Source organism: Pleurodeles waltl, chromosome 1_2 (assembly GCF_031143425.1).
Source record: "Pleurodeles waltl isolate 20211129_DDA chromosome 1_2, aPleWal1.hap1.20221129, whole genome shotgun sequence".
NCBI classification, from domain to species: domain Eukaryota; kingdom Metazoa; phylum Chordata; class Amphibia; order Caudata; family Salamandridae; genus Pleurodeles; species Pleurodeles waltl.
In genome coordinates this window covers 455017962-455306319 of record NC_090437.1, presented here as the reverse complement: position 1 = coordinate 455306319, position 288358 = coordinate 455017962, and positions in this window count along the sequence as shown.

Sequence of the window (288358 nt, the reverse complement as noted above, 5' to 3'; positions counted from 1 at the left end):
GGTGCAGGCTCGCACACCACTGTTGCAACAGGTGTTTCCAGAGAGGGCATGGTGTTGGTGGTGCAGGGAGCAGTGGTGGCTGGTCCTGTTGTCTCCTCTCTGTGCTGGCTGACCATTGGCCCCTGGCTGCTTGGGCTGGTGGGGGTGTCTTGTGGGAGACCTGTGGGACATAGGGAACACACTGTCAGTGTCTACTATCTCTTATCGACTTCCTAATAAACAATTGCCTATGAACTGCCTACTTGACTACATTGCCCATAATGCATAATTCTGGTGTTTGCTACTCTGAAATGGAGCTATCTTGGTTGTGCATGCCCCTGTGTACAAGGTGGGTGGGGGTATGGCATTGATGGGGGTACATGCATATCACATGGTACTCACCGGTTGATGGTCCTGGCTCAGAAGTGTCCAGATCTCCCATTCCACTGACAGCCTCAGGCTCAAGGGTCTCCTCTACCCTTTCCTCCAGGGGTGTGGGTGGTGGTACCGTCGATGGTCCCCGTCCTGTGCCTCTCATCTCCTGGAGCCGCTCTGCCACCCTCTCCTTAGGCCGGGAGCGCAGGTCATACCATCTTTTCTTAAGTTCTTCCACACTCCGGTGGCTGACCCCCAGGGAGTTGACCTTGTCCTGGATATCCTGCCATATTCTTTTTTTTTCTGTGTCTGGCACAGTGAGGGCTGCCCTGCCAAACAGCTCATCATGGTGCTGACAACACTCATCTGTTAGCACCTCCAACTCCTTCTCAGCAAACTTTAGCTTCCTTTTCCTGGGAGTGTCAGCCATGGTTGCTGGAGCTCTGTTTGTTAGCTGTGCTGCAGTTGAAAAGGATGTGGTCCTCCCTCCTCCCAGGTGTATTTGTAAACTTCCTGGCTGTGATGTCATCATCATGTGCCAGGAAGTGTTTTCCTGAGTGTTCTGTAGTGATTTCCAGAGTGTTCTGCAGCACCTGCTTTCAATTTTCAGCACAGTCGCAATTTGCGACACCCACTCGCAAATTGAGAGTCCGTTTTTTGCGCGGTCGCAAAAAGCGACCTCGCAAACAGCGGACTCGCTATCTGCGGTGCGACTCCGTGTGCGAGTCGCAAATTGTCCTCGCACTTTCTACCTGCATTGCAGTTAGCGACTCGCAAATTGCGAGTCGCAAATACTCGCAAATTGCGAGTCGCTATTTTTTACCTACCTACATCTGGCCCTTGATGTCTCATCTGATGCAGGATGAAAAGCCAGTGCTCTCCCATATGCCATAGCGCTTTCAATTCACATTGGTAGTCATTTTGTTTGTGGTCACTAACATTTTGGATATACTATTTCCATAGATTTGACAGTGCGGGCATGTAGGAACACTGAAGACCCTACAGGTGATAAGCCGCACTATTGACTGCTTGAATGATTGAGGTATGGGTTTTGGCAAAGGTCCTGAACATCACCTTGTAAACAACGTAGAAGTACCCCACTCAAGCATAACCACGCTTGCTGGAACAACGACTGCCTTTTTATGTGCCTTAGCCATGCATGTGCCAAACTGCTCATTTGCGTGGTTAAGGCACAGGAAAAGGCAGAGTGGATCGGGAGAGGATGCAGTGAGGTAAGTGGGGGTGGGGCTGGGGCAGAGGTGGAGGGTAGTTTTTAGGCATGGGGTGGATTAAGGGCTTAGGGTGGGTGTTTGGACTGGGTTTTTTTCAGGGCATGTGGGGGCTTGAGTATTTTGTTTTTTAGGGCTTAGGGTGAGGGGATTGGGATATTTTATTTTTTAGGAGCGGATGGGGGATTTGGTTATTTTTATTTAGGGCATAGGGTATGGGGCGGGGTAGTTTATTTCAAAAGAGGTGTGGGGAAGCTTTAAGGAAGGGAAGGAGGAGGGAGGAGAGAAGAGGAAGAAGGATCCGGAGAGGATGCGGTGAGGTAAGTGAGGTTGTGGCAGGGAGTAGTTTTCAGGGTTGGGAGTTGATTGAGGGTTTGGCGTGGGTGAGGGGTTGTGCTCTTTTTTGGGTGGGTGCGTGGGTTTGGTTATTTCATTTTTTGGGACTTAAGGTGGAGGCGTGTAGCTATTTTATTTTTTAGGAGCGGGGTGGGGGGTTTGGTTATTTTTATTTAGGGCTTAGAATGGAGTAGTTTATTTTTAAAAGGGCGGGGGAAGGTTTAATGAAGGGCGGGAGGAGGGTGGAGAGAAGAGGAAGAAGGATCCGGAGAGGACACAGTGAGATAAGAGGGGTCAGGGGTGGGGGTATGTTTTAGGGGTGGGGTGAATTTAGGGATTAGGGTGAGTGGGGGGTCGGGTAGTTTACTTAAGAGGAAGGTTTTAGGGCTCAGGGCGGGTGGGGGTGTTGGGAAAGTTTACTTAGTAAGGAAGGTTTTAGAGCTCAGGGCAGGTGGGGTTTTTGGAGTAATTTAGTTTTTGAGGGCAGGTGTAGGTGGGTCGGGATAGGTGTTTTAGGGTTTTTGGGGTCATGTATTTAGGGGGAAGGTTTGAGGGCTCAGAGAGTTTGAGGGGGTCGGGTAGTTTACTTATAGGGCAAGGTTTTAGGACTCAGGGTGGGTGGGGGTGTCAGGGTAGTTTTGTTTTATGGGGAAGGGGTGGAGGTCAGCACAGGTTTTTTATTAGGGCTCAGGGCGGATTTGGGGTCGGGGTACTTTAGTTCTTAAGGAAGGGGTTAGGATAGTGGGGGTTTTTATGGCGCAGGGTGGGGGAGGTCAGGGTAGTTTAGGTATTAGAGGTGGGGGTTGTTTTGGGCCTTAGGGCGGGTTGTATGAGAGAGCCACATGTGCTGTTTCACATGCCATTTCCACACATGCCTTTAATAGGCAGGCTTTTACAACAAAATTTGTTTTAAAGGCATGTGTGGTAAAGGCATGCGTGGAAACAACAGGGTTGTGGTTCTGACTGTGTTGTTAAGGCATGCGTTTGTGCATGTGTGTTTCCATCATACAATCATGGGTTTGATTTTGTTGCTTCAGCAATGTCCATGATTCTTATGATTCAAGGGCAATTGATTGCTAAGACCCTTGAGGGGCTCAATGTACACACTGGCCACTGCAGTAGGATCTGGGGTACTGGGCATCTCAGATCTGGGGCCCCATTTACGAGGTTCTTGCACTATCGGAGGATCACTTTTAGCAACGCTCTGGTGGGACAATTCCATGTGCAGAATTCACAAGGCGGAGTTAAGCTACTTTTTGTGAACATAAACAATCATTCCCTGCAAACTCAGGCACTCTTGCACTATGATGCAAGGGTGCCTGCCTTGGCACTAGACAGCTAAATTTAGCGCTAGTGCTAGGGAAAACACAGGGGTGTGCCGCATTGTATTAAATACGGCACTTCCCTGCATTTCTGCAGTGACGCAGCATGGCGTTGCCGAGTTTGGCGCAGCGCCATGCTGCATCACTTTTTAATATATGAGGTTCCTTGTGTGCTGAGACAGGAAGTTGGCCAGGTTGATGTAGATAGTTATTTACCCCACTGGGAAATTGTATCTTTGAAGCTGAAGCACCCACTTTTCTGTGCAAGGTGGTGGATGTAATGCTGTGCCAGTATACAGTGGTAGGTTGGGCTTATGTTTTGTGGTCACTTTGAAGTCTTGACCATATGAGCAGTGATGAAAATGGGTCCAACTCAAGTTAATTGTTAGTGTTGCCTTTTCAATATGGGCATAGCTTTTCTTCATGTCATTGAGCGCCCTGCTTGCGAAGGTGATGGGTGACAACTGCTCTTCATTTGCCCATTGCATAAGAATTGCACTGTGTCCAATGCGACTAGCGTCAACAATAATTTTGGACTCCTTGGTGGGGTGAAAGTATGACATCACTGTATCTTGCAGCAGTGCTTTCTTGAAGTCGTGGAATGCAGTCTCTTTCACTCACCTCAAGGTCCAAGACATTGATGACTTTGGCATGCCCCGCAGTAGCCCCGCCAGGGTTGCGAAGTTGGGGATGAATCTTCTCCAATAAGTAGCAAGCAATCCGGGACGTCATTTATGGGACACCAGTGGTTGCAATTGTGAACCCTGGCTTTATATTTGCTACCCCTGACATTGGCCTTGCGGCCTCTGTTTTCGGACATTCATGCTTCTCTCTGTGCCAGGCCACTCATGAAACCTCCTGTTTATGTGGCGGGGCCTGACGAGGAGCGGGGAGGAACCCAGTATTCATCACAACAAAGAAAGGGAAGAACGGACACGGGCACTATAAACACCTATTGAGGTAATAGTATTTGAGGCCGTTTAAATAAAAAAGAAAACAGAAGCAGAAATCAAGCAGCACCTATCGGCGTGGGAGGAACAATTATTGGTCAGTCCCTTCAGCACTCGACCATGACACAAAGCTGTATGTACTGGGCCACTGAGAAGCGGTAGGAAATAGTAGCCAACCTGCAGTATGCAGTTCCAGGCGGCACACCACCTAAACGTACATAGATCCACAGAAGAAGTCTCGCTCTCTGCTGATGACGGCCGAAAGCCAGAAACATGAGTCCAGAGATACGGCACTCGCTGCACCTACCTCAGGTGAAAGACTTTCTACAGCGATAAGGTACTTGCTGCACCTACTTAGGGTGAATAATTTGGGGAAAAATTCTCGCTATTTATATTTAAATGACTGCATTTACCATGATGCCTTGGGGCTATTTTCCGCTTGAGTGTGAGGCAGTGTGCTCCCTTTTTCTTTTTGGATGTCCAAATGATGGCTCCCGTGAGCCTCCTGCTGACGAGCACTGGCAAAGCACCTGTGCACCTACTGAGTGGTACAAAAACCTGTGAAGACGTTTGGCAGCATTTCAAGTGACCCCTTCAGTTATATTCGCTCTCTGCTGATGACGGCCGAAATCCAGAAACACGTGTCCAGAGATACGGCACTCGCTGCACCTACCTTAGGTGAAAGACATTCTACAGCGATACGGTACTTGCTGGGCCTACTTAGGGTGAATAATTTTGGGAAAAATTCTCGCTATTTACATTTATATGACTGCATTTACCATGATGCCTTGTGGCTATTTTCCGCTTGAGTGCGAGGCAGTGTGCTCTCTTTTTCTTTTTGGATGTCTAAATGACGGCTCCCGTGAGCCTCTTGCTGACGAGCACTGACGATGCACCTGTGCGCCTACTGAGTGGTACAAAAACCTGTGAAGACGTTTGGCAGCATTTCAAGTGACCCCTTCAGTTATATTCGCTCTCTGCTGATGGCGGCCGAAAGCCAGAAACACGTGTCCAGAGATACGGCACTCGCTGCACCTACCTTAGGTGAAAGACTTTCTACAGCGATACGGTACTTGCTGTACCTACTTAGGGTGAATAATTTTGGGAAAAATTCTCGCTATTTATATTTAAATGACTGCATTTACTATGATGCCTTGCGGCTATTTTCCGATTGAGTACGAGGCAGTGTGCTCCCTTTTTCTTTTTGGGTGTCTAAATGACGCCTCCCGTGAGCCTCTTGCTGACGAGCACTGGCGATGCACCTGTGCGCCTACTGAGTGGTATAAAAACCTGTGAAGACGTTTGGCGGCATTTCAAGTGACCCCTTCAGTTATATTCGCTCTCTGCTGATGACGGATGAAAGCCAGAAACACGTGTCCAGAGATAAGGCACTCGCGGCACCTACCTTAGGTGAAAGACTTTCTACAGCGATACAGTACTTGCTGCACCTACTTAGGGTGAACAATTTTGGAAAAATTATCGCTATTTATATTTAAATGAGTGCATTTACCATGATGCCTTGGGTTTATTGTCCGCTTGAGTATGAGGCAGTGTGCTGCCTTTTTCTTTTTGGATGTCTAAATGACGGCTCCCATGAGCCTCTTGCTGACGACCACTGGCGATGCACCTGTGCGCCTACTGAGTGGTACAAAAACCTGTGAAGACGTTTGGCGGCATTTCAAGTGACCCCTTCAGTTATATTCGCTCTCTGCTGATGACGGCTGAAAGCCAGAAACACGTGTCCAGAGATACGGCACTCGCTGCACCTACCTTAGTTGAAAGACTTTCTACAGCGATACAGTACTTGCTGCACCTACTTAGGGTGAATAATTTTGGGAAAAATTCTCGCTATTTATATTTAAATGACTGCATTTACCATGATGCTTTTGGGCTATTTTCCGCTTGAGTGCGAGGCAGTGTGCTCCCTTTTTCTTTTTGGATGTCTAAATGACGGCTCCCGTGAGCCTCTTGCTGACGAGCACTGGCGATGCACCTGTGCACCTACTGAGTGGTACAAAAACCTGTGAAGACGTTTGGCGGCATTTCAAGTGACCCCTTCAGTTATATTCGCTCTCTGCTGATGACGGCCGAAAGCCAGAAACACGTGTCCAGAGATACGGCACTCGCTGCACCTACCTTAGGTGAAAGACTTTCTACAGCGATACGGTACTTGCTGCACCTACTCAGGGTGAATAATTTTGGGAAAATTCTCGCTATTTATATTTAATTGACTGCATTTACCATGATGCCTTGGGGCTATTTTCCGCTTGAGTGTGAGGCAGTGTGCTCCCTTTTTCTTTTTGGATGTCTAAATGACGGCTCCGTGAGCCTCTTGCTGACGAGCACTGGCGATGCACCTGTGCGCCTACTGAGTGGTATAAAAACCTGTGAAGACGTTTGGCGGCATTTCAAGTGACCCCTTCAGTTATATTCGCTCTCTGCTGATGACGGATGAAATCCAGAAACACGTGTCCAGAGATACGGCACTCGCTACACCTACCTTAGGTGAAAGACTTTCTACAGCGATACAGTGCTTGCTGCACCTACTTAGGGTGAACAATTTTGGAAAAATTCTCGCTATTTATATTTAAATGACTGCATTTACCATGATGCCTTGGGTTTATTGTCCGCTTGAGTATGAGGCAGTGTGCTGCCTTTTTCTTTTTGGATGTCTAAATGACGGCTGAGCCTCTTGCTGACGAGCACTGGCGATGCACCTGTGCGCCTACTGAGTGGTACAAAAACCTGTGAAGACGTTTGGCGGCATTTCAAGTGACCCCTTCAGTTATATTCGCTCTCTGCTGATGACAGCTTAAAGCCAGAAACACGTGTCCAGAGATACGGCACTCGCTGCACCTACCTTAGTTGAAAGACTTTCTACAGCGATACGGTACTTGCTGCACCTACTTAGGGTGAATAATTTTGGGAAAAATTCTCGCTATTTCTATTTAAATGACTGCATTTACCATGATGCTTTGGGGCTATTTTCCGCTTGAGTGCGAGGCAGTGTGCTCCCTTTTTCTTTTTGGATGTCTAAATGACGGCTCCCGTGAGCCTCTTGCTGACGAGCACTGGCGATGCACCTGTGCGCCTACTGAGTGGTACAAAAACCTGTGAAGACTTTTGGCGGCATTTCAAGTGACCCCTTCAGTTATATTCGCTCTCTGCTGATGACTGCCGAAAGCCAGAAACACGTGTCCAGAGATACGGCACTCGCTGCACCTACCTTAGGTGAAAGACTTTCTACAGCAATACGGTACTTGCTGCACCTACTCAGGGTGAATAATTTTGGGAAAATTCTCGCTATTTATATTTAATTGACTGCATTTACCATGATGCCTTGGGGCTATTTTCCGCTTGAGTGTGAGGCAGTGTGCTCCCTTTTTCTTTTTGGATGTCTAAATGACGGCTCCGTGAGCCTCTTGCTGATGAGCACTGGCGATGCACCTGTGCGCCTACTGAGTGGTACAAAAACCTGTGAAGACATTTGGCGGCATTTCAAGTGACCCCTTCAGTTATATTCGCTCTCTGCTGATGACGGCCGAAAGCCAGAAACACGTGTCCAGAGATACGGCACTCGCTGCACCTACCTTAGGTGAAAGACTTTCTACAGCGATACGGTACTTGCTGCACCTACTCAGGGTGAATAATTTTGGGAAAATTCTCGCTATTTATATTTAATTGACTGCATTTACCATGATGCCTTGGGGCTATTTTCCGCTTGAGTGTGAGGCAGTGTGCTCCCTTTTTCTTTTTGGATGTCTAAATGACGGCTCCGTGACCCTCTTGCTGACGAGCACTGGCGATGCACCTGTGCGCCTACTGAGTGGTATAAAAACCTGTGAAGACGTTTGGCGGCATTTCAAGTGACCCCTTCAGTTATATTCGCTCTCTGCTGATGATGGATGAAAGCCAGAAACACGTGTCCAGAGATAAGGCACTCGCTGCACCTACCTTAGGTGAAAGACTTTCTACAGCGATACAGTGCTTGCTGCACCTACTTAGGGTGAACAATTTTGGAAAAATTCTCGCTATTTATATTTAAATGACTGCATTTACCATGATGCCTTGGGTTTATTGTCCGCTTGAGTATGAGGCAGTGTGCTGCCTTTTTCTTTTTGGATGTCTAAATGACGGCTCCCATGAGCATCTTGCTGACGAGCACTGGCGATGCACCTGTGCGCCTACTGAGTGGTACAAAAACCTGTGAAGACGTTTGGCGGCATTTCAAGTGACCCCTTCAGTTATATTCGCTCTCTGCTGATGACAGCTTAAAGCCAGAAACACATGTCCAGAGATACGGCACTCGCTGCACCTACCTTAGTTGAAAGACTTTCTACAGCGATACGGTACTTGCTGCACCTACTTAGGGTGAATAATTTTGGGAAAAATTCTCGCTATTTCTATTTAAATGACTGCATTTACCATGATGCTTTGGGGCTATTTTCCGCTTGAGTGCGAGGCAGTGTGCTCCCTTTTTCTTTTTGGATGTCTAAATGACGGCTCCCGTGAGCCTCTTGCTGACGAGCACTGGCGATGCACCTGTGCGCCTACTGAGTGGTACAAAAACCTGTGAAGACTTTTGGCGGCATTTCAAGTGACCCCTTCAGTTATATTCGCTCTCTGCTGATGACTGCCGAAAGCCAGAAACACGTGTCCAGAGATACGGCACTCGCTGCACCTACCTTAGGTGAAAGACTTTCTCCAGCGATACGGTACTTGCTGCACCTACTCAGGGTGAATAATTTTGGGAAAATTCTCGCTATTTATATTTAATTGACTGCATTTACCATGATGCCTTGGGGCTATTTTCCGCTTGAGTGTGAGGCAGTGTGCTCCCTTTTTCTTTTTGGATGTCTAAATGACGGCTCCGTGAGCCTCTTGCTGATGAGCACTGGCGATGCACCTGTGCGCCTACTGAGTGGTACAAAAACCTGTGAAGACATTTGGCGGCATTTCAAGTGACCCCTTCAGTTATATTCGCTCTCTGCTGATGATGGCCGAAAGCCAGAAACACGTGTCCAGAGATACGGCACTCACTGCACCTACCTTAGGTGAAAGACTTTCTACAGCGATACGGTACTTGCTGTACCTACTTAGGGTGAATAATTTTGGGAAAAATTCTCGCTATTTATATTTAAATGACTGCATTTACTATGATGCCTTGGGGCTATTTTCCGCTTGAGTGTGAGGCAGTGTGCTCCCTTTTTCTTTTTGGATGTCTAAATGACGGCTCCCGTGAGCCTCTTGCTGACGAGCACTGGCGATGCACCTGTGCGCCTACTGAGTGGTACAAAAACCTGTGAAGACGTTTGGCGGCCTTTCAAGTGACCCCTTCAGTTATATTCGCTCTCTGCTGATGATGGCCGAAAGCCAGAAACATGTGTCCAGAGATACGGCACTCGCTGCACCTACCTTAGGTGAAAGACTTTCTACAGCGATACGGTACTTGCTGCACCTACTTAGGGTGAATAATTTAGGGAAAAATTCTCGCTATTTATATTTAAATGACTGCATTTACCATGATGCCTTGGGGCTATTTTCCGCTTGAGTACGAGGCAGTGTGCTCCCTTTTTCTTTTTGGATGTCTAAATGACGGCTCCCGTGAGCCTCTTGCTGATGAGCACTGGCGATGCACCTGTGTGCCTACTGAGTGGTACAAAAACCTGTGAAGACGTTTGGCAGCATTTCAAGGGACCCCTTCAGTTATATTCGCTCTCTGCTGATGATGGCCGAAACCCAGAAACACGTGTCCAGAGATACGGCACTCCCTGCACCTACCTTAGGTGAAAGACTTTCTACAGCGATACGGTACTTGCTGCACCTACTTAGGGTGAATAATTTGGGAAAAATTCTCGCTATTTATATTTAAATGACTGCATTTACCATGATGCCTTGGGGCTATTTTCCGCTTTAGTGGAAGGCAGTGTGCTCCCTTTCTCTTTTTGGATGTCTAAATGACGGCTCCTGTGAGCCTCTTGCTGACGAGCACTGGCGATGCACCTGTGCGCCTACTGAGTGGTACAAAAACCTGTGAAGACGTTTGGCAGCATTTCAAGTGACCCCTTCAGTTATATTCACTCTCTGCTGATGATGGCCGAAAGCCAGAAACACGTGTCCAGAGATACGGCACTCGCTGCACCTACCTTAGGTGAAAGACTTTCTACAGCGATACCGTACTTGCTGTACCTACTTAGGGTGAATAATTTTGGGAAAAATTCTCGCTATTTATATTTAAATGACTGCATTTACTATGATGCCTTGGGGCTATTTTCCGCTTGAGTGTGAGGCAGTGTGCTCCCTTTTTCTTTTTGGATGTCTAAATGACGGCTCCCGTGAGCCTCTTGCTGACGAGCACTGGCGATGCACCTGTGCGCCTACTGAGTGATATAAAAACCTGTGAAGACGTTTGGCGGCATTTCAAGTGATCCCTTCAGTTATATTCGATCTCTGCTGATGACGGGCGAAAGCCAGAAACACGTGTCCAGAGATACGGCACTCGCTGCACCTACCTTAGGTGAAAGACTTTCTACAGCGATACAGTACTTGCTGCACCTACTTAGGGTGAATAATTTTGGGAAAATTCTCGCTATTTATATTTAAATGACTGCATTTACCATGATGCCTTGGGGCTATTTTCCGCCTGAGTGTGAGGCAGTGTGCTCCCTTTTTCTTTTTGGATGTCTAAATGACGGCTCCCGTGAGCCTCTTGCTGACGAGCACTGGCGATGCACCTGTGCGCCTACTGAGTGGTACAAAAACCTGTGAAGACGTTTGGCGGCATTTCAAGTGACCCCTTCAGTTATATTCGCTCTCTGCTGATGATGGCCGAAAGCCAGAAACACGTGTCCAGAGATACGGCACTCGGTGCACCTACCTTAGGTGAAAGACTTTCTACAGCGATACGGTACTTGCTGCACCTACTTAGGGTGAATAATTTTGGGAAAATTCTCGCTATTTATATTTAAATGACTGCATTTACCATGATGCCTTGGGGCTATTTTCCGCTTTAGTGGAAGGCAGTGTGCTCCCTTTCTCTTTTTGGATGTCTAAATGACGGCTCCTGTGAGCCTCTTGCTGACGAGCACTGGCGATGCACCTGTGCGCCTACTGAGTGGTACAAAAACCTGTGAAGACGTTTGGCAGCATTTCAAGTGACCCCTTCAGTTATATTCACTCTCTGCTGATGATGGCCGAAAGCCAGAAACACGTGTCCAGAGATACGGCACTCGCTGCACCTACCTTAGGTGAAAGACTTTCTACAGCGATACCGTACTTGCTGTACCTACTTAGGGTGAATAATTTTGGGAAAAATTCTCGCTATTTATATTTAAATGACTGCATTTACTATGATGCCTTGGGGCTATTTTCCGCTTGAGTGTGAGGCAGTGTGCTCCCTTTTTCTTTTTGGATGTCTAAATGACGGCTCCCGTGAGCCTCTTGCTGACGAGCACTGGCGATGCACCTGTGCGCCTACTGAGTGATATAAAAACCTGTGAAGACGTTTGGCGGCATTTCAAGTGATCCCTTCAGTTATATTCGATCTCTGCTGATGACGGGCGAAAGCCAGAAACACGTGTCCAGAGATACGGCACTCGCTGCACCTACCTTAGGTGAAAGACTTTCTACAGCGATACAGTTCTTGCTGCACCTACTTAGGGTGAATAATTTTGGGAAAATTCTCGCTATTTATATTTAAATGACTGCATTTACCATGATGCCTTGGGGCTATTTTCCGCTTGAGTGTGAGGCAGTGTGCTCCCTTTTTCTTTTTGGATGTCTAAATGACGGCTCCCGTGAGCCTCTTGCTGACGAGCACTGGCGATGCACCTGTGCGCCTACTGAGTGGTACAAAAACCTGTGAAGACGTTTGGCGGCATTTCAAGTGACCCCTTCAGTTATATTCGCTCTCTGCTGATGATGGCCGAAAGCCAGAAACACGTGTCCAGAGATACGGCACTCGGTGCACCTACCTTAGGTGAAAGACTTTCTACAGCGATACGGTACTTGCTGCACCTACTTAGGGTGAATAATTTTGGGAAAAATTCTCGCTATTTATATTTAAATGACTGCATTTACCATGATGCCTTGGGGCTATTTTCCGCTTGAGTACGAGGCAGTGTGCTCCCTTTTTCTTTTTGGATGTCTAAATGACGGCTCCCGTAAGCCTCTTGCTGAGGAGCACTGGCGATGCACCTGTGTGCCTACTGAGTGGTACAAAAACTTGTGAAGACGTTTGGCGGCATTTCAAGTGACCCCTTCAGTTATATTCGCTCTCTGCTGATGATGGCCGAAAGCCAGAAACACGTGTCCAGAGATACGGCACTCGCTGCGCCTACCTTAGGTGAAAGACTTTCCACAGCGATACGGTACTTGCTGCACCTACTTAGGGTGAATAATTTTGGGGAAATTCTCGCTATTTATATTTAAATGACTGCATTTACCATGATGCCTTGGGGCTATTTTCCGCTTGAGTGCAAGGCAGTGTGCTCCCTTTTTCTTTTTGGATGTCTAAATGACGGCTCCTCTGAGCCTCTTGCTGACGAGCACTGGCGATGCACCTGTGCGCCTACTGAGTGGTACAAAAACCTGTGAAGACGTTTGGCAGCATTTCAAGTGACCCCTTCAGTTATATTCACTCTCTGCTGATGACGTCCGAAAGCCAGAAACACGTGTCCAGAGATACGGCACTCGCTGCACCTACCTTAGGTGAAAGACTTTCTACAGCGATACGGTACTTGCTGCACCTACTTAGGGTGTATAATTTTGGGAAAAATTCTCGCTATTTATATTTAAATGACTGCATTTACCATGATGCTTTGGGGCTATTTTCCGCTTGAGTGTGAGGCAGTGTGCTCCCTTTTTCTTTTTGGATGTCTAAATGACGGCTCCCGTGAGCCTCTTGCTGACGAGCACTGGCGATGCACCTGTGCGCCTACTGAGTGGTACAAAAACCTATGAAGACGTTTGGCGGCATTTCAAGTGACCCTTTCAGTTATATTCGCTCTCTGCTGATGATGGCCGAAAGCCAGAAACATGTGTCCAGAGATACGGCACTCGCTGCACCTACCTTAGGTGAAAGACTTTCTACAGCGATACGGTACTTGCTGCACCTACTTAGGGTGAATAATTTTGGGAAAAATTCTCGCTATTTATATTTAAATGACTGCATTTACCATGATGCCTTGGGGCTATTTTCCGCTTGAGTATGAAGCAGTGTGCTCCCTTTTTCTTTTTGGATGTCTAAATGACGGCTCCCGTGAGCCTCTTGCAGATGAGCACTGGCGATGCACCTGTGTGCCTACTGAGTGGTACAAAAACCTGTGAAGACGTTTGGCGGCATTTCAAGTGACCCCTTCAGTTATATTCGCTCTCTGCTGATGATGGCCGAAAGCCAGAAACACGTGTCCAGAGATACGGCACTCCCTGCACCTACCTTAGGTGAAAGACTTTCTACAGCGATACGGTACTTGCTGCACCTACTTAGGGTGAATAATTTTGGGAAAATTCTCGCTATTTATATTTAAATGACTGCATTTACCATGATGCCTTGGGGCTATTTTCCGCTTTAGTGCAAGGCAGTGTGATCCCTTTCTCTTTTTGGATGTCTAAATGACGGCTCCTGTGAGCCTCTTGCTGACGAGCACTGGCGATGCACCTGTGCGCCTACTGAGTGGTACAAAAACCTGTGAAGACGTTTGGCAGCATTTCAAGTGACCCCTTCAGTTATATTCACTCTAAGCTGATGATGGCCGAAAGCCAGAAACACGTGTCCAGAGATACGGCACTCGCTGCACCTACCTTAGGTGAAAGACTTTCTACAGCGATACCGTACTTGCTGTACCTACTTAGGGTGAATAATTTTGGGAAAAATTCTCGCTATTTATATTTAAATGACTGCATTTACTATGATGCCTTGGGGCTATTTTCCGCTTGAGTGTGAGGCAGTGTGCTCCCTTTTTCTTTTTGGATGTCTAAATGACGGCTCCCGTGAGCCTCTTGCTGACGAGCACTGGCGATGCACCTGTGCGCCTACTGAGTGATATAAAAACCTGTGAAGACGTTTGGCGGCATTTCAAGTGATCCCTTCAGTTATATTCGCTCCCTGCTGATGACGGCCGAAAGCCAGAAACACGTGTCCAGAGATACGGCACTCGCTGCACCTACCTTAGGTGAAAGACTTTCTACAGCGATACAGTACTTGCTGCACCTACTTAGGGTGAATAATTTTGGGAAAATTCTCGCTATTTATATTTAAATGACTGCATTTACCATGATGCCTTGGGGCTATTTTCCGCTTGAGTGTGAGGCAGTGTGCTCCCTTTTTCTTTTTGGATGTCTAAATGACGGCTCCCGTGAGCCTCTTGCTGACGAGCACTGGCGATGCACCTGTGCGCCTACTGAGTGGTACAAAAACCTGTGAAGACGTTTGGCGGCATTTCAAGTGACCCCTTCAGTTATATTCGCTCTCTGCTGATGATGGCCGAAAGCCAGAAACACGTGTCCAGAGATACGGCACTCGGTGCACCTACCTTAGGTGAAAGACTTTCTACAGCGATACGGTACTTGCTGCACCTACTTAGGGTGAATAATTTTGGGAAAAATTCTCGCTATTTATATTTAAATGACTGCATTTACCATGATGCCTTGGGGCTATTTTCCGCTTGAGTACGAGGCAGTGTGCTCCCTTTTTCTTTTTGGATGTCTAAATGACGGCTCCCGTGAGCCTCTTGCTGAGGAGCACTGGCGATGCACCTGTGTGCCTACTGAGTGGTAAAAAAACCTGTGAAGACGTTTGGCGGCATTTCAAGAGACCCCTTCAGTTATATTCGCTCTCTGCTGATGATGGCCGAAAGCCAGAAACACGTGTCCAGAGATACGGCACTCGCTGCACCTACCTTAGGTGAAAGACTTTCTACAGCGATACGGTACTTGCTGCACCTACTTAGGGTGAATAATTTTGGGAAAATTCTCGCTATTTATATTTAAATGACTGCATTTACCATGATGCCTTGGGGCTATTTTCCGCTTGAGTGCAAGGCAGTGTGCTCCCTTTTTCTTTTTGGATGTCTAAATGACGGCTCCTCTGAGCCTCTTGCTGACGAGCACTGGCGATGCACATGTGCGCCTACTGAGTGGTACAAAAACCTGTGAAGACGTTTGTCAGCATTTCAAGTGACCCCTTCAGTTATATTCACTCTCTGCTGATGACGGCCGAAAGCCAGAAACACGTGTCCAGAGATACGGCACTCGCTGCACCTACCTTAGGTGAAAGACTTTCTACAGCGATACGGTACTTGCTGCACCTACTTAGGGTGTATAATTTTGGGAAAAATTCTCGCTATTTATATTTAAATGACTGCATTTACCATGATGCCTTGGGGCTATTTTCCGCTTGAGTGCAAGGCAGTGTGCTCCCTATTTCTTTTTGGATGTCTAAATGACGGCTCCCGTGAGCCTCTTGTTGACGAGCTCTGGCGATGCACCTGTGCGCCTATTGAGTGGTACAAAAACCTGTGAAGACATTTGGTGGCATTTCAAGTGACCTCTTCAGTTATATTCGCTCTCTGCTGATGACGGGCGAAAGCCAGAAACACGTGTCCAGAGATACGGCACTTGCTGCACCTACCTTAGGTGAAAGACTTTCTACAGCGATACGGTACTTGCTGCACCTACTTAGGGTGTATAATTTTGGGAAAAATTCTCGCTATTTATATTTAAATGACTGCATTTACCATGATGCCTTGGGGCTATTTTCCGTTTGAGTGCAAGGCAGTGTCCTCCCTTTTTCTTTTTGGATGTCTAAATGACGGCTCCCGTGAGCCTCTTGCTGACGAGCTCTGGCGATGCACCTGTGCGCCTATTGAGTGGTACAAAAACCTGTGAAGACGTTTGGCGGCATTTCAAGTAACCCCTTCAGTTATATTCGCTCTCTGCTGATGATGGCTGAAAGCCAGAAACACGTGTCCAGAGATACGGCACTCGCTGCACCTACCTTAGGTGAAAGACTTTCTACAGCGATACGGTACTTGCTGCACCTACTTAGGGTGAATCATTTTGGGAAAAATTCTCGCTATTTATATTTAAATGACTCCATTTACCATGATGCCTTGGGGCTATTTTCCACTTGAGTGCAAGGCAGTGTGCTCCCTTTTTCTTTTTGGATGTCTAAATGACGGCTCCCGTGAGCTTCTTGCTGACGAGCTCTGGCGATGCACCTGTGGAACATGGAATACTGAGGCGGCGTAATCCTGAAGCCATCTCAGGCCTCTTCAATCCATATAAATCTACCTCTGACCCTTCAGCTCACTCTTGCAGCTTTCTAATTTCTCCTTTTGTGACGCTTTTTCGTTTTTCCCTCCCACCGTCTGTCCCATATGTGTCTTTTGCTCGCATCAAATGCTTGGGGCAGAAGATTGAGCCCCGGCCCTCAAAAATAAGTGCCGGTGCTCAGCACCGGAACCAACAAGCACAAATTAAGCACTGACTGGTGCAGCAGTGTGATGGCCTCAGCATAGGTATAAGACAAGTAAACCGTGTCCTTTAAGTTAAGTACTCAACAGGAAGGGCATCTGGAGCACGTTCCCGGTTCCCTTGGGAATCTCGACATGATGGCGTGCCTTGCAAAGCACCACTGTATTTAATATGCGTGTTTTAAATCGGCAGCAGAGCACTGCACGTTTATTTGAAAGCTCCCAGAGTACTGCTAATCAACAGAGCACTGCACGTTTATATGAAAGCTCCCGGAGCACTGCTACACCGATCAAAGCGTACATTTAAAAGAAAGACAAATAAAGAGGTATAGTGCATGCTGAGCCATGATGTCTTCTTTTCCCCCAGGTGGACATTGCTCCCACTGAGACCCCTTTTGCTTTCCCTGCTGCTTTCCCTTCTTCCTGTGAGTATACAATATGCAATTTCAGTTGGTGTTTTCACTTCTGTTGTGAGAAAGTAGCCTCTTTCTAGCATGGTCACCTGCATTTTTGTCCTGTTTGTCAGTGTGTTTTGACTGTGTAACTGGGATCCTGCTAGCCAGGACCCCATTACTTAAGGTTTGTAGTCTACTTGTCAGTATGTTTTATTGTTTTTGTCAGTATGCTTGACTGTGTCACTTGGGTCCTGCTATCTAGGACACCAGTGCTTCTGCTCCCTCAGTTCCCAAATTTGTCACTAGATACTGGTAACCATGCCCCTTTATAAGTCCCTAGTATATGGTACTTAGTTACCCAGGGCATACGGGTTCCAGGGTATCACTATGGGCTGCAGCATTACTTTTGCCACCCATCGGGAGCCCAGGCAAAGGCTTCTGCGAGACTGCCATTGCAGCCTCAGTGAAATAGTGCATGCACTGTTTCATAGCCATTTTCACTGCTCCAGGTCACTTATAAGTCACCTATATGTCAGGCCTTCTATCCCTGAAGGCTGGGTGCAAAGTACCTCTGTGTGAGGGCACCCCTGCACTAGCAGAGGTGCCCTCACATCATCCAGGACAATTTTTCCGGACTTTGTGAGTGTCGTGATGCCATTTTACACGTGCACTGGACATAGGTCAATACCTATGTCCAGCTTCGCAATGGTAACCCCGAATATGGCCATGTAAGTTGTCTAGCAACTGGGAATTGTCCCCCAATACTGATTACAGTATTGGTTGCACAATCCCATGCACTCTGGGGGCTCCACAGTGGACACCCAGTACTGCCATACCAGCCTTCCAAGGTTTTCCAGGCAGTCCCAGCTGCTGCCACCTCACAGATAGGTTTCTGCTCTCTTGTTACTTGTGCAACTCAAACCCAGGATGGCAGAACAAAAGATTTCCTTTGGGAGAGGAGTGTTACACCCTCTCCCTTTGGAAATAAGTGTTACAGACGTATGGGGGGGGTAGCCTCCCAGAGCCTCTGGAAATGATTTGAAGGGCAAAGATGGTGCCCTCCTTGCATAATCCAGTCTACACCGGTTCAGGGACCCCCAGTCCCTGCTCCGGTGCTAAACTGGAAAAAGGAAAAGGGAGTGACCACTCCCCTGTCCATCACCACCCCAGGGGTGGTGCCCAGAGTTCTTCCAGGATGTCCCTGGGATTTGTCTTGGATTCCAAGGTGGTGGGGCACTCTGGGAGCATCTGAGTGGCCAGTGCCAGCAGGTGATATCAGAGTACTCCCCTGATAGTACTTACCTGGTTAGAAGACCAATCCCCCTTTCAGGGCTATTTAGGGTTTCTCCTCTGGGTGTTTCTTCAGATTCGGATTGTAAAACTCCAGCAGGAATCCTCTGCATCCTTTACTTCATCTTCTACAGATGGAACCGGAGCTGAACCCTCCAGGAACTCTACAAACTGCAACAAAAAAGCAAAGGCGACTTCTGCAACATTGTATTGTCAGCTCCTGCAGGCAACTGCAACTGGTTCCAGGTCGTGCATCCTTCGAGAACTGCCTGTCTTCAGCCTGCACCAGAAGAACCAAAGGAATCTCCTGTGGAGTGACGGAGTCACTTCCCTGCTTCAGCAGGCACCTCTCAGCAGTGACTACCAGTGGTGTGGGACCCCTCTCCAGAAGACGGGCGTGGATCCAGCAACAAGGGTGGTGGACTAAAGTGATCACAACAGTCCCAACGTCCAGCTGTTCAACTTTGATGGAGGTTGGAGCTTGCCTCCCACTCAAGACAGCACCCCTGTGCACCACGTGACTTGCAGTTGCCAGGGCTTGTGTGCGACCATCCAAAAAGTTCTTCATGCACGGCACAGCTTAGGCCCACAGCCCTCCATCCAGCGACATACAGCTTCCTGAGTGGTTCTCCGGCAGCGTGGGATCCCTTTGTATTGTGCTGCGTGGGCCTCCATTTGCACCTTCTTTGTCCTAGGGCTGTGGGACTCCTGTGCATGCTGCCTGATCTTCTGAGAGCTCTCCAAATTGCTGAGAGCCCCCTCCGTCTCTCCCTCCTGGGAAGAGGCCACCAGATCCCCCCTGGTCAACGCCATTCCCCACTAACCGCGAGCTGTGCATGTGCCAAGGCTTGTTGACGAAATCCAGTGACACAAACCAGACTGCAATCACCATCCGGCGTGGGACATCTTCTGCACCAACCAGGAACCCACATCTGTCTTTTTCGGTGCAGAACTGACTTTGGCCCTCATTACAACCCTGGCGGTCGGTGATAAAATGGCGGTAATAACGCCAACAGGCTGGGGGCAACAAAAATGGAATTATGACCACGGTGGAAACCGCTCAGACAGACAGACAATTTAACACACTGACCGCCACGGCGGAATCAACAAACACCATGGCGGTAACCGCCAACAGCTAGGCGGAAGACAATGTACTGCCCACACTATTATGACCGGCCTATCCGCCACCTTTTCTGGGGCGGTACAAACGACATTAAAAGCCTGGTGGAAACAGATCTCAGAAGTCAAAGGACTCACCTGTGGAGACTCAGGGAACAACCACGACGCCATGGAGCCCGAGCTGCACATATTCCCCATGCTCGCCTACCTTCTGCTGCATTATGAACATCAACACCGGCGAAGACGACCACGGTGAGTTCTGCCGCCTAGCACACAAGGGAGGGGGTGGAAAAAGATAGTGACACGTACATGCAACATGCAACACCCCCACCCCCAACACCATACACACAACTAGATGCAGTAACATTACATATTCACTCCGTACCCCTCAGGAATAATGCAAGGACAAAATGATTTGAAGAAAGTGACTGCAATACGACAAAATACTATGAATAAGTGCATCACACTCCAAACGTATATACATACTTACAAATGAAGGGACACTGCCAAGTCCTCAATGTCCATGGGCCACAGGGCCACATCACATAGGCCAAGACCCCACCTCACTCCTGCAACAACACGGAGAGAACACTGCCGGGGCATCAGGTCAAAAATAGACAGGCACCTTGGGGAGACGGGAATGGGAGACACCTCAGCCGGAAGATGGTACAACACCACTGGCCCTAGAGGGGGGCAACATGCCCATCACTCTGTCCTGGGAAGTGCAAGGCCACAGTCTCTCAAGTGCGTGGTTTGCCCACTGCTTGGTCCTGGGGAGTGCAAGGCCACAGTCTTTCAAGTGGGTGGTATTCCCACTGCTTGGTCCTGGGGAGTGAGAGGCCACAGTCTCTCAAGTGGGTGGTTTGCCACTGCTTGGTCCTGGGGAGTGCAAGGCCACAGTCTCTCTAGTAGATGGCTTTTCCACTGGTTCTGTAGGGGGCATTGTGCCCAGTGTGCTTCATCCTGGGAAGGATGGGGTGAGTGGATGGCTTCTCCACTGGTTCTGGAGGGGGCATTGTGCCCAGTGTGCTTCATCCTGGGAAGGACGGGATTAGTGGATGGAATCCTCTGCATCCTTTACTCCATCTTCTACAGATGGAACCGGAGCTGAACCCTCCAGGAACTCTACAAACTGCAACAAAAAAGCAAAGGCGACATCCGCAACATTGTATTGTCAGCTCCTGCAGGCAACTGCAACTGGTTCCAGGTCGTGCATCCTTCGAGAACTGCCTGTCTTCAGCCTGCACCAGAAGAACCAAAGGAATCTCCTGTGGAGTGACGGAGTCACTTCCCTGCTTCAGCAGGCACCTCTCAGCAGTGACTACCGGTGGTGTGGGACCCCTCTCCAGAAGACGAGCGTGGATCCAGCAACAAGGGTGGTGGACTAAAGTGATCACAACAGTCCCAACGTCCAGCTGTTCAACTTTGATGGAGGTAGGAGCTTGCCTCCCACTCAAGACAGTACCCCCGTGCACCACGTGACTTGCAGTTGCCAGGGCTTGTGTGCGACCATCCAAAAAGTTCTTCATGCAAAGCACAGCTTATGCCCACAGCCCTCCATTCTGCGACATACAGCTTCCTGAGTGGTTCTCCGGCAGCGTGGGATCCCTTTGTATTGTGCTGCGTGGGCCTCCATTTTCACCTTCTTTGTCCTAGGGCTGTGGGACTCCTGTGCATGCTGCCTGATCTTCTGAGAGCTCTCCAAATTGCTGAGAGCCCCGTCTGTCTCTCCCTCCTGGGTAGAGGACACCAGATCCCTCCTGGTCAGCGCCATTCCCCACTAACCGCGAGCTGTGCATGTGCCAAGGCTTGTTGGCGGAATCCAGTGATGCAAACCAGACTGCAATCACCATACGGCGTGGGACATCTTTTGCACCAACCAGGAACCCGCATCTGTCTTTTTGGGTGCAGAACTGACTTTGGCCCTCATTACAACCCTGGCGGTTGGTGATAAAATGGCGGTAATACCACCAACAGGCTGGGGGCAACAAAAATGGAATTATGACAACGGTGGAAACCGCTCAGACAGACAGACAATTTAACACACTGACCGCCATGGCGGAATCAACAAACACCATGGAGGTAACCGCCAACAGCTAGGCGGAAGACAATGTACTGCCCACACTATTATGACTGGCCTATCCGCCACCTTTTCTGGGGCGTTACAAACGACATTAAAAGCCTGGTGGAAACAGATCTCAGAAGTCAAAGGACTCACCTGTGGAGACTCAGGGAACAACCACAATGCCATGGAGCCCGAGCTGCACATATTCCCCATGCTCGTCTACCTTCTGCTGCATTATGAACATCAACACCGGCGAAGACGACCACAGTGAGTACTGCCGCCTAGCACACAAGGGAGGGGGTGGAAAAAGAGAGTGACACGTACACGCAACATGCAACACCCCCACCCCCAACACCATACACACAACTAGATGCAGTAACATTACATATTCACTCCGTAACCCTCAGGAATAATGCAAGGACAAAATGATTTGAAGAAAGTGACTGCAATACGACAAAATACTATGAATAAGTGCATCACACTCCAAACGTATATACATACTTACAAATGAAGGGACAATGCCAAGTCCTCAATGTCCGTGGGTCACAGGGCCACATCACATAGGCCAAGACCCCACCTCACTCCTGCAACAACACAGAGAGAACACTGCCGGGGCATCAGGTCAAAAATAGACAGGAACCTCAGGGGGATGGGGAATGGGTTGGCAACTCAGCCTGAAGATGGTACAACGTCACTGGTCCTGGATGGGGTTACAAGCCCATTGCTTGGTCCTGAGGAGTGCAAGGCCACAGTCTCTCAAGTGGTTGGTTTGCCCACTGCTTGGTCCTGGGGAGTGCAAGGCCACAGTCTCTCAAGTGTGCAGCTACTTCCACTGGTTCTGGAGGGGGCATTGTGCCCAGTGTGCTTCATCCTGGGAAGGATGGGGTGAGTGGATGGCTTCTTCCACTGGTTCTGGAGGGGGCATTGTACCCAGTGTGCTTCATCCTGGGAAGGATGGGATGAGTGGAGGGCTTCTCCACTGGTTCTGGAGGGGGCATTGTGCCCAGTGTGCTTCATCCTGGGAAGGACGGGGTTAGTGGATGGCTTCTTCACTGGTTCTGGAGGGGGCATTGTGCCCAGTGTGCTTCATCCTGGGAAGGATGGGGTGAGTGGATGGCTTCTTCCACTGGTTCTGTAGGGGGCATTGTGCCCTGTGATGCAGATCTCGGGGAGTGCAAGGTCACAGTCTCACCTTGGTGTCAGACCCACAGGATTTGCACGGCCCAGGCCGCACAACAGCCTATGGATGCAGGACTACACACTGCCCGTCAGTGGTGACGGCTGCTCAATGGTGGCAGTGGCGGGGCAGGTGTCGGTCCTGGCAGTGGTGGGCAGAGGCTCCAGCCCTTCCCCTGCAGCTTCGGATGGCTTCCCACTGGGGCTTCTGCTGCTGGTGGCGGTGCTGTGGGCGGTGCTGGCAGTGGTAGGGGAGGCTCTAGCACTTTCCCTACAGCGTCGGACAGCTGCCCACTGGGGCTGCTGCTGAAGATGGCAGTGCTGGTGGCGGTGCTGTCAGTGGTGGAGGGAGGCTCCAGCCCTTCCCCAGCAGCCTTGCACGGCTGCCCACTGAGGCTGCTGCTGCTGGTGGCGGTGCTGGTGGCAGTGCTGGCAGCGGTGCTGGTGACAGTGCTGGCAGGGGTGGGGGGCCAGCCCTTCCCCTGCAGCCTCAGATGGCTGCCCACTGGGGCTGCTGCTGCTGGTGGCGGTGCTGGTGGGGGTGCTAGTGGCGGTGCTGGCAGTGGAGGGGGGAGGCTCCAGCTCTTCCCTTGCAGCCTTCGATGGCTGCCCATTGGGGCTGCTGCTACTGGTTGCAGTGCTGGTGGCGTTGCTGGCAGTAGTGGGGGAGGCTACAGACCTTCCCCAGCTCCCTCGGATGGCTGCCCACTGGGGCTGCTGCTGCTGGCGTCGGTGCTGGTGGCGGTGCTGGCAGTGGTGGGGGGAGGCTCGAGCCCTTCCCCTGCAGCTTCAGACGGCTGCCCACTGGGGCTGCTGCTGCTGGTGGTGGTGCTGGTGGCGGTGCTGGTGGCGGTGCTGGTGGCGGTGCTGGTGGCGGTGCTGGCAGTGGTGGGGGAGACTCCAGCCCTTTCCCTGCATCCTCGGACGGCTGCCCACTGGGGCTGCTGCTGCTAGCGGCGGTGCTGGTGGCAGTGCTGGTGGCAGTGCTGGCAGCGGTGCTGGTGGCAGTGCTGGCAGTGCTGGGGGAGGCTCCAGCCCTTTCCCTGCAGCCTCGGATGGCTGCCCACTGGGGCTGCTGCTGCTGGTGGCTGTGCTGGTGGGGGTGCTGGAGGCGGTGCTGGCAGTGGTGGGGGGAGGCTCCAGCTCTTCCCTTGCAGCCTTCGATGGCTGTCCACTGGGGCTGCTGCTGCTGGTGGCAGTGCTGGTGGTGGTGCTGGCAGTGGTGGGGGGAGGCTCCAGACCTTCCCCTGCTCCCTTGGATGGCTGCCCACTGGGGCTGCTGCCGCTGGCGGTGGTGCTGGCAGTGGTGGGGGTAGGCTCCAGCCCTTCCCCGCCACTTCGGACGGCTGCCCACTGGGGCTGCTGCTGCTGATGGTGGTGCTGGTGGTGGTGCTGGTGGCAGTGCTGGTGGCAGTGCTGGCAGTGGTGGGGTGAGGCCCCAGCCCTTCCCCTGCATCCTCTGACGGCTGCCCACTGGGGCTGCTGCTGTTGCTGGCGGCGGTGTTGGTGAGGGTGCTGGTGGCGGTGCTGCCAGTGGTGGGGGGAGGCTCCAGCCCTTCCCTTGCAGCCTTGGACTGCTGCCCACTGGAGCTGCTGCTGCTGGCGGCGGTGCTGTCCGTGGTTGGGGGAGTCTCCAGCCCTTCCCTTGCAGCCTCGGACGGCTGAACCACCAAGGTTGGGGGGGGCTCCGAATGAGTCCCAGCACCATGCCTCCTGTCCTTCCTGCCTGCTGGTGCAGGCCCCTTGCCCTTTCTGTCAGCAGCTGGAGATTGCCTCCTTGCCCTTCCCTGTAGCAGCTGGTGGTGCCTCCGTGCCCTTTGTAGACGCAGCTGGTGGTGCCTCCTTGTCCTTCCTAGACGCAGCTGGTGGTGACTCCTTGCCCTTCCCTGTAGCAGCTGGTGGTGCATCCGTGCCCTTTCTAGACGCAGCTGGTGGCACCTTCTTGCCCTTCCTGGACACAGCTGGTGGGCCCAATGGTAACTAATGAGGAGTTGCACAGCGGTTCTTGACTGCCTCCCGCAACGGCGCACAACGTCTGCGGAATTACCTCATTTCCACATGTCCCTCCTAACAGGACAGGCGGATGCCATTTCGGGGGGGGGGGGCAGGCCATGGCACCTAACTGCGCCACAGTACATATAAGCACCATTTGGCCTATCCAACAATATACTGTTACAGTCTCAACATTCAATAAAGTGTAGTGTTTGAAAAGATGGGATACTAAACAGCTGCTCACCCTTTTGCCCCCTAGATTGCAACCACTGCGGATGAATAGGAGATGGAGACATCCCCCCGTGTGCAGGCCCCTGCTGGACTTGGCAACAATGGAGGACAGGGACATTATCCTCGTGTATAGACTGGACAGGGCCACAATCACAGAGCTGTGTGCCCAATTGGAGTCTGACCTGATATCTGCTATCCGTCACCCCACTGGGATCCCCCTTCTTGTGCAAGTCCTATCTGTGCTCCATTTCCTGGCAACTGGCTCCTTCCAAGTGACAGTGGGCTTGGCAGCAGGAATGTCACAGCCAATGTTCTCAATAGTGCTGACCAGAGTGTTGTCTGCCCTGAATAAACACATGTGCAGCTACATCGTTTTCCCCCAGGTGGAGGTTTTGGCCACAGTGAAAGCTGATTTCTATGCAATCGGACATAACCACAACATTATTGGGGGTGTTAAAGGTACACATATTGCATTTGTCCCCCGCCCCGGAGAAATGAACAGGTGTTCAGAAATCGAAAGAGCTTTCACTCAATGAATGTGCAGATAGTGTGCCTGGTGGACCAGTACATCTCCCATGTCAATGCAAAGTATCCTGAGTCTGTGCATGATGCCTTTATCCTGAGGAATAGGAGCATCCCATATGTGATGGCTCAACTCCAGAAGCACCGGGTGTGGCTAATAGGTGAGCCCTGGTTCCCACCCAGTGGATGTTGGTGTATGGGTATGGTGTGGGCCCTAAGGGTTAGTGTGTGTCTAATAGTTGTCCCTCGATATTTGCAGGTGACTCTGGTTATCCCAATCTCTCATGGCTACTGACCCCTGTGCGGAATCCCAGGACAAGGGCAGAGGAATGTTACCATGAGGCACATGGGCGAACAAGAAGAATCATAGAGAGGACATTCGGCCTCCTGAAGACTAGGTTTCCTTGCCTCCATCTAACAGTTGGTTCCCTATGCTACTCACCCAAGAAGGTCTGCCAGATCATCGTGGCAAGCTGTATGTTGCACAACCTTGCCTTACGTCACCAGTTGCCTTTTCTTCCGAAGGATGAGGCTGGAGATGGGCGTGTGGCAGCAGTGGACCCTGTGGACAGTGAAGATGAGGAGGCAGAGGATGAGGATGAGGACTACAGAAGTGGAATAATTTGTCAATACTTCCAATGACACACAGGTAAGACAGTGTAACTTCCCTTTTAATTGACAGTTTTGTGTTTGACATTGTCACTGGCAGGCTGATTTTCCCACTTCTATGGCCACTTACTGTACCCTTTGGCATCTCTATTTGCAGATATTTGTGCCCCACTATCGCTCCTGGTGTGTTGACTGCAGCCAACTACAGGTCATTCATAGGTATACATTACTGTACAGTTGTATTGCAGTGTTTAAAGCTTTTTAAATGAATACATAGTTCAATCATTTGACAGACTCAATGCTTGTATTTTTTCAAATGGTGTTTATTTAAGTGCTAATAAGTAGAGGGGGATGTGCATTGGGCTGGGGTGATGGTGGAGGTAAGTCCTGGATAGAGTCCACTCTATGTGGATCACAGGTGATTGTCCAAGGGGGCATAGGCAATGGACCAATGGCAGTTCAAGGTGGACAGGGTGACAGGCTGGGACACAAGGGTGACAATCAGGAGAGTCTTATTTCCTGGCGGGGGTCTTGGCAATAGTCTCTGGCTTCTGCCTGGATTGCAGGGAACATTTGCTGGGTGGTTGTCTTTCTGCAGAGGGAGGGGGGCTGGTGACTCGTTGGTCCTGCGCCAGGGCCTCCTGTCCACTAGCGGCAGCGGAGGTGGCGGGCTGTTCATCGGTTTGGCTAGAGGTAAGGGCCCGGTGGTGTGCCACTGCCTCCCTCATACTGTTGGCCATGTCTGCCAGAACCCATGCAATGGAGACCAGGGTGGTGTTAATGGACTTCATGTCCTCCCTGATCCCCAGGTACTGTCCCTCCTGCAGCAGCATGTTCTCCTGAATCTTGTCCAGTACCTGGCCCATCGTCTCCTGAGAATGGTGGTATGCTCCCAGGATCTTGGTGAATGCCTCCTGGAGAGTTGGTTTCCTGGGCATGTCCTCCCCCTGTCGCAAAGCAGTCCTCCCAGCTTCCCTGTTGTCCTGTGCCTCTGTCCCCTGAACTGTGTGCCCACTGCCACTGACCCCAGGTCCCTGATCATCCTGTCTTTGTGGGGTTACCTGGGGTCCCTGGATACGCTGGGCTAGATCATGGACAAGGTTCAGGAAAACATGCAGCTGCAGGAGGGACAGTATCTGGGGAACAGGGAGGCCATTAACACCACCCTGGTCTCACTTGCAGGAGTGCTGGCAGACATAGCCAACATTATGAAGGAGGCAGTCTCACACCAGCGGGCCCCTGCCACTAGCCAGACATCTGAACAGCCTTCCACCCGCACTTCAGCTAGTGGACAAGAGGCCTCACCACACGACCAACTGGCTACCACCATTGAATGTCCGCTGTGTTGATTCGTGGGTCATAATGTTGTGGGCGTAGTTCTGTTGGCGTAACGATGTGGGTTTTGATACCGTCAGTTTATCACTCACCTTTAGGCTGGCGGACTTGTTTGTGTGGCTGTATAGTGATGGATTGGTATGTGTGTGTCATAATATAGTTAGCGGATATCCACCGCCGCAGAGGTATGTTAGCGGCAGTCGGCATGGCGGTAAGTGGAATTTACCACCACTGTCATAATGAGGGCCTAAGTCTTCAGTCACTAAAGTGATACTGGCACATGTGTCCCTATAGGCCTGGGCCTCAATACCATTTATTTCAATTAACTGCTTATGGATATCCATGTTAAGGGGACAACCAGCCAAGGTGGCAAGGCCAATGCCACCAGGTGAGACAGAAACTGTCTTGGGGGTTTCTACACCTACACCAGTTTCCATGATAGACCCAAAAGTAAACCCAACCACACCTTTAGGTCGACTATTTCCAGAAGTCCCACCATTATTATTACTACTACTACTAGGGGCACTAGAAGCTGAAGTGGGCATATTAGTGGTGGTAGGACCAGGGCCTTTACCTGGGCAGGACTTATCTCCTGGCCTATGGCCTTTGCCTCTCTACACATAGCACCAAGGCTTTTTAATGTGTGTAGAAGAGGAAGAAGAAGTTCTATCCTCACCCCCAGAGGAGTGTTGTGGATCTGAAGAGGATTCTTTATATTTATGTTTGTCCCCATGCATGTCCTGAGATTTTTCACTATCTTTCTTCTTTTCTTTGTCACCCGCTGTATGAGCTTTTCTGCTCACCCTTGCTCTGACCCATTGGTCAGCCTTCTTTCCCAATTCTTGGGGATAGGTCAGATCTGAGTCTACCAAGTATTGGTGTAACAAATCAGACACACAACTTTTCAAAATATGCTCTCTCACAATTAGATTATATAGACCCTCAAAGTCAGACACTTTGCTGCCATGTGACCAACCTTCTAAAGCCTTCACTGAACAGTCCAAAAAGTCTATCCATTCTTGTGAAGACTCTTTTCTGGTATCTCGGAACTTAGTTCTGTATTATTCAGAGGTAAAGCCAAATCCATCCAAGAGTTCTGTCTTCAAAACATTGTAGCTATCTGAATCTTTCTCCCTGACAGTGAGAAGACTATCTCTCCCTTTGTCAGAAATGGACAACCACAGAATAGCAGCCCACTGCATCTCAGGGACAGGCCATCTAGAGTGCAGCACACGACTTGGAGATATCATCCCCCTCTTTGTAAGGGGGAACAATTTTGTGCAAGTTCCTGGAATCAAAGGTATTCTCCCTAACACCATAACTCCTGAAACTGCTGCTGCTGCTGCCGCCATGGGGAACTAACCCCAGCCCCTACCTTCCCTTTTCACAGCTAAGGCTTTCCTATCTAGGGCCAACTGTTGCTGTTGCAGCCTCAGTTTAGCCGCCTCCAATCTCAGCTTTCTGAGTCCCTGTCTAGGGAGCCTTTCTCTGGATTGGATATTTGGGACCCCTCAGAGACTGAGGTGACATGGGAATGTGCAGAGGCAGATCGTTCCCTAGCTTTGGTAACCCTAGTGACCTGACCTCTAGGTCTGAAGGGAGTTCTACCTATATGTGAACCTCTCCCAGCGCCAGCTACACTAGATGATTTGCTAAGGGGAAGGTTTTGTGAAGAGCCCTCCCCTGAATCCTCAGGCTGTTACCTGATTTTAAAGGGTTACCAGACTGCTCCTGGTCATCCTGAAGAAGGAGACTTAAAAGGAAATTCGTGTTAGGGTTCTTCCCTTCCTCTTGGCTTCTCTCAGAGCAGAGCCCCCTTAAAACTTTGAAAGTTAGGTTCTCATTGGAAGTTACCGTGACTCCAAGGGTGGCCTCAGAGGAAGACATAGGCCCTCATTACGACCCTGACGGTCAGTGATAAAGGGGCGGTGATAACGCCAACAGGCTGGCGGTAACTACTGCCAAATTATGACCATGGTGGAAAGATCTCCAAAAGACAGCCAATGTTCCACACCAACCGCCAGGGCAGAAACAACAGCCATCGAGGCCGTAGCCGCCTACTGCCAGGCGTAAGTCAATGTTCCGCCCACCATATTAAAAGCAACAACTTCAAAAGCCTGGTGGAAACTGAGCTCAGAAGTGAAAGGACTCACCATTGGAGACACAGGGAACAACCACGCTGCCATGGAACCAGAACTGCATGTTTTTCCGATGATATTCTACATACTGCTCCACCACAAACACCAATGCCGGCAAAGACGACAACTGTGAGTACAGCCGCTTAGCACACAAGGGACGAGGGGGAGGAAAAAGAGAGTCACACACACACGCACAACACACACCCCACACACACACCATACACACAACCAGATACATTAAAAAAACTATTTGACCCCATAACTCGGCTGAATAATGCAAGGACAAAACGATTTCGCCAAAGTGTTTGTAATAACATCAACACAGTAGAAATAATAAGTTAGGCTAGATAATAGATATGTAAATATTTGCAGAAAAAGGGACACAGCCAAGTCCTCAATTTGCATGGGCCACATGGCCACAGGCCAAAGTCCAAGTCCACACATGTCACCTGCTTCAACACGGAGAGAACACTGCAGGGGCATCAGTTGGTAAATAGGCAGGCACCTCAGGGGCACTGAGGGGGTACCTCAGCCAGGAGATGTAACAAGACCACTGGTTCTGTAGGTGCCACATGCCTTGTGCTTGATCCTGGGGAGTGATTTGCCACAGTCTCTCATGTGGGTGCCTTACCCACTGATTCTGGAGGGGGCAATGAGCCCTGTGCTTGATCCAGGGAAGTAATAGGCCACAGTCTCTCATGTGGGTGTCTTACCCACTGGTTCTGGAGGGGGCAATGTGCCCTGTGCTTGATCCTGGGAAGTGCAAGGTCACAGTCTCTCATGTGGGTGTCTTACCACTGGTTATGGAGGGGTCTGCATGCCCTGTGCTTGATCCTGGGGAGTGCAAGGTCACAGTTTGTCATGTGAGTGTCTTATCCACTGGATCTGGAGAGGGCAACATGCTCTGTGCTTGATCCTGGGGAGTGATGGGTCACAGTCTCTCATGTGGGTGTCTTACCCACTGGTTCTGGAGGAGGCAACATGCCCTGTGCTTGATCCTGGGGAGTGATGGACCACAGCCTTTCATGTGGGTGTCTTACCCACTGGTTCTGGAGGGGACAACTTGCCCTGTGCTTGATCCTGGGGAGTGCAAGGTCACAGTCTTTTGAGTGGGTGTCTTCCCCAATGCTTTTGGAGAGGACAGGCTGTACAGCAGCCCATGGAGGCAGGATTATATACCGTCTGGCGGGTAGGGACAAATGCAATATGTGTTCCATCAATCGCCCCAATTATGTTGGGGATATGTCCCATTGCATAAAACTAGGCCTTCACTGTGGCCAAATCTTCAACCCGGGGGAAAACAATGTAGCTGCACATGTGTTTTATCAGGGCAGACAACACTCTTGTCAGCACTATTGAGAACATTGGCTGCGACATTCCTGCTGCCAAGCCCACTGTCACTTGGAAAGAAACAGTTGTCAGGAAATGGAGTACAGATAGAATGTGCACAAGAGGGTGGATCCCGGGGGGGTGACGGATAGGTGATATTAGGTCAGGCTCCAATTCGGCACACAGCTCAGTGATTGTGGCCCTGTCAAGTCTATAGGTGCGGATAATGTGCCTGTCCTCCATTGTTGCCAAGTCCACCAGGGGTCTGTACACAGGGGGATGTCTCTATCTTCCACTCATCCTGCAGCGGTTGCAATCTATGGGGCACAAGAGTGAGCAGCTGGTCATTATCTGTACATTCTAATCACTACAGTTCAGTGCATGTTGTGACTGTAACATTATTTGGTGGGATATGTCCAAAATGTAAATTTGTGTACTGTGACGCAATTAGGATTCATGTCCTGCAACCCCCCTGAAATGGCATCCGCCTGTCCTGTATGGAGGGACAGGTGGAAATGAGGTAATTCCGCTGACGTTGTGTGCTGTTGCGGGAGGCGGTCGAGAACCGCTGTGCAACTCCTCATTTGTTATCATTGGGCCCTATGGGGTACAGTGGCCAATGGTGATGTACGCCGTCAGTGAAGGTACTCATCGCTGTGGACGTGACCGCCATTTTCTATCTGTTCACTTGCTTACTACCTGACCTTCAACAGGAGAGGACCTACACTCCATGTGCTGCTGTGACCTGTGTTTGGAACCGACCAAGGCTCGTGCTACTGGGGAAAGGGCCTCTATCTTCACCTCAGCAGAGTTGAAGCGACTGGTGGATGGGGTCCTACCCCAGTACCGACTGCTGTATGGGCCACCAGACCAACAGGTGAGTACACCATGAGTAAGATGCATGGGGCTTGAATGCATGGAGTGCTGTATGTGAAGGCCTTATGTAGGGGGGGTGTTGGTGGATGGGCCCTGGGCAGCGTGCAGCATGTATGCTGGGCCATGTCTGTGTTACTGGGGATGGAAAGGGGGATGGTGGGCCATAAGTGTAACAGGCAGGACGGTCAGACTAATACCTTTCCCTGTGTCTATTTCCCTGCAGGTCAGCGCCCATCAAAAGAAGGGTATATGGCATGCCATCGTCAAGGATAATCGGACCCTGGGGTCTATGGCAGGCGGAGCACCCACTGTCGGAAACGGTGGGAGGACCTGAGATGCTGGGCATGGAAGACGGCGGAGGACCAGCTGGGGATGGCCTCCCAACGAGGAAGTGGTGCCCATCGAACCCTGACCCCCTGATGGCCCACATACTGGCAGTGGCCTATCCTGAGCTAGATGTGCGCTTGGAGGCATCACAGCAGCAAGGGGGTGAGTACAGTGCCCTACATTACAACTTATGCCTGGTCGGGTGGTATCCGGGTGAGGTGTGTGGGCCCGGTGGGTGCCCCTAGGCCCGGTCTGACTTTGCAAAGTAGGTCCCATGTTGGGCAGGGTTCTGATGTGAAAGTCCTCCAACCAAGGTAGTAGGCATCCACTACTGGGCAGAAGCCTGTGGGTCTTAGGTATGCTGCAATTTGCATTAGGTGTCCCTATCCATGCGCTGGTGACTAGCATTGTGAGTGGTAGCGCATTGTCTAATGCATAGGGCTGTTCCCTGTTTGTGAGTGGGTTGTGTATGCCAAAGGTGGTGTTGGTGCCGCCATTGACTAAGTGTATCCTTTGTCTCTTCCCCCCCCTTTTCTTTTGTCACCCTGTCCTTATGTACATTAGCATCATCTGGTGGAGGAACAGAGGCACCGGCGACGGAGGGAGCTGCATCCCACAGGACCCAGGAGGCCAAATCCACTGACGGTGAGGGCACCAGTGGAACAGAGGGTGAGGGGAGCATCACGGTGGAGACTGGAGGGACAGTTCGGAAACAGATAGCTCCTCCGATGGAAGCTCCCTGGTGGTGGCAGACACCTCAGTGCCCACGCAAACTATAGGTACAGCCGCCACCCCCGTACCAGCACCGCCCTCCCAGCAGCCCCTCAGCGAGTTTCCTGTGCCCACTGACCCAGGAGGGTGGGCACCTCCTTCGCCCCAGGCACAGCCCCAGTTATCCCTGCTGCCCTGAGTGAGGAGGCTATTGACCTCCTGCAATCCATCTCTATTGGGCAGTCAACCATTGTGAATACCATTCAGGGGCTGGCAGCCCAAATGCAACAGTCCAATACATTTCTGGAGGGCATTCACACTGGCTTGGCGGCCCAACAGAGATCAATCCAGGCCCTGGCCTCCTCTCTGATGTCAGCCATTGTCCTTGTTTCTAGCCTCCACCCTCCAATTTCTTCTTCCCAATCCCATTCCCCTCAACCCCAACCTATCCCAAGCACATAGTCAGATGAGCAGACACCCAGGACAACATACAAGAGTGGACATTGGCAAACACAAGCACCACTCTTCATCCCACAGGCACTCACACAAACACCACCCAGAAGCAGACATAACAACATCCACTGACTCGACTGTGACCTCCTCCTCCTCCTCGTCCACCTCCCTCACAGTAGCATCTCCACTCACACCTGCATGCACTATATCCTCAGCCACTACCACCATCACCAGCACACCTATCAGTACACACCCCTCACTGGCAGTCACCACCCCCACATCCATGCACACGTCACCTGTGTCCTCTTCCACTCTGTCTGTGCCCCCTCCTCCCAAAGTGCACAAACGCAAGCACTCAGACACCCACCGGCCATCCACTTCACAACAGCATCCAGCCCACGAACCTGCACCCAAACACAGCAGACTGACACCTCCTACCACCACTCCCTCTTCCTCCACTCCCAAACCATCTCCCTCTTCCCGCCCCAATGTCACTAAGAAGATTCTCCTCGCCATCATTGACCTCTTCCCTAGCCCTCCCGTCCCTCATGTCAGGCCAGGGTGGTCAAAACCCAGGCAAGCACCTCAGCCACCCAGTCACGGGCACAGTAGTGTCCCCAGCAACTCCAGGTGGGAAAGGATCCCAGCCACCAGCCATCCAGACGGAAAGGGTGCCTGCCCCAAGTGCTTCAAGGAAGGGCAAGGAGCCAGCCCCAGCTGCAGGAAGGAAGGATAAGGTGCCAGCCACAGATGCAGGAAGGAAGGGCAAGGAGCCAGCCCCAGCTGCAGGAAGGAAGGGCCAAGGAGTCAGCCCCAGCTGCAGGAAGAAAGGGCAAGGAGTCAGCCCCAGCTGCAGGGAGGAAGGGCAAGAGGCCTGGTGCTGGGACTCAGTTAAAGCAACCACCACCAAACATGGTGGTGCAGCCATCCGATACTCCAGTTATCCCTTATTAGTCGATTAGTAGTGTTCTAGCAGCTTAGGCTGATATAGGTAGCTATAGCAGGGCAGCTTAGGGTGAACTAGGAGACATGTAAAGCTCCTACTATACCACTTATATCATATAGCACTATATCATAAGAATCACTATACCCAGAGTTACCAAAAATAAAGGTACTTTATTTTAGTGACAATGTGCCAAAATATCACAGAGAATATACTCCCTTGGGAGGTAAGTAAAATACACAAAATATACACACAAACCAAAATCAGGTAAGTAAACAGTTAGAAAAGTAGTGCAAACACTGTACAATACAATAGGATGCAATAGGCCTAGGGGCAACATAAACCATATACTAAGAAAGTGGAATGGAAACCACTTAGGGGCTCCTGGCCTAGTGTAGTGTGTAGAGGGTCGCTGAGACTGTAAGAAAACACCAAGGGTGTCCAAGATACCCCACCCCAAGACCCTGAAAAGTAGGGGTAAAGTTACCCTACTTCCCCAGAAACACACTAAAGTCGTGATTGGAGATTTTGCAAAGACCACAACTGACTGCAAAGCACTGAAGACGGATTCCTGGACCTGAGCACCTTTAAAGAAAGGGGACCAAGTCCAAGAGTCACAAAAGCATCCAGGGGGGCAGGAGCCCACTAAACCCCGGATGAAGGTGCAAAATGGCTGCCTCCAGGTGGAAGAGAAGATTCTGCAACAACGGAAGATGCCAGGAACTTCTCCTTTGCACAGAAGATGTTCCACGGCGTGGTGGAGGATGCAGAGTTGTTTCCATGCAGAAAGACTGCAAACAAGACTTGCTAGCTGCAAAGGTTGCAGTTGAAGAAAATGGGTGCTGCCCGGGCCCAGGAGGTCGCCCCTTGGAGGAGGAGACAGAGGGGGCGCTCAGCAACACGGAGAGCCCATGCAGAAGCAGGCAGCGCCTGCAGAAGTACTTGAACATGGGTTCAAGAAAACTGAGCACGGCGCTTGTCTCAACACTACAAAGGAGGGTCCCACGAAGCAAGTGGTCAACTCAGCGAGTTGAGAAATGCAGGACAAAGTGCTGGGGACCTGGGCTGGCGGGGCACAAAGTATTCCTTGCAAAAGTGCACAGAAGCCCTAGCAGCTGCAGTTCACGCAGTACACAGGATTATTGTCTGGCGTGGGGAGGCAAGGACTTACCTGCACCAAATTTGGACAGATGGACCACTGGACTGTCGGGGTCACTTGGATCCAGCTACTGTGTTCCAGGGACCATGCTCGTCATGATGAGAGGGGGCCCAGAGGACCGGTAAAGCAGAAGCTTGGTGCCTGCGTTAGCAGGGGGAAGATTCCGTCGACCCACAGGAGATTTCTTCTTGGCTTTCAGTGCAGGCTGAAGGCAGACAGCCCCAGAGAATGCACCACCAGGAAAGAGTCGAGAAAGCCGTCAGGATTAGGTGCTACAATGTCGCTGGTAGTCTTCTTGCTACTTTGTTGCAGTTTTGCAGGTGCCCTGGAACAGTCAGAGGTCGATCCTTGGCAGAAGTCGAAGAGGGAGATGCAGAGGAGCTCTGGTGAGCTCTTGCATTTGTTATCTGAAGAGAAGCCTACAGGAGAGACCCTAAATAGCGCTCAGAGGAGGATTGGCCACCTAGTCAGGTAAGCACCTATCAGGAGGGGTCTCTGACGTCACCTGCTGGCACTGGCCACTCAGAGGCCTCCATTGTGCCCTCACACCTCTGCATTCAAAATGGCAGAGATCTGGGGCACACTGGAGGAGCTCTGGGCACCACCCCTGGGGTGGTGATGGGCAGGTGAGTGGTCAATCCCTTTTCCTTTGTCCAGTTTTGCGCCAGAGCAGGGGCATAAACCGGTGTAGACTGGCTTATGCAAGGAGGGCACGATCTGTGCCCTTCAAAGCATTTCCAGAGGCTGGGGGAGGCTACTCCTCCCCAGCCCTTAACACCTATTTCCAAAGGGAGAGGGTGTAACACCCTCTCTCAGAGTAAATTCTTTGTTCTGCCTTCCTGGGACTGAGCTGCCCAGACCCCAGGAGGGCAGAAGCCTGTCTGTGGGTTGGCAGCAGCGGTAGCTGCAGTGAAAACCCCAGAGAGCTTGTTTGGCAGTACTCGGGGTCCATGCTGGAGCCCTGGGAATGCATGGGATTGGCACCCCAATACCAGATTTGGAATGGGGGGACAATTCCATGATCTTAGACATGTTACATGGCCTTATTCGGAGTTACCTTTGTGAAACTACATGTAGGTATTGACCTATATGCAGTGCACGCATGTAATGGTGTCCCCGCACTCAGAAAGTCCGGGGAAATTGCCCTGAACTATGTGGGGGCACCTTGGCTAGTGTCAGGGTGCCCTCACACTTAGTAACCTTGTACCTAACCTTCACTAAGTGAGGTTTAGACATATAGGTGACTTATAAGTTACTTAAGTGCAGTGTAAAATGGCTGTGAAATAACGTGGACATTATTTCACACAGGCTGCAGTGGCAGTCCTGTGTATGCTCCCTATGGGTGGCAAAAGAAATGCTACAGCCCATAGGGATCTCCTGGAATCCCAATACCCTGGGTACCTAGGTGCCATATACTAGGGAATGATAAGGGTGTTCCAGTGTGCCAATCAGAATTGGTAAAAATGGTCACTAGCCTGCAGTGACAATTTTAGAGACAGAGAGAGCATAAGCACCGAGGTTCTGGTTAGCAGAGCCTCAGTGACACAGTTATGCACCACACAGGGAACACATTCAGGCCACAAACTATGAGCACTGGGGTCCTGGCTAGCAGGATCCCAATGAGATAGGCAAAAACAAACTGACACACAAGTAAAAATAGGGGTAACATGCCAGGCAAGATGGTACTTTCCTACAGTAAGACACCCACCAACCCCAGCCCCCCCAGATCAAGAGCACAGGGCACAATGCCCCTTCCAGAACCAGTGGAGAAGACATCCACTAACCCTATCCTCCACAGGATGAACCTCACTGGGCACAATGCCCCCTCCATAGCATGTGGGCAAGTTACCCACTTGAGAGACTGTAGCCTTTCACTCCCCAGGACCAAGCTCAGGGCCTGTTGCCCCCTCCAGAGCCAGTGGGCAAGTCACCCACTTGAGAGACTGTGGCCTTGCACTCCCCACGACCAAACACAGGGCATGTTGCCCCCTCCAGAGCCAGTGGGCAAGTCTCCCACTTGAGAGACTGTGGCCTTGCACTCCCCAGGACCAAGCACAGGGCATGTTGCCCCCTCCAGAGCCAGTGGGCAAGTCACCCACTTGAGAGACTGTGGCCTTGCAATCCCCAGGACAGAGTGATGGGCATGTTCCCCCCTCCAGGACCAGTGGCGTTGTACCATCTTTGGGCTGAGGTGCCCTCCCGTTCCCAGTCCCCCTGAGGTGCTTGGCTATTTTCGACCTGATGCCCCTGCAGTGTTCTCTGGCCTTGGACTTTGTGATGTGGCCCTGTGGCCCACGAACATTGAGGACTGGGCAGTGTCCCTTGATTTGCTAAATGTTTATACTTTTTTATTTGGATGAACGCATTACTGCTACATTTATCTTATAACACTCTTTTTACTCTATTGTAGTTGTCCTTGCATTATTCCTGAGGGGTAAGGGGTCAATATGTTATGTTATTGCATCTGCTTGTGTGTATGGTGTTGGGATTGGGGGTGTTGCATGTTGCATGTGTGTCACTCTCTTTTTCCTCCCCCCTCCCTGTATGCTAGGTGGCAGTACTCACCGTCATCGTCTTCGCCGTCGTTGGTGTTCGTAGTGGAGCAGCACGTAGAAGACCATGGGGAAGACATGCAACTTGGACTCCAGTTTCCTGTCTCATAATACAGTGGGCGGAACATTGTCTTCCCTCTGGCTGTAGGCGGTTACCGCCGTGGTGCCTGTTGATTCCGCCCTAGCGGTCGGTGTGTTAAAGTGGCTGTCTGTCTGAGCTGTTCCCGCCGTGGTCATAATTTTGCACTTATTACCGCCGGCCTGTTGGCAGTATTTCCGCCACTTTATCACCGACTGCCAGGGTTGTAATGAGGGCCTTAATGCCACCTGCACAGCACCTCCTTGGACAAAAGTAACAGGTTACTAATGTCAACAACTCCACTCAGTCTCAACCCATAGCTGTGGTGCAACTTAGTTGGGGTAGAGTTACAGGCCCAAAGCAGGTGGTGGTGTCACCTAGCTTACCTGTTGACTGTCCTTTAGGTAATGACCTAGAGGCCTCAGGTTGGCCTGAGGTACAGTTTAGGACCCTCACCTCCATGCTGGGTATCCCTGAGGAAATGCTTCCTCTCATTTCAAGTGAAATGAAAAAGCAAAAAAGAGAAGGAGCCCTGAAGCCACAGGATTCTCCTCGGCCCACAGGTAAAAAGCATATCAAAGTATCCCTTCCCCACTCTACCACTAAGGATACCATTCCTGTGGTGGGAGTTTAAGTCTCCTAGGATGGAACCTGTACCAAGGGAGTCCACAGCTACCACTGCTAACCTCTCAGAGGTAAAAGACCCTCTCTGTGAAAACAATGAAACAGACAAGCATAACTGCACTGTCTGGAGCAACCCTTCAGCCCTCCCAGAGAAACTTTAGTGAGGCACCCCTGCATTACCTCTAAAGACATAGGACAGCAGCCCTTTCCTCATGTGGAGCCTTTAGGACAGCAACCCTGTCCTGCTCCAACCTAAGAGGGACAGCAACCCTGTCATCTCTTAGAGCCATGGGGACAAACATTTTGCCCTGCCCTGGCCTTGCTGAAACAGCACACCTGTCTAGTATTGCAATTCTTAGGACAACGACCCTGTTTTGACATAGGGTCCCAGGGACAGTCACACAGCCACACTTTAAAATGTTTTAACCTTACAAATAGGGAATCTCAGAGTACGCACTTAAACTGTTCTCTGGCTAAAAATCTCCACACAGGGCGGTTCACCTCCCCACAGGGAAGGAACCATATAGTGGATGATGAAGGGAGTAACTATTCTATTATAGATCTACTCTCCACTTATCACTACTTAGACAATAAAGTCTCAACTGGCCAAGGTTAGCCTTATTGTCCTTAATTTGAGGGGGGTTGAGTGAGAAAGTAACCTCTTTCTAGCATGGTTACCTCCATTTCTGGCCTGTTTGTAAGTGTGTTTTGACTGTGTCACTGGGATCCTGCTAGCCAGGACCCCAGTGCTTGGCTAGCACTTTGTGGGTACTTGTCAGTATGTTTCACTACCGGAGTCCTGCTAACCAGGGTCCCAGTGCTTATGCTCCCTATGTTCCCACATTTGTCACTACATACTGGTAACCCAGTATTTCATCCCAAAGTGGCATACTGGTGCCCCCTTGTAAGTCCCTAGTATATGGTACTTAGGTACCCAGGGCATTGGGATTCCAAGGGATACCGTATGGGTTGCAGCATTACTTTTGCCACCAATAGGGAGCCCATGCAAAGGCATCTGAAGGACTGCCATTGCAGTCTGATTTAAATGGTGCATGACCCTTTCACAGCCATTTTCACTGCACCCGGTCCCCTTATAAGCCACCTATATGTCAGACCTTCCAACCTTGAAGGCTGGGTGCAAAGTATCTGTGTGAGGGCACCCCTGCACTAGCAGAGGTGCCCCCACGTCATCCAGGACCATTTTTCTGGACTCCGTGAGTACGGGGATGCCATTTTACGCGTGCACTGGACATAGGTCAATACCTATGTACAACTTCACAAATATAACCCCAAATATGGCCATGTAAGGTGTCTAGAAACTGGGAATTGTTTCCAAATACTGATTCCAGTATTGGTTGCACAATCCCATGCACTCTGGGAGCTCCACAGTGGACCCCCAGTACTGCCATACAACCTTCTGAGGTTTTCCAGGCAGCCCCACCTGCTGCCACCTCACAGACAGGTTTCTGCTCTCCTGTTGCCTAAGACGCTCAAACCCAGGAATGCAGAACAAATGATTACCTTTGGGAGAGAGGTGTTACACCCTCTCCCTGTGGAAATAGGTGTTACAGTCATCGAGGGATAGCCTTCCAGAGCCTCTGGAAATGTTTTGAAGAACACAGATGGTGCCCTCCTTGCATAATCCAGTCTACATCAGTTCAGGGACCCCCACTCCCTGCTCTGGAGCAAAACTAGACAAAGGAAAGGGGAGTGACCACTCCCCTGTTCATCACCACCCCAGGGGTGGTGCCCAGAGCTCCTCCAGAGTGTCCCTGGGTTTTGCCATCTTGGATTCCAAGGTGGTGGACCACTCTGGGAGCATCTGAGTGGCCATTGCCAGCAGGTGACATCAGAGCACTCCTCTGATATGTGCTTACCTGGTTAGGTGACCAATCCCCCTTTCAGGGCTATTTATGGTCTCTCCTCTGGGTGTTCCTTCAGATTCAGATTGTAAGACTTCAGCAGGAATCCTCTGCATCCTTTACTTCATCTTCTACCGACGGAACTGCAGCTGAACCCTCCAGGAACTCTACAAACCTCAACAAAGAAGCAAAGACAACTTCTGCAAAATTGTATCGTCAGCTTCTGCCAGCAACTGCAACTGTTTCCAGGTTGTGCATCCTCCGAGGACTGCCTGTCTTCAGCCTGGACCAGAAAAAGCCAAAGGAATCTCCTGTGGAGTGACGGAGTCACTTCCCTGCTTCAGCAGGCACCTTTCTGCTGTGACAACCGGTGGTGTGGGACCCCTCTCCAGATGACGAGCATGGATCCAGCAACACAGGTGGTGGACTAAAGTGACCACAACAGTCCCAACATCCAGCTGTCCAACTTTGGTGGAGGTAAGAGCTTGCATCTCCACGCAAGGCAGTACCCACTTGCACCCCCTGACTTGCAGTTGCTGAGGCTTGTGTGCGACCTTCCAAGAAGTTCTTTGTGCACGGCATAACCTAGGCCCCCAGCACTCCATCCTGCAACGCACAGCTTCCTGAGTGGTTCTTTGGCAGTGTGGAATCCCTTTGTGTTGAGCTGAGTGAGCCTCCATTTGCACTTTCTTTGTCCCCATACTATGGGACTCCTGTGCACGCTGCCTGGTCTTCTGAGGGCTCTCCGAGTTGCTGAGAGCCCCCTCTGTCTCCCCCTCCTGGGTAGAGGCCACCATGTCCCTCCTAGTCCCAGGCAGTGAGCAAGCTTTGCCTGTACCAAGGCTTGTTGGCGGAATCCAGTGATGCAAACCAGACTGCAATCATCCATCCAGCGTGGGACATCTTCTGCACCAACCACGAACCCACATCTGTCTTCTTGGGTGCATAATTGACTTTGTCTTCAACCAGTGGTTCTTCTTTTGCACCTTCATCCGGGTTAGCAGGGGCTCCTGTTCTCCCTGGGCTCTTCAGTGCTTCTTGGACTTGGTCCCTGTCTTCCACAGGTCTTCAGGTCCAGGAATCTATCATTGGTGTCTTGCTGTCTCTTCTGTTTCTTGCATAATCTTCTATCACGACTTCTTGTGTGTTTCAAGAAACTTACTGTGATTTACTCCTGTTTTCCTGGGCTCTGCAGTGGGTTCTATTACTTACCGTTGGTGTTTTCTTACACTCCCAGTGCCCCTCTACACACTACACTTGCCTAGGTGGGAAACCGACTTTCGCATTCCACTATTTTAGTATATGGTTTGTGTTCCCCTTAGGCCCATTGCAATTTATTGTAATTTTCACTATTTGCACTGTTTTCTGACTGTATAATTACCTGGTTTTGGATACTAATGTATATATTGTGTATATTACTTACCTCCTAAGGGAGTATAGTCTTTAAGGTATTTTTGGCACTTGTGTCACCAAAATAAAGTACCTTTATTTTAGTAACACTGAGTATTGCCTTTCATGTGAGTGAGTACTATGTTACTACATTGGTATTGCAAGAGCTTTGCATATCTCCTAGTTCAGCCTTGGCTGCTCAGCTACAGCTACCCCTAGACAGCCTGGCTTCTGGACACTGACTACATTTCACTAATAAGGGATAACTGGACCTGGTATAAGGTGTAAGTACCTTTGGTGCCCACTACAAACCAGGCCAGCCTCCTACACCTGTTCTTTACCAACCCTCACCACCCACCCTCTACTCCCGTTGATGGTCTCTTCTCGGTGTCACGTGTGTCTGGGGCCCAAACACTAAGAGAAGGCAAATAAAAATGTGCCACTCTGAATCTCAATTATTGGGGTTTAGCCTCTTGGTCCCAGGAGCTGCACCTACCATTGCTCACTCATTTGCGTGTCTCACTTTGTAGCCAAGCAAGGGTTCTGAGAATATGGATGGAGATTGGCAGGAATATTTTTAAAATGATAAGATTATATTAGAGGCCTTAAATAATGTAGTGTGGTTATTTTTCATTCTAGAGGTAAGGAAACACAGGGACAAAAAATAAAACAATATGCTGCCAAGAGCCATTTCTAAGGTTTCCAAATGTTGTGTATTAAGTACCAAATCCTAACAATGTGTTTTTATTTCCATTATGGTAGAAGTTAAACGTTTTTATAATGATGAAAACAGGGCTGTAAGTACCAGAATGCAACAACAAATATTTACTGTGTGATCTACTTGTGCATGGTTTCCAGAAAGGAGAGGTCTAACTGCTTGACTTATGTTTGGGAGTTGAACATTGCATCATTTAATTTTTTTAAACTTGAGGGTGTCATATCATGCCCAAATTTAATTTAATATTGCAATCATTATGTAACACCAGCCAATGTAATAAGTAAGCAGAATGCCATGATATAAATACATGCTGATTTGTCCTGTGCTGATATGCTGCAGATATTATTGCTCAATCTGTTTAAACTTGTGAAATATTTCATGTGTTTGGAGCATAAAACGTGGTCCCCAGTACGAAAAGGTGCTGTGTTTCAAGCACGTCATTATGCTTTTGTAACATTGCATTGCGCAAAATGTTAAAACTGGGGAATGATCATGACTTTCGCACTGTGGTAAATGTAGCAAGGGCTTCTTTATTTCACATCTTGAACTTAATAATTGAAATGCATTTGATTGGGTGACAACAATAATAGTTAGTTCACTTTAACAAAAAATCAAATGGGGGTTCCGATATTAGTGTAGCAGGGTTAGACATGCGCAAAGGAGGTCAATTGAGCAATAGTTGGTTCCATACTTGGACACTGGTTTGTGCAGTTAAATTAAATAGGCAGCATGTAACGTGTGCCTCGGCCCTTTAACTTTAGATGCTTTTTAACTGATTTTATATGCCATAATAAATTGTATAATCTAGGATCTAAGAACATAATATTGTACATCGATTTGTACGACCACCGCCATCATGCCTTAGGGAATTTCACAGGCGTGGCTCCTCCGTTTGGGGGGAGGAGAGTTGCCCCCCCCGCCAGCAGCAACCGCTAAAAATCCTTTTACAAGGAAAGGATAATAAACCCTTTTTATTATCCTTTCTGTGTAAAAGGGGCGGGGCATTAGGGTAGACAAGCAGAGGGGAGTGCACTGTGCACTCCCTTCAGAGCGCATGTGTGTTTGGACAGCTGTCTCAGACTGGCAAACACACATGTGCACAAGGCTCTCTCCAGCCCAGCAACACAGTTGCTTGGCTTGAGAGAGCCTGCACAGGTCCATGTCTGCCTGGGAGTGCCCTGGCTGGACGCTCCCAGCCAATCCTGAAACCTCTCTGAGCAGTGTCAGGATTGGCGCAGGGCAAGATGAGAGCCTGTGCCTGCAGCAGCGACGTGAGACGAGCGATGCGGGAGTAAAGCAGGTAAGCAAATACTATTTTTTTTTATTTTTATTTATGTTCTAACGCGCCCCTCCAACTGCCTCTCCCCATGCCCCGCCACTCTGCACCCCTGAGAAAGCCCTGCGACCCGCTAGTGGATTTTCAATGTTAACAGCTCATTAACAGCATTATGTTATGTGCTTTTTTATTGGGCATTATGCAAATCCCTACTCTTGTATTTTTTAATTATGTTTCTCATTCAAATTTTGCATGTATAACTTTTAACAAAATGCAGTGAATCAATGATTTTTGGAAGGTCTCAGTAACAAAATAAATTAGCAACACTAGATAGCTAGTATATCATGCATCAGGAGTTGCATTATACATTTGGATTTAGACAACATGCCATGCCAGCAGTAGTTTCAGCAGCATTATAAGCCGGTCAAACTATGCTGCTCAGATTAAATAACTACTATTCGAAATGTATCAAGCACGCAGCATCCTGTATGTTATTGACTGGTGTGTTTTGCTTAGTGTATTACAATTTTTAGATCTGAGCCATACACCAGGAAGTTGTGGTATTGCATGGCGTATTTCCATAAGGTGCTCACTGGGGCTATAGCAACTGGGCTCTCCTCTCACTTCCTTGGTTTGCAGAATTGGAGGATATGCATTTAGCATGACTAACCCATTTGTCCGCACAGTAACTTCTTTGCTGATCAGGGTGTGGCAGGACAGGACTCTGTTATTGCCCGTGAAAATGTGGTGAGATGGTCACTCCTTATCGCCAATGATTTGGATGTATCAGGGGCCACCAGCCACGGCCCCAAAGATGAGGTGGACGTTAGTGTTGGGGATCGTAATGGGGTCTTATCTGTGCATGTAAGATCCCAGCCCTTTACACATTCCTTCTTCACGATGCCGGGCCTGGCATTAGGATGATGGATGCATGGCAGCTGTGTGCCATCACCAGGATATGTTATATCACAGGTTACAATGTTAACAACAAGGGTAGTGTACTCTTTTTTGTAATCTACTTTATGTTGCAATAATAAACGCAAAGTGACAGATTTGTAACATAAATTCCTCCCCGGCTAAGAGCCAGCAGCAGAAAGATATAACAATATTTCAATATCATTTTATTTTTCTGATGCTGGCTCAACCAGCATGTGAAGGTAGGGGTGGTGCTTGGCCTCTGAAGGTGGGAGGGGGGTGAGAAGAGAGTGTACTGAGTATGAATGTGTGTTTGACCGGCTGTCTGAGGCCAGCCAAACACACATGCACACTTAGGTTTCTGTAGGACGGCTGTGTACACAGCTGGGCTGGAGAAACTGCACAGGCTCCAGGATTGTCTCCGAGCAGCAGTCCGAGTCTCTCAGACCAATCCTGGTGCTGCTTTCATGCTAGCTTTAGCATGAAAGCAGCACCAGGATTGCTGGGGAGCCTCTTCTTGTGCCCTTGTGAATGCTGGGACTCCACAACAGGAAAGGAGTGATGATCGAGTTGGCAGGAGATGGCAACGTAGGTGGAAACAGTAAGTTTAATTTTTTTTTTTTTTATTATTTGTCCCCCCACCCTGTTGTTTCCCTTTCTCTGCCCCTCCCCTTGAGATTTGCAGTGACCGCTGCTGATCACATGATTTGATAAAACAGGAGAGCTGGGATTGATCAAATTTTTCCTATTTACACACTGTGCACTTCAGACAATGAATAGGCATCCCTTTGTGTGCTATCCACAGGTGAGATGTGTCCATCCAACACTCCCCAATGCTGTCCTTTCATTTAATAAACTTTAAAATATAACCATAGTGAAGTTGCAGGGAAGAGTGGAAGTTTGTCTAAGCTCTGTTTAATGTTCCCTCTTGCATTGTGGCAGTGCTCTTTTATAGTACTTTATCTTCTGTTGTTGCTTGCCAGATATCTTGAAGGCTCAGAGCCTTAAGACATGCTCTTTGACAAACTAGCATCAGGTATTCATCAGTTTTGGCATCATCACTTCTTGGTGGGCCGTTGTTCGGCACAGACTGCTGTGAGAGGAAGTCTGCAGGATTTTTAGACCACTGGCTATCTGTGATGTCAAACTGATATGGTTGTAGCTTTATGGCCCAGGACTTGATCCGAGAAGGGGGATGCAGGGCAGTGCCTTTGAATAAGGATGCCAGTTGTTGGTAGTCAGTGATTACTTGGAATGGCCATCTGTAAAGATATAGGTGGAAGTGTCCACAGCCCGCCTTGATGGCAAGGGCCTCTCTCCTGACTTAGCCGTACCTTGTTTCAGTGGGCTTGAGAGCTCTGTTGGCAAAAATGGGGACGCCCACCTGCCAGTTTCCACTTTTTTGTGTTAGTACTGCCCCAAGCTCCATGGGGCTCACATTCATGATTAATTCTGTTTTCTTTTCTGGGTCAAAGTAGGCCATGGTACATTTGTCTAGCAATGCATGCTTGGTCTTCTCAAATGATCTAGCTTCCTTGGGCCCCAACTCCACTGAGCGTCCACCTTTGTGAGGGCTCTGAGTGGCTCTATCAGTGTTGCGAGGTTGGTGATGATTCGGCCACAATAAGTGGCCATTCCAAGGAAGCTGCGCATCTCTGTGGCATTCCTGGGGCAGGGCTTGTAGAATTGCTTGTGACTTGTGGGGGTCTACTTGAATGATATTGTTTGTAAGACATATCTGAATAATTCTATATTGGTCTCAAAGAATGAGCACTTAATTTGATGGAAGATGAGGCCGTATTCACTGAATCATTTCAGGGTGGTATGGAAGTGGTGGTAATGCTCTCCAAGAGTCGTCAAGTATATAGGGATTTTTTCACTTATGTTCCTTATTCCTTAAAGACCAGACAGTGTTTCATTGATCGTGTTCTGGAATACTTCCCCTGCTGAAGATATCGCAAAATGTAGCAGCTTATACTTCGGCAGGCCAAAGTGGGTTGAAAAAGTGGTGATGTACCAACTGCTCTTTTGCATATGGTGGTATCCGGCATTCAGGTTGAGGTCAGGTATTATGTTGTGCATCATAGGCGTGATGTGCCTTTCCCTCTTGATCACCATATGGTGAAAGCACATATCAATACGCAGCCTCAGAAGTTTTCCACAGTCACCATTGGGAACAGTGACATCTAGCTTTAACACCTTCGCATGGTCTTGTTTGGACAGGGATTGCAGGTGGAAAGACACCCGGTGATGTCTCTATGCCACACAGGCTTCACTGTCTTGTCAATGTGTAGCTTTACTGGAGGGTCCTTTGAGGAACCCCAATCCTTGGAACAGGTGTGGGAACTCATGCATGATGGCCTCAACATCTCCTACAAAAAATACAAGGCTGAGGTCTTTGGCCATGTGACACCCAAGAAGCGTTTTTATCCCTCTCTGACAATGTGGAATCTCGCTGGTGCTTCTTTATTGTTGTTCTGCACTGAGGCATCCATTGACCTTACCATTTGGAGTGGTTCTTGGCTTCTGTCTGCGTATATTTTGAGTGACAGAATTTGCTGGTGGCTCATCACATCCACGGACACCCTAGTTTAAATGAGTGCATTGACTGTATTCCCTGCTATGTGTATCACACACATTGGCTGTGGCCTTCTATTTCTCTTCATGTGTTCCATGAATGATACCAGGAAAACCTCCTCTTCTTCAGAGTGGTCTGTGGGCTGCTTTCCCTTGGTCACATTTGTTGTGATGCTTGTCTCTGCTGCTCAATGTCATTGAGATTAAGGTGTTTGGTCTCAAGCGTGTTGCCTTTCCTCTGGCCTCTAATTTCACGTCTGCAGACCCTGGCAAATTGGTTTGGTTTCCCTTAATAGAAGCATATCTTTCTTTGGGCAGGGCAGTATTCCTATTAGGTGGTCTTCCCTCCCGCAATTCCTGCTGTGGGTGGAGGGTGCATGTTTGGGTGGCTTTGCTCTCCCGCTTCTGGGACTCATTCTGATTGTGTCAACTGCCTCATTCTTGACTGTGGGCTCTTTGATGGATGTAAGTGTAAGTGCCATGACTAGGGGGTGAGTGGTGAGTCATTTAGGCACCCCGCGCAATAGATAGCTCATGGGACCAAGCAAGGATCAAATGTCTTCTAGGCCAATACCTGGCTGCCACAGGGTTAGTCATTTGTGGGTCACTGACCCGCATCCTTGGATGAGCTGTGCACACAGCTCCTTCGACTGGTTATCAGTGGTGCAAGTGCTAGCTAGTTCCCACAGGCAGGAAAATACGTTTCCCCTTCACACTGATGCGCATCTCAAATTTTGAATTGCTCAAAGGTTGGCTTGAGCTGAGGATTGAAGTGTGCATTCAGGGCCCTGACTGTTGCTTTATAGATGTTGACTGCACCATTCCCAGGAGGTATTGAAACAATTTGTATATTTGTTACCCAGCATAGTGCAGTAATAGTGACATCTTGACCACCTCATCAGTTTCTCTAGTTGTCCTTAAGTAGTTGTTCAGGTGGCCTAACCACATTTTCCAACTCGGGGCAGCAATGATGGGGTCTGCAAACTCACTGAATGGCTGCAGCATGGCTAAAGGGTTGTGTGAGTGGGCTGCGGGAGCTGGTGGTACTGTAGGGTCCTGCACATTCCCTTTGTGCAGCGTTGTCATTGTCTGACATGGTGTGCTATGTGGTTTACCTTGTAATGCTGGTATTTCATCAGTAAGAGTGCTTGCTGCTCAGCAGTGATAGGTAGCCCCAGCTGTACTCACTGTACTTCTGGGGCGATGAGCGAATGGAGTATTTTTTGTAAGAGTATTCACCAAGGTTCTTTGTTGGAGCTTTGGAGTTTGTGGAATGTTGGGTTGGAATTGAAGAGGAAGATGAGTCAGTTGGAGATCTGCCTGTGAACAGCCTGGGATGACCCAACCTTGTGCGAGCTTTGCTCAGTAAATTACATTGTTTGCACATAACTGTGTGGTTTCTCACCCCATTATATGTGGTGATGAGTGATACTGGGTCATCCCATATTAACCCCTTGGGTGCTCTGGACGAGCTGGTCTCACCCTCGGCCACGGTTGCCAAATGCCGAGGACAAGACCAGCTCGTCCGGTGCCTGGCCCACAGGGAGAGCACTAGTGCTCCCCCCATGGGCCTCCCACCCACATCCCCCCATCAGGGATGGAAGGGGAATTGCTTCCCCTTCCACCCCCAAGCCCCCCCCCAGCAATCTGATGACATCAGTACGCTCACAGCTCGCCAACATCATCAAGTGCTGCTGGGGACGCAATCTAAGCCATTTGCTTCCAGCTAGTTTGGAGAGAGGATCTAAAACAAGTGAGTCCTACTCCTGGGGGGGGTTGGGGGAGAAAAACAGACACAGGGAGAAAGGAAAGAGTTTTTCCTTTCCCTTTGTACCTGTTTTCAATGGATTCCTGCTCCACCATCACAAGCGAGGCCCACGATTGTAGACCAGGAATCCACCACTAGGCACCAGGGATGTGTTTATGTTTTATTTTGGGGAGTGACCCCTTAGGCAGTGATCGCACCCATGGGGGCATTATAATATCTGTGTTTAGGCCCTCCCTGGGGGCTAGATCTGCTGTTTTTTTGGCAGATCTGCCCCCCAGAGGGGGTCAAAACACACTAGGCACCAGGGACTATGGTTACAATAATGTTTTAGGGCAGCGACCCCTTAGGCAAGTGTCTCTGCCCTGGGGGCAAGATTTTTTTGTATGTTTTTGGCCCCCCTGGGGCTAGATTGGCCATAGTTTTTGGCCGATCTTGCCCCCAGGGGGGTTCGAAACCCACTAGGCTCCAGGGATTGTTGTGTTTGTGTGTTTTTTGGGGACACCCCTTGGGCAAGGGACGCCCCCCCCAAAAGGGGCATAAGACTAATGGCCATTTCTGTGGGGGCAGATCAGCCTATTTCTTTTAGGCCCTTCGGCTCCCACGAGGGGGCAGAAGCCATCAAGTTGCCAGGAATTTTTTTTCCTTTTGTTTTTGTGTTGGTAGCACAGAACTGTTGGCCATTTCTGCCCCCCTTGGAGGCAGATTGGTCTATTTTTTCAGGCCCATCTGCCCCCACAGGAGGGCAGAATCCACTTAGGCACCACAGATCTTGTGTGTGGGGGGGTGGCCCCTTTGACAAGGGTGACCCCTAAAGGGGGCACATTACTGATGGCCATCTCTGCCCCCAATAGGCTGATCTGCCCCCCTTGGGGGCAGATCAGCCTATTTTATTAGGCCCATCTGCCCCCAAGGGGAGAAGAATTCAGTTAGGCACCAGGGAAAAGTTCTAAATGATTGGTGGCGGGGTGTTTGTCAACTGGCGAAGTATTTGCATCTGTGATTATAACAGTTTATTTCTCCTTTTTATTCTAGCTCAAAGCTTTTGTTTCCTTTGCTGTGGCTCCTTGCGGTTTTCGCAGTGGTTGACACGCGGTTTGTGTAGTTGCATGTTTTAGGTGAGTAAAAACAATTTACTCCAAAGGAATATTGTTACCATGCATGAATGACATGTTTGTAGGTGGTGTACTAAAAGCAGGATTGTGTGTGAAATTGGCCTTTGATTTGTGTTGTCTTATGTCTAATTTGCTTTTCTTTTTTCTTTTTAGTGGGATATTATTGGTGATTGCTGTGTCTGTGTAGAATAGTTGCTGAGTGGTATAGTTTGTGAGTGCATAACTCTTTGTGATAAAGCCACACTGACCATGATTATGAGACTGTCTCTGCATCTGAGGAGGAAGTGGGAGGTTCTTGCAGTGAGTTTTCTATCCGAGAGGAATTTTCTGATGAAGAAGCCACTCTCAGTGCAGATGACAGCCTGTTTTAGAGGAGGACACTGATGTGCCAATAGTGCAGCATCCTGGGGCTGAAAGGTTTCCCACTGGAAGACCTGACACCTGGGTTGTCCCAACCACGGAGCAGCCTCAGTTGCCTGCCTTTACTGGTCTCCCAGGGTGTTGAGTGAATACAGAAAACGTTTTGCCTGTCAATTTCTTTGAGTTATTTATGGACGATGTATTTTTGGAAGAGTTTGTTGAGCAGACTAATTTGTATGCGAATCAGTATTTGAGGGACAACACCGCCAGATTTAGGCCTTAGTCTAGAGCTGCCCAGTGGATTCCCACAAATCTGGAAGAGTTGAAAGAGTTCCTGGGTTAGATTTTTTTGATGGGGTTGATCAGGAAGCCGTCACTATCTTCTTATTGGTCTACTAGCCCTTTGATGGCAACGGCTATATTTCCTGCAACAATGGCTCGTAATCAGTATTTGCTTCTTCTTCGGATGCTGCATTTTGTAGACAATGTTTTAGCCTTGCCACAAGATCACTCTGATTCTGACCGTTTTGATCATTTTGTAGATCGGTTTTCAGAGGTGTATGTTTCCAGGCAAAGAAATAAGTGTGGACTAGTCGTTGGTCCTGTGCCAGGGACGTTTGGTTTTTAAGCAGTGCATTCCTAGCACAAGAGCACAGTATGGAATTAAGATGTATATGCTGAAAGTAGTACTGGGTATGTGTATACTTTCCGGTCCACACTAGTAGGTATTCCAATATTGACCCCCCTGGCTGTCTGTCTACTTTTGGAGTTAGTGACAAAATTGTGTAGGAACTTGGTAACCGACTGTTTAATAAAGGTCACCATTTGGTACGTAGATAACTTCTACACAGGAGTGCAGTTGTTCAAGGAATTGTTTAGAGGGGACACTGTTGTTTGTGGCACAATCTGTTCTAAGTGGAAAGGCTATCCAAGGGAGCTTGTCTGTAACAAACTTGAGACGGGACTGTGCAGTGCCTTGTGTAGTAATGAGCTGCTAGATCTGAAATGTACATACAGGAGTGATGTGTACATGCTAACTACCATCCATGATGAGAGTACTTCCCCTGTGACTGTTTAGGGTCAGGTTGTGGAAGAGTGCAAACCTGCATGCATTTTGGACTGCAATAAGCACATGGATGGTGTTGATGGAGTAGATCAGAGGTTGGCACCTTACACTGCTCTAAGTAAGTCTTACATGTGATATAAAAAGTTGGCCATCCAATTGTTTCATTTGGCAACTTTTAATGCTTTTATTGTGTTCAAGGATTGTTCCCCTGAGTTAAGGATGAAATTTGTTAAATTTCACGAGTCAGTGTTAGAGAGCCTTATTGTGGTGGAACAGGCAAGAGTTCCTAAAGTAGCAGTGGTGGAGGGTGTGGACAAATTGAAAGATCGCAACTTTCATGATCCCATTCCTCCCACTCCCACAAAAGACTTACCCATTAAGAAATGTTAAGTCTGTGTCTGAAGAGGTATCCGGAGGGAGAGCCGGATGTACTGCTCAGACTGTCCTTCAAAGCCTGGGTTGTGTGTGGCTGGCTGTTTCAGGAGTTACCACACACAGAAGAATTACTGGGAACTACCTTGAGCGTAAACTGCCTGTTTTATATTTTCAGATGTTCAGTTTAACGGTTGTCATTACTGCCATGTACTCAGTTAGAGCTTTTGTGTTTGTAGTTTAGTACTTATTTCTAATTAGTTAGTGGTTTCTTTGTTGTTTAGGAAAAAAATGTGATGGTGGTGTGCATGGAGTGGCGCTTGGCTGGTGGTGTGTGTGGAGTTGCGCTTGGCTGGCGGTGTGAGTGGAGTGGCGCTTGGCTAGCAGTGTGAGTGGAATGGCGATTGGCTGGTGGAGTGCATGGAGTGGCACTTGGCTGGCGGTGTGTGTGGAGTGGCGGTTGGGTGGCAGTGTAAATAGTGACTTGCTGTTGGCCACTGCAACACACTGCCAGCCAAACGCCAGTCCACACACTCCCATCAGATGGTGTGATTGCTGTATTAGGCATGTGGGCATATGAAAGTGATTGGCCCTTGAATGGCACTGTCTGTTGATGCAAGGGTTGTAATGTGCTGGGCTCGCAGCTGGTGGCGTGAATGGTCTTGTGCATGTCATGTATGAAAGGTGTGTGAATGAACTGTAAAGTGGTTGGTGCCTTGACGTGGCTTTACAGCTCACAAGCTGTGAGTCATTGGTTCAGTTTTTTGGCCTTTCAGTTATTAACAGTATATTTCATTTTCGTGAAATCTCTTGTTAATAAGATTTGATCTACTGAACCATCACCCACCCTCGTGCCAAATCCAACCGGTATGTGTGGTAAAAATGCCAAAACTTGCTCCATTGTAATCAGGCGTCAGAGCAGACCTGTGACATGCTAGGTGTCTTGAGTGGGACCCCAATGATGAAGCATGCCACCAACTTGGTTGCTGGGTGAGGGTTCTTTTTAACATCTAGGTGTGCTTCTTTTCACAGTTTTAGTGTTTGGAACATCACAGAAGGATATGGATACATCAAAATGATCCATTACAAACCTACCTCTTTTTACGGTGGGGGCACCTGCGTTTTTGGTCCTGGGTGCGGCGGTTATCTTGGGAAACCTACCAAACCCAGAAATCTTTGAAAACTAGACACCCGGAGAAGTCCAGAAAGTGTGGCTTGACTGGATCCCCCAATATTTTCATACCCAACTCCTCTGCAAACTTCACAATTTACTTAAAAAAGCATACTTTTTTCACTTTCCTTTGTGGGATCACCACGCCGGTAGTTTTGTAATAGATCATTTTGATATATCCACGTTGTGTTTTAAGGCATTTCCTGTCACGGGCACTAGGCCTACCCACACAAGTGAGGTAGCATTTTTATCAGGAGACTTGGGTTAGTGCTGGGTGGAAGGAAATGTGTGCCTCCTCTTAGATTCCAGAACTTTCTATCATCAAAATGTGAAGACAAAGTGTTTTTTTGTTTGCCAATTTTTGAGGTTTGCAGAGGATTCTGGGTAATAGAACCTGGTGAGAGTCACACAAGTCACCTCATTCTGAATTTCCATACGCGTCTAGATTTCAGAAATGTCCAGGTTTACTAGGTTTTCATAGGTGCCGGCAGAGTTAGAGGCCAAAATTCACAGCTAAGCACTTTGCAAAAAACAGGCCAGTTTTCTTTGGGAAAATGTGATGTGTCCATGTTGTGTTTTGGGGCATTACCTGTTGCGGTCACTAGGCCTACTGACACAAGTGAGGTACCTTTATTATCAGGACACTTAGGGGAATGCTGGGTGGAGGGAAATGTGTGACTCCCCTCAGATTCCAGAACTTTCCATCACTGAAATGTGAGGAAAAAGTGTTTTTTGTCACATTTTGGAATTTTGCAAAGGATTCTGGGTAATAAACCTGGTAGGAGCCCCACAAGTCAGCCCATCCTGGATTCCCCTAGGTGTCTTGTTTTAAAAAATGCACAGGTTTGATAGGTTTCTCTAGGTGCCAGCTTAGTTAGAGGCCAACATCCACAGCTGGGCACTTAAAAAAAAACAGGTCTGTTTTCTTTGAGAAAATGTGATGTGTCCATGTTGTGTTTTGGGTCACTTCCTGTCATGGGCACTAGGGCTACCCACCTAATCAAGGTACCATTTTTATTGTGAGACTTGGGGGAGTGCTGGGTGGACGGAAATTTGTGGCTCCTCTCAGATTCTAGAACTTTCCATTACCAAAATGAGAAGAAAAAGTGATTTTCTGTTGCCAATTTCTGAGGTTTGCAAAGGATTCTGGGTAATAGAACCTGGTGAGAGCCCACAAGTCACCCCATCCTGGATTCCACTAGGTGCTAGTTTTAAAAAATACACAGGTTTGGTAGGTTTCCCTAGGTGCCGGCTGAGCTAGAAGCCAAAATCCACAGCTAGGCAATTTCCAAAAAACATGTCAGATTTCAATTTAAAAATGTGATGTGTTCATGTTGCGTTTCCTGTCGTGCGCATTATGCCTACCCACGCAAGTGAGGTACCATTTTTATTAGAAGACTTGGGGGAACACAGGATAGAAGAACAAGTGTTATTGCCCCTTGTCTTTCTCTACATTTTTTCCTTCCAAATGTAAGACAGTGTGTAAAACAGACGCCTATTTGAGAAACGCCCTGTAATTCACATGCAAGTATGGGGACCCCGGAATTCAGAGATGTGCAAATAACAAGTGCTTCTCAATACCTTATCTTGTGCTCATTTTGGAAATACAAAGGTTTCCTTGATACCTATTTTTCACTCATTATATTTCACCAAAAATGAATTGCTGTATACCTGGTATACAATGAAAACCCATTGCAAGGTGCCGCTCATTTATTGGCTCTGGGTACCTAGGGCTCTTGATGAACCTACAAGCCCCATGTATCCCCCCAACCAGAAGAGTCAAGTAGATGTAATGGTATATTGTTTTTGAAAATTTGACATTGCACAAAAAAGTTACAGAGTAAAACGTGGAGAAAAATGGCTGATTTTAACAATATTTGTTTTTACTTCAGCTATTAGTTTCTGTAAGAAATCCTTGTAAGATCTATCCAAATGACCCCTTGCTGAATTCATAATTGTGTCTACTTTTTAGAAATGTTTAGCTGTCTGGGATCCAGCATTGCTTTTAAACCCATTTCTGTCACTAACTGGAAGGAGGCTAAAAGCACAAAAAATTTTAAAAATGGGGTATGTCCCAGTAAAATGCCAAAATCGTGTTGAAAAATCTGGTTTTCTGATTCAAATCTGCCTGTTCCTGAAAGACGGGAAGATGGTGATTTTAGCACCACAAACCCTTTGTTGATGCCATTGCCAGGGAAAAAAACACAAGCCTTCCTCTGCAGCCCTTTTTTCCATTAAAAAAACCCCTGACATTTTCTCTGTATTTTGGCTACTTTCTTGGTCTCCTCCGGGGGAACCCACAAACTTTGGGTACCTCTAGAATCCTTTGGATGTTGGAAAAAAGAATGTAAATTTGGCATGGGCATCTTATGTGGACAAAAAGTTATGAGGGGCTAAGCATGAACGGCCCCAAATAGCTAAAAAAAGGTCTGGCACCTGAGGGGGAAAAGGCCTGGTAGCGAAGGGGTTAAAGAACCTACATATACCTACTGCTTGAGTCATCATAATCAGCTGATCCTGAGGTCGCAACTGCCATCGCAGTCATCTGGTGGTGTGGTTTTGACGCACAAGGAACCTTAGAGCGACGCAAGACATATACCTGACTTTGCTGAAGATGCATACCTATGTCTAATTATCTATGGGGTTTTACAAAGGACAAACATCACAGTGGGCCGATATGAGTAGGAGGGATTAGGCCACAATGTGACTTCAGAACAAGGTCTAGATCCAATAGAGAAAAGTGATGCTGGCACATTTGTGAGCCAGTTTGGACAATAGGGCACCATGTCATTGTGGAACGTGAAGGAAGCAAAGTTATCCAACTATGTCTCCCACACTTGAAAATCAAGCCTAATTTAAAAAAACAAAGACCACAAGCACATATTCTAATGAAGATGCCATCTTGAATAGGAACTCAACCACTGACCAAATTATACTGAAGTGTATTACAGTCTCAAATTCACAAAGTGCTTTAGCAATTTTCTGCTTTGGGTTAACAAACATTCACCTTAATGGCTGTCATGAAATACTGTTCTTAGAGTAAACATGTCAGTATTTATATATGACACTGTTCATTGGACTCCAGAACAATTTTGGTGAATGTGAGCTTCACAAATTCACTATATCTTCTTATGTAAGAATTATTCAAGGTTCTATTTGACAGGAGAATTGTATCAAAAACAAGTAGGTACTTCGGGTTGGTGCCTCCACGGTGACAGGCCCACCTTTAAAAAGTGGCTAAACCTTATATCGAAAGGATGACATCTGCTCACTCACTGTAAGTGGCAAAGTGTGCTATTCTGGTTGGCTCCTATTTTCAAATGTGTGCGCTGTCCTGTGTTTGTTGTATCTTGGCTGCTAGCTGCTGAAGTTGGTGTGCTGCTTGCAAGTTTCTATTTTATTGCAACTAGTCAACTATGAGGAAGTTGTGCATTGTATTTTTTTAAGAGATACAACACATTACTATATGATATTCTTATGTCCATAGTTGTGTTAGAAATCTAGAATGCAATATGTCAGCCCACCGCCACCCTTTTTGGAGACACTTGCTGATCCAACCATATCTTGGAGACAGTGGTATGATGCATTCGAAATATATTTGGGTGCTATTGGTGCATCAAGATTTAGACCAGAACATAAAACAATTCTTCTGCTTCATTCCTTTGGGTTTGAAGGGTGATCCATGTTTAAACACTTGCCAGAAATTCAGGTGGATGATGGTGAGGAACTGGATGATTTTCAGGTGCTCAAAAAACGCATCAACAGATTTCCTGTTCTGCTAAGCCTTGTTTCTTTCAAGACGCACATTTTTTAAGTGGGGGCAAAGAGTGAGTCAGTTTGATGCAGGCTGGTGGCAAAATGTCAATTGATAGCTTTAGTGAACAACTAATTCATGAGCACTTTATTTTTCATTGTACAGATAGGGCAATAAAATAGAAATTGCTATCTAAAGATAATCCTTCAATGTCAGAATCAATCAGGATTGCAAAAAGCATAGAAACCTTTATTAAAGCTGTGAAGGAAGTGAATGACAAAACCTAGGAACACATAAATCCATTGTGATGCAAGAAAGAGAAAGGGAAAGAAAACACATTTTCTTCATCCATCAGTTCAGAAACTAAAGTTAGTTAAATAATCTGTTTTTTACACAGTTCAACATATGTTTTTAGATGTGGTAATTCAACTCATGCAAAAGGGGGGGTGTTAGAAATGGGGTCTGTGGTTGGCAGTCAGTTTGCACTCTGTCCAAGCAGGGATCCTCACTATTGTCAGGGCAAAGGAGATACACACTTTAGATAACCCCTGCTTACCCCCTTGGTAGCTTGGCACAAGCAGTCAGGCGTTCCATCAAAGGCAATGTGTAAAGTGTTTGTACCAACACACACAGTAATACAGTGCAAAAACTACAAAAGGGATACCACACCAGTTTAGAAAAAGTAGCCAATATGTATCTAACTCAAACAAGACCAAAACGGCAATAATCCAATATACACAAGTAAAGTTATGAATTTTCAAAATAATAGAATCTTACTCTATGGAAAACAATGGAAGCTTTGTTGTTGAACAAAGTACCTGGCTTTGCGTCAAAAATAAAGTTCCACAGGTGAGCATGCGTAGGAAAAGTCAGCGATGCGTTGATTCCTTACTCGCAAGTGAGGCTGTGCGTTGTTTCTTCTCCAGTCGGGTAGGCAATACGTTTTTTTCTTTCCTGCAAGAGAGCGATGGGTTGATTTCTGGACAGGGCACCTCGGATCCATACATGATCACGATGGCTTTGATGCCCAGCAAAGATGCATGAGAAATCTGGCCGCACGGTGATGGAAAACCGTGCTGAGTGCAGTTTGCATCATTTTCAGCAGCCGCAAGTGGGTGTTGTGTCGTTTCTCCAACCGCGATGCAGGTGATGAGTTGAAATCAGGAACAAGGAGGGTGGTGCGTCGTCTTTACAGCTGCTTTGTGGGTGGTGCATCAAATTGTTCCTGCACGGCTCCCTTTGCGTGGAATTCCATCCTTGTTCTACCAGCTTCACCTTTCAAGGGCCTAAGGCCTGGATAGGGCACCACTTGGCAGGGCAGGAGTCTCAGCAGAGAGTCCAGGTGCTGGCAGAGAAAGTATTTGATGGCCCTGAGACTTCAAAGCAGGAGGCAAGCTCAATCCAAGCACTTGGAGATTCTTTACAAGCAGGAATATACCACAATGTCCAGTCTCTGTCCCCCTTGTCAGGCAGAAGCAGCAACTGCAGGATAGCCCGACCAAGCACAGTCACAGGCAGGGGCAGCACTTCTCCTCAGCTCTTCAGCTCTTCTCCTTGGCAGAGGTTCCTTTTGGTTCCAGAAGTAAATCTAAAAATCTGGGGGTTTGAGTCTACTACTTACACCCATTTCTGCCTTCGGAGTAGGCAAACTTCAAAGGAAAGTCTCTGTTGTTCACAAGATATTGCCTTGCCCAGGCCTTGCTCCAGATTCACACCAGGAGGTTGGAGACTGCATTGTGTGAGGGCAGGCACAACCCATTCAGGTGTAAGTGACCAGTCCTCCCTCCACTCCAGCCCAGATGGCTCCTCAGGATATGCAGGCTATACTCCACTGTCCAGAGGAGATTCACAAACAGCCCAACTGTCAGTTTGACCCAGAAAGTGAATACACAATCGTGCAGAGTCACAGAACAGTATAAGCAAGAAAATGCCCTCTTTCTAAAAGTGACATTTTCAAGCTGACAATTTAAAAAACAACTTTACCACAAGATTTACTTTTAAATTGTGAGTTCACAGACCCCAAGCTCAAATCTCTATCTGCTCTCAAAGGGAAAATGCACTTTTAGGGATATTTAAAGGCAGTTCCCATTTTAATCTTTGAGAGAGCTAGGCCTTGAAACAGTGAAAACAGAATTTGGCAGGATTTCACTGTTAGGACATGTAAAACACACCAGTACATGTCCCACCTTTAACATACACTGTACCCTGCCCATGGGCCTACCATAGGGGTGTCTTACATGTATAAAAATGAAAGGTTTAGGCCTGGCAAGTGGGTACACTTGCCAGGTCGAATTGGCAGTTTAAAACAGCACACACAGACACTGCAGTGGCAGGTCCGAGCCATGTTTACAGGATTACCCATGTGGGTGGCACGACCCGTGCTGCAGGCCACTAGTAGCATTTAATGTACAGACCCTGGGCACCTCTAGTACACTTTACTAGGAATTTACTGGGAAATCAAAAATGCCAATTATGGATCAAAGCAATCACTAATACAATTTATACAGAGAGCTCATGAACTTTAGCACTGGTTAGCAGTGGTAAAGTGCCCAGAGTCCTAAAGTCAACAAAAGATGGTCAGAAAAAATAGGAGGAAGGAAGCAGAAAGTTTGGGAACGACCCTGGAAAAGGGGCCAGAGCCAACAGGGGAAATTGTTTCCAGAAAAAAAAGTCCAGTGTAGAATATGAAGTAAAATTGGTAATTTTGCCAAAGTATGTCAGAGCATGAAACGCAGGAGTAGTTATGTTGCTGTGGTGTGCGATGAGAATGACAGGGGTCATGGTAGACATGGTACTAGAAGTAAAAAAAGGTGATGTCAAACATGGTGATACAGAAGAATGTGAAGATCCTTATGTCAATATTCAGATTGGGTACTAAGTGATAAGTGTGAGAGAGGGCCTCTTTTTGACATAGTTATCCCCTACTTTTTGCCTGATGTTGATGTGTTCTAGAAATTGTAGTTTAATACAAGAACTGGACACTAGTCAAACAAGTTTCCCAGCTACATGATGGGCACCCTGAACCTTGACAATGTTTCTAACTGGTCTTATCCAGCTGCCACCTCCAATATACAAACCTTGGGGGAGAGGCCCACCTCTCTGGTTTGGAAGACAAAGCCCTTCCTGGGCGGAGGAGCTAACACCCTCTTCCTCAGGAATGTGCACTGTCCTGCTGGTGAGCTTCAAAGGGCTTACCGCCCTTGAAAGTCGACCCCCCAAGCCTGCTGTTAGCAGCAGCTGGCATCCCCCTTTGCAGACCCCCACTTTTGGTGGGAGCAAAGGCGGGAAACCTAACAAGGGGTATGAGGGATGGCCTCAACATGGCATTTACCACCCCTAAGGTGTTGCTGCGAGGTGGATCATCAAATTCAGTTTCCTCCATCTTGGAATGGAGGAAAATATCCAATTAGGCTTAGAGCAGTGACCTTTCCCACAGGAAGTCATCATTATAGTGGGTGTAGCCACCCAAAGGTAAGTGTCCCATTGGACACTACAAGGTTTCTCCTAAAACACCTGCTAAATTTAGTATTTAGTGGGCATCCCTACTCATAGATTTCAGATTCAAAAGGACAAAGAAGACCAGCACTAAAGACGATCTAAAGCAAGAGAACCGTGGACATACTGCATCAAGAAAAGGCCCCAAACCCTGCCTGCAGCACCCAGGACCTGAAAATCACTGCTGTGGTGGAGCTGGACCCTGGACTGACCCCAAGAAACCCAGGGGACCTCCAGGCTTCACAAATCGCCCCACATCTCCCTTCTGAGTGGAGGCAACACTTTGCAAACCAACAAAGATTAATAAGTCAGTGAGGGTCACTTCACAGACTGGCCAATATTTCCACAACCGAAGACGCAGCCAGACCCAACAATACACCAATGACTGCCAGGACAAACCCCGCAAGTCTGCCAAGTTTGGTGGCACTGTATCCTCCAATAGCAGAGTCGTGCCAATACCTCGTGCAATGGTCAGTGCTCATCAGAAACCAAGAAAGCAGCTCCTTCTGAAGTGCAACTGTACCCCCAGTTGAGGGACTTCAGGAACACCATGGACCTCCCACCGAAGTGCACTAATTGTCCTGCAAACAACCCTGACCATGACCTGCATCTGGAACAGAGAGGCATCTTTGCACACAGCCCTTGGATCAACAACTCGCCCTACACCCGACCGACCTCCGCCCTGCAATGAGGAACCAGCTGTGCTCCAAGGGACCCTTACCCCCTGCGACCTTGACACCACAAGAGGACCCCAAGCCACTACCTTTAAACCTGCTCCTGCATACCTTTTCCACGTGGTCCGTGGCAGTGGCCCTGCACCAGCTCCAACAGTCTTTCCAAAGCTGCTCCCGCCGGAACCAGGAGCCACCTCCACTTCTCCTGTTAGCACAGTGTGCCCACCGACAACTGTGACCAACATACCAAAGCTTTTTTTCAGGTGGCCTCCCATTGATTCCTGTGGAGCGTAATTACGCACAGAAAAACTGCATTAATTAAAACTTCAAAAATTAATAACTTAAAAAGTACTTATCCAATTTTGATAATCTTGGTCTTAACATTTATTAAAAATCTGAAGTATTTTTATGAATTGGTCTCAAGTTATTACTTTGAGTGTGTGAGTCGCATGAGTGATACTGTGAGTACAACAAATGCTTTGCACTTCTCCAAGATTAGCCTAACTGCTCGACCAAGCTACCTCAAAAACTAGAGCATTAAGTGATCTAGTTTTTGCCTCTGGAAATCAAAGTGTGGTGCTTGGACCCCCTACACAGTGTGCCAGTTTTTACACTACTTAGAGGGCCAGCCTCCTACAGTAAGGTTATTGGTAGATTTGGGGGCTAGGATCGCTATGATCATACAGGAACTATTTCAATAGACGTGGAGCAATCTACAATTGATGCCACAATAAAGATCCCCCATTTCCTATGAAGGTTGGAAAATTTAACTGCAGAGATATTTTGAGGATATTCTGGTATTTAAAGTGGGGCATAAGCATGGAAACTTTTTGCTGAAGTGAAAGGATTAAACATATTGGGGTGGTTTCACAAGAGACTGTTCAGCATGATATTAGTCCTGGAACAAGTGAGTGTAGTATGGGACAGCAGTGTAATTGAAAAAATACTGAACCATTTTCTCAGGATATCCTCAGATAAAATTGGAAGGATAAATGGTATCAAACGCAATATTACAATGAAAGAAAATGCCACACCCGCTAAACATAAATTGAGAGTGGTGCCTTTCAGTGTCATGGAGGACTTAGAAAAAGAACTCGAAGTATTATGTGAGAAAAGCATCATCAAACCAGGGGAATACTCTCTCTGGCTTTTCCCTTTAGTGGTGGCCTTGTAAAAAAAAGGAGAATTACAGGTATGTGTGGATCTTAGGGCACTCAATATAGAAATTTGGGTGGATTCAAATCCTCTTCCAAAAATTAACAAGATGCTATCTATTATTTCTGGGGTGAATGTTTTCACAAAATTGGATCTAGGACCCAATACCACCAGATAGAATTACAACCAGAATTTCACCACTTTACTGCATTTGCAATTCCCAAGGGGGGAACCTATCAATAGTGTTGAATGCCATTTTTCTCGTGTCAGTGGCCTCAGTATTTGAAAGAGTGATTGCTATAGACAATAAGACAATATACTGATACATGAGCTTAAGGAACATGATGCTATTCTCAGAGAAGTACTCAATTTGATAATTATGGTGTGGTTTTCTAAAGGGACTAAGGTGAATTTTGAAATGATTCCGTTGAATATCTAGGACATGTGATTTCTTGTGATGGAGTTCAGCCTAAACCAGGTTTGATCAATTTCATATGTGATGCACCACCTCCTGCAGACAAGGTGGTATCAAGTCCTTCTTGGGTTTGTGTGAATTCTATTCCCAACTTTGCATCTGGAGTCAGACCCATTTCCAATCTACTTAAGACAAGGATTTTAAATGGGGTCCATACTGTGCCAAAGCATTTATTGATATCAAACAATAATTGCCAAATGTTGAAGTTCTTAAACCATGTAATCCTAACCTAAAATGTTGGTTGGGACGAAGAATTCATACTTGGTTTTGCCTCTAGGGTTCTCAAAGACACTGAATTTAATTACATTGTAGTAGAAAAAGGGCTTTTAGCTTGGTGGCACACCACTGAGAGGTTTAAAAGTGATCTTTGGTTTAGTTATTTTGACCTTCAGACAGATCACAAGCTCCATTCTCAGTGGTACGAATGCCAAAACCAGTAGACCAATATTGGCTCGATTTGTGGCTAGATTGCTCCAATCCCATTTCGATGTGGTCCACATATCAGGGGAAATGAATTTAAAAACAGATCTCCTATCAAGATTTCCAAGCAAGGATCGGATCAACAAGAAAATAACTTAGATGATGAGTGTTGTCTAATTGCAGCCTTTGAAGTTGAGAAAGTTGACCCATTCTCTGAAACGGAATAGAAAGATGCCACTAAAAATGGTGAAGTATTAAGTTCTGTATCCAAATACATTATAAAAGGGTGGCCTAGGAAAAAGCTCTGTCTCTGGGTGTCCAACTATATTGTAAAGTATCAGATGAGTTATTGAGTTATCCATAGAAGATGGGCTAATCATGAGATCAGATAAATTAGTACCCTCAGAGAAAATGTGGGAACTTATTTTAGAAAAACACATGAAGGACATGTAAGTACCACACTAATGAAATGTAGAGTATTAGCTTAATTTTGGTGGTCACTTATTGGCAGTGAAATTGATTAGATGTTGAGGAATTGTTTAGTGTGTGCCACATGTGACAAATCCTTGAAAGCCTCAACTCCGCCATAACCAAATGGCCTTGTTGAGTGCTTTGCCCGTGTTGTGGTAGGGTGTGGAAGATGAGCTTTAATCAATAAATATGTGGTTAGTACAGCGGTTCAGACAATGTTGAGATTTTACAGGACCACACCACATTTGTGTACATCAAAGGGAGGAAACCAGGCACTCAATTTAGACCTGCCTGGATATCAAGGTTGTTGAAACACCAATCATCTGACAATAAGTTAGATTCTTTTATACAATCTAACATAATGTCAGCTCAGCAGAAACAAAAAATGCCCTTAAGAAAAGTGTCAGTGAGAAACCCATTGTTGTAGGAGACCTGGTACAAATGAAGAAACCTCAAATTGTCATAAAAGGTTATCCAAACTGTCCTGATCCTGTTGCAGTAGATAAAGCTTGCAGAAGTGCTGTGAGAGTTTTAGGGCACCATTGCTGAAATGGGCCGAAGGTAACTAAAGTTCCTGTTCATCGAAAAACTGTGCCTGCCATTGATGATCAAAAGTCAGAAGCAAATAAGTTGCAGTATACCATGCATGATTATCAACCTGTGTGTAAGAGTGAAATAAGTCGTAAAAAGCCTTTGAGGTATACATAATCTTTATTCCATTCCAAAGTAGCAGGTGAAGGCCAGTGTATGCTTGTGTATGCTAGTGTGCTTTTGTGTATTTTCAAGTTATTTTTCCTTATCAGTTGGTTATGTCATTGGTGTTTTTACAGATGCATTGCACTCAAATGTTTTCTATGTTCTTCCTTAATGAATATTAATATTTCATAATTTAGAATACCAATATATTGTTTAAAAAACAAGAGGAAAACTCATGTAGTATTTTTATGTAATGTTGGAGCTTTGGGCTGTGGGGATTTGGTGGAATGTGGGTTGGAACTGAAGAGGAAAATGAGTCTGTTGGAGACCTACCTGTGAGCAGCCTGGAGTGACTCAAGGTCATGTGAGCTTTGCTCAATAAATTGAATTGATCGCACAAACCTGTGTGATTTCTCGCCTCATCATAGCATCACGTCACTACGGAGCATATGGTGTGTGGCAGAGTTCGTAAATCTTTGTGTCTCTTTCTTTGTAGTCGAGTCTGTTCTAGCCTCGGTTTGCATTGTCCTTAGGCATCTCCTCCTGTTGCTGTCAGGTGTTCACCCTTTTTGTAAGTCTTCCCCTTTCCTGACAGGTGTTCACCCTTTTTGTAAGTCTTCCCCTTTCCTGTCAGGTGTTCACCCTTTTTGTAAGTCTTCCCCTTTCCTGTCAGGTGTTCACCCTTTTTGTAAGTCTTCCCTTTCCTTTTGCTGTCTCTGTTGTCTGGTAGTTGTTTTTTCGTGTCTCTCCTCCCTTTCGTTTTTTTTTCTTTTATTGTCCCCTTTCTGCTTCATTTATTTTTTTCCTCCTGTTTGGTTTTCTATAGAGAACCTGCACTCCTGTGTCGAAGGTAGCTGTGGCAAAGCATACCGTGCTTTCCTATGGTAACTGGAGCCTACGTGTGAGGGAGGCCTCACACAGGGCCTCTGAGGAGGGAAGCACTAACTCGGGGCCCAAGCCAGAAGCAGGTCAGGCGTGACATTCCGAGTGGGCTCGCACTTGGAGGCCGCAGGCAATGTACGCATGCGCAGCACTAAAGGCAGCCTTATAGGGACAGACGGTGTGCTCTGATTCAGTCCTGCTTGTGGGACGGTGTCTGGGTACCCCCAGATTGCCAGGAGGGCAGCCGGACCAGAAAGAGGAGGGCACAGATGAAAACAACCTTGTTGTCAGTGTGGTACCCAGTGTTGGGGAGCGCAGGCCTTGTTAAGCTGGACAAAAAACAAATGCAGACACACGCTCTACTGCACTACTGTAGTCTGGGCTGTGAGGTTGGTGTGCATAAGCTCGGGTTCAGGGATCACCCTCAAGGGCTGAGTGGCTCACCACAGTGTGCTCCATTCTATCCTAGTCTGCCTTTTCTCAGTCTTTCTTCATGGGTTAGTCTTTGTCCACAAAGTCTTTTTGTGAATTGCAGTTTGAGGCTAGCCTGCTTTATTTGCAAAGGCTATCTTCCACTCTTCCTGGATGCCCCCTCACTAACTCTGTCCCCCAAGATTCTTGTTCTGATTGAATTCCCTTTGGGAAGTGGGTCCATGTGAAAAGCAGAACTGCTTCAGAACAAGCTGATGACAGCACTTAACAACAATCGTTCCCAAATATGACAGTATGAATACATTTATAGGCAGTCTTTCATAGACAGAAGCTGTTAGCACTGTAAAATGTGGTCACCTGAGACTTTGATGTGTGGGGAGTCTCAGGTGTGTGTGCCCAAATTCGCTTTAAACCTTGTGTCTAACCTCTAACACCACACCTCATGTCAGGATGTGTGTGAGTGTCTCTCTATCACGACAAAGGTTACATAGGCCACTACATTCTTCACAAATTTAACATGACATACCAAAAGTGCCTAACCACCTTGCAGCATAACTTTGAACAAGTACATGATTTATGTATCACTTCACAGTTAAACATAGACTCTCAGCCACTTCAGCCTCCATATGTGCAATCTCAGCTGATAGGGCCAGTCCCTGGATGTCACAACCCCCACTGTTATGACCCCCTCTTGGGCCCTGTGTTCTTTGAATTTTACACACCGGTCTCATGTAACCCTTCTCTTGTGGCACCTTTCTGTCTTGTGCAACTCATGGCCCCCTCCATAAGCTCTTGAACCATTGAACCCTCTTTATTTTTGCTGGTTTGTTCTGCCTTGCACCTGCACATCTCCTGCATGATTAGCAGTATTGTCTTACTTTTAAATAATGCTCTTGGATTCAGTTAAACTGTTAATTGTTTGCGACTGCCACTTGCACCTGCCACCTGCAAAAGGTTGCATTTTTTATAGAACACATGTTCTTCCCAGGTTTCTTGTAAACTTCCTCTGTTCCACATATGACACATGACTTTCTAGAACAGTCTATCCAAGCATAAATACTCATCTGAACCTGAATTTGGGCTTGGCCTCATTCAGGTCCTGCACAAGCATCTTCCCTGCATTCACCTCCTGAGTTGCCTAAAGCGTTTAGAGCTCTAGTCTTCCATGCTTTTCTGATGACCTCATGATCCTGACTCCTGCAATGCTTCCAGTGTCTTTATTCTTGGCTTCCTACAACACAGTCTTCTGTCTTTCTTCAGATTCCAGTTAAAGTACTAAGACAAGGCTAAGTACTTGATCCTCAGGTTAGTGCGCACTAATCCAAAGTTCAATTTAAATAACTCAAGACTGAGTTTTGTGAAGGTGTGAGAACATTATTCGAAATCGGACATTGTATGAGTCCCCCAGATATAAAGAGGCTCGGCGCTCCAGCCTCTTTTCCTCGAGCGCTCCAAACTTTATTGTTCATAAACTGAAGGCTGTTTCTACAGTCTTCCTTGACTAGTTATATCAAGTAGTCGAGAAGTTTCTATTTCAAGAACTTGCATTTGAGTGTTTTGTTCTGAACATTGTATTTTATGACCTTGGGAGTGTCAGAAAACTCCAGTTTATTTTTTAACCTGCTCTTATGCAATATTTATAATGAAGCCTGTAAGTGTACATTAATTGTAAACAGTTACTAAAACATCATGTGCTGAGAGCTATTGGTAAACTTTGCTTCTTGTTTCTAGTGCTACACACCTGAGTCAAAACTAACAAGACCCAGGGTTTTCTAACCCTACTAGTCATATCACAAGCGAGATGATCAGGCCCAGTGATCCAGTTTCATTTTTTCTTCTTTTTCCTCAACCCACCTCCCTCTCAGGGGCCGTCTGTGAAACTGAACTATTGGTCTTTTTTCACACTGTTGGCCCAGCTAGGATTAGGGGTCCGGCATTACCTCCGCGGTAGGAACCAGGTGAGTGCATGACACTGAACATTTAAAGGGCCTCTGTCTGCTTGCTTGTGCTAACCAGCAAACAAAACATCCTCAGACCATGACTGAGATTCAACAGGGGAACCAGGAGGGACAGAAGTCTCTGGCTCTCTGAGCTCTCTGATGTACTCATCATTCACGCACTCCTGGATGCAGTTTCCTGGCTCACCTGGTGTGCTAACTAACCATTTTTTTGCAGTTAGATTTGGTTCCTGTAAGACACTCACTTTCTCTTTCAGCAGTGACCAAAGTGCCTTGTCTCTTTTTGACTACTCACGATGCCTCTCAAATAGTAGACTGAACTTTCCTCTGCCTTACCTGTTGCGCATCAGTACTTGATCTGTGAAATCAATATTCAACTCCTTCAAATGGCGGAAAAGGTTGGCTTTTACGTTGTTATCTTGCCTTCTATGTTGGTTGGCATATACATCCATCGGAGGGGGTACCTACATGTTTGTAAGGGTAATAGAGCCTCGCAGAGCTCATTCAAAGAAGACATCTGCTGGGGAACAGCAAGGGGTGTGGTGATGAGTGTGCTGATATGGCCCCAAGAAACTTCAAAATTAAAATTTTAAATTGTCTTGCTGCTCTAGGCCTAAGTTGATAGCTTTATTTAAAGTTTTCATCGGTTTTAACACCCCTCCAATGGCCTGGAGCTGCGAAGGAGGTATTTTGTGGTGAGCAACTCAAAGGGACTTTAGATATGCTCTCAAGTCACCTCATTGGAAGGATGGGTTGTATCTGGCCCTTTTTGCAGGGTTATCCCAAACCTTTTGCCTTCCTCCTAATTTTTTTACATTCTCTTTGTTGACTTTAGGACTCTGGGCACTTTATGTAGTGGTGTTCCAGCAGCTTGGGCTGATAGAGGTAGCTATAGTAGAGCAGCTTAGGCTGAACTAGGAGACATGCAAAGCTCCTGCAATACCACTTATAATCACACAGTACTTATACACAAGTAAAGGCAATACTCAGTGTTACCAAAAATAAAGGTAGCTTATTTGGGTTACACAGTACCAAAAATATCTTAGAGGTAATACTCCTTCTGGAGGTAAGTATTATACACAATATATACCTTAGACACAATAAGGCGAGTAATTAGGCATAGGATAGTGCCAGCAATAGAAAATGCTATAGAATGAAATGGGAGAAAATAGGTCTGGGGCAACACAAACCATATACTAAGAAAGTGGAATGCGAATCACAAATTCCCCCCCTAGACAAGTGTAGTGTATCCAGAATCGCTGGGAGAGTAAGAATACAGCAAAGGTAAGTAAATTACCCCACCCCAGAGCCCAGAAAAGCAGGAGTAAAGTACTGCAGGTGTCCTTAGGACACGCTACAAGTCGTGATTAGAGTTATTGCCAGAACCAACCAAGTTTGCAAACAACAAATGGTGGATTCCTGGACCTGAAGACCTGCAAAGGAAGGAAACCAAGCCCAGAAGTCGAAAGAAGTTCCAGGAAGGACAGGAGCCCCTGCCAACCCGGAAAAAGGTACAAAATAAGAGTCCCCGGTTGGACGAAGATTGCAGAAATGCACCCTAGGAAGATGTCAGCTGGTTCCTGCATGATGCACTGGATGTCCCACGTCGTGAAGCTGGATGCAAGTGAGTTTTGGTGCTGGATTTTTCCAACAAGCCTTGGTTTCGGCAAAGTCGTGTATTGTGTCAAGTAGGTACTATCTGGACCCAGGAGGGACCTGGAGGCCTCAATTCTGTGTGAGGAGGAAGAGGGGGTTCTCAGCACTCCAGAGAGCCCTCAGAGCACCAGATAGCACCCATGGGAGTCCCAGAACATGGGGACAAAGGAGGTTCAAAATGCAGTTGGTGCAGTACTACAAAGGAAGGTCCCACGCCGCCAGAGAACAACTCAGTGAGTTGAGCATTGCAAGATAGAGTGTTGGGGATGTGGGCCAGGCTGTGCACAGAGGAATTTTGCAAATAGTGCACAGAGGCCTCAGGAAGTGAAGAAGACACAGTGCACAGGGGTGCTGTCATTCTGGGGGAAGGCAAGGTCTGACCTCCTCCAAATTGGGACAGCAGGACCACAGGACAGTCTGTGTCAATGGGGTCCACCCTCTGTGTTCCAAGGAACCCGCTCGTCTCCAGGAGAGGAGTCCAAGAGAACCGGTTGTCAACTTAGAAGGTGCCTGCTTCAACAAGGGAATGACTCTGTCACCCCACGGGAGATTTCTTCAGTCCTTCTGGTGCAGGATGAAGACAGGGACTCCTCCAAGCGTGCACACCATGGAAACTGTTGCAGTTGCTGGCTGGAGCTGAAGTTGCAGAGGAGAAGTATCCCTTCTGGATACTTTGTTGCTGTTACAGCGGTTCCTGGAGCAAGCTGCTGTTGATCCGAGGTCAGAGGATGAAGCAGTAGTTGCAGAGGACTCCTGCTGGAAAGTTGCAAGTAGAATCTGAAGAGTACCCACAGGAGAGACCCTAAATAGCCCTGAGAGGAAAATTGGCTACCTTATCAGGCATGGACCTATCAGGAGGGGTCTCTGACGTCACCTGCTGGCACTGGCCACTCGGAGTCCTCCCGAGAGCCCCCACACCTGACAAAGCAAGATGGCTGAAGTCTGGGACACACTGGAGGAACTCTGGGCACCACCCCTAGGGTGGTGATGGACAGGGGAGTGGTCACTCCCCTTTTCTTTGTCCAGTTTTGTGCCAGAGCAGGGACAAGGGGTCCCTGAACTGGTGTAGACTGGCTTATGCAAGGAGGGAACCATCTGTGCCCTTCAAAGCATGCTCAGACCCCGGGAGGGCAGAACCCTGTCTCTGAGGTCACAGCAGCTGTAGCTGCATTGCAAGCCTCAGAGAGCTGGTTTGGCAGTACTGGGGGTCCATAGTGGAGCCCCCAGGATGCATGGAATTGGTTCCCCAATACCAGGTTTGGAATGGGGGGTCAGTTTCATGATCTTAGACACCTTACATGGCCATATTCTGAGTTACCTTTGTGAAGATACATAAAGGTATTGACCTATGTGTAGTGCATGTGTGTAATGACGTCCCCGCACTCACAAAGTTACAGGAATTGGCCCTGAACTATGTGGGGGCACCTTTGCTAGTGCAAGGGTGCCCTCACACTTAGTAACTTTGCATCTAGTCTTCATTAAATGAAGGTTAGATATATAGGTGATTTATAAGTTACTTAAGTGCAGTGAAAATGGCTTTGAAATAATGTGTGCACTATTTTATGCAGGCTGCAGTGGCAGTCCTGTGAAAGGGCATTTCTGAGCTCCTTACGGGTGGCAAAAGAAATGCTGCAGCCCATAAGGATCTCCTGGAACCCCAATGCCCTGGGTACCTAGGTACCATATATTAGGGACTTATAAGGGGGCTCCAGTGTGCCAATTGAAATTGGTAAATGAAGTCACTAGCCTATAGTGACAAATTTAAAAGCAGAGAGAGCAAAAGCACTGAGGTTCTGATTAGCAGAGCCTCAGTGACACAGTTAAGCACTATAAAGACACACACATTAGGCCGTAAACTATGAGCACTGAGGTCCTGACCAGCAGGATCCCAGTGAGACAGGCAAAAACATACTGACATACAGGTAAAATTGGGGGTAACATGCCAAGAAAGATGGTCCTTTCCTACACATTACCACTGCTAATCATTGCTAAGGTGCATGTGCTCTTGCCTCTAAACATAGTATAATTGGACTATACCACCCACAGAAGTCGCCTTTCAGACCTGTCTGAGGGCTTCCACTGAAGAACCTGTGTGCACAGTTTACTCCCACTTTGACTTGGCATTTAAAACTACTTGCCAATTTTAAATCTCCCCTTGTACTACACACTGGTCGCCCCTAAGATAGGCCCTAGATAGCCCTATGGGCAAGGTTCTGTGTAATTAAAAGGTAGGACATGTACTTCTATGCTTTGCATGTCCTAGTAGTAACAAACAGCCTATTTCCTTTTTCATTACTGTGAGGCCTGCTTCTCTCTTAAGATAGCATTGGGAATTCCCTTATATCCTATTAAGTGTAAATCCTGATCAGATAGGGGTAGCATTGTCGTGATTGGTATGTTTAGATTAGTACTGATAAATCCTCCTTACTGGTGAAACTGGTTTTCACATTATTATTTTAGAAATGCCACTTTTAGAAAAGGGCCATTTCTCAGTGCTTATTACTCTGTGTACTTTGCAGCCTGTCTCCATTCCACGTATGGCCTGGGTGACAGCTACACTTTGTGTATTTTCTCTAGACAGCCACAACACAGGAAGGTCTGGGTGTGACAGGCCATTTGTTTGCATACTGATAGTCTTCCCTGGCTGGGAGAGGGAGAGGTGTTTCACATTTGCATGTCAAAAGGTTGTGTTCTGTCCTCCTACACAGGGCTGATTTACTTCCTACTAAATGTCTGGAGCCACAGCTGGGGGGAAAAGAATTGGTGTGCACTTCTAAGGGCTCCTTTGAAGTCACCCTCTACATCAAAGGTATTTTGGAGTATAAGTACGGGGTCTCTGACCCCATGTTTTGAGACACTGCACAGGACTTATAACCAGATGCTGCTGGCTCTACATGCAACACATACCCAGAGGACTGCCGTGCTGCCAGAAGGGACTACCATCTGGACCACCTGATTTGTTGTGTTGGCCTGATGCCTGCTGATTGCTGAGCTGCAGGACGGACTGCCATTTTACATCTTGCCTTAGGTGGTGGCCTGCTGCCTGCCTGTTCTTTGTGGCTTGTTGACCTGTCCCCTCCCTGTTATTTTGGGATCTCAGGGATCTATAAAGATTCCATCAAGCAACTTCAACTTAAAAACCAGCAAATGGGTAGCACTTCACCCTGTTGTAATCAAGAGCTGCAATTGACTTGAACCTCAAGACAAAGTAACCAGCACCCCTGATCTGCGTCCTGATCGGAGACTCCAAAGCCCCATTGTGCTCTCCAGCGCGGCCCCCTTCTCCTCAATAGGAGAAGCGTGTCAGCCGGCATGGAGATCCCAAGCACTGATTGAAAATGCCACCTGTAAGTACTTTGCCCCCGTATGTCAGCAAATTCCCTCAGGGTGTCCCCTTTCAGCGAGCCACCCTGAGGGAGCCCACTTAAGTGAACAACTGGCAAGCGTCCCTTTATTATGTTTCTTGATCACGTTGCCGAACCTCCTCTCACACCAAGTCAGCACAGATGCTTCTGGCCACCCCTCTTTGGAGGTGGGCTCCAAATCCAGACAGAAATTGTCCCGGCGGATGGTACACTACTCCAGACACTGAGGACAGTAGGGGTGTGGCCTGCAGACAGGGCAAATCTCCTAAGGATACCATACCCCATTACTGCCCACAAACCTTGTCTGAACACCTCCTTGTTAGAGAGGAGGACACCACGAGGTCTCCTGCATGGCCCTGAAGTGTTTGTACCCCCCTTTTTGGGCTGTACCTTGGGGGGCACTTGAAGTGCTGTCGTCTTCAAGGGTGAGACCTCGTAGGAGGCCCCCACTCTGCTTATATAGGAACTTAACTGTGAGTTACCGTATTACCATTAATAGGCCTGTGCCCTAGTCATGTATACATCTGTTTCATTCAGGGTCAACCAAATCTACTGTAACTCTGCTACAAGGAGCACAGATGTGCTGGACCCCATGTTTTTTTTTTGTTAATTGTGGGATTCATGTGCTTTCCTCTAAACATGTGTGCACTACCAGCAAAGTATTTATGATGTGATGGTGGTATATTGTAATGCATGTACTTTTTTCATAATCTGCTGCATTTCCTACACTAATTATTTCTGATGTATATTGTTTTGCCTTGCACGGTGCAAGATAACAAGTATAATCAGATTAATTGCATTGCATGCACAGTATTTATAGTTCACATACTTTTGGTCTTGTTTTATGTTTAATATATTATGGGCAGATTTATGAAAAGTGGCACCAAGTGCAACACCATTTTTCTTGTGCCCTTTATAGCCCCCCTAATACCACCATGCTTGGGCTGCATTTAAAATACAGCGCACCATGGCGGTAGTCTGGAGTACTAACGTCATACTTTTTAGTCCAACACTTTGCAAGATTAGCGTAAAAAATGTAGACTCTAATCCTGCAAAGCACCCAGAGACCCATTGAAAACATTGGGAGCCTCCCTTTAACGCCTGCTGTTAGCAGGTGTTAAAATGCTGATATAAATGAGGCAAAGAAATCTCTTAGATTTCTTTGCACCATTGTTTTGGCACACCTAGCGCCGGAATGCCCCCCTTCCATACAATATGCCTGGTGCAGAAATAATGTGGTGCAAGGGGTTACAAAGTGGCTCAATGCAAGCATTACACCACTTGTAGATATGGAATGGGGTTTTTGGCCTTCCAGCGTCACATAGCATCAAAAAAATTACTCTTATGTGGCGTTGGAATGGAGCTAGGCCTTTTTAAATCTGGACCTATGTCTTCTCATATAATCCTGTGTGAAGTCTCTTTTGTGGTGTATTCATTGTGTTGCTGTGTGAGTGTTTTGTGCAAATGCTTTACACTTTGCCCCTGATGATAAGCCTGCCTTGCCTGCACCACGCTACCAGAGGTTGAGCACAGGATATCTTTGGTGTGCAACTTACTTGCCTTGACTAGAAGTGGGTTCTGCTTGGCTTAGGTGCATACCCTAGCCAACCAGAATTGTCAGTTTTCAACACTTTTGGCAGCCCAAGCAAGGCAAATATATTTTCAAACTAGTGCTGTGTTTGCTTGAAGTTTGTGCTGGTAAGTATCTTGATGAATGTAAATTCAGAGTAAGCGATCCAAAGCTAGTACTCAGGTGCTAAAATTGGGCCTTCACTGGACTATTCTGTGATAACACCGACTATCCAGCTTATCCAGTTTATCATGTGGTGATCTTGACACCACAGGCATCAAGACACTAGTTCATCTACACAGAGTCCATCTCTGGGAACCACATCTTTTCGCAAAGCCAGGCCTCTTTTTTTGGTGGCGCCATGATGAACTACGTGGGTAAGCTGCATGATTTGACTTCTCAATGACTTCGGGATGACTAGTCTGTAATCTCAAAGGAAGGTGCCATCATTGGTGGTGCTGAGCTCATTGTGCATGTTCCACAGTGTTCTGAGGTCTCTCTGATATTTATTATTGTGAACACCTACATTCGGCAGAACGTGTTCCAGTAGTTTGAATTTGATGCAATGCAGGCATTTTAGAGGCACACCTTCTCTTGTGTGCCCATTAACTATGTCTGGAAGATCAATGTTCTGACGGCGCTACACTAAGGTGTCCCACTCAGCATATTCACGTGCCCCAACACTCGCTTCAGATTATTGGTCTCAGGGTCCTCGGGATGAGGTGACAAGTAGTTTGTGGGATTGCTGCAGCCAGATTTATAATATAACTGGAAGGTAGTGTGCTGTACTAACAAGCAGTGGAAGAAGGGGCTAGTGATCTGTTGTCACCTTGAAGGGTTTTCCATAAAGGTAAAAATGAAGTGTGTGGAACCCCATTTGACGGCTAATGCCTCTCTCTCAATATATGTGTACAGCCATTCTATACGTTAGGTCTTGGCTTGTGGAGGCAAACAGTTTTTTAAAAAGTTGGACATGTACTTGTAACTTTTTCATGTCCTGGTAGTGAAAAGCTCCTAAATTAATTTTTCACTACTGCAAGGCCTCCCTCACCAATAGGATAACATTGTGTGAACCTATTACATTTAATAAGTGATAACTTTAAATTTGGAGCAGGTGGAATGTCGTGTTTGGGGTCTAAAGAATTGTAATTTAAAACCCTATTGCATGGTAAAGTCACGTTTTAAGTCACAATTCTAAAAATGCAACTTTTAGAATGTGAATATTATCTTGTCCTTACTATTTGGTGTCTGCAGCTTGAATCCCAAGTCACATGACTAGATGTAGCTGGTAGCTTGTCTTTGTGTATTGCTCCCAGACAGTGAAACAAAGGTAATAGGTGTTGGCATGATGGGCCATCTCTGACTTAATGAGGGGGAGGGCCTGCCACCTACCACACTTGAACATCACAAACGCTATGCCTGAGCACAATTACAAAGCATTTGACAATTGTCTTTAGTGACCCCAGACAAGTTGGGGCCAGGACAGGGAGGTTCCAAACACCTCCAGGTGTAGGGGCCTCTAGAACCTTACACTACTTCAAAACTGGCACCAGGTATAAACATTTGACCCTGTGACACAACTCTTCAGTGCTCCTCTTGACCCGTGGAAGACCCAGAAGACTGCTATGGTGCTTTGAGAGAAGTACTGCTACTCTGCTGCTCTGATGCCTCAGTGAAAAGAACTGGACCTGTATCTTGAAGCCAGGGCCACCAGAGTGACTCCAAAGGCTAGATGGCTGGCTTCCTAATCAGAGCCTCAGTGACAGAAAAGGCTCCAACCACCTATAACCCAGCACCTGGAGTTTGCCTGTTGTGAGTCTTGCCCCCAAGTGGTGCCATCCCAGTCATGGGCACTTAGAAGTGGGCTTGCACGTGCTCTGCCAGCCCAGCTGTGACCCTGTAAGCAGAACAATTGCACCACAAAGCATCTCTTTGCAGCCACATTGGAACCATCACAGCAAAATGCATCCGGGAAGCCAGACCTCGTATTGCCGCCTGTAGCTTTCTCGAAACTGCCATTGCACAATTCATCCTCGACGCAGGCCTTCACATCGCAGATCCCTCACCAATAGGATCCTCAATGATGACAGAGGAGTACGCATCGCAGCCCCACTTTTTTTTTCAGAATTGCCGGAGTGCAATGCATTATCATTGCAGGACCTTGCATCGCTAACCAATCGTCAACAGCATCCTCAACTACAACTCCACATTGCAACCCAACAGCTTCCTCAGGAACTACCGCAGCGTGACTCATCTTCATGCAGGATCTCACAATGCTCTTCAAATCAGGATTTAAGGTACTTTGTTCAGCAGGCCTACCTTGGTCCATGCACCAGGCTCATGCTCCATTGCGGTTGGGTCTGAACTTGTGACATTGTCCCGATCCAACATGCCCAGATAACCACAGTTAGTGCAGTGTTCTTGTAGGCACTTATTTTACTCCAAACTTTGAAATTGCATATTTCTGGTTCAACTGATTGGATTTTTATTGTTTTGGTCTCAAAAAATGTACTATATTTAACCCCATAATTCTAAATTGGTGCGGGATTTTTTGTACTGTTTTAACTTTATTACTGTTTGAAGTGCTGCATAAATACTTTGCAAATTCTCTCCAAGTTAAGCCTGTCTACGTTTGTGCCAAACTACCAGAGGATTGTGCACAGGTTGACTTGGGGTTTGCTTGCATGACAGAGATTGTGCTTGCTGCTTGAGTATGAGTACCCCCAACCAGTAGAACAATTTCCAACACCCATTTACTTCCAGCAGGCTAGGTTCTATGGAGAGCATCAAGTCATTGAGGATTGCTATTAAATTTATGGTCCATTTTCGTACATTCATGTCTGAAGCCACTTTCCATTCCTCTGCGCTCTGAATTGAAATCACCACTTAGGCCCTTATTTATACTTTTTTTGCAAAACTACACTAAAGCAGTTTTGCACCAAAAAGTTTAGCACCGGCTTGCCCCTTTTCTGTGCACCAGTCGGGCACCATATTTATGGAATGGTGCAAGCCGGTGCAAAGGGTAGGCTAGAGTCAAAAAATGACTTTAGTCGGGTGGGGCTGGTGGTATAGAAGAAGGGGGTTTAGCACCAGAAAATGACTTTAGGCAGGTTAGAGTAAAAAAAATTACTCTAACCAGATTAGCGTCATTTTATGGTGCTAAATCTACCATGCCACATGACTCCTGCCTTAGAAAAGGCAGGAGTCATGCCCACCACCCTAATGGCCAGCACAGGGGACAAGAGTCCCCTGGGCATGGCCATTGCGCCCTGGGTCATGTATGGGGGCCCATTACAGAGTCCCCTGTGGCACTTTAAACAATAAAATGCAATACTTACCTGTATTTATCTGTACTTACCTGGGATGGGGTCCCCCCATCCTCTGCAGTTCCTCTGGTGTGGGTGGGGGTGCCCCTGGGGCCTGGGGACGACACCTGTGGGCTTATTCCATGGTGTTCCACCATGCAAATAGGACCCCAGGTCCCCTAACGCCTGCCCTGACCCAGGAGTTAAAAAAACGGGGAAAAGCAAGCTTTTTACCATTTTTTGACCCCTCCTCCCTCTCGTGCACCATTTTTTCACGAGAGTATAAATATGGTGTTAAAGCCATATAGTCATTTTTTGCACGGGGACGCCTACCTTGTATCTCATTAGGGCAAGGTAGGTTTCCACTTCCAAAAAATTACTTTACCTCATAATAATGGAGTTAGTTTTGCACTGAATTAGAGTATAAAAAAATGATGCTAATTCGGTGCAAACAGAGTATAAATATGCCTCTTAATACCCCCAAATTATCAGTCTTCTCACCTAACTAAGCAATGTTTCTTATGGCATCCTGTTGGCGGTCTCAATTTAATTCTTGCTCAGAGCCCTCCTCATGTCTAGTAATGGATTCCAGCGACTTCTCTTTTTTCCATTGTAGTTGCACCAGATCCAGAGTCATAGTAGATGTACAATCCGCTTTCATTGTCTACTGGGTCCACAGTGGCCTTCATGTTTCCCATGAGCATGTGTGTATTGTCTTGGGCAGCATCAGCAAAGGCAGAAGTATTGGAGGTACGCTTTCAGGTTGGCATTCTTCTTCTGAGAGCCAAACAAAACAGCACCATTGGAGCAACCAGTGCAACAGTCAACAAATCGAACAGCACCTGCCCCCTCCTACTCCACATCACAGAGGCATGCAGCCAGATAGATCTCGACTATTAGCCTGTGCAGCAGTTTTCTATCCTCATCAACTGATGACGGCTCAGGAGGCTACAGGGGAAGCTTAAGCGGTTGCCATAATGCTGCACTGCTAGTTTCAGTGGCATAAATTCTTGAAACCCAACTACTGTTCTTCCATTTTCCAAGAACAGAAGCAAATTGTTAAGAACTTTTCTTCACCAGGTAAATATAACAATATGCGATGTTATATAAGAAAACATTTGACCCACATACAGGAGTTGCCTTCAAATATTCTTCAGAATACTGCTAAACCATTTTTATAGTATTATACTCTAGTTCTTCTAGAACCCTTTCCTCCTCCTCTTAGGTTTTTTCTTCATTCTCCGCATTTTCTCTGATCCCCCTCTATTGGCTTCATCTCATCCTGCTTTCCCACTCGTTTTACCCATTTTTCAAGCAATAAAGGCTCATTTAGAGGCTGGTGGACAGGCTGCCTGCTAATCATGTCAGCAGAGGCTATTATCAACTCTTCCCTGGTCGAGGACTACCTGTCATATTTACATGTAGACAAGGATCGATATGCCTTCAGTGACGCCACTTTTGTGGCAGCTCAGTTAAAGGAATTGGAATTTTGGTAAGCTGGCAACATGCTGCGTGCATGCTAAACATGGAAGTCTTAAAGAGGGCAAATGAGTGATGGTCGCCCTACCATGAATATGACTTGGTGGGCACCACTGTGACCTGGCTGCCTAGTGATGGAAGAGTCGCCAGTAATGCACTTACACTAGTAGAACCAGCAGATGCTACAATCACATAAATCCACTGCTTCCCCGGCTCTACATAACACTGCTGATTTTCAGTGGTGCTACTGCTCCGCCAGACTTTAAATCGTTTGCTAGGTCGCCTGTTTTTTTCCTTGAAGTCAAACGTAAGGCCTTTTTCCTTGCACAGATCCTTATAGTTTTTTGGGAAGTGGAAACAAAGTTAGGAGCTTCATAGACTAAAACTAAACCTTACCAGCAGATACCTCAAGCTGCTTACAAACAGATGTCGACAAAAAGAATTAGAAGCTTCCTCTTTGCTTTCTTCTTGGTAGACTACCAGAGGACAAAAGCTTACTCCTGCAAAAGTTGGTGTCAGATGAAGGAATCATCGGTCAGTTAAAAGATAAAGATTGCCAATGAAAGATCAAGGAATCAAAATCAGTGCTTTCAAAATACAGTTGTAATTGTTTATTCAAAATCAAAATGTATTAACACCAAAAACATCAAAACAGTACAAGTTGGATAACCAAATCTCATAACTCTTTTGCTCGGAGTTGAAAAAATGTGACATTATTAAAGAATACCCCTTTAAATGTTCAAGTTCATAATTTGAATGATCCTGGGAATACTGCACCACTGTTCTTGGAATTATTGGCACACATCAGTATTTTCGGGATGTGGCAATGCTGTGATATTCCAAGTGGTATGTCATGGAAATACTGCTGGAATCAGTATCACTTCACATGATTCTCATGGTATTTCTCTAACATTTTCTGGTTTTGACCCAGGAATTATGCTGTTGAAATTTCTTGATGGGTACTATGAGGGCTGTAATCCTGCATCTATTGTAATTCCTGGTTCGGCTGGTAACATCCATTACTAGCTAAACGAGAAATTGCTTAGAACTCAGAATAATGTCCTTAGGGGCAGATTTATGAAAAGTGGAGGTGCACCAAGTGCAGCATCACTTTCCCTGCACCCCTTAGCGCCACCATGGCGCAGGGTAGGACGCAATAGGGTCGTTTTTCATGACGCTATTGATGTACTCAGCAGGAGTAGCACCAAAATATTAGCGCTACTCCTGCACATAGGGGCCCATTATAAATAATGGAAGCCTCCTTTTAACGCCTGCTCTGAGCAGGGGTTAAATGTGCTGTATAAAATGACGCAAGGAAATCTCTTAGATTTTCTTGCGCCATTTTTTCATCCCCCCCCCTAACGGGGAATGCCCTCTTTGCATACTTTATGCCTGGTGCAGGCATAATGTAGCACGAAGGGTTACAAAGTGGTGCAATGTATGCAATGCGCCATTTTGTAAATACGGTGCTAGGATTTTGGCCTCGTTGGGCCACATTAGCGTAAAATAATGACGCTAATGTGGTGCAAGGTGGCACTAGGGGCTTATAAATATGCCCCATAGTGTCCTCTAGGGGGCCTTAGCTGCTTAAGGCCTTAAGACAGTTAAGCATAGACTAAGCCAAGCAGAGTAAGAGAGAGGCTTTAACTACTCAGGAAAGTAATTTTTACATCAGGTTCTATGGAGCTGAAAACGTGTTTCAAGCTCAACCACATACAATATACACAGAGGAGACACCGTGCTTTAATCTCAGTGTAAGTTATGTACAGTTTTAGCTGCTGATATGTTTTAGATGCTACAGTCAAAAGCAATAGCTATAGGTTCAAGCAGAAATACTGCTAGACATCTGCAGAGGCCTGTAAAGAAAGTTGTTCTGAAAAAAAACAGCATCTCGTGTTAAGAGGATATGAGGTGTCACAGCTACTAATAGCTTCTCTTATGGGCTCCTACGAGTTTGGTTTGCAGAGGAATTGTTGTTGCTGTGACAACAGTGAATTAATATTTTGCCAGAGTTCCTTGAGATGAAATTGGGGTTTGGATGTCTTACTTTTGAATTAATGTTTGGCCCTGTGAACAACAAAGAATTCTCATTAAGATGGCATCCGCTGGAGACCAATATCACAATACTGTGATAAAGGACTGCCTTCTTTGGAGAATTCCAGAACTTTTCTTAGACAGCCAGAGTGTTTTTTTTAAAGTTCTATATATAATTGGGACATGTATTAATAATTCAACAGTAACAAATCAAAACCAAAGTGTATTTCTCATTTTAAATATGAAAATAAAGCTGAACTATCTAAAGTGTCCACTTATAAACTTGGAGATGCTGGCAGGTAAATCCCGATTGTTCCGACCAGGTACAAATTGATTCTGAGAGGTTATCCATGGAGGTATGGAGGTTGGGAACAGATATCAACTTCAGATCTCATCTATGTGTGTTTTGAAAGACAACAAACAAGATTCGCCAAACCGTTTTTCCAATTACTGATTCAAAGTCAATAAAGGCAAATTGCTAATCATACTAATCTCCTCATTTAGGGTAAGTGATGCATAAGTAATATATTAATATGCAAGGACCAAGAAGGTTACGTTGCTCAAACATCCACATCGATTTCTTCCCTTTTCCCTCGTGCTCTTTCCTGCTTAAATGGAGCAAGGTAACACTTTGCTGTAGTAATTGTAAAACTTTTCCCCCTCCAGGGATCTGCTGTTAAAACATTAATTAATGCAAGGTGAAGTATTTGACTAATCAGCAGCCGGAGTCTGCACAGCAGCAGCGCTGAATGACAAATGCCAATATCTACTTTAGGTCTGTTGGATCAACAAGCCAATATGGAAAAACTGATCCATCATCTTGTCATCAATTCCCACAGCACTTCAAGAAGGCTGCCAATTAAAAAAAATGCAATCACTTCTGCTTCACTCAGCAGTGATTGCTGGAACATGTTAAAAAAAAGGTATCTGTCGCTCCACCATGTTTAAATTAGTAGAACATTTAAAACTGGTATGTTAAGAACTTTGATGAGGAACGGACAGACTGTACTGCGCATTTTTTTTTAAACAAATGCCACTGTCTTTAAGAAATGTGCATAACACTGCGAGTACATTCTGTGGAGATAAAAAGGAATACTGCAAACGGCTTAAAGGGTGATTCGAGGTGGCCATCTTGAGTCTCTTTAGGCCTGTTGCACATACCTGACCAAGGCTTTCATTTACCTGCGGCCACACAAAGATGGGTTTTGCTAAAATGTGTAACATGTTTTGCCTTGTTCTCTCTTTTCACTTTTTTCCTGCTTGTGCTGAAAACGTGGACACGAGCTACTTCAAACTATAAAAATAGCAATAACAGTTCATACGTAATTTAAGGCAGTGTGTTATAAATCCAATCTTTACAAAAAATCTGTCATCATTCGAAACCGTTTCCTTTAAAATCTCCTAAAGTTTTCTTTGTTTTTAGTCATTTATTCCTGAAAGTCTATTTTTATTTATTTAATGTGCAACTCCTCCAACTAATAGAGTATATAAATATACGAGCACATACTGCAGACTGCGCCTTAGTTTCATTATAGTGGGGCAAATTCACAAATGTATTTTAGTGTATTTAAAGTTATTTAATTATTTAAAGTGTTTAAGTTTTCCTGAAGTAGTTTTTAGGTACTCTTAAATGGCTTGATGAAATGCCTCGAGCACATCTAAAATGGAAAAAATTGGAATGTTAAAGAAATATTCATATGCAATTAGACAATTACAAAGAACTGTGCTCTCTTTGCACCTTATTAAATTTTCAAAGAGCTCCAGCTCGTTCGCAACACGGCTGAAACAACAATTCTTGGATAATTTGATTCCATTCCCTTACATGTCAACGACCGCACAGAAGTATATCTTTAATCTTCTCTACATAGACCTCCATTCAAATTATAGGAAATCTTCCCTTTCACTTCAGAATAATGTTCTTGCCTGAATTTTGCAGCCCTCTCGTCATAACCTATATGTTTTGTGCGCCAGAAACCACATCACAATAGGATTGAATTAGGAAAATTCAGGCAATATTCATAAACAATTACAAATAGAAAAAGATTGTGCTCTTTTTGCACTTTTGCTACATAGGAGTCGGATGTTTCAGAGGTGATTCACAAAGGACTATAAAAGCACATGAAGTAATACTCCAGTATTACTAGGTCATAAACTAATAAACGTTTTTGTGAATCGATCTCTGAAAGTGTTTCTACTTGGAGCCTATATGTTTTTTTCACAAATAGAAATCTGCAGGGCTCTAAATGCACTAAGATTTCAGCGCACAAAGAGAAGATCCTTACTCATAAGTTATTCACAGTTCACTGACAAAATATCAAAAACATAAATATTGTGATACAAAAATACCATATCAAAAATATCGTGCACAAAAATATCATTTTCCTATACTTATAATTGAAAATACAAAAAGTTTGTAAAACAATATATCGTTCTACACTAATATTGGAAAAAAGACAAAATGTTGATTTTAAAATATATATAGTGAAAAATAGCAAACATTAAAAATATTAAGATGTTACAGTAGTATAATGTAAATTAAATATATCCACACAATATAAAAAATATACATAAATATATACTTATTTAAGCAAGCACACACATATATATGTATATATGTATGTTTATTTACACACGCATATAATGTAAAACTATTATTAAAATTAAAACATGTAACAAAATAAAATATATATATATAATATTATAAATTAAAAAACATACCAAATAATTTAGAATTTTTTTTAAAAACGTACCAATATAAATACACATAAAAAAGTAAAACATATAAAACATTTATTATATATTACAAACATAACTAATTTCCAAAAATATGATTTAAAATACACAGAAACACAATAATAATAATATAATTTTACACAATATATAAAACTATACATTTATCGGAACAATACAGACACTATTCCAACTCCAGTCGGTGCAACAGTAGGAAAAGCGTTGGACTCAGGAGGGGTTAAATTTACTATTCCCACTACACTCAGTACAACAGTAGGGAAAGCATTGGACTTAGGAGGGGTAAAATTATGAGGAGTTGAGGGTCATGGTGTACGAAATTGTCAGGGTGGAACCACACCTGGGTGGAGCACAGGTACAACAAACATCTAGTTCCAGAAAAATGGAGTTGTGGCAAAGGATATTCAACAGGATCAATTTTGTGGCCCGTTATCCATGCACAAGGGAGGACATCAGGAAGATGTAGAACAACCTCAGGGGGAAGGTACGTTCCATGGCACCCATGCACCAGCTTGCGGTACTGAAGACTAATGATTGGCCCCCACTTCCTCCCCCTACTTTCACATCTTGGGAGCAGAAGGTCTAGGACATACTGCATCCTGAGGGCCTAACAGAAATACTTTGGGGAGTGGAGTCTGGTAAGTACCAGCAACATTCATGTCACACAATTGTCTTGTCCTGCATGTTCCCTCACCACCAATACTGACCCCAAATTCCATTTCACCTGCTACAACTCTTACCTAATAACCTAATACTCCTCCCTTGCATGTCATGTGTCCACTAAACACATCTGGTCTCACAGCCCTTGGAAATGGTACTTTAAGCGCTGGCTAATCATAGCACCACAACTCCCAGAATGCTAAATGCCAACATTGCCAACACCAGTGCACTGCACCAAATATAACTTGTCATGCATGTCAAAGCAATATCCCATCTAACCCATCGTGATTGTACCTGTGTGGAACAATACATGGCAATGACAGCAATGCAATGGCTCACTCACACCAACATCCAAACCAAAAGACAGCTGTAACTGAGTGCCCATATGTAATGGCCACAGATAAAAGATCCCAAGCTAGAAACATACTAACCTTGTTTGGAAAGTCAGATGGCTGAGTGGATGCATATGCAGTACATCCAGATACAGGTCAATGTCCATTGTAAACTCATATACTCTGTACCTACAAGGACACCAATGTGCATTCCACAGCTCTCATTTGTGCCAACAATCATGCCAGACAGTTCACTAGGTAATAGAGGAGAACACTCACATCAATTATCTGACAATAACAGATAGCATCAGCTGAACAATCATTACCAACATGGTTTACCAGCATAAAACATGGTGTATGGAACCAAAGTTACAGAGTTTCATTTTGTATCCAAGTTACATAATGAATCAGCTGTCAATGTCATTGATGGGGATCATGCCAAGCCACTGTCTGCAACTCACACAACTGCTACAATACCCCCATTGTATCCTGAACTCTGTGTTCCACTCCCTCCACAGGTAACCTTGCCATTGTGAGCATGGAGAGGATACCAGAGACTACCAATACCCCTCTGGATGAAGGCCCCAGTGAGGACAACACCCCTAGATGTCTGGACACTGACAAAGAAGCTGGCCCATTAGGTACACCCGGTCAGTCAACAACTGTCAGCCGCACCATGGCAATACCAACTCCACCTATCTCTAGAGCATCTACATCACAGGCAACCATTCTCCCACTAACCTGTGTACCAAGGATTTTGTCATCCATTGTGTGCCCCACAGTACAGGTACCTGAGTCTCACCCAGCCACCCCTGACAATGATGAACCTGCCACCACTGGGAGTGGGCAGACTGTGCCAGGGGCACAGGCATGTGGGGGCAGGGTGTTTGAGAGGGATGATGTGGGCCAGAGGATGGGGTCTCAAAGGGACACTACTGACCAGGATACCATCTCCCAAGTCTTGGGAGCCTACCAAAGTTCCCAAGGCATGATGAGCCAAGTTATTACCATGTTGGGAGAAACCCAAAAGCTGTAGAAGGACAACTACCAAGAAGTCATACAGCAGTGGCAGGCATAAAATGCCCACTTGGCTTCTATTGAAGGGGTGCTAAAAGACTTGAATAACAGACTGAGTAGGTCTTTTACCCAGCATCTGGACCCTTCCACTAGCAATGATACATCAGGCCCTTCTACATTCTGAGGCTGCTAGTGGAATGGAGGCCCTGCTGGGGAACAACATGCCTCAGGCACCACACCCTTTGTAGCTGAAGACCCCTCCACAAATGTGGACGTCCACCCAGATATCCTGCAGGAGCAGATGTCAAGACCAAACCCACTGTCAGGAAGTAAACCTCTCCTGATCTGTTCCCCTTGTGTCCCACAGGTACACCCTGTTGACTGTTCTGTAACCAAACTCCATTTTCCATTATGCAACTACACTGGACCTGTGTTCCCAAATGGTGTATCAGCTACCCTGGTGATGTCATCCACCATGACTAAACCTATCACCGTTTTTTGTGTCAGTTTAATGTTCATAGTCACATATGTATTTTGTTTCTCCACAATAAATCACACTTAAACACAGGTCCTGTGTAGGTCACATTTATCAACCATGTACAATAGTCATGCATGCCAACTCTAGTCTGATCATGTCCCACTGTATTGTACTCCCATTGTCATGAACCTCATATGTGGACTCCATCAGCAGGAGACTCATTATAATAGGAATGTAACTGGACAGATACTAAATAGGTTGTAAACTACAACTACACACAATCAGTGAAAAATATGCTAAGAGCACAAAGAACATGACTGTGAGTAGCATCAGGATGTCGGCTAAGGTGTAACACAATGCTAAACTACATGATACAGAAACTAGGGACATGCCACCCTACCAACAAGCCAGGAGCCACACAGATTGGTTCTTTGTAACACCTGGCAAAGCCTTATCACATACCCATTTCATAGCTTCCAATTATACATATACTATGGTACAGACAGAGCTTAGTACTGATCTACCCATACCTATAAACTTTACTATGGCCACATACCTGTAGACTTGTCACTCACTTATATCAGTTCACAGTGACATGCACATTGGTCTGCAAAGCAGGAGCATACTGACAGCTAGATTCAAGGAAGAATAGATAAAACTGTTACCATTCATAGTGCAGGGAAAGGCTATGGTCCCACATGTACACATGAACCAGACACATATTCAAACACAGATGACAGCATTAGACAACCTTATGAATCCTTCAGGTGACCTTGATGGGAAAACACTTTACCACCCCAGTGTTTTGACAGTCTAACAATGTCAGTCACACTCCACATAATGGCAGCTTTAGAAAACCTCATGTACCATATAGGTGACCTTGATGGGAATACATTCTACCACCCCAGTGTTTAGACAGTCTAACAATGTCAGTCACACTCCACATAATCAACACTCATAGTACCTGGTATCACCCATGTCCACTTCTCATGTCTGTCCGCTTTTGACACTGTCCGTTGTTTGCCAAGGTTGATCAGCCAAACAGGATCTAGGGAAATCTGTCTTTGTAAGAGAAGAGGGATGGGGCATAGTGGTATACACTCCTCAGTTCAGGGAAGTCATGTTCAGAAGTGTATTTTTGCATCTGGTATTAAATACATGACAATACAAGATAATGAAGACCACTCTCTTCTGTACACAATACAATTTACAGTTTGCAAGCACAACTCACCCATAGGCCTTGGAACTATCTACAACCAAACAGATGATGCAATTAAAGAGGTGACATGCTACCATCTACTTCAGGTTGCAACTTTGACCCACAACATTATGTCTACAGTACATCACATACCTTTTAGTCAATTGAAGTACTGATTGATGAGCTCTGCCCTAGAGTCTCCTGCTCCACCTTCCTCTGGCATCACTTTACAAATCTGCATTAACAACCACAGGTACTGTTGGCTCCCCCTCATCTTGTATCAATGGTATCTATCGTCTCAGTGCAAGATTGTGGGCATGCAACACGCACCTAATATTTCACATACCACATAAGCAAGTGCGGACACTGGGGGTCTACAGCCAGCGGAGCTCCCACTTTAGGAAGTGGTGGGAGGAACTAAGACATTGGGCCTGGAAGACTGCAGAGGCCCAGCTGGGGATGTCCTCCCAACAAGGTAGGGGTGCCCGTCAGACCTTGACCCCCCTAAAGGCACGCATTTTGGTGGTGGCCGACCCTGAGATGAATGGGCGTTTAAAGGCAGCACAGCAGCCACACGGCGGTAAGAACTAACAGAACCCATGTACTTGCCTCTGACAGTTTGGTGTATGATGTCTGAGTGTTGCAGCTGTGACAACGTGGTATGTGCTACAAGTATGGTGACTACTAGGAAGACATGGTACTATCATTGCCAACATACAAACACTGATGTGGCCATTGTATTGTGCAAGGGAACATGTTAATCAGCTTTGACTACCAAATAGTATGACTGCATGTGAGCATGCACATGTGACTGAGTTATATGTGTGACTTTACTCAGCCATACATATCTGTAACCTGCTCTGTCATCCTTTCCACCTAGACTTCCCAAGTCCATTCACCCAAATGGTGAGTTGCATAGCTCTTTGGTGTCTGACCACTCCTATTACCCTTGATCTGCTCTATGGGCAACATTGGGTCTGACACGTGAGTATAGGGGCCAAGTAATCCTGTGTCCTGAAATAGTTGGACACTTAATGTGAGGCTGTCATCCAAATCAGGCTTTTGGTATGGCCAACTTACAACACTCTCCATGAGGTCTGAGGAGGTGTCCCCACTGTCTTGGAAAAATCGTACATTGGGAAATGTGAAGATTGATAAGGTGGACATCCCACAATGGGGGACGTATGGTGACAATAAGACATTGACATTTATACTAATAGCTTTTATCCTAATTTTTGGTGTAGAGAAGCCAAGTGGCTAGACTGCCAAACTCTTTGTCCATGTGTTGTGTCCATGCTGCACAGGCCAATCCTACACCTATGAGTGCAACATTTGGTATTTGCTCCCTACATCATGTCTCAGTTGATACCTTGTGCCTGATTTGATATTGTATTCTCTTTTTTCCAGATATTTAGCAAATATGAGGCTGTTTGGACAGTCTTGGTTATGTCTATGCCCATTTCTGCATGACACAGTGGTGTAGCAGGTGTTCTATTTCACATACACCTGTTGGTGGTGTGGTATATATTGTCATGCAATTAGTTTGACTCTAGGTGTTTGTGTCATTAACGGGTATAACAGTAATCAGTTGTGTAAGTGTTAGTTCTGGGATTAGGTAGTGTGAATCACATGATTGAACAGGTGTTAGTGATGTAGGTGTTCAGATGTTGTCTTGTAGAGGTTTCTATTCAGCATGTATGATGGAATGGTATGAACCCTTCATGGACATTGTTCGGTGTCCATTGTTTTGTTGGCGTAACTATGTTCCCGGTGGTTGTCTGTGGATGTATTCTGTGTGTTAGGTAGGCCCCTATTGCAGCAGATAGGACTGTTGTCTATGTGACAATGTGTTTGATTAGTGGCTGCAGAACTCCTGATGAATCTTTTCCTAGTATTCCAATAGATGTTTCAATGTCATTTGGTGATGCACACTGTATGTAAATGCCACATGTAGTGTACTCATCTGAGTTTTTTTTGCCTTTGTGTAAGTTGTGTACAGAATGATCAGATAAGCATGTGATAGGAAAGCAACATGCTGTGTCGTATGTGAAGTGAGATGAGTTTACTTTCATGGAAGATGTGTTTTGGTGATGGACTGGGCAGGTGTTGAGTAGGAGTAGGCATGTCACCTGCATTTCTTTAGTGTTAGACTTTTGATTCTTGGTGTGGTCTCCCTTAACTTTTTGCCTCTGTTTCCCAGGTTGTTGATGTGTGCTGGACTCTGATTTTGCTGTTTTTGTTACTCTGGGAACTTTACCACTGCTAACCAGTGCTAATGTGCAGGTGTTCCTTTACCAAACGTGTATGTAATTGGCTTATCCATGATTGGCATACTTGGTTTACTAGTAAGTCGCTAGTAAAGTGCACCAGAGGTGCCCAGAGCCTGTAAACCAATTGCTACTAGTGGGCCTGCCGCACTGATTCTGCCACCACATAAGTAGCTCTGTCATCGTGTCTCAGACCTGCCATTGCATTGTCTGTGTGTGCAGTTTTAACTGTAAATTCGACTTGGCAAGTGTACCCACTTGCCAGGCCTAAACTTTCCCTTTTCATACATGTCAGACACCCCTACGGTAGGCCCTAGGTATCCCCAACGGCAGAGTGCAGTATATGTTTAAGGTACGACATGTAGTAATGTGTTTTATATGTCCTGACAGTGAAATATTGCTAAATTCGTTTTTCACTGTTGCAAGATCTGTCCCTCTCATAGGTTAATATGAGGGCTACGTTTAAATCTGATTAAAGTGTAGATTTCCTTTGAGAGCGGATGGACATGTGGAGTTTGGGGTCGCTGAGCTCACAATTTAAAAATCCATCTTTTAGTGGAGTTGATTTTAAGATTGTGTGTTTAAAAATGGCACTTTTAGAAAGTGGTCCTTTTCTTGCTAAAACCATTTCTATGACTCTGCCTGTTTGTGGATTCCCTACCTGGGTCAGTTTGACAGTTGGGCTGGTTGAACCTCACACTATACAGTGACACAAAGGGAGCTGGGGTGTAGACTGCATTTCCTGATGAGCCATCTGTGCTAGGAGGGAGGGGAGGAGTGGTCACTCATACCTGAAAGGGCTGTTCCGGCCCTCGCACAATGCAGTCTCCAACCCCATGGTGTGTGTCTGGGGCCTAGCCTGGACAAAGCAGGATTTCACATTCAAGAGAGACTTTGCTTTGAAGTAGGCCTACTTCAAAGGAGAAATTGGGTATAAGAAGGGCACCCAAAACCACACACTTTAGAACACTTCTGGAAACCAAGAGGAACCTCTGCCTGGAGAAGAGCTGAAGAGCTGAGGAAGAAGAGCTGCCCTGCCTGTGCTTCGTGGAGCTATCCTGCAGTTGCTGCTTCTGCCAGAGTAAGAGGGGAAAGACTGGACTTTGTGTGCCTTCCATCTTGTAAAGATCTCCAAGGGCTTGATTTAGAGCGTGCCTTCTGTTGTTTGAAGTCTCAGGGAGAGCAAAGACTTCTCTTTGCCAGCACCTGGAATCTCTGGAGAGACTCCTATTCTGCCTAGTGCTGCCCATCCAGTTCCTGGGACCCTGAAAGGAGAAGCTGGCAGCCTAAGAGGAAGAAATCCACACACAGAACACCGTGCAGGAAAACGATCGACGCAACTCTGATCTGCGGCTGAAAATTCGACACGCCACTGGCTTTGCGGCTGAAAATCGACGCTCGCCAGCAACGCGACTGAAGAATCAACGCATGGAGCTGAAGAAACGATGCGCAGCATTGCTGACGGAGGCTGGTGAGATCGCAACACACGCTGCGTGGTTTTCGGATCATTGTGCAGCTGCATTTCTGACGCAAGCACCGCTGGTCATGTAAAAACAAACCAAGACCTGCCCGGACCCAAGAGTGCTGACCGGATCGATGCATCGCTCTCCTGCGGAGAGAAGAAACGACACGCCCCGACCCGATGAAACGAGAAACGACGCAAGGTGTCGCTCATGAGTGAAATCGACGCATCACAAGCCCTTTTTGATGCACACTCGCCGTGCGAGGTTACTTTTGACTCACCCAAGGTACATTTTCACGCTAAAAGTGTTAGTGTGTGTTTAAAACTACATGAATCCTCTTTTTTTCTTTTTAATTGATATCTTGACTTGTGTATTGTGGATTTTTTGTCGTTTTGATCTTGTTTTGTTTAGATAAATATTCTCTATTTTTCTAAACCTGTGTTGTGTAATTTTGTAGTGTTTTCATTAAGTTACTGTGTGTGTTGGTACAAATACTTTACACCTAGCACTCTGAAGTTAAGTCTACTGCTCGTGCCAAGCTGACAAGGGTGTAAGCAGGGGTTAGCTGAGGGTGATTCTCTTATATCCTGACTAGAGTAAGGGTCCTTGCTAGGACAGGGGGTAACCTGACTGCCAACCAAAGACCCCTTTTCTAACATTTAGACAGATTTGATGATGGACAGTGATGATCTGTAGGGGGATAGAATTTTGATGCAGCCAATCCATCTTGTGCATGATTCTTTTGAGTTACAGCTGATTTGATGAGATGGTGAAGTAGTGGTCAGATGGTTTGCTTATGTTTTGGGTGGGACTGTTGTCATATGGGAAGGTTGGAGGTATCTTGTTGTGACATGATGTAGACTCTGAATGGTTTCTGACTGGGGCTGGATTAGCAAGAGATGTTTTATAACAATTGTGCTTGTTGTAATGTAAATATGTGTGAAGAATGTGATGACCCTTTCTTTCTCTCTCTCTCTCTCTCTCTTTGTGTGCATCAGCTTTGGCAGGCGAATGAGACGGGTCACAGCTGCCTGTAGCTCTCCACCCACTTGGATGTGCCTGCTCACCCAAGAGGGTGGGCATCAACTTTGCCGCAGGCACCTCAATACTGCCCCTGTCAGCCCTGCTGCCCTCAGTGAAGAGGCTATTGATCTCCGAGGTTGATCTTGGTGGGTCAGTTGACCATCATGAATACCATCTGGGGTCTGGCAACTCAAGTCCAACAGAGCAATGTCTTACTGGAAGGCATTCATGATGCACTGACTACCCTACAGAGATTATTTCAGGTTCTGGCGTCCACAATGACGCCAGCCAGTCACCCTTTGTCTTTCGTCCCTCCTCCACCTTATTCTTCCCAATCCCAAATCTCTCTTCCCTGACCCAGCTAAAGCACACAGACAGACAAGCATGCATCCATGTCATCATCCATGGGTAGCTCAGTCAAACACAAGCACCACAAGATACACCACTGGCATGCACACAAGCAACATACACCTGCACACACATCAACAGTCACTACCTGTCTTGACACCCCCACCACCACCAGCATCACATACACAACACCTGACACACCTGCAGACACCACATCAACATTCACAGATCCAGCCACTATAACTATGTTACCAACAGACAGCACCAACCCAGACCCACAGACATCCACCCCAATCATCAGACCCACAAACATCACAACCACAGACACTCCTACATGAATCACATCGACCATACCTGCAATCACCACCACAACAGTCACCCACCCACTGCATTATCCCTCAGCACCTCCACCTCCCTCAGTCCCATACACATAAATGCCCTCTTTCACCCACCCAACAGACAGCCACCACCCACAAACACCTCCCACACACATGCACCCACTACCAGCACACTGACAAATCAGACAACCACTCCCTCACCCTCGACTCCCAAAATCCCCTTCTGATAACCGTCCAAGTGTGTGAAAAAAAAGTGTTCCTTTCATGTCTTGACCTTTTCTCTACTCCTCTTCCCTCTGTGAGACCCCAAAATGCTCCCTTTCTCTCCCCAAGCCCTTCCATTCCACCTCCAAGGCCTCCCCTACCCCCCTTGCAGGTGCCCATGTCCCTCCCCCAAACAAGAAGTCTACCCCTCACAAGAGAACCCAACCCTCCCCTTAGCCTAGACCTAAAGTCCCCTTCCGAACCCAATCGCAAAGGACCCCCTCCCAAGCTTAAGCCCAAACCCCCCTCCACCTCCTCTCTAAACCCTGAGGTGCCTGTCTGCCTCCTTGATGCCCCTACCTGTGGAGGTCACATAGTAGTTAGGATTCAAGTTATGGACACCGTGATGTGCGTTAAGTGCACGTTGCATGAATCATGTTTGAAGTGGTCAATGGCCTTGAACTTTTTAATATTTATACTATATATTTATTACATATGTGGATTAACCAGTTGTTGGTTTCAGCGTCACAAATTTGTCCTGGATTTTTTTTCCTGGGGCATTTTAGAAAATGGCTGACATTGTGTGTGAGTATTTGTGTGTAAGTGGTGCTTGTGCTACCTGTTTTGTCTGGACAGCATGTGAGGTTGTGTGCAGTGCATTTGTCCCCCAGTGTTAGGTGTGTGTTGTGTGATGGGCATGTGTATATTGGGAACATTTAGTTGCCATGGTATTGAGTGGTGTTAGTGTTGACATGTGCATGTTGCAGTATTGTGTGCCTTTGGTTTTACTGTGTGCGTATACGCGTGTAGTGAATGGTATGTCAGATACGTTGTGATGTGTGTTTGCGTGGTATGTCAAATGCTGCATTGTATGGTTGTGTGATAGTGTGTGTTCATTCCCTGATGGTAGGACGTTGTGTTGTATGTGTGGTTTGTCAATGGGTAGTGCGTATTGTGGGTGCTGGCCAATTCTTTGATGGTTTTGTAGTTGTGGTGTTGTGTTGTTAGGTGTTGTTGTTTGCTGTTGTGTATGACTGTGCAGGTGCTGTGTTTCTGTGAGTAGGTGTGTGTTTTTGACATGTGTGTGTGTGTGTGAGATGGCTGTAGTGTGTGTGCTGTGTATGTGCAGGTGTGTATGTTACTGTCTGTGTGTGCATGTGAGTGTCATGTTTCGTGTGTGTGTGTCACCCTTGCCGCCCGATCCCAACTGATATGTTGTTTTTGCATACGTACTTTGACAATTTACAACTTTGACAGGAAACTGTGTGGACTCAAGGATGCTGTAGCCATCTTCGGCGTTGATTCCGGAGTCTCTGGGCAAGCAAGGGCAGCAGGAAGATGTGGAGTTCTGGTTCCACGGTCGATCCGGACGAGTCTGGCTTCCTGAAGGTGAGTGTCTCCATGGTGGTGCGACAGCGGCAGAAACCTTGGTGGTGTGCAACCTTGTAATCTACCCAGCTGCAACATAGTCTCCGCCGGCCTGAAGGTGTCTATCGTCCTCCGTCATAATATGGCGGTCTTCTCCAACAGCCTGTTGGTGGTGCGACCGACACAGCAAACATAGTGGTTCTGGGACCACCAATCTTGTAATAAGGCCCTATATTTCTCACCTTAAGACATCAATATTTCTGTCAACAATAATTTTGCACACAATATTTCTGTGTCACAATATTAAAAACTCAATATTTGTGTAACTTGATATTTTTTAATCAAGATTTTGTCTGAACACTAATATTCACCAAATCTGGGTGAGAGTTGTCAAGTATTAGTAGGATTTAGATGTCTCCACCCTCTTGTGAGAGAAGTGGAACTTCCTACTATTGAAATTGTGAATGTGTACTAAATTTATGGTTGGATTTATTCTACCTTCCTGTTTGGGAGGTCTCCACCGTGGCGATGGACCTCTCTATTCCCTGGGCAGAGAACTCTGTCATCAGGAGAAAAACTCAGAATGGTACAGAATAGAAAAACACCATAACCGTGATTCAAAATACAAAAAACGAACACACAGTATCACTCCAAACACATAAATACAGTGCAAGACCTGATCTCTGCCCTATTCCTGTAGGATGCACTAACTAATAGGATACAACACAACACTTACTAACTCCAAGGAACAGGCAAGAGAATAATAGATTTCACCGAGGAGGAGACAGACTTTGTAGTTACCTTTGTTGTTTATCATTACAAGGAAATACACTATCTGCCTCCATACACTCTCAGTGGATTGATGATGTCGGCCACTTTGCACCAGTTAATAGACGTCCATGCATTGATGGTGGAAGCAAGCACCTTTGGGGACCTCAAGAAAAGTGACAGGACAGGAGGAAGTGGGTGAAGGATAACTTCTGCATGATACGGACAGCAAATGCTTACCCTGAAGGAAGACTTACATCCTGACTCCAACTCATCCCCTGGAGAAGTGTGTACTCACCACCATGCATTCTGACCAGCTATTTTGCCTGTTGTTTCCAGGAAAGCACAAAGCAAGGACAGGTAAGAGCTCTCTGTCCCTCTCTAACAACTAGCTCTTGCATCACCTCTCACCACTAATGCTATTTCTGTCCTTGCCCCTACTCTTCACAGATTGGTAGACATCACTTGTTTCTCTATCATACAACAAAATAGAATTACAAACAACACATTACTCTTAAAATTACCTAAACTACAACCAACCTATTTAGTAACTCACATGTTGATAAACATTCTCTCTCCTAATCTTTGTCTATCAAATAGGTGTTCCTCACAATGTGGGGTAAATTAGCATGGATATTCATCACATAGGCACACTGATATTTTTAGTGTGTGATTTGCTTTCTTATCTGTACAGGATGTCTATGATTGCTTATAATGATCTTTACCTGTTGATAGGTGTGGAACAGTCTCAACTGTTCATTTTCCTCTCTCCTTGCAGTAGCAGATAGGTTTCATGTGTTTGAAATCTTATTGAAATATGTGATTCTATTACTTGTATAATAAAAAAGTTGTTGACATATGTAAAGTTATATTAAAACGAATATAACATTGTGTGATTTGCTTTCTTATGTGAGCAGAATGTGCATGATTGCTTACTCTTATGATGAGTTTTACCTGTTGATGGTATGGCACAGTCTTGGCTGTTCATTCCCCTCTCAGCTTGCAGTAGCAGATAGGTGCATGTATTTGAAATATTATTGAAATATGTGATTATATTAATTGTTTCAAAAAATGTTGTTGACATATGTAAAATTATATTAAGACAAATATAAAGTTTTGCAATTTTTTTTTTGACATCCAAGGATGTTTTCTTTTATTTTACTATTTTCCCCTGTCACAATAGTGATATTCCTTGCCTCTATTGATTTTTATGAGTGTGTGTTGCAGTATCAGTGTGTGGCCATGTGTGGTGCTTAAATAACTTCCAGGATTGGTTGCAGTCGATCTGAGTCTGTTCAGTCAGAAGTACTACTGTAGTAAATTTAGGTTTAACTTTTGTGAACATCACTTATTTTATTCTTTTCTGGATGTGTTTTATTATTTTCATGTCCCTCCCAAATCCCTCTTTCATTTTCCACTTATCCCATCTAGTAGTTAATATTCCCCATTTTCCTGCCACTCCCCCTTGTCACTCCTACATTTTGTACAAAAAGGTACGTCTCCTTGTGTGGAGATCTCTTCGTTTATGGGGAGATACACTGCAAATAGGAGCTAGGACACTTTGAGATCTCTGACCTGTGATTGGAGCAATACTTCCCATACTCAAAACTGTATTTTGGAATAGGCCCCTAAGTTTCTTTACTGCTTGTCCTTCTCTACCATTAGCTCCAAGATACCGAAACATGTTCTTTAAATAAACATTACAAAAGCAAACGGTCAAAGTATGCATTTTGATCTCCCGACTGAGTCATAAACTTGAAAAAACTGAACATTTGGATGAACCTCAACACAATACAACTGCCAGAATTAACAACAAAAAAGAGTATTTAAAATCTTAACAGTGGTTGAAGTAGAGATGCAGGAGGACACCATGTAATAAATGCACATGAATGTGACATCTCTGTGACAGATGTCCTGAATCCACAGACAGTTAAATCCTGTAATGGTGGTTAACTGAGTGCCCATGCATTAATGGTGTTCCCTTGGAGTGTTCAAGGTGTAAAAAAAAGTCAACTTGCGTATGTAAGAGGCCAGTAAAGTTATTTTGGAATACAGTTGGCAGTCTAGTACTATCATTAAATAGGGAATATACACACCACGGAGACTAGCAGATATGTGATGTTATAGCCGCCTTATTTAATATCCTATATACGTGGAGTAATCAATTGGCTTTGACACCTCAGTGGCTGCAAGGAATGAGTGTAACTTATATGATGGGTGTTACTTAGAAAATCCATGTAATGTAATTTGCAGTTCTGCCTTTTTCAAAAATGTAAACAATGTAGTAGTTATAGTGGATTTTGTTTGCTGTTCCTGAAGTTTAACACTGCCTGGCATTCCCTTGAGGTTAGATTGTAGCACCCTTTATCTGGATCCCTGGACAGTCAGTGGCTACTGGCAATATCCCTGGTGTATGTTGTCATTTACCCATGATGAACAATTACTGTCCATTACACTCCAATTAGATAACCACGTTTCCTATCCTTGCATTTGTTTCTTCTAATGGTAGGTCCCAAAACCAGGGGCCCGTCTTTGGAAATAGGAAACTACTGCACCACATATACAGGGCATTTTCTCCTGTTTTATTTCTTTGTTCAGTGTCTTCGCAAGTTTTGCCAATCCAGATATTTTGTCCTCCACCTCAACTATCCTCTCCTGCCCCTCACAGGTGCATCCCACAATCATGTCTGAATTGAAAAATGTTGAACATGACAGTAAAATTATCAATTTTGATGGCAACGGAAAAGCAAATCATTCTTAATAATGACAATATCTGTTTGAGTCTTAACTTCTCTTCATGGGACTGATTAGTAAGTGCAGCACAGGTATCCATCTCATACGTGTTATAGTTCTGTGGGGTGAATGCATGTGCATTCAGTTGCTATTGTGCAGTATTTTTAGGTGCATAGTGGTTTAGTATTTTCTCTCACAATACCTCTGGCAAAGATACCCCTCTCTGGCCCACTAGTTAACTGTGAAAAAATAAGTTCCAAGACCAAACCTAATTCTCAATAGATCACTAAGGGCCAGATGTAGGAAACTCCCAAATTGCGACTTGCAATTTGCGAGTCCCTGCGACTCGCAAATTGCAAGTCGCAATTTGGGATGCAGAAAGGTGTCTCAGACACCTTCTGCGAGTCGCTATGGGGTCGCAAAGACCCACCTCATTAATATTTATGAGGTGGGTCGCAATTTGCGACCCCATAGCGACTCAGGGCACTCACGGGGATGGAGGCCTGCTGGAAACAGCAGACCTCCATGTCTGTGACTGCTTTTAAATAAAGCAGTTTTTTTTTTTCAAAGTGCAACCCGTTTTCCTTAAAGGAAAACGAGCTGCACTTTGAAAAATAAACCAAAACCTTTTGTTTCTGTATTTTTCAGGGCAGGTAGTGGTCCATTGGACCACTGCCTACTCTGAAAAATGATTATTAGGTCCAGTCACAAAGGGTAAGGGGGGTCCCATGGGGACCCCTTCCCGTTTACGAGTGGGTTAACATCCACTTCAAGTGGATGGTAACTGCGAGTCATTTGCGACCGCTTTCGCGGTCGCAAATGGAATTGCATACCACTGCGACTCGCAAATAGGAAGGGAACACCCCTTCCTATTTGTGACTCGGAAATGCATTTTGCGAGTCGGTTCCGACTCGCAAAATGCATTTCTACATACCAGATGGGGTTTAGCGACTCGCAAACGGCGTTTTTCGCCGTTTGCGAGTCTCTAAACCTTTCCTACATCTGGCCCTAAGTGTTCACCATCAATTATCCCTGTTATTGCTGTCAAATGCATTTACCAACTAAACCTATCAATCATCAATCTCCTATGTATGCAACAATTTGTACTATTGCATGTTACACAAAGCTGTAACAAAGACCTGGACTATACTTACATTGGAAAAGACTTTGCTGTAAAAATGTCAGAGGGCCCCACCATGTGGCAGACTGTGATAATTATGTTCCAGTGTCAAGAAACAAGGGCCGGTGCCGAGCACCTGCAAACACTGGCACAAATTCAGCACAGCTCAGCCAAACCGTGCATTAGGTGTTGAAGCAGCCAATTCGATATGAAGGATACAGAGAGGCAGTACCAGACCAGCTCTTATTAGAATTAAGGGCAGATGTAACATCAGTGACCAAAGTGGCCCTGTATTTAGACCTGAGTAAGAGCAGTGGTACAAGCATCAGTTTAAAGGGTGACACAGATACATCGCAATTACAATACAGTGTCAGATGTATTGCATTCTGCTTGCTTTTGAGCCTCTACTGCATAAGTATTTATTGCTCTCCATGTTTTATTATTTCACTACATGTATTCATATAATAAAGCAATGCTTTGACCTAGCTTGATAGTACATCAACAGCTTAGATGTTATGTGAATATTCAGAGAGCACAATACTTTTAGGTGAGTGAAGGTTCATATATGACATCACAAATAATGAGGTTTAGCTTTTTGAAAACAATATTACAAACAGTAGATACGCCCAGTGCATGAGCCTTTTAGTGGAGAGAATGTCTTCAGATTCCTGAGCGAGTATCAACGCTGCAGGCACTGGCACTGTGCTAAAAGTCAAGCCCCAACCTGTTAGTGTTATCTGTCTGGTTCCATCTATGGGAAAAAGGCGCTCCAGCACTCCCTAATATAGTCCTGTAGTCTCTGACAGTAACATTTGTCAAATATTTATCATCTGCAGATAAGTCATTGGGAAATGTGTGGGCTACAGTCTGTCTGTCCCCAACTCACTTGGTGAGTTGGTCGAAACCTGTGCTTGCCAAAGAGTTTTGGGAAGTTTATCATGGATATACTTGCAGGAAAACTTGTAAAAAAATATCATCACTCCACAAACTCTGGCACGAGAAGATCCAAATATGCATTCAAGAGCCCTAATGCAATGCAGGACCACGAAGGCAGGAGAGGATCCCAAAAAAAATACTTCTGGAGGAGTTTATCTTTATCTCATGAGGAAGGTGGGGGTCTTCAGGCCTTAGGATAATCAGGTCGAGATTTATCAAACCTTTATGCAATGCATCAATACATCTTGGTGCACTGCCCTGCATGAAAGGGGAGAGCAAGAATGTGCCATATTTATCATTATATGGTGCATTCTTATCCTCTCCTTGCATTGGCGCACAATTCTCTGCCATGCACCAATGGAGGCAACCTAATGTCATGGTGCAAAGGTGCCTGCATTACAGGCAGGACTGTTTTTGTGCAGGAAGGGACCATTTCCCACACACAAACAATCCTCTGAGGCCCTTTCCTCTTTCTATGTGTGCTGCAGATTGTAGCACATGTAGAAAAAGAAAAAACTAAGGAGAAATAAGGCTATTTCTTCTTGCTACGCCTCTCTTGGGACGGTGTGGCATTTTTATGCATTCCCAAATCTACCACTTTTGTAAATTGGGAAATGCACCTGCTAGCGGGCCTGATCCTTAGTAAGCAAACTTTCAAGGGGACGCGTATAGGTCGATTAACCTTTTGAATCGCATGGAGTATCCTAGCCATGTAGTGATCACCGTAATGTTAGCTGACATCAATAATCAAGATACATTTTATGAAAACAACTTTAAACCATAATACTCAAGAATAACCACTACTCAGGATAAGAGTTAACAAGTTGTATTCCCTATTGCTTACAATTCTAAGTCATCTGTTAGTTCAATCTTTATTCAAATCAATTATTTATTAATTCATCAGTTACAAGACATTATTTCTTGAAGAACACTTATGCAGCAAAGTAACACCATAAGCTAAGAATATCAGCATTAATAATGTAATTCAGCAACTTTGTTTGTCAGTCATTTGTGACCGTCAATGTCACCCCTAACAGCCTACCTAACCAAGATTAGCATTAGCATGTGGGTCTCCATGCGAAAACAATTTAGAGAAAACATCAATTTAGAAAATTCTACCTAAGTGAGAATCTCTATAAACAGCGCAGTTGGTACCTTGAAGAAAAGGCACAACATTGTCAGTCACATTTTCATAGCTACCTATCCAGGATGGATCAGCAACAAGTCAGTCTTCATCTTCAGGTCATCAAATGGCCAGTTACAGATCAGGCTCACGGAGTATGAGCCCCAATATCAGCACCTCGGACAGCATCTCCTGACGTCATCAATTTTCTCCTTGTAGTTCTGATTCCGCACCCCTTGTCATGACTTTTTATTAGGATCTCCCAGTCCATCCCACTAATTGCTAATTGGTCAATCAGTTGGAAGATATGACTCTAACCTATAGTTTTTATTTACCAAATCGTATTCTTATATTTCACAAAATGCTGATTGGTTCTTCTTGCGATGAGGACATCATCCGGCTCTTCAGGTATCAAAATTGTTGCACATAGCTCTCTAGTCAGTGCTTCCATTGTTCAAGTCCTGGGAAAGTACATTTAGCCTACACTACACGTAATTGTTTCAAATTGTCTTCACAATCTCCTGTCCATCGGTACATTGCAGAATGTTCTAGTTAAGCTACTTGAACTCTGAGCGGTTCAAGGTCTCTGTCTCCAGTTACCAGTCCTTTGCAAGGCTTTCAAATTCTCCATGTTCAGAGCAAGCAAAGTCCAGTGAAACTAGGCCTCTGGTACAGCTAACTTAATAATACAAAACCAAGGTTATACATTTCATTATGATACATTACTACATTTTTCCAATATTTTTCATTATTTCATGTATTTTAGTCACTTTAGTACATTTGGTGATCACTCCCCGAGGGCACATTTCTAAGCACACACATTATTTTCTACTATTAATTTCTCTATGTATTTTTCTCATTCGTGTACACACATTTAAGTCATTAATAGTTTCTTAATTAACATATCTTCTCCAACACACTAAAATCTATTGGTGGATGTGTGGGAAAAGCCACGCTCAACCCATGGAACAACTTCCTGGAGCAGAATAACGAAAGTCAATGACTTGCTCTGTCTTGCATTACTCCAGATTTACCAACCCTCGCAGGGCATCACAAGGTGGCCATGCATCGCTTCGTAAATCTGACTTTAGTGTTGCGTTGCACTTGCCTTACCTTACATAAGGCAAGGGCAAAGAAACACTATGATAAATATGCTCCTAAATTTGCAAATCTCAGTTACATGGAAGAGAGGGTGTTGTGACCAAAATGTTTACAAATCGAGGCAAGTCCCTAAACATGTAGTATAATGTTGTTACTGGACTGGCCCTGCAATCTACCAAGGCAGGAAGGAAAGGCAATATCGGCAGAGGACCTGCAGATTAGTGGCAATCGTGGGAGGGCTGGTATAAGCAGTCTTCTCTGCCACCTGCATTTTATATCTATTTTGGAGGTAATGAAAGAGGAAGAGGCAGCAACAACAACAATGACCAAAGCATGAGGGCTCTCCTAAATGAGACAGAAAAGTCATTGTATATAAGCCACTAGCCAATGCTAGCCAGTCAACTCAGATTGCAAGAACAGCGGCTCTTGGAAGAGTCTGTTCTCTCCACTGTACCCCAGACAGTGAAGAAAATGTAAGGTTTGGCAAAGACACAAGTCACAAATTGTACTGGGACGTCCCCCACACTCTGATGGCTGGGACGGTGAATAGTCTTCACCCAACATTTAGGCAGCGAGTTCACTATCCAAAAGTACCATCTAGAGGTGTGCAAATTTGCAAAAGTTTTCTCTCAAGAAGTTCCTCTAATCTCGTCAATATCAAATTAATGATCCATTACAATTACCAAAGTTCGCAAAGTTCTTCACATTTGAATTTTCAAATAAAAAACTGCACTTCAGTGCAGCTTTTAAGTTTCTGCAAGAAGAAAATGGAAGATTGAAGAGATTTTTCAGGGGAGAGATGATGAGTCTTCGCCCTTCGAGGAGGTGCAAGACCTGAGCCCCTGCCCTGGAAAGGATACCACTAATCTTCTGGATTAGCCATAATCTGGTATGAGAAGTCAATATCAAGCATTGAATAGCGTGGGAGTGTATTTTAATTGCACCTCCTAATAGAAGAGAATAAACCCGTCTTTTCTATGACAGAAAATGATGGAGGATCTCTATTGTGAGTGGCCTTCACATTTATATCAAAAAGGGACGTGCAAACACAAATGAACTGTCAGGGTAGCACAACTTTCCAGCCAATACAAGGCTTTTCGTTCACAAACTATGTCATTTTACATGTTCCAGAATCTCACACTGCACCAATCTGTAAAACAAGGGGTACAGCTTACTCTTCATACAAGTCAAGAGAAAAATTCCGGTTGTCAAATAACGTTATTAACCCAGTAAAATTTAACAGGAATTCCTTCACGCTTCAAATAAAGTGTTACGAGCATCAACCTTTGCCAACTTAAAAACGTTATGCTCCAGTGTCTGAAGCAGGCAATTCTGTCTTTTAGTTATAAGTTGTTCAAAGTTTGAGTTCTGCTGACTTTGAAAAATGCAACACTTTTTCTTGAATTTAATCATATTCTGGCTTCCTTCCATTAAGTGGGAGAGCTCGGTTTCTCTCGACTTTAACATAAAGTGGTCACAAATTAATAGTCCTGTGTGCGCAGTAAAATGCTACCTTAAAATGAGCTTGAGACTCCCTTCAAGCTTTGCATATTTAAGATGATGTAAACATTGACACGTTGTGGTTTCGAGCACAATTCTTTACAGGACAAGGGCGCAGAGTCATATTTTTGAGGTTATAAATTACATCGTCACCATTTGCATATAACCTGCTAGCTTTCAGATGTGTTTTTCTTACCATGAATATATTTAATAAACCTCAAATAAAAGGCGTGAACAAACAGGAGGAGGAGCTGTGGCATAGCTGCCAGAGAGGCCGACATTGGGCATGGGGAGGCCTGCTGGAGTGCCGCCACTTTCCAACATCCTGTCATTCTGAGCAAATCACTTACGGCCTGATTATGAGACTGGCGATCTTGAGACTGCCAGCCTCGTTGTGGCAGTCAGGGGAGGCACTGCTGTGGTGGTCCAATAACCACATTACTGCTGTTACCGCCGGGATCGGTGATCCTGACAGGCTGACAGTGGCGGAGTTCGGAATCAGCCAGGGTGGTGCTGCATGCAGCCCCGCCCTGCTGATTATGATCTGGTTCTCTGCCAGCCTTTTCAGTATCACTGCCATGAAAAGGCTGGTGGAGAAGAGGTGCAGGGGGCCACAGGGTGGCCCCTGCACTGCCCATGCACTAGGCATGGGCAGTACAGGGATTCCCATGCTCAGCACCCTCAAAATGCTCACTGTCTGCGACATTGCAACAGTGCTGGTGCCCACTGTGGCAGCAGCATTGCTGCAGGCTCAATTACGACCCGGCGACAATGCTGCTGCCACTTTCCCACTGGGCTGACTGGCAGAAACCTTGGTTTCCGCCCGTGAGCCCAGCGGGAAAGTCGTAAAGGGCCCAGCAGAGAGGTAGCCTGCGTGGCGGCAACCACCCCATCGGAAGTTCGGCAGACGGGTATTCCCATCTGCCAAACTCATAATGTTAATCTCTTAATCTCCCCAAGCATACAAAAAATAAAAGGGCCTGTAATGTAACCTGTTACCCCTGTAAAATGCTCCATTGTCCTCGGGTGAAGTCTGAACTCTTTAAACTCTGAAAAATAAGAAAAAAGCTTGCGGAAAAGGGTCTGTTCACCAAAATGTAACATAGGTCTTTAACTATTGGTCAACCTTAAAAATCTCACAACCATGTTTGATTTTGGATATTTATTTGCTGAACAATTCAAACAGAATTGTTGAGCAGAGGTTACTTAAAAGAGCTTGGTGGTGGGAGGTAGCACAAAAAACGCGATGATCTGATGTGGTCTATATATAACACAACTACAGCAGAATACGCAAATCAAGCCCACATAGATTTGATGACACCCATATGGTTATTTGGATTATGTATATAAGGACTTTGATTCACTCAAATGCAAAGGGTGATAGGTGCCACGTTATGCACTTTCTGACAGTGAGTGAGTGATATCAAAGGATTGTCTATATGTACAACTGTCCTTTATGTGCTGCCCTGTGGGAAGGGGAGGTAGAGATGTGGACATGGAGCAAGAATTTCAAGAAGTATTCTTGGCTATCAAGTCTGTGTTTAATTTCTGCTCATGATGCTGTCTCCAGAGCCCCGGAGCCCTGGAACAGCAGGAGCACTACAGGTCTAAGAAAGAGCATGCCATGGTTAACTGCTATCACCCTTGTCTACCTGTAATTGACATCTATGTGGCCACTGCACCTTTAGTAACTTAATTAGGAGAAGTTGGAAGGTATTTCTAACCTTCTAATTGTGATGTATTATTCAGACTTGAACTAAAATGAAAATTTACAGTCAAATACCACCACAGCGTTGTATGAAACTAGTGCTACCTACAATTGTGGCTTGACCTGAAAAACACAATACTGTAGGGAAACTACGATTGCAGCAGCTTACTGGTGTGGGATCTGTTTTCCAAATTGTGCTGCAAAATGTATGAGAAATCGAGCTTTCACTAACTTAGGACAACTTTTTTTCATCTATCTTGGATGCAACACTATAGTATGCCACATGACAACTGCGGCTGTTATTATTTCGTTGTAATAAAGGATTTTCTGCTTTGCAATGAAAGGCTAAGACTTTCCTGGCTACAGTCATACATATCCAAGGATAACATATCTATCTCAGACTGAACAATATACAAGATAACAACGAATTGTGTCATATATAGGCTCTGGCAATGTCTGAGTGTAATGTATTTGGAGAGAGAATCATTGACTGTTTTCTGTTGTAAATGTTTCTTTTCTGCTTGTTCCGTATTGGTGAAAACCATGTACGTTTGTAGCAAATTTATGAGATCCTTTGTTTAAAGTTCTATAAAAGCATGTGAGAGGATCCTTCCCCTTTTATTAGAAGGCAAATCTTTACTTGATTGCCAGTAAACTTTTACTGAGTTCTTTTTAGTACTTCTTATGATTTGTAAACTTATTGTACTATTTGATTGATGGCACAGCTTATGCATTTCTATAAGTCCTATTCTTTCAGTAAACCCTTTAAACCTTACTCCTTGTCAGCCGTTCTTAAGCAGAAATGCTTCTAACATAGACAATTGAACAAGAAAAAGAAACCAGTGGGGCATGCCAAAGTCCAAAAAGGGGCGACACCGCTCATAGCCCAATTTGTTGCTGAAAATTGGAAAGCAAATTCTACACGGATTGACTCACTGACAAATGTGGTACCAGAGCTCATGGTTCCGACTGTGACCATCCAGTACTAATTGGACCCATTTGAATGAGGTAAATTGACCATAGCACCCACTACATTACCTTTATGTTTCAAATGGTTGTGCCCAGAGATTCAAATTGACCCAGCTCCAACCCAATCCTGACTCCCGAAGATCATGGAGAGATGAGGTGGCTGACTCAGTAGCCCAAAGAGAACAACGTGAGTATAAATTGGGATTAAAGTGTGTAAGGAACCTGAGTGAAGAGTGAGGCAAGGCAGTGCACATTGGGATTTGAAGTCTGAAATGGTTTGATGAAATGCAGCAGATACAATTGAAATTCAACTACTATGTGGCACTAGTTCTTGGACTTGAGGGGACGGCAATTGTTGTGTTCTTGATGATGTTTTTTGACTTTTGAGGACAGCAGTGTATGAATTGTTCTGGCTCTTCAGTCACACCATTATAGGGTTGTAATAATTCTGTCGTACTAAACAAGGCCAGTAGCCATTCATTCCTTAGTGCACAGGAGTGAGCGCAGCACGTACGGGAAGCTCTAGCAGGTCGAGAGTCTGTAGCTCTACAAAGTGAATGGTATTATCCTATTTGTAGACATTTTCTGTTTAGCAGAAACAGGCAATGTTAACTGTGAGAAGGGTGGAAAGAGTTCAGGAGAGACCGACAGTACATGGTTGCTTATTTCATAGGATGCCGTGCAGGGATTGGCTGTGGAACACTGAGAGCTGCACAGTAAATTGTTGACCTTTGACTGAGACGTGCTTGTATTAACAGACAAATAGTGAGCTTGACGAGATAGATTAAAGAGTGCTTGAGAACAGAACAAAGAGTGATTATTGAAATTTGATAAAATGAGGAACGTGTTTTTGAAAAACACAGAAAGATTCAAATAAGAAAGAGAGATTTTGTCCAGAGGCCCACCAGCTAGAAAAATGGCAGCAAAGAAAGGGTTACACACGTGTAAGTGTCTCAGCCAATGTCTTGAAAACACCATGAAAGATGTGAAATTATTTTCCCTTTGAGTGGCACAGTTCACATACCTATATTCGAAAATCTGACGAGGAGAACTTTGATTTAAAGCCCCAGCATAGCCCCACACATTTCAAGGTCTTAAATCTTTGGGGACACTTTGCAAGGAAGAAGAACAGAAAGAAATCTGCACTGAAAGTCCGTAATAAGGCTTACTCTTGGATAAGAGCACAAGAATGAAATGGACAGGAGATATGATCGAGCTGGTGATACAGAGCGGGGACATGGAGAAGTCCATTACAAAAAAGAAAACCAGAGATGACACAGAAGCAGAGAGTGATGAGGAGGATGCCTTCATAGACAAGCTCATAAGAATAAGATACTCCAGTATCATGCAGCACCCGCAACAGTGGCCACAGCCCAGAAACCAGCGGAATCTATTTCCATTAATTCCATACCTTCTTCTGAGGCCAACGCACCCCCACGGTACACTGAGACCACTTCCTCACCTACATCCTGACATCGACATCTACTACTTCAGTTAGGTCCCAGACCCTCACAAGCATTTAAAAAATTCTTTTTATTGCATTTATGACATAAACAAAAGCGCATACAACTGAATACTTATAAGAGATAGGAGCAGAGTGGGAAAAGAGAATAGATAGTAGAGGGGTATGAAGATTATAATTTGCTTGATAAATGGCCGCAGGTCTGATGTTTGGTGATCCTATGTAGGGGGTAAGGCTACCGTGGGGGGGGGGCGCACGAGAGGCGAACAGGGTGTAGGGTATTAATTTCGAGCAGGGTATGTTTGTCATAGGAGGAGTGTACCTTTGTGGATATAGCTTTGCAGCTGTATATCTAGGGTGTGTGTTTATATGCTTATCAAGTGTGTTCAAATTAAGTTTCAGATCTATGTAGTTGCACATGAAAAATATGTTGGTTATGATGTCTCAGATCATTGTTGTTCCAGTAGGCTAGGGAGGTTGTGTATCATCTTTTTCCTGTAGTTGATTTGCAAAGGAGTCCCATATATCGGCACGCTTGACTACCACTCCTATGTCGCGTAGTGTATGCAATACTTGTATTTCTGCATTGACCCAACGCTGTACATCAGCTATCCAGTGGCGGGAGTCTGGGGCGCTAGGTGACTTCCACTGCGTGGCGTTGAGTCGTTTGAGGATAACAAATGCTAGATCTGCGCATCTGTGTTTTTGTTTATCTTTGCTATGTTTGTGTCGGATACCCAATAGGCAGGACTCAGGGGTAGGTGCTAGGGGTATTCCCAGCCATGTCCCAGTTTGTTGTGTGATGTCTTGCCATACGCGGAGTAGTGGTGGGCAGTTCCAGGTCATGTGTAAGAAATCAGCTTCCGTGTTACCACATCTTGGACAATCAGGACTAGCTTGGGGGTACATGCGGTGGATTCAGTGTGGAGTCAGGTATGTCTGGTGTAGGTAGTTGAGCTGGGTATATCTGAAACGTGCGTTGCGCGATACCTCGCGTGTGGATGTGAGGGCCATGGACCATGCTGATGCTGTAAATTGTGTGTGTAGTGCTTTTTCCCATTCGTTCTTGGCTTGTGATTGTACTTCCTCTGGGTTAGCTCGCAGCGCGTTGTGGATCCATGAGATTCGTGGTGGTGTACCGGTGTCTAAGAGCAATTCATGCAGAATAGGTGATGATTGTGGTTCCCTGCTACCATGTCCCCATGCGTTACGTATTAAAGATTGTAGTGCGCCGTACATAATAAAACCACCCTGTCCCAGAGTGTACGTCGTCGCAAGTACCTCATAGGGGATAAATTGGCCCTCTGCGAATAATTCTCCCACTGACCGGAGGCCTTTGGTGGCCCAGTCGGTGAGACACATACGGCCATGTAGTCTATGCACACCTGGGATGGCGAGTAATGGGGTCTCGGCGCATGGGGAATAGACATGATTTAGCCCAGTTAACGCGTAGGCCGGATATGTCTCCAAATGAGTTCAATAATTGTAGCAGGTTTGGTAGGGATTCGGAGTGGTTACGTAAGTATATTAATGCATCGTCTGCGTATAAGGAGACAATGCGGTGTTCCATGCCGTCTGGTATGCCCCATCTTGTGGCTTCATTACGCAATTTAGCCGCAAGGGGTTCTATGGCCAATGCGAACAAAAGTGGTGATAGGGGGCATCCCTGGCGTGTGCCTCTACCGATCTTGAATTTTTCCGAGGTGATAGTGCCCGTTTTTACTCTTGCTATGGGGTCTGAATATAGGATAGATATCCAGCATGTGAACGCTCTACCAAATCCCATTAACTGCAGTGTTGCCATCAAATATGGCCATCCCAGTGTGTCGAAAGCTTTTTCGACATCTAGTGAGACCGCCACTCTGGAGTAGTCTGTATCAGGAGTTTCAGCTATCAAGCGCAATAGGTTCCTGATGTTGATAGAGGTGCTGCGTCCCGGTATGAATCCGGATTGATCTGGGTGTACCAGGGAGGAGATTATTGGGAGAAGTCGGTTTGACAGTACCTTACCTAATATTTTACAGTCCGTGTTTAAAAGTGATAAGGGTCGGTAAGAGCGTACGTCTAGTGGGTCGCGGTCCTTTTTATGAAGGACTACAATCGTTGCTTCACATTGTGAATCTGAGAGATGACCTGTTTCATATGCCTCCTGTAACATAGTCAGATATGGAGTAAGCGTTTGTGATGAGAAAGTCTGGTAGTACTCGATCGGTAGTCCGTCTCCCCCTGGGGCTTTATTGTGGGCTAGCTGTTGCAGTGCTTGCTTTATTTCGTCACTTTCGATGGGCTTGTCTAGCTCTAGTGCTTGTGCAGTCGTTAGATGATTTATGTGGGAGGTCCTGAAAAAGCCTTCTAGTTGTGGTGCGAGTGGAGGAGGTTCTGCCTGATATAACCTTGCATAATACTGCTTAAATGCGTTGTTTATTTCTGATTGTGTATTCACTATCACACCAGTATCTAGGGGGATGGCGTTTATGGGAGTATGCCGCTGAGTCCCTTTCGCTAACCAGGCCAGCATGCGGCTTGATCTATCGCCCTCGGCGTGTAGTCGTGCCGTGTGGTGTCGATAGTCGAATTTTCATAGACGGGTTTCAATATCGCCCCATTGCTTTTTGAGTGTGATCGTGTTATTGTTAGCAGTACTATTTAAGGCCGCATCACATTCCGTCTTGCGTAATTTCTCTTCGGTGTCATGTAGTTCTGAGAGTAGAGTGCGTCGAATACCTCCTGCAGCCCCGATGCACATGCCCCTGACTACCACCTTGTGTCCGTCCCACTCGATTGCGCGTGTTGTGGCTGTTCGACTATTAATTGTGAAATATGACTTTATGGTATCAGCTAGTTCTTCCCGGAATGGCGGGTCGCGCAACAGGGTGGGTTGTAAGCACAAAGTAGGTATTTGTGATGGCTGAGTGCCCCATCTAAGTGTAACAATTAGGGGGCAGTGATCTGATAGGGTTTTGGCCAGATAGTTGGCGCTATGTATTGAGTGTTTTAACATGGCCGAGCATAATAGTAAATCAATCCGTGTGTGGAGGTTGTGTACCGGTGAGTAAAAGGAGTACTCTCTATCAATGGGATGAAGACTTCTCCATGCATCATGCAGTCTACGTTCTGTTATCCAGGACCTTAGCATCTCAGATACCCGCCTACTAGGGGCGCTTATCATTGGCGGGTGCGATCTGTCCATAGAGATGTCCAGTACGCTGTTAAAGTCTCCTCCCAGATAATTGGTATGGACGGGTCTTGTGAGATCTGTGCGGACGTGGCCCTCAGGGTTTCCCCTTTTCCCGAATTTGGGGCATATATACCAGCTATGGTTAGCCGTCTACCATCCAACTCTCCAGTGAGGCAGACATATCTGCCATCTGTGTCCATATATGTGTCTTGGACCGCGTATGGGACCCCTGAAGCGATCCAGATCAGTACTCCCTTGGCATATTTGGATATTTTAGTTCCATAGACAGTGCCCGACCAGCTCTTATTACTTTCCTTTAATTCTTGTGTGGTAGCATGGGTCTCCTGTAGTATAGCTATATGCACCTTGTGGCGTCTGAGATATGTATGTACTCTGCGTCTTTTAGTAGGATTAGCTAGACCCCTTATGTTCCAAGTTACAATGTTGTATATCATTAAAGCGATTTGTGTACGTATCGCAAGCGGTGCGCATTGTCAAGTAGGATTTGTAGCGTCCCCTCACCCATCACCCCCCCCAAGTCGGACCAACCCTCGAGTGTGGCGTGACTAGTACATACCTTGAAGAGTCAGGAGAGAGAGAAGTATAGGAGAAAGGGGGAAAAGAGGAAAAGTGTGGATAACCAGAGTGGCTTCAAGATGATTCGTGTCCATACGGGAACCCATCTGGGTTAGGGGGCTGCTGTAGTATATGGTCCAAGGTGGCCGCGAAGACCGGCCCATTCGGATGTCGTCTTCTCCCATTTAGGCACGCATAGGCCGGAGAGCAACCAGGCTGCGGGCACATATTGTTTATGACTTCCGGAGTAGGTTGATCGCTGCATCTATGTGTTCCCTTTTAAAGGTTGTCTGCGGTGCGCGGCGTGACCACCGGTCCCAGGATTAGTGGGGATGCGGATATGCTTTGCGGGGTCTCCATCGAGTCCGAGTCCGTGGTGCAATATTCACGGTTGTGCTGTATTCGGATGTTCGAGAACCTATTGACGTCCTTTAATGCTTGAGCTTGCCAGTCAGCTGCTTGTTTTTCAGTAGGACGTGATCCGGTTCTGGGTTTCAATTTCCTTTTCTTACGCTTTTTTTGTGTCAGCCATTCCTTTTGCTCTGTGTGTTCATCTTTGGGGTCTGATAAGCCCTTGGCGTGGATCCAAGAACGTACATCCTCTGGGGACGGGAAGATGTGAGTTTTGTCGCCAACCACTACGCGTAGTCCAGCAGGGTACATGAGGGAGTATGGAATGTTCTTGTCGCGTAGTACCTGTTTTGCTTTAGTAAAAGTGGCACGTCTGCGCTGGACCTCCGCTGTATAGTCCGGGTAGGCCGTGATTTTTGCGTTTTCAGTTTCGACGGGTCCCAGCGCACGAAAGCTCTTTAGGATTTGATCTCTGTCACGGTAATTCAACAGTCTGGCTATTAATGGGCAAGGGGGTGCCCCTGGGCGTGCGGGACCGCCCGGGATCCGGTGTGCCCGCTCCACCGTCAGGAAAGGGGAGGCCTCCTGTTTCAGTATGTGATCTTTTAGCCAGCATTCTAGAAATAACTGTGTTAGGGAGCTTGATTTGCTCCGGGAATCCCATGAATCTAATGTTATTTTGGCGTGAGCGGCCTTCCGCTTCCTCCGCGCGTCTTTGGAGCTGTATTATCGCAGATTCCTGTTGTATTCGGTTTTTCATGTCCGCTATATTTGGTTGAGATGTTTCTAGAGTTGATTCGACGGTGGTTACACTATCCGCTAGCTTCCGGTATACAGTGCATAGTACTGTATAGTGACTTCCACTACCATTGCATCTATCTTTCCTTCCAGGGATGTTTTAGTTTCTAATATTGCCTGCAGTACCTTGTCGATTTGTAACGAGTGAGCAGCTAGCGTTTCAGTCACTTTGTGCAGTGGATCTGAGCTCTCCATCGTTGAGGGGTCCCCAAGTCTGGTCTCTGATTGGCCCCTCGGCGGCTTCGGTTTCACCATAGTGGCGCCTGTTCTGAGCTCACTTCGTATTGCGTTGTGATTGAGGTGGCCAGTTTATGCGGTTACGACATTTGTTATGCCTTGATTACTAGGTTCTTTATATACGATTAGGCGAGATTTGTCGTGTGCCCATCGGTGGGAGCTTGATGCGTTCTGCAAGAGGTATGCACCGGATATGTGCAGTTGACGATTGCGCGCTGCAGCGCCCGTGTCTGTGCGTTTTATGTTAGGAGAAAATCGACTTTGCTCCCTGCAAGAGAGATGTGCCGGATATTTGCAGTTGGCGATTGCGCGCTGCAGCACCCGTATTTGTGCGTTTTATGTTAGGAAAAGAGAAAAAGAAAAAACGGCATTGCTCCCAGACTGTACGCAAAGCTAGGAAATGTCACTGAATCCAATATCGTTGGTGGATGTGGTGATTAACTCACATAGTGCTTGACTTCTGGGCCCTCCCGAGTCACTCCTTCAAAAGGGCACAGCGTAGTTTGAGTTCCCCTCTGAACTCCGATGTATGTTCCGTGTAATAAATGACTAGCGCTCCTCGTTTTTTGCCGGGCTTCGTACCTCCCTATCGGCCGGGTCTCTCTTCAGCATGCAAGCGTTCAGTGTAATTGAACAGCAGTTCCCAAAAAGTTCGGTCTTCATCTGTTCCGCGCCGCGGCTCCTTCCACGATCGTGACTGGACCTCAATCGGGCCGCGCCGCCATGCGCGTGCTAAGCGATCAGGCCCAGTTGTCCGTCCGGAGTCTTAAGCTGCCCGTCAGATTGGGCCTGTGGCATGCGCCCCCACAATGGTCAACTCATGCAAGGGTGCATCCGCAGATCTCCGCCGTCCCCGCCCGCCGCATTGGCATTCCTCCGTACCAGCGCGCAGGGCACAGCTGCTGCGATCACCGGACCGTTTGGCTCCGCCTGGGTGCACGTCCGCATCTCGTCTCCGTCTGGGCCCCGGGCGAGCCGTTGCGACGGTTGGGTCAGGTTTCCGGGGTCTCGGGATATTATTAAGCATAAAGCGTGCGGGTCCGGGGGTTTTTAACTCTTGGGGACAGAGGGATTACAGGATAATTGTAGGCCGCGTGCGGAGCTCTGATTCAAGCGACCGCACTCGCCGCCATCTTGGCCACGCCCCCCCAGACCCTCACAAGCATAAGCATTCTTTCTACCACAATGATTACAAGCACGGCTCATGGTAACCAACCTTCAAGCATTCCGCTGAGTATGGTGGATACATCCAGTTTTTTACATCCCAGGGCAATCTCACATGAAGAAATCTCAGGAGCCACCATTACAGGAGGAACCACAATTTCCACAAGTCGAGGACTCTTGTCACCTCCCAGGGGACATCCCCCTGAGAGACTAAACACAGCCCAACTAAAATTGAGTTTGAGGAGTTTGTGAAGGATAACATAGGCTTGGAATTCTTAGGACAATATAGTGGGAATGAATGGTTTTATCTGAGTAGAGAGGTTGCAAGAGCGGAGCAAGATGCTTATGCAAAGATAGAAAGGGTGGCTGACAAATGTGGGTGTGACTTGATGCAAGAGAAGAAATTATGGAAGAATGTAAGGAAGGTGGTGAAAGATAAGGATGTAAGGAAACTGACTGAGAGCATCAGGGAGTGGAATAATGAGGTGAAAATTAGGGACCTGTGGTCCAAAAAGGAAAAGGTTGAAGATAAAATGGAAAACGTAATCTCATGGGGGACAGAAAGGGAGAAATCACAAAGGGAGTAGTGAAGGAGTACCCTTTAAGGGAAGCCCAGTGAGGAGCTTATGTGTATGTCCCTTGGCTTTGAACAAATCTCCTTGTTTTCACAAACTCTCTCATGACATTCAGGGAAAACCATGACAAATGGTACACTCAAATAGATTAGATAGTGACAATGTCAAAGGTCTTATGGGAGGGCTTGGATATGCTTTTTTGAGATATCAGTCGCAATGGATCTGTGAGCAGAAAGCAAGAGAACTGTAGACTGGTCAATGCAAGAACCCCCTAGAGTAGCAAACACAAATGCGCAATCACCATTGATGAAGACCAAGTATGACACAGTCATTGCTCACCCCAAAACTAAGGTTCCTCAGAGACAAATGAATTGGCCCTAGATTTTTAGAATGTCCCAAGAGCCCAAAGAGTTGGTACATGCTTACCTTGAGAGATTAATGTAGTTGTACAGGGAGCACAGTGGTATGAACAATCCCCTTGGAGACAACATGGGAAATTTTTTGCTTCCTTCGTGTATGCTCTACTGTCGCAAATCAGTACTCAGATTATACAGAGCATTCTTTGCTGGCAAAGGAAGCCTGTAGATGAGATATTGAAGTATGCAACATATTGAAGTGATACATTAGGCACCAAACGGAGATGACTGAAGGAGAAATGTATAGTTGCTCAGACCAAGTTAGCACAGAATAGAGGTGTACTGGGAATATGCCTAGTTCAGGGCTAGACCTTGATGCAGGCATAGGACCATACATGCACAAAGTCTTTTTCAAATCCTATGAAGTAAATGCCCAAGCAATGGGAAGAGGATTGGGAGGTATGTATGGGATGAGTATAAGTGCGCTCAAGAAGGTTTCCCCCTGTCACTTTTGCAACAAGGTCAGCCACTGGAAAAGGGAGTGCTGGTACAACCCTGACCAAGTGACAGTTGATACTCAAGTATCTAATACAAAAATGCAATGGGAACTCTCTCTTGTGCTGGGACCTACAATAAAACCCAGAGACCATTGCTACCACAAAATCCCCCTGTGGCCCTACAATTGCATGGAGGGAACTCTCTATTCCAGTCTAGCATTAAAGCTCAAAACAATCTATCTGTAACTCAGGCTTCCCTAATTACCATTATGTTTGGAAGCTCAGTGGAATCTGATGAGACCCAATGACGGTGCTTGAGTGGTGAGGAGTGCATGCTTGGCACAGTCCTGGAAGGGGACCAGAGCAGCCTGTAACTAGAAGGAGAGTTCAATGGGCATTCTGTATCCTTCCTGATAGACACCAGAGCTACTCATTCAACCATTAGGATGGTTGGAGTCCTGAACCTACCCCTCTTGGGAAAAGAAGTCCACAGTTGTTGGCATCACAAATTAGCTGCATACTAATCAGGTTTCAGCCCCAGTTCCATTAAAGACTGGGACCATCAAAGAGCATCATCAATTCATTATATGTGATTAAAGTCAATGAACTTGGAGAGACCGAATCTGTAAACTTAATTAATATTGAACACCAGTCACATTGGGGATAGGGACTCAGACAGCTGACGCTGAGTTCGAATTGCAGACACTATAGTCTACAGTAAGATTATACCCTGACCTTACCAAGAAAGATTTACACTTGGATCTAAGAAAAATCAGTTAGAGAAGATGTGCGAGATTTCACAAGGAAGGAAATTATTAAGGGTGCCAAACCCCTAAAGATAACCTTTGGGTCCGATGTAGTTTTCCCCCAAATACATCCTTAAAAATGTATCCCAGAAGCCATCACAGGAATAACACCAATCATTGAAAATAAGATAGAACAGATCATTCTGAAAGAGATTATCAGGAGTACATGCAATTCTTCTATTATGACCTTGCAAAAAGCTAATAGGAAGTGGAAGATCATCCATGATTTAAGAAAATTAAACCAAATAGTCCTTTCCTTCTTTCATGTGGTACAAACTCTGCCATAATACTATTACAAAGTTCACCAGAAGCGAAGTTATTCACGGTTATTGACTTGTGTGAGGTATTCTTTTCTGTTCCCCTTCATCAAAAGAATAAAAAAAAATTGTGTTCCGATTCCAAGACAAACCTCAGGTGTGGGGCCAAGCTCCTTAGGGGTATACAAGGAGTCCCTCATATTTTAATCAGATGCTATTGAAGACCTTCGAGACCCTACAGCTACCATGCATCTCCATCTTAGTACAGTACATCTATGACTTTCTTGTGGCATTGACAACAAAAAAACTTGCATGCACGACACCAAAATACCCCACTCAATGACTTTGCTGAGAACGAGCACAAGGTTTCCTCTGAAAAACTGCGGTACCTTTGGAAAGATTTTTTGTATCTGGGATATCAAATTGAAAAGGGAAACAGAAAAGTATCCAAGAAGTGCATTGATACCACTCTCAAAATGAAATTCTCAATCACTCAGAGAGAAGTGTGAATGTTCTTGGGTATGGTTGTCTATTGCTGACAATGGATCCTACATTTTCCCCTTGTGGCAAAGCCATTACTGAGGCTGATGTATACAGGTTTCAATGACCCAGTACCAAGGGATGCTGAGAGCATTCTGAGAGCATGGAAGCCTTCCAGAAGCTCAAAAATGTACTCTGAAGAGCTTATCTTGGAATGCCAGACTACACCAAAGAGTTAATCCTCTTCAGTTATGGGTATGTCTTATATGTGTTGAGACAGACCCATGAAGAGTCAAAATGCCCCATGGCCTACTGTTTAGCAACCCTTGATCTAGAAGCTGCAACATTGCCTGGTTATCTCAAAGTGGTTGCTGTGGTCAGTCTGAGCATTTAACAGACAGTAGGGGTCACTTGCTTATTTTCATGGTGCCCCATTCAATAAAAATTCTTATGACCATACAAAGAATCTGACCAACAGCCGCCAAACCTGCTATAAAATAACTATTTTGGCTGCAGACAATGTCTCTTAAGGAAGTGTAATGCCCTAAACCCTTCCACTCTATTGCCTTCCCCTGGTGAAGGTGAAGAAAGCAAATGTGATCATCATTGTATCGATGTCACCAAGCTATGCACAAAGTCGAGACCAGATATTCTAGATGTTCTACTTCTCTAATCTGACCATACTATGTTCGTTGATGGCCGTTGTGTGAAAAACAGTTGCAGAACTTTGAGGGCAGAGTATGCTGTCTGTATCCTAAGTGGAGTTGTAAAATCATCCTCTTGCCCCATACAACCTCCGCACAAGTAGCTAAACTAATTGCCCTTATTAATTGTACTTTGGAGTCACCATTTAAACTAACCACCAGTATGGATTTAGGATTGTGCATGACTTGGGCCAATTGTGGTGGCAGAAAGTATTCTTAATTTCAGCTGGATCACCTATCAAAAATAGTTTATATGTCTTGAACCTACCGAATGTGCTTAAGCTGCCGAAAGGAACAACAGTGGTGAAGGGTGCTGCAGACAGGAGTGGCGAGGGCTTTGTCACAAGAGGTAACTGCAATGCAGATGAGATTTCTAGGTACTGCACTCTTGAGTCCAGCACATTTCATGTGGACTAACCATGCAGTGCTCAGGGAAAGACAGTTTCAAACACTCTTGAACACTTTAAAAACTGCAACATGAAGCTATAGAGATGAGCAAAGTGGGAAAAAGCAGATTGTGTTAAGAATTATAGTGAAATTTGGCTATCTAGGGAAGGAAAACTTGTTTTGCCTGATTCTTTGTTATCAGCTATGATGAGACATGCATGGCACAATGAATTAGAACGAGACAGGACAAAACCATATTTAAAGCAAACGTCATAGGACTGTAGGGCCCTTAGGCATCCAGTTGATGCAGAACAAACAGTACTATAGATTCAGCGATAGGGTAGTGACTACAGACTAGCTGTAGAAGCACTATTCTCCTCAGTCACTGATATAGTCTGTTCACTTGATCTGATCCGAGCAAGCATGGTATTGGTTGTGGCTATTACTGTTTCTGTAGTTAGGTGAATGTTAGATGTCTAGCGGTTGGAAGGAAATGTTTCACACCCGCAAAACAAACAAACCTGTATTTAATGAGGACATGCATAAAGGTAGACTTTTGCATGTCCCTCATTCTGAGAGTGTTTACAGCTTTAATGTATACTGTCTGATGCTTGCTGAATATGTAATAATAATGCAGACTAAAAATTGCTTCATTTGTTCCTATCTTCCAGCTTCTGCAGCCAAAGGATCAGCGTATAGTCATCTGCTTCTGACATATGCTTTCTCATAGAGTGGTTTCCCTAGTCTGTTATATAAACAAAACTCTAAGCTGTTTTATGAAATTATAAATGCCTGTTAGACATTTGCCATTTGTGAAGGGAACAAACATGTCTGTGGACAACTAAATATGTGAAATGAAGTACACTCCGATCCCAAGGAGACGTAAATCCAAATGTTTATTCATGTAATTAAGTTACAACAGCTCACACATTTGAAGAGAAAGAAACGTTACTCTGCCTCCCTCTTCACAGCTCTCTCGCCACTCTCCACGACATTCCAATTCTATCCCGATGTCAACGATGATATCAGAATAGAAATATCTGAAATACTACATACCCCCCTCCTTTCAATACAGACTTGAAGATTCCTGACTGATAAAATTAAAGCATTGCTGTACAAGAATTAAGAATAATACACAAAAGAACCACATATATGTAACAAAAAAAACAAAATTATGTCAAACATAGACTTTGAGAAAAAGAAACAGAACTCTGCATCTTTCAGTCAGACGTCCTTGAAGAACACCATTTAGATAAAACATAGTCCTTTAAATAAGTAGGACTTCGCATTTTTCTTGCAGACTTCCTTAGCGGAGCACCGATGAGGATGTTGTCTTCAACCTTTCGAGAATTAATCTTGTCCTTTAGCTCAGTGTCTTGTACAGCTCTCCCTTTATACATAACCACTCTGTTGAGATTCCACACACGATGATCATCATTTCTGATGGCATTGTTGAAAACTTTGATAACTCTCATCAGTTTAGACAACTTGTTGCCACAACATTGTATACCAGGACGTTTTATCATAACTAGGTCACCTACATTAACCTTAGCCACCTTAAACTGAATGTCTACGATCATAATATGGCTTGCCATTATCGATCTTAGCAGATTCCCTCTTTCTCCATTGCTCGTCTTTACCGGTCTGGTTATCATTTCCCAAAAAATGCATTAACCCAAGATGGTTCAAGTATAGTATTGGGACGCCTCCCATGAAATAACTCAAAAGGAGACATGCCTGTGTTTGTATGAGGCTTAAACCCATACACTCCAATCCTTCTGATCAATTCATCCTGACAATTCTTACCATCACCTTTAGCTAGGGCTCTGGTTTCTTTCAAAATTCTATTGAACCTCTCAACCATTCCATTGGATTCCGGGTGGTAAAGAGCACATTTTCTGTGTCTAGTACCACACCCACCAAGAAATGTCTCGATTTCTTTGGAAACTAACTGTACCCCATTGTCAGTAAGCAACATCTCAGGAATACCTTCTCTTATAAAAAGATCCCTTAGAAAGTTTATTACATGTGAAGTTTCAATGCCTCTGGAAAAACAAATTTCAGACCAGAGGGAGAACATATCTATCGTGACTATGACATCGTTTTCTTGACCACCACCATGTATTGGCCCTAAAATATCCAACGCAATGTCATTCCACGGTTTATCAGGATGATTTCTTATTATCATAGGTTGAACCTTTGGTTTCCTACTTTTCTCACTCACTGCACATTGCATACATTCTGTTACCAGGCGTTCAATTTGAGTATCCATACCTGGCCAACAATAGCTGGACCGCAGCCTCTCCTTCATTTTATAGATGCCTAAATGACACCTATGGGCTATGTTTATCAACTCTTCCATTTATTTTGACTGGAGGAATTAGCCTAATGACAAGTAATAGCAAGCCATCCTTGTTTGCCAATTGATCTTTGACCAACCAAAAGTCTTTACACAGATCCCACCCTCGGCGTTTTATTCCCAGCCATGATTTATAAGATCCATTACCTTTCGTAGAGTAGAATCACCCTCAGCCTCTTCACGCCACCTATCTTCCGAAATTATCTCATAATCAAGTTCACACACAAAATTTGTATAGTCCTCCCCAACATCATTGTCTAGATGATCAGTTTTGTCCTCACTTACCAACCTAGACAAAGTATCTGCAATTACATTTTCTACACCAGGGATGTATTTCACCTCAAAACTGTACTCCTTTAGATCAACCACCCATTTGGATATTCTGGATGAAAGAGAATCAACGCCCTTCTTATTGAAAACCTCACACAAAGGTTTGTGATCAGTTTTAACTGTGAACGTAGTACCGCACAATAATGTTTTCAGTTTTTTAATAAACCAGTGCACTGCAAGGGCTTCCCTTTCAATCACAGAATACCTGCATTCTGAGCATTTGAGCCTTCTTGATAAAAACATAATAGTATTATCCTGACCACACCCACCTTGCTGTAAGACCACACCAAGAATCTTGAGGCTGGCATCAGTGGTAATGATAGAACCTTTTTTTGGATCAAAATTTGTTTAGTGGCTAGAGCTAACATCTTTTTAATTGACTCAAACTCCTTCCAAACATTCATCATTCCATACAAAGCTTATCCCCTTTTGTAAGAGACCCCTCATGTTGTACGTAACTTCAGCAAAACTTTTAACAAAGTTGTGATAGTACTCCACCATACCCAGAAAGCTCATGAGCTCTTCTTTAGTAGCGGGAGGAACCATCTCTTGAAAAGCATTTATCATCTCAGCTTTCGGAATGACACCTTACCCTGTTATGCTGTGACCACGGTAATCAATAGCGCTTGTGCCAAATTTGCACTTTTCTAACTTCACAGTCAGATTATGGTCACACAACCTCTTCAAGACTTGTCAGGCCTTGTATCATGTTCATCTTTGTCTCTACCATACACCAAAATGTTGTCCTGGTATACACAAACTCTCTCCAAAGCTCTCAACACTTTTTCCATAACCGTTTGGAAAACAGAAGCGTCCGAGATTAGTGCAAAAGAGAGACGGGTGTATCTGAACATACCAAAAGGTGTAATGAACGCAGTGAGATCCACAGACTCTTCATCAAGCTGAATCTGGTGATAGGCCGAGGCTTAATCAATAGTACTGAAAACCTTTGCATCACCTATCATCATGAGCAATTGGGCAATGTTAGGCAAAGGATACCTATCAACCACCACACATTTGTTCAATTGCCTAAGATCAATGCATAGTCTAAGAGAACCATTAGGCTTCCTAGCAGCAACAACAGGAGCCAGCCAAGCAGTACCCTCAACCTCCTCAATTATACATTGATCCTTGAGTTTGTTCAACTCACTCTGCATCTTCTCTCTTATGTTTACAGGAACACTCCTTACTTTAATACAAACAGGAACTGAATCAGGAATAATTGTATTTTTATGCTGATAATCCTTTAAAAAACCCAGTTCATTTCTAAACACATTGGGAAAGTCACCACACAAAACTTGCTGTAAAGCCACATCCATCTTAGTAGATTTTTGCATAAATGCATTGAAAGGATTCATGTCTTTCAACACGATTGGATTTTCACAATTAGGATCCAACATAACTCCTAGGTCCTTTTGATGCCACCAACTTATAATACTGTCACCCTTCTTTGACACATATTCCTTCCCAGACGTATATCGATCTTTATACTCAATTAAACCTATGAAATATCCATGCAATGACATCAAATCACCTCCATAAACACATGGTCTAATGTCAGGTTTAAACAACTCAACAGTATACTTCAAATGACGACAGAAGAAGTTGTTAGAGACAATTGTGATCTTAGCACCAGAATCAAACAGAACTTTGGTTGTTTTCCCTTCAACCTGAATGAACTCTAAGGGACCAACACTGTTCTCACTTCCTATTTGTAAAACAATCTGTCCACAATCAAAATCCACAGAGCACAGATCCTCATCATCATTGGTATGAACCTCACAGATACTCTGTTTTGACTTCCTCATCCTACAAACTGAGAAGAAATGACCCTGCTTCTTACAATACAAACATACAGCTTTTAGTGCAGGACAGTTTTTATCGTTGGCAAAATGACCTGATTTATCACATCTGAAACATCTCTTATCCTTTTTGACTGTGGAACCCTTTTTTTATACCTGCAAAAGTATTGATATCTTTAGCAACAGTGCACACCTGGTTGGATGTATCTTTTTTAATTACATCAAGACATTTCAGAGAATGTTCAATTTTCTTAGCAATGGCAAGCACTTCTTCAAGAGAGGGTTCATCCCTGAGCCATAACTCTTCATGTACTTTCTCAATGTGGCATTCTAGCATGAACTGATCTCTTATTCTCTCATCAGTTAGCACCCTGAATTTACACGAAGATGCAAGTCGCCTGAGATCCGTTACATAATTCTCAATGGACTTCCCGTCTCTATGTAATCTCTTCCCAAAGTAATAATGTTCTAAAATAGTGCTTACTTTTGGAAGGCAGTGAATATCTAATTTGCATATACAAGTTTTGTACTCATTAAGATCTATTGCTTCACTGTCTGGAATATTCGGTAGGTGATCAAATACTTCTTGACCCTCTGAGCCTAGACAGTAAAGTAATAATGCAGTCCTCCTTTCAGCACTCAACGAGGTTCCACATACTTTTGCATAACATTGTAAAATACGTAACCAAAATAATGTTAGAATGCTAAGTATAAAATTGTCATAGATCAACAAGCAGAAGGTAACGCATCCTGAATAAAACCCGAAATTTAAGCTGTGGACATCAGCGATGTGCGTGGTCCCACAGTTCATGTGATGTAATCAAGGGCAAATAAACTACATGCTGTGCACATCAGCGATGTGCTCAACACTTACTCAAACATATTAACGCTGTGCACATCAGCGATGTGCCAAGTTTTAAGACTGTTTAATAAATCCACTGTTGACACCAGAGTTAGTCGAGGGAGCTGACTCTGCACGTTTAAAGTGCACTGTAAACCAGCATCTAATAATAACACATTCTCCTAGTTTCTCCGATCCGTGGCTGCGATCAGTGCCCCCTTCCTCATAGTAGCTTGAGGGCATACAAATCACACAAGTTGACAGCTCACTATAGAAGAGCAATGAGGAGAAACAGATTGAGGAAACTGGCACACGTCAGGGAGTGGTTGCCTAGGAAAGGACGAGGAGAGAAGAGTCCTCGCGCCTGCACCAACTGAACAGCAAGGCCAACCATAAAGACGAGAAACCAAATGAAAATCACCTTGTACAAACAATTAGGAGAGGAACAGGAAGAGATTCGTAAGCAAATGAACTCACGGAAACGTCCCTCAACAGTTGGTTAAGTCTTCGGAAGCTCCCGACGAATGTTGAGCTGTCAGAAGTTCCCAGTCGTCACCAGTGAAATTAAGTACACTCCGATCCCAAGGTGACGTAAATCCAAATGTTTATTCATGTAATTGGGTTACAACAGCTCAGCCATTCGAAGAGAAAGAAACGTTACTCTGCCTCCCTCTTCATAGCTCCCTCGCCACTCTCCACGATGTTCCAATTCCATCCTGATGTCAACGATGACATCAGAATAGAAATATCTGAAATACTACAACATGCTTACCATTTCTCTAAAGATTTTAAGCAAATGGGTCAGCATGAGTAATTGACTAAATTCTTACCTCCAAACTGGATAAACTTCCTAGGAACAACTTGAGAACTCAGCCAGAAATAATATTTAAAGCCAGGGCCTTTCGCCATCTTTGCAATGTGGATTTATTCCATTCCAAAATCGTTCCAGAACAATGGCCTGCCGGCAGAGTTCAGAAGTGCAATATGTCAAATAGACAGCGCTTTTCCCTGCCTGCATTCCGCTCCGAAACCTTTTCACCTGAGCCCTGCAGCTGGGGTGGGACTTCATCACCCAGGTTCCAATGGGGCCAGGAAGAGCTTCAACCTGTTGCTGCGCTTTAAAAGCGCTGGATTTCTCCTGCAGCACGGGACATGAAAGACGGTGGTTGCCCCTGCATGCATGCCACTCTGCAACCTTTTCACCCGAACCCTGCAGCTGGGGTGGGCTTTGTCCCCCGGCTTCCACTGGGGCAATGAGGAGCTACAACTTGCTGGCGCACTTTAGAAGCGCTGGGTTTCTCCCACAGTGAGGTACAGGAGTTCTAAGCCTGTCTGATGCACGGCAGGGCCACTATACTAATATCCACAGCTCCAAATGGTTTGGTTGAACTGGAAGTTCGATCCTGAACTAGTTTTGGTAAGAACACCTTTTGGCAAGCTATATTTTTAGGGTTGAGCCTGCACTACGCTGTAGTAGTTAGAAAAGGGCTCAGAGACCCATCCATGTCACATCAGTGTCTTTCATTGGTTTGTAGGCTTGCCTTTTAAAATCTGCTTACTTTCATTAGTGGAAGGCATGCATACGTCATTTTTTTCCGTCCGTTTTGTGGACTACTTTTTCTCTTTTTTTTCAGCGTGATATCGCTTAGCAGAAGTTGAGCACTGTGCATGACATCGACCCTGTTACTTAGTTAATTGCACATTTGCTGGTTACGTAGATAATTGCACTTTTGCTGATAGGTTTCACCCCGCGTGAACTGTAGCAGCGCGATCGTGCTCACTTTTTTCCATTTAATGAGGCAAGAAAAGTCTGGTTGGGAGTTTACAACTGCTAATAGCTCTAACTCTGAGACATGCGAGACCCGTTGCATTGCAAATGCTTGTCCTATAATGGGAACACAGAAGGCCAAAGGTAGCCCCAGGGGGTGCAAAGAGCACGAAAAAAGCTGCCCCCATGCAGCAAAAAACTGTATAACTGACAATGTTGACAACCTTATAGAAGAGGTATAAGCATTACTCAATAAGTGGAATTTTCCAAATCGCGCTGAGGCTGGCTCAAAGGTAGCTGATCATTTTGAAAAGAAAGCTCTTTCACCTACTTATGTGAGGAAACAATTGTTAGCTCCATCAGGAACACAATGTAGTGTGGCCTCTGATCCTACACAAAAGAGGGTGTTGAATGTGGGGCTAATTCACACGATACTGGCTCGCAAAGTGATCCAGCAAGTGAAGTAGGAGGAAATCTGTCAGGAGTATGTATTGCTCCCGAGATAGTTTGTAGGAATCAACACAGCCCATTTTGAATGGATAACAAGAATGGTACTGTGGATAGTTCTGCCTTAAAGGGACTCGGACTGAGCTAATGTCTCATGTCATTCAAAATAAAGTGTGTACTAGTTGTATTTGTCACAAAGAGTTGAGTCAACTGAAGGATATTATTATTCAACTGAGGGAAGAGCTTGTTTAAATGTCATTTTAAATAGGATCACCATTAGGAAAAATAGACAAATCATAATTACCAGCTAATGGGTGTGAGATGATTAGCTGTCAGGAAAATGAGGAGGGACCACTTGTGATCAGGCCAGATATTACTGCCTTGAAGCATATAAAGAATGCACATCAGCAACTGGCCCCCATGAGGGTTGAATTTAGAGAACTGCCAGAAACAGATGTCTCTACCCATTTATAATGACATACCTATAGGAATTAATAGAGCCCAATCAAGTACATCCAAGCAGGTCAATTCACCATACACCCAATCGACCCACAATTTCTATCGCCAGGAATTGATACGAGAGGGAATTGTCAACATCACGCATGTCTAATACAAAAGGCGGGCGGGTACACAAGTATACCCATGTAGGTGGGGAAAACACATGGGAGGATACTGGAAACATGAGGGATGCTTTTTTGATTTTGACCCAAGAGACCACACGGGGTCTGGGCAGTAAATATTTTGTGATAAATGGTCCTAAAATATTGAGCAGAGAACGAGAGATTAGTAAGGCTCTGATCAACAAAGTTATACATTCGATCAGGTATGTCAGGTACTTTTTTCTATAATCATCAGACATTCTAGCTGCAAAGCGTTGCTATTATAATGATGAACATGACTATATCACCCTTGAACTAGCAATGACACTCTTGGGATTGATCTGGTGAACCTGGATCATCACATCACACTCACAAATGGGTCAATATTCCAGTTTAAATTAAATTTACCAGAAAGAAGCTGTATGCAAAGGGATAGGACCAGCAGGTCCCTGAGTTGTCAGGTACAAAACGAACAAGGAAGGTAATATTATTCAAAATACTGCCAGAACTAAACCTAGAGGGTGGGCTTGACAGGATGCAGGATTGTCTGATTGTCATTCCCAAATCTGAGGCCTAGTCCGGAGGTGGTTATACCATGGTGCTGTCCCTCTGACTCTTCAGAGTTACACATGAACCTAACTGAGATCAGAACTGGAGGGAGGCAATCCCTAGTACGTCAAGTATCTGGGGCTACTGATACACTTATAAAGTTAATGATACTATTCTAGAACGACACAGGACTGAGGTCCAAATCGAACAGTGTGGCATGTGTTAATTTTAAAGACACCTTTCACATCTCTCATCTACAGGAAACCTGGGCTAACACTGCAATATACAGAGCAGGTCACACAAACTTAAGCGGAGAAGCTTCTCTTTCCCAAGCTGGGTGTCCACCAGGAAGTCTTTGTATTTGGATTGAGACATCCCTCAACTAGTCCATCAAAAAGCTAGAGATTAGGACAACTGATATATTAGCCCATTTAATTGTGTTGGTTAACATTTGCAGCAGGTTTCCCTCACAAAACCAGGACTCACCAACAATATCTATTCTAGATGATTATTTGCATCACAGTAACAATGTAAGGTACGTAATTTTGGCAGGTGATTTGAATACAACATTTGAGCCCCTTGAGTTGAGGTCTAATCTTACAAAGGAAGAGGAGAAGCTATCCCCAGCTTGAGCCTTACTGTTTTGTTAAAAATACAAAGATAGCAATGCAGGTTGCATACTGACATTAAAGTATAATTTACGTGCTTGCAAATACTCATATTTCCTCTGAAAAGGGGCTAATCAAACATCTAAATGGCCATTTAGTAGGTCAGTAGACAGTTATTGAAAGGTTGGATAGTGATCATACCCCCTTAGCTTTGAATTTGATATAAACACTTATCCTCTTTTGCAGTCCAACCTTGAAACAAACTGTGATTCCCATTGTACTAAACAATAGTAAGAGAAGAATAAAATGCCCAATTATAGAAGGTAATGAAGACACGTTATCACAGATCTATACTTATACAATGTACACACTACTGGATGTGAACGCGGAATGCGTATGAACAAGACGGCCAGGTAATTGTAGACAGTTTTGTACAGTTAACAGAAGAGATCAACAAGTTTTCTTTAAAGGGAAGAGGGGCAAAACTGTAAAGCAAAGTCGGGCCTTGTGGTATGATCAGCATTGTAGGGTAGGGAGGGGAAGGCTAATGACTGCTATTAAAGGTGGATGCAGGGGAGGTATAGCTGAGGAAAGGAAGAAAGATAAAGCTGCCCAATTGAAAGGAATACACGGGCCACAAGACAGCGTTATCACGCGCTGTCCATATACTCTCCGCATCGATGTACGCATCATTTAACGTACAGTAACTCGAAGAAGCAAGATTGGGCCCAGCGGGACCCCATATTTATCATTATATGTAACTACGGATACACCACATGACTAATATCTACGAATACAGCAAGCCGCATAGTGTTAAAGACAGGAGTACTAGCCACAAACTATGGCAAGACTGACCATAACCAGTGGAACCAATGTTATACTCTAGGGGCTACAATAGCCCTAGTGGAATTAGTTTTCATCTAAGCTTGAATCTATGAGCCTTGAAAAAGTCCGCTAGGACGAAACACGTGTTGGCTGTTTTCTGATCTTGGATTAAACACTTCTTGCAACTCTACTCATCTTGGACTGTATATTTATTATAGAGACTTTGAGTGCCCTGGTCCCTGTTTCTTTTTCAATTTGAAAGCTAGAATGTATTGGGAAGAAAAGGTGTGGAGAGTTCTGGTTAAGGCAGCATCCTTCAATGACAGTAAACAATTCTGGCATTTGATGACTAAAGGGACAGAATATCAGGTTTAATAAGAAAAGTTTTATATTCACCCACTCACATGGGTAAACCACTTTAGTACCCTCCATTCCAAACAGTGTGGTCTGAGGGAGCCTACTGGTGCAATAGATTTGGAGGATAGCGATGATAGCAGGGAGGACGGAGAGGTACACCTAAACAATTTTAGTTTGGACGAGACAATGGAGCCTAAAAATATCGGTGAAGCGCCACGCCTTGGTAAAGTCCCAGGAGATCTTTTTGCCTCAGAGCCAGTGGTTTCGGGCTTTGTTTTCAGATCAAATTTTTAATGCAATAACAAGAGGGGCTTAAATACCTGATTCTTGATTGCGCACAGAAGAGGTGCAAATTCACAAGGAAGGAGATAAAGGGGATTCAGCCCATTATAGGCCAATCAGTCTGATTGACATTCCCCAGAAGATATTCTGTTGACAGATGCTTAACAGAGTTCAATTATGGTTGGAGGAGGAAAAGGTTCTGTCCCCTCTTCAGGCGTGTTTTAGGGCTAGCACGAGCACTGTGGACCAAATATTTTGATTTTTACTTATACTGTGGAAATATGTGGGCCCAAATTTAAGAGGGGCTAGTGCCTCCTTGCGCCACATTAGCACATTTTTTATAATGCTAATGTGGCCCAATGAGGCCAAAATTGCAGCGGCAGATTTACAAAGTGGCACAATACATGCATTTCGCCACTTGTAACCCCTTGTGCCACATTATACCTGTGCCAGGCATAATGTGTGCAAGGGGGGGTACCCCTGTTAGTGGGGCCAAAAAAGTATTTCTTTGCCCTAATTTTTGAGGGATTTTTAACGCCTGCACAGAGCAGGCTTTAAAAGGAGGTACACCATTATTTAAATGTGTCCCAATGTGCTTTGCAGGATTAGCATCAACATTTTTTACGCTACTCCTGCAAAGCATCATAATAGCATCAAACATTTTGACACTAGTTCCTTAAATACTGCCATGGTGCGCCATACCTTAAATAAGGCGCACACATGGTGGCGTTAGGGCGACATTAGGGGGTGCAAGAAAAGTGCTGCTGCATTGGATGCAGAGCCACTCTTTACATTTAAAAAAAAATTGCCCTGTGGTCTTTAAGAAGGAACATATATACGTAGTGTTCAAAGACCTATGAGCGGCTTTCAATCTCATCCCTAGAGAGAAAATGTGGGCAGCAATTAAAGAGATGGGGATGCCAATTAATTTATTACAAATTATAATATGGCTCCATTGCATGATCGCATTAGGGGAACAGAGTAGTTTGCAAAGGATGTGTTCTGGCCCCAACTCTGTTTGTCCTTTACATAAGTGGGCTGATCAAGACATTATCAGATTGAAACGGTGAACCACCAAAGTTAGCGGATCACACAGTACAAGCTCTATGATCCACAGATGATACACTACTGGTATGAAAGAGTTCTATGGGGTGCCAAAACTTACTAAACCGATTTCATACCTTGAATGGACTATATGGCTTGGAAGTTAAAGCATTATAAAGTAAGTTTGTGATTTTTAACCCACAGAGATCCTTCAAAGTTAGAGTAATGTAAGGGGAAGCACAGTTGCAAAAAGTCAAAAGTTTTGACTATCTATGAGCCAGAATTGCAAGTATTCTTATATGGGTATCCCAGTTATTGAAAAGCCAACTTATACTACAGCATGCAGGCTCCACTATATTCAAAAGGTTAAAAAATTAAAAGTATTAGCCAGCGATCCTGGCCTTTGAAATTTATTGAGCAAGAGGACTCGAGCTGCCCTTTATGGAGCAGAGATATGGGGTTTGGACCACATAGGGGGCTTTGAGAAAGTGAAGAATAATTTTAGGAGGTCAATACTTGTTTTGCCATGGAATGCCCCCTAACTCTTACTCATTTAGATTTTGGGCTAAAGAATATAGTACACTCACCACTCCCTTTGAGGCAATCTTTTAATGATGTAAGAATTTTAGATGTTAGGGGGAGCATACCCTGGTTCAAACATGTCAAAACATGGTTCCTCAAACTAGGGCTGAGTGAATATTGGGACAATCCTGAGCAAATATAAAAGAACACATTGGCATACTCAAAAAAGAGGCATTGGAATTATATTAAGGAAAAATGGCTATGTTGTAACGATGTTTGGTTACTAACAACAAGGTTCTTAAATTTTAAAAATAACTTATTTTCTGAAACATTTTTGAACCACATTTAGCACCTCCCAAGCAAAATCTTTATACCTCGATTTCAGTTAAGGCATTTTGCATGTAAACAATTTTTGCAGCAGATGGAATGGGAGCCAGATTCAGCCTAGAAAAAGGACATCTTTCTGTGTTTTTTTGCCCTGCCTATAATATGTTAATTAAGACCTGGATAATTCCACTCTGTTGTACATTATCCATGAGGCATTGGAAGGAAGCACTCAGGGTCTTAAATGACCGGTTAGTCTCTGCACTTTCCAGCTACATTTTGTTTCCATGGCTACTAAGCTGTAGATCAATGACATACAATTTAAATCTATGACAAATATTTTCCATGTATTTTAGGGATTTCTATTTAACAATGTGCAAATATGATTATATATGCGTATCTTTGTCAATGTCATTAATGTTTTATTGTTATCATATATGTGAGTTCATATATAGGCATTTTTAGATTTGCGATTCTGCTATTGACAATGCACTGATACAACCAAGGGGATCATTACGACCGCCGCACCGCCGGGGTCGTCGGTTTCCCTCCGTTTTAGCCCCGGCGGTAATAATCCGCCAGGGCAGCGCTGCAACCAGCGCTGCCCTGGGGATTATGACCCCCCTACCGCCAGCCTGTTTCTGGCGGTTTGCACCGCCAGGAAGAGGCTGGCGGTAAGGGGAGTCCTGGGGCCCCCTACCAGGGCCCCGTGCAGCTTTTCACTGTCTGCATAGCAGACAATGAAAAGCGCAATGGGTGCAACTGCACCCGTCGCACGGCCGCAACACCGCCGGCTCCATTAGGAGCCGGCTCCTATGTTGCGGCTGCATCCCCGCTGGGCCGGCAGGCGTAAACTAGGTTTGCGCCCGCCGGCCCAGCAGGGGTGTTGTAATGGGCACCGCGGGAATGCGGCCGCATTGGCGGCCGCATGTCGGTTACAGCTTGGCGGGCGGCAGAAGCCGCCCGCCAATGTTGTAATGACCCCCCAAGAGTTTATATGGCCAGATAATGTACAAGTGTTTATATATGCCTTTAATGTTCTGAGATATGTCATAGATCTCTGGCTTTGCTATATAAATGTTTAAATAAATAAATACAAAATGGGTAACCCTCCTGTTTAGTCTCTTCACTGCATTAGGTTCACTGGCGACGGTTCACCTCCAAGCTAGCTCTCCTAATGGCATGAGGTTTAGCACTTGCTCCACTTAACTCACCTTACCTGACATTAAATTCCTGAGCAGAGTAATTGAAGGATGTGACTTCACATGGACAAAAACCACGTTCCACTCTGTCGGCAGGTCCTTCTGCTGCTCTACAGTCTGCCAGGATCATCATTGTGTTTCCTACAGTTACTAGTTAATTTCACTTTAAATTTAAGGAGCTTACAGCATTGACCTGCCCTGAATTATCGGTAACCTCTTATGTGAGAGTAATGTTACTACTCAAAATCAGTTACCCAACAAAAACACATTTATGTTTTTTTCAATCCCAAATTGATTGTGTTTTGAGTAGAGGTGTGTGAAAATTGCAATTCTATAATTTTCTTTCACCTAGTTATGTGAAATTTCAGCAAAATTACACAAAATTACACAATACCATCATTTCATGTTGTATTTTAGCGCAGAATGCATCTTCACATTAATTTTTGTATGGGGAAGCATTTAAACAAAAGCACCGCGTAGAACAGCTGTTTGCTTTTCTTTGTTCCAGTGCGTTTGAGGTACATTTTAGGGTAAATAGGTTGTAAATATTTAAAGCGGCTTGATGACATAAATTCAGGAATTTTGAAGCTTAGTGTGAAATTGCTGAAATGACATGAATTACACTGTTGGAATTTAGGTTTCACTCAGGCCGAGTTTTGAGGGTCCTTTTTAGGGTCAAGCCTGCTAGTGCATGCGCTAGCGCATGCATCTCACTTGGAAGAATCTGTTGTGTAAAGTAAAGGGCTTGGAGCCCACCTCTTACTTACCATTTGCTGGCTTGCAGGGTACTCTTCTTTAAAACCTCGTAATTCATCACTGCAGGGCAAACATAATTTCCGTTCTTCTGTGTGGAGCAAGGACAAAGCACTGATTGATTCAACTAAATCAGTACCCACCAGCTGCTCCCGACGTGATTGAGGTACTATTTTGTTCTTTTTAACTTCTAGTGCCCTGCAAACAGAAGGCTTGTGAATGGCAAAAAAAGTGCCCAGCAGGATAAACAAAATTGCCAAATTTTACTTTTTATAGATAACTTTGTTTTATTTCTCCAAATTGTCTTTTCTCACTTTCCACTCATGTTTTCTTTTGTTTTTGCTTATGGGCACTCTTCTCAAAAGATGATTATCTTGTTAAAAATATTACAGTGCAACACTGTTTATTTATTAGGTTATTTTCTGAAATTATACCTTAACACATAATTCTGCAGTACACCCCAAACCACCCTACTCCAATCTGCCCCACTTTAATACACCCCGCTACAATCTAAACCACTCACCCACTCCAATCCAAACCACTCACCCTGATCCAATCCTCCCAACCCACCCCAATCTAACTCGCCTCACTCCAATCCGATCCACTATCCAATCCACCCCAATACAATCCACCACACTCAATCCAATCCACCCCATCCTACCCTAACCCTCACCACCCTAATTCACCCTACTCAATCCAATACACTCAATCCAATCCACCCCACACCAGTCAACCCCACTCCAGTCTACCTCACCCCAATCCACCCCACCCCATTTCAATCCAGTCCACTCCAATCCAATTCACCCCACTCCAATCCAGTCTAATCCACCCCAACCCCATCCACCTCACCCCATTTCAATCTACCCCTCACCAATCCAGTCCACTTCACACCAATCCACACCACTCCACTCAATCCACCTCACTCTACCCCAATCTAATCCACCCCACTACCTCAATCCATCAAACCCATTCCACCCCACTTCACTTCAATCTACAACACTCTCTGCCACTGAACCCTACTCCCCTCTGCTCAACTCCTCAACACTCTACTTCCCCGAATCCATTTACAACTCTTGAAAAATCCGCACTGCAACACTCTACTCCCCCACTCCACTCTGACACTCCACACCACTAACTTTTAGCCATGCTGAACAGCAGCCACACTGGTGTACAGCATGGCAAAACACATTGTCAGAGCCAATAGCCCTTGTGTAGGCGAGACCTACTGGCTTTGCCAATGCTTGTTTTGTCTGACGCTGCAGGTGAAGCACTCGCATAATCATGACCTATGCAACACCAATGTCATATTCTACTTTCAGGTGAAATATTTGCTTGTACACAGGCATGCCACTCTTAAAATAATTAGAGGGTTAAAACATTGAAAGTGAAACTCACGTTTTGGACAGAACAAGTGAAAAAAAGTAATCTGAACTTTTTATAAATGCAGTTCACATGATCACAATAAAAAAAACTGGCAAAAGATGTATTTTGATAAGGCAAGAGAGGCTCTTAGTAACCATACTCTGAATATTTAACTGTATGAATTCTTTTGGTAGCGTTATTTTGATGTGCATCCGTCCCACTCTGTGGCAGATGGGTACTCCCCACTTTAGCTAATTAACAGTCAGACCTGTGTCGAATATCACCATTAATGCAAAAGTAAGAATTTGGAGTTGAATTCTCTCCACTATATCCTGGCCCAATATGTATCCCATAGTGCACCAAACGGCCTTTCATTATTTTAACTACTCAAGGCAGAGTTGTCTGTATGAGAGACTTAAAAAGGCACGCATACAAAGGAACTTTTTCGATTGTTCCACCCTTTTTTCCAAACAGAAAAACATTTTCTGTTAAAATCTTATCCTGGAATTAGTCCTTTTTTAGGGTCGAGAATGCAAGCGCTCTGGCCCTGTTGTAATCTCTCTGTGGGCTTTTAACCATGTCACGCTCATCACTTTGGCTGGTTTGTGGGCTTGCCTTTTAAAATTCGCTTGATTTCATTAGTGAAAGGCATGCATATGTCATGCCTTTTCCGGTGTTTAGCCCTCCTCGAGAGCACCGGCCAACTACATAAAACATACGAGGATCCATGTTTTCCATATGGTATCTGGACTACTTTTTCTCTCTATTTCGTTGGCAGCGCGATCTCGCTGGGCAGTAATCAAGCACTTTTCATGACTATCAGTTTAATTCTATTGTTTATCCTAGTGCTCCTTTGCGATTTCAAGGTTTTGCACAGCACGATCACAATCATCTTTTTTATTACTATGCAAAGGCGAAACCGGACCGTATTTTTTTTGCTCTGATTAGTCACCTTCATGCTCATGGCATGGCACTTTTAATCAGCTCCCTTATGTTAAATTGTATTACTTTTCTTTTTCAGTTCATGTGGCAGGAAAAGTCCGGATAGGAGTTTACAACACTAATAGCTCTAACTCGATCAAACGGGAGACCCATTGGATTGCCAATGCTTGTCTTCCTTTTACTCATTTCAAAACGACCTGCAGCATTTGCAGTTTATGTGAATGAAACAAGCTGAAGTCCCCATTGTAGTACACAAAGCATCTGTTTGGGAATATGCAAAAAACAGTTTGGAAATATATGCTCCTTAAACTGTTCAGAAAACTTCAGTTTGGGATTCAGCCTGATACTAATACATGTTTTTAAAAGCTTGATGGGAAGGAAGAATGGGTTCTTCTTCTGCTGCTGACATAATTACAAGCAAGGGCAATGGTGACTGTACCAAGAGGGCTGGCTTCAGGTTATGTTTTGAGATAGAAAGGCTTTATACTGTAGTTCATAAAAAGCCTATTTATAGGAGGTGATTTCTTTTTAGATCTGGCCTAGAGACAGCTTCAGCTTTTCTTGTTAACATCTTGTTTTCCAGTACATTCACAATGAAAAATACTGACATGTACATAACTATACATAAAAGGCAGTGGCAGCTGCCACTGAATGGGGTGGAGGAGAGGGAGATAACAAAATAAAGAAATAAAAAAAAAACACGTAACTTTCTTCCAGAGACGTGTTCACGTCTCCTCTGTCTTCTTCCCGGCAGCACACAGGCTTCCAGCCAATCATGTGACTGTTGTTACCAGCATGACAGCAGCATAATGATTGGTGTGAGCACCCTGCTCCGGTGCTCACATACAGAGTGGGAGCCTGTGCATTTTCCCCACCTGGCTGTTCAATACAGCTGTGTGGAGAAATGCAAAGTGCGCATGTCTGTTTGGTTGACTGAACACGTCCAGCCAACAGACATGTGCACTTATTATGCAGTCCGCTCCTCCCTCCAGCCCTCCTCCAGCCCAGCCCCACCCCACCCCGTCCCGGCTCCCGGGAAAAATAAAATGATAATAACAATATAATTTTATTTTTCCTTCCCCTTCTGCCTAAAACAGCAGGCGACACTCCTCCTGCCCTAGCAGAGGAGACACCCCTAATAAAAGAGCCTTTGCTTATCCCTACTTCATTGCCAGGGCAGGTATCCATTCTCTGCTTCCTTTTCTAACTTCACCTCTGCTTTTTTCCTAATTCATTTTTCGACTGGTAATACTTTTGCTCATATTTTCTCAAGCATAATCAGGCCACCTTTAATACTAATTTCATCTGTTTGCAAAAAATTCCAAGCTTGTCATAATGGTGGAAAAAAGCTACAGAATGTGTTGTATGTCCTTTACCTATTAGCTGTACATATGTCCTAATGTGGCCTGTGGCACTGGCACACAACATGAACCAGCCACTTTCCGTTTCTGGCAGCTGTTCTTAAAACATAAACTGGTTCCATTATGCTCCTATCAAATCATCAAAAGGGTCACACACAGAGATGTGTATCTGCAATCACTCATATAGTGTGCTGGGTGTTGAGCAGCAACCTGCAAAATAGGTTAGGGGGTTGGAGTTTCTCACCTCACCAATGCCCAAATCCGGTTGCATGGCACAACCATGCATGTCAGAACTATGCACGCCTGAACCACGACTGTGTCTTTCCCACGTATGCCTTTTACCATGCATGCCTCCACATTTCATTGTAAAATCATGCTTAGTACAGGTATATGGTGAAACCGCATGTGTGGTTGTGTCATACAACCCCCCTTAACCTAAAAAAGTACCCCAATGCCTCCACCTGCCCTGAGGCCCAACACTAATCCCACCCCTAATATGTAAGGTACCCAGACACCTTCACCCGCCCAGAGCCCTAAAACCTTCCCCACCCCTAATAACTAAACTACCCCGACTCCCATCCACCATAAGCCCTAAAACAAACTACCCCAACCCCCCACCTTGCCCCTAAAAACTGAACTAACCCGACACCCCCACCCTCTCTGAGCTCTAAAACCTTCCCCCAACCCTAATAACAAAACTGCCCCGATCCCCCACCCACCCTAAGCCCTAAAAAAACTACCCCAACCTCCTCAATCCTCGCCCCTAAAAAATGAACTACCCCGACACCACCACCCACCCTGAGCCCTAAAACCTTCCCTCACCCCTAATAAGTAACTTCCCGAACCCCCGCCCACCGTAAGCCCTAAAAAAATAAACTACTCTTACCACCTCCACTCCTGCCCCTAACATATACACTACTCTGACCCTTCACCCATACTAAGCCCTATATACACCCCACTGCTAAAAACTACACCCAAACCCTGCCCAGCCCCACTTACCTCACTGCGCCTTCTCCCAATCCTTCCTCCTCTCTTCGCCTCCCCCTTCCTTAAACCTTCCTTAAACCTTCCCCAACCCTAAAAAATAAACTACACTGCCCCCATCCCTGCCCAAAAAAATGGACTACCCCATCCCACACCCACCCTAAGCCCTAAAAAATAAACTTGCAAAAAACCCCATCCCCCGTAAAAAATAAACTACCCTGTACCCCCACCTACCCTAAGCACTAAATCCAGCCCACCACTAAAAACTACCTCCCCAAAACTTGCCCCAGCTCCACTTACCTCACTGCATCATCTCCTGATCCTTCCTCCTCTCCTCCCACCCGTCCTCAAGCCTTCCCCTGCACCTAAAAAACTAAACTACCTGACCCCCCACCACTGCTCCTTAAACATTAACTACCCCACCCCTAAAAAATAAACTACCCTGAACCTCGCACCCACCCTAAGCCCTAAAAAAGAAACTCCCCCAACCTCCTCACCCTCGCCCCTAATAAAAAACTACCCAATCCCCCCCACACTCATCCTAAGCCCTTAATCCATTCCTATCCCTAAAAACTACCCACAAACCCTGCCCCAGCCCTAGCCCCACTTACCTCACCACATCCTCTCCCGATCCACTAGACTGCTCTCTGCCTTTTTCCCTGCTTTAACCACTCATATGAGTAGTTTGGCACATCTGTGGTTAAGGCAGAGAAAAAGGCAGTTGTTTTTTAGGCAAGCGTTGTTCAGCTTGCATGGGAAACACCGGCGTTGTTGACAACACGTTGGTTAAGACGTTTTGCCCAAATCCACATGGTTCACTTCAAAGCGAATCAGTAATTCCTTTTGCCCGAGTTGTGACATAGCTAGGAGCAAGGGTCTGAATTTAAAGGCATTTCCTAGACGCTGCCTCTTCCCCGTGAAGTCTCACACTCCCAACAGGTGAAACAAAGATACACTCTGGATGTCACTTCACTAGTCAACCAAGAGGTTAGTGAGATAAATATGTGATTTATTTCCTCAAGAAATTTAAGAGTGTAGACTGTAGAATATATCTGTAATCACAAAAATAATGGCTGTTTATATTGCTCATAATTCAAACTGAATTATTTTGTTTCACTTAATAATAGGTGTCCAACTCAATGGTACTGATTTTATCAACCGTGGAAGAATAAAATGTGGAGTTAAAACATGGAAAGTCTAGAATTTATGCAGTACAAGGTACATGCAAGTGTCAGCAGCTGACACTATAACGACTGAGGTATTTTTACCAGGATTACCACTTGTGACTTGAATCTCTCAAATTCTGTTATCTGAACAAAGTGAACTCTAAATAATATCTATTGAGCTGACAGTGAAATATTTACAGAGAAGGAACCATTAGAGTTTTGCTACCCAGACATCATGCTAGCATCATGGTTGCTGTTATGTAAGCAACCGGACATATAGAGTATTATTGATTTTGGTTTTTTTGCCAGTTGTGGACCTTAACAATTGCACCCTTCTTTGAAAAGTGGTTCACAGCATTGCCCACAGGAGACAAGAAAGCGAGTTTGCTGGTTTTTATTAGTTAAGTCAAAGTGTTGCTCAAACGCAGAAAAGTATATTTTAGATTTTTACCCTGTTGTTGCTTTCTGCCACCCAGCTGCCAATTGCAAGAGTTTTGAAAGAAGTGAGGCAAGAGGTAAATATTAAATGTAGTTTCTTTATTGCGTGCCTGCGTTCTGGGGACTTGGAACCATGAAAGTAGGAAAACATGGGAGAAATAACACTGATTGGCACGAGCTCTAAGGGAGTCCATAAACCAAGGACAGTGCTGGAATATATAGTGGGAGTAAGAGCGCACAAGACATGCGACCACACATACGAAAGATAACCCAAATGAGAAGACAGATTTCTCCCATAAAAATGCAAAAATACAGTGAACAGAATTAACACTAACATCATTAAAAGCCCAACAAAGACACAAAGAAAACTCACATAAGCCTTCAATTAACCAGGACCTTTGATGACATTTACGCTTTTCCTGAAAATTATCGTAAATTGGACATATTCTATCTTTGTCAATCTGCCTCCCCTTGTCATCACATTGTCTCACAGAATCTGCTAATTGTTCCAGCAGAATACCCCCATCCTTCCCACTAATATTATCACAGTGTCAGCTCTTATGGCTTTGAAGAACCTTAAGATGAGTGAACGTTAGAGTGAGAAATGATGGGAGATTCAATTGAAAAAAATAACAACATGTTTGCTCAACATTCAACATTTCTCCTCATTCAAGTCTTTAAACTTTTTTTATTATTTTTATATCTAAGGCAGTGCATTTTGGGACCTGAAGTCCGTGGAAGCCAATGTAGGTTTTCAATAGCATACACAACTGAAATGGGAAGCAAGCAGGAGTCAAAAAAGGGACTCTGGATGAGTGTTAATAGTGATTCACAGGCTGCAGATGGCTTGTGTACAGCATCCCCCAGCGGTGGAACGAGAGAGTTGTAAAACACATTGGGTAGCAATGTCCTCCCCAATTGGCTCAGGGGCCTCTTCCTCAGGGACCCTGTCAACCTCCACCATGGGAACTTCTGAAAGTGGTTTTGTGCGCCCCTCCCCTTGTCAGCTGTCTGGGCCATTCTTCCAGGCTTCAGATGCACTTAACTCTGCTCCCGGGCAACCATGAACCATGTGGTCATCTCCAAGTGAGTCCTGAGCTCTAACTCCCTCCAGGTAGTGTGCTCTAGGTCATTGCCTAACACGTAATATACAGGCATTGCACGATTCACAGTTACTTCCAGAGTACCAGAGACCCCCCCCCCACTGAAAGGGAACTAGAGCCACTGGTAGATGATTCTCACTATTGTCAGCGAGTATGGTGGAATGTGTTCTATAGGACCTGTTCTGCTGACACCAGTTTTCCCTTGACTGTGTTATGCAGAGCTTCCACCCAATGCCCATTAATGATGACCTACTGCCTATACATTGAAGTATTGGCAGACATGTGGGCTTTTGACACCACATCTGCATCCCCAAAGGGACACTAGGGTTACCTCTGTCTGTTCCCCAAAGCTATCTGGGGCTACCTCCTCCCCAAGCGCTACACTTGCTCACCCAGGTGTCTGCCCACCAGTTGGGGGGGGGGGGCTGTGTCCTCTTAGGACATTTGGAGTCGCCCTTAGAGTGACCATACTTGGAGTACACTGCACATTGGGGAACCCACCTCCCTGTCTTGTGATAAAAGAACCCTTTCTTCTTAGGATCAGACTGGGACTGGTTACCACTACTCCCTTGGGAATTATTTTGGGAAGCTTTATAGAACTTCTCATTTTTAATTTGTTCTCCTACCTCTTTCTTCTGTTGGGAACCCTGACCATCTTTTTGGCTGTCCCTCCAAATATACCATTTTGAACACTCTGATTCTATCCCAGAGGTCCACCTCCTCAGCAAGCTTCCTGGGATCAGTCAGCTTACTGTCAACTAGGTGCTGGTACAACTCTACAAAACAAATACTGAGCATGTGCTCTCTCAGGATTAGATTGTATAACCCAACATAATCACTGGCTCTGCTGCCCTGCACTCAGGTATTCAGTGCCATACTGGAGTAATCAATGAAGTGTACCCAGGTTTGGTTGGGCAGCTTGTTACTGTCCCTGAATATTTGGTGACACTTCTCAGGGGTCAGTCTAAATCTGGCAAATTTGGACTGACACCTCAGAAGCATCACCAAAGATTCTGAGACAGTAACAAGCTCCCCATCCAATCCTGGTTGGATTTTATTGATTTCTTAAGTAAGGCACTCAATGGCTGGGTGAGGGCAGCAAAGTCAATGATTATGTTGGGCTGTACAATTTTATCCTGAGAGAGCACAATCTAAGTAATTGCTTTACAAATGTGTGCCTGCATCTAGTTGACAGTAAGCTGACTGTTCTCAGGAAGCTTGCTGAGAAGACAGACATGTGGGCTAGCACCAGAGTGTCCAAGAAGGTACCTGGGAGTGAGCCCAGGAATGCTGGTTCATGTTCCCCCCAGCAGAGTGAGGATGAAGGTTAAGATGACCCACACAGGTTCCAGAGAAAGGGGGGAGGAAAGGGTTCTCATGCCACATCTGAGAAACAGGGTAGTGGTTCTGATAGGCAGTGTGCCTGGGCACCCCATTCCCAACCCTGCTGCTTTGAGTGCTCCCAGCTAGGATACAAGACCAAAGACCTCTACAGGGATGGCCAATTTGGCCCTAGGAGAAAGTAGTCCCCAGGGGAAGGGAAGGTCATAGACCATGCCATAATCTCCTACAGTTGGGAGATAGACTTAGAGGGTGAGCTGGTGATCCCTGAGGGTGGACGTCATCACTTCCACGGGTGAGAGTGAATGGGGCCCCAGTCACTGCTCTGAGAAACACCAGGCTAGTCATACCTTGATAGTGGAGAGTCTAGGTTTCCCAGAGCAGTACATCGGCCAGGTGTGTAGGGTGAGTCCAGCCCATGGGCAGGATTTTTTCTGCCCTATTGCCCTGGTATCCCTGCAGTGGGGTGGGGTGGGGAGGTGACCCAGAGAAGGGTCATAATTAGTCCCCGATGCCCACAGACTGCATTCTGGGGAAGAAGGACTGGGAGGGATGGGCCCTAAGGGCACCCTATCAGTTCAGTTGTCTGGAAGTACCACTCCCCAGAGGAGGATACGGAAGCCCAGATATAGGTACAAGGAGAGGGAGGACTCACCCCTGTCCCCTGTTCAGCCTCAGGGTACAGACCTTGAGTTGATTGACCAGTGTCAGGATACCACCCCTGAACTGGAGGGAGGTACAGTGGAAGTAGGTTGAAAAACCCCTGGTGCTACTTCCCCCACTCTGAGATACGTCAGAGATCAGGGAAAACTCAGGAGCCCGTGCGGAACTCCCTACCAGCCCCAGGGCTGGAGGAGAAGTTTACCCAATGGCCCTGTTTAGGTCTCCACGTAGCAGTGGATGGCCTGGTGACTGGTTCTTGACATTAACAGCTGTCAGTGGCCTCTGTTGATTACTGTCCAGAATGTTCCCTGGGTTTGGGGACAGAAGTCAGACCCAAGGAGTGCAATGGGTCACATCACTTTGTTGGCCGTGGTGGTACTGCGTGCCTACTGGGATGCATCTGTGAGTAAATTATTGTTAGGAGCTTCACAGATGGGGTACACAGAAGAGGAGAGTATAGACAGAGGAACCTTACTGAGGCATAGTTGGGTTCCTCTATGTTCATCTATAGTTGGGTTCAGATAAATGTCATCTATTTCCCTAAACTGGTACGGAGTATTGTTTATAGTGTTTTCACTGTGTTACTGTATGAGTTATTGCACAAATAATTTATAATTTGCCTTCTATGTGAAGCCTGCCATGACCTGTGCCAAGCTACCAGATGCTGAGCACAGGATAATTTAGATAGTGTAGTGACTTTCCCTGACTAGGATTATGGCCTCTAGTTGGACAGGGTTGTATGCGTCTACCAACTAGAGACCCAATTTCTAACAGAAAGTGTCTCTCTGGGTATGAGAGTGGGCGTGAGTGGATGTGAGAGTGTCTGTGTGGGTGTGAGAGTGGGTGTGCGAGTGCCGGTGTGAGAGCGTCTGTCTGGGTGAGAGAGTGGGTGTGAGAGTGTCTGCCTGGGTGTGAGACTGTCACACTGTGATTGATTTTGAGAGTGGGTGTGAGAGGGTGTGTCTGGGTGTGAGAGTGGGTGTGAAAGTATCTATATATATTTTTTCTATATTTCCTGAAATCTGCAGATTTAGCCACTGACTTACACCTGATGATTTACTCCGTGTTGAGCCCTGAAGATAAATCCATGGATTTAAGCAAATAATAAAAAAAATGGTTTTAAACCATTTCAACCCATTACTTATTTTTTATGTCAATTAAATAAAGCCCCATGGGGTCAGGGAACCTCTACTCTGACCCCTTTATGTATATTTTGGCCCCTGATACCATTTTGTGATAAAAAGAAAATGTTGGACGCAACTTCCCTGACTTGTTGTGACCAGCCAATCAGATTCTTGCTTTAGCTCGTGAATCTGTGGAGTGGGTGTGAGAGTGTCTTTCTGAGTGTGAGAGTAGGCGTGAGAGTGTCTATCTGGGTATGAGAGTGGGTGTAACAATGTTTGTCTGGGTGTGAGAGTAGATGTGAGAGTGTTTGTCTGGGTGTGACAGTGGATGTGACAGTGTTTGTCTGGGTGTAAGAGTGGGTGTGAGATTGTCTGGGTGTGATAGTGGTTGTGACAATGTCTGCCTGGGTGTGAACGTGGATATGAGAGAGTCTGGTGGTGAGAGTAGATGTGAGAGTATCTGTCTTGGTTTGAGAGTGCGTGTGAGAGTGTCTCTGTGGGTGTGAAAGTGGGTATGAGAGTGTCAGTGTGGGTGTGAGAATGAATGTAAGAGTGGGTGTGAGAGTGGGTCTGACAAGTGTCTGTCTTGGTGTGAGAGTGGGTGTGAGAGTGTCTCTGTGGGTGTGAAAGTGGGTGTGAGAGTGTCTGTCTGGGTGTAAGAGTGGGTCTGACAATGGGTGAGCATGGGTTTGAAAGCGTCTGTATGGATGTGAGGGTGCATGTTAGAATCTCTGTATGGATGTGAGAGCAGATGTAAGAGCATCTGTCTGGGAGGGAGAGTGGGTGTGAGAGTATCTGGATGTGCGAGTGGATGTGGCAATGTCTGTCTGGGTGTGAGAGTGCCTGTCTGGATGTGAGAGTGGATGTTAGAGTGTCCATCTGGGTCTAAGAGTGGAACTGATAGAATCTCTCTGGGTGTGAGAGTGGATGTGAGAGTGTCTGCCGGGGATGAGAGTGCCATTTTGTGACTGATTGTGAGAGTGAGTGTGAGAGGGTGTGTCTGGGTGTGAAAGTATTTATTTATATTTTTTTTGATATTCCATGAAATCTGCAGATCTAGCCACAGATTTACACCTGGGCCGTGATGAGCTCCACGGATGAATCCACGGATTTCAGCAAATGACAAGAATTTTTTTAAACTAATTTAAACCATTATTTATTTTGTATGACAATGAAATAAACCCCCATGAGGTCAGGGAACTTTATCTCCATTTTGGTCCCTGGGACCTTTCCCCCAAAAAAAGAAAATATTGGACGCAACTTCCCCGACTAGTTGTGGCCAGCCAATCAGATTCTTGCTTTTGCTTGTGACTCTGTGGAGTGAGTGTGAGAGTTTCTCACTGATTTTGAGAGTGGGAGTGAGTGTGATAATGTCTGTCTGGGTGTGACAGTGGATGTAAGAGTGTCTGTCTGGGTGTGAGAGTGTCTGGGTGTGAAAGTGGTTGTGACAATGTCTGGGTGTGAGAGTGGATGTGAGAGTGTCTGGTTGTTAGAGTGGATGTGAGAGTGTCAGTCTTGGTGTGAGTGGGTGTGAGAGTGTCTCTGTGGGAGTGAAAGTGGATGTGAGTGTCTGTGTGGGTGTGCGAGTGTGCATGTGAGGGTGTCTGGGTGTGAGAGGGGGTCTGACAATGTCTGTCTGGGTATGATCATGGGTGTGAGAGTGTCTGTCTGGATGTGAGAGTGGATCTTAGAGTCTCTGTATGGATGTGAGAGCGGGTGAAAGAGCATCAGTCCGGGTGTGAGAGTATCTGGATGTTAGAGTGTGTATGGCAATGTCTATCTGGGTGTGAGCGTGTCTGTCCGGATGTCAGAGTGGATATGAGAGTGTATGTCTAGGTGTGAGAGTGGGTGTGGCAGTGTCTAGATGTGAGAGTGTCTGTGAGAGTGAGTATCAGAGTGTCTGTCTCAATGTTAGAGTGGATGTGACAGTGTCTGTCTGGGTGTGAGAGTGTCTATCTGGTTGTGAGAGTGTCTGCCTGGGTGTGAGAGTGTATGTGAGAGAATGTGTCCCTTGGTGTGAGAGTGTCTATGATAGTACCTGTCTGGTTGTGAGATTGGATGTTATAGGGTATGTCTGGGTGTGAGAGTGGGTGTGAAAGTATCTATATATATGTTTTGATATTTCCCAAAATCCACAGATTCAACTGTGGATTTACATCTGGGGCCATGCTGGGCTCTACAGATGAATCTGTGGATTTTAGCAAATGACAAAAAAATAGTTTCAACCCACTTATTATTCTTTTTATGACAATTAAATAACCCCCCCCTGGGATCAGGGGACCACTACCTTGACCCCTTTATCTCCATTTGGACCCTGGGACTGTGCCCTGAGGGAAGAAAATGTTAGACGCATCTTCTTTGACTAGTTGCGGTCAGCCAATCAGATCCATGCTTTTGCTCGTGAATCTGCGGAGTGGGTGTGAGAGTGTCTCTCTGGGTGTGAGAATGAGTGTGAGAGTGTCTGTCTGGGTATGAGAGTGGGTGTAACAATGTCTGTCTGGGTGTGAGAGTATTTTTCTGGGTGTGAGAATGAGTGTGAGAGTGTCTGTGTGGGTGTGACAATGTGTCTGGGCATGACAGTTGATGTCAGAGTGTGTGGCTGGGTGTCAGAATGGATGTGAGAGTGTCAGTCTGGGTGTGAGAGTGGGTGTAAGAGTGTCTGTTTAGGAGTGAGAGTGGGTGGGATAATTTTTGTCTTGGTGTGAGAGTGGATGTGAGAGTGTGTGGGTGTGAGAGCGGATATGAGAGTGTCTGTGGGTGAGAGTGACACTCTCTGTGTGAGAGTATCTGTGTGAGTGTGAGAGTAGATGTGAGAGTGTCCATCTGAGTGTGAGACTGAATCTGACAATGTCTGTTTGGGTGTGTGAGTGGGTGTGAAAGTGTCTTTCGTGGTTTGAGAATGGATTTGAGAGTCTCTAAATTGATATAAGGTGGCATAAGAACATCTATCTGGGTGTGAGAGTGAATGTGAGAGTATCAGGATGTGAGAGTGGGTGTGACAATGTCTGTCAGGGTCGAGAGTGGGTGTATGAGTGTCTGTCTGGATGCCAGAGTAGGTGTGAGAGTGTCTCTCTGGGTTTTACATTGGGCGATGTGAGAATGGGTATAAGAGCACCTGTCTGATTGTTAGAGTGGGTTTGAGAGTGTCTGGCAGTGAGAGTGGGTGTGAGAGTGTCTGGATGTCAGAGTGGATGTAAGAGTGTCTGGGTGTAAGAGTGTGCGTGAGAGTGTCTCTCTGATTGTGAGAGGGCGTGTCTAGGTATAAGAGTGGGTGCGAAAGCAGATATATATAAATATATCTATCTTTTGATATTTCACAAATTCTGCAGATTCAACCATTGATTTACACTGGGGGCCATGCTAAGCCACACTGATGAATCTGCAGATTTCAGTAAATGACAAAAAAAATGGATGAACTATTTCAACCCATTAATTATTCTTTTATGACAAATAAATAAACATCGATGGGGTCAGGGAACTTCTATCCTCAACCCTTTATCTCCATTGCTGCCCCCATTTTGGCTCCAAGGTCCATTCCTTTAGAGGAGAAAATGGTGGCTGCAACTTCCCTGACAAGTTGCAGCCAGCCAATCAGATTCTTGCTTTCGCTCATTAATCCACAGAGTAATTCATGGAGGAACCGCAGAATATCCGTGTGTCCAGATATCCATACTCTATCTGGTTGAAGAGCTAGCTTTCTGCCAAATATGGTGTAATTCCATTCAACAGATTGGGTTGTAGCTGTATTAAAAATTTTGAAAAATCCCTTTAATGCAGAATGAGGAAAAAGTGTTTTGGAGTCCCCCTGTTTCTCAGCCCTCGCTTCATGGACCACAGCAAAACTTTCAACACAGCAGCTAAACCGACTAAAGTATACGCTTTGAAAATTTCATGAAGATTCATGAAATGGCTCCAAAGGTTTGGCAAAAGAGAAGATGCTCTGTCTGTGGAAAAATTGGCTGAACTATAGTTACCTACTGGAGACCGCTAGTAGGTTATGTATATTGCCGTATACAAAATGGCCCCCGAGCACACAAACACATGCACCAAAATGTGATGGAGCCTACCTCTATTGTTCTGGGCCCTTCATGCTGCCTGTAACCTCCCAGGCTGCAGGTGAGTGACCACACCGGAAAACCGTGCATAGCCCGCTGCAGTGTCAGCATGGCCTCTAAGGTGCATCACGTTCGGCCCCAGAGCACCTTCCAATGTAAAAAGACAATCACCAAACCAGGCTCTTCCCAGTGCTTTCTCCATCTCTTGGTCATTTTTCACTTGGATTTCAAGCTGGAAGGATCACTTTTATGCCTCCTGGATGTATTATTGGATTTAAGGTCTTTGTTATATTTGAGATTTAACAAGTGAGTTCAGAAAACACTTGTATAAGGGTGTTGTACAACTTGTTTATTTGATAGAGGGCATGCACCAAGATTTATCTATACTTTTTTCGATTTTTAGAATTTATTGTGGTGGGTGGCCTGCAATTTCAGTAGGGGCCTAGCAGTTATTGTTTTACTTGTAATTCATCTTCTTTAGAGGAAATATGTTTCACAGTTCAGTAGATTTTCCCATGTTTTTTAAATGTTCAATATTCGTTTAAGTCCCTATGTTATGTGGCCAAATCAGCAAATAGAATTGGCCTTCCAGCTGTTCACCCAGCCGGTACTAGTCACGAGGTGCATGATGAAACAACTGTTTGTGGTGTCTGTTGAACTGAAAAATCATTTACACCGTGGGTGGCACTGGATTAAATAATTGCAAAATATATTTTGGACGGATTTTATGTTTTTTTCTGCAAACAGTGTACGGTGGGGTAATATATTTGATGCCTTTGTTTGATGTTTGTTGTTAGAGGTATTTTCTTAGCCAATTTAATTTTTGGGGGGAATTGCTGATTTAATGCTGTTTTTTCTACTGTACCAATGCCCCCTATCTCTCCCAGTGCGTAAAAATGTTTGCCATAGGCTACCATTTGTCTTTGTTCCCCATGCCATTTGTTCAGAGGCCCTTTTTGTATAGTCAATTATAGTCTAATATTTGTATTTTGTTTTCTTCTATTAATCCTGCTTTTTGTTTTACCATGTGCCTAATGGGCCTTTTTGTGTAGGCAGCAAGTGTGCTTTTAGGCCTGTACATGTTCTTTGTTGTGACCATGCCTCCTTGCAGGTTATTGCTTTTTGATCATGTGGCTGGTGTCTATTTTATTGTAGGCAGCCAGTGTGTTTTTTGGGCTGCATGTGTTCTTTGTTGTGGCCATGCTTCCTTGCTGGTTGTTGCTGGACCATGTGGCTGGTGGCCATTTTGTGTAGGCAGCCGGTGGGCCTTCATGTGTTCTTATTTGTTGTGGTGGCCATACCTCATTGCTGGTTGTTGTTGTTTGACCATTTGGCTGGCGGCCATTTCATATCGGCAGCCAGTGGGCCCTCATGTGTTCTTCTTTGTTGTGGTGCAAATGCATCCTTGCTGTTTATTGCTGTTTAACCATGTAGCTGGTGGCCATTGTGTGTAGGCAGCCAGTGGGCCTGCATGTGTTCTTCTTTGCTATGTTGGCCATGCCTCCTTGCTGGTTGTTTCTGGACCATGTGGCTGGTGGCCATCTTGTGTAGGCAGCCAGTTGGCCTGCATGTGTTCTTCTTTGTTATGGTGGCCATGACTTGGTTGACCATGTGGCTGGCGGCCATTTTGTGTGTGATGCTTTTAGGCCTAGCAGATCAATGCTCATTACTAAATGTACTGTTTGAACGGTGTTTTATATTATATTATTTACTTTTTTTGCATTTTTCACCTGCCCCAATTCTTGCTTCCCAAATTCTAGTGGCTTTTCATGGTAGGCCCCTTCCCCTAATATATCAACAATTGTATTATTTTAATTCTTATTATTTTTTTAAATAATTCATTTCACAAGCGATATTTTATTTAATGTAATAATGATATATATATATATATATATATATATATTTTTTTGTTTTAAATAATGTTTAGAATTATTTTTAAATGAGTTTCATTTTTTTTTTTCCTCCATTTTTAACATAAGCCCCATGTCTGCCATTGGTGCACAGCTGCAAAACATTGTTTAAGGATTATTCCATTTGTCACCATCACCTCCCTGAGTGCCACATCCCAACTTGATGCACATAAAGCTAACAGTTACATTCTGTATGTTGTAGTTGTTGCTCTTTCTTATCTTTCCTCAGTGTACATTATGATGTAAATTAATGTTGGTGTGGTTTTACGAATGGATGCACTGTATTGTTAATTATGTTGCCACGCTTCACTGATGTTCTTCTTGCATTTTTACTTTTAGCTACGCAAAGAGAAAGAGACATCACCCACAGTACTGCCAGACAGAAGGCCTGTGCACGACGTGATGCATGACCACTCTCACAACACGGACATCTCTTCAGCTTGTGAAGCTGAGTGCTACTGCCAACTGATAGCTTCAAGATGGCTCCAAAGAAATGTGCTCCCAAGAAAGTGCCAGTGATAAAAAGGAGCTTCACATCATTGGTATGTCACCCTAGACCTTTTTGGACAAAAAGGTGTGCCTGCCTCACCGGCATCTGGGAAGCAAGCTGGGAGCAGCACTCCTGCATCAGTGGCCCCACTCCAAAGTAGACCCAAGTTTATTTCTGACACAGAGGCAGCCTCTCTAACCACAGCAATGCTGACGAGTAGTGATGTTGAATTGGACTTGTCTCTTTCTCCATGTAGTACCCAGTCATTCCCAGAAACTCATCTCAGTACTATTAGTTCCTCCCGATGTATGAGCACATCAGGAGGATATTGAGCTTCATGCTGAGAAAGTCAAAGAAGCCCCTCTTTGACAAGATCAACTGTCTTCCAGATCTCCCCCATCTTCTTCATCAAGCTCCCCTTCTGATAAGCAAGACTCCACTTGGATGCTACCTCAGTCTGAGACTCGCCGGGAGAGTCAAGGAGGGAAAAGAAAGGTTCTTGAAAGCCTTACAGTTATGGATGAAGAAGAAGAGGATGATGAGTCTGACTATGAACCAGTCCTCATGGATGCTTGTCCAGCTCCAGTGGAGTCCAATGTTACCCCATCTTCTCAACCTGCTCTGAGGGATGTGGTAGAGATGCTGCCACCACCACAAGCAGCTTCCATATTTACTACAAGTCCGCGGTTGCGACCTACATCCACAGCCATCTCAGTAGAAGTACACACTGTAGAGAGGCAAACGTCATCAAAACTCCCACATAAGGCCACTTTTTCTGACATTAGAAGGGGCACCAGTGTTAGAAAGTTGATCTCCCCAGTTTGGGACTTCTTTATGGTTGGTGAAAAGGTGCCGAACATTGCCATATACTCCATATGCAGAGTGAGTGTTAGTCGGGGTAAGCTTGGTACAGACAATGGTACCAGAGGCCAAACAATCCATTTGACAAAACACCATGCAATCCACTGGCAGGTGCACCTTAGCAGCCAAAAGCCTGCAAGAGGTGTTGGTAAAAGTGATGAGAGCAGGGAATCTGATCTGATCATGGTGGAAGGTGAAGGTGAAGAAGAGGGAGACATTCCCATTACACAAACCAGCCCTATCCCCAGCAGTGCAGTAGCATTGTTGCCCACATCAGCAACATCGCAATGGCACAAGAAGGCTCAGAGGCAGGTCGAGACACCAAGGCAAGGACATACAGTGGCTGCCCCGCTCAGATGCACATTGAGTCTACCACTACCTTCTGCTCTCAAGAGGTCGAATGCATCAGGGACACCAGTAATGAAAAAAATCCAGGCTACTATTACTGGCATGTTCAGGCAGGAGGGGCAAAAGTGAAAACAACCACCCAAAGGCACATTTGTACAACTGGAAGATGGCTAAAATGTTAGCGCTGGACCTTCTTCCTTTTTCTTTTGTGGAAGGAATGGGTTTTCTAGAATTTGTGGCAGCCATGTGCCTGAAATGGAAGGTTCCCATCCGAACCTAATTGCCAAAGTTGCTGTTTCAGCGCTACATCACAATGTGCTGGAATTGTTTGGACGGGCTTTGTAGCAGAGTGCTGTCCACACAATCCACCTGACGACAGGCATGTGGACCAGTTGCTAAGCTAATGAATGCATGTGCAACTCTTTTGAAGAGGTTAGAGAAATGATATATGTAGGTGTTGACACTGCTGAAATTTTTAATGGTGCTCAGAAGCATGCAACAGTAGCTATGTTCACCATGAAGAAATCCCATACAGCTGCAAATATCTTGGATGACTTTAACATCAAGGTCTTTGAATGGCTGCGCCCCAGAGGGTTTAACATAGGGTTTGTTGCTATGGATAATGGCAGTAATATAGTTCAGTTTTAATCGCTGGAGACTTTAATGTTGTGCTAGATAACGAACTAGATAGATCTGAGAAGTGCAGGTCATTAGGGACTCCAAAATCTCAATGCTTTTTGAGAGGAATGATGAAAGACTGGGGGTTAAGGGATTTATGGTGGCAGAGAAAGGGAGATCTAAGGGAGTTTTCCTTCTATAATAAAAAATATAAGCATGCCTCTCGTATAGATTATTTTCTTATTTACTTGAGGCTCGAGGGATTGGTAGGCAATATTACTTATCTGCCCATCCATCTCTCAGATCATGCAGCAGTGTTATTAGACTTAAGGTTGGTTGGCGGGTCGGGTGCTAGTAGATGGACATTTGACCGTACGCTACTACAAGATTTGGAGGTTCTGGATCAGCTTCGAACGGAGACAGATGTTTTTTTTTAAAGCCAATCTGGGTTTGGCTTCCTTGGCAATGGTATGGGATACCTTTAAACAGTTATGAGAGGCAAAATTATGAGCATAGCCAGTTATAAGAATAAGCAGTTAAGGGTTGCTACTTTTCAGTTGGAACAGGAAATGCTTAAAGTAAGGTGTCAATTACTGGTGAGTACTAAGAAGGAGGAGGGTGAGGTTTTGGAGAACAAGTTGAAGGAGTTGAGATTTCAGTTAGAGAAGGTGTTACAAGCTAGGGTCGTCAAAAGAGTAGAGGCTATTAAGCTAGCTCACTTTGAATACAGTGAAAACGCAGGGAAGTTATTAGCCTGGAAATGCAAGCAGGATTTAGTGAGGAACTATATTAAGGAAGTAGAGATAAATCAAGCAGGCGAGAGATCAAGTAGCGAGGCAATGGAGGCAGCCTTTCAGTCTTTCTTCTCAGAATTGTATAAAGAAAAGGCTGAGGTAAGAGAGGATGATATCGGTAAATGGCTGACAGATGATATATTCCCAACTATCTCATAAGAGGAGCAAGTTTTTTTGAATAGCCCGATCTCTGCTGGGGAAATTAGGCAGGTGCTGCTTGGTAGTAAGGATGGCAAGGCACCTGGGCCAGATGGTATTCCCATGGAATTTTATAAGACGATGGCTGAGTTAATCATTCCAGTTTTGGTAGAATTATTTGCGGCGATTTTTGAAGATAGGGCCCCTATCCCAGGTTCATGGAATGAGGCTACGTTTGCACTAATAATGAAATCAGGTAAGAGTTTGTTTAAGTGTGAGTCTAATAGACCTATCTCCTTGCTGAATTGTGATTATAAGATATTTGCTAAAATTCTTGCTGATAGACCCAGCAGAGTGGTGGGCCAATTAATCCATCCAGATCAGAAAGGATTTATCAAGGGTAGATTTTTACACAAATTAACGTATAATCTGGTGGGGGCAATAGACATGGCCACATCGTTTGAATTGCCTTTGGCTGTGGTTACCCTTGATGCAATGAAGGCCTTCGACAGAGTGAAATGGGAATACTGTGAGGAACTACAGGTCTTTTATATAAGGATCCCATTGCAGGAGTCTTAGTAAATGGCAATCTTACAGACCCTTTAAAGAGAAAAAGGGGCACTAGGCAGGGATGCCCTCTTTCCCCGCTGTTGTTTGACTTGTATATAGAGCCACTGGCTAGGAAAATAAGAGGGAATTCGGTTATTGTACCCTTCAATTGTAATGGATGGGTGAAAAGGGTGGCCCTGTATGCTGATGACCTCTTAGTATATAATGTGGATTTACTGTCCGCCTTGCCCATGCTGCTGACCTTAGCTGAAGACTTTGGTAAAGTGTCGGGGTTTCGGGTGAATACTGAGAAAATAGAGGCCATGGCATGGAATTATAAGTCAGTGGGACAAATACAACTGAAGAGAGAAATTAGATATTTAGGGACTTCGTTTACACAAGACATTGACCAGCTTGCAATGACAAATCTAAAGCCAGTGGTAGAGGAAGGGAGTAGATCTCTGCAGAGATGGATGTATCTCCCCCTGACATTGGTTGGGAGGGTTAATTTGGTAAAAATGATGATTCTGCCCAAAGTACATTTTCTGTATAGCTCTATACCTCTATTAATGCATAAGCATTATTTGCAAAAGCTTCAACAGGCTATTACTTCCTTTATTTGGGCATCAAAAGGCCCCAGGATCTCATGGAAAAAATTGAGGAGAAAGGGAGAAAAAGGGGGGTTGGCTTTTCCGGATTTAAACTATTATGCTTGGGCATTCCAACTGAACCCCTTAAAAATGCTGTTTTCTACTCCTGACTCCTCGGCCATTGGAGTAATATTTAAAGCGATGCTGGGCACTGTCAATGGAGCCTCTAAGGGATATCTTTACAAATTTGGATATCCAAAATTCTTCAAAAAGATCAAATTGAAAACCCTTTGCGACCTTGCAGCAAGTTGGTATCATTTGAGGGTTGAGACGGGAGTTAGCTATTACAGCCCCTATGCTCCGATTTGGGATTCCCCAGGTACTCCTGAATACTTAAAGGACATCTTAGCACTGCCACTGAAGAAGGCAGGTATAGTGACCTGGGGAGATCTATTTAGCGAAGGAGTGGTAATCTCCCTGGAGCACCTTGAGGTTAAGCTGGGGGGTTGTTTTCTCTAGATTGAAATATGCTCAAATAAAAGTCTGGTTACGGGAATCTCGAGTATCATTTGGGACTGCCTGCTTTTTGGAGGAGTGTGTATTAGCAGAGTCCCCCAGACTCAAGCGGGTTTCAAATTGGTATTGGGAGATATTAGAAGAATTGGATGGGGAATTTACACTGTCCGTCTCCCTTTGGGGGAAGGATATGTCACAAGGAAAGATAGTGCAGTGGTAGGAATACTCTATGCTAACTCTGTTTAAGATAGTAAAGACGGCGTCTTTGCGGAGGAACCATCCGTTCACTATACATAGAGCATACTTATCCCCAGGAAGGCTCTCTAAAATAAACAATAACAAGGCAATCAAGTGCACTAAATGTGACCTACAGCTGTCTTCCGATATACATATGTTTTATGAGTGTCCAGTGGTGAAGCTCTTCTGGAAAGATATGTGTAACCTTCTTTCTAGTAGGTTGGGACGGGAAATTCCGGTAACACTCCCTCTGATTATTTTCGGGCAGACACAAGGGGTAGGTGGTTAAAGTCACAATGGGCATAAAGCTCATTAGAACTTAATTTTCTATTCTATCTTGGCGGGCAGGAGGGAAATATGTCGAAAATGGACGGTGAACGCCCACCCTCTCTTCAAGGATTGGCTGCAGGCACTTTTCTATATTGCAAGAATGGATTTGACGGTGGGGGGCTCAAGTAAGAGGAAAGAGGAAATGTGGGCCCCTTTGCTCAACTGGCGAGGAGGCCAAGTATGGCCTTAATGCAATAGGGAGGGTATACATTGAGGTCTCATATACCAATGTCCAATGATTATTTCTCCTCTTCCCCCTCTTTCGTTAGATTGGCTGGTGTGGATATTCTATCTACCGCTCGATGTCCATATGAGAGGAAAGGGGGGCTCCTTGGCATGATCAGCTTCACTCTGGAAAGGGTGTAAAGACCAACTATGGGGCTGATAAAGGAGTTTTTGTGAGATGTATGAGGACAATAAAAAATATATAGGTCAGGCCAGATGGTGGCTATTTCAGGGTCCTGTGTTTGGCACACTGCATCAACATCATTGTACAGGGCTTTTTAAAAAAAGAACCTAGAGAAGAATCTGCCCTCATTTCAGCCATTCTTTTAAATCCTGGAAGCTGTTGAGGATTATCCAGTGTGATAACAGAATGACAGTTAAAGCACTCATACAGGAGGTGCCAAGGCGTTGGAATTTAATTTATTACATGTTGCAAAGTCTGTTTGAGCAGTACAGACTGATCAATGACCATGCCATGCAAAAAGGGGGTGCAACTGTGAAAGGCATGATCATTAAAGATGGACCAATGGGGCCTGGTCAAATGCCTGACATAGGTGCTGCTTCTTTTTAAAGTTTTCACACAGGAAGTTAGGAAGAAGGACCGTACCGTCAGCCAAACTATCCCATTGTTGCATATGCTGCAGAAACAGCTAAAGGAGGTGTCTGAAGCCCATGCAGGTGTGGATGAAAAAACATATGGGTAGGAGTTGGGAGCAAAAGTAATCCTTTGCATATCTGTTAATACAAAGCTGCAAAGAGATATAGGGCCTCATTACGACTTTGGTGGTCATTTGGCAAGACTGCCCCGGTTGCGGCCGCCAAAAGACCGTCATGTTGGCAGTAACCCGACTGCCTTTTTAAGAGGTACACTGTGAAGGCTACCAAAAAACAGCCAAAATTCTGATACTTCCAGCACACAGGAGGGCGGAAAAGAGACAGTTCCACCAGCAGCACTGCCAGCCAGACACAATTCCACCCACCACATTATGAGCCACAAATCAGCACAGCAGTTCTTCCATGGCAGAAATCCATTGGTGGCCCGAACCACCGCGCCCAGTACACTCTCCTGTCACACCACATTGGACAGTTTGAATACCCCACACCTGACACACATACACACGCCAGACACATGTACCCACTGCACTATATAACACCCCCTCACGCACACCACAATCCTTTGCCACTAATACCCCATATAGCAACACTGAGAGCAGGCAAATACACTAATAGAGCACCTATACACTGTAGGTACATACACATCTCACTCAGCACACACCAGACAACAGCACTACCAACACAATACACACATAACGAACACCACAAGTGTTCAGCACTCACAACACACCACCCACAACCCCTTGATTCACCCAACACTGCACCCTTAGACGCACAACATCCCCCCACCCTCAACACAACCACTACCATGTCCCCACAAAAGCACCCACGGTTGACAGACGACGAGTTAAAGGGCACGGTGGTTGGAATTGTCAGGGTAGAGCCACAACTGTTTGGGGCACTGGTCCAGCAAACCTCAATTGCCAGGAAAATTGTGTTGTCGCAGAGAATAGTCGACAGGGTCAACTCAGTAGGCAGCCACCCACGCACAAGAGAGGACATCAGGAAGAGGTAGAACTACCTATGAGGGAAGGCACATTCCATGGCATCACAACACTAGATCGGCATTCACAAGACTGGTGGTGGGCCCCAACTTCCTACCCCAATGTTCACATCTTGGGAGGTCTTGGACATTCTGCATCCCAAGGGCCTGACTGGAATACCAAGTGGACTGGACTCTGGTAAGTACCCACAAACTTCCATGTCACACAATTGATGTGTCCTTCATGCTTTCTCACCACCCAAATATTCCACAGTTTACTGTATGTCTCACTACACCTCCCACCTATTCACCTAATGCCCTCTCCTGCATGCCATGCCTTCACCCAGCCCAACTGCTCACAAAGCCCTTTCCAAAGGCATGGACAGCATTGGCAAATACTACCAGTACAACTCCCAAATGCACCAGCCCATTTACGTGAAAACCTTGAACGTGCACATCACCTCACACCCCATGCATGTATGACTTTTGCACTAGCTACACCAACTAGATGGCATGATGGAGGACCACTACATGGCAATGACAGCAATGCAATGGCACACCACAATGGCAAACAAGGCTAAACACAGCTACAACTCTGTGACTAATCCAAATGCCCACTTATCCAGATCTCCCACCCTGAAATGGGGGACTCACCATAGTATGGAGTATAAGATGGCAGATTCTATGCACATGCACAACATGCTCAGACAGGACATATAACATTGTATACTCACATACTTTCCTCCTACTGGGACACCATGCTGCAATGTCCAGCAATTTTATCTCACATCTAGCAAGCTTCATTAGTCACTAGGTAACAGTCCTAAAGAGTCATGTGGACTATTAGTATGTACCTCAACACATCCACAGAGCTATAGTTACCAAACTTGATTGACACCAACCAACAAGGAGTATGGTACACCTCACAGGCTACTATCTACCACCAATGGTGTGCTGTGTAGCATCTGTCATTGTCATTACTGGGAATCATGTGGCTACTGTGTGCATCAGATAAATAGATACCCAAACACACTTCCTATAAGTAACTCTGTCTCTCACTACATCCACAGGTACCCCTGCCAGTGCTACCATGGAGAGGATACCAGAGACTGCCAGCCCTCCTCAGGATGAAGGCCCCAGTGAGGGCAGCATGTCAGGATGTCTGGATACTGATGACCTACTTGGCTAGTCTACAACTCCCTGCCTCACCCTACCCACATCAATCCCCCTAACCCTGTGGCATCAACATCACAGTCAACCCTTCATCCACAAACCTGTGTCCCAAAGACTGTTCAAACTGGTGTGTGCCCTACAGTACAGGGACCTAAGTCGACCCTTGACACCCCAAATGATGAAGGTCCTGCAGACACTAGGAGTGGCCACAGGTAATTGGGGACAGGAGGCATGGAAGTGAAGCTGTGGCCAGAGGAGAGGGTCCCCCAGGGATTCTATTGACCAGGAAACTATCTCCCAAGTCCTGGGATCATACCAACAATCCCAGAACAGGATGGGGCACATTATCACCATGTTGGGGGAAAACCAAAGGCTGCAAAGGAAATACCACAGGGAGGTCATGCAGCAGTGGCAGGCCAACAATGCCACCATGGCCTCCATCGCAGGGGTGCCGAGAGTCATCAACACCAACCTGCATGCTTCCTCCACCCACCACTAGGCCTCTTCTGCTAGCAACCTAACATCTGAGCCATCTACATCAGCGGCAGCTGTGGAATGGAGGCCCTGTCAGGAGATCCCCAGGCCTCAGAAACCCCTACCTCTGTAGCTGAAGAACCCCCCGCAAACATGAATGTCTACCCACACATCCTGCTGGAGCAGATGCCAAGACCACACCCACTGGCAGGAAGTGAACCTCCCTTGATACGTCTTCCTTGTGTGCCACTGACACACCCTATTGACTGTTCATTGATATTACTCCATTTTTCAATGGCACATGGACACTGGACCTGTGCAACCAACTGCTGCAGCACCTACTCTGATGATTCCATCTACCATGTTATCACTCATCACCTGTTGGACAATATAGGCACCTTTGTTTTGCCTTACAATATCAGATATGCACAATAAACACCATAGAACACAATTATTGTATATGTGTCTGTAACTAAACATCAACTAATGTCATGTATGACAAATGTGGTCTGGTCATGCCCCCCTACATTCACTAGGCAGTGTAATGGACAGCAGAGGGACGCTTCCTCAGCAGGAGAGATAGTACAACAGATATGTCCCAGGACAGATGTCAGAGAGGGTTAAATCCTGGGCCAGACAAGGGTTTAGTCAGTATTCCAACCTGCAAAAACACCATGGCAGAGAATACCATCAGGAAGGAAGGCATGATGCCACACATACCACATATGCATGTCATAGATGTTGTGCCCACCCCACCATACCTCCTAAGCAGGGGCCCCAACAGATACCTATACATCACCAGTGACATATTATATGCACTAATCTCTTTACCTGTCAACTGTCATGTTCAATCAACTTTTCTGCTATCACTTACGAAAGGCTAATGGCAATGATTGCCACAAACCATAGGTATCAGCGGCACTGAGTAAGATACCACATTTAGTGGGTGAAATGACGTGAGAACAGGAGAATGCAGCCAACATACCTCTATACGGTCTGTCCATTTGAGATTTAAGATGTGAATGTAGGAAACTGCAGTGAAAACACTTGTTAGCCCTGAAACACTTTTATTGTGCACGTAACATTCCATCAGTCAGCTCCCACATGTCACCTCGCTGGTGTCAACAGCCAAGGAGGGTTAGGATAACTAGAGTCACCTGTGTGCACAAATGTAGGACCAGTGAAATTATAGGTACAGGGACAGGGCAGATAATGATGACAGGTGCCATAATAGGAAAACTCATGATAATGCAACCAAGGAGCCAGGCCCTATCTGTGTGTAGTCATGCCATCATGTGTGGGCCATTGCTGTTCCTCAAAATGTAGGAGCCATGCACAGATCCAGTATACTTGGCTGTGACTTATGAGATTTACTCGTCTGCCAGATACACTACCTGAACATTTATGGAGTGGTAGTTCTTTCTGTTCCTATACACCTGTTCCTTAGCCTTAGGAGGGACCAGGCCAATATGAGTGCCATCAAGGGCCCCTACCACATGAGGAATGTGTCCCATATCATAAAAGTCAGCCTTCACATAGGCCAAGTCCGCACGTTGGGGAAACCTGATGTAGCTATCCAGGTGCTTTAGCAAAGCACACAGTACATCCTTCAACATGAGACTGAACATGGGCTGTGACACCTCTGCAGTTAAGCCCACTTTATTATGAAAGGAGCCTGTGGCAAGAAAGTGTAGCACTGACAAGACGTATACAGTGGGAGGGATGCAATATGGATTTCATATGGCTGGCAAGAGACCTGGCTCCAATTGTGTACATAGATCCATGATGGTATGATGATTCAGACTGAATGACATGGTTGTCCTCCATGATTGCAAGGTCACCTAGTGGACGGTATACTGGTGGTTATCTCATTCTCCTCATGGCAGGATATCTAGGTTGAGAGGCAAGATTGTACATTGAGTAAAGCAGTTGACACATGTAAGCAGAACATGTTAAAATAACACACACCTTACGATGTAGGGCATGCGTCGTATAAGACAAATGTCACATGTGTAATGTACCATATGTGGCAGACTGAGCTGTCCTGCACTGATCAAATGATACCTAATGGAATGTACCAATAAAGTGTAATCACCTATCTATGGCCATCATCATATATAATGCCACATCACGTCATTGTGTCATAACTGTCAAAAATTTTTGCATTACCATGATGCCACAACATAGACTTACACCGCCATTTGGGTGATTGTGTGTATGGCACACTTATTTTGGGACATCCATCATTTATAGGTGCACAAAATGGCATCAGCCTGTCCTGCTGAAGTGGACGGTTGGAAGTGACCTAAGTCCTCCGGCAGATGTCGTCATAGCGGAAGGCAGTCGCAACCATAGTTCAGCTTGTCATTGGTTAACATTGCTGCCTGTGGCGGACTGGGGCCAATGGCGATGACCGCTGGCGGTGACCATCCTGTTTGTGGCGGCCATGACTGCCATTATCTGCTGCCTTGTGCACTTGACTCCTGACACTGTTGCTAGCAAGACCTCCATGACTTTAGCTGCTGTGCACTGTCTATGGGAGTCATAATGCTACGTCCTGCAGGTGATAGGGTCCCAGCCCTCCACTCAGAAGAGCTAGAGAAGCTTGTGGAGGAGGTCCTACCCCTGTATGAACAGCTATATGGCGCACCAGAGGAACTGGTGAGTCGAATGCCATAGTCATGTGTGATAGGGGTTGCGTGTGATGGTGAATCATGCAAGTGAACTGGTGAGGGAGTACATGCATGCAAAGGGCATAAAGTGAAGGTGTGTGACCAGAGAGGATGGGTATATGTAGGTCCTTGCTGAAACACATGTGTATTGCCCACTGTTGTTGGTATGGTGCCAGTGTACATGACTTTCTCCTTCTCTCTGTGTCATCCATGCAGGTGAACGCCCATCAGAAGAAAGGGATCTGGCTTGCCATCATCAAGCAAGAGTGGACCCTGAAGATCCACAGCAGACAGAGCACTCACTGTTGCAAGCGGTGGGAGGACCTGGGACACTGGGCCCGGAAGACTGCGGAGGCCCAGCTGAAGATGTCCACCCAAAGAAGGAGGGGTGCTTGTCGGACCCTGACCCCACTAATGGCCTGCATTTTGGCGGTGGCCTACCCTGAGGTGAATGGGCATTTGAGGGCAGCACAGCAGTCACAAGGGGGTGAGTACTGACTGTATCCTGGGACTTGGCTCAGGTTGTATGGTGTTAGGTGCCTAACTGTAGCATCTATGACAATGTAGTTTGTGCAACACGTCTGTAAACTAGTGGAGATGGGTAGTACCCACCCTGCCTGACTAATAGCTGTAGATGTATCTTCATGGTTTGCTGTCAGTAGATGCACATACGCTGTAACAAGACATCTCCATGTCTGCATGTGGAGAAGGACAAATGACATTGGCACATGTTTGACTCCATCCTGTCTTTTCTATGGATTTGAGCTTGTGTTTCACCCTACCCATTGCGTATGACCTGGTCCATCCATCGGCATTTGAGCATTAGTAGTTCTAAGGTAAAAGTCCACTACCATCTGTATTGATCACCTGTATTTGCTACTGGGTGACTCTTGTTTTTGAACATGGACTATAGTCATCAAGCACTGGTACTGGTATTGAATCCATGTGAGGCAGCCATTCCAGTTCCACCATAGATATGGCCTGTATAGGACTTATGGCTTGGTAGCTGTATTCCCATATTATATTCATCTTCTATCTATGGGGTGGATTTCAACAGTGGGATTAATTAATATGTGTTTAATTGGTATTATTGCAATCATCATGCATTTCGATGTGCTAGACTTGTGGTGATATGACCTTGAACCCAATGGGTAAGCGCCTAGGCAGACTTCACCTTTTACAATATGTAATGTAAATGCCATGTATCCCAATGTCCTACCAGTTAAAGTGCAACATTTTTTATTTGCAGCCTACACCATGTCTCAATGGGTACTTGCAGGCAAATCTGATGGAGTGGGACAATGATTGATACCCTTGGTCTAACTGAAGTGAGTGATTTGGACAGGATTTGGTATTGTATGACTCATGTGAAATATTTGTTGTTCATTATTTCCTGTACCTGCCCTATGTAGTCGTGGGATCTGTTGTCAGTGCTATCGCAGTCATGTTGGTCCTTGTGTATAATGCTTACATGTCTTTTGCGTATTACATGTGTGTTGTCTGGATTTAGGTACAGGTTATCACATGTCTGGAATGGTGTGAGTGATGGTGGCATTATGTTGTGAAGTCCAACTATTGAAACTGCATGTCTGATGGAATTGTATGTGGGCCACAATGTCACATGTGTGTTCCTGAAGTTCATCAGTTGTGAAACTGCACTCAATGGTTGTGTATGGATGTGTAATTTGTACCATCTGGGCCATTGTAGATGCACTTAGTTAAGAGAATAGTAGTGGTATATATGTGTTTGGTGTCTGCAGATCCTCCTCTGTGATTGTGTCAAACATATCACATGGCTGTGCTCCTGACTTGCATTCTACACATCAGATGTTACCAGTGTGGGTGTCCAACTTGTAGTAGCTACATCAGTTATCAGTTCACTAGTGTTGTTTTCTGTATAGAGTGTTAGGTCAGCCATTTTATGTGACAGGCAGGTGCTGTGTGGTGTGTGAATAGAGTAGTCATCACTATCATGGAACTTTACAAAGGACATGGAGTGATCAGGTGGTGTAATTGTACAGGTCTGATCTGTTTTGTTCAGTCACCAGCACTTCCAATAGGTGATAGGAGTATGGAGAGGTATGAAGAGGATTCTGGTAGTCATTTGTTCTTCAGCCAGGCATGATGTGCATGCAAACATGGCTTTGGTGATGATCATGTAGATGACCCCAGTTATGCTGACTTACTTGGATTTAGATGTGGGTGTGAGGCTTGTCATACAGGGGTAGGTAGTAATGACATGTTGTGACATGATTTAGGATGTGTATTCGCACCGGGCATAGCCTAGCCAGGAGATGTATTCCTACAGATGTGCATGTCTAAATGTGTGTATGAGAGGCATGTGTTAACCCTCTCTTTCCCTCTCACTCTATCTCCCTCCCTCTCTCCCTCTATTTATGTGCATAAGCATCAGCAGGTGAAGGAGACTGGGCACAGGTGAGTGGGAAAGCTGCAGGCCACGGGACCCACAGTGCTGCTACCAGTGACAGCGAGGGACAGAGTGGCACGGAGCACAAGGGGAGTGCCCGGGGGAGACCGGACCTTCACAATCATCTTTGGAGTCTTCCTCCAGTTGACATTCCCTGGTGGTGGCGTACCCTTCAGGGACCTCCTCAGCACCACCTTAGTCTGTCACCCCCTTACTTCCACCACCCTGCCTGTAGCTCCCCACCCAGTTGTCCGTGCCGGCTCACCCAAGAGGGAGGGTGTCTCCTTCACCACATGCACTTCTGCCCCTGCCCCAGTCAGCCCTCTTGCGTTCCTGGAGGGCATTCATGGTGCACTGTGTGAGAAAGTAGCCTCTTTCTAGCCTTGTTACCCCCACTTTTGGCCTGTTTGTGAGTGTATGTCAGGGTGTTTTCACTGTCTCACTGGGATCCTGCTAGCCAGGGCCCAGTGCTCATAGTGAAAACCCTATGTTTTCAGTATGTTTGTTATGTGTCACTGGGACCCTGTTAGTCAGGACCCCAGTGCTCATAAGTTTGTGACCTATAGGTATGTGTTCCCTGTGTGATGCCTAACTGTCTCACTGAGGCTCTGCTAACCAGAACCTCAGTGGTTATGCTCTCTCTTTACAAATTGTCACTAACAGGCTAGTGACCAATTTCACCAATTTACATTGGCATACTGGAACACCCTTATAATTCCCTAGTATATGGTACTGAGGTACCCAGGGTATTGGGGTTCCAGGAGATCCCTATGGGCTGCAGCATTTCTTTTGCCACCCATAGGGAGCTCTGACAATTCTTACACAGGCCTGCCACTGCAGCCTGAGTGAAATAACGTCCACGTTATTTCACAGCCATTTTACACTGCACTTAAGTAACTTATAAGTCACCTATATGTCTAACCTTTACCTGGTAAAGGTTGGGTGCTAAGTTACTTAGTGTGTGGGCACCCTGGCACTAGCCAAGGTGCCCCCACATTGATCAGGGCAAATTCCCCGGACTTTGTGAGTGCGGGGACACCATTACACGCGTGCACTACACATAGGTCAATACCTATGTGTAGCTTCACAATGGTAACTCCGAATATGGCCATGTAACATGTCTAAGATCATGGAATTGCCCCCTCTATGCCATCCTGGCATTGTTGGCACAATCCCATGATCCCACGGGTCTGTAGCACAGACCCGGGTACTGCCAAACTGCCTTTTCAGGGGTTTCACTGCAGCTGCTGCTGCTGCCAACCCCTCAGACAGGTTTCTGCCCCCCTGGGGTCCAGCCAGGCTTGGCCCAGGATGGCAGAACAATGGACTTCCTCAGAGAGAGGGTGTTACACCCTCTCCCTTTGGAAAAAGGTGTTAAGGCAGGGGAGGAGTAGCCTCCCCCAGCCTCTGGAAATGCTTTCATGGGCACAGATGGTGCCCATTTCTGCATAAGCCAGTCTACACCGGTTCAGGGACCCCTCAGCCCTGCTCTGGCACGAAACTGGACAAAGGAAAGGGGAGTGACCAATCCCCTGACCTGCACCTCCCCTGGGAGGTGCCCAGAGCTCCTCCAGAGTGCTCCAGACCTCTGCCATCTTGGAAACAGAGGTGCTGCTGGCACACTGGACTGCTCTGAGTGGCCAGGGCCAGCAGGTGATGTCAGAGACTCCTTCTGATAGGCTCCTTCAGGTGTTGCTAGCCTATCTTCTCTCCTAAGTAGCGAAACCCTCTTTTATGGCTATTTAGGGTCTCTGCTTTGGGGATTTCCTTAGATAACGAATGCAAGAGCTCATCAGAGTTCCTCTGCATCTCTCTCTTCACCTTCTGCCAAGGAATCGACTGCTGACCGCGCTGGAAGCCTGCAAAACTGCAACAAAGTAGCAAAGACGACTACTGCAACTCTGTAGCGCTGATCCTGCCGCCTTCTCGACTGCTTTCCTGGTGGTGCATGCTGTGGGGGTAGTCTGCCTCCTCTCTGCACTAGAAGCTCCGAAGAAATCTCCCGTGGGTCGACGGAATCGTCCCCCTGCAACCGCAGGCACCAAAGAACTGCATCACCGGTCCCCTGGGTCTCCTCTCAGCACGACGAGCGAGGTCCCTTGAATCAAGCAACTGTGTCCAAGTGACTCCCACAGTCCAGTGACTCTTCAGTCCGAGTTTGGTGGAGGTAAGTCATTGCCTCCCCACGCCAGAATGCATTGCTGGGAACCGTGACTTTTGCAGCTACTCTGGCCTCTGTGCACTTCCGGCGGAAATCCTTTGTGCACAGCCAAGCCTGGGTCCACGGCACTCTAACCTGCATTGCACGACCTCCTGAGTTGTCCACCGGCGACGTGGAACTCCTTTGTGCAACTTCGGGTGAGCACCGTTTCACTCCTCTTCATAGTGCCTGTTCCGGCACTTCTGCGGGTGCTGCCTGCTTCTGAGAGGGCTCCTCATCCTGCTGGGCGCCCCTTCTGTCCCCTGACGCAATTGGCGACAACCTGTTCCCTCCTGGGCTACAGCTGCATCCAAAAATCCTAACCGCACGACTTGCAGCTAGCAAGGCTTGTTTGCGGTCTTTCTTCAGGAAAACACTTCTGCACGACTCTCCACGGCGTGGGACATCCATCCTCCAAAGGGGAAGTTTCTAGCCCTTGTCGTTCCTGCAGAATCCTCAGCTTCTACTGTCCAGTAGCAGCTTCTTTGCACCCACATCTGGCATTTCCTGGGCATCTGCCCATCTCCGACTTGCTTGTGACTTTTGGACTTGGTCCCCTTGTTCCACAGGTACCCTCGTTTGGAAATCCAGCGTTGTTGCATTGCTGGTTTGTGTCTTTCCTGCAGAATTCCCCTATCACGACTTCTGTGCTCTTTGGGGAACTTTAGTGCACTTTGCACTCACTTTTCAGGGTCTTGGGGTGGGCTATTTTTCTAACCCTCACAGTTGTCTTACAGTCCCAGCGACCCTCTACAAGGTCACATAGGTTTGGGGTCCATTCGTGATTTGCATTCCACTTTTGGAGTATATGGTTTGTGTTGCCCCTATCCCTATGTGTCCCCATTGCATCCTATTGTAACTATACATTGTTTGCACTGTTTTCTAATACTATACTGCATATTTTTGGTATTGTGTACATATATCTTGTGTATATTTGCTATCCTCATACTGAGGGTACTCACTGAGATACTTTTGGCATATTGTCATAAAAATAAAGTACCTTTATTTTTAGTATATCTGTGTATTGTGTTTTCTTATGATATTGTGCATATGACACTAGTGGTACTGTAGGAGCTTCACTCGTCTCCTAGTTCAGCCTAAGCTGCTCTGCTAAGCTACCATTATCTATCAGCCTAAGCTGCTAGACACCCTATACACTAATAAGGGATACCTGGGCCTGGTGCAAGGTGTACTCACTATAAGCCAGTCCAGCCTCCTACACACTGGCTGGTCTACAGAGATCCTTTCAGGCACTGGCCTCCACATTGATGGAAGCCAGTTACCCCTTGTCTTCTGTCCCCCCTCCACCTACCTCTTCTCAATCCCAGAGCCCTCTTTCCAAACCCAGCCGAAGCACACACTGACAAGCATACACCCACCTCAACATCCAAGGCTACAGCTGAGAAACGCAAGCACCACAAGACCCACCACCGGCATGCACACAAACAACACCCACCTGCAAGCACACCAACATCTACTACCTGCACAGACTCCCCCACCACCCCCACCCTCACAGTCACTACACCAGGAACACCTGCAGCCACCACACCAACATTCACCGATCCAGCCACAGACATCCACCTCAGTTACCATATGCAGCACATCATCCATATCTGCAGACACCACTCCAACAGACAGTCATCCATCCAGCATGGCATGTCCCAGCACCTCCTCCTCCCAAGAGACATAAACACCCACACTCACCCACAGAACAGACACCCAGCACTCACAAGCATTCCTCTCATGCACATGCACCCAAGACATCTACCAAGACACCTCCTACAACTCCTCCCTCTCCCTCCACTCCCAAACCCTTTTGCCATGACCATCCCTGTGTGCCTAAAAAGGTGTTCTTCTTGGAGGTATCCCTCTTCCCTATTCCTCTCCCACCCCGTGATACCCCAAAACAATCTGTGTCCGTCCCCAAGTCCAGCCCTTCCACCTCCAGGCCCTCCCCTGCTCCCCTGCTAGTACCCAAGCCCCTCCCCCTGCCAAGTAGTTGCCCCTCCCAAGTGTTCCCAGCCCTCCTCTAAAGCTTGCCCTAGGCCCCCCTCCCAAGCCCAATCCCAATGACCCGTCCCAAACCCAAGCCCAAACTCCCCTTTCATCATCCTTAATCCCTGAGGTGCCTGCCTGCCCCCTTGATGCCCCTATCCTGTGGAGGTCGTATAGCAGCCAGGAGTCATGTAGGGGCACACTGAAGTGCCATTTGTGCATTATGCACTTTGCAGTTTGGACTGGCCTATGGCCTTTTACATTGTATATAGTTATTTATTTCTTGTCATATTTATAGTTTGAATACAGCATATATCTGGGCCAACCAGTTGTTGGTTGCATGGTCAAATATTTGTCCTGCCTTTTTTTTCACAAGGCTGTTTAGGTCTTGCCTGCTTTGGTTTGTGTGTGAGTGACGTGTGTGTGTGTTGTTTGTGCTAGCTGTTGTTTCTGAGCAGCATGTGTGGATGTGACCCTGGCATTTGTCTCGCGCTGATGGCAGTGTATTGTGTGTAGGAAAATGTTTGTGTTTGGAACTTGCATGTATGTCATTATTTTGTGTGTTGTTTGTGTTGACATATATAATGGTGGTGTTGTGTCAGCTTTGTATGATGTATGCTCTGTTGTATGGCTGTGTGATTGTGTGTATTGGTTGTCAGGTGTTGCTACGTGTTGTTGTATGTATGTGGTGTCAGGTGGAGGTGTGTATTGTATTTGCTTGCTGAGGCCTTTTTGTTGTTGTAGTTGTGTGAATCAGTGATGTTGTTTATTGTTATGTTCAACTGTGCTGGTGCTGTGTGTCTGCTGGTTGGTGTGTGTATTGTATATGTTTGTTGGCTGTGGTGTGTGTAGTTGAGTGTGCATATGTGTATGTGCCTGTGTGTGAATGTGCATATCAGTTTGAGGTAACGTGTGTGTTGCCCCGCCACCCGTCGCGGATGTGTATGTTGTGTGTGCATGGGTACTTTGGCTTTTCCCTACAGTTTTTGATAGGAGTGTGTACTCACGTTTATTGTCACCATCGTAGATGAGCGAGCATGAGCAGTGGGAGGATGTGCAGTTCAGGTTCCATGGCAACTCTGGATGGGTATGTGTTCCAGAAGGTGAATGTCTCCTTTTATAGAGTTGGTTTCCGCAAGGGTTTCTGTGGTGGTGCGACTGCTGTGGAAACCTTGGCAGTGTGTAGTCTCGGAATATATCTGGCTGGGAAATGGTCTCCACTGGCCTGAAGGTGGCTACCGCCGTCCATGGCAGCCTGACCGCATTGGAGGTGCCAGCGGTGGACTGGCTGTATTGTGTTGGTAATTACTGGCCACTTTCATCCCTTTTTCAGATGAGGATGTTTCAACCTGCAAGATGTGGATTGCTGAGAAAGCCAGTGACCTAGAAAAGGTATGGCTGGGAATTAAAGGCCCACTCATGGGCAGAAGTTCTAGGGTGCAGCCTACAACTTCCATAGAGCCTGAGGACAGTGCTGTTGTCTCACAACAGCCAGAATCAACATCAGCAACAACGGGAATAGGAGCAGCAGCCCCAAAATCTGCATTTGATTGGTTTCCAAAGGCAAGGCTTAAATCCACTGCAGAGGCGAAGGTAAAAGAGGTCGAGCAAGGTAAAGCACCAATGACTAGTGAGAAGATGGTCCAGGCCTAGCTGGATGACCCAACGGAGGTCTATCTAGATCAAAACCCATTGGAGTATTGGTATGGCATGAGGCCCAAAAGGCCAGTGCTCAGCAGGCTGGCAATAAAGTAACTGGCTTGCCCTGTAGCCAGTGTGTCTTCTGAGGGAAACAGTGAAAAGGACCAGTCTCTCACCCCAAAACATCGAGGTTGACCATTATTAAAATGAATCAGCACTTTATACCCCCCAAATACAGCATATCTGAAGTACAACAGGAGGTGGATGAGGATGAATGAGGGTGATTGGTCAGACTCAAGTCATGGTAGTGTGTTAGCTGACCAATTTCTGGGTGAACCGCCTGAGTTTGAGGACAAACTCTATTTCCCTGACTACTGAGTAGACCTGGGCCAGCATAGAACTTTCTTCCTTCTATCAACAAACTGCTCTGAGAAACTAAAGAAACAATAATATAGCTAGCTGTTTGTTTGTGTCTCAATGACTAATGAAGCACCACCATTTCAGACACATGTATGGCCAGATTGGAGTTGGCCAGTGTGCAGTGGAGAAGCCCCCCCACGACCTCCAAAAATCCCTTTAAGGACATTGGAGAGACAATGCCTGCCTATCCTTTCTTTTATCTCCTTGCAGGAAAATCCAGATATTTGATTCATAACTTACTGGCCAATGTGTGTTTCGTTTGGTGAATCAAAGAGGATCAGCAATGTACCACCATGCATGATTGGATCAGGTAAGTAATGCTATGCCCCAATGAGTGATATGAGTGATTTTTGTTTCTATGTTGCAATGGTTCATGTCATGTGATGGCAGAAAATGAGAGTGGATGTTTATTGTTTAACAAAAATTATTACACTTGATTGTGTTTGTGATTGATTTACAATGTTGGTGGCCAATTTTTTCCTGAAGGTGATTTTTATTTTTTTTCTTCCCCTTTGACACTTAGCAAGATTTGTTTGCTGGTTTCAATGTTTCTCTTGTTGTTAAATTGTTGAATTGTTAAATTGTTAAACACAGCTATGCGCTACAGGTTGCTCTATCTCAATTGAGTTGGGAGACTGCGACTCTTGATAGGTGTTGGTACTGAGTTGGACATCATTTTTAATCAGAGTCAGGGGGATGATGGAAGTACCCAGAGCATGAATTAACAACTTCAACAATTGCCAGAAGAAGGAAGTTATCAACTTCATGGGATGTAACATGGATGATGACGAGTCTAAAAGGCGTACTTGGGTGGGGAGCCTGTTGTAGCTAACTGGATGAAACAGACATGTGATGGATGATATGGTGTCACATGCATCTTGACATTATACACGTGCTCTAGGCTTAATGTTATTATGATGATCATGACAGTTGCGAGTTTGATCATCCCAATATACATGCAGCCACTTGTTTGTGATTGCTGGCTGTTGTAACTGCTCTCACTTAATTGATTGCACATCTGTCATAAAATGAATAATTGCAAAGGACTATGTTCTTGCTCTGCCGCCTCTGAGTCTTATTGGTAAACTACACCTCATGAAGCTTACCTTCTATTTTATCCTTCTTGATTCTACATTAAAATAATTTCTGTTTACTTTTACAATCTGTAGGACTTCTCTTATCCTGCACAAAAGGCAAAAGCTTACCTTATCGGACCGCTTCAACCAGGCAGACACTCAAGATTGATGGGGCAATCCAAGAAGAATACAGATGCACCACACAATTTGGCAATACAAACTACTATCCTTTTTCTTTTAATAATCTTTTTTTAGAACTGTGCGTGTTAGCATCAATCTAACATTATTTGTATTTACTATTTTGCAGACCTAGGTGACAGAACATTTAGAGATAAATTATAATCACTTGGGTCTCTCTGGGGCTGACAGAGTTTTTGCAATCCATTTAAGTTAACTGTTTCATACTCATTCATTTCTATTCCTCTCACAACAGGCTGATGATTGTTGCCCAGATGAATATTGTGTGTGTCTAGTGTTTGTCTTTTTATCACAACCTTCCCTAAATCATATTTCCCATCCATTCATCAAATCCCTAACCCTTTTCCTTCGGACTATGTGATTTATTGAGCTGCAACATCATAATTTACGCCATTAATTAATCATACACTTGGTGGGGCGGATGCAGTGGAAGCAACACCAACTAAGTGTGCAGGATCTTCATTTGAGCTCACCTAGGTGGGAGTGGGACCTCACTTCCGATGCCTCCACTGTTTGTGCGCTAACATGCTACTACTACTACTACCATGGCACTTTAGGAGACCTCGCAGCCCTCGCTTCAACTATTCAGGTAAGAGAACTATAGCGCATTGTTGTACTTTTAGTCCTAGGCAGTGTAATAGTCATTGGCAAATCTCCCGCCCACTCCTTATTGGTCAAATATAATTGCAGACTACAGTGCAGAGTCTTTCAGGAGTAGTAAGACAAGGGTACCTAACCCTCAAAACTAATTGTTGCCCACTATCAGCAGATTTTAAAAATGCGCTACACTAAAATGCAGCAGTCTGAAGTAAAACAAACACCCCCAAAAAGATTTGAGGCATAAATAGCATTAAATATTTATTCAACCTATCAAGAAGAATATTAAGTAAAACCCATCTCTTCCCTCCTGCAACTGGCCCACCCCTCTTCCCAAACAAATCTCCCTGTCCCCAGCCAATGTCCAAACACAAACTATTGTCCATCAAGAAACAAAAACAAAGTCCAACAGTCCTGGACCCGGTCCCAAAAACCCATTCCCACCCTCTCCACCCACAACAATACCCACCCACCAAAACAAATGTTAAAAAAGGGGCAGAAGAGGGCACTAATGTTAGGCCTGGAGTTGTTTGAGGATCCCCTCCATGCGTGCTTGCCTGGCTTCCATTCACACCAGTCTTCTAAGGATGTGTGTTGATAAGTGGTGTCTATGGCGGGCAGTGATGGCATGGCGGCAGGCGGCTGCCAGCCAACTGTGGCGTCAGTGTTAAGAGACTGAAGGCACTGGGGGCTGGCTGGGGCCCTGGGTATTGACAGCAGCTGTTGCTGCCTCCTCCTTTTCCAAGACCACTAGTCGCTGATATTCAGCTCTGATGGCTTCAAGATCCTGCTGCCGCAGCTGGGGTGTTAATTCCTGCTGTGATGGTGGACCAGCAGAAATAGCTATGTCTAGAAGGAAAAAGGAGAAATTTTAAACAATGCTCTCTGCAAAACACTTGTTTAAAATCATGTAGTGGCACAGTAGTAGTACATTTGCGGGTCACCTAAGGCCATTAAATTGTGATGTGATTAGAGTCATAGCCATTATGCACTAAGAAGTATAAGTATTTTTCTCTGTCCTGTTGTGCTAAAGTAATGGCACCCGCGGCCCTAGTCGTACTCCTTACTGTCTGCAGCTGAGGCAGTTGTAATGGACAATTATTTTATTCCAGTGGCCCTGCTCTTTCCCAAAATGCCTTTCAATTTTACCATGACTACAAGGCAGATGAATGATACACGCCACATAGTATAATAAAATCAATCATGCAGACTGTGGGAAAAGCAATGTACTGCAGTACAGGGAAAGGAATCGGATTAAGGAACAGGATATATGGATTGGATATGGCACATTCGTCACAGACTATCCCATCCGCAAAAGTCATGTCACTTACTTAGTCCGACTGTACTCCCTGTCCTCTTCTCATCACCTTTCTCTCAGGTGATGATTATTGATAATAGGATACATATTATCTGCAGTGCTTGAACTGTAAGTCAAGGGAATAGTCAGAAATACCACCCCAACCCTTTGAATCAAAGATGTGATAAAATTGTTCCAAGCAAGTAAAGTAGGTGAGAAGAAATCACCTATCCAGAAGAGCTCCCTTGTTTCTTCATTCAAAGAATGTATCAATTCATCATTGCATTGCTCTTTTAGTATTCTTATTCTGCACCCTTGGATATGATACACACCATTAAGCTTTACATTCTCTCATCCAGTCTTTCACCATTGAAAACCATCCAAATTCAAAAATGGCTCCCAATGAACCTTTCACCAACATACATTTACCCAATAAGTACCCATGCATTCTTTCACCCATTCACCCATCTAAAATCTAACCCACCCGACGATTCCTTTCATCCATCCAAGGAGGCATCCTTTTACCCATACCCTTTTACCCACCTGGGCAGGCATCCTTTCACCCGTATGCCCTTACATACATCCTTCACACCCACCGTTGCATCCTATCACCTACCTATATGATTATTATGCACCCTTTGCCCACACATCTTTTCACTCATATTAAATTTCACCCATCTTTTCTCCTTCCACCCTTCTTTAAATTTTCCATAAACCCATCATAGTTAGAGTTCATTATGAACCTTCATCTGCTGAGTTGCAGATAGAAGAGTCCATTAATACTTAACTCCAACTGTATCTGCTGAAGCAGGGTGTTCATCAGTGAGTCAACAACAACACCAGTACACCCTTGCAATGAGTATATTACTAATTGTTAATAAGCAAGCAATATGACTACTGCCCACCACTGCCACCGCTGAGACTCCCCCTTCAACCGCTGCCATGTCTGTACTGGTGCTGGCCCTGGCACTCATAGTTGGTGCCGCTAGAAAAAAAAAACATTACACATCTTAGATGCCCGATACACCTCCCCCTATTGTTTTTTTATAGCAAAAATGCAATCACAATACATCACTACAATTCGGTTACAGACTTATCTTATATAAAAATATATGATAGCCATTTTGTTGTTTGGTAATTTTAGAAAAGCCAGGTAGTCAATCAATACAAAAACTTGTTGTAATGGAGGGGCAGAGCTATTGATGAATCTGAGTTTTTGAAGAGAAATAAAAGGGTGCAAGAATTGGTCAATTAAGGATATATGGCCTTGCTTGGCAAATGTAATAGGGCCATCCTCCTCATACATCCAACCATGGTGCACGGTCATCAACTGCTGGTATACTATAATAATATAACGCATACAGAATATTGGAGGTTCAAACAATTACATGAACATGTCCAAACACTTTTTTTATTGATTGAGCTGGAGCAACAAAAAGAAAGCCTTCTCAACAAACATGTGTATAATACCTTACTTGGGCATGCAATCTTGATTCTTCACAGTAGAGTACATGGGTTCTCTGAACCTTACAGTACCAGCAGTCTACAAGATATATAAGGGGAGAGGGAAGGTTTACTGACAAAGCAGAAGAAAGGAAGCTAGTACAGACAGACTAGTACAGACAGTTCGAAGTTAAATACAGAAACTTGAAATATAGAAAATAAGTAAATAGAATAATGCAGGGATAAGAAGAATTTAGGAAACAGATACATCGAAGGAGTTGGAAAATAATTAGGAGCCAGGCACAGTAAAAAGGTAAAAATAATTCTAAAAGTGGAACAGTAAAAGTTAGGGAAATAAATATTAATATTAACAACAGGAAAATTTGCTAGGGCCAGCAGAACCATCTGCCCCGGCAATTGTGGGGGGGGCACCTCCAGCTCCCGTACTCACCACTGACCAGCCCTCTTCTTGCCACTGGATGCAGAATGGTGTAAGAAAGAAAGAAAAAAGATTAGTGGTACAGTTAATAAAAATCTCTCCAAAAATATTTTTTGAAAAAAAAGGCAAATACAGTAGCAAATATTTTTTCTAAATCAGAGCGCCTGTACTATACAAGTATGGTGGACCATCCTATTCCAAATTTCCTAACCCTATTCCGAATTTCCTAAACTACATTTTGGAATTACTAATTAATTGTGATTAATTATTTTGTGCTTCTCATTTCATTGTCAATCTCTCAACACCCGTTGACGGGCCAACTCAGTCTGCGTTTTTTAATGCATAGATAGATGGATGCATTCATAACTACACATCACTGGGAAATTGCTTGGCACTGTAAGAGCTACAAAAAATAAAGGCACAGAGAAGTGAGAGAACGTGCTAACTCACTAATACTAATAACTATTTCTATCCTAGTGACAGACGTGGACACAGGAGGAGTCTCTGTATTACTTCTTAAATAATCAGCCAAAGTGATCGCCAACAACAAGTATGATTAGGTAGTGCCGACCACCTGTCTAGATGATGATCACATAATATTTGTAACATAAAGTTAACTTACCTGTGTGTGAGCACTGGCAGCATGCTTGGTATTTGGGAAAAAACTATTAGCATAGAACACAACCAATAATAAATGTTTTACTCACTAAGCCTTGCAACTACCACACCTAGCAGGTCCAGCAGGTCTGTCTCCCAATTCAGGATGTAGGTCCACCAGTGCATAAGCTGTTGCTGGGTAAACTGGACCACAGAGCTGTGGGGCACAGCCCAGCGCACCTTCTCCCAGTGTTGCCTACGCTTCCAGAGGCTGTTCCCACTCCCGGGACTGCCACATGTTGCCAGGGTGGGGGGGAAGGTGGCTCTGAACATAAAAAAACGAATGCTGCCACTTCCACCTCTAAAAAAAATGATGCAGGGCTGCACCCCTGCGCAGCACTGCTGCCCTTGAGGAAAGTGGCTGCCGGTGGTGGTTTGGGGGGTCTGGCACTGCTGCACCCCTGCTCTACATGGCACTGGGTATTTGGGGGGGAGATAGGAAAAAGGAAGGAAGGAAGAAATAAGAAAGTAAAGCAAAAAACTTAAAAAGTTCAAAAAACAGTTCAGAAAACATGAAATATAAAAACAGAAACAGAAAAGGTAAGATTACAAATAAAAATTAGGGGAAAATAAATTTAAAAAAAAAAGTAGGATAAAAGAGATTGAAAAGGACTAAAAGTAGGACCTAGCACCAAAACATAGCAAATATCAACATGGCGGCACCCATGCGAACCACGTGATGTCGTTCAAGTGAAAATTCCAGTGTGAGAATGCACTTTGCGTTGCCAGTGACATTAAACGTCACGCAAACAGCCACTGAAAGAAACTCTGCCAGCTCGCGTAGTTCCACATAGTGCAGCAGAGGTTTCTTTTCACTTCGCATAGCTCTGTGTAGTGTGACTACAAAAACTCCGCCCAGGCCAAGTGCACATAAGATTGGATGTGGCATAATTCTTCTCTTAAGGTCGCATGGGATTTAAAATAAAGAGACCCTTTCAATTGGACTCACTAAAAAATGTTTATGACATAAATGAATTGAGCCTATTTCATGCCCACATACCACAAGCGAGGTCAATATCTCATCACCTGTTGGGGTGGGTTCTGTTGGTGGAATTACTTGCACCTCTAACTGTACACACCGTTCATAGCATTTCAGTATATTCATAAAGGAATGATAATACTCAAATACATGTATCCACAATGAATTAAAATTGTAAAGAAATCACATGAAACACGGTATGGCAAACACATTCAAACTGCTGAATAGATGTGGCCATACAAATTACAATTTCCAGTATTTCTGGGTAGTCACTGCTGAACACATGTCATCCGCAGCACCTCATTCTCCCACTGGGACCCTAAAAAACTGCCTCAGACCAAACAAGACCATTCTCCAGCGGTCGGTAACAGGTCACCGACAGGTATGGAAGTGGTGACTGAGCCTTGATGAAGTAAATTAGTCTCCACCTTAGGAGACGGTGATTCTGTGTCGGTATGGGTCATGGAGGAATAAAGTATGGTTTTACAGGCCCGGGAGTAGTTTTGTGAATAAGCCTTGGTGGGAGCCTTGAAAGACACCCGTTTTAACTTGATTGAGGCTACATGGTGTGCGTTGTCAAGCCGCTTTAATCTCTTTCCTGAATCTTGGTGGAAGCTGTGACATCTATTCTTTGGGGTATTTGAACATCGAAATGGGGGATTCCTGCACAATTTTTTAATGCTTTATTGTCTCTACCCTGCCACATTATTTAAATTAGGAACCCCCACACCAAAACGGGTGACATTACTGTTCTACTCCGGATTATTAATGAAATTCACACAGACATTACGCTTGAGTCATGTAAGACCTACATGGCCATTCTTTTAACAAGAACATAATGGAGCCCTGGGAGAACGTAAAATTTGGTGAATGGGTACCCTTTTTTTAAAATGACAGTCAAAGCCCCCAATAGTCATGGAATTAATGAACATATTTACATTTGTATAAGTGTAATACTACTGAAGTCGGCATATATATTGCTATGACACTTTGTCTCAAGTGTCTGACTATAAGGCCGCACCCCCGCCAGACACCCAGGTTTCCTGAACCACCCAACAATAGGGGTGAGGTAGTCTGCTTGGAGAGACTGCTTGATGAATAAGACCTGAACACAATTACATGGAGAAGGGATGTTCACGAGTGATCCAAGCATGTGCATGCACACTTGGTGGCTTTACATCTAGTTAGCCGTATAAAACACATAGACTGGCAGTGGCTTTACATCTGTTTTTATGGTGATACACAATATGACCTCTCCAGCACTTGGTTAATGTTTTAGTGTACAGTGGATGGGAACAAAGTTCCCTGGAGTACTCATCCTGTATGTCTGGGGCCTATGTTCTCGAATAGGTGTCTGTTAGTTTGGCTGGATTTGCCATATAATTTTTTAAGGTAATTTTACCATAAAACATAGTTAGATATTCAACTACTTTTTAAAGTATTCATATCCTCTCATGAACACTAGTAAATCTGGTGATTACGAGAGTATTTTCAACATTCTTGAGAGTACTTCCACCACTATTAAATGATCACATCGTATTATGTGTGTATTGTATTTCCTTCTAGGTACTTCCAAATGTGAAGTTGCATCCAGCTAAGATGAGGGCAATAGGCCTCATGAACATGCATGAGGCACATGCATAGGTAGGCAGGGACAGTTTGACTGCCCTGATGAAGGCCTCAGACCTGGATGGGCTCTATGCAAGGGCCAAAACATATTGGTTTAAATATAGGTTTTTGGGGGCACTAATTCCCTCAGGAAACCTAGACTTAGGTTTTTATCTGTGCTCTTGGTACCCTAAGTAAAGAGGATATTTCCTTGGGTATACCAGGAGATATTTTGAACAGTTTTTCTTCTATTCTACATCCCTGCTTTTATCCTTAAGATTCTTTATCTAAGAACTGCCAGTCCTGATTGAGTCTCCCTGGTGGTATCATCTTACCAGGATATAGATAGGTGCCAAAGATTAGGCATTCCCTGCCTAGTGAGTGAGGCGTCTACTCCAATTCTGTTTGAAGGTTTAAGGTAAACATTAATAGCTGTCTCCTCTGTTTCCCCTTCTGTGTAAGCCTAATTACCATTTTGTGTTTATCAATTTTATCTGGGACAACGGAACTAGGTAGATTTTTCTTGCTCTCTGTTTGTGATATGAGCTGAGAGCATGTCAAATTGAAACTGTAGAGACAGAAAAGTTGGATAAGGTCTATGTGCATGAAGAATCAGGATGAGAATTGGGTTTCAACAGATGAAGACCTGTTTTACCAGATGCAAAGTATTTGTCCACGTCAAGGTGTTTCCACGGTCCCACTCATATCAGAAGAAAGACTATGATCTGTCTCTTAAAGACATACAGGTATAAACCCATTTTCATGTAATTGAAGAGAGTTTGTGTAACAAGTGTCTTACCTGCCAGCTGTTAAATGCAACAAGGTGGAAAGTAGTGACCATAAGTGACATAGAAAGATCAGGTGGTCCCTTTAGCAGTATGTAATTGGTTTTCAAGGAAATGCTCATCTACAATGGACTCTGGTATATTTTGGTGCTTGTCTGTCTTTTTTAACTGTTGGCTTGAAGCAAACTAGACCACGAGGAATGTCAGCCTCACAGTGGCAAAAATATTAGTGAAGTAATTGATTCCCAGGTTAAGCAAACTGGTTTCTCTGAAGTAAGATTGAGACAGCCATTTCAAGAATTAATTTATAAAACTCCAAGTAGAGCCGAGATTTCACTGCGGCTACAGGCCAGAAGTGTCTAGAGTGGTAGAGTAAGTCAATGGGAAGTTAACATCTCGACTGGCCAAAGTTTGTGTGTCTACTTTCCTGAAATGTCGATGTGTCCTTGCCCTGGCTTTGACGAGCCTCGGAAGGACTCCTAATCGGAGGACTGGACTCTTCCACCACAAAATCCTGATAAGGAGAGCAGTGAGTCTTCCTGCAATGCGTGTGTGAAAATATAGATGATATGACTCTTGACTACTGAAAATGATTGGTTGATGTGGTGGGTTCTATCTCTCATCAGGTTGACTTGGTGACCTCATTGTCAAAACAAGAACTGTGCCATGACATAGGTGGAAACTGGATCATGGTGAAGGAACATGTCAGGAAGATGTGCCTCGAGCCCGAGTGGTGAGGCCTTTTGCAGGTTATCCTTGTGACAAACACTTCTTTGAAGTGTGAGGGTCTCTCAAATTGAATTTATGCTTCCCACACCAAATATGCCTCCCACACCAAAAGAATAAGCCAAGCCGGTGAAGAAGCAGTGACTGACATCACCGATTCACAGTCAAACTCTAGCACAGAACAGTTGTTCAGAGGGAAGATGAGATTGCACCCCAGAAACTCAAAATTAAGTTGATACAAGTTGACATCCTGTGGTGAGTGATCAAAGAGCAACCACAGTGAACCAAGCAGCTAAAACTGAGGGTGTGCATCCTGAGCTGGAAGAAGGTGCAACTTCATCGGCCAGTAGGGTGCAGAGAAGAGAGTGGTGGCTGAAAAGTGTTGAGAAAATGAGAGCCATTGTGTAAGAAGAACACATCCCAGAAACGCTAACTGGGCGGACATATAGCCATTTTTCCCACTGACTTTATTTTGACAGACCATCTGAATGGTTTTTCTATGGAGGTGACAGAGTAGTCACTGCCATAGCCAAACTCAGTGTCCACAAGCATTTAAATCAGATGGGTCGACCTTCATGTTGGCAGCATAGATACTCCGATGCTGGTGCAACAGAGTATACATACCACCAACATATAAATGATCCCTTAGTTTGGATCTGAAAAGGAAAGGAAATATTTATATTGTAATGGAGAAATACCAGGTTTAAAACCCAGATTTTGTGTATGGAGTGACTGTGAATGGGCGTAAAGACCTTTGAGAGATGCATATTTGACAAAAGAGGAATCCATTATTAGGGGAGTGTGTTTCATGTGTGGAAAAATACCTTATTTCCAACTGTTAGACCTGACAGAGTAGCGACCGGAAATTTCAACACACAGCCCACTGCAATGACGCACAGCCAAACCAGAACAACGTAGCCAAACTTCCAGAGAGGAATCGATGCAGGGCCTGCCGTGCGGTAGAAAATTTGACGCAACGCCCACCGAATTGTCGCTGCTCCTGTGACTTTGTCCTGCCAGCACAGGAAATCCACGCATTGTCCCCGGGGTGTCTGAAAACCATGCAACCCGAAGAGGATCCACAACTGAGCGCCGGAAATCAACGCACAGCCGTCCCTGCGTGAAAACTAAACGACGCATTGCTGAGTGTGGCCTGAGAAATCGACACACACCCCTTTGTTTCCACGCATCTCCTCCTCTGCGGCTCTTTGCGGAGATTTTTCACGCAAACCAGGTTCTTTGTGCTTGAAAGAGACTCTGTTTGCTTCTAAAAGACTTAAGACACTTTAAGTGATATCTCAATATTTACTTATTGCCTCTTTGATCGTTTTGACCTGCATTTCCAGATAAATATTATATATTTTTCTAAACACTGTGTGGTGTATTTTTGTGGTGCTATATTGTGTTATTGAATGATTTATTGCACAACTACTTTACACATTGCCTTCTAAGTTAAGCCTGACTGCTCAGTGCCAAGCTACCAGAAGATGGGCACAGGATAATTTGGATTGTGTGTGACTTACCCTGACTAGAGTGAGGGTCCTTGCTCGGACAGGGGTAACCTGATTGCCAACCAAAGACCTCATTTCTAACAACAACTTTCACCAAACTGGATTGGTTTCTGTTATTTAGCTTTAGTATTTCCTCAGGCATATAATGTAGTTGATCTAAATGAGAAGGGGATAGTGGCTACGTACAGTGACAGATATGGAACTTGAGGGCCTACAGAGGAAAATCAATGAAGACTTAAAAGATCTAGCAAAATTTAAACACACGTTTGGAAAGTCTAAAATTTCTGTGTAAGTGGAGATTTGAAAGCAATGTCAGTGTAATTTGTTGTGATTCCCATATTCACCAGCGGGAAGATTTATGAGGTTATTTTTCAAATTAATTGCTTTTGCATTATATCGCCATTAACATGTGGCATGGTAAATGTTAATAACTGTGTATTTTTCACATTTGTAATGACTATTGCTAATGTAGGCTTGTTTTTTAAATGTCTAACATCCGTTTGCCAGATTCTTTTATATCATATGTGTATTATTATTTTTAGCAGTTCACAATTAACAAATGCAATGTTACTTTGTTTATTTTCTTATGTGAAATGTTTTGTTTATGTGATGAATGCAGAATGTTTTAATGACTTGCTACAGTGCATCTGAAGAGTACAGAAATTTCCAATGAATCTTGTTATTTTGCAGATTAGTGTAAATTTGAGGACCTATAGAGAAGCTTCATTGTGTAGTGTCCTGAAAAACTAATGAGCTTAGATTATATCTGCGTTGACCTGATTAGACAATTTTATCTGAACCATGTGTAGGTGCAGTAAAGAACTGAGCAATTTAAGCTAGTGTAGAGTAGAATACAGCTCAGACATATTGTAGATTTGCTTTTGTCCACTTTCAAGACAACTTAGAGCAGGTTAGGAAGGTCTATTTATGGGAGAATTGATTTATTTACCCTTTTTCCTTTCAGACAGCTTTATACTGATTTGCCTTTTTACGTATATGACTTTGATCAATTTCAACTTTATATTTACTAAATTCATTTGTTTACTGATTACTGATGATACTAATTTGATTATTTTGAGTTTGTATTGTTCAATATCCCTTTATGGTTTGAAAACATATACATTATCTGTCTTCCCTTCATCATTTAAATGTATAGATCTGAGACTAGCCTGAGTTGTGTAGTTTGATAAATTAAATTACTCTTTATGGACCCCAAGGGGCACATTTACAAGCCCTTTGCACCCTCTAGCGTCATTTTGTTTGACACTATGGCAGCACTAAACAGGCCCCCACCCTGCGCCATATTCACAAAGTGGCACAATGCTAACATTCCCCCTCTTTGTAAAACCTTGCACCACATTATGCCTGCACCAAGTACAATGTATGCAAGAGTGGCGTTCCCCTGCAGGAAGGCCAAAAACAAAATGGCACAATTAAATTTACAAGATTTCACTGCGCCATTCTAGAGCAATTTTTTAACTCCTGCCCAGGGCAGGAGTTAAAGTGATGCGGGCAGGAGTTAAAGTGATGCTTGTTATTTACTATGGGCCTCCCCGAGCTTTGCTGCACTAGCATCAATTTTTTTTGCATTAGTCCAGCAAAGCACCACAAAAGCATCAAAAATGTTGACGCTATTGTGCTAATGTGCACCATGGTGCGCTGTATTGTAAATTCAGAGCTACCATGATGGTGTTAGAGGGGCACATCCAAGTAAACTGGCCCATCAGAGCCAATGCGCCAGTTCCTCGTAAATATGCCCAAAGAAAAGCACTAATGATATTTTCTGGTGCCATCCCTCTGGCACGGTATTATCCCTTTGATCCACCCACGTGTGGGAACAGACACTACCAGTAGCTATCTTAAAATATCAGGAAATGTAGCATTGGTTGTAATATGTGATGAAGCAACTAACATAGGAATCTTTAAGGCAGCCTGAAACAAAATATGGTTGGAGTACTTTTCTATGTAACATTTATTAGGCTTGAAAGTCTCACTGATCAAAGGTTAATAATTTATTGTGTACTTACTAGATGCTTCGCAGTGAATTGTGTCTCCTCATGCATGAAGGTTGATTCTGTAGAGGAGGTCTGGATGCTGCCTGAGGCAGTGTTTGGCAGCAATGGAGATTTGTAGACTGTTTAGCCTTGATGAGAGGACGTTTGTAGCAAAACCTGTGAAGTACCTTTATACAATATATACTTTAGTGCTCCTTAAAAACCTGATCTTGTTGTTCAGGACACGGAAAACGGAGAGATTAGTTTATAGGAAACTACCCGTGTTAACATAAAACAACATCAGTACAGGACATTCGCATTTAGTATCATTGTCATTAAATCTGATAGACACTGAAGATATGGCTTCTGGCTGAACAGAAAGATTTGTGGCATGATATAAGTGCTGGTTCCAATCAAAGACTTAAGAAATCTTGAGGGATCTCTATCACAAGAATCTAAATATGCCAGAAAAGCTTTTTTTGTAGTTCAACCTAAACTGCTGTAGATGTAAATATGGCTCAAGATCACTTTTGAGGATTTATGCTTGTAAAGATTACTGAAGGAGTGAGTATATCTCGCCAAGCTTCAGTACATTTTAGGCTGATGTTTCCCATCAGTTCAGACCTCTGCTGCTGCTTAGCTTCTCCTGAGCCCCAGCTGGTTCATCAAATGTACTTTCCTCGTCTTTCTATTGCACAGTTAAGAGGCTTTTTCGTAAGTGGATTTATTACACTTTGGATTTGTGTCTGCTTTTTATTACAGCTACATCTATGCAGATTGCTCGTGGCACTACGCTGACCAATTTGTGATATTTAATTAAAAAATCGACAGTGTTTTTATGCTAATTAGCTGAAACATTGATCATTTTTTTCTGGTTGACGGCATTATGGCCCTCATTCCAACCCTGGCGGTCTATGACTGCCAGGGTGGAGGGCAACGGAAGCACCGCCAACAGGCTGGCGGTGCTTCCAGGGCCATTCTAACTGCGGCGGTAAAGCCGCGGTCAGAAAAGGGGAACCAGCGGTTTCCCGCCAGTTTTTCCCTGGCCCAGGGAATCCTCCATGGCGGCGCTGCTTGCAGCGCCGCCATGGGGATTCCGACCCCCTTCCCGCCAGCCTGTTTCTGGCGGTTTACACCGCAAGAACCAGGATGGCGGGAACGGGTGTCGTGGGGCCCCTGCACTGCCCATGCCACTGGCATGGGCAGTGCAGGGGCCCCCTAACAGGGCCCCATGAAGATTTTCACTGTCTGCTTTGCAGACAGTGAAAATCGCGACGGGTGCTACTGCACCCGTCGCACCCCTGCAACACCGCCGGCTTCATTGGTGGCCGGCTTCTATGTTGCAGGGGCTTTCCCGCTGGGCCGGCGGGCGGCCTTTTGGCGGTCGCCCGCCGGCCCAGCGGGAAAGCCAGAATGGCATCCGCGGTCTCCTGACCGCGGATCGGCCATTTGGCGGTGACCGCATGGCGGGCGGCGACCGCCACGGTCAGAATGACCGCCTATGTCTGTTTCTTACTGCATTCAATGTACCGCTGGCTGAGTTACTTCATGAATTTGACTTATACCACCTACAGCTAGCTGTACCAAGATGAGCATAAGGCTCACATATGAACATGACAAGTGCTGCTGTGCTTTCTGTGAAAACTCAGCTATACCACAGAATGCTCTAGCATCTCTTGTACCTGTATCTGCAATCCAAGTAGTGAATTTTGAAATATGGGTGAGAGTGATATCTCTAGAATGCATTCTATAAAACCCCAACAGCAGGGTGATACAATGTGGTCAAGGAAAAAGAAAGCAGCATTTGGTACTTACCTTAGGTCAACAAAATCCCCCTAAAATGTACAAAATATTAGTGTACGGAAATGCAGAAGGCATAAAGGAAATCTTTTGTGGTCCCCTGAGATGAGGTTTGGCAACTTTTTGATTGCTAGGTGTGGGGGTTCAGAGTCCACACTGGGTTACATGGTGACTAGAGGACCATGAATGACCTTCCCCATGAGGTCAATAGTTGACTGTATATACAGTGTAGCAATAATTGATCTCACATTAAGAAGAGTGACACAGGGGAAAGGTTCAGAATGGTGGGGGTGGGGCGGGGGGAGAGGTGATCTGAGAGCCCAGGGAATAGGAGTAATATAGGAAGAATGTGGCATAAAACATGACGGTGGACCCTTCCTGCCAAAGTGTACAGTCATCCAGAGCAAAAGCACATTTAAGTGAGTGGATGTTGTGTAGGAGATTTGGCCTCTCTATGTACTCCTGCAAATGTAGGAGCAAACCATGTGGAATGGGCCACAGAAAAGTGAAGATAAATGCAGATGGCTATGTGTTGTACAAGGCAGGGATCACTCATAACACCCAAATGTCCGGTAGTGGTCACAAAGTGAGGGTTTGCTAATGTATTCAAACCTGCATTGCACTACCAGATTAATAATGGTAACTCCTGCCTGGTGATGTTTATCATATATGGCCCTTATTACAAGTTATGCAGAATGAAATTAACACATGCCTTTATGGGTTAATTTCATGCAGCATAAATATGAGGTGTCTGGTTTTTCCTTACCTGGTTTTACCAGGTGTAAATGAATCAAAAACAACTTTTCTGGCAAGAAGTTCTGGTTGGAGACGTCGCAGCAGCCAAGCTTCATTCCATTATTTTCTGAAGTAGGGGGAGCATACAATGCTTTCACCTGCTACAAAAAAGCTTCCTTTTCCCTCCTCTGCTTCCTCACCCGCTGCTCCACCCCTTGACACACCAACAGGCCTGCACATACACTTAGCACCTGCTCTAAGCAGGATGTAAGTATATGAGGTAAAACTGCATGGATTAGGGAATTACATGCCTTTTTAGGATGAAGGGCACATAGAATCAGGGAGAGGGGCTGTTAGACATTGGGTCTCCACTTGGCAGAGGTATGTACCCTGTCCAAGTAGGGACCCCAAACCTAGTCAGGATGCATCGATCCTGAGCCACGCAGTCAGTGATGCGAAGTCCTCTACCTAAGCATCAACGGTGATGCATCGGCCTTGAAGGAGGATACTGCGGTTCCGATCGGCGCAACGGCATCAATGCATCAAAACAGCTACAGAGTCCCCTTTCAAGGCTAAGGACTGGATTGCCACCTTTTGACAGGACATGACTCACAGCTGGCACAATTCAGTGGCTGAGCAGGGTTGTAGGAAGTCTTTAATGGCCCTGAGACTTCAGAACAGGGTGCAAGCCAAAAGTCACTTAAGTTCCTTATTGGATGTAAAGAGGCAAGTCCAGTCCTTCTCACTCCCAGGCAAGAAGCTGCAGGCAGCAGTCCAACACTGCAAATCAGTTCAGCAGAGTGGCAGTCCCTCCTGGCACCACCACAGTCCTTCTTCCTGGGAGAATGTCCTCAGATCTAGAAGTGTACTGATGTGGTGAGTTTTGGGGACCAGTACTTATACCCAGTTGAGCCTTTTAAGTGGGAAAGACTTCAAAGTGAGGCCTTTGAAGCGTACAAAATTCCTGCCCTTCCTTCCTTGGCTCCCGGCACTCTACAGGGGGTTATGCAGGGGGCACAGCTCTAGTCAGGAAGACCTATCAGCCTGGCGATGGGTCATCAGGATGTAAATGGCACACCTAAGCTCCCTTTGTGTGTGATTGTCTAGAGGGAATGCACAAATCCCAGCTGTCACCCACCCCAGATGTGTATTCAGAGGTAGGCAGAGGCACAGAATGGTTAAAGTAAGAAAATGCCAACTTTCTAAAAGTTGCATGTTCAGACTTACAATTTAAAATCCCACTTCACCATAAGTTGTGATTTTAAAAGGTGAGTCCAGGGACATCAAACTCCTAATTTCTATCATTTCGCAATTGAACATTACAGTTAGAAGCTGTCTCAAGATAATCCCAATGTTTACATATGTAAGCAATAGACCTTGCATTAGTGCAAAACAAATTTAAGAATTTTCACTACCAGGATATGTTAAACTTAAAAGTACATGTACAACCTTTTAAAAACACTGCACCATGTACTAAAAAGGAAGGTTTGGGTCTTGCCAGATCAGAATAGCAGTTTAAAAATTCACAAACGGCTCTGCAGCGCCAGGCCTGAGACATGTTTAAAGGGCTACTGTAGCTAGTGGCACAATCAGTGGTCCTGGCCCACTAGTAGAATTTAATTTACAGGTTCTGGGCACATATAGTACACTTTAGTAAGGAGTTACAAGTAAATTAAACATGCCAATTGTGAATAACCAATATCACCATGTTTAGACTACAGAACACCTGCACTTTAGCACTGGTTAGCAGTGGTAAAGTGCACAGAATATTAAATCCAGCAAAAATGAGGTCAGAAAAACAGGAGGTCAGAAGGCAAAAAGTCAGGGGAAACCACGCCAAGGATGCCAGGTGTAACAGCGGCCAACAGCCTGTAAGCTTGTGATCCGTGTGAGAGCCAAAAAGTCATGGGTAATGACCACCCACTGTTCTAATGGACCACCCACAGCTCTAAGGGCTCATTGTGGTAGTAAAATAGAGCAGAAAGATAGGACTGGCAACGAGATGATAGATAGATAGAAAATAGGAAGCTGTAACTATTGATGGCATGAAGCATGGTCTTTGCTATCTTCCTACATTATGTCTTAGAGATTCTTTCCAAAGGAGGCAAACTGTTTGCCATTGGGTTGTTGGTTGAGGGGAGTGGTAACTCTTCTCAAGCACCAACCACAATTCTTGTCAGGGTAAACCACAAAAATCACTAAATTAACCTGTACTTCACTCTTTGGTTGCTTGGCACAAAAGCAGTCAGACTTAACTTAGAGGCAATATGTAAAGTATTTATACAGCAGTCAATCAGTAATAAAGTAAAAACACAAAACCAGAAAATACGACACCAGTGTGGAAAATATAGAAAACATTAATAAATTATTGACACAACAAAAAATACAAAAATACAATCAGTAGACCCAGAGTTAAAACTTTGAACGTTTTTAGTAAAAACTAGTGCCTAAAAAATCAAAGAACCAACCAAGGACATCTAGGCAGGCCAGACTGGGGCAAAGTTGAAAATTATAGCTAACCGGGATGGAGCAAGGTGGATTGGGCCAGATCTTGGCTCACCTTCCGACTTAGAAGAACTTTAGAGGAAAAATGTCTGAGAAGATAAACTTCAGTGGGTCAAGGCAGCCGACAATGTGCGAGTAGGAGGAATCATTGCCAGAGAACCACTGGACAAAGCCGCAGTGAAGATTTCTACGTTCAGACTGTTTGGGAAATTGAAAATCTTGGTTGGACAAAGCTGCAGGATGTAGTTGAATAGGGTTCCCGGAAGATGGATACCACTTTTGCGAGGAGCCGCTGATCAGGATTTGCTGCTTGGAGAACATAGCAGGAGGTACAGTGAAGTCATGCCAACCGGCGATGCACCTTGCGGATTGGCAGCAGGTAGGCCATGGTCTCCTGTATGTTCTTAGAGTACGTTTTGGCTGAAAAGTACCAGGCTTTAGGGTTTGAATGTTAAGGCACCTTTAACAAGACTTCTAAGGGTCCAGGACAGGGTAGCCACCACTTGGAAGATAGGACTCACTCCAGGTAGGGTATAGGTGCAGAGGTCATGTTGTTGGAGCTTTTTTATGTCCCTGTAGCTTAGAACATGAGGCCAGCCAACGTGCTCTTGGAGTCACTCTGGTAGTTCTGGGTTTAAGCAACAGGGCATGCCTCAAGCAGCAGGGCAGTCCTCTGGGGCAGGAAGGCAGCCTTCCGAACCACAAAGCAGGCCTCAAGCAGAAGGACAGGCCTTTGCAGTACAGGGCAGGCCTTCTGAGTGTACTCTGCAGGTCCAGGAGTGAACTGAAGAATGGGTCTGAGGGTCCAGTTTTTGTACCTGGTGCCAGCTTGAAGTTGATGAAACCACTGGAATTCCCTCTAATCCCCCACAGATGGTTCTGAAATTTCCTTCGTCCCTGTCCAGGCTCCAAGAGGTCGAGGGTGACAAATGACTGGTGTGAAGTTCCTTGGGAGTGTACTGTGCCAGCTCCTTTGAAATGTTAAGTGGGCAGAGAACAGCTCCACCCCTTCCATCCTGTCAAGATGGCATATCCTGCCAATGCCTATCACCCCTCTGTCTCGAAATCTAGGAGGAATACCTAAAGGCCAACTGTCACAGTCTGCATGCACCAAATGGTTAGGACTAGAAAAGGTTGACTTTCTAAAAGTGTCATTTTCAGAATTGTGACATACAATCTGACTTTACCATTAAAGAGGATTTTAAATTACAATTCTTTGAAGATCAAACACGACATTCCTACCAGCTCCCAAACATAAGCTGCCACTTATTAAATGTAACACGGTAACCCCATTATTTCCTATGGGAGAGGTAGGCCTCACAGAAACAAAAAACAAATGAGGAGTATTTCACTCACTACCAGGACATGTAAAACTTAAAAGTACATGTCCAACTTTTTAAATATACTACACCCTGCCCTATGGGCTACTCAGGGCCTACCTTAGTGGTAGCTTATATGTATTAAAAAGGGGGTTTAGGCCCCGCAGTTTAAAATTGCTCACTGGCTTCAGTGGCAAGTTTGAGACATGTTTTAAAAGCCCACTTAAGTGGGTGACACAATAAGTACTGCAGGCTCATTAGCACCATTTAATTTACAGGCCATGTGTACATGTTGTACCACTTTACTAGGGACATATAAGTACCTTAAAAGTGCCAATCAGGTGAAAGCACATTTTACCATGTTGTAAAGAGTGAGCACAAGCAATTTAAAAATGGTTAGCAGTAGTAAAGTGTATGGAGTCCTATAGCCATTAAAAACAAATCTCAGCAAACAGTAGGGGACTAGACAAAAGATTTTCGGGAAGATCACCCTAAGGCTGACAGGTCTAACACAAACTGTGAAGTTAAAATAATAAAACAAGTGCTGTGTGCATGCCTGCAACTTTAAAATCGATGACCATCATGGAAGCTCCCACTCTCACAGCACTTAACCCCTTGTGAATACCTGCCAAAGAAAGTCAGTAGTATCAGAACATGTAAAGCAGGAGGCACACCTATCTCAACAAATGTAAATAACCAGTGCATTTTGCATGCCCCCAAACATGCTTATTGGAATGTCAGCCAAACTGCTACATACAAAAAGCCCCAGTGCTTTGCTCTGGGGCACTAAAAACTAAATAATTAGGAGGAAACTGTACCTTATTACAGGTTGATTTCAAGTGATGCAGCCAGACAAGATTGAATCTAAGACATACTTCAAGATTATAAGATCAGTTGTGGGAGTATTCTTGTGATGGAAAATCTCCATCACAAGAATACTGATTAAGAGACACACTTGTTGAGGCTAGTGTAATCGACCATTCTCTCTCATGATCCTGTCTTCCTAAGGACAACAGAGATATTATTCATCAGAAGTCATTAAAACGTTCTGCCTATTTTGAAACACGCTGAAATGTGGCTTAATGACCAGGCATTCTGAGGTAGGAGAATGAAGGTTAAATTGGCCGCATGCACTTAAATAGGTTAATTTGCACTGGCTCAACATAGAACTGGGGGTCGTGTGGCAGGAGAGTGTTTAGAAGGGGTTTGTGATATAATTTTATGTACTGAAGTTCCATCTAGTTATTTTTACTTTGGAAGAACAATGTGTGTAAAATGGCAAAAATGTTCAAAGCGCTACTGATATATGGTATTTGATCTTTCTAGCTGGTAAACCCGTCATGGTTGTTGTAAAATATATCACCTGGAATATTAATAACATGTTTTTAAATGTGAATATTAAGATAGTTAGCATTGTATTGCTAATCTGATTAGACCAATATTTTCACGTTTTTTTTTTATTGAGGAAGAAGGTATACTGGCAAGTACATCGAAGATATAAAGAAGTCATGAGATGAGGTGGATTTGTTGGTGGAGTATGCCCCTATTGATTGCATTATAGGTGAAAAACTAACTTATGGAAGTGATTCAAGAAGTGCATTCGATGGATCAAAGTTAGATGGTAGACAGTTGTAACTACAAAAACAGGTCATAGTTTAGAGGTTGTACAGAGGGAAAACTGATTTAGGGCCAGAAGTATCAAGCGTTTTTGCATTTTTAAGGAATCGCTAAAATAGCGATTCCTTAAAACTGTGACCCTGTTTAGAGAATCGCAAATTGTGATTCTCTAAATAAGAAATCACAAATAAGGAATCCTTATTTGCGACTTCTTAAGCACACGTATCAAGTTTTTTCTTAATGCGAATTGGGCATTAAGGAATCGCAATTACCACCAAATACAACTTGGTGGTAACCATGTGCAAATTAAAAAAATGCATTAAAAATACATTTTTAAAATTAGCATGTAACGCACACATTACTTTGGCATGTGTGCGCCTTACATGTCCTTAAATAATATTTTGGGGTGCAGCAGAGGGGGCCTGAGGCCCCAGCACCCTGAGGTTTTGCATTTCCCAAATTGCGATTTCCAGTTAAAAATTTGCAATTTGGGTAATGCAAAAAATTTGCAAATATGGGCCTACAGGCCCCACATGTGTGAATGGGCTCAGAATCGCTATTTGTGATTGAGTAATAGCATTTGTGATTTTTAAGAACTCGCTATTACCGAATCGCAAATATGATACCTATCATTTTGCGACTCTGAAATAGCGATTTCTTAAAAATCGCTATAAGAGAATTGCAAAGTGGATTCTTGATACATTTGGCCCTAAATGATGTAGCAGGTGAGGTGGGAATAGGGGATGAGAGTTTGACAAGGACACCAAGAAAATAGTAGAGATTGTGCTCTCTGCTAAAGACATCCTGGCATCGGTGTTTATTGTGGGTGTATTGTGAACTGAAAGGATAACCTTCTTCATAAACTCAAGCGTGACGATCATGGCCCTCAGTAATTAAATTAGATAATGTATCAGGCCTCACAGACTATCGAATCCACAGTAGGTATTCCTAACAGAGCTGTTTTTATTCATATTACACAGTGCAACATTGTAGATAAGTGGGGCAAATTTGCCTAGGCTTACAAATTCTAATAAGTGCACACACTTTTCCTTTAATGACCAACACACGAGAAAGGTATGCTATTACATAATACAAGTTTAAATTCTGCTTGTGTGGGTTCTCTATATGAGACAGCAATCCACATGTCTGCTGGAGTTTTTCCCCATCATTGTATTTGTCCTTGGCCTGGGAATATCTCCTAAACAGCTGAGTTAAAGTTACAATTGTGTTTTTTAAGTACCTGCATCTAGGCTCTCTTAAGAAGGTCAATTGTAGGTGAATCTTAGAGCAAACGCTTTGAATGACACCGTTGGGAGCTAGACACAACAGTTGTGCCTCTTTCTCTTACTTTGCTTCACAGAGGAGGGGTGACTTCTTCCAGTAGCCAATGCGCCACTTAACACTAAACATATAGTTAGACAATAATGTGCCACTTAACACTAAGGCCCATATTCATACTATTTGATGCAAAACTGCGCCGGTGCAGTTTAGCGTAAAAAATATTACCGGCGGCTAACGCCATTTTGGTGCGCCGTGCGGGCATCAAATTTATACTTTGACGCACGGCGGCGCAAACCACGGGTGTAAGTAAGTTTTTTTTTACGCACACCGCAGCGTCAAGTCGTAAAGCAAAACGACGTTAACACGGCGGAAATGACTGTGGGTCGATTTACAACACCGCACACCGGATATGCAGTGTTTTTTTGACGCAATAGCGTCAAAATTCTCCGCGAACACAGCCATTTCAGCAGAGGGGAGCCTAAATGGATCCCAGATGCCTGTACAGACCCCAGGAAGATGACAACAGACCAGAAACCAGTTAGGAGGACCCACACAAGACCCAGGACACTTTTAAGAAGAAAAGAAAGTGTCGCTTCAGTGCAGAGGAGCAGGGAATTCTGGTTAAAGAGGTGACGGAACACCAGTACAAAATGTTTGTCACATCAAAGTTGCCAATCAGTAGGAGAGAGGCTATATGGCAACAAATTGTTGACAAGATTAACAGTGTGGCAGAACTACGCAGAACAGTCATCAAGCGCGGGCATGACTGCAAGCACCGGACCAAGGAAAAGATGGCCAGGAACAGGAAGGCAGCACTGCAGACTGGAGGTGGAAGTCCAGCACACCAGGAGGCCCTGGACCACATGGAGGAGATGGTCGCAGCTGCATCCCTGAGGAGATCGTCACAGGGATTCAAGGACAGGACTGCTCAGACTACCAGGAGACAATGCACATGCAGGGTAAGTCGCATGGGGAATTGTAATGCACTAATGTCAACTGTAAGCGGGGGGATACCGACCACAAAATGCATGGAAGTCATCATATACATAGAGTGGCATGGGTAAAGGGGAATGGCATGGGGGCATGGCTTGCACAGAGAGAAGCTGGGGCACACCATTACACTACACCAACAACAGTCCCATGGGGCATGCTGCCATGCCAATGATGACGCAAAGGTAAAGTCACACCAGGAGGGAAGGGCACAACGTCAAATTGACATCCCAGCACACGTCAGCCACTATACCCCCTACATTAACTAGGGCCCAGTTAACAACCTCTAGCCATACCGACAACTGGAATGTAACAGTGACAACAGTTGCCACTACCACCTGCGCTCTGTGTGCAGCTCAAGTAGCCAATGGCAGTAACTTCCCATGGATCATACACCCCTAAGTTAGAGGGTTGAGGATGAAAACTTCAATAATCCCCTGAAACAAGACAAAGGCTCCTGTCAAATGTCAATGCCCATAGTTGCCGCAAACATCAGCCAATGTCATCAACAGTAGGAGCTACACAGCACTAAGGTAACACCCATGCTGCATATGTCAGGGTCCATCCTGTGCCACGGTCACAATGCAACATCCCAAATGTCATACTGCTCAGACAACAGCATTGAGGGGGAGGACACATGTAACTGGTCACTGAAATACACCTGCACAGTCAGAGGAGGAATTAGGACACTGCTATGACTATCAGGGCAATACAATGTACCACACATTCCCCAACATCAGCTGTACACATTACCAATGCCAACATCCATATCGTGCCATAACAATGCTATGCATAGGATACGCTACATGTCAACTACATATAAGTGGATGTGAAAGATCAGAGACTGGGGCAGGTCCAGATTGTTAAGTGTGTTGCCAGTGCCATCAGAACACCCACAGCCAGTGAAAGGTCTCACCATGAGAATGAATATACATGGAGGGCTGAGTAGGACAAGAAGGTGGCAATTCACTATTTGGCCTAAAACAAGACTAGAGGAGATGATGCTGACAAGTCCAATAACTTAATACTATACATGTGACATGCAGGTGGGCTATAGGCCTGGGAGAATGCCCATCTGAAAGACTGGAGCAATGAACAGGAAACAAGATCACAATGTGAAATAATCACAAGGCAGGCATGCCACATCACAAATGCCACAACACACACACACTAATTGTACCCCATTTCATTTCAGAGGACGATAGATCTCCTGCGGATATGCCTGTCCCGGAATACCCTGATGACATGGATGACGAGCTGACAAACATTCCCCAGCAGACCATCCAAGATGTCCTTGGAACCCTCCAGACCCCACCTTCAGTCACAAGGAGGAGCACAGAACAAGCAGCCATCGCAGAGGATCCACCCACCACCCCAATTGTAAGACCTGCCAGCTCCAATACAGCTGAGGACTCAGACGACACAGGCACCAGCTTTGAGAGAACTGTAGTTGGAGTACAGCGGGAGCTGGCCAATGAGGTGCAGGTTGGGATGCAAACTATGGCATCCAGCCTAGAGGGGGTGCGTTTGTGTATGATTTCATCTGCATATCAGGCAGCAGCTATGCAAGCCTTAACATCCATCCTGCAAGGACTACAAGAAACTGTCAAGGAATTCACCACTGCAGTAAGGGAGTTGCCACAACACCTCGCACCCCAAACCTCCCACTGCATGCACAAATGCAATCATGACCCCCTCAGGGCCGACCTGGCTGCCTACCATCGTGATGTGGCTGCTATTCTTAAGAATCAGCAGATCCTCCTTGCTGCAGTACTGCCCTTAAGACCTTCACAGGTAGCAGTGACCAGGATGTCTGACTCCACGTCTTCTAACACTGAGGTGTGTGTTGCCCCTTCACAACCACCACCACCAAGGACAGAGGAGGCAACACACACATCAGAAGAAGAAGACATGGAACAGATCACATTCACACGGAAAAGTACCCGGAAGCACTAGTCCCTGCCACATGGCCAACTATTACCAAGGTCCAGAGCTTTGTAGCATGCCAGTCTTACAACAACTGTACTCAATGACTGTTATGCAAACCACTGTCTATCTTGTCATCCTGCCCAGTGCTTGTCTCTCTCTTACTCATTGGCAAATCCTGTCCCTCTGCACTGTCTGACACATCACCCCAGCAAGTCAAAAGCATTTACCTTTACCACTTGTGTAGGATCACAATGGAAGATGTTACTATAATGGACTCACAATCATGGACAATGTACATATACCACTACAGCACTTTTCAATAAATAGCACTTACACAACCACTTTGTCTCTGTGTAATGTGACACATCAACTGTGCAGTAGATAACTGAAATGTGCCTCCTGTCAAATAACGTAGCTTGTCAATACAACTGTCCTGAAATTATGTAGTCAGATACATTTGCACACTGGCCAGGATTGCATCATACTCTGCCCTTCCTGAGGGTAATATCTGATGAAGTGAGAAACCATACACCATCATGCTGTGTTGGACTGAATAATGCTTCCTCAAGGGATATCTAAGTCATCAAATAGTGGGAGCAAAATGTTGTAACCATGCAATACTAACACATATAACAGTGCACACAAATCTAAGCAAACACACCAAAAACGGCATGAATGAAGGTGTCTGAGTTTACATCCAAATAGGTAATCATGCTGACAGTGTCACAAATGATGTATGTGAGTCATGAAGACGATACTACAAGAGTGCTTATGACAACTCACCTTATAAGGGTGTCCTTGAACATCACACTGCAGTCATACCTAAAACAGTGCCCCAATACCAAATCTGGAAGCACAGTTTGTGACTTTGAAAACATAATTATTGACAAAAACATGTTGGGATCCATATGAACTGTGATTGGTGGTTGCAACGAATGGTGGAATCTTTGCAAGGTAGCTCTGGGGTAGTTGCCAATCTTACAGCTCAGTTGGGATTTGTTTGTAGCATAGGACACAAATGAAATAGAACAAAATTCATGTACACTAATGCCAAGGCCCTGATCAACAAGCATTTAACACATACTGTAAAGGGTTCACTATATATTTATTAAACGATAATCACAGAAGAGGAAACTGAGGGAAAAGTCTTACCTACCCTAATCTACCCTAACTACTCATTACCCACAACTGTCCATAACTAACCTAAGCTAAACTTACTTATCACATGTAACAAAACATCAACCCCTCAACCCCCTTATGAGACGGGACACATGGAGGACAACAGATACTAACCTAAACACACACTATACTATCCTAAACAAATATATATTTTTTTGCATTTTTTTTATATAGTTTAAATTTTTTGGGGTTTATTTTTTATTTTTTTTAAACACACAAGAACCCCAACATAGTCCAACACACACTTAATAAGTAAAAACAGAAAGATCAAGGATCCCCCACCCGCTAACACTAACTAAACTAACAGCCTATACTAACCTACCACTAAGCCCCCTAAGCCCGCTAAGTATGAGAACAAGGAAAGAGGAGGGAGGGGAGGGAATCATGTCCATATCCAAAAGTCTAGAGGTTGGCCCTCTGGAGGGTCCGCTTTATGGACCGCACATGCCTGTTCATATGTCGAACATCACGCTGCACGTTACTGATTTTCCATAGCACACGGTCCATTTTACGTTCCATTGCCTGAAAAGCTGCAGGGTCAACTGTAGAAGCTGGGGCAGTCTAGGTACCGGCGGAGGATGTGTGTGGGCGTGTAGAGCCAATGCCTGTGGGCTGCCCTGAAGGTGTTCCACTGCTGGGGCCTGGAGCAACTGCAAACGTTGGGACAACAGTCCCAGCTGTGGGTGGTGCCACCTGTGTGGAAGTGGTGGTTGTGCTGGTGGTGGCTGTGGTGGGCTAAGTAGGGCCACCCTGTGGGAAAGCCCTCCATTCTCCGGAGGCCCGTTCATTCCGGTATCTTCGGGCCATCCGTCTGAACCCCGACTCTACCAGCAGGATATGTTGGTACCTCATAGCCCGCCTCTGGAACTCACGGACCTGGATGGGTGTCATATTTGCAGCTGTGAAGACAAAGGCAAACAATTTACATTAGGAACTGCATTGTGTGAAATGGCACAAGAAGTAAATCAGATAGTACATGGCAGGCCAGCCTACAAAGGTCATATCACACATAGCACATCCAAACCCTACAAGATGGGTAACAACTGGCATTAACTTGGCATCTGAGTTCGGCCAGTTGTCAGCTAACAATCATGCTGCACGTCCTCCGCCAATGCCTGGGCTACAGATGTCAGTGTACAGGATGGAAATCTAAAGCCACATGGTCTGAAAGTTGTAATTGGACTTGCTAGTATAGTTCTCATGTGCCATACCCGAGTGTGTATACTAGGTTCCGACCAAACATTCACTTATTCACATGTATGTGTAACATACTGGTAGCATCAGTCCTAGGTACCCTATTCACAAACCCATGCCTGTGTTTGAGGGTGGGGGGGTGGAGAAACAACTAACAATTCCAAACAACATGGACACACCAGAGTCTATACTGTAGAAAGCTCGAAATGTGTTTGGATCTACACACACACACCACAGGTAAGGTCTATCAACAATTAGGAGACAGCAAACCCTTCACCAATCCTAGCGCCACACATGTCAGGAAAGGCAGACCTTTGTCCACATCATAAACTTCCAGTAAGGCATGACTTACAATAGTCACAGAGTTGCAAGAACACCCATGATAATGATTTGCATGCACACCTAGGCCATTGTACTCAAGTGCCACATACTTGTAGCACTACATGTGGAACTACATGCTGCTAGGAAGTTCAACCTACATTTTAATAAATACTTTGGTGAATAGGGAAGCAGAAGTCTGTTGGAAAGCGATTTGCAGTCCCAATCTGGGAGAATGTGGGTCTGACAGGCAGACTACATCTGAGATGAGTTCCAGTGCGACTCTTGTTGATACAAGTGTTATCCACATGACTCACCCCAGTTCTCATTGCGGGGCCTACGGGAATGACCTACAATCCCTAGATAATACAATAGGATAAGCATTGGCCAACTCAAAAATGGTGAGAAACTGACATCCCACTCATGGAACAAGAAAAATGATTGGCCAGCGCATCACACCTTGCTATGTGTCAACACACAGGAGTACATCACACATCACCAGCAAACACAACACATAACAGACATATCAACACTTACTGGAGTGGTCGGGGTCCTCAAATGTAGCCACCTCTCTCACAGTGTAGGGTGCTGGTCCATCTGTAAGGCATGGAAGGAAGAAATGTGCTCAGAATTTGTGCCCTGACCAACAATTTCAAAGACAAAAACAATGTGTAAGATGACATAAGTAATGAAAGCCATTCAGACATGATGATACTGCATCTGATATATCACGGCCAACATGTATATAGCATGGGTCTCCTGTGACAATTACACATATATCTGCACACATGCAGTGGCCCTAACTATCATGTGGTGGCAAACATGCTCCTTCATTAGTGAGCAGAAATAATAATGGTGTGTAATCGTCTCATCATGTGCATCCAAGAGAGACATCCAAAGCCTGGTTACTTGAGGACTGCATTACCAGTCAAACAGCCTATAATGTACAGAGGGGCAGGGACTTTTGTAAGCCCTCGTGTTGTTACAGTTTCTTCATTTGATGTGGCCCTGCAATGGTGATTTGTACCAAACATAGAGATATGAACCCATGTGCATACCTTTGGACTGCCATCCATAATTGGAATGTGGCACAACAAACTCCAAATACCAGTCTAAGATGTTAGCTGAGGGCACCTTACACCTTTTCCCACTGTTTTCAAATCCAGATCTGACATGTATCCAAAAAGATGAAGGACCACAATAATCCCTAACATTCATAGAACTTCCAAAAACGCTTTCCTTACACACTCATCAGACACACATGAGACATATGTCTGGGCCACATTGCTATCATCAATTGACGTGAAGCCAGCACTCATTTTCTGCATCATTAGTGTTTCTAAAGTCAGTCTAGCTATTGCGTCAACAAAGGTTGCCAATATTTTAGTAAATCTATACTTCACTGGCAAATGTAACCTATATAGACATGATTGGCTCCTATTTTGTGTTGCTGTCTGACACAATGGCAGCACAAAATTACATTAAGCAAAAGTATTCTGTAAGTTTGCAGAGCACGTGCTTCCTGACAACTACCAATTGTGGTCCTTAACATAGTCCATCAATGACCCTGTATGTTTGTGCAGTATTCCACACAGTCAGCAACTTAGCCAGCAGATATTGTACAAATCATCTGATGTCACTACAGAGCTTTTAATTGTGAAGATTTACATGATTTGTACTCACCAACAGGGCCACCAATCACTAATCCCAGGTGGTCCAGCAGATCTTGCTCCCTGGTGATGAGGTCAGCCCAGCAGTGCTTCAGCTGGTGGTCATTCCTCTGGCTCCCACACACTTGCTGCAAGTGATGCAGCACCTTTCCCCACCAGATTCTTCGCGCCTCAGTGTGATACCCCTGCCTCGATCATGAGTGGGAGGAAATGGCACACCAGCCATATAAACCCCCCAAAGCTCCTCCTCACCCATCCTGACAAGACGTGGCCTACCCAACATCTCAGCACTGAAAAGGGGAATAAGGAATAAAGAAGAAGAAAGGAGAAAAGGGGGAATGTAGGAGTACAAAAAAAGAAGTAAACTTGACAACTAACAGATCCCAACTATCCCCAAACTAGCACTACCCACAACAGACTCCCACAAACAACAAATACACTACAATACTGGACAATTGTAAACAAAACACACTCAGACAGTATACAACAACAATATTTTTTTCACAAAGTAACAAGTAAGATAGCACACAGGACACAAAAGCACAAAATGACTGGACAACACTCTGAACACAGCCACACAGTCTAGAAGATTCACAGACTGCAAAGTGAAAGTGAAAGTACACCCACTGTACATATTCTGTAAACAGGATATCCTATTACAACACTTCCTGCATAATATGGCTGCCGTTTTTATCGTTATGCGTCATATTTTTTCACGCATACAGATTGTGCGTCATATTTTTCGACGCACAGGAATCCAAATTAGGCCGCATCCAAATAATAGTAAATAATCTTTACAATTATTTGGATGCGGCCTAATTTTCACACCTGTGCGTCAAAAAATATGACGCACAATCTGTATTGGTGAAAAAAATATTACACATAACGCTGAAAACGTCAAAATTTTAGGGCATGAACTGGTTTTGGAGATTTTTTTCATTTTAATGTTATGTTACATTTGGGACACAACTGAGATAGGCTGATTACACCCACTTTGGTGTTGATGGTGTATGTTCACATGTGAGACATCATACTGCAGCAGACTATGACCCGCTACTTCCTTAACAGGATTTTGATGCTTGGCTGATGCACTAGAGGGCCATATGTGTGGCCTACATATATGTATAGCAAAATTTGGGCATGTTTGGCATCAGGAGAGGATAGCAAGGTGATGCACATGAGTACAATACCTCAATGCCTATGGCTCAATGTGTGTGTAGTGGCTACTAATGTAGTTGTTGACCCAGTGTGTGTGCATCACAAGATGTATTATTGCAAATATGCTTGTATGAGTGTGAAGTCAATGTGTACAAACCTTAGATGCAAGTCATTGTGGAAATGAGAGAGGACATGTGTTAGTCATACATGTGGCAACATCCGATGTGTGCACTTTCAAGATTTTGGGTAACGTAGACACCACAAATGGAAAAGCATGCACCAGATAGATGGTAGACGCTTGTTCATGTCAATGGTCCACAATTTCGCCATCCCATGTCCTAGACTTTTGGTAACTGCTTCCTAGACACTTGTTGGTGAATCCCACAGTGAGTCAGGCACATGCATAGACGAAGTGATTACCATGTGATTGGCCCAGACAGCCAAAGGTGAACCACAAATGTATTATGACGCCACAGTTGAGGTCATATAACTGAGCCACAACTCTCCAGTGGCTGTGGTGGACCAGCAGACGAGGCAGCACGTGTCCACAATTTTCCATTGATCAATTGCACAGAGATGTCTTGTTCATGTGTGTGGCCCAATGTTGATCCTGTATATTTGTAGGGGTGTATGTTGTCACAGTTACGTCCAGGTCTCATCATGAGTCAGTGGCAGCTATTCCTGTATCTACTGAGTATACTTTAGAGATCAATGAAAGTAATGTCAATGGGGACATGAGAACCTACATGGGGATGGTCCCACCCTGTCACTGAAGACGTGTAATGAGACTGTCAACAGGGCAACCTTGGTGTGCTGAGTGATATAATGTTTCAGGTGTCATGTTCCGTCAGGTGTCATAACAACATCTGTACACAGGTTGGCCTCTGAAAATCCAACTGCATCTGGGAACTTCATAGCCTCTGTGCTGATTATTTTCGCAGCTATTCACTACGCACGGCCCATCAATATGTTGTGAGCAATGTGATTCAGCGTGTGAACTGTCAGGGTCCTAACATGTGTGGACTTTTCATGGACATTATCAGAGGTTGCTGGTTCTGCTGGAGGCACCGTACCCAATATCTGCATACGGCCCTGGGACACTGTCACACTTTGTCGTTCATGCATTCATGAGACCCAGACAAGGGATGGGCCCTGATTTGGGTATTCAAAGACAATTTAGCAAATATGGTACAATTAAAATGCAGCTGATGCTATACAATGTATTTGGGTATGCATTGATGAAGCACATGACAAAATACCCTCAGAGGAATGAGAGGTTTGGTAAAGCAGGTGTGGTACATATGTAGCCACAGGGAATCTTTAGGGTAACGCACAGACAGGTGCCAGTCAGGCTGACAGGATGCAGGGTCAATCATGATCCAGCAATTTCACAAGTTACATAATCAGTGGTCTGACTAAGACTGGTTGGGGGAGGAACAAGACAGTTGACATGTAAAACTGTGTATGTCCTGTGTTTTTAAAGGTGACACATGAACCGAAGGGCTGTGTTACACTGCTTAATTACTAGCAATGCATAACAGTGTATTTGACAAAATGGCAACTTCTATGCTGTTCCAGGCATCAGCAGGGGCAGTGCATGTTGAAATGGGTGGTGTGCATGGAGGTGATCACAGGTGTGTGCTGTGTCAGTTTATCACAAGTCCTGTAGGTGAGATTTGCATTCAAATGGCCAACAGTACCTTTCACACGGGAAGCAATCTACAGGTGTTAACAGGGATAGAAACTACAAGCCAGTGTATTAATTGACCTGACGTCCATGCAGTCAGATGTACTATGACAATGGTATACCATAGGAAAGGGTGTAGCACACTGGATTACTATTGTTAGTCTGTGTGTGTAGAAGAGGGATTATCGGGGTACATATAGTACCATTCCAGGGACCTCTTCAGACAGGTGGGTTGAGACATGGAGCATGGGTGTGTCAGGAGTTAGGAAATGGGCTGACATGTACATGGAAATTCATGTGCGCAATGCTTGTCATAGGTGTGGCACTTGTGCTGTCTATGTTCTGCTTATATGGAACTCTAGTCACAGGTAGTCCTTGCAAAAATGGGATGCAGTTGGACTTACTGCTGTCAAGGGTCTGGTCATACATTCCTGTTACCGATGCAATAGCACATCAACTGCCTCATGTATGAGGCTTGTTTTCCCCTTATTGAGTGATGGTGTCTTAGTTGTGTGCCATATGCTGCGATGAACCATGTTGCCAACATGTATGTGTGAAATAGGTGTGGTCCTCTGCTATTGCCCTTCAAAGGTGAAATGTATAGGATATATGTCATTTACAGTGTGTGTGTATGTGACCATTGTATGATACGCATCACAATTGCTCTGGGATTTTCTGTGTCCTGATTGGTATATCAGCAATGCTCCATGAGGCAACACTCTTATTCTGGTAGTTAGAGATTACGGTGTGCAAAAATGATTAGCCAGACCATGATATGGTGATTATTATCGGTGTTTATTTACATTAGTTAATAAAGTGGTGATGGTGATTATTTTTAAAAGAAATTGTTCACGATATGTTGGCGCCTACGCAATCCAGAAGGCGTGTTCTGTTGTTTCCCCTCATGTTACAGGCCACCATCCTCCTCTTCCTCCTCTTCAGGCATGTGTGCCTCTGGTTCCAAGAGGGGAATGTTCCTTCTTATGCAAATGTTGTGCAGGATGGCACATGTTAGAATGATCTTACAGACCATTTCAGGGGAATATAGGAGGCTACCACCAGTGATGTCGAGGCACCTGAATCTCGACTTGAGGATGCCGAAGGTCCTCTCGACTATGCTGTGTCCTCCCATGTGCGTCATTGTAGGCACGCTCTGCTGCAGTGCTTGGGTTGCCAAATGGTGTCATAATCCATGGCTGGATCCCATACCCCTGATCAGCTGAAAGAGAAAATGAATGGGATCATGTTGATGTAGCTTGCCCTATTGAAATCACCTTGCATGGCAGTAAGTGTCTTGTGTTGTCTGTGACTCTTTTGTGTTATTGTGTTGCATCCTAGGCTTGTAGGATGTACCATCTGCATTGTGTTGTTTCCTTGGCTGAACGAGTGTTTGGCTGCTGACTGGTTGTCAGCAGTATGTTTTGGGATTTGCAGTACAGTGTGCCATCCCTAGCATTGTGACTTGTGATACAGGTGTCCCTGTGTCTTCACTGGGGGTGAGATGATAGTTCCATACACAGGTTCAACATATCAATGTACCCTGGACATCCCATACCTTTGGACTTATGCAATGGATTAATGTAAACATAATTGAGACGCTTACATTTTGCAAGGTAACAAATAGGCAACCCACTCCAAATATTGTGATCATTGACATCTTAACATTAGACTGTACACTAATTTCAGATGTGTGACCGGTTCAATGGTGACCTATGAAACATGGCTAGCGATGTCACGACCTCAGTGTGTTCCTGTTGACATGTTGCTATTGTGGTGTATGTGTTTTGTGTCCTAGAGGGTTGCTGTGCTGTGTGTATATAGGCAGGTTTTTGTACTTACCAACAAGTAGTCCATTGCCATACTGTCCATCCTGGAAGTGTTGATTGATGGTGCTGTGACGGAAGATGAATGAGTCATGGACACTCCCAGGATATTTTCCCACAATGTTGTTGATCAATCCTTGGCGATCTACAATGGCCTGCACATTGATGGAATGTGTGTGCTTCCTGTTGCGGTAGAGGTGTTCAGTTGCAGCAGGTGGCACAAGGCGTACATGTGTGCAGTCGATTGCACCAATGACATGTGGGAAGCCACTAATGAGGTAGAACCCCTGTTTTGTTTCCTGCTGCTTCTGCAGTGTGTTCGGGAAGCAGATGTGGTGGGGTGTGAGTCCAATGATGGCATCCAGTACTTTGGGCAAAAAGGCAGAGAATGATGGCTGTGATATTCCAGCAACCAGGGCACCAGTTGTTTGAAAAGAGCCACTTGCCAGCATGTGAAGTACAGCAAGCAGCTTGGTTTCTGTTGGGATGCTGCGGGGTGTCAGCAAGGTGGGTGCCAACTGTGGCTCTATGTTTCGCAGCAGCTGCTGAATGGCCTGCCCGTTCAACCTGTACCTCTGGATGATGTCATGTTCCCTGAGGCCATGAAGGGTTGTTCTGGTGCGAAATATCCTCTCTAGCCTCCTGCGCTGTCTTTGGGGTCCCTGCTGGTGTTGCGGTAGCTGCTGTTGTTGCTGCTGGGCTCTGCGTCTGCGTGCACGCTGGATGAGAAGCACCTCCATGTCTCCCTTTTGCTGCTCTGCTGCTCTGCTGTTGCTTCTGTGTGTTCTGATTAAATACAGGTGTGTTTGCCCCATTTTAACGCCTGCCCTGACCCAGGCGTTCATTTTTGACGCAAATCGGGCTGTGCGTCATTTTTGCCCGAAAGCATAAATACGACGCACGGCCGTTTAAGTCATTTTTTGGACGGGAACACCTACCTTGCATATGATTAACGTAAGGCGGGTTGTCGCATCTAAAAAATTACGCACACAGCGGGATTTTGACATCCGCGGGCTGAGGCATCAAAGTTTTAATATGGGGCAAGGTTTGCGCTGAATATGCGTCAAACTTTTTGACGCACATTCGGCGCAGATGGAGTATAAATATGCCCCTAAGTATATCAAAGTGGCTATAGGTGCCTGTATCAGAGGTCACAAAGAGGAAGTAAAAGCCTTATAATTCACAAAAAGTGTCTCAAGAGCAAAAACTGAAGGAAAGTCAAAATGTCACCAGGAGCAGGAATAAAGAGGTTGGCAGGCACTAGAATCTATTTCAAGCAGGGCATAAAAGTACTAGGAGCAAAGGAGGAAACAGAAGTACAGTAAAGAAAACAAGCACAAATAAAAAAGGTCACTACAGAAGAAGGTAAAGAGTCTGTCAAGAATGGACTAGAGAATATTCAAATGCTAGATACTAACTGCCACTATTGAAACCGTAATGGATTGGAATCAAGCCATAAACAGTGCACTTAAGAGTGGCCATCTTAGAGAGGGAATTAATGCAGGAAGTTAGTGCACAAGAGTATGGCATTCTGAAGTGGGAAAGACATAACCATTGTGTCTGAAAGGCAAAAAACAACTCTATTCTAGGTTCTTACAGCATCAGCACAAGTAAGCAAACTCTGAAGTCATTGTGGGATGTGTGCTTGCAGATTGACCATTTGAACCGCTGGGCACTGTGACAGAAAGGAATAGACCAAACAGTAAGTTTTTTTTGGATCTATGGAGCATGGCTCAGCAGTTATGAACTAAAGAAGTGGACCATGGCAGCATGCACCCGAAGAAAGCCAATCACTGAAGAACAATGGGCTCTGAGAAAGACCTACACAAAGAGACTCTAGCCTAAATGGCAAACCACCTTCCTAATCAGTGCAAAACTGTTGTTTGGTGCTAAAGTTGGCTTCTTCTAAAGAAACTGATATTTTATTGTACCCTCTGTTGGACCTGTCCCTTTACAGGTTAACTCTCCAAACCTTTTGCCTTTTCCTCCTTAGTTTTCTGACCCTTTTTGGCTGACGTTAAGAATCTGGTCACTTTATCACTGCTAATGAGTGCTAAAGTGCATGTGCTCTCCCTTGTAAACATGGTATGAGTGGCTTATACCTAATTGGCATATTTAAATTACCTATAAGTCCCTTGTAAAATGATATCTCTATACCCAGGCCTGCAAATTAAATGCTACTAGTGGGCCTGCAGCGCTGCTTGCGCCACCCACTGAAGCAGCCCTATGGGCAGGGTGCCATGAATGTAGAAGGCAGGACATGTGCCTGGTAGCGTGGCCTGTCCAGGTATTGACAAACAGCCTTTTTGGTTTCTCACCACTGTGAGTGCTGCCTTCTCATAGGATTTGATTAGAAATGCCCTGCTTGTGGGTAGGGGGTATTGTCTGGTTTATGAGGGGTAGCGTCGGCATGTTTGGTATGATTGTAATGGTAGTGAGAAATGCTGCTTACTGGTGTAGGTGTTTTTTTATTATCTGTCAGTAAAACTATTGCCAGCTTTGTTAAGTTCCTCCCTCAGCTAAAAATGATTCCCCTTTTCCTTGTACCCATGTTGGTTGCAGTGGCGTCCTCACTCCCGGTGGTTCTTGCAGAGGCTGTCGTTAGAACTAGCTTCTTCAGGTTTAACTGCCACTCAAGATGGTGGTCACAAGTCCTTGTGAGGTTAGCGCTCTAGTGTTTTTACCTTAGTCTCGTGCTGAAGCTTCCCCCCAGCTGTTTCTCTATAGGAGCCCTGCACTTCAACTGTCATCTTGAGGAGAATGAGCAGTGTTCCTGAGGTGCTTCGTTTTCTAGAGAATTCTCCCAGTTTTGAGTAATTACTTCTTTTTCTGGTTACGGTGTGCACAATAGCTACTTTTTCCCTTTTGAAGAAGCTGAATTTGTTCTTTCTTCCAACAACTGGCTATCGGCTTTCTGTGGAAAATTCATTTTGGCTTAACAGAACTTCAAGACACTGCAGTAAGGAATCCTTTTGCATCATTTCCAGACTTGCCAATATATATATATATATATATATATATATATATATATATATATATATGTACATATATATTCAAGAACTGTACTTTGCAGACTTGTCAGTCATAGAGACAAACCTCAGTGCTCAGACTAATTCCTAGAGGCTATGATTTAGAAAACTGAACCTTGAGAAGGAGTTTTCATTTCCTGTAATAGTCATTAGTAGTTTGTATATTTGTGAACTGTTGAACGGTTCTCCAGAGAACCTTGGAAACCTCTGGCTCCTGGAGAAAAGAAGATATTAAGTTAACATTGTTCTCTTAGAGAGAGGCTAGTCTCTCAAAAGCTCTGGGTTAGGAGAACAATAGAATTGGCTGAATGTGAATGGCTGAACAGTTGAATGCACAGTAGGAATGTACTTATCTATGCTCTTATCACCGACTGCAGGTCCTGAAAAGAAAGGTGCAGGTTTTCAGAGACACACACTGAATATCCTATCTTCAAGTGGGAAACACAGGCTGTTTGGTATAGTTGTAATGGTAGTGACAAATGCTGCTTACTGGTGTAGGTGGAATTTGTATTATCATTACAGAAATGCCACTTCTAAAAAGTTAGCATTTCTCTGTGCTTATGACTCTGGTGTTTTGCAGCTTGACTCCAATCCACGTCTAGACAGAGTGACAGTTGGGCTATGTGCATACTTTTTAGACAGCCTGTACATAAGGAGGGTGGAGGTGTCACAGAGGTGCATCTACATACTGAATAGTCTTCTTGGGCTGAGAGAAGGGAGAGGTGGGGCACACCTGCATTTGTAAAGGCTGTGCCCTGGCCTCACACAATAGGGTTGTTTAACCCCAGCTGATGGTCGGAGCCTGTGCTGGATGAGAGCGGCGGCACTCCCAGCACCCGTTGTAACTGCCTGGAACCTCCTCTCCCTTTCTTTGTAAACACACTGTAAAACTGAGTATAAGTACAGGGAAGTTTTCCCCACAATTGGGGAACATGGAGAGACTTGTAACTGGACACAGAATGCTGCTGGAAGGACTCACCAGGGACCACCATGGACTGCTGCTGTTGTGCTGACCTGTGACCCACAGGAGGAACTGCCCCTGTTTGCATCCACTTTGTGCTGGCCTGTTGCTGAGCCCCACTGCCTTGTGCTCCACTTTATGTCCCCCAGGGACTGGGTGCTGTGCCCCCTGCCTCCCTTTATACCTCTGCTCTTCAGCGCAAAGGAGCGCTGTGCCCTGATTACAGAGGGCCTGAGGAGCACTTTTGATTAATCCCTTTGGGTGCCTGAAGAAGTGCCTTGCTGTGTCCCAACGTGCCTGGACAGCACTGTGCCCTCTTTTCTTGAAGCGCTTGGAATGAGCTTCCCTTTTGGTGCCCAGTTGCGCTTGAGAGCGCTCCGTGAATTGTGCTTTGAAGAGCACCTCGCTGTACTCATTTCACTGCTGTGACCCAGGCTGGACTGGATTCCGAGGGTGTCGAAGACGCGCTGTACCCTGTTCCCCCAGGGCCACCCTTGGAAGTAACTAGAGGAGCGAGCGCACTCCTACCATGCCCCCGGGGTGAAGTGCACTCTGAGGAGTGCCCCAGGGGCACAAGCAGGCACCTACTTTGGTCCCTGCACACCGCTGAGGCCCGGGCTGGCCTTTTTGAAGCCGGAGATATCGGGCGGGGAAGGAAGCCTCATCGGAGGCTCTCTGCCCAACGAATCCCTTTTTTATTTTGCAGACGGGCAGAGGGGGGAAGGAAGCCTCACCGGAGGCTCCCCCTGCCACAACGAAGCACCAAGGCCCTGATTATTTGTTGTAGAGACCGCGGGCAGAGCGGAAACTTCGCCGGAGGCCCCCTGCGCCACAGCTCTCCATAGGTGGCCCCTCTTGTTCTGTTGGGCATTGCTATGCCCCCCCCAGGTTGTAGGGCCAGTGGAAGCCAAGGGTTTCCCCCAGAGATCGTGGGCCCCAGGAGGGGCCTGTTATACAAAAAGGGAAGGGGTGCTTGCCACCCCTCCTCCCACAGGATCAACACGTGGCCCCTGTTTTGCGCATAGGAGCGTCGGGGGTCCCCATATCGATCCTCTTAGCACTAGGAGTGCCCTTACATCATAATACAGGTACTTTTTTGGACATATTCATTCCTTTGAAACTAATACGGACATGGGGGGTGGTATGTTAAGCTGCTCATTATATGATGTACTATATACATATGTAGATGTTCCTTTTATGGGCATAACATGCTAATATATCTTCATGACTTGCCGTATGTTCTCTAATGTTCCTTTTATGGATATTTATGATGTGTTTATGACAAGTCCATTTCTTTTATAATGTAATTCTTGACTACTGCTTATGTTGCAGAATTCTAAGTACTTACATGTTCTAATGTGACTACTGGTTATTAAAGCAGAGTATTAGTAACCTCTGTAGTGTTCTGACAACTGCTAAGGTAGCAGGGTATTACTGACATGTAATGTTTGGTCTAATTATGTTTTGTGCAATACAGTTTATTTTTACATAGCTCAGTTTTGTGTTTACTTTGTTGTGTATATATTGCGTCACATGTGTTGTGTGTGTTGTGCAAATGCTTTACACATTGCCTTCGGGTTAGGTAGGCCTGACTGCTCGTGCCAAGCTAACCTTGCCCTGACTACAGTGGGTGGGTTCTGCCTGGCTTAGGTGCATACCCTAGCCAACCAGAAATCCCATTTCTAATATTGGTTGTCAGCGGTGAGGATAGGACCTGCACTTGCACAATACCATTGTGGCTCATTGTTGCACCACAAATTGCACTTAGACCACTACATGTAATAATTCTCTAAAAGTATTCTCCCGTTCTCCCGAACCAGTCACAAGTGGTACCTCTATGCCCAGGGCCTGTAAATTAAATGCTACTAGTGGTCCTACTGCGGTGCTTGCACCACCCACTGAAGTAGCCTTTCAAACCTGTCTCAGGCCTGCTAGCGCAGGGCCTGTGTGCGCAGTTTTCTGCCATAGGGACCTGACATCTAAATTTACTTGCCAGGCCAAGAACTCCCCTTTTACTACATGTAAGTCACCCCTAACGTAAGCCCTAGCTAGCCCCATGGGCAGGGTGCCATGTATGTAAAAGGCGAGACATGTGCCTGGTAGCGTGGCCTGTTCTTGTAGTGGCAAACAGCCCATTTGGTTTCTAACTGCTATGAGTGCTGCCTTCTCATAGGATTGCATTAGAAATGCCCTGCCTTATGGGTAGGGGGTATTGTCTGATTTATGAGGGGTAGTGTAGGCATGTTTGGTATGGCTGTAATGGTAGAGAGGAATGCTGCTAATTGGTGTAGGTGGATCTTTGATTATCTGTCAGGACAACTATTGCCAGCATTGTTAGGTTCCTCCCTCAGCAAAAACAATACCCATTTTCAATGTACTCACATTGGTTGCAGCAGCATCCTCACTCCTGATGGCTCTTGCAGAGGCTGTTCTTAGAACTAGCTTCTTCAGGTTTAACTGCCATTCAAGATGGTGGCCGCAAATCCTTGTGAGGTCAGCGCTCTAGTGTTTCTACCTTAGTCTCGTGCTGAAGCTTCCCTCCAGCTGTTTCTCTATGGTAGCCCTGCACTTCAACTGTCATCCTGAGGAGAATGAGCAGTTTTCCTGAGGGGCTTTGTTTCATAGAGAATTCTTCCAGTTTTGAATAACTAATTATTTTTCTTGTTACGGTGTGCACAAAAGCTACTTTTTCCTTTTTGAAGAAGCTGAATTTATTCCTTCTTCCAACAACTGGCTACCGGCTTTCTGAGGAGAATTTGTTTCGGCTTAACAGAACTTCAAGCGAATGCAGTATGGAATCCTATTGTATCATTTCCAGACTTGTCAATATATATATGTGCATATATATTCAAAAACTCTTTGCTTTGGAGACTTGTCAATCTTAGAGACAAACCTCAGTGCTCAGACTAATTCCTAGAGACTGTGATTGAGAAAACTGAACCTTGAGAAGGAGTTTTCGTTTCCTGTAAAAGACATTGGTAGTTTGTATATTTGTGAATTTTTTAACTGTTCTCCAGAGAACCTTGGAAACCTCTGACTCCTGGAGAAAAGAAGATATTAAGTTAACATTGTTCTCTTAGAGAGAGGCTAGTCTCTCAAAAGATCGACGTTAGGAGAACAATAGAATTGGGTGAATGTGAATGGCTGAACAGTTGAATGCACAGTAGAAATATACTTGTCTATGCTCTTATCACCCGGCTGCAGGTCCTTCCTTTACAGAAATTCCAATAAGAAGATAGATGCAGGTTTTCTGAGTCACACACCGAATATCCTATTTTCAAGCGGGAAACACAGTCTGGATCTGGAGGTGGTCTCTCTTTTTCTATTCCCATTTCCCTTTTCCCCCTAGTGGATGGGGTTCAGATAATCAGTTAACGCCCGAGCACGCATCTGTTGGAGGGAGTTGGGTAAAAGGCATCTGCTCCTGTGGAAGTTAGATTTAATGGATAATCTTCTGACATTATCATTACAGAAATGCCACTTCTAGAAAGTGAGCATTTCTTTGTGCTTATGACTCTGGTGTTTTACAGCTTGGCTGCAATCCACGTCTGGGCAGAGTGACAGTTGGGCTTTGTGCATACTTTTCAGACAGCCTGTACACAGGGAGGGTGGAGGTGTGATAGAGGTGCATCTAGATACTGAATAGTCTTCCTGGGCTGAGAGAAGGGAGAGGCCGGGCACACCTCATTTGTAAAGGCTGTGCCCTAACCTCACACAATAGGGTTGTTTACCCCCAACTGATGGTTGGAGCCTGTGCTGGAGGAGAAAGGGGGCACTCCCAGCACCAGTTATAACTGACTGGAACCTCTGCTCCCCTTTCTTTGTAAACACACTGCAAAACTGAGTATAAGTACAGGGGAGTTTTCCCCACAACTGGGGAACATGGAGAGACTTGTAACTGGACACAGAATGCTCCTGGAAGGACTCACAGGGACCACCATGGACTACTGCTGTTGTGCTGACCTGTGACCAACAGGAGGAACTGCCACTGTTTGATGCACTTTGTTCTGGCCTGTTGGGCCCCACTGCCCTGTGCTCCACTTTGTGTCCCAAGGGACTGGGTGCTCTGGCCCCTGCCTCCCATTAGACCTCTGCTCTTCAGCGCAAAGGAGCAGTGTGCCCTGATTACAGAGGGTCCGAGGAGCACTTTTGATTAATCCCCTTTGGGCGCCTGGAGAAGAGCCTTGCCGTGTCGCAAAGAGCGTGAAGAAGCATCTTGCTGTGTCCCAAAGCACCAGGAGAGTGATTTGCCCTCTTGTCTTGAAGCGCTTGGAATGCACTTCCCTTGCGGTGCCCAGTTGCGCTTGAGAGCGCTCTGTGAATAGTGCCCCCGGCGCTTTGAAGAGTGTCCCGCTGTGCCCATTTCACCGCCCGACCCAGGCTGGCCTGGATTCCAAACACGTCGGAGACGAGCTATACCCTGTGCCTCCGGGGCAAACTTGGAAGTAACTAGAGGAGTGAGCGTACTCCTACTGTGCCCCCAGGGCGAAGCACGCTCCGAGAAGTGCCCCCGGGGCACAAGCAGGCATCTACTTTAGTGACTGCACACCGCTGCGACCCGGGCTGGCCTTTTTGAAGCCAGAGACGCCAGGCGGGGAAGGAAGCCTTATCGGACGCCTCCCGCCCCACCGGAGCCCTTTTTAATATTGTGGACGGGCAGAGTGGGCAAGGAAGCCTCATCGGAGGCTTAACCTGCCCCAACGAAGCACTGAGGCCTTGATTATTCATTGTAGAGACTGCGGGCGGGGTGGAAGCCTTGCCAGAGTCCCCCGGCACCGCATGTCTCATTGGTGGCCCCTCTTGTTCTTTTGGGACATTGTTGCAGCCCCCCCCCCCGGTTGGAGGGACAGTAGTTGCCCAGGGGGCCCCAGAAAACATGGGCCAGTTATAACAACCGGAGGGGGTGCGTGCCACCCCCCTTCCCACAGGATCAACACCTGGCCCCCGTTTTGCGCATAGGAGCACGGGGGCCCCCATATCGATCCTCTTGGCACTAGAAATGCCCTTACATCATAATGCAGGTACTTTTTGGACATATTTGTTCTGTTGATCATAATATGGACTTTTGGGGGGGTGGTATTTTAACCTGCTCATTTTATGATGTACTTTATATATGTGTGGATGTTCCTTTTATGGGCATAACATGCTAATATATCTTTATGACTTGCCGTATGTTCTCTAACGTTCCTTTTATGGATATTTGATGATATGTTTATGACAAGTGCATTTCTTTTATAATGTGATTCCTGACTACTGATTACGTTGCCGAATTCTAAGTGCTTACGTGTTCTAATGTGACTACTGCTTATTAATGCACAGCATTAGTAACCTGTGTAGTGTTCTGACAACTCCTAAGGTAGCAGGGTATTACTGACATGTAATGTTTGGTCTAATTATGTTTTGTGCAATACAGTTTATTATTACATAGCTCACTGTTGTGTTTACTTTGTGGTGTCCATATTACGTCACGTGTGTTGTGTGTGTTGTGCAAACGCTTTACACATTGCCTCCGGGTTAGGCCCGACAGCTCGTGCCAAGATACCAAGGGGGGTGAGCAGGGGTTTTCTTGGACGTATTACTCCCTTGCCCTGACTAGAGTGGGTGGGTCCTGCCTGGCTTAGGTGCATACCCTAGCCAACCAGAAATCCCATTTCTAACACCCTCCTTATTTAATTGCTAATTTAGTCACAATTACATCCTCTCACCCCATATTTGCAGACTGGAGAAGGAACTCACTTCCTGAATCTGTTAAGGTTTTTGGAACACCTGTGATATCCACAAGTATCTTGTTTCTTAATAATTGTCTTTTTTATTAAAGAGTACCCGACCTCAAAGCACAGAAATGAGGAAATAATTTTCTATTGGAATAGTTTTGGTAAGCCACATAACTAAGGTCAGACTACTCAGTTTTATAATTGGTCTTGAAGCCACAACCATTTATACGAATTAAACAATTGTAAATTGATGTTAATTTAAACATTTGATTGGTAAAAAATGTACAAATACATAAAAATATAACAAACCAGCCAATATGGCTCTGTCACACTTTAAATATTACATTTCCTAATGAACAAAGACATTGTCTCAACCCTATCATCGCATCTTAAAAAAAGCACCTATTCACAATTGATTTGATAGCTGAGGCACACGTTCTTTCAAGCTAATATTTTCTTCCAAACAGTCAATTGGTTGATCAAATCAAAGCCATCACAAAGTCAACAAAGCAGCAACATATCTGCCCCATTAATTTCTCAGAACATTAGGTGGTCCATAGGGGCCTCGGATGCTGCAGTACCCTCATAAAGCTTGAAAGAGTTTAAAATGAGATTGAACAGTAAAGGGAGGCTTCAACGGTCTTTCTTCTGGCAAAATGTATTTTCATAGAAATACTATCAAATATCCCCTACGCCTTTTATTAGGTGATGGTATTGACTATAACTCCATCCTATAACTCATTATAGCACCACTAGAGCAAAACAATAGTGAATTGTTAGGTACCACTCACGAGTCCACTGGACATAATGTTCTTATCTAGAGACTACTCATTCGGAAACATAGGGTTTAGGTATGATATCTGATGCAGAAATTACCTGCTATTTTTAAGGTTCCTAGTTGTCTCCATATTTATGGGCTGGCTTGACAGTGCAGCTGTCACCAGACAATTATGTGAGCTTTACTAGAAAAGGACTTTGGCTTCACCCACATGTTGCCAGAAGTGCGTTTTGATTGGGCACAGGTTGTGTGCTTTCACAAAAAAGTGCTTGCTCTCCACACAGCTGTGATCATTTTGTTTATTTATCCAGCTGCTAGAGCTTGAACTTTCATGACTTTGTAACACTATTAAACTACCTTAAATGTCCTAAGGTAACTATAACTTGCACCTTGGCCATTCACTGCTAATTACTTCATTACATCGTTCATGACGTCCAGTGACATCATTGATAACATCACGGCAACATCAGAAATTACATAATTGATGACAACACTGCGCATGGCAGGGGCATGGCAAAGGCATTGTGTGTTAAAGATGGTGTTGTTAATGTTGTTTCCTGAAGATGCTCACTATTGCTAAGGAATTAGGAGAGTCCTTGGTACTCTTGGATCCTTACAGTCCAGTATTCGAGACTAGACACTAGGCTGCCAGTAGAACAGCTCTGTTGAGACTCTACTTGTTGAGACTCTACTTGTCGATGTGCAATGAGGACTGTGCTAAATTGTTGACTGTTGAGGTCAAATGGCACTTAACGATTTTTAACTCCAGGTGCTATAACAAACTTCTGGTTTCTGTCCTGCCTCCTTCTGAACATGTAACTCATCAACACAGAGCTATCACTCACATAATATAAGACTGCTGCAGAATAGCATTACAAATTAGCAAAATACCTTAAAGCAATGGGGAAGGAAGTGCAGATGCCCAAAAAGCTGCCAATGCCAAAAGAAACCTTCTGCAAGCCAGGGGACAAATTCATGATACAAAACCTATGCAGAGATGTAAATGAATACAAAAGTAAATAAAAGGCAAAGAGACAAACAGAAGGTGCATTAGTAAGAGAATGAGGAATTGTGGGCGAGGCGACACACTTTTTAACCTTTTGTAAAAACAGTTTTAAATGGCACAAACTCGACCTGAAGGTATCGGGGCACTTTATAAGAGAAGTAGTTACAAGGACGCATTCATTATTTGTAGGCCCAGAGAAATTAAGTGACTTGCCTAGAATCACAGAAATTTGAGCCAACGCCCGACTCGAGCCTGGTCCCCCAACTGCAAAGTCGGAAGCTCTGGTCGTCATGCCACATCCTCTCCTCCTTGCTCCAGTGTCAACACTGTGAAATTATGGTATGCAGAATCACATTGTCTGCTGAAGAGAGTTTCTCTTCGTTACCGAGATATTGCCTTTCAGTGAGGTTTCAATGCAGTCAGGCACTCTGCTTCGTTCCAATATTCCAAAATTAGTTTTTAGTGGTCATTAAGTCAGTATATAGCTGCAGCTTTCTGTCAAGAATCGGCTCATTATCTACAATATGCATCACGGTTTGCTGCTTTACTGGGAATATCAGCCAATCGCTTTTCACATAATGTCTTTAAAATGGGATGCAAGTACCTTTGCTGTTGAGGGTCATTGAAAAGAAGAAACGTGATGTCTAATATAGCTCAACATGAGCACATTTTGAGTCCTGTGTAATCATCAAGTTAACTTGCCACAAAGCTGTTAGTCCAGCGAGTGCCATTGACTTCCCCGGATCACATGAACCGAAAACAAATGTACATTGAACCTAGTCAATTGCACAAGCATTCAAGATGGAAGTAGATTATTAAGATTAAGTTACACAATCGTGACCGATTTGTGGAGTCTCTCTGCACTGAGATAGAATGTATTACTATTGTGGTGCTGAATTGCCAGTAATACAGCAGGTTTAGTGCCTTACAAAACTCTTCGAATAATTTAATTAATAAAACAAATAGTGCACTCAATCGGTTGCAATTTTATATAATTTAATAGCCATTTTCAATGGCAAAAAACATTATCATACTTATTTTATGGAACCAATATGTCTCAAAGTATTCCACTTAGCTTTTTTAAACAAGCATTTACAATGTAATGGGTCTCGTGTTTGCTCGAGTTAGATCTATTAGTATTGTAAATTCTTAACTGGATTTGTGCTGCCACATGAATTAAAAATGAAAAAGTATAACAGTTGATATAAGCAAGTTAATTCAAATTGTCACTGCCGCCATGAGTGTGAGCACGAGAGTTATTAGCTCCCTGCGTGAATTTCTAGAAAGAATCGCGACTGGGATGAAGGGCAAACCGAAACCATCACACGCTATAACAGGAGGAAGCGTAGCATAGCGTGATGGCCAACAAAAATGTTCACTTCATGAAATCACCTGGGAGGGAACTCAGCACATAAAGGAGGGACATTTCACAAAATACACCATAAAAATGAAGCATTTAAAACAAGCACAACAAAGAATGAATAGCATGAGTGGGGGATAAAAGCCCACAGAGAGATTACAACAGGCTCAGGTGCTTGACACTAAAAAGTTGTAACTGTACATCTGTTAAGCTTGAGCCTAAGGTTTTGGTAGATCTGAGATCTTTTGGGAATTCACAAACATCCAAGTGCACTTGTGAGTGTTTCACCTATAAGGTTTTAAAGTATTTGTTTTTTTATGTTGTGGAAAAGCCATTTTGTGAACTCCACACCCCAACCCTAAGGAAATATGAAAGTGTTCTCCTCTTTCCCACCCTGGAAACACATTTACTCCAACTATTCATTGACGTGCATTTATGTGTGGATACTGGGAGCGAACTGCGCTGCTTCAGGCAGTCATGGGGTGCACTTATAAAGGATAGATTACTTACCAGTAATGCCTCCATAGACACTTTTCTAAGCCCACATTCCTGTAAAAAAATATACTTAACACAAATCCCACCTTCCTTCCTGGTACATATAGTTTTGGCTTACCTGGGAACAGCCTGTAATATACCAAGCTTCATAATCATTTGAATTAAGTACCTGAGGCAGACCGGAGGGATATAATGATTGGAACAGGGAAGTCTGAGGTCAGAGTAATGGCATAACTGGTAAGCAATCTCTGCATTACCTCTTTGTCCCCTTCCCTGTTCCTCTCATTATGAAATGAATATGCCAAAGCTATGTTGTCAAATGATTATGAGTACCACAAAGAATCATCTGAAAAAAGAAGCTGATGCAAATTTTATTGTGAAAATTACACTATTACTTCATAGAGGATAATAAGAAGATGATGTAGACCATGTGGCTGCTCTACATATTTCTCTTAGAGAGGCACCCTAAAACTCTGCCCAGGAAACTGCCACACTCCTTGTGGACCTGCTCTCGATCCATTCTGGAGGGCAAACCCCTTTTAACAGGTGTGCTACAGAAATGGTAGATTTTAACCATCTACTTAAAGTATGTCTGGAAGGACATCCACCCTTGTTCACTGCACCAAAATTAACAAAAAGAGCTTCTGTAGAACAAAATTGTGAAACCCTCTCCAACTAAATCAAAATGTCTCTCCGTACTTCCACTCTATTCCACTCCAGCTCCTCCTGAGATGAAGGACTGGGAAAAAACTCAGGGATGATGACACCTTGCTGCAAATTAGAGGGAGATGGAACCTTTAGAGAAAAAGCTGGGCCTAATCTCAATACAAAACTATCTGGAAAAATCCTAAAATAGGGATGATTTGCTGAAAAAGAGCCCAATTCTCCTATTCTTTTGGCTGTGGGAATTGCCACTAGAAACAACACCTCCTAGGTCAGACAGTTTAGTTTCACAGAGTCAAGAGGTTCAAAGGAGGCCCTTTCGGAACATCTAACACTAAGGGAAGATCCCAAGAGGGCAAAGGATTACTTGTTTCAGGTCTACGATTATAGAAACCGTTGAAAAATCTAGAAGCCAAAACCTCACATTCAGAAACATCTACCAATTTTACCTGAATGCCTTTATGGGTGCCCGCCATAATTTCAAGGTAACACACTTGAGATCCAGATCAAAACCATCTTGCAAAAACTTTAAGATTGAAAAATTCGGACAAAATAAAGGATCTAGCTGCTTAATCTCACACCACGTCCTGAATGAGGATCAATGATGATTGTAAGATTTCAGAGTCAACCCCTTCCTAGATGCCTGAAATATTTTAGCCAGCCCATCTGGAACACCTAACCTTCTACAACCTAACCTCTCGATTTCCAAACCATCAGTTGACGACGTTGAAGGGCTCTCAAGGACAATGATGGGAGAACTATGGGAGGTGGAACCAGAGGAAGAGCCCACTCCTGACCCTCATTCATGCTCACTATCAGAGGTAACCAGGATGAGTAGCTCCAAGCTGGAGGAATCAGAACCACTGATGCTTTGTCCATCTTCACCCTCATGAGAAACCCCGCTTTCAAAGGGAATGGGGGAAAGGCATATAATATCCTCTGAGGCCATGGATCGGAAAGAGTAGCTATATTCCAAGAGCCCTTCTCCCTGACCTTGGAATAAAACACTGGCAGTTGGGAATTGTCCTGGCTGGCAGAAAGACCTATCATCGGGGTCCCCCATTTGTTGGAAATTTCTGCAAACACTAGAGGATCCAGACGATAGTCCCAAGATGATGGAAACATCCTTCTTAAGTTGTCTGCTCTCTAATTGAAAATCCCTTGAATGTGAATCATAGACAGCCTTTGTTCATGTAACTCTGCCCACTGAAAAATAAGAGTTTCACAAACCATCAAAGATGTTGCTCTTGTGCCCCCTTGTCTGTTTAAATAGACTTTTATGCACATATTGGGGGTCATTCAGACCTTGGCGGACGGCGGAGGCCGTCCGCCAAGGTACCGCCGACAAATGACCGCACCGTGGTCAAAAGACCGCGGCGGCCATTCAAACATTTCCGCTGGGCCGGCGGGCGCTCTCCAAAAGAGCGCCCGCCGGCCCAGCGGAAATGCCCCTGCAACGTGGACACCGGCTCAGAATTGAGCCGGCGTAGTTGCAGGGGTGCGACGGGTGCAGTTGCACCCTTCGCGTATTTCAGTGTCTGCAAAGCAGACACTGAAATACTTAGTGGGGCCCTCTTACGGGGGCCCCTGCAGTGCCCATGCCATTGGCATGGGCACTGCAGGGGCCCCGCGGCACCCCCTACCGCCATCCTGTTCATGGCGGGTTTCCCGCCATGAACAGGATGGCGGTAGGGGGTGTCTGAATCCCCATGGCGGCGGAGCGCGCTCCGCCGCCATGGAGGATTCAATGGGGCAGCGGTAAACCGGCGGGAGACCGCCGGTTTACCCTTTCTGACCGCGGCTGAACCGCCGCGGTCAGAATGCCCTTGGGAGCACCGCCAGCCTGTTGGCGGTGCTCCCGTGGTCGGTGACCCTGGCGGTCACCGGCCGCCAGGGTCAGAATGACCCCCATTGTCTGTTGTTGATTAGAACGTCTTTGCCCTCCAACATTGGAGCAAAGTGAACACGCTCCTCATCCAAAGGTGCTGGTATCTGTCGGTATCATCACCCAGCTTGGAGAATCCAGATGAAACCCTTCTGAGAGATGGACTGAATCCAACCACTATTTGAGAATCTCCACAATCTGAGCAGAAAGATGGACTTGCTTCTTCATTCAATCCATGGCTGGAGACCAGAGTTCAAAAAACTGATTGATTAATAGATTTAAATTAAATCTTGCCCATGGAACCAAGAAGACTGCTGCAGCCATGTACCATTGCATCTTTAACCATTCCCTGGCTATTGGTTGTTTCATTAAAATGAGCAGATCCATGATCATCTTCTCTTGTCTCCTGATCAGAAGAGTCACATGACTGCGATGTGTTTCATACCTTGCACCTATGAATTCTAAGTCTTGGGAAGGAAGCAGATGAGATTTCCTCCAAGTTATCAAACATCCATGTGTTTGAAGAGTTTCCAAAACCTTGTCTCTTTGCAGCATAACCTTTTCTGTTGCATTTGCATGGACCAGCCAATCGTCTAGATATGGATTAACCAGGATGCCCTCCTTGTGAAAAAGACCGGCAAATGTAGCCAGAACCTTGATGAACACTCTGGGAGTGAACTTGAGCCTGAAATTAAGGACTGTAAATTGGAAATGTTGACCGTCTATTGCAAATCTTAAATACTTTTGATGTCAAGGAAAAATCGGAATGTGGAGGTAAGTGTCTTGCAAATCCATGGCCACAATAAAATCTCCTGGCAAGACCATCAGAATCATCTTTTGAAGACTGTCCATCTTGAACTGTATTGTCCTCACCCACTTGTTGACCTTTTTCAAATCCAGAACTGGCCTGAATGCACCTGATGTTTGTTGTACCAAGAATGGTATTGATTGAAATCCCTGTCCCTCTTCTCCTCTAAGAACAGGGACTATTGCTCTTTTCTGTAAAAGACTTTGAATTCCTACCCATAAGGCTGCTGCTATTTGAGGGGGTTTTGTGAAAGGCGTAGGGATGACTCCTCATTCTGGAGGATTAGAGTCAAATTAGATCACATAACCTTTGAGAATGACATTGGGCACCCATTGATCGAAGATGTCTATTTCCCACTCTGACAGGAAAAATCAAAGGTGGCCTCCAACCGGAAGGCTCTTCCTCCAGGCATGGTCAGGATCTCTGCTGCTTCTCTCCTGGTTGGAAAGATGAGGACTCGGATTTCCTATCTTTCTTCCTAGGCTAAAAATGCCTCCTTCGGGATGACTTGAAATCATCATTCCTCTTGTAATCCTTGTAAGATCTAGATGGGCCAGACTTTCCTTTGTAACGCAATGCATGCTTATGGCCCTTAAAAGCCTTGGTAACCATCCGTTCAAGCTGATCCCCAAACAATTTATTGCCTTGGAAAGGGATCTTTAGCAAGGCTAATTTCTCTGCTGTGTCTGCTTTCCAGTCCCTGAGCCACATATGTCTCCGAGTCAAGACCAAGGCCACAGAAGCCATTGCAGCTGCCTTAATTGAGTCACACAAGATATCTGACAGGAACCTTGTTTCCTGTTGCATACTAATCAGAAGGTCCAACCAATCTGTCTCCTCTTGCATGGCCTCTGCCAACTTCTCAAAATCCTTTACAAGACTTTGGGCTGTATAGGCTGCACAGATTTCTGCCCTAAGAGACATATTATTAGCTTGATATGACCCCTTAGAGCTTTCTCAATCCTTTTGTCCACCTGATCCTTTGGTAAACAATCCTCTGGATTGATCGACATTTGGCCTATTAGAGTCGCCAATATGGTATCAATCCTAATACTATGTGGAAGTTCCTGCTCCGCATTCTCCAAAACATACATCTTCTGCAAAAATCTGCGTAAATTAATAACTTTCAAATCCTTCCATTCATGAAGTACTAGAGATTTGATTTTCTCATGAAATGGCATGCTCGGTGGAGATGGTTGAGAACACTGTGGGAATAGATCATTATCAACTTGAGGCTTAGAAGCTTCTGGGAAACCTGTTATTTCTAACATGTTTCATAACTTGGTAGACCTCTTCTTTCCTGATAAACGTGCCACTTGCTGAAGTGCTAGTACCAGGGTCAGAATCTGAACAAGAATCAGTGTCCTTAACATCTCTTTTATGTTTGGCTCTTTTTTCTTTTAATCTTGCAGAAACTGCCTCTTTAATCAGGGACTGGACATCTGCTGTAGACAAATACTTCTCCTCCTGGCGAGCCCTCTTGCCCTGGTGGCTGGAACCACTTCTGGAGTCGAGTCTCATCTCCTCAGCAGAAGATGAATCTGAAGAACAATGCCTTCTCTTTGATACACGCTTTCCTTCCATGTTGAACAAACAACCAATGAAACAGAAAAAAATTAATCCTCCATTAATACCCTTAGTGCTCCTAGAAATTGACGAATACAAACTTGTGGTGCAAACAGGCATCAGGTGAATCCCAATTAGAACACTTATAGCACTTGAAGTTCTACTTTTATTTTCCCTTCTTTTATTTTTCCCTGCCCCTTTTTTTTAAATGGCTGACCTTCAGCAACTCAAAAAGTCTCAAAATTATGCTGTGGCTTAACCAGAAAACAAAATTTATCTCATCTACCCCTTCTTTCATCATGCATTTAGGAATAAACAGGCTGACAGAAGAAATGCTTGCACCAGAGAATAGACTCTCTGAGTAAACCAAGTGACCCGGAAAGCCATGCCTGCTTCTGAAGTCTCTGTTCGAAATTCACAGAACTGAGCAGTGTTTGTTTTAATAGTAAGGAAAATCATCCTGAAAACAGACTGGTAAAACACAAACGTCAGGAGCTAGTTTTAATCACTGTGGTTTCCCAGCCTGCAAACTCCACAGTTATCTCCTGACTACAGGAAGCATGAGTCATCCACAGAACACTGTCGGGGAAGCCATAAACAGCTGCTAATATGAATGAACAGCTTACTAGGCAAATACCGGAGTGAGAAGTCTGAAAGAAACAACAGTCTCACCTCAAATGCAGGCAGCTTCCTGCAGTACATATGCCACCTGCATTCCGAGTCAACAGCAACCCAAGCTCTGCAAAGGAGGTGGGGTTTGTGTTCAGTATATTTTCTACAGGAATTTGGGCTTAGAAAAGTATCTGTGGGCCATGAATGTCTCGTTTCATAATCAGAGAATCAGGGAAGGGGATGAAGTGGTAATAAAGGCAAATTCTGGATGGTGACTGGAAACAATCAGGATAAACGGTTATAATTCAGGACAAACAATCAGGACAAAGAGTCAATTATACAGACACTTCTGAGGAGGTCATGCAACAATATACAATTAAGTAAATAGATGGGCGATACAAGCCACAATATGTTCATGTTCTTTGGTTTATGTAATAAATAGCAGTATTGAACAAACATTTGCTGGCTAAGTCTACAGTTCTGTGCAGTAAGCTGCTCAATTGACAAAGTGGAAAGGAAAATTAGCTCTCCCTAGAGTTCCATCAATGTAAAAGTGTTTTCACTCATCTCCGCATGACACTATGCCGGAACCCTTGCCCAACCCTGAACAATCACTACCGAAAGTGAACATTATATCCAGACTCCGTTGCTGTTTAGTGATGGCTTATTATGCAGTGGGCGACGTGAGATAAGAGGATCCTTCACTCTGCGCAGTGCTGCAGTGAGTTTGACTTTTCCATCCTGTAAACGCTGCTCTAATCACTGATCTAATCACTGAACTGAGGAATGTTGTCCATGTATTGTTGCAGGTGCAAAGCTGAGCAGTGAGGATCTCTCTTTGTAGAGCTATAGTAAGTTCCTTCATTACTTTTGTAAGAGTGAGGAGTTTTTAAAAAGTTAGACCACGAGTCCCATAATGCAAGTATGTGTTGCTAGCTAAACAAAACAGTGTTCGCTGCAGGTATCATACATGATGGGAACTCAATGAATCACTTTTATAAGGCATATACGGTCATAGAGATATTTATCAGCACTGAAGCATATTGTTGCCGGTAAGGAATTGAAGTTTAGAATGTTCGTGCACTGTGAAAAAAAGAAAAAGACAGCTGAGCTATTCTCATGATAAGACTGTTTGAAGCCAGCGCTGTTGCAGAAGTACTCAATGTTTACCATTTCTTACTGGGCCTAAACTAGGCTATAAGCTTGAATCTTGGTATTCTGAGTAGGACTCTCACAGAAAAGGTTAAACACCATATGCAATTCAGGAGCATTTCTGCTTTTTACATTGAACAAAAGGATGGTTTGGCCATAAACACCTTTTTCTATTCATAAAAGTGTTATTCAAAGTGGAGCTGGAGCCAGAGTATATGTCACAGGCGAGCACAGAGTTGTTGACTGGATGTGACTTTTCAAACAGGAGCCACACGTGAATGCTACATGAACAAGGACATCACGTTGAATAATGGCACAGTCTGCACTAGCCTCAAAAGCCTTTCGCACAAGATTTCCCAAAAGCAACCATTTTATAAATACAGCATAGGTGTTAGCCTTCATGAAGAAGTTGATTCATACAAAGGCATTCTTCTGTCTACCTCCACTGTCATATATATTTAAAATCAGTAGAGGATGAAGACTAAAGACGCGCAGAGCTTCATCTTTCCCAGAGTTAAGTGTATTCTTTTTATTCACTGACACCTGTGATGGCTCAAAATCCAGATTTGACCTGGCATGGGCTAGTACCTTCTAGAACATCTCATCAGGGATGCACTCACCAATCATTATAGCAGATTGCATATCATCCTACTGTTGTATAGCTATTTTAGCCATTTCTTTTAGACACTTTATTTTAGAAACTAGGCCTGCCGCTTGTGCACTTCAGCCCAGTTACATTTTATTCAGCTTCATTTCATTTTTTTAGCATAGGCCACATTTTGTGGTTCTGTTTTCTTTTCTTTATCTAGTTGTTCTTTCTCCTAGGAAAGCATTGCGTTTCTAGCAAGACATTCTTTTCACTTTGTGCTTTCCTCACGGCTGCAGCCAGATAGAGTTGCTGGCAAAGTAGTATGCTGTGTCTCCAGCTTTCACAGAAACACACATCCTGCCCTGAGGACATTTTCTCAGAATATCAGCTGTTTCATTATAAAAACACTTCTCTGACCCATACACATCACAGGGAGATTCCAGCCAGATGACCACGACCGCATGCTGATTGATGATTGCCTTCACTACAGCAGCTTGCTTAGACTACAGGATACCTGGCCTACATGGGGATAGTGTCTTTCTAGACAACAGGCTTCTTTGCTCAGGTATGGGGGATGATGTCTTCCCAGGGGGGAAACCTGATTGGTGATTAGGACTGATCACGCTGTGCTCTAACATAGTTTAGGTAGGAACCACATATACTATGCATAATGACAGTATAGGGGGACTTTTTTGTGTGTTTCACTCTTCTTGTTACCCTTTTTGTTACTAGGGTGTTTTATCATCCTAGTTATTGCAAATCATGCCAATTTATCTAACATGCAGCTAATTCAAAAAACCTTATTTAACCATTCTCTTGCATATGTTTACTAATGTAACTGAGAGAAAAGGATGGGATCTGATCAACCACGATTTCCCTGAGCAGTCATTTCTGTCATACGCCCGATTGTCACAATCATCCCTGCTCTTGGGCAGAGGTGAGGCGCTGCTAGTTAGCTGGAAATCCGGATTAGGGCAAAAGTTGTTGCATTGTGTGGGAGTGGCCTCAGTTCCCCACAATGCAGAAGATTCTGCCGCCCTAATCCAGCAGCCTCATTAGGATAACGAGAGCCTACATGACACTACAGTTAGAGATCAGGAGATTATCATTTACATTTCATCAGCGGCCTTTGACCATTCAAATCATCCTTGACTAAGGACACTGTCATTACATGCCCCACCATCTCCATTAAATGATTTGCAGTATGAATGATTGTGTATCTTAGGGCCAGATGTAGGTAAGTATAATTTTGCGACTTGCAATTTGCGAGGCATAGCGACTCGCAAATTGCAACTCGCAAAACCAAATGCAGAAAGGTGTCTCAGACACCTTCTGCGACTCGCTATGGGTTTTTTAATAAAGCAGTTTTTTTTTTCTTTTTGCAGCCCGTTTTCCTTAAAGGAAAACAAGTTGCAAAACGAAAAACTTCCGAAACGATTTGGTTTCAGTTTTTTCATAGTAGGCAGTGGTCCATAGGACCACTGCCTGCTCTGAAAAAAAAAAAAATTTGTCATTCACAAAGGAAGTTACCACCCACTTCAAGTGGGTGGTAACTGCGAGTTGGTTTGCGACCGCATTCGCGGTCACAAAGCAACTCAGCATGGCGATGCGGTCGCAAATAGGAAGGGAACACCCCTTCCTATTTGCGATTCGCAGCCTCAAATTGCGAGTTGGTACCGGCTCGCAATTTGAGGTTGTGCATTGAGTTAGGCCTTTTGCACGTCGCAAACTGCGTTTTTCGCAGTTTGCAACGTGCAAAAGGCTTTCTACATCTGGCCCTTAATGTGGCAGATGTCAGATCACAAGACTAGAAGACTTGGGAATAAAACCAGAAACCCTGTGATGGAAGATGAAATAATTGTATGCCCCTTAACAACAACGTGAATATAATGTCATAATCCATTTGGCAGGCTCTAATAGAAAGGAGAACCAACAAGATAAAGACTTAGGAAGGAGGTTTCTAAATCAACATGAAGCCACCCCAATTGAAAGCACTTAGGGCCTGATTTATGAAAAGTTTGCGCCTCCTTTGTGTAATTTTTTTACGTAAAAGCGGTCCAAATTTACAAAATAAAATTGTATTTTGTTGGTTTGCGCCACGGCGCAAACTTTTCATAAATCAGGCCCTTAGAACATTAAACCAAGTCAGAGGTCAGAACTAGAACTCCCAGAAACAAAGGTCGTTTTTAATGAAGAGAATTTTCTTGCTCACAGTAGAATCCCAAAGAATAATGTTCAAAAGATTAGAAGCAGAATGAAGAAGGTAAAAGAGAAAGTAATGACAACAAAGGAGGCAAACTCCATCCCAAAAAGACTTAACGAAAAAGAGTAAAAACACCGCATGCTCAGTCAAGAACCATAGAAAAGGGCATGGCTTTTTCTCCTCTCGCCATCACAGGAACTTAAATGACCATCAGTCAAATCATGTCCTTCGATAGAGCCATCCAGGCTCTGTACCCCCAGCTTACTTTTGAAAATGATAGCACTTAAAAACACACGCACAGAATCTCGGGGTCGACAGAAAAAGTTGAAACTGACCCCCTCGAGACGTGGCCCCAGGTGAGAAAAAAATAATCGTTGTCATTGATTACTGACAAGAAAATTGGTCCCCAATCAACTGCTATTATACTTTTCTTTGCAGAAAACGACACCAGGACAAAAATGGTAATAATGTAATCTATATCAGGAATCACTAATGTGATTTTTCTGCATTTGAACTGTGTTGTTTGTAGCAATTCATAGAAACACAAATCACACATATTCAGCGTCAACCTAGCCAGAGTTACTCCCCCTCCTCCCCTGCTTCACCACACTGTGAGGGTGTCTTTCTGATCTACTCTGAAGTTGCCATCAGATTACTTTGTAAATGTATGGGCATGTCTCTATATCATCACATGTTGGCTATATATTCAACTGTTATGTGCAGCATTCTATTCTCTTTGCATTAGACTTGCAGTTTATAATGTTTGCACCACTAAACAGGAGTACACAATAAAATATTGCACAACAAATGGGCTAAGCAGGGCCCTATAACAACCGTTTAACTTGTTTACTAGTAGCTGTGAGTTACCATATTCTACTTGCTATATTTTCCTGTCTCAATACAGAACCACACAGCATGGTTTTATAGCACTGATGTCTACCATAAGTGTTAATCCATCTCTGCATATAGGTTTAGTTTACTGGATTCAGTGGAGCACATCACCTCTTTGAGGATTGCTCTTGTTCTTCTATATCAAGAACCCCTCACAAGACAGCCAATAAAAGACAAGGAATGAAAGAAAAGGGGAAATTTCACAGCATAAGTTATACAAACATATTCCTTGTAAGCAAGTAATCATACCTTTATGATTGCCTTCTCAACAAACACCCCCACATCACCCAGTACTGCAACTGACGCGCACAACACATACCCACCCCACAATATGTCACGCCAGAAGCACCCATGGTTCATCAACAATGAGTTACAGGTCACGGTGGATGAGATAATCAGAGTAGAGCCACAGCTCATGGGAGTCCAGGTACAGCAAACATCCATAGCCCAAAAGACGGCGTTATGGAAGAGGATCGTCAACAGAGTAAATGCAGTTGGCACATACCAATGCATAAGGGAGGACATCAGAAAGAGGTGGAATGAGCTCAGGCGGAAGGTCCATTCCATGGCGTCCAGGCAGAGGATAGCCAGTAACAAGACTGGCGGTGGGCCCCCACCTCCTCCCCTTCAGTTGACTTTCTGGGAGGAGAAGGTCCTGGACATCTTGCATCCCAAGGGCCTGACTGGCATTAGCAGAGTCAGCAATACCCCCAAGCACCAACCACCCATGCCCAGCATGCCTCTCCACCAGTCTCCAACCTATTGCAACGCCCCTCACTGCCCCACACCAAACACCCACGCCCCTCCTCTGCATGCCACCCCACTCCCACCATCCTTACACACACACACCCCTAATCCACAGATGTCCACCACAATGTGAAGAACCACAGCTCCCACAATCCAATCCAAATCAATGTCTGCAGTGCAGCAGCTGTCATTGCCATCACTGGAAAGCAAGTCGAGCCACTGCATGCATCACAACAGGGACATAACAACTACAGTAACACAACTAACATCTACCGTATCCATCCACAAGTACCCCTGCTTTTGACACCCTGCAGAGGAGGCCAGGCCCAGACAGCCCTCCTCAGGATGAAAGCCCCACTGGATGTCTGGATGACAATGACTTGCCTGGGCCATCTGGGGCCATTGGACTGTCCACCAATGGCACACCTAACCTGGACACACCAGACGCCCCTACCCATGTGGCAACAAGACCACAGCCAGACCATGAAGCCCAAACCTGTGCCCCAGGGACCCATCAATCAGAGTTGTGCCCCATAGTAAAGGGGCCAGAGTCAAGGGCACCCACTCCAGACAATGAAGGCCCTCCTGCTGCTGGGAATGAGCAAACTGTGCCAGGGGCACAGGCACAGGGGCCAGGGATGGTAGGAGGGGTACTGTGGGCCAAAGTTCCAGACAGCCATGCCAACTGACTCCCCAGGAGGGCCTCAACCAAGTCCTGCCTATATACCAGCACACTGAGGACACAGTGGCCCAGATCCCTGCTATAAAGCGGGAGACCCAGTGGCTGTAGGGGCAATACCATCAGGAGGCCATGCAACAGTGGCAGATCCCCAATACCACCATGGCCTCCATAGTAGAGTTGCTCAGGGACCTGACTACTGTCCTGTATGAGTCTACCACCCACCATCAGGCCCCTACCACTGGCCACACCCATCACAGCCCTCCATGTCAGCCAGTGGCATGGAGGCCCCGCCACAGGACTCAGAGGACACCAGCACCCCGACCCCTGTAGCTGAAGAAGCCCCACGCAAGCGAGGAAGTCCAAGTATACATCCAGCCAGACATGATGACCAGACCAGGACCACCGCCAGGAAGTTACCCCCTCCTGAACATTCTTCCTTGTGTCACTGTGACACCCTGTCGACTGCCCATTCCCATATCTCCATCTACCCATAGCTAGCAAACTGGCCCTGGACTACCTACAGCTGGCCTCACCACTCTGATGATCTCTGCCGCTATGACCCCACTTATCAACCCTTACACTTGTCTATCCCAAATGAATTAGAATTGAACACAGTTCATGTCTACCTATTTATCTGACATGAGTACGCATGAAAGTGCCAATACGTGTACAACTGGCAACCCATCGCCCAGCACATTCATGGGAGGGTAACAGAGGGGGGGAGCAAAATGCTGGGAGGTCGATCGTGGAGCAGGCAGTGGCTGGAGATATGTGTCAATGGAGGCAACAGCCCAGGCAGGGACCACAGAACATCACATCGTCATGAATGTTGAGCGAGACAGGGACAACAATCACGGTAGGTGTCACTGATGCCAACTTCACACAAATGCAATGTAGGAACAGGAATTCAAGGCAGACATGCCAGTCAGGTCCACAACCATATGGCTAGTACCAACACACAAAACCAACACATACCAACCCAATGTTCCAACCCACACAGCACCCAGCGCCAGACATGAACCCATACCCACTCCCACCAACAACAATGTAGCACTGCCACCCAATGTCGACTCCCGGGATAGGTGCTGCACACATGCAACAACCCTGTGTGGCACACATATATTACTTGAACTGGCAGCTCAGGGAACATTCTACATACACATTGATGGCACTATTGCACCAGCACAATAGCTATCTTACCCTAGGCATGACCTGTACACTCTGACTACCTGAGTCATGGGCACATGTGACAACCCCCCCAACCAACCCAGAGTCAGAACTGCAACCAATACCATCAGTGGTCATTGACAATAGGCGGCATCAGGGACAAGACAGACAGTTGTAGAGGACACATACGACACAGTTGGCACATACCTGCATCTCAGCTGAAGTAATGTTGAAGCAGCTCTGCCCTGGAGTCAGCTGCATCCTCATCATCCTCCTCTTTATCACTCCTCATGTCCCCTTCATCAGCCACCAGCACAGCTACCCCCTCCTCTGCATCCAGCAATGGGATCTGACACTTCAGGGCCAGATTGTGAAGCATGCAGCAGGCCTCAATGATCTGGCACACCTTCTCTGGGTTGTAGAGCAGGGCATCCCCTAAGACATTAGACCTGGAGTGTCAGGGCATTGTGATTGGTCCTGACCAACCACTGTGCCAGGGGTGGATCCATGACCTCATTCAGATGACAGGCTGAACTTGGGTGCAATAAGTGGTGACAGTACTACTTGACAATAGCCAAGCAGGCCTGCCAACTAGCCGTACAGGATTGTGTTGGGTGTGCAGTCCTTTGCATGACTGTCTCAACGGGCATGGGTAGTGGGCAGGTACTATACAGGTGTGGTGGGTATGACACTCCTTATGTACATGTTTGCATCAGTCATACCATCAGCAGTTGACAAGTGCATTGTTGTGGTTTCCCCTTTGGCGTTCTCAAGTTGTAGGATGTTCAGAGGTGGGCATAGTGCATCATGGTATGGCATCAAATGCTGATGTTCTACCATGTGTGACTGTTTTGCTGGCTTTGACCCATTGCACCCTGTCTCTCTCTCTCTCTCTCTCTCTCCCTGTCCTCCTCTGTCTTTGTGTGCATCAGCATCATCTGGAGAAGGAGAAGGGGCACCAGTTAGTGGGGAAGCTGCAGCCCACAGGACCCAGGAGGCTGACACCAGCGGAGCCGAGGGGACCAGTGGGACGGAGGGTGAGGAGAGTGCCACGGGGGAGACCAGATCGACCACTACATCTTCTGATTCCTCCTCTGATGGACACTCCCTTTCCATTGACCTCCCATGTGTCCCCCAAAAATGTTTTCTGCATGGGTTTTCCCTGTTCTCCACCACTGACCCAGTCCCTGTTCCCCCAAGTGTCCTGCTGCCCTTCCAATGCCCCTGCCTTCTGCCTCCCAGTCTGCCACTACCCCTGACCCTCCACCACCTGCAACATCGGCCCCGTCACATCCACTGCTCTTGCTGCCAAACCCAATCCCAAACTTAAGCCCACTTCCTCCACTTCCCAGGCAAAGCCCAACCCCCCTTGGCTAAACACCTCCTCCAAGGGGAAGCCCAGGGACCCCCCCTTCCAAGTCTACCGCTAAGGACCCCCTCCAGGCCCAGACGGAAGAACCCCCCTCCAAGCCCAAGGCCCCCTACCCCACCCCCTCACCCCTGAGGTGCCTGCATTCCCCACTGATGCCCCTGCCCTGTGGAGGCCTGCACTTTGCAGTCAGGAGTCAAGTTGGGGCATTAGCTTGTGCCCAGTGTGCTTGGGGCAGTGTGGACCATTGGACTGGCCCGTGGGCCTGTATATTCATTGTTTTATATACAGTTTTAAAATGTATTATATTTATGCACCGTTGGTGTCAATGGTACCTACCTAGCTCTTGCTTTCCTTCAACATGTATGTGTGGTGGTTGTGGGTATTAGCGTGTATGAGTGTGTGTATGTGTGTGTTGGTATGGGTGTTTGTTTGTGTGTGTGTGTGTGGGCATGGCTTCCCGAGTTGTTTGTGTACTAACGTTGTTCCCTCCAGTGTGTGGTAGGCTGGTGTACTTATGGTTGGTGTTGTGGTCGCAGTTGCTGGTCCAGGACTTCCAGGGCCCTGTACAGGATAGGGAGGAGTTGCAATTCGCTTGCCATGGTGCCTACGGATATGACTGTGTTCCTGAAAGTAGGGTTTACCTTTTATATTGTTCATTTCTGCCAGGCTTTTGGTGGCGGTGGTTCCGCACGGAAATCCTGACGGTGTGGAATCTCGTAATATGGTTGTGGGATACTGTCTGACCGCCAGGCTGAAGATGGCTGCTGCCTGGCACGCCAGCCCTTCCGCTGTGGCGGGCCGACATGTGACTTGACTGTGTTCTGCAGGTACCTTCCCAGTACTTGTGATATGGTGTTCCTCACCGCCGGGCCCGCGGTGGTGCATCTGCCAGGTCCACCGCGGCGGTACACTGACCGCTAAACTTGTAATGAGGGCCTTAATCTTTAAAAATTCATATCTCAAATTGTACTGATTGGATTTTTGACATTTTGGTTTTGATTTAATCAGATTAATATCATCTATTTTTCTACCCTCCTGTTGCATCTTTTTGTGGTGTCTTTCATTGTGTTTCTGTAAATAAGTGTCACACAAATGCTTTACACATTGCCTCCTAAGGTAAGCCTAATTGCTCCGTGCCAAGCTATCAGGGGGTGAGCATGGGTTAGTTTAGGGTGAATAGGTTGTAGTCTTTACTTGGAGAGGATGCATACCTCTGCCAACTAGAGACCCAATTTCTAAAAATATAATGAAGTTTAGAACCCCATTTCTATGGGACACCTGTTCAGACAACAAGCATGACTATTGACATGGGCAAAGCTGAAATTCACATTGTTCTAAATTAGACCCTTGACCATCATTCATCAAATACAGAGATTTTTACGAGAGTCTCTGGACTTAATAAAAACAGACAGAATTACTAAGCCACTGGATGAAGGCATCCTAATTCTCTCATTGTGCATCATTCAAAGAGTCATATCTTGAAAGGTCTAATCGTGAAATGTCACATTTCCATCATGGCTATACCTTTCAGTGGTAGTCTATTTCGAGGCAATGACCAGAGGTGCATTAGAGGACGAATTTCCCTTTGGTGGGTTGGACTTTGCAATGGAACAGAGATTTTTACGAGAGTCTCTGGACTTAATAAAAACAGACAGAATTACTAAGCCACTGGATGAAGGCATCCTAATTCTCTCATTGTGCATCATTCAAAGAGTCATATCTTGAAAGGTCTAATCGTGAAATGTCACATTTCCATCATGGCTATACCTTTCAGTGGTAGTCTATTTCGAGGCAATGACCAGAGGTGCATTAGAGGACGAATTTCCCTTTGGTGGGTTGGACTTTGCAATGGAACAGACAAGGTGCCAGCTACTTACCAGGCTGCAGAGCCTGTCTATGCTGCTACAAAGTACCAGTAAACTAGTGGCGTGGAGTTCTTGATAGTCCTCTTCTATCTGCAATTCGGCAGAAAGAGGCACGTAAATAATGCGAAAGGGTTAATTGCTTGAGTGAGTGAAAGGACTGATGGAAAGGTGTGTGGAGAAAGGATGGATGGCTGAGTGAAAGGGTGTATGTATGAATAAATGTATTAATAATTGAAACGATGATATAAATATGGTTGAGTGCAAGAATGAATGGATGAGTGAAAAGGAGGGTGGATGGATTGGATGGATAACAGTGTGGATGGGTGGATAAGTGAAAGAATGGATGAATGCATGAAGGGGAGAGCGGATGGATGAAAGTGTAAATGGCTGGATGAGTGAAAGAGTTGCTGGATGTTAGGAAAGGATGAATGAATTAGTGAAACAGTGTCTGGATGGGTGAAAGAGTACATAGATGGACAGAATAAAAGGGTGGATTGATGGATGAGCAAAAGGATGAATCAGTGGATAAGCGAACGGATGGATGCTGGAACATCATGAACCTCCAACTTTAGAAACTACAGCGGGTGATTTCTTGATCGGCCTCTTCTAACTGCAACCTGGCAGACAAAGAGGAGGGAGGGAGTGAAAGAATGGATGGATGGATGAGTGAAAGGGTGGATGAATGGGTAGATGGATGGGTGAATGGCTTAAAGGCTGAATGTAAGGATGGATGAATGAAAGAATGGATGGATGAGTGAAAGAACTGATGAATGGATGGATGGATACATGGATGATGGATGGATGGAGTGAAAGGGTGGGTGGATGGATGAGTGAAAGGAAGATGACTGAAAAGATCGATGGATGAGAGGAAAGATTAATAAATAAAAGAATGAATGAATGAGTGAAAGGGAGGATGGGTGGGTGAAAGACATTGATGAGTAAAAGTGAGTGGGTGGATGAAAGGGTGGGTGGATGGATGAGTGAGAGAATGAATGGATGATTAGGTGATGGATGGATGAATGAAGGGGTATTTGGATGGTCCAATGAGTGGTTGCGTGGAAGGATGAGTGAAAGGATGCATGGATGGCAGAATGAAAAGTTGGACAGATGGATGAATGAAGGGGAGGGAGGATGGATGGAGTTCAAGGAAGGATGGATGATGTGAAAGGGTGGAAGGAGAGATGGATGAGTGAAAGGGTGGGTGGATTGAGAGATGGATGGAGATGGATGAATAGGTTTGGAAATGACGGGGCGAATGGACGGAATGGTGAAAGATGGAATGATAGATGAAATAATAAATTGATGACAGAATGTAAAGGTGAAATTGTTGATAGATACTTTGATGGAAGAGCCAAGAGAGCTCTTCTTGGGAGGGTCATGATGACTTGCTATGTTTCCTTGGTGCCAAAAAAGCTTTGGTTCGAAGTGGGGGTTAATTTTATGGATTTTCCCTTGCAGTCAGCCAGTACTTAGACATGTTCTGATATGTGGCTTTGCTCGTCTTTGTAGCTTGTGAACTTACCATCTCATCAATGGTTTGTGCAGTCCTAAATTTTGCACTGTTGTGTGTTCCAAGAACTCCTCTTTCCTAGACACCTTTTGGCATACAATGGCAGTTGGTGCATCAAGATACCCGCGTTCTCTGAAAACTAGGTTGTGATGATTCATGGAGGATTCTCCCAACCAAATCTGCAGTTCAAATCGTATCTAGTATTTGTAATTCAAGTGGTATGCTCGCTCATACTGGGCCTGATTCACAAAGGTAAATTCTGATCACAAATGTATTTCACTAGTAGTATATTTACGACTGCAGAGTCTCTTCACATTAAAAGATAGGTTAGTCCTATTTTTTAATATGCAGAGATTCTGCTGTGGTAAAGATACTACTAATGGAATACCTTTGTTAATAGCAAACAATCATAAATTTACAGAAAAGTGTAAGTTTCCCTTTGTGAATCAGGCCCATAAACTACAAGTCCCATATGGATTGTTGAATTCAGGGCTACAATGTGAATTTACCGATAAGAATGACTGACCTTGACATGTTTCATGATTCACTGAAAACAACATATAAGTAATACATATGAACTTATGACTTACCAGATGATCTTTAAAATCTCGTCCCTGTGTGGAATTTGATTTGCAGATAAATGCACATTGCAGGAACAGCAGTGGATGCAAGTGGTACTGAACTACGCTCGCAGATAAATGACAAACCACAATTCAGAAATGAGAGGTAGCATTACTGATGCATGTACTTTATTCAAGTTTGCCCTATCAATAAAAGGACCATAAAAGGTTCAATGATGTAAGAAATACTATCAGTCACACCAATGTTATAACACACATGACAAGATGAAAGCACACATACGGTGGGTGAAATAAAGTATGCACATCGAGGGGTCTGGTGGTGATGACATGAAGTAGTCACACATCCCTTCATCAATGATAACATAAGCAATGAGTGTGACATTGTACCCTAGCATGGTAGAGGTCAGTGCATCAGTAGGGCCATTGCCCTTTGTAGTGCATCATTCGTCAAAAGTAACAATTGTCTAATGTGTAACCCATCACAATGTCACATCAAAATATATTTTAGACAGTGCTGTGTGCAACAGGGAGCACAAACGGTCTGATAGCAGAGAAGAATTTTATTTTTATTTTGAAATCCGTGTGAGAAAAATAAGTTTCAGAGTTAATTATTGTCCTTCTGTGTAGATAGAACCGGTACAATAGACAATGACATCTAACATACTGAAGGCTATCTCAGGACCAATTACTGATCCATGCAGTGATGATGAAATTGTTATGTTGTTGCTGTAGAACTTAATGACCACAAGTAACTACTAGTTATGCCTAGAGCAACAAGACCCGCCCTGCATGTATGTTGGGTATTCAGAAAGAAGTGCCCTGAACACTGCCACAGTTAGTAAGACTATAGAGATGCAGCAATATTTTGCAGATATTGACAACAGAATAATACATTGGCAGAGTCAGACATCCACTGTTGTTGAAGATGGCCTAACATGCCTCGATGCTGATTTAGAACGAACTGAAAAAGACATTGAGGGGCATATTTATACTCTGTCTGCTCCGAGTGTGCGTCAACAATTTTGACGCACAATTGGCGCAAACCTTGCACCATATTTATACTATGACGCCCCACCCCGCGAACGTCAAAATTCTGGTGCGTGCGTCATTTTCTGGATGTGGGAAATCGCCTTGTGTTAATGACATGCAAGGTAGGCGTTCCCGTTCAAAAAAAGACTTGAACACCCTTGCACCATATTTATGCTACTGTGCAAAAATCCTGCATGGCCGGGAGGCGGAGGCGGAAAATGACGCACAGCCCGATTTGCGTAAAAAATAACGCCTGGGTCAGGGCAGGCATTAAAATGGGGCGAACACACCAGTACTTAATGAAAACACACAGAAGCAACAGCAGAGCTCCAAAAGGAAGACATGGAGGTGCTATTCATCCAGCATGCACGAGGACGCAGAGCACAAGACCAACACCAGCAGCTTCCACAACACCAGCAGGGACCCCAAAGGCAATGCCGAAGGCTGGAGAGGATATTCAGGACCAGGACAACCCTTCTGGGACTTCGGCAACAAGACATCATCCAGAGGTACAGACTCAACTAGCAAGCCATTCAGCAGCTGTTGCGCAACATTGAGCCACGGTTGGCACCCAGCTTGCAGACAAACCACACCCTTCCACCAGAGACCAAGCTGCTAGCTGTCCTCCACATGTTGGCTAGTGGCTTGTTTCAAACTACTGGTGCCCTGGTTGCTGGGATCTCACAGCCCTCATTCTCTGCCTTCCTACCCAAGGTATTGGATGCCATCATCTCCCTCACACCCCGCCACATCAGCTTCCCCAACACACAGCAGCAGGAGACCAAATAGGGCTTCTACCAAATCAGCGGCTTCCCACACGTGCTTGGTGCCATTGACTGCACACATGTACGCATTGTTGCACCTGCTGCAACCGAACATCTATACCGCAACAGGAAGCACACACACTCCATCAATGTGAAGGCCATTGTCGATCACCAGGGATTGATCACCAACATCGTGGCAAAGTATCCTGGGTGTGTACATGATTCATTCATCTTCTGCCACTGCACCATCAATCAACACTTCCGGGATGGACGATATGGCAAAGGCCTACCTGTTGGTAAGTACAGAAACCTGCTTATATGCACACAGCACAGCAATCCTGTAGGACACACAACACATACACCACTACATTGACACGTGGCTAGGAAGACAATGAGGTTGTGACACTGCTAGTCATGTGTGATATCCTCACCCAATGGGATACACACCTATGGACAAATGACAGATGCAAATAACAACAGATGCCACTCCAGGGACACAAGGGACCAATTTAAAACAACACAATGACAATGACATGGCCTTAACTGGCAGTACAACTTGGAAGATGAATCTTTCAATATCACATCAATAACACTCAATCACACACCCTTCCAAGCAATAAGTACTGTGTAAGGGGTGTGTAATGTGTTTTGCTGCAGGTCAAACACCATGAGACACATAGCATGATGATAATGACTCTAATGAAGGTGACATGGGATCATTGAGGCTGTACCAATATCTCATATCACTCCTGCTCTGACATTGCCCACTACCAATAAGCGAGTAGACTGTGTTAAGAACACCAATTGATGTGACACTATTGAAAGTGCACATTCCTACACATAGGGTTTGAGACAATTGCACATGTACGCAACAGATGTACAGGCATATGGACCTTCTGACACTCAAACCGTCAACCTCACAACCAAGTTAGCCAGCTGAACTGGACCAGGTTCGGTAATATAGGTACATGTTTGAACATGAGTCAACTCGGCAAGGGCAGATAAATAGGTCTGCAGAGAACTTGTCATACATGGGATATTTGTGCATTGTCAATTGTCAACACGTCAGTGCTGCAAACTCATGGAGATGTGTTGTACAATGTCACTTAGCCAAATCAAAGGGCATCACTGATGTTTAACAAATTCTATTGCGTATGTTAAATTGGATGGGATGTCCAGGCCATATAGATGCAACCGTGTTACCACCACTGTGGAATTGATTCCCTGTATGGAAGTATCATGTCACCCCCAGTTAAGACACATGGACACCTCTTTCACATGACATAATGCATGGGAGTACACAATGTACCGCAAGTATACAAAAATACCGCTGATATCCGGTCAATCAGCCAAACACCAGTTCAGATAATTAAACATCCCAATGTCGATGGTACATCCTAGAAGCCTAGGATTCCACACAATAACACAAACACAGATGAGTCACAGACAACACAAGAGAACAACTGCCATGCAAAGTGATAATCATGGTGCGAGCAACATCAAAATGGTCTCGCTCATTTTCCCTTTCAGCTGATCAGGAATATGGGATACAGCCATGGATCATGACCCATTTGCAAACCCAAGCACAGCATCAGAGCGTGCCTATAATGAGGCACATCGGAGGCAGCCTCCTGTACTCACCAGAAATGGTCTGCAAGATCATTTTGACCTGTGCCATCCTGCACAACATTTGTGTAAGGAGAAACATTCCCCTCTATGAACCAGACCCACAAGTGGCTGAAGAGGAGGAAGGGGAGGATGCTGTTCATCAAAATGAGGGGGACAATCCATACACTGCAGCAGGATTGCGTCGGAGGCAACACATTGTCCACAAACTTCTTTTCAACTATAGTCACCATCACCACTGTCTCACCAAATGCCATTAAACACCTATTCTAATCACTGTATCATGGTCTGGGTAATCATTTATGCATCACATTATCCCTAAGATTCATAATCAGAGTGTAGCCTCATGGAGCATTGCAGCAATACAGATTAGTATACTGGAAAATCCACATCACAATTGATGTGTATGAATGTGCACCCAACTTCACACACACTGTGAATAACATATATCCTGTCCATTTCACATTTGAAGGGTAATATCAGAGGACCACAGCTATGGTGCACATACATGTTGGCAACGTGGTTCATTGCAGCATATGGCACACAACTAAGACACCATCATTCATAAGGAAATAAAATGCCTCATACATGATGCAGTGGATGTGCTATTGCATTGGTAACAGGAATGTATGACCAGACCTTTGACAGCAGTAAGTGTGACATCAGCTATCTTTGCAAGGAGTATGTGTGACAAGAAGTCCATGTGAGCTGCAAATGGATAGCATGAGTGCCCCAGGTATGACTAGCATTGCTCACAAGACATCTCCTGCGCATGCCATCCCAGCTCATAAATCCTGCCACTGCCATGTTTTCTGTCTCTCCCAACCCTTCTCTAGGGGGCCCTGGAAATGAACTGTTTGTACCCAGATAATCCTTCATCTACACACACCCAGACTCACATTCTGACTCCAGTGTGCTTCCCTCTTTAGTATGGCATGCCATAGTCATAGTTCATCTGTCTGCATGGACTTCTGGTCAGATAATGCACTGCCTGGTAGTCTGTAGGACCTGAAATCACCTGTCCATTGCTTCCCATGTGAAAGGCACTGTTGGCCCTTTGAACTTGATTCTCACCTACAGGACTTGTGAGAGACTGAAGCTGCACACACCTGTGAGCACTTCCATGCAGACCAGCCATTTGAACATGCACTGCCCTTGCTGCTGCCTGGAACAGCATAGAAACTGCCATTATATGTATATCCCTGTTATGCATTGCTGTATAAATCACTTGTGCAACACAGGCCTTGGGTTATTGTGTAACGTTGCAGCACACAGGACAAATACAGTTTTCATTTTCCACAGTGTTGTTCCACCTTTGACCAGTCTCAGTCTGCTAACTGTGTATTTGCCGTGTTCATTTTTGTTCCTGACTGACTCTGCATCCTGTTAGCCTGACTGGTTCCTGTCTTTGCATTACCCTAAAGGTTCCCTGTGGCTACATTTGCCTCTTAGTTGCTTTCCATGCCCTCCCTTTCATCCTGGGGTATTGTGTCAGGTATATCTACAATGAATACTCAAATACATTGTATAGTGTAATCAGTTTACTTATCTTATCATGGAGTGGGGCATTTCTTCAAATAGCCTAATCACGGCCCATCCCTTGTCAGGGTTTCATGTATGCATGATTGACAAATAGTGACAGTGTACCATGGCTGTATGTATGGATTGGGTATGGTGCCTCCAACACAACAAACAAAGTTTGATAATGTGCATGAAATGTCAAAACATATTTGTACCCTGACGGTCCACACACTGATTCACATCGGCCCCAACCTATTGATGGGGCTTGCGTGGTGAAGAGCGGTGAGATTAATCAGCACAGAGGCACTGATGTTCCCGGCTGCAGTGGGAAATTTAGAGGCCACCCTGTGTACAAATGTTGTGAGGAAACCTGCCGGTTTTAAATTACTGATCCATTAACTTTGTGAGCCCATCAAGGTTGCCCTGTTGTCAGTCTCATAAAACTTCTGCAGTGCCATAGCTGGACTATCCCCATGTGTGTTCTCATTTCCTCTTTGGCTTTCGTTCAATTCAGCTGTGAAGGATACTTTGTTAATGCAGGGAATGGCTCCACAGACTCATGACTAGACCTGCACGTAACTGTGACAACATGGACTCCAATAATGACACAGGCTACACATGGCCCCACACACTTGAACTGGACACCTTTGTGAAATTAACCACTGGAAATATGTGAACATGTGTTGCATGGTCTGCTGGTCCTCCACTGACACAAGAGAAACATAGGTCATTTATATCACTCAAACTTTGGAGTGACATTACATTTGTGGATTGGTCTTGGGACTCTGTGTTACAAACACTGTACCCACATAGCATTTTCCAATGCCTGACTCATGGGTAGTAACGAAACAAGTGAGCAGGAAGTGGTATCCAACATTCCAGGACATGTGATGGCTTAGTCTTGGAACATTGCCATGATCAACCGTCCTCTATTTATCCTGTGCATGGTTTGTCATTGGAGATGCTTTTGTCCCAAAATTCTGGGGAGTTCACACAGCATTTGTTGCTACATGTATGACAAACACATATCCTTACTCATTTCCACACTGAATAGCATCTGATGGTTATTCACATTGACAACACATGCATACAAGCACATTTATGAAAACACGTCTTGTGGTGTTCACACACTTGGACAACTAAAATTGAAATAGCCAATTCAGACACATTGACACACAGGCAATGAGTAACTGTATTAAGTTGCGTAGCCTTGCTATCCTCTATTGACACACAACCTGCTCAAACTGAATAATACCAATTTGTATTCCAAATGTTTGGGGATCTATTGCGTCAGTGAAGAGTGCAAATCCAGTAAAACAACTAGGGGATCAACGTCCACAGTAGTGTGATCTGCCACATGTGCCCATACACTGGAATGCACAATGTAGGTGCAAACAGCCTATTTCTGTATAGTTACAGCTGTCATGTACTATAAAAATTTGAGAAATGACCCAAACCCAGTAAAAGACATAACTTTTGATGCATATGCATAAAAAATGACACACTTGCGTCAAAAAATGCCGCATATGCGTAGAAAAAGGACGCTCACTGCCATGATACATGCATTAGCCGCAAGCGGTAATTCACACACTGTACCCCATGAAATTGGTTAACAATGAAAAATATTTGGAAATATGGATGCAGGGTAATTTTTAAGCATGTGTTTCAAAAAAAATTACGCACAGATTGTAAGAGTTATAATATTTTGACGCCTCATAAAAAAACGCACCGTATTTGAGGCAGAAAGTGATGTAATAGGATATCCTGTTTACAGAATTGGTACAGTGGGAGTACTTTCACTTTGCAATCTGTGATTTTTCTTGACTGTGTGGCTTTGTTTGGACTTGTCTCTCTGTGAATATTGTGAATTTGTCTCCTGTGTGCTCTTAATATTGTCTTTTGGTGTTTTGTAAGTATCTGTGGTATCCTGTGTAAGTGTATTTTTGTCATTTCTGGTGTCTAATTTTGTCTTTGTACTGTTGGGAGTCTGTTGTGGGTTGTGTTAGTTTGGGGATAGTTGGGCTGTTTTAGGGTTATTTACTTTTCATTTCCCTCTCCTCCTTTCCCTTCATTATCCTCTGTACCCCTTAATTCATTTTTTATTTCAGTCATGTTGGTTAGGCCACGTCTGGGTAGAATGGGTGAGGAGGAGCTAGGGGGATTCATTTGGCTGGTGTGCCACTTCCTCCCATTGATGATCGAGCAGGTGGCAGGGTGATACAGGGGTATCACACAGAGGAAAGGAGGCTTCGGTGGTCAAAGGTCCTATACCATCTGGAACACGGCTACAACACACCACACAACGACCACCAACTAAAGCACTGCTGGGCTGACCTTGTTGCCAGGGAGAAAGACCTGCTAGACCACCTGGGGATTGTGATTGGTGGCCCTGTTGGTGAGTACAATTCAGAGTAATGTGCACATTTAAATGCTCTGTAGTGAAAGTAGCAGATTTGTTGATATGCTGCAGGCAATGTATTTGGACATGTGGAATGCAAGTTAAACATAGAGTGGCCCTGAGTTATACAATAATTGCTACACATTACCGTCATTTGTTGACGCAACAGCTGCACTGAGTTACAACACACAACTGGAGCCTGTAAATTAGTGCTGGCTTCATGTCAATAGATGATGCAAATGTGGCTCTAACATATGTTTTACCCATGGTCTGTGAGTGTACCAGGAAAGACATGTTGTTCACCAGATATTTTCAAGAATGAATGTGTCCCCCAATTATTTCTAATACATGTCTGAAATGTATTCTGGCCCATACATACCAAGTTCTTTCTAACCTCAGGTAATATCTTAGGCTGATAGTTTGACTTTGTTGTGCCGCAATTAGGGATGGATGTCAAAGTTATTCACACGGGTTCATATCTAAATGTTTGGTGCTACTTTCCATAGCTGTAGCACATAAAATGAAGCAAATGATACAAATTGAGGGATAGCAACTATCCGTGGACCTCTGTTCATTGTACCTGTGTGTTTTACATTGGTCTTGGGCTAATGCATTTGCCATCTGTGTTACTCTATAGCTCATAAGTTTTGGGATCATCATGGGATACCTGACATTGAGGAATGCATGGTCACAATGTATTACGTGCATGATGTTCTGCAAGGCACCCCTGACCAATTCCATCATACATATAAAGTTCCCTAATACTTTGCTAGTTTTGTTTGGTACACCCCTGCTGATCTAGTGCAACATATGTTCAATAACTAACTTCCCAGTATGGAGGCTATCACAGACATGGGTGTATGCTAAGATCAGAAGACCAGCATTCCTGGGACGGCTGCCATTCCGAAGATACATACAAATTGAAACCTACATCATCATGATTGACACAGTGGTACATTTGCTAAACCATGTGTTAATAATATCACAGTGTCAGTTTGCTGTATAGCCGTTGATCTACCAACTTGGCAAACGTAAGATGATGAATGTGGCTCACTGTGATTTCCAAAACCCATAATGGGTACACAGGGCAATGAGTGACACATTTCAGGTGCAATGACTACACCTGTGACCATGCAGTCTGTCATGGATGACTACAAGATACACTGTCAGCATATATCTCCTTGTATCAAAATATTAAAACTGGTCAACACATGGCTAGCTTCAAATTGTCACCAATTAATGCACAGTGTCCCTGCCATTATGATGTCATAGGGGGCATATGTGGCTCAGGGTACACTGTTAATGTAGCATATGTAACCTACACACAACACAGGCCCTACATGTAAGGGACCATAGAAAGCATGATAAATCATGACCTTAAATCAACCCACAGGTGCGTCACACAGTAAATGATTGTCCCTTGATGCACAAGCCACAATACCTGAGTGACTGGTATTGCAGTGCTCCAGGAAAGTGGCTTTGCATGTCTCTCGTTACTACAAATGATGAGAGGAGTACACTCCATAAATGACTCTGCAACCAATTGATGGAGCATGTTTGTCACCACATGATAGTTAGGGCCACTGCATGTGTGCAGATATGTGTGTATCACTCACTGGAGTGACCGGGTCTGTATATGTTTGCAGTGGTATGTCTGTTGGAGTATCATCATGCCTGAGAGGCTCGACTTTCAGATTTAATGTTACACACAGTAATTTTATTTGAAAGTGTTGTATAGTGCACAGACATTGAGCACATTTCTCCCTTACATGCTTTACAGGTGGACCTGCTCCCTACACAATCGGAGAAGAGGCTCAATTTGCGGACCCAGACATATCCAGTAAGTGTTGATATTTCAGTTCTGTGTTGTGTTTGCAGCTGTTGTGTGATTGACTCTTGTGTGTTGGAGACATAGCAAAGTATGATGTGCTGGTAAATGATCTGATATGTTACTTGAGTGGAGTTTCACTTTATTTCCATCTTTGAGTTGGACAATCAGTAGCGTATAGTCATATTTTGGGATTGTAGTGCAGCCCTGTAGGCATGGGCATCTGAAGAGGGTGACATTTATTTTGGAAATTTTTATAAATAAAAATTAGCAGAGGCCCATATTCATGATTTAGTCAACAATTCGGACCCTGAATCTCACAGAATAGGGATGCCAAAGTCTTAACCACAGACTTGAGCCTCCCTGTTCACTAATGAACATGTTCGACTGTATGTTTGACTTCCTAGCAGCACCTAGCTCCACATGTTGTGCTACGTGTATGTGGCACTTGAGTACAATGTCATAGGTGTGCATGCAACTCATTTCCAGATGTGTGCTTGTATCTATCTGCTTGTTGTAAGACAGGTATTAGTGGTATTAAATGATGTTGACAATTGTCTGCATTTACAAACATACATGTGGGTGGGATTGTCCAAGGCTTTGGTCTATCCTAGTTGGACATCCTCCTTACCTGTGGTGGACTGCCCAAACTAATGTACAGCTGTCCAAAGCTTCCTGGGTGTCCTTGATGTTTTAAAGTATGTGTTGCTTGTCCATCCCTTCCCTGAGGCACAGGCTTAGGGTTATCAAATGTGTACCTAGGTGTGATGATCCAAGGTTAGTACACAGACATGTAAATCTATAAATCACTTGTCCAAACCTAGGGTACCCACTCATGATTAGCAACTGGATTCCATCCTGGCAATTCCATTTACAAATCACAGATCTCGTGGCCCTTGATTGTCATCCAGAAGATAGTCATAAATTGGCCTGTCACATGTGGAAGACTTGCAGCATTTTTTACGTGACTAATGGCTAAACAATGATGCATAGGTCATTTAAGTTGTCACACATCTTTTAGAGCATTGCTGTGCTTTTAAAGAGGACATGTGTAGGCTGCGTTGGCATGTACTTCCTCAGGGAGAATCTGTGATCTGTATGGTGATATGGCCTGTTTCAACTACATTAGATGTATTGTCTGATTCTCATCAGTAGCTATATCACACAATGAAGTACCTAATGTTTGGCTTTGTCTTTTTAACAGCAGTCAATATGGATGCCATCCAGATTTGTGAGTTTCAGCGCTGGGCGATGCGTTACCGCCATATTCTGGATATGGAGTCTCGGTTCCGCCACATGGCACAGCATTATCGCCATGAAAGAGCCTCAGAAGTGTGGAGGGCATTTGCCCAAGGGGGCCCTTTGGTGTCCACAACAGCCGCCACCACCAGCACCACCACTACCACCCAGGTGGCACCAAGGATATCAGGCACCACTGCGGGACCATTGACTTCCACTGCTCCGGGACCACTGATAGCGGCACCTGCACCTCCCCTTACAAGCAAGGCACCTGCAACCGGACACACATCTACAACTGGCACTCAGACCACCCCTGCAGCAGTCATTGACCCTGCAGATTTCAGAGTGATGCAACGTGACATGCAACGTATGGTGCGCCGACTGGACAGGCTGCAGCAGGAGGTGTCACAAATTAATAAGAAGGTGTGTGCCATCAAGAAGACCCTGCGGAGGGCGAACTTGTGACAATTATACCCTCTGCCATTATTCCCTCCCATCCCTCCTCTTTCCTGGTTCTTTTAATTAGTAGGTTTAGGGGGCTTAGTGTTAGGTTAGAATAGGCTATTAGTTTAGTTAGTAGTAGTGGGTTGGGGGTATAATATTTTGAAATGTTATTTTATTATGTGTGTGGGTGGTTGATGATGTTGGGGTTTGGTGTTTAAAAAAAATAAAAATATATAAAAATATAAAAATACAAAAAATTGTATATTTGTTTAGTATAAGATAGTATGTGGTTAGGTTAGTTTATGTTGTCCTCCATGTGTGCCGTCTTATAAGGAGGCTGGGGGGGGGGGTTGATGTTTAGAGTGTTTAGTTAAATGTGATAAGTCAGTTTAGCTTAGGCTAGTTAGGGCCAGTTGCGGGTAATGTGTAGTTAGGATAGGTTAGGTTAGGTAAGGTGTTTCCCCAGGTTTTATTATCCTTTTTTACTGTTAAATAAATATTTAGGTACTCCTTTACAGTATGTGTCATATGCTTGGGGATCAGGGCCTTGGCATGGGTGAACAGTGTCTCTTTAATATTTGCATTTGTGTCCCATCCTGCAACCAAATCCAAATTGAGCTGTCACATTGGCAGCTACACCAGAGCTACTTTGCTAAGAACCTGCCACCCATTGCACCCACCACTCAAGATTACTATGGATCCTAATGTGTTGTTCATTTTTTATGTGTGTTTTCAATCTCACATACTGTGGGACCAGGTTTGGTATTGAGGACACTGTGTTATGTCTGTCTGCAGCCTGATGTTCAAGTGAAGCCTTATAAGTTGTGTGATGGTATATTCTCAAGTAGTATAGTATACATGACTCACACCTATCATTTGTTACATTTTACAGCCAAGTTACTTATTTGTGTTTACACTCGTACACATCCATTCCTGCTGTATGGTGTGTGTGGAAAAAAATGTAACAAATGTCACATATGTAAAGATTGTCTAGTACAATAATTTGAAGGCAATATTTTTTGGCTTAGACATCCCTTGAAGAAGACTTATTCTGTCCAACACAGCATTTTACTGTATAGTTTTGAGTTACCTTAGAATTTACCTTTAGGAAGGGTAGATCATGGTACAATCCATACCCCAGTGCATAGTTATCAGCCCACATTCTTTCAGGGTAGTTGTATTGACATTCGATGGGCATTGACATGAGGCAAACATCATTAATCTCCCTCACGGTTAATGTGTCACATTACACAGAGACAAAGTGGTTGTTGAAGTGCTATTTATTTTAAAGTGCTGTTGTGCTATATTTACATTGTCCATGATTGTGAGTCCATTAGTGTGACACCTTCCATTGTGATCCTACACAAGTGCAAAATGACATGTCATTGTACATGCTGGGGTGAAGTGTCATACAGTGCAGAGGGACATGATTTGCCAATGAGTTAGTGAGAGACAATCACAGGGCATTGTGACAAGGTAAACAGTGGGCTGGAGAACAGTGCTTGAGAGCAGCTGTTGCAAGACTAGCATGTTACAAAGCACAGGGCCTTGGTTATAAGTGGCTAGGTGGCAGGGACTAGCGTTACCAAGTACTCTTACAGGTGAAGGTGATCTGTTCCACATCTTCATCTTCTGATGTGTGTGAGTTGTCTCCTATGCCCTTGGTTGTGGTGGGTCTGAAGGGGCAACACACACCTCAGTGTTTGAAGATGTGGAGTCACACATCCCGGTAGCTGCCCACTGTGGGGCTATTAAGGGCAGTACTGCAACAAGGAGGAGCTGCTGGTTCTTAAGAATAGCAGCCACATCACTGTGGTAGGCAGCCAGGTCGGCCCTGAGGGGGTCAATATTACATTCATGCATGTGTTGAAAAGTTTGTTTTTGGAGGTGTTGTGTCATCTTTCTTACATCTGTGCTTGTTTCCTTCACACTTTTTTCAAGTTCTTGCACGATTGATGTTCGCCCTTGCATGGCTGCTGCCTGTTCTGCAGTTCACATCATGCACAAATGCACCCCCTCTATGCTGGCTGCCATATGTTCCATCCCCACCTGCACCTCCTTGGACAACTCCCAATGTACTCCAACTACAGTTCTCTCAAAGCTGGTGCCAGTGTCGTCAGAGTCCTCAGCTGGGTTGGAGCTGGCAGGTTGTACAATTGGGGTGGTGGGTGGGTCCTCTGTGATGGCTGCTGTATCTGTGCTCCTTCTTGCAACTGAAGGTGGGGTCTGGAGGGTTCCAAGGACATCTTGGAGGGTCTGCTGGCTGAAGTTTGTCAACTTGTCATCCATGTCATCAGAGAAGTCCAGGACAGGCATATCCCCAGGAGAGCCTTCGTCCTCTGCAATGAGATATTGTACAATTAATGTGTCTGTGTTGTGGCATTTGTAGTGTGACGTGTCTGCCTTCCTATTTGTTGCACATTGTGATATAGGTTCCTGCTCATTGTTCCTGTCTATAATATTAGCATTCTCCCAGGCCTATGCCCCACCTGCATGTCACATGTAGTGTGGTCAGTTTGGGGACTTGTCGGCATCACATCCTCTAGGTGTTGGTTCTGCCCAGATTGTATATTGCCACCTTCTTGTCCTACTCAACCCTCCGTCTACTTCCATTCTCATGGTGAGGCCTTGCACTGGCTGTGGGTCTTCTGATGACACTTGCACCACACTTAACAATCTGTAACTGAGACAGTCTCTGATATTTCACATCCAGCTATGTGTTGCTGAGACCTAGCATAACTATGTATAGCATTGGCATGGCACGCTACATATGTCAGCATTGGTAGTGTGTAATGTTGATGTTGGAGAATGTTTGCTACATTGTATTGCACTGATGGTCATAGCAGTGTTCCATTTCCTCTTCTGACTGTCCGGGTGTATTTCACTAGCCGGTGACATATGTCCTCCACCTCAATGCTGTTGTCTGAGAAGTATAACATTTGGGATGTTGCATGGTGTCATTGGAGCTATTGTGACCCAGGCACAAGGTAGACCCTGACTTATGCAGCATGGGTATGACATTAGTGCTGTGTACCTCATAATGTTTATGACAATGGCTAATGTTTGTAGCAACTATGGACATTCACATTTGACAGGATTAGAACATTTGTATTGATTTCAGGGGATTGATAATGTTGTCATCCTGAACCCTCTAATTTAGGTGTGTTTGATCCATGGGCACGTAACTGCCATTAGCTACTTGACCTGCACACACAGCAGAGGTGGTAGTGGTAACTGTTGTCAGTATTACATTCCACTTGCGGATATGGCCTGAGACTGTTAATTGAGCCCTAGTTAATGTAGGGAGAATACCAGCAGGCCAGTTTTACATTGTATCCTACCCTCCTGGACTGGATTTACCTTTCCAACATCCTTGGAATGGCAGCATACCCCCATGCAAAGGTTGTTGTTGTAGTTTTAGTACTGTGCCCCAGGTTTCCTCTTAACAGCCCACGCCCCCGTGCCGTGCCCATTTACCCATGCCACTCCCTGAATATCATGACTTACATGCATTGTGTAGTAGGTATGTCCACCCCCCTGCTTAAAGTTAACATTTGTGCATTTTAATTCCCCATGCGACTTACCCTGCATCTGTGTTGTCTCCTGGTAGTCTGCACTGTCCTGTCCTTGAATCCCTGTGACGATCTCCTCAGGGATGAAGGCTGCCACCATCTCCTCCATGTGGTCCAGGGCCTCCTGCGGTGCTGGACTCCCACCTCCAGTCTGCAGTGCTGCCTTCCTGTTCCTGGCCATCTTTTCCTTGGTCCTGTGCTTGCAGTCATTCCAGTGTTTCCTCCACTCGATGACTGTTCTCTGTACTTCTGCCACACTGTTTATCTTGTCGACAATTTGTTGCCTTATTGCCTCTCTCCTACTAATTGGCAATTTAAAGGTGACAAAAAGTGGGTGCTGGTCACTTCTTTCACCAGAATTTCCTGCTCCTCTGCACTGAACCAACACTTTTTTCTCCTTCTCCCTCTCCTGGGTCTTGTGTGGGTCCGCCTGGCTGGTTTCTGGTCTGTTGTCATCTTCCTGGGGTCTGTCCCAGCATCGAGGATCCATTTTGGCTCTCCTTAGCACATTTTGCAGTGGTTGACGCTATTGCATAAAAAAAAAGCACATATCCGGTTTGCGATGTCGTGAACCGGCTCACAGTCATTTTCGCCACGTTAATGTCATTTCTCTTTATGACGTGACGCATTGGTTTGAGTAAAAAAAAAGACTCACACCTGTGGTTTGCGCCGCCGTGCGTCAAAGTATAAATTTGATGCCCGAGCGGTGCAAAGAAATGGCGTTCGCCGGCAGTACATTTTTTTACGCAAAACTGCGTTGCCGCAGTTTTGCGTCAAAAAGTATAAATATGGCCCTGAATGTTTGTAGATCTTAAAGAAGACGCAAAGTACCATAATTCCCTCTTTGTGCATTTAGATAACTCAACAAATGTCATAGATACTATAGCAAACAGTACAGCACAATAACATAGCAACCTTGAGCGCCTTAGCAAAAAAAGCAAAAAACGAAAACACCCTCTGTACAAGTTTGGAGGATACCTGAATGGACTTCTAAGAAGACTTAGAAGTTCACAAAGCGCCTAATGAGGTTGAAACATTGGATGAAAAAATGTCAGCTGACCTGAAAAATGTTGCGGCATGGGACAGTTTGTGTAAATACAAACTGGACTTACTACCAACATTATAGATTTTTGCATTAAAATGCATACTAATTTGATTAAATCCCCAGCAGAGACTAATCTATTTAGTCAGAGAATTCTGTTTAGGATTACGCAATTGTAAGAATCTTTGGGGCATATTTATACTCTGTTTGCGCCAGATTTGCGTAGTTTTTTTTAAATGCAAATCCGACGCAAAGCTAACTCCATAGTTATACTTTGACGCTAGACCCGTCTAGCGTCAAAATTCTTGGAGTTTGCGTAATTTTTTTGCGTGGATACCTACCTTCCGTTAATGAGATGCAGGGTAGGCGTTTCCACGCAAAAAATGACTCTAAGGCATTTGCGCCTTATTTAAACTCCAGTGCAAAAATGACGCACGGGAGGGGGCTGGCCTTAAAAAATGGCGCGCAGCCGCATTTGCGTCAGTTTTTAACGCCTGGTCAGGGCAGGCGTTAATGGATCTGTGGGCTCGGCAGGAGCCCAGAGGGGCCCTCCCATGCCCCCAGGGACACCCCCTGCCACCCTCGTCCACCCTTGGAGGACGCCCATGTATGTGGGGACCAATCTCAGGTAAGTACAGGTAACTTGGGCCCCCCACATGCCACTGTGCCCAATGGCCATGCCCAGGGGACAGAAGTCCCCTGGGCATGGCCATTGAGCAGTGGGGCATGACTCCTGTCTTTGCTAAGACAGGAGTCATTTCCATGGTGGTTTTGCATCATAAAATGACACGAGTCAGGTTAGCGTCAAAATTTTTGACTCTAACCTGACTTGCACCATTTTTTGACGCACAACCCCCATTATTCCCTACGCCAGCGCTGCCCGGTTCGCGTCATTTTTTTTTACGCTCACCAGGCAGCAGCGCCGGCTAGCATCATTCCATAAATATGCCGCCCGGCTGGCGCGTTGGAATGGGGTTAGCCCGCGTAAAAAAATTTGACGCAAAACTGCGTTAGCGCAGTTTTGCATCAAAAAGTATAAATATGGCCCTTTATTCTTAATATAAAGTATGACTATGTCGGAGTGAAACATGTGTGGGTCAAACAATAGCATCTCAGAATAACACATTAATTCCATCACATGTTGATTCGTCAGATAATGAGGGACAAGATGTGAGTGATAGAGCCAGACTTTGGGGGTTATTACAACTTTGGAGGAGGTGTTAATCCGTCCCATATGTGACCGATATACCACCAGCCGTATTACGAGTTCCATAGGATATAATGGACTCGTAATACGGCTGGTGGTATATCCGTCACTTTACCGTCACTTTTGGGACGGATTAACACCTCCTCCAAAGTTGTAATAACCCCCTTTATGCGTGAAAAGCAAACAACGTTAGCAGCATTGGCTCAACATGAAAAAGAAGGAGGAAGGAAATAGAGGCAAAGAAGACATTGCTAGAGAAGGTCAGGCAATAAACTTCAGATATGCGATAAAAACAGCAAGAATTAGCTGGCGTTAATGATAATCAGGGCTCACTTTTTGTGATTAATGTGTCCAATATGATTCTTGGTGACGAAGAAAGAAGAGTATTATTTTATGGTTTGGAATTTTGCTCCAGCAGTGATATAGATTTGAATTTTTCAATGTAGACTTATTTGTTTGCACACAAAGTACAATTGACTAAATATTTTGCTTCTAGTTTGCCATGTGTAGATATATCTAATATTCTCAGAATTAATGATGTATCTACTTAACTTGTACTGCATACATTAGACCAAAAAGCAGGGGATTTACACATTTCTGTTGAACATGTTATTGATCTAACTGAATGGGGCATTGATTCTTTCCCTGTAGCCAGTGGGTTTAAGCCTAATCTATCTTTTGTCAGTGAGAAGATTTATTGATTTCTACATTTGAGGTGTATTTTTGGGAAGAATACATAAGCGGTTTGAGCACACAATGATAAAGATAGATAAATGAAAATGATGCAAACTGAAAGTATTATAATTAAGCCCTCCTATAAGGAAAGCATGTGTGTGTTGGAAAGTCAACCATTTTGCTCTGATCACCCCCATTTTTTGACTGATACTGGTGGTAACTGTCTCTGAAAGTGCCCTGGGCTTTTCATACCAGGCCAATGGCCAGTGTTCTGTCTTCTAAGGCTACATGGTAATTGGTATAATTCTGGTTGGTTAAGACAACCTACCTCTAAGTCACCTGTATATGGCAGGACATGAAGGTCTTGAGACCACTGTCAACTTCATGCACTAGAGTGTGCAATGGTGTGGTATCTGGTACCATTTTAACGCCAGATCTGCCTTGCCAGCTGGTTTTAAAATAAAACTATTTCTAAATTTGACTTTGGAATCAAAAGTACTTCCAAAGTCAAAACCTACCTTTTGTAACTTATACGTTACCCCTAAAGTTTTCCTTAGGTGCCCCAAGGGTAGGGTGCATTGCCATAAAAATCAGGGACAATATAACTCATGTTTTATATGCCATGGTAAGGAAAAACAGCCAAAGTTGTTTTTCACTATTGTAGTGCTGCTAGCTACCTAGGCTAAAATGGGAAGACTTTGTTAAACTTAATAAAGTCTATCTTTGCTTGGGAGATAGCTAAAAATATCATTCGAAGTATCAAAATAATGATTACAATTTATCCAACTACTTGCCAAGGTCAGATTTATTATAACCATTACAGCAGAGTTGCTTTTGCTTACTATTCTGAGGTTACCTAAAGCAGCCCTTTAGCAGCCTCTTCTCATTAGTCAGCCTTTGATAGTCTGAGCCAAGCTGCTTCCTGAGTAGGTTTGAAGAGGCCTTGGTTTGAAACAATACAGCCATTGGGTGGGAGAAGATTTGCTTCCTGGGGAGGACAGGGAGAGGAAGGGGGCTGGGGAGATAGGCTAAACTTCAAAGGAAGGAGAACAGATGTCACAAGAACCAGGCTAGCCTCCACTTATTTGATCCCACAGTCAGTTGGGAGCCCTCCTAATTAGAATAGGCGAGGGTCTGGACGAGGAGTATAGTGAGTAGTTAGCCATACAAATACACACACCAATGAGAGATTTTCTCCATTTTGATTTTTGGAGAACAGTGCATTCTGGAGCAAAAATATGTCACACTTTCCAGAAATTGGTCATAGCAGAGGGAGATAACGTTATCCCTATTGGTTGGGTTGCCCCCCTCTTGTCTGCCCTGAATGAAGCATAATTATGGAAGGGCTGCAGGAGCTCCTCAGAACACTGACTGGAACAAACAAAGAAGGAGGAGGACTGCCCTGCTGGACTCTTAGGCTGCACTAAAGAAGGCTTCTACTAAAAAAGACTGCAGCTACTGCACTCACAAGGCTCCACAAAGAAAGGACTGTGTCTGACTCAAAGGAAAAGGTCTCCCTCATCAGCAACAGGTACAATAGTGCTGGAAGAAATCCCCTGCAAAGCCAAAGAGAGGATCACCCTAGCTGATGAGTTGCAACTGGATTTTTCCTGGACTGTGCAGGTGCATTGTGAGAAATTGAGTCCTATACCCAAGAGGCAATGTTGAGTCTCTGAACCCTTGGACTGAACAAGTGGACACTTATTTTCCCCAAAGGAACTGAGAAACTTTAAGATTTGAAAGCTTTGAAATTTTCTAAAAAGCTACGCAGGAAAGCTCCAGGAGGAGACCCGCTCGAAGTCGAGATTCAAGCCACTCGCAAATTAGCTGGACCACAGTGGTTTGCCTCACTGAAAGCTCCAGAGCTCATCGCCTTCAACTTCAAGGACAAACACTTCCAGAGTCTTACCAATGCATTTTGCTTCAGTAAGCTGCCATCATCAAGTCAAACTTCAGGTCTGAGAAGCCCGAGGACACACTGACAAGTCCCTCAATGAGAGAAAAGCTCCAACAAAAAGACTAAGAACCTGATTACAAGTTTGGCAGTAAAGTTACCGCAGTGGAAACAGTGTGGTTCTCCCTGACTGACCATGAAGATTTCTGGATTGTGTAGGTCTGGTAGTAGGTTGACTAAGACGTCCTTTGCCCAATGTTTTTATGACCAAAAGGCCAGCAGAGTCCAGTCCACTGCCAATTGTCTGTTTAAACCAGCCACATGGCTGAATATGCCATGATCACCTCATGTTGTTCGATGTTCTGGGAGAAGGTTATACCAGACAGACCACTTGTCTTCATTGTGTCAGGAGTGATGCTTCCTCACTACTGTGTTTCATGTGATGGAAGCCATATTACATATGACATAGCATAGAGTGCACTTTTGTTGCAGTGACTGAACAGTGCTTCCCTTTGATAATTTTTGATTTCACAGTGACGTGAGTATGCAAACCGCATGTACCAAATGGTGCAGTGTTGTGCCATCCCAACAAGAATGAAGCCTGTCAATCAATCAATCAATCAATCAGTTATTTGTATAGCGTGCTACTGACCCGCTAGGGTCTCAAAGCGCTGAGAGGGGAAAGGGGGTTTGTTACTGCTCGAACAGCCAGGTCTTGAGGCGTTACCTGAAGGTCAGCAGGTCCTGGGCCTGTCGTAGGTGGATGGGGAGGGAGTTCCAGGTCTTGGCGGCGAGGTGGGAGAATGATCTGCCGCCGGCTGTGGTTCGGTGGATACGAGGGTCGGTGGCGGGGGCGAGGTTGGCGGAGCGGAGTTTGCGGTTGGTAGTGTAGAAAGTGAGTTGTTCGTTGAGGTAGGCAGGGCCAGAGTTGTGGAGTGCTTTGTGAGCATGGGTGAGGAGCTTGAAGGTGATCCTCTTTTTGACGGGGAGCCAGTGTAGATCTCTCAGGTGGGCTGAGATGAGGTTGCAGCATGGGATGTCGAGAAGGAGGCGTGCGGAGGCGTTCTGTATCCGTTGCAGTTTTTTCTGGAGCTTGCCCGTGGTTCCCCCATAGAGAGCGTTGCCGTAATCCAGTCTGCTGCTGACAAGGGCCTGGGTGACCTTCCTTCTGGTTTCGGTGGGGATCCACCTGAAGATCTTGTGGAGCATGCGGAGGGTGTTAAAGCAGGAAGATGAGACGGCGTTGACTTGCTCAATCCTGAGTCCAGGATGAAACCTAGGTTGCGTGCATGGTCGTTGGGGGTCGGAGCGGTCACTAAGGTGGCCAGTCACCAGGAGTCGTCCCTGGCGGAGTGGTTGGAGCCGAGGATGAGGATCTCCGTCTTGTCTGAGTTCAGTTTCAGGCGGCTGCTCTCCATGCAGTTGGCGATGGCTTTTATTCCGTTGTGGAAGTTGATTTGGGCGGTGGCGGGGTCCTTGGGAAATGAGAGGATCCGCTGGGTGTCATCGGCATAGGAGATGATGATGAGGTTTTGTGATCGGACGATGTTGGCGAGCGGTGCCATGTAGATGTTGAAAAGGGTCGGGCTAAGTGAGGATCCTTGGGGAACGCCACAGATGGTCTCAGTGGCTTCAGAAAGGAAGGGAGAGAGGTGGACTCTTTGGGTTCTGCCGGAGAGGAAGGAGGTGATCCAGTCCAGGGCTTTGTGGCAGATCCCTGCGTCGTGGAGGCGTGTGCGAAGGGTGTGGTGGCAAATGGTGTCGAAGGCAGCCAAGAGGTCTAGGAGGATGAGGGCCGCAGTTTCGCCTTTGTCGAGCATGGTCCTGATGTTGTCGGTCGCGGCGATGAGGTCGGTCTCGGTGCTGTGGTTGCTACTGGAACTGGATTGAGAAGTGTCAAGCGTGTTGTTGTCTTCAAGGAAGCAGGTCAGTTGGCCATTTACGATCTTCTTAATGACCTTCGCCGGGAAGGGGAGGAGGGAGATGGGCTGGGAGTTCTTGAGATCTCTTGGGTCTGCTTTGGGTTTCTTTAGAAGGGCTTTGACTTCGGCATGCTTCTAGCTTTCCGGCAACGTGGCGGTCTTGAAGGAGCTGCTGATGATCATTTGGAGTTGGGGGGCAATGATAGAGCTTGCTTTGTTGAAGACATGGTGAGAGTAGGGGTCAGAGGGTGAGCTGGAGTGGATGGTGCTCATTGTTTTGATGGTATCCTCGTCGTTGATGTGGGTCCACCTCTTCATGTCATTGAGATCCTCTGACATACAGCAAACATCATAGGTGAATGGGCTTCTAGGAATGCAATCTGAAAATGATGATGTCCCCAGTACCAAGCCTGATTGAGAATGTTCATAGTGCAATATGTACCATGATGATGTGTGCATTTGTAGTAGAAATTTCCTAAAATCTAGACCATGATTCTCTCTAGCCTACTTTCCTATGGTACATGTGGTAAGTATTTGAGCTACCACAGTACAGTTTTCATTTTACTATCTTGAACTGGACATATGATGAAGTACCATCAGAAAAATGAAATCATTGCAAACTGAGCCTTTGCATGTCAAATGATCCCTGCCACAGTGCTAATTGCATCTCCCTTGCTGAGTGACTTGCCCATCATCACATCAAGATATTGTTTCAGGGAAATTAGCATTATGGGAATTTGGGGCTTGTGTGGACACTATAGAGATGTTCTATTATTAGCCATTATACCTTGTGTGATCAGTTCAGGATGCTATGCTACAAGGCCCAAAGTATACAAGGTGGTCAACTGTCCGAGTGAGTGTTCATAAGTTCATGTTTCTGCTAATCCAGCACACTTGCATGTGCTCATGCTAATGTTGAAGGCCATGTAGTGAGCCAGGCAGCTGCAATAGTCTGTGCACTTCTGTAATCTTTTGTGATTGAATCTTATGGTCAGATGTATTAATACAGATGCAATCAACCGTTTTTTATGTGTCAATTCAGGTTCATCCATGGCAAGTGAAGGAGACAGTGCCAATGTTGTTGGAGAAGCATCTGGGCACAGTGGTTCTGGCTATGCATCTCAAGACACTGAGGAACTCAGTGGCCCAGATGGTGTGGGGAGTGCCACAGAGGATGGTAGCTCAAGCTCTTCATATTCTGAGTCCTCCTTTAGTGGACACTCATGAGTGGTGGCAGACCCCACAGGATATCTACCATCTTCATCCATGTCTGCCACCCCCAGCTCCATCAGCACCCTCCCTGTTGCTCCCCACCCAGTTGGTCGGGCCCACTCTCCTGAGAGGGGAGCTTATCTCCTTTGCTCCAGGTACCTCAGCCACTGCCCTCCCCGCTGCACAGAGCGAGGAGACTACTGCCCTCCTGAGGACTATCTCTGTGGGTCAGTGTGCAATTCTGAATGCCATCCAGAGGCAAGGCAGCCATCTGCAGCACATGGTGGCCTACCTGGAAGGCATTTATAGTGCAATGCCTGCCCTACAGAGATTCTTCCAGGCTCTGGCCTCCTCCCTCTGAGCAGCCTCCTATCACCCCATCTTATTGTCCGTTTGCCTAGCCCTTCCCCATAGCAATGCCCCATTCCCCTACCTGTCCAAAGAACATATGTACATTTACACCCACACTCCGATACTGACCCAAGCAGCACATCCCCACATAGGCAACAATACCACAAAAAAACAGGTACCCATCCAAACACACAGATACTACACATACCACTACAGACTCCATCACTTGCATTACCACCACACTCACCACTGACAACACCACATCCACTTACTCACACCATTCTGAATCACATCCACACACACCACAGATGATACTATAAACACATATACACAACATGCCCCCACTACCACATCTTCAGCCTGTATAGAGAACTTTGAGGTACCTGCCTTGCCCAATGGATGCCCCTTTGTGAGGAGGTTATCCTGGCAGTATCTGATGAGGCACGTTTGATGGCACAGCACTGTGCACACCTCAGTTGTGGTTGCACTGGCCATTGTCCTTTCCCTTACAAATTATTTTTTTGTCCAAAAATTACATTCTGTTTTTTGCTGTAACACATTAGTCCTTGCTTTACTTTTCCCTAGCAACTTTTAGAAACATACATATGTTACATCAGTTTGATTGTGACACAATGTCATTGTGTTTATACATTATGGCAGGTTATACTCCACATATATTCATGTTGTACTTTGCTATGAACATGCACAGGTTGTAATGGTATGTGTTAGTGATAGGCTTTTCTGGGCAGGCATTCATCACGGTGCTGCCACTTGCCCGGCCTAATTTCTGTGCTTTGTAACATTCGGATATGGGACTGCAGGTGTGTTATTTTCACACTTAGGCCCTAATTACAACCCTGGCGGTCGGTGATAAAGCAGCGGTAATACCGCCAACAGGCCGCGTTAAAAAAAATGGAATTTGAACCATGGCGGTTATCGCCATCCAAAACCGCCACTTTAACACACCGACCACAAGGGTGGAAACGGCTGCTGGGCTGGAGACTTCGGTCTCCAGACCAGCGGCCGCCACAATCCCTCCCTCGGGATTTGACCCGGCCTACCACAATGGTTTTTGTGACAAACATACCAAGAATCCCTTCCCTGGCACTGATAGGGTCTTCCCCAGCCCCCTCCCCATCCCCAAAGCCCTCCCCCTCCTGCCCCGCACATATACACACCTACACATGCACCCATATACACACATGTACACACGCATACTCACCACCACCCATGCATTCACACATACATACCCACACACCACAACACACACCAACATACCTTATCACACACATGCATTCACAACACACAACACTCACAATCACTCATTCACATATGCATCCTACACGACTCACACCTGCATGCACGCATACCACTACATACACCCCCCACATACAAACAACACCCCCCACCCCCTCTCCGGTCGGAGAACCCGACTTACCTGCTTGCAGGGGGTCCTCCGGCTGGAGTCCGCAGCGCTGCTGTCAGCAGCAGTGTCTGCCAGCAAAACACTGCCAGGCCGTATCCTTGCTCCTGATACGGTCAACGGTGTTTTGCTGGTGTGGCGTTGCTGCTGTCAGCAGCGCTGCCTTACCGCTGTCCGCCGCCATGACCATCAGCGGTCATGATACCGGTAGACATCTGGTAGCCACAATGGCTGTATACTGGTGCCCGTCGCTGTGGCGGTAGGCGGTTGATACCGCCAATGTTGAAATGAGGGCCTTAATGTTGATCAGTGTGACTACGTTTGCATATTTTAATTTTGCGACCAGTACAGGAATTCTATAGGTTAGGGGGCATTTGCATGGATGCATATGTTGGACGTCTCCAAATTGTGCCAGACATTGTTTTGTGTGATATTTCAAATGGTAAGGTTTCAGCTAGTCCTAAGGATTGTCATCTTCATTTGTCTTGCACTTCTCCCTATGATGTAAGTTTGATATGTGTTGACTGTGTAAACGTTTTTTATTTATTTATTCTCACCTGGAGGGTGGTTGGTTCACATGGCTTTTTGTCTTCTTTTTGTGATAGGTGTCCACTATTTTATTTGTAGTTTACACCTATTTTAGTTCTATGTGAGGAATGGAGTTACTGATGTGTTTGTTCAAATATCGTGTACTTCCGCGTTGGACATATATGTATGGCACTTGGTGATGTCTATGCTATACGTTTCATCAGAGGAGCTATGCACAGGGATTTTTTGGGGCATGGGCAGAGTGGACTGTGGCTCAGGGACCCAGACTTTAGGATAGCATTTTACAAATGGGTTGTTTAATGTGCCTGATGTGTGAGAGTCTGTTGCAATAATGTAGCACAGGAGGTATGTTTCAGTTTCATGCAGCATCCCTACTTGAGTTTCTTGTGTAGCAATACTGGACCTAGCCTGTGAGAAGTTGGAGGGTGCAGTGGTTATTTGTTGTGATGTTAGTGTTGACCTATTGATGTGTTAGTTGTTGTATTGACACACATCACTATCCCTGTCAAGTTTTGGGCACACATTTAAATTTTGAAGGAGTGTCCCTGTGCTGTGTCTGTGAGCTGGCCGAAGAGGGAATCAGATGAGTGACTTAGGAGCAAACATTATTAGTTGTTCCAGAGAGGGACCCACCAAATAGTTTTGCCCCTGGGACCCCTGAACCTTATATTGTACCTGTCTGTGCATCTGTTAATCGAAAAGTAAATGGAAGCAGGTGAGATAAGGACTTACTTTTGGTTGCATCCACGATAGTGTGGGTTTTGGCAGTCATCAAGCAGCACCAGCAGTGGCAGCACATGTATGATTGGCTCTATCATGGCAAAGGACATGTGCAGATGAGTAGAGGTAAGTTTCCTGCCTTTTATCCCTCCTTTTCTGCCAGCTCAGGTGTGGAAGTTTGGCCACCACAGTCACGTTGGTGCAAGGTGCATAGTGATTGGACCGGCGGTGGAACTGGTTGTCCACCCTCAGATATATGCATTAAGCTTGACCGCTGCCATTAGGGTCTGAGTTTCATGGTAGTGACAGTAGTGCCATGGTTGTCTTTCGTACATGCTCCCATTTAACTCATAATTGGGTGGGTTGGCCATGGCACACCCACAATGTTTTTGGGCAAATGGCTACCTGAAAAAAATCTAGCTTGTGAGGTAACATGGACAGCTCTGAACAGGTCTCATGTCCTTGAAGCTCAGGATAGGCCATTGCCAGAATGCATGCCATTAGGGGGTTCAGCTGCTGGCGTGCACACATCCCCATTGGGAGTACCTCCCCAGCTGGATCTCAGTGATCTTCTTGGTCCAGCCCCTCAGGCCCTCCCACCAATGAACACTGCACTGCACTACCCCATGGTCCACACCTTTTGGGAGATGGCTTTCTATATGGTACGCTGCTGATGGGTAGTGACCTGTATGGAGTGACCCCTGACCTGTTTTTAAGGTCAGAGCTCACTCCACACGCTGCACAGCTCCACCCGACTGCACCTGTGCCCTCTACCCCGCCCTCGCTGCTTCAGTGAGTTTGAGGACCTTCACCACGCTCAGACACCCGCCTGCGTCTCATCCCTGTTGTCTAGTGGGTTTCCGTAATATTGCATGTTTGTCTAGTATCTGTCTTTCTTTTGTGCCATTTTCTGTGCTTTTCCTAGTTTTGTAGCCTATTTTCCTCTTTTTGACCTTGCGCCCACTTTCCACCCTTTTTCGGCTCTTCAAAGCTGTTCTTTTCATCCTTCCCGCCGCTGCATCCCTGCGCCTCTGCCCCCTCGTGCCCCCATTCGCACACCGCTGCCGCCTCCCAGCTGCTCCTCCCTCCCACCTCCCCTCCTTAATTGCGGCTGCAACGCAAAGCCAGAGCCGCGCCAGGATCGCGCCCAGCGCCAGACCCCATGGCCCACGTGTCCCCCACGCCGCCCAGAGCTGCTACAATGGCAACAAACTCCACGCCCTCAACACAGGCTGCTCCGCTGCCTGCTTCCAAGCCACCTGAGGCTCACCCACGGATCCTTCACCTGTCGGATCTGCAGCTTCACCTGCCCCCAAGCCGGCCAGCATCATGCCAGAACCACACACATCCACCTCAGCTGCATCCTCCTAAAACACCCGCTCCGTCCACAAGCACGCCGTCGAACTCTGGGACCTACTCACCTCATCTTCCCCAGAAGTCGCCTTCCTCACAGAAACTTGGATGACCCCCTCCTCAGAACCCTACATCGCTATAGCCATCCCTTAAAGCTGTAAGATCACCCACAGAGACCACACCAACAGACCGGGAGGAGGGATCACCATAGTCCACAAGAAAACCGTCAGAATCTCGATCAACACCAATGATACCCTTGACGCTGCCGAACACTTACATTTCCAGATTCATATCAACGCCAACAGCACCCTCAGAGGAACCCTCGTCTACATGCCCACCAGCCCCTGGCCACAGTTCAGTGATTCCATTGGCAACATAATCAGCACCCAGGCCTTTGCCTCTACAGACCACATTCTCGTCTGTGACTTGAATTTTCACCTCAAGAACGCCAAGGACAACAACTCCACTGCCCTGATCGCCAACCTCGCCAACCTCGGTCTCAAACAACTTGTCACAACGCTCACCGACTCAGCCGGCCACACGCTCAATACCATTTTCCCTGCCAGCAGCCACGTCACCTTTAGCCATACCACCGAACTCCACTGGACCAACCACCGCTGCGTCCACTTCACCTGCCAGAAACCTACCACTCACTACCACCCACAACAGATCCCTCGCTGCAGCTGGAACAAGATCACTGAATATCAGCTGATCTCCACCTGTGCCCGCCTCCCAGCACCACCGACCCCAACACAGCCGCCTTCAACCTCAGACATTAGATAGGTGACTGCACCAACACCCTTCCTCTGTTCAGGAAACCCTCCAACAACCGCACCAACTCTAAGGCCCTCTGGTTCACCACCGACCTTCAGGCCTCCAAGCGGGAGTGCCGAAAAATCAAGAAGAAGGGGCGCCACGTACAAACAGAGCAACCGCGCTGCCCTCAAGATAGCCATCCGTAAGCACCACCAGCTTATCCGAACCACCAAGAGATCCTTCTACAAAGATTGCATCGACAACAACGCACACGACAGCAAAGAGCTCTTCAGCATCGTCAAGGAACTCGCCAACCCCAGGTCCTGCTCCTCCGACCCCCCTCCTTCACAAGACCTCTGCGACTCCCTCGTCTCCTTTTTCCACCGCAAGATTACGGACATCCACGACAGCTTCAACTCCTCGACCCCCACACCCACCACGGCCACCCCTAACTCCAACGCACACACCCACACCAACCTCCTGCTCTCCTGTACCCACATCAATGACGAGGTCACCATCAAAACCATGAGCACCATCCACTCCGGATCACCCTCCGACCCCTGCCCCCCCATGACTTCAACAAAGCAAGCCCCATCATCTGTATGATTGGCAACAGTTCCTTCAAGACCGCCACCTTCCCGGAGTGTTGGAAGCACACCGAAGTCAACGTCGTGTAAAGAAACCCAAAGCAGATCCCGGAGATCTGAAGAAGTACCGGCCCATCTCCCTCCTTCCCTTCCCGGCAAAGGTCATCGAGAAGATCGTCAATGTCCACGCTCTCATCAGCAGCAGACGGGAATACGGCAACGCTCTCTACACTGGAACCACGGCCAAGCTCCAGAAAAAACTGCAATGTATACACAACGCCTCTGCACGCCTCATCCTCGACATCCCATGCCGCAACCACATCTCAGCCCACCTCAGAGACCTACACTGGCTCCCCGTCAACAAGAGGATCACCTTCAAACTCCCCATCCTTGCCCACAAAGCTTTCCACAATGCTGGCCCTGCCTACCTCAACGAACGACTCACCTTCCACACTCCCAACTGCCAACTCCAGTCTGCCAACCTCGCCCTCGCCACCGTCCCTTGCATCCACCGAGCTACAGCCGGTGGCAGATCCTTTTCCCACCTCGCCGTCAGGACCTGGAACTCCCTCCCCATCCACCTACGACAGACCCAGGATCCCCTGACCTTCAGGAAACGCCTCAAGACCTGGTTGTTCGAGCAGTAGCAATCTCTTTCTCCCCCCTCAACCCGCATCAGTGCCTTGAGACCCTAGCGGGTGAGTAGCGCGCTTTACAAATGTTTGATTGATTGATTGAGTGATATGGTCACAAGAGAGGAAAGAACCTTATGTCACTGCAATTATTTGGCTACTGTTTTTTGTTGTTATACAATTTGTCTACAATTAGCACAAGGCAAAATCAAAAGTGAACACATAACAAGTTTGTTTCCCACATGTGTAGCACTCCAAAGAGATGTATATACAATTGGATAGTTTTCTTCTGATCAACCTCATCCCTGGTCATGTCTTACAGTGACTAAGCCAACAAACTAACATGACGTAGCCTGGGGCCATAACACATATACTGTGTTGCTAGCCACTATGAAAAATTATACACCAGTCTGAACTTAAGAACAACACACTATGGGCATATTTATACTCTTTCTGCGCCGAATGTGCGTCAAACATTTTGACGCACATTCGGCGCAAACCTTGCACCATATTTATAAAATTACGCTCGATTTCGGGAAAGCCAAAATTCCACCGTGTGTGATATTTTCTGGATGCTGGAAACCGCCTTGCTTTAATTACATACAAGGTAGGCGTTCCCGTCCAAAAAATGACTTAAACACCCATGCGCCATATTTATGCTACAGCACAAAAATCCTGCACAGCAGCTTCCACAACACCAACAGGGACCCCAAAGACAACACAGAAGGCAGGAGAGGATATTCCGCACCAGGACAACCCTTCTGGGACTCCGGCAACAAGACATCATCCAGAGGTACAGACTCAACTGGCAAGCCATTCAGCAGCTGCTGTGCAACATCGAGCCACAGTTGGCACCCAGCTTGAAGACACCCCACATCATTCCACCAAAGACCAAGCTGCTAGCTGTCCTCCACATGATGGCAAGTGGCTCGTTTCAAACCACTGGTGCCCTGGTTGCCGGGATCTCACAGCCCTCATTCTCTGCCTTCCTACCCAAGGTATTGGATGCCATCATCTCCCTCACACCCCACCACATCAGCTTCCCCAACACACAGCAGAAGCCCCAAGAGACAAAACAGGGCTTCTATCAAATCAACGGCTTCCCACACGTGCTTGGTGCCATTGACTGCACACATGTACGCATTGTGCCACCTGCTGCAACCAAACAACTATACCGCAACAGGAAGCACACACACTCCATCAATGTGCAGGCCATTGTCGATCACCGGGGATTGATCACCAACATCGTGGCAAAGTATCATTGGAGTGTATATGATTTATTCATCTTACGCCACTGCACCATCATTCAACACTTCCAGCATGGATGATATGGCAATGGCCTACTTGTAGGTAAGTACAAAAACCTACTTATATACACACTGCACAGCAACCCTGTAGGACACACAGCACATACACCACTACATTGACACGTGGCCAGGAAGACACTGAGGTTGTGACACTGCTAGGCATGTTTGGTATCCTCACCCAATGGGATACACACCTATGGACAAATGACAGTTCCAAATAACAACAGATGCCACTCCACAGACACAAGGGAACAATTTAAAACAACACAATGATAATGACATAGCCTTACCTGGCAGTACAACTTGGAAGATGAATCTGTCAATATCACATCAATAACACTCAAACAAACACCCTTCCAAACAGTAAGTACTGTATAAGGGGTGTGTAATGTGTTTTGCTGCAGGTAAAACACCATGAGTCACATAGCATGATAATGATGACTACAATGAAGGTGACATGGAATCATTGAGGCAGTACCAATATCTCACATCACTAAGCAAGTGGACTGTGCTAAGAACACATATTGATGTGACAATATTAAAAGTGCACATTCCTATACACACGGATTGAGACACACAGCAGCTGTACAGGCATATGGACCTTCTGACAATCAAAACGTCAACCTCACAACCAAGTTAGCCAGCTGAACTGGACCAGGTTCAGTAGTATAGGTACATGTTTGAACATGAGTCAACTCGGCAAGGGCAGAGAAAAAGGTCTGCAGAGAACTTGTCACACATAGTATATTTGTGCATTGTCAATTGTCAACATGTCAGTGTTGACAACTTATAGAGATGTGTTGTACATTGTCACCTAGCCAAATCAAAGGGCCTCACTGATGTTTAACTAATTCTATTGCATATGTTAAATTGGATGGGATGTCCAGGCTATATAGATGCAACCGTGTTACCACCACTGTGGAATTGATTCTGTGTATGGAAGTATCATGTCACTCCAGTTCAGACACATGGACATCTCTTTCACATGACATAATGCAAGGGAGTACACAATGTACTGCAACTCTACAAAAATACCACTGACATCCGGTCAATCAGCCAAACACCAGCCTAGGATTCCACACAAAAACACAAACACAGATGAGTCACAGACAACACAAGATAACAACTATCATGCAAAGTGATAATCATGGTGCTAGCCACATCAACATTTTCACACACATTTTCTCTTTCAGCTGATCAGGGGTTTGGGATCCAGCCATGGATCATGACCCCATTTGCAAACCCATGCACAGCATCAGAGCGTGCCTATAATGAGGCACATCGGAGGACACGCACCATAGTCAAGAAGACTTTTGGCATCCTGAAGTCAAGATTCAGGTGCCTCGACATCACCGGAGGCAGCGTCCTATACTCACCAGAAATGGTCTGCAAGATCATTTTGACCTGTGCCATCCTGCACAACATTTGTGTAAGGAGGAACATTCCCCTCTATGAACCAGACCCAAAAATGCCTGAAGAGGAGGAAGAGGAGGACGTTGTCCATCAACATGAGTGGGACCATTCAAACACAGCAGCAGGATTGCGTCGGAGACAACACATTGTCCAAAACTTCTTTTAACTATAGTCACCATCACCACTGTCTTACCGTATCATTAAACACCTATTCTAATCACTATATCATGGTCTGGGTAATAATTTTTGCATCACATTATCCCTAAGATTCATAATCAGTGTAGCCTCATGGAGCATTGCAGAAATGCATATTAGGATCCTGAAAAATCCACATCACATTTGATGGGCATGAATGTACAGCCAACTTCACACACACTGTAAATGACATATATCCTGTCCATTTCACATTTGAAGGGCAATAGCGGAGGACCACAGCTATTTCACACATACATGTAGGCAACATGGTTCATTGCAACATATTGCACACAACTAAGACACCATCATTCACTAAGGAAAAAAATGCCTCATACATGAGGCAGTGGATGTGCTATTCAATTGGTAATAGGAAGGTATGACCAGACCCTTGACAACAGTAAATGTGACATCAGCTATCTTTGCAAGGAGTATGTGTTACAAGAAATCCATGTAAGCAGCAAATGAATAGCACAAGTGCCCCGGGTATGACTAGCATTGCTCACAAGACATCTCCTGCACATGCCATCCCAGGTCATAAGTCCTGCCACTGCCATGTTCTCTGTCTCTCCCCACCCTTGTGGAGGGGGCCTGGGAAATTGACTATTTGCACCAAGATAATCCTTCATCTACACACACCCAGACACACATTCTGACTCTAGTGTGCTTTCCTCTTTAGTATCATATGCCGTAGTCATTGTTCATTTGTCTGCATGGACTTCTGGTCGGATAACGCACTGCCTTGTAGTCTGTAGGACCTGTAATCACCTGTCTATTGCTTCCCATGTGAAAGGTACTGTTGGCCCTTTGAACTTGATTCTCACTTACAGGACTTGTGAGAGACTGAAGCTGCACACACCTGTGAGCAGCTCCATGCTGACCAGCCATTTGAACATGCACTGCCGTTGCAGCTGCCTGTAATGGCATAGAAACTGCCATTATATGTATGTCACTGTTATGCATTGCCGTATAAATCAATTGTGTGACACAGGCCTTGGGTTATTGTGTAACGTTGCAGCACACAGGACAAAAACAGTTTACATTTTCCACAGTGTTGTTCCAGCTTTGACCAGTCTCATTCTGCTCAATGTGTATTTGCCTTTTCATTTTTGTTCCTCATTGACCCTGCATCCTGTTAGCCAGACTGGTTCCTGTCTTTGCATTACCATAAAGGTTCCCTGTGGCTACATTTGTCTCATAGTTGCTTTCCATGCCCTCACTCACCTCCTGGGGTATTGTGTCAGGTAGGTCTACAATGAATACTCAAATAAATGTTATAGCGCAATCAGTTTACTTATCGTATCATGGGGTGGAACTTGTCTTCAAATAGCCGAATCATGCCCCATCCCTTGTCTGGGTTTGATGTATGCATGAGTGACAAATAGTGACAGTGTACCATGGCTATATGCATGGATTGGGTATGGTGCCTCCCGCACAACAAGCAACGTTAGATAATGTGCATGAAATGTCAACACATGTTTGTACCCTGACGGTCCACACACTAATTCACATAGCCCCCAAAATATTGATGGGGCTTGCGTGGTGAATAGCTTTGAGATTAATCAGCACAGAGGCACTGATGCTACCAGATGCAGTGGGAATTTTAGAGGCCACCCTGTGTACAAATGTTGTGAGGAAACCTGCCGGTTTAAAATTCCTGATCCATTAACTTTGTGAACACATCAAGGTTGCCCTGTTGTCAGTCTCATAAAACTTCTGCAGTGCCATAGCTGGACTATCCCCATGTGTGTTCTCATTTCCTCTTTGGCTTTCGTTCAATTCAGCTTTGAAGGATACTTTGTTAATGCAGGGAATGGCTCCACAGACTCATGAATAGACCTGCACGTAACTGTGACAACATGGACCCCAATAATGATACAGGCTACACATGGGCCCACGCACTTGAACTGGACACCTTTGTGCAATTAACCGCTGGAAATATGTGAACACGTGCTGCTTGGTCTGCTGGTCCTCCACTGCCACAGGAGAAACATAGGTCATTTATACGACTCAAACTGTGGAGTGACATTAGATTTGTGGATTGGTTTTGGGACTCGGTGTCACAAAAACCGTACCCACATAGCATTTTATAATGCCTGACTAATGGGTAGTATCAAAACAAGCGACCAGGAAGTGGTATCCAACATTCCAGGACATGCAATGGCTTAGTCTTGTAACATTGCCATGATCAACCGTCTCCTATCTATCCTGTGCATGGTTTGTCACTGGAGATGCTCATGTCCCAAAAATCTGGGAAGTTCACACAGCATTTGTTGCTACGTGTATGACAAAACACATTTCCTTTCTCATTTCCACACTGAATATCATCTGATGGTTGGCCACATTGACAACACATGCATACAAGCACATTTATGAAAACACATCTTGTGATGTTCACACAGTGGGACAACTAAATTTGTAAGAGCCAATTTACACACATTGACACACAGGCAATGAGTTACTGTATTGAGTTGTTTAGACTTGCTTTCCTCTATTGATGCACAACCTGCTCAAACTGGGTAATACAAATTTGTATTCCACACGTTTGGGGATCTATTGCGTCAGCGAAGAGTGCAAATCCGGTACAATAACTAGGAGATCATTGTCTGCAGTAGTATGATCTGCCACATGTGCCTATACACCGGAATGCACAATGTAGGTGCAAACAGCTTATCTCTGTATAGTTACACCTGTCATGTACTATAAAATGTCAGAAATGACCCAAACCCAATAAAAGACAGAAATGTTGATGCATACGCATAAATTAAGACACACATGCATCAAAAAATGCTGTATATGCGTAGAAAAATTACGCTCACTGCCATGATACATCTATTGTCCCTGAGAGGTAATTCCCATACTGTACCCCATGAAATTGGTTAACTATGAAAAATATTTGAAAATATGGATGCAGGGTAATTTCTAAGCAAGTGCGTAAAAAAAAATAATGCACAAACTTTAAGCATTATAATATTTTGACGCATAAGAATAAAAAAGTACCGCATTTGAGGCAGGAAGTGATGTAATAGGATATCCTGTTTACAGAATTGGTACAGTGGGTGTACTTTCACTTTCACTTTGCAGTCTGTGATTTTTCTTGACTGTGTGGCTGTGTTTGGACTTGTCTCTTTGTGAATATTGTGAATTTGTCTCCTGTGTGCTCTTTATATTGTCTTTTGGTGTTTTCTAAGTCTCTGTGGTATCCTGGGTAAGTGTATTTTTGTCATTTCTGGTGTCTAATTTTGTCTTTGTACTGTTGGGAGTCTGTTGTGGGTAGTGTTAGTTTGGGGATAGTTGGTCTGTTGTAGTGCTATTTACTTTTCATTTCCCTCTCCTCCTTTCCCTTCATTATCCTCTGTACCCCTTAATTCCTTCTTTTTTTTCAAGCATGTTGGGTAGGCCACGTCTCGGTAGAATGGGAGAGGAGGAGCTGGAGGGATTCATTTGGCTGGTCTGCCACTTCCTCCCATTGATGATAGAAGCAGGTAACCGAGTGCTACAGGGGTATCACACAGAGGCAAGGAGGCTCTGGGAGCAAAGTTCTTGTACCATCTCCAAAGAATATACAACACACCGCGCAATGACCACCAGCTAAAACACGGTTGGGCCGACCTTGTTGCCAGGGAGCAAGACCTGCTGGACCATCTGGGGATTGTGATTGGTGGCCCAGTTGGTGAGTACAATTCAGAGTAATGTGCACATTTAAATGCTCTGTAGTGACAGTGGCAGATTTGTTCATATGCTGCAGGCAATGTTTTTAGACATGTGGAATGCAAGTTAAACATACAGTGGCCGTGAGTTATACAGTAATTCATACACATTACCGTCATTTGTTGACACAACAGCTGCACTGAGTTACAAAACACTACTGAAGCCTGTAAATTAGTGCTGCCTTCATATCAATAGATGATGCGAATGTGGCTCTAACATATGTTTTATGCATGGTCTGTGAGTGTACCAGGAAAGACATGTTTTTAATCCAGATATTTTCAAGAATTAATGTGTCCCCAATTATTTCTGATACATTTCTGAACTGGATTCTGACACATACGTACAGAGTTATTTCCGACCTCAGGTAACATCTTAGGCTGATAGTTTTACTTGGCTGTGACACAATTAAATTAGGGATGCCAAAAGTAATGCACACGGGTTCATATCGAAATGCTTAGTGCTACTCTCCATAGCTGTGGCACATAAAATGAAGTAAATGATACAAATTGAGGGGTAACAATTGTCCATGGCCCTCTGTTCATTGTACCTCTGTGTTTTACATTGGTCTTAGTCAAAATAGCTGGACCAGAGCTAATGCATTTGTCATCTGTGTTACTCTATTGCCATGAACTTCTCATAAGTTATTTGATCATCATGGGATATCTGATATTGGGAAATGCATGATCACAATGTATTATCTGCATGATGTCGTGCAAGGGACCCTTGACCAATTCCATCATATAAGGTTCACTAATACTTTGCTAGTTTAGTTTGGCACACCCATGCTGATCTAGTGCAGCATATGTATAATAACTAACTTCCCAGTATGGAGGCTATCACTGACATGGGTGTATGCTAAGATCATAAGACCAGCATTCCCGTGACTGCTGTCATTCCGAAGGTACATACAAATTGAAACCTACATCATCATGATTGACACAGTGGTACATTTGCTAAACCATGTGTTAATAATATCCCAGTGTCAGTTTGCTGTATATTCGCTGATCAACCAACTTGTCAAATGTAAGATGATGAATGTGGCTCATCTGTAATATCATAAAACCTATAATGGATGCACAGGGCAATGAGTGACACATTTCAGGTGCAGTGACTACACCTGTGCCCATGCAGTCTGTCATGGATGACTACAATATACACTGTCAACATGTATCTCGTTGTTGTATCCATATATTAAAACTGGTCAATCTATGGCGAGCCTCAAACTGTCATCAAGTAATGCACAGGATCCCTGCCATTATGGTGTCATGGGGGCATATGTGGCTCAGGGTACAGTGTTAATGTAGTATATGTAACCTAGACACAACACAGGCCATACATGTAAGGGACCATAGAAAGCATGATAAATCATGACCTTAAATCAACCCAGAGGTGTGTCACACAGTAAATGATTGTCCTTTGATGCACAAGCCACAATACCTGAGTGACTGGTATTGCAGTGCTCCAGGAAAGTGGATTTGCATGTCTCTCATTACTACAAATGATGAGAGGAGTACACTCCATAAAGGAGTCTGCAAACAATTGATAGAGCATGTTTGCCACCACATGATAGTTAGGACCACTGCATGTGTCCAGATATGTGTGTATTACTCACTGGAGTGACCGGGTCTGTACATGTTTGCAGTGGTATGTCTGTTGGAGTATCAACATGCCTGAGAGCCTTGACTTTCAGATTTAATGTTACACACAGTAATTTTATTTGTAAGTGTTGTACAGTGCACAGACATTGAGCACATTTCTCCCTTTCATGCTATACAGGTGGACCTGCCCCCTACACAATTGGTGAGGTGGCTCGAATTACGGACCCAGAAATCTCCAGTAAGTGTTGATATTTCAGTTCTGTGTTGTGTTTGCACCTGTTGTGTGATTGACTCCTGTGTGTTGAACACATAGCAAGGTATGATGTGCTGGGAAATTATTGGATATGTTACATGTGTGGAGTATCACTTTTTTTACATCTTTGAGTTGGACAATCAGTAGCGTATAGTCATATTTTGGGAATGTAGTGCAGGCCTGTTCGGCATGGCCATGTAAATAGGGTGACATTTGTTATTACATTTATATTAAGAAAATTTTGCAGAGGGCCATATTTATAATTTAGTCAGCAAGTCAGAACCTGAATCTCACAGAATAGGGATGCCAAAGTATTACCCATAGACTTGAGCCTCCCTGTTTACTACTGAACATGTTCGACTGTATGTTTGACTTCCTGGCAGCATCTAGCTTTGCATGTTGTGCTACGTGTATGTGGCACTTGAGTACAATGTCATAGGTGTGCATGCAGCTCATGACCAGATGTGTGCTTGCATCTATCTGCTTGTTGTAAGACATGTATTAGTGGTATTAAATGATGTTGACAATTGTCTGCATTTACAAACATAAATGTGGATGGGATTGTCCAAGGTTTGGGTCTATCCTAGTTGGACATCCTCCTTACCTGTGGTGGACTGCCCAAACCCTTGTACAGCTGTCCAAAGCTTCCTGGGTGTCCTAGATGTTGGAAAGTATTTCTTGCTTGTCCATCCCCCCGTGATGATCCAAGTTTAGTACACTGACATGTAAATCTGTAAATCACTTGTCCAAAACTAGGATATCCACTCATGATTAGCAACTGCATTCCATTCTGGAAATTCCATTTACAAATCACTGATCTTGTGGCTCTTGATTGTCATCCAGAAGATAGTCATTAGTTGGCCTGTCACATGTGGAGGACTTTTTTTCTATGTGACAAATGGCTGAGCAATGATGCATAGGTCATTTAAGTTGTTACACATCTTTTGGAGCATTGCAGTGCTGTTAGATAGGACATGTGTAGGCTGCGTTGGCATGTACTTCCTCAGGGCAAATCTGTGATCTATATGGTGATATGGCCTATTTCAGCTACATTAGATGTATTGTTTGATTTACTTCAGTAGCTATATCACACAATGAAGTACCTAATGTTTGGTTTTATCTTTTTTAACCCCTTCGCTGCCAGGCCTTTTTTTGCCTATTTGGGGCAGTTCGCGCTTAGGCCCGCATAACTTTTTGTCCACATAAGCTAACCAAGCCAAATTTGCGTCCTTTTTTTCCAACATCCTAGGGATTCTGGAGGTACCCAGACTTTGTGGGTTCCCCTGAAAGAGGCCAAGAAATTTGCCAAAATACCGGGAAAATTTTGTTTTTTTCAAAAAAATTGGAAAAAGTGGCTGCAGAAGAAGGCTTGTGGTTTTTCCCCTGAAAATGGCATCAACAAAGGGTTTGTGGTGCTAAACTCAGCAGCTTCCCAGCTTTCAGGAACAGGCAGACTTAAATCAGAAAACCCAATTTTTCAACACAATTTTGGCATTTTTCTGGGACATACCCCATTTTTGCAATTTTTTGTGCTTTCAGCCTCCTTCCAGTCAGTGACAGAAATGGGCATGAAACCAATGCTGGATCCCAGAAACCTAAACATTTCTGAAATGTAGACAAAATTCTGAATTCAGCAAGGGGTCATTTGTGTAGATCCTACAAGGGTTTCCTACAGAAAATAACAACTGAAAAAGAAAAATATTGAAATTTAGGTGAAAAAAACATAAATGTTTCTCTACGTTTTACTCTGTAACTTTTCCCTGCAATGTCAGATTATCGAAAGCAATATACCGTTACGTCTGCTGGCCTCCTCTGGTTGCGGGGATATATAGGGCTTGTAGGTTCATCAAGAACCCGAGGAACCCAGAGCCAATAAATGAGCTGCACCCTGACGTGCATTTTCATTCTATACCGGGTATACAGCAATTCATTTGCTGAAATATAAAGAGTAAAAAATTGCTATCAAGAAAACCTTTGTATTTCCAAAAAGGGCACAAGATAAGGTGTTGAGGAGCAGTGGTTATTTGCACATTTCTGAATTCCGGGGTGACCATACTAGCATGTGAATTACAGGGCTTTTCTCAAATAGATGTCTTTTTTACACACTCTCCTATATTTGGAAGGAAAAAATGTAGAGAAAGACAAGGGGCAATAACACTTGTTTTGCTAATCTATGTTCCCCCAAGTCTCCCGATAAAAATGATACCTCACTTGTGTGGGTGGGCCTAGCGCCCGCGACAGGAAACGCCCCAAAGCGCAACGTGGACACATCCAAATTTTTGGAAGACAACAGAGGTGTTTTTTGCGAAGTGCCTACCTGTAGATTTTGGCCTCTAGCTCAGCCGGCACCTAGGGAAACCTACCAAACCTGTGCATTTCTGAAAACTAGAGACCTAGGGGAATCCAAGGAGGGGTGACTTGCGGGGCTCGGACCAGGTTCTGTTACCCAGAATCCTTTGCAAACCTCAAAATTTGGCTAAAAAAACACATGTTCCTCACATTTCTGTGGCAGAAAGATCTGGAATCTGAGAGGAGCCACAAATTTCCTTTCACCCAGCGTTCCCCCAAGTCTCCCGATAAAAATGATACCTCACTTGTGTGGGTAGGCCTAGCGCCCGCGACAGGAAACGCCCCAAAGCGCAACGTGGACACATCCAAATTTTTGGAAGACAACAGAGGTGATTTTTGCGAAGTGCCTACCTGTAGATTTTGGCCTCTAGCTCAGCCGGCACCTAGGGAAACCTACCAAACCTGTGCATTTCTGAAAACTAGAGACCGAGGGGAATCCAAGGAGGGGTGACTTGCGGGGCTCGGACCAGGTTCTGTTACCCAGAATCCTTTGCAAACCTCAAAATTTGGCTAAAAAAACACATGTTCCTCACATTTCTGTGGCAGAAAGATCTGGAATCTGAGAGGAGCCAATAATTTCCTTTTACCCAGCGTTCCCCCAAGTCTCCTGATAAAAATGATACCTCACTTGTGTGGGTAGGCCTAGCGCCCGCGACAGGAAACGCCCCAAAGCGCAACGTGGACACATCCAAATTTTTGGAAGACAACAGAGGTGATTTTTGCGAAGTGCCTACCTGTAGATTTTGGCCTCTAGCTCAGCCGGCACCTAGGGAAACCTACCAAACCTGTGCATTTCTAAAAACTAGAGACCTAGGGGAATCCAAGGAGGGGTGACTTGCGGGGCTCGGACCAGGTTCTGTTACCCAGAATCCTTTGCAAACCTCAAAATTTGGCTAAAAAAACACATGTTCCTCACATTTCTGTGTCCGAAAGTTCTGGAATCTGAGAGGAGCCACAAATTTCCTTCCACCCAGCGTTGCCCCAAGTCTCCCGATAAAAATGATACCTCACTTGTGTGGGTAGGCCTAGTGCCGGCGACAGGAAACACCCCAAAGCGCAACGTGGACACATCCTAAATTTTGGAAAAAAACAGAGGTGTTTTTTGCGAAGTGCCTACCTGTAGATTTTGGCCTCTAGCTCAGCCGGCACCTAGGGAAAACTACCAAACCTGTGCATTTCTGAAAACTAGAGACCTAGGGGAATCCAAGGAGGGGTGACTTGCGGGGCTCGGACCAGGTTCTGTTACCCAGAATCCTTTGCAAACCTCAAAATTTGGCTAAAAAAACACATGTTCCTCACATTTCTGTGGCAGAAAGTTCTGGAATCTGAGAGGAGCTACAAATTTCCTTCCACCCAGCGTTCCCCTAAGTCTCCCGATAAAAATGATACCTCACTTGCGTGGGTAGGCGTAGCGCCGGCGACAGGAAACACCCCAAAGCGCAACGTGGACACATCCTAAATTTTGGAAAAAAACAGAGGTGTTTTTTGCGAAGTGCCTAACTGTAGATTTTGGCCTCTAGCTCAGCCGGCACCTAGGGAAACCTACCAAACCTGTGCATTTCTGAAAACTAGAGACCTAGGGGAATCCAAGGAGGGGTGACTTGCGGGGCTCGGACCAGGTTCTGTTACCCAGAATCCTTTGCAAACCTCAAAATTTGGCTAAAAAAACACATGTTCCTCACATTTCTGTGGCAGAAAGTTCTGGAATCTGAGAGGAGCTACAAATTTCCTTCCACCCAGCGTTCCCTCAAGTCTCCCGATAAAAATGATACCTCACTTGCGTGGGTAGGCCTAGCGCCTGCGACAGGAAACGCCCCAAAGCGCAACGTGAACACATCCAAATTTTTGGAAGACAACAGAGGTGATTTTTGCGAAGTGCCTACCTGTAGATTTTGGCCTCTAGCTCAGCCGGCACCTAGGGAAACCTACTAAACCTGTGCATTTCTGAAAACTAGAGACCTAGGGGAATCCAAGGAGGGGTGACTTGCGGGGCTCGGACCAGGTTCTGTTACCCAGAATCCTTTGCAAACCTCAAAATTTGGCTAAAAAAACACACGTTCCTCACATTTCTGTGCCCGAAAGTTCTGGAATCTGAGAGGAGCCACAAATTTCCTTCCACCCAGCGTTCCCCCAAGTCTCCCGATAAAAATGATACCTCACTTGTGTGGGTAGGCCTAGTGCCGGCGACAGGAAACACCCCAAAGCGCAACGTGGACACATCCTAAATTTTGGAAAAAATCAGAGGTGTTTTTTGCGAAGTGCCTACCTGTAGATTTTGGCCTCTAGCTCAGCCGGCACCTAGGGAAACCTACCAAACCTGTGCATTTCTGAAAACTAGAGACCTAGGGGAATCCAGGGAGGGGTGACTTGCGGGGCTCGGACCAGGTTCTGTTACCCAGAATCCTTTGCAAACCTCAAAATTTGGCTAAAAAAACACATGTTCCTCACATTTCTGTGGCAGAAAGTTCTGGAATCTGAGAGGAGCCACAAATTTCCTTCCACCCAGCGTTCCCCCAAGTCTCCCGATAAAAATGATACCTCACTTGTGTGGGTAGGCCTAGTGCCGGCGACAGGAAACACCCCAAAGCGCAACGTGGACACATCCTAAATTTTGGAAAAAAACAAAGGTGTTTTTTGCGAAGTGCCTACCTGTAGATTTTGGCCTCTAGCTCAGCCGGCACCTAGGGAAACCTACCAAACCTGTGCATTTCTGAAAACTAGAGACCTAGGGGAATCCAAGGAGGGGTGACTTGCGGGGCTCGGACCAGGTTCTGTTACCCAGAATCCTTTGCAAACCTCAAAATTTGGCTAAAAAAACACATGTTCCTCACATTTCTGTGGCAGAAAGATCTGGAATCTGAGAGGAGCCACAAATTTCCTTTCACCCAGCGTTCCCCCAAGTCTCCCGATAAAAATGATACCTCACTTGTGTGGGTAGGCCTAGCGCCCGCGACAGGAAACGCCCCAAAGCGCAACGTGGACACATCCAAATTTTTGGAAGACAACAGAGGTGATTTTTGCGAAGTGCCTACCTGTAGATTTTGGCCTCTAGCTCAGCCGGCACCTAGGGAAACCTACCAAACCTGTGCATTTCTGAAAACTAGAGACCTAGGGGAATCCAAGGAGGGGTGACTTGCGGGGCTCGGACCAGGTTCTGTTACCCAGAATCCTTTGCAAACCTCAAAATTTGGCTAAAAAAACACATGTTCCTCACATTTCTGTGGCAGAAAGATCTGGAATCTGAGAGGAGCCAATAATTTCCTTTTACCCAGCGTTCCCCCAAGTCTCCTGATAAAAATGATACCTCACTTGTGTGGGTAGGCCTAGCGCCCGCGACAGGAAACGCCCCAAAGCGCAACGTGGACACATCCAAATTTTTGGAAGACAACAGAGGTGATTTTTGCGAAGTGCCTACCTGTAGATTTTGGCCTCTAGCTCAGCCGGCACCTAGGGAAACCTACCAAACCTGTGCATTTCTGAAAACTAGAGACCTAGGGGAATCCAAGGAGGGGTGACTTGCGGGGCTCGGACCAGGTTCTGTTACCCAGAATCCTTTGCAAACCTCAAAATTTGGCTAAAAAAACACATGTTCCTCACATTTCTGTGGCAGAAAGATCTGGAATCTGAGAGGAGCCAATAATTTCCTTTTACCCAGCGTTCCCCCAAGTCTCCTGATAAAAATGATACCTCACTTGTGTGGGTAGGCCTAGCGCCCGCGACAGGAAACGCCCCAAAGCGCAACGTGGACACATCCAAATTTTTGGAAGACAACAGAGGTGATTTTTGCGAAGTGCCTACCTGTAGATTTTGGCCTCTAGCTCAGCCGGCACCTAGGGAAACCTACCAAACCTGTGCATTTCTAAAAACTAGAGACCTAGGGGAATCCAAGGAGGGGTGACTTGCGGGGCTCGGACCAGGTTCTGTTACCCAGAATCCTTTGCAAACCTCAAAATTTGGCTAAAAAAACACATGTTCCTCACATTTCTGTGTCCGAAAGTTCTGGAATCTGAGAGGAGCCACAAATTTCCTTCCACCCAGCGTTGCCCCAAGTCTCCCGATAAAAATGATACCTCACTTGTGTGGGTAGGCCTAGTGCCGGCGACAGGAAACACCCCAAAGCGCAACGTGGACACATCCTAAATTTTGGAAAAAAACAGAGGTGTTTTTTGCGAAGTGCCTACCTGTAGATTTTGGCCTCTAGCTCAGCCGGCACCTAGGGAAACCTACCAAACCTGTGCATTTCTGAAAACTAGAGACCTAGGGGAATCCAAGGAGGGGTGACTTGCGGGGCTCGGACCAGGTTCTGTTACCCAGAATCCTTTGCAAACCTCAAAATGTTGCTAAAAAAACACATGTTCCTCACATTTCTGTGGCAGAAAGTTCTGTAATCTGAGAGGAGCTACAAATTTCCTTCCACCCAGCGTTCCACTAAGTCTCCCGATAAAAATGATACCTCACTTGCGTGGGTAGGCGTAGCGCCGGCGACAGGAAACACCCCAAAGCGCAACGTGGACACATCCTAAATTTTGGAAAAAAACAGAGGTGTTTTTTGCGAAGTGCCTAACTGTAGATTTTGGCCTCTAGCTCAGCCGGCACCTAGGGAAACCTACCAAACCTGTGCATTTCTGAAAACTAGAGACCTAGGGGAATCCAAGGAGGGGTGACTTGCGGGGCTCGGACCAGGTTCTGTTACCCAGAATCCTTTGCAAACCTCAAAATTTGGCTAAAAAAACACATGTTCCTCACATTTCTGTGGCAGAAAGATCTGGAATCTGAGAGGAGCCAATAATTTCCTTTTACCCAGCGTTCCCCCAAGTCTCCTGATAAAAATGATACCTCACTTGTGTGGGTAGGCCTAGCGCCAGCGACAGGAAACGCCCCAAAGCGCAACGTGGACACATCCAAATTTTTGGAAGACAACAGAGGTGATTTTTGCGAAGTGCCTACCTGTAGATTTTGGCCTCTAGCTCAGCCGGCACCTAGGGAAACCTACCAAACCTGTGCATTTCCGAAAACTAGAGACCTAGGGGAATCCAAGGAGGGGTGACTTGCGGGGCTCGGACCAGGTTCTGTTACCCAGAATCCTTTGCAAACCTCAAAATTTGGCTAAAAAAACACATGTTCCTCACATTTCTGTGGCAGAAAGATCTGGAATCTGAGAGGAGCCAATAATTTCCTTTTACCCAGCGTTACCCCAAGTCTCCTGATAAAAATGATACCTCACTTGTGTGGGTAGGCCTAGCGCCCGCGACAGGAAACGCCCCAAAGCGCAACGTGGACACATCCAAATTTTTGGAAGACAACAGAGGTGATTTTTGCGAAGTGCCTACCTGTAGATTTTGGCCTCTAGCTCAGCCGGCACCTAGGGAAACCTACCAAACCTGTGCATTTCTGAAAACTAGAGACCTAGGGGAATCCAAGGAGGGGTGACTTGCGGGGCTCGGACCAGGTTCTGTTACCCAGAATCCTTTGCAAACCTCAAAATTTGGCTAAAAAAACACATGTTCCTCACATTTCTGTGGCAGAAAGTTCTGGAATCTGAGAGGAGCTACAAATTTCCTTCCACCCAGCGTTCCCTCAAGTCTCCCGATAAAAATGATACCTCACTTGCGTGGGTAGGCCTAGCGCCTGCGACAGGAAACGCCCCAAAGCGCAACGTGAACACATCCAAATTTTTGGAAGACAACAGAGGTGATTTTTGCGAAGTGCCTACCTGTAGATTTTGGCCTCTAGCTCAGCCGGCACCTAGGGAAACCTACTAAACCTGTGCATTTCTGAAAACTAGAGACCTAGGGGAATCCAAGGAGGGGTGACTTGCGGGGCTCGGACCAGGTTCTGTTACCCAGAATCCTTTGCAAACCTCAAAATTTGGCTTTCCTCACATTTCTGTGCCCGAAAGTTCTGGAATCTGAGAGGAGCCACAAATTTCCTTCCACCCAGCGTTCCCCCAAGTCTCCCGATAAAAATGATACCTCACTTGTGTGGGTAGGCCTAGTGCCGGCGACAGGAAACACCCCAAAGCGCAACGTGGACACATCCTAAATTTTGGAAAAAATCAGAGGTGTTTTTTGCGAAGTGCCTACCTGTAGATTTTGGCCTCTAGCTCAGCCGGCACCTATTGAAACCTACCAAACCTGTGCATTTCTGAAAACTAGAGACCTAGGGGAATCCAAGGAGGGGTGACTTGCGGGGCTCGGACCAGGTTCTGTTACCCAGAATCCTTTGCAAACCTCAAAATTTGGCTAAAAAAACACATGTTCCTCACATTTCTGTGGCAGAAAGTTCTGGAATCTGAGAGGAGCCACAAATTTCCTTCCACCCAGCGTTCCCCCAAGTCTCCCGATAAAAATGATACCTCACTTGTGTGGGTAGGCCTAGTGCCGGCGACAGGAAACACCCCAAAGCGCAACGTGGACACATCCTAAATTTTGGAAAAAAACAAAGGTGTTTTTTGCGAAGTGCCTACCTGTAGATTTTGGCCTCTAGCTCAGCCGGCACCTAGGGAAACCTACCAAACCTGTGCATTTCTGAAAACTAGAGACCTAGGGGAATCCAAGGAGGGGTGACTTGCGGGGCTCGGACCAGGTTCTTTTACCCAGAATCCTTTGCAAACCTCAAAATTTGGCTAAAAAAACACATGTTCCTCACATTTCTGTGGCAGAAAGATCTGGAATCTGAGAGGAGCCACAAATTTCCTTTCACCCAGCGTTCCCCCAAGTCTCCCGATAAAAATGATACCTCACTTGTGTGGGTAGGCCTAGCGCCCGCGACAGGAAACGCCCCAAAGCGCAACGTGGACACATCCAAATTTTTGGAAGACAACAGAGGTGATTTTTGCGAAGTGCCTACCTGTAGATTTTGGCCTCTAGCTCAGCCGGCACCTAGGGAAACCTACCAAACCTGTGCATTTCTGAAAACTAGAGACCTAGGGGAATCCAAGGAGGGGTGACTTGCGGGGCTCGGACCAGGTTCTGTTACCCAGAATCCTTTGCAAACCTCAAAATTTGGCTAAAAAAACACATGTTCCTCACATTTCTGTAGCAGAAAGATCTGGAATCTGAGAGGAGCCAATAATTTCCTTTTACCCAGCGTTCCCCCAAGTCTCCTGATAAAAATGATACCTCACTTGTGTGGGTAGGCCTAGCGCCCGCGACAGGAAACGCCCCAAAGCGCAACGTGGACACATCCAAATTTTTGGAAGACAACAGAGGTGATTTTTGCGAAGTGCCTACCTGTAGATTTTGGCCTCTAGCTCAGCCGGCACCTAGGGAAACCTACCAAACCTGTGCATTTCTGAAAACTAGAGACCTAGGGGAATCCAAGGAGGGGTGACTTGCGGGGCTCGGACCAGGTTCTGTTACCCAGAATCCTTTGCAAACCTCAAAATTTGGCTAAAAAAACACATGTTCCTCACATTTCTGTGGCAGAAAGTTCTGTAATCTGAGAGGAGCTACAAATTTCCTTCCACCCAGCGTTCCCCTAAGTCTCCCGATAAAAATGATACCTCACTTGCGTGGGTAGGCGTAGCGCCGGTGACAGGAAACACCCCAAAGCGCAACGTGGACACATCCTAAATTTTGGAAAAAAACAGAGGTGTTTTTTGCGAAGTGCCTAACTGTAGATTTTGGCCTCTAGCTCAGCCGGCACCTAGGGAAACCTACCAAACCTGTGCATTTCTGAAAACTAGAGACCTAGGGGAATCCAAGGAGGGGTGACTTGCGGGGCTCGGACCAGGTTCTGTTACCCAGAATCCTTTGCAAACCTCAAAATTTGGCTAAAAAAACACATGTTCCTCACATTTCTGTGGCAGAAAGTTCTGGAATCTGAGAGGAGCTACAAATTTCCTTCCACCCAGCGTTCCCTCAAGTCTCCCGATAAAAATGATACCTCACTTGCGTGGGTAGGCCTAGCGCCTGCGACAGGAAACGCCCCAAAGCGCAACGTGAACACATCCAAATTTTTGGAAGACAACAGAGGTGATTTTTCCGAAGTGCCTACCTGTAGATTTTGGCCTCTAGCTCAGCCGGCACCTAGGGAAACCTACTAAACCTGTGCATTTCTGAAAACTAGAGACCTAGGGGAATCCAAGGAGGGGTGACTTGCGGGGCTCGGACCAGGTTCTGTTACCCAGAATCCTTTGCAAACCTCAAAATTTGGCTAAAAAAACACACGTTCCTCACATTTCTGTGCCCGAAAGTTCTGGAATCTGAGAGGAGCCACAAATTTCCTTCCACCCAGCGTTCCCCCAAGTCTCCCGATAAAAATGATACCTCACTTGTGTGGGTAGGCCTAGTGCCGGCGACAGGAAACACCCCAAAGCGCAACGTGGACACATCCTAAATTTTGGAAAAAAACAGAGGTGTTTTTTGCGAAGTGCCTACCTGTAGATTTTGGCCTCTAGCTCAGCCGGCACCTAGGGAAACCTACCAAACCTGTGCATTTCTGAAAACTAGAGACCTAGGGGAATCCAAGGAGGGGTGACTTGCGGGGCTCGGACCAGGTTCTGTTACCCAGAATCCTTTGCAAACCTCAAAATTTGGCTAAAAAAACACATGTTCCTCACATTTCTGTGGCAGAAAGTTCTGGAATCTGAGAGGAGCCACAAATTTCCTTCCACCCAGCGTTCCCCCAAGTCTCCCGATAAAAATGATACCTCACTTGTGTGGGTAGGCCTAGTGCCGGCGACAGGAAACACCCCAAAGCGCAACGTGGACACATCCTAAATTTTGGAAAAAAACAGAGGTGTTTTTTGCGAAGTGCCTACCTGTAGATTTTGGCCTCTAGCTCAGCCGGCACCTAGGGAAACCTACCAAACCTGTGCATTTCTGAAAACTAGAGACCTAGGGGAATCCAAGGAGGGGTGACTTGCGGGGCTCGGACCAGGTTCTGTTACCCAGAATCCTTTGCAAACCTCAAAATTTGGCTAAAAAAACATATGTTCCTCACATTTCTGTGGCAGAAAGTTCTGGAATCTGAGAGGAGCCACAAATTTCCTTCCACCCAGCGTTCCCCCAAGTCTCCCGATAAAAATGATACCTCACTTGTGTGGGTAGGCCTAGTGCCGGCGACAGGAAACACCCCAAAGCGCAACGTGGACACATCCTAAATTTTGGAAAAAAACAGAGGTGTTTTTTGCGAAGTGCCTACCTGTAGATTTTGGCCTCTAGCTCAGCCGGCACCTAGGGAAACCTACCAAACCTGTGCATTTCTGAAAACTAGAGACCTAGGGGAATCCAAGGAGGGGTGACTTGCGGGGCTCGGACCAGGTTCTATTACCCAGAATCCTTTGCAAACCTCAAAATTTGGCTAAAAAAACACATGTTCCTCACATTTCTGTGGCAGAAAGTTCTGGAATCTGAGAGGAGCCACAAATTTCCTTCCACCCAGCGTTCCCCCAAGTCTCCAGATAAAAATGATACCTCACTTGTGTGGGTAGGCCTAGTGCCGGCGACAGGAAACACCCCAAAGCGCAACGTGGACACATCCTAAATTTTTGAAAAAAACAGAGGTGTTTTTTGTGAAGTGCCTACCTGTAGATTTTGGCCTCTAGCTCAGCCGGCACCTAGGGAAACCTACCAAACCTGTGCATTTCTGAAAACTAGAGACCTAGGGGAATCCAAGGAGGGGTGACTTGCGGGGCTCGGACCAGGTTCTGTTACCCAGAATCCTTTGCAAACCTCAAAATTTGGCTAATAAAACACATGTTCCTCACATTTCGGTGACAGAAAGTTCTGGAATCTAAGAGGAGCCACAAATTTCCTTCCACCCAGCGTTCCCCCAAGTCTCCCGATAAAAATGATACCTCACTTGTGTGGGTAGGCCTAGCGCCCGCGACAGGAAATGGCCCAAAACACAACCTGGACACATCACATTTTTTCATAGAAAACAGGGCCTACCTGTGGATTTTGGCCTCTAGCTCAGCCGGTACCTGGGGAAACCTAGCAAACCAGCGCATTTTTGAAAACTAGAAACCCAGGGGAATCCAAGATGGGGTGAATTGTGGGGCTCTGACCAGGTTCTGTTACCCAGAATCCTTTGCAAACCTCAAATTTTGGCTAAAAAAACATGTTTTCCTCACATTTCAGTGACAAAAAGTTCTGGAATCTGAGAGGAGCCACAAATTTCCTTCCACCTAGCGTTCCCCCAAGTCTCCCGATAAAAATGATACCTCACTGGTGTGGGTAGGCCTAGCGCCCGCGACAGGAAATGGCCCAAAACACAACGTGGACACATCACATTTTTTCATAGAAAACAGTGCCTACCTGTGGATTTTGGCCTCTAGCTCAGCCGGGCCCAGGGGGGGCAGAAATGGCCTAAAATAAATTTGTCCCCCAACCCCCCTGCCCCCCCGGGAGCGACCCTTGCCTATGGGGTCGCCCCCCCTTGCGTGACATTGGTGCCAAAAAAAAAATCCCCGGTGCCTAGTGGTTTCTGCCCCCCTTGGGGGCAGATTGACCTACAATCGGCCAATCTGCCCCCAAGGGGGGCAGAAATGGTCTAAATACAATTTGCCCCCCAGGGGAGCGACCCTTGCCTAATGGGTCGCTCCCCATCTCTACAAAAACAAACAAACAAACAAAAAAAAACCACAAAAAAACAATTTGCCCTGGCGCCTAGCGGTTTCTGCCCCCCACAGGGGCAGATCGGCCTAATACCAATAGGCCGATCTGCCCCCAGGGGGGGCAGAAATGGCCTAAAATAAATTTGCCCCCCAAACCCCCCGGGGAGCGACCCTTGCCTGCAAGGTCGCTCCCCTTGCATGACGGCGCAAAAAAAAGATCCCTGGTGCCTAGTGGTTTCTGCCCCCCTTGGGGGCAGATTGACCTACAATCGGCCAATCTGCCTCCAAGGGGGGGCAGAAATGGTCTAAATACAATTTGCCCCCCAGGGGAGCGACCCTTGCCTAATGCGTCGCTCCCCATCTCTAAAAAAACAAACAAACACAAAAAAACTATTTGCCCAGGCGCCTAGAGGTTTCTGCCCCCCCTGTGGGCATATCGGCCTAATACCAATATGCCGATCTGCCCCCAGGGGGGGCAGAAATGGCCTAAAATAAATTTGCCTCCCTCACCCCCCCCCCCGGGGAGCGACCCTTGCCTACAAGGTCGCTCCCCTTGCGTGACGGCGCAAAAAAAAGATCCCTGGTGCCTAGTAGTTTCTGCCCCCCTTGGGGGCAGATTGACCTACAATCGGCCAATCTGCCCGCAAGGGGGGCAGAAAAGGACTAAATACAATTTGCCCCCCAGGGGAGCGACCCTTCCCTAATGGGTCGCTCCCCATCTCTACAAAAACAAACAAACAAACAAAAAAAAAACCACAAAAAAAACAATTTGCCCTGGTGCCTAGAGGTTTCTGCCCCCCCGGGGGCAGATCGGCCTAATACCAATAGGCCGATCTGCCCCCAGGGGGGGCAGAAATGGCCTAAAATAAATTTGCCCCCCCAACCCCCCTGGGGAGCGACCCTTGCCTGCAAGGTTGCTCCCCTTGCGTGAAGGCGCAAAAAAAATATCCCTGGTGCCTAGTGGTTTCTGCCCCCCTTGGGGGCAGATTGACCTACAATCGGCCAATCTGCCTCCAAGGGGGGCAGAAGTGGTCTAAATACAATTTGCCCCCCAGGGGAGCGACCCTTGCCTAATGCGTCGCTCCCCATCTCTAAAAAAACAAACAAACAAAAAAAAAACCCACACAAAAAAAAATGTGCCCTGGCGCCTAAAGGTTTCTGCCCCCCCCCAGGGGCAGATCGGCCTAATACCAATAGGCCGATCTGCCCCCAGGGGGGCAGAAATGGCCTAAAATAAATTTACCCCCCCACCCCCCCGGGGAGCGACCCTTGCCTGCAAGGTCGCTCCCCTTGCGTGGCGGCGCAAAAAAAAGATCCCTGGTGCCTAGTGGTTTCTGCCCCCATTGGGGGCAGATTGACCTACAATCGGCCAATCTGCCCCCAAAGGGGGCAGAAATGGTCTAAATACAATTTGCCCCCCAGGGGAGCGACCCTTGCCTAATGCGTCGCTCCCCATCTCTAAAAAAACAAACAAACAAAAAAAAAAACACAAAAAAACTATTTGCCCAGGCGCCTAGAGGTTTCTGCCCCCCCTGTGGGCAGATCGGCCTAATACAAATAGGCCGATCTGCCCCCAGGGGGGGCAGAAATGGCCTAAAATAAATTTGCCCCCCTCACCCTCCCCCCCCCCCGGGGAGCGACCCTTGCCTACAAGGTCGCTCCCCTTGCGTGACGGCGCAAAAAAAAGATCCCTGGTGCCTAGTGGTTTCTGCCCCCCTTGGGGGCAGATTGACCTACAATCGGCCAATCTGCCCCCAAGGGGGGCAGAAATGGTCTAAATACAATTTGCCTCCCAGGGGAGCGACCCTTGCCTAATGCGTCGCTCCCCATCTCTAAAAAAACAAACAAACAAAAAAAAAACACAAAAAAACTATTTGCCCAGCCGCCTAGAGGTTTCTGCCCCCCCTGTGGGCAGATCGGCCTAATACTAATAGGCCGATCTGCCCCCAGGGGGGGCAGAAATGGCCTAAAATAAATTTGCCCCCCTCACCCCCCCCCCCGGGGAGCGACCCTTGCCTACAAGGTCGCTCCCCTTGCGTGACGGCGCAAAAAAAAGATCCCTGGTGCCTAGTGGTTTCTGCCCCCCTTGGGGGCAGATTGACCTAAAATCGGCCGATCTGCCCCCAAAGCGGGCAGAAATGGCCTAAATACAATTTGCCCCTCCAGGGGAGCGACCCTTGCCTAAGGGGACGCTCCCCATCTGTAAAACACAACAACAACAAAAATCCCTGGTGCCTAGTGGTTTCTGCCCCCCGTGGGGGCAGATCGGCCTAATAAAAATAGTCTGATCTGCCCCCATGGGGGGCAGAAATGGCCTAAAATAAATTTGCCCCCCAAGGGAACGACCCTTGCCTAAGGGGTCGCTCCCCTTACGTGAAAAACAAACAAACAAAAAAAACTCCCTGGTGTCTAGTGGTTTCTGCCCCCCTTGGGGGCAGATTGGCCTCATAAAAATAAGCCAATCTGCCCCCAAAGGGGGCAGAAATGGCCTAAATA